General features: G+C 34.1%; 21 protein-coding genes and 1 non-coding gene across 29 annotated transcripts; 11 read left to right on the top strand and 11 right to left on the bottom strand.

Moving 5' to 3' along the window:
- Positions 1-527: 527 nt before the first annotated feature.
- LOC133288228 (GDSL esterase/lipase ENOD8-like) lies at positions 528-2,454 on the bottom strand. Its single transcript, XM_061485946.1, has 5 exons — positions 2,190-2,454; positions 1,536-1,751; positions 1,263-1,432; positions 909-1,173; positions 528-796 (listed from the first exon to the last, which is right to left on the bottom strand). The coding sequence occupies exons 1-5, from the start codon at positions 2,452-2,454 to the stop codon at positions 528-530; spliced, it is 1,185 nt and encodes a 394-aa protein (XP_061341930.1).
- Positions 2,455-8,742: 6,288 nt separating this feature from the next.
- On the bottom strand, positions 8,743-11,081 carry LOC133288207 (GDSL esterase/lipase ENOD8-like). The gene is made up of 5 exons (XM_061485918.1): positions 10,661-11,081; positions 9,912-10,121; positions 9,648-9,817; positions 9,298-9,562; positions 8,743-9,202 (listed from the first exon to the last, which is right to left on the bottom strand). The coding sequence occupies exons 1-5, from the start codon at positions 10,929-10,931 to the stop codon at positions 8,934-8,936; spliced, it is 1,185 nt and encodes a 394-aa protein (XP_061341902.1). The 5' UTR covers positions 10,932-11,081; the 3' UTR covers positions 8,743-8,933.
- Positions 11,082-12,511: 1,430 nt separating this feature from the next.
- Positions 12,512-14,561, bottom strand: LOC133288246 (uncharacterized protein At4g08330, chloroplastic-like). The gene is made up of 2 exons (XM_061485963.1): positions 14,158-14,561; positions 12,512-13,192 (listed from the first exon to the last, which is right to left on the bottom strand). Exons 1-2 carry the CDS (start codon positions 14,244-14,246, stop codon positions 12,814-12,816), a joined length of 468 nt encoding a protein of 155 aa, XP_061341947.1. The 5' UTR covers positions 14,247-14,561; the 3' UTR covers positions 12,512-12,813.
- Positions 14,562-23,014: 8,453 nt separating this feature from the next.
- On the bottom strand, positions 23,015-28,619 carry LOC133288248 (esterase-like). Its single transcript, XM_061485966.1, has 7 exons — positions 28,457-28,619; positions 26,152-26,259; positions 25,892-25,893; positions 24,129-24,336; positions 23,858-24,027; positions 23,508-23,772; positions 23,015-23,413 (listed from the first exon to the last, which is right to left on the bottom strand). Exons 1-7 carry the CDS (start codon positions 28,617-28,619, stop codon positions 23,130-23,132), a joined length of 1,200 nt encoding a protein of 399 aa, XP_061341950.1. The 3' UTR covers positions 23,015-23,129.
- A 7,091-nt stretch (positions 28,620-35,710) lies between these two features.
- Positions 35,711-40,019, top strand: LOC133288259 (filament-like plant protein). Its single transcript, XM_061485980.1, is given in 6 exon segments — positions 35,711-35,821; positions 37,144-37,230; positions 37,321-37,486; positions 37,930-38,626; positions 38,663-39,503; positions 39,624-40,019. Coding segments are annotated over 6 exon segments (2,298 nt in total).
- Positions 40,020-41,844: 1,825 nt separating this feature from the next.
- On the top strand, positions 41,845-51,146 carry LOC133288210 (chlorophyllide a oxygenase, chloroplastic-like). 4 transcript variants are annotated; one of them, XM_061485924.1, is made up of 9 exons: positions 41,845-41,961; positions 42,401-42,625; positions 42,864-42,968; positions 43,106-43,381; positions 44,023-44,170; positions 44,369-44,553; positions 44,661-44,773; positions 45,301-45,595; positions 50,927-51,146. In XM_061485924.1, exons 1-9 carry the CDS (start codon positions 41,887-41,889, stop codon positions 51,107-51,109), a joined length of 1,605 nt encoding a protein of 534 aa, XP_061341908.1. In that variant the 5' UTR covers positions 41,845-41,886; the 3' UTR covers positions 51,110-51,146. The 4 variants fall into 4 exon arrangements, with proteins under 4 accessions (XP_061341908.1, XP_061341907.1, XP_061341910.1 ...); XM_061485923.1 differs by lacking the exon at positions 50,927-51,146 and adding an exon at positions 46,020-46,514; XM_061485925.1 differs by lacking the exons at positions 41,845-41,961; positions 50,927-51,146 and adding exons at positions 41,973-42,303; positions 46,020-46,512.
- Positions 51,147-53,676: 2,530 nt separating this feature from the next.
- On the bottom strand, positions 53,677-54,184 carry LOC133288266 (uncharacterized). Its single transcript, XM_061485985.1, has one exon. The coding sequence runs from the start codon at positions 54,130-54,132 to the stop codon at positions 53,791-53,793; it is 342 nt and encodes a 113-aa protein (XP_061341969.1). The 5' UTR covers positions 54,133-54,184; the 3' UTR covers positions 53,677-53,790.
- A 1,201-nt stretch (positions 54,185-55,385) lies between these two features.
- LOC133288227 (E3 ubiquitin-protein ligase Os04g0590900-like) lies at positions 55,386-55,838 on the top strand. Its single transcript, XM_061485945.1, has one exon. The coding sequence runs from the start codon at positions 55,386-55,388 to the stop codon at positions 55,836-55,838; it is 453 nt and encodes a 150-aa protein (XP_061341929.1).
- A 16,033-nt stretch (positions 55,839-71,871) lies between these two features.
- Positions 71,872-75,958, bottom strand: LOC133288221 (BTB/POZ domain-containing protein At1g21780-like). The gene is made up of 4 exons (XM_061485938.1): positions 75,660-75,958; positions 75,424-75,569; positions 73,069-73,184; positions 71,872-72,626 (listed from the first exon to the last, which is right to left on the bottom strand). The coding sequence occupies exons 1-4, from the start codon at positions 75,770-75,772 to the stop codon at positions 72,027-72,029; spliced, it is 975 nt and encodes a 324-aa protein (XP_061341922.1). The 5' UTR covers positions 75,773-75,958; the 3' UTR covers positions 71,872-72,026.
- An 8,532-nt stretch (positions 75,959-84,490) lies between these two features.
- On the bottom strand, positions 84,491-84,596 carry LOC133288267 (small nucleolar RNA R71). Its single transcript, XR_009748346.1, has one exon. It is a non-coding gene; the product is annotated as a small nucleolar RNA R71 (small nucleolar RNA).
- Positions 84,597-88,698: 4,102 nt separating this feature from the next.
- On the top strand, positions 88,699-91,298 carry LOC133288206 (V-type proton ATPase 16 kDa proteolipid subunit). Its single transcript, XM_061485917.1, has 3 exons — positions 88,699-88,901; positions 89,116-89,401; positions 90,950-91,298. Exons 1-3 carry the CDS (start codon positions 88,826-88,828, stop codon positions 91,080-91,082), a joined length of 495 nt encoding a protein of 164 aa, XP_061341901.1. The 5' UTR covers positions 88,699-88,825; the 3' UTR covers positions 91,083-91,298.
- Positions 91,299-96,386: 5,088 nt separating this feature from the next.
- LOC133288258 (acetyltransferase At1g77540-like) lies at positions 96,387-98,589 on the top strand. Its single transcript, XM_061485979.1, is given in 3 exon segments — positions 96,387-96,722; positions 98,347-98,393; positions 98,395-98,589. Coding segments are annotated over 3 exon segments (333 nt in total). The 5' UTR covers positions 96,387-96,458; the 3' UTR covers positions 98,417-98,589.
- An 8,622-nt stretch (positions 98,590-107,211) lies between these two features.
- Positions 107,212-107,667, top strand: LOC133288226 (E3 ubiquitin-protein ligase Os04g0590900-like). Its single transcript, XM_061485944.1, has one exon. It carries the CDS (start codon positions 107,212-107,214, stop codon positions 107,665-107,667), a length of 456 nt encoding a protein of 151 aa, XP_061341928.1.
- Positions 107,668-115,409: 7,742 nt separating this feature from the next.
- On the top strand, positions 115,410-118,701 carry LOC133288225 (two-component response regulator ORR9-like). Its single transcript, XM_061485943.1, has 5 exons — positions 115,410-115,538; positions 115,705-115,796; positions 116,831-116,908; positions 117,940-118,007; positions 118,476-118,701. The coding sequence occupies exons 1-5, from the start codon at positions 115,412-115,414 to the stop codon at positions 118,699-118,701; spliced, it is 591 nt and encodes a 196-aa protein (XP_061341927.1). The 5' UTR covers positions 115,410-115,411.
- A 1,619-nt stretch (positions 118,702-120,320) lies between these two features.
- On the bottom strand, positions 120,321-126,116 carry LOC133288215 (protein disulfide-isomerase-like). The gene is made up of 11 exons (XM_061485930.1): positions 125,847-126,116; positions 125,048-125,078; positions 124,665-124,952; positions 124,399-124,587; positions 124,184-124,309; positions 123,116-123,253; positions 122,906-123,025; positions 122,569-122,686; positions 121,120-121,232; positions 120,685-120,877; positions 120,321-120,571 (listed from the first exon to the last, which is right to left on the bottom strand). Exons 1-10 carry the CDS (start codon positions 126,029-126,031, stop codon positions 120,689-120,691), a joined length of 1,497 nt encoding a protein of 498 aa, XP_061341914.1. The 5' UTR covers positions 126,032-126,116; the 3' UTR covers positions 120,321-120,571; positions 120,685-120,688.
- Positions 126,117-129,155: 3,039 nt separating this feature from the next.
- On the top strand, positions 129,156-130,245 carry LOC133288224 (protein ALP1-like). The gene is made up of 3 exons (XM_061485942.1): positions 129,156-129,356; positions 129,464-129,689; positions 129,794-130,245. The coding sequence occupies exons 1-3, from the start codon at positions 129,156-129,158 to the stop codon at positions 130,243-130,245; spliced, it is 879 nt and encodes a 292-aa protein (XP_061341926.1).
- Positions 130,246-130,542: 297 nt separating this feature from the next.
- LOC133288223 (uncharacterized) lies at positions 130,543-131,596 on the top strand. The gene is made up of 2 exons (XM_061485939.1): positions 130,543-130,887; positions 130,988-131,596. Exons 1-2 carry the CDS (start codon positions 130,543-130,545, stop codon positions 131,594-131,596), a joined length of 954 nt encoding a protein of 317 aa, XP_061341923.1.
- Positions 131,597-143,645: 12,049 nt separating this feature from the next.
- LOC133288203 (aldehyde dehydrogenase family 3 member H1-like) lies at positions 143,646-155,746 on the top strand. 3 transcript variants are annotated; one of them, XM_061485914.1, is made up of 10 exons: positions 143,646-143,991; positions 151,895-151,963; positions 152,043-152,139; positions 152,268-152,474; positions 152,762-152,877; positions 152,976-153,080; positions 153,155-153,327; positions 153,442-153,532; positions 154,547-154,696; positions 155,195-155,746. In XM_061485914.1, the coding sequence occupies exons 1-10, from the start codon at positions 143,770-143,772 to the stop codon at positions 155,426-155,428; spliced, it is 1,464 nt and encodes a 487-aa protein (XP_061341898.1). In that variant the 5' UTR covers positions 143,646-143,769; the 3' UTR covers positions 155,429-155,746. The 3 variants fall into 3 exon arrangements, with proteins under 3 accessions (XP_061341898.1, XP_061341899.1, XP_061341897.1); XM_061485915.1 differs by lacking the exon at positions 143,646-143,991 and adding an exon at positions 149,342-149,752 and having other exon boundaries at positions 151,883-151,963; XM_061485913.1 differs by lacking the exon at positions 143,646-143,991 and adding an exon at positions 149,342-149,764.
- Positions 155,747-161,377: 5,631 nt separating this feature from the next.
- LOC133288255 (aspartic proteinase Asp1-like) lies at positions 161,378-164,583 on the top strand. The gene is made up of 9 exons (XM_061485973.1): positions 161,378-161,739; positions 162,300-162,417; positions 162,517-162,746; positions 162,998-163,222; positions 163,317-163,455; positions 163,570-163,764; positions 163,855-163,927; positions 164,010-164,097; positions 164,184-164,583. Exons 1-9 carry the CDS (start codon positions 161,549-161,551, stop codon positions 164,287-164,289), a joined length of 1,365 nt encoding a protein of 454 aa, XP_061341957.1. The 5' UTR covers positions 161,378-161,548; the 3' UTR covers positions 164,290-164,583.
- Positions 164,584-164,605: 22 nt separating this feature from the next.
- On the bottom strand, positions 164,606-190,469 carry LOC133288254 (kinesin-like protein KIN-7C, mitochondrial). The gene is made up of 26 exons (XM_061485972.1): positions 190,222-190,469; positions 190,030-190,127; positions 188,086-188,175; positions 187,783-187,835; positions 186,665-186,730; positions 186,537-186,590; positions 185,730-185,789; positions 184,052-184,130; positions 178,617-178,684; positions 176,863-176,925; positions 176,627-176,731; positions 175,950-176,054; positions 175,743-175,850; positions 175,509-175,655; positions 175,120-175,302; positions 174,465-174,635; positions 173,716-173,952; positions 173,462-173,602; positions 173,258-173,374; positions 172,873-172,923; positions 172,712-172,759; positions 172,395-172,637; positions 171,483-172,226; positions 165,736-165,825; positions 164,760-164,799; positions 164,606-164,644 (listed from the first exon to the last, which is right to left on the bottom strand). Exons 1-25 carry the CDS (start codon positions 190,467-190,469, stop codon positions 164,779-164,781), a joined length of 3,390 nt encoding a protein of 1,129 aa, XP_061341956.1. The 3' UTR covers positions 164,606-164,644; positions 164,760-164,778.
- A 19,225-nt stretch (positions 190,470-209,694) lies between these two features.
- Positions 209,695-220,848, bottom strand: LOC133288216 (protein CELLULOSE SYNTHASE INTERACTIVE 3). Its single transcript, XM_061485932.1, has 7 exons — positions 220,773-220,848; positions 220,200-220,296; positions 216,900-219,969; positions 213,133-215,677; positions 211,245-211,699; positions 210,544-210,660; positions 209,695-210,159 (listed from the first exon to the last, which is right to left on the bottom strand). The coding sequence occupies exons 2-7, from the start codon at positions 220,256-220,258 to the stop codon at positions 209,998-210,000; spliced, it is 6,408 nt and encodes a 2,135-aa protein (XP_061341916.1). The 5' UTR covers positions 220,259-220,296; positions 220,773-220,848; the 3' UTR covers positions 209,695-209,997.
- An 11,252-nt stretch (positions 220,849-232,100) lies between these two features.
- Positions 232,101-235,224, bottom strand: LOC133288252 (NAC domain-containing protein 2-like). 3 transcript variants are annotated; one of them, XM_061485969.1, is made up of 4 exons: positions 234,984-235,224; positions 234,596-234,870; positions 233,842-234,257; positions 232,101-232,281 (listed from the first exon to the last, which is right to left on the bottom strand). In XM_061485969.1, the coding sequence occupies exons 1-4, from the start codon at positions 235,141-235,143 to the stop codon at positions 232,164-232,166; spliced, it is 969 nt and encodes a 322-aa protein (XP_061341953.1). In that variant the 5' UTR covers positions 235,144-235,224; the 3' UTR covers positions 232,101-232,163. The 3 variants fall into 3 exon arrangements, with proteins under 3 accessions (XP_061341953.1, XP_061341955.1, XP_061341954.1); XM_061485971.1 differs by having other exon boundaries at positions 232,161-232,281; positions 233,815-234,257; XM_061485970.1 differs by lacking the exon at positions 232,101-232,281 and having other exon boundaries at positions 233,336-234,257.
- Positions 235,225-235,612: the final 388 nt, after the last annotated feature.

Below are 235,612 nucleotides of genomic sequence, written 5' to 3'. Positions count from 1 at the left end.
ACTAATTAATTAAACATTACATATTATATAACTAATTAACAAAAACCAAAAAATAATTAACAAACTAGACATTAATTAATAATTAACTAATTATAAAATTACTAATTAAATCACTAATCACTAAATTACTACAAACAAAATTAATTAATTCATAAAAAAAGTTGATACAAATCTCGAGAATTGATAGCGGAGAGAGAGTCTGAGAAGTTGAAAGTGAGAGTGAAATGGAATGACATGTAACATAGGGATATTTATACATAAAGAAAGTGGGATTGGGATGACCGGTTGTTATGTAACATCATTCGGTGAACGGTGAACGGTGCTAAAAAAATAAAGCGTCTACAACAATAAATTATTATTATTTTTTGGGTACAAAAATTTTGTTTTTTAAGATAGTGACCATAACATAAAGTGTTTCCCTAATGAATCAAAATTTTATGAGACTTGTCACAATTAACATTTAGAAATCACATGAAAATATACACCTTATTTCTAATACAAACAACGACAAGCAACTATAAATCTAATTAGGTAATAGTGAAATTTCTGTGACATGCCATATTCAAGGGAATGGGTGGATCTGAGAAAGCCCCAGTAGAGATTTGATCAAAGATTAATTTATTAGCTGCCTCTGTGTAATGGGTCCCATCCCATATCACTCTATGAGATGGTCTTTCACATGAACCTACAAAAATTTCAGTGCCATTGACCTCTATGGTTCCACCACATCCAGCACTATTGCTGGAGTTGTACTTCCCTCCATAGCCGCAACAAGAAACGAGTGGGAGCTCAAATCCTACATGTAAATGAAGCTTTCAACTAGTAAGTAAACATACATTAATTGTAGGTAAGTTAATTTGACAATATTAATAGGAATGTGAGAATGGGGTAATTTTGATTTGGCTCACCGTATTTCTTTGGGTTTTGGAAAAGAGAGTACTTAGGAGAGTAAATATCTACATATGTGATTGCAGCCAGAGGAAGGTCCTCACGAAGTTGAACTAATGCTTCCTTCAACTTCTTGTTGAAATACTGTGCTACTTCATTATATGGCTTTGCACATCCATAGCTATCCCTTTCAGCGGATAGAAAATTTGCCAAAATTACAGGGAGACAACCAAGTGGTCCCGTGTTGTGTATCCAAAATGATCTAGCCCCCAAATTGTATATATTCTTGATCACCAAGTTTCATCATTTTAGAACAAGATATTAATAAATCACTTAACTATAAATTTATCTATAAAAGGGTATTATTCAACTACCTTAACATTTGTTGAGAAACTATTGATTATATCAGGTACAGAGTCTTTGACCTGCTGCACGGTCAAGTTACCAAAAATGCCAGCAGTAAGATCATTTTGACCAATATCAAATGTGTATAAAGCTTCACGAAAATATTCCTTTTTTGGCATCAACGTTGCAAATACTCCTCCTTCCCATAAAAATTAGAACAAAAACAAGCAAAACCATGTCCTTAATCAGAACACATAATCACCAAAAAAAATATTAATGAAAATAAAAATTCTTCATTTTACCTTGATGTCTAATGAATCGTGTTCTGGGTTTGAATTCTCTGAATTGAGTGTACTGAACTTCAAGGTAGAAAGGACTGAATCTACCCCGAGGAATAATACTACTACTAGGTGGGGGTCTGATAGTTGATCCTGCTGTTGCGAAGTTAGCACCACGTGAGAAGTTGGTCCCCAATGAATCAAGATATGCACTGACATACGGAAGTCCAAAACTTTGTGCTGAAATTACACAATTAGAGGTCAAAATTAGAATTAAAATCCTTCATTTGGCAATAACCTTTTGATAATTAAGTGATTTGGGCTTAGACTTAGTTGGTACATGTAAAATATATTTAGCTGGGAAATTCTAAAAATGTTCATGGCTAAAAATTATGTTACTCTATCTCTCTACCCTTTGTATTAGTCCTCAGTTTGTATCATATATATAAGGTGGTCCTTTTCGTCAAATCGTTTGCTAAAAGGGGCTTCAAAGTTCGATGGATGGATCTATTAGAGCGCAAAATGCAAGCGTTGACCGTCCTTTATCATCGTCCAACAACAAAGGAGCCACAAAATCTACGTGGGCCGTTACCATTAGTGATATGTCACTTAACAAAGAAGTACCATGTTAAGACATAAGACATGTAAAATGTAAGTGAAATACAAAAACCATATTACCTATGAAATCAATGATGATTCGGCCGTCAGAGAACCTTCCAGCGGGTCTGTGAAAATAGGTCTCACCATAAGGTAGCTTTAGTGGTAGAAGGGAAGCAGCCAAGCCACCAGTGTCAGAGTTTGAGGCACCAAAGTTAAAGATGGCAGGGAAATCACAAGCTTTCGTGGCAAATACAGGGTTCAGTGTTGTGGTAGCAATAGTTAAAAAAAGAACAAAAGAAGACACGAGTGGGATTTGAAACTTGGTAATGCTAAGAAACTCCATTTGAGACATTATTAATGTCGGCGAAGCACAAAGGAAGCTTAGGTTTTCATATTCGTATAAGAGAGAGGGTGACGTTTCAGAATAATAAATAAACTGGATCTCCACATCAAGTTATATTGGCGGTGGCTGGTACATTGACGAATGCTTACGCGTCATTAACCTGAAAACCTACTCTCTTTAATTTACGGCTGTGGTTAGATATAAGATTAAATGCTTTACTGAACCAATGAACAGTGTTGCGTAATCGGCAACAAGTAGGTAGGGAGAAAATCGGGACAGAGTTATTATGAATGCAAGTAAGCCCTGATTGGAGATTTATATCATAACTGATTTAAAGAGATAGAATTTATAGGATATTTGGGAAGCCATTTTCCTCAAAAACATAATTAAAGTTTATAAAGAACTTTGGATACATCACCCAAAAGTTAGATCAAAGGGTGAGAGTGCGCAAGACCTTATAAACTCTACATTAGTTACACATACAACCAATGTGGGACTATATATCTCAACATGTCCCCTCACACGGGAGTCCATTAGGCTTGAAGAGTGGACAATGGAACAGGCTCAGCCTACCTGTGCTAAGAAACGCCACAAGAGAAAGTGAGGGGCGGCGAGACTCTGATACCATGTAAAGAACCTTGGGATACACAACTCCAAAAGCTAGCTCAAAGAGTGGGAGTGCCTAAAGCCTTATAAACTCCACATTAGTTGCACATACAACCAATGTGAGACTATATATCTCAACACACCTCCTCACACAAGAGCCCATTGGGCTTGAAGAGTCGATGATGCAACAGGCTCAGCCTACCTGTGCTAAGAAATGCCACAAGAGAAAGTGGGGGGCGGCGAGGCTCTGATACCATGTAAAGAACCTTCATTGAGCTTGAAGAGTGGATGATGCAACAGGCTCAGCCTACCTGTGCTAAGAAACGCCACAAGAGAAAGTGGGGGGCGGCGAGGCTCTGATACCATGTAAAGAACCTTGGGATACACCACCCCAAAAACTAGCTCAAGGGGTGGGAGTGCCTAAGGCCTTATAAACTTCCACTCTTAGAGCTAGCTTTTGGGGTGGTGTATCCCAAGGTTCTTTACATGGTATCATAGCCTCGCCGCCCCCCACTTTCTCTTGTGGCGTTTCTTAGCACAGGTAGGTTAGGCCTGTTGCATTGTCCACTCTTCAAGCCCATTGGGCTTTCGTGTGAGGGGGCGTGTTGAGATATATAGTCCCACATTGGTTGTATGTGCAACTAATGTGGACTTTATAAGGACTTGGACACTCCCACCCTTTGAGCTAGCTTTTGGAGTGGTGTATCCAAGGTTCTTTACAAAGTTATTGGAAAAGGTTATACTTAACATTTTTTTTTATTATATCTTATTATGAAATTTTAACCGTTGATTTTCACTAATTTAACGGTTATAGTTTATTGAAATTTAATATTTAATTAATAAGTATGACCCAATAAATTATAATCGTTAGATTGACGAAAATTAACGATTAAGATTTGGTAGTAAGGAAAAAAAATAGTAAATATAACATCTCCTAAGATTATTATATTAAAAAATGAGTAAATACCATTTTGGGTCCCTAACAAAAAAAATGGTCCCCACTTTAGTCCTTTACAAAAAAAAAATAGTCGTCTGGTCCCTATGAAATTCAAAGTGGACCTATTTTAGTGGGATTAATGTGGATCTTTTTTGAATTTGTGAGGGACTATGATTCCAACTAAATGAGTCTATTTTGAATTTCTTAGAAACTTCGAGACTAATTTTTTGTAAGGGACTAAAGTGGGGACTGTGTTTTTTGTTAGTGATCCAAAAAGGTATTTACTCTTAAAAAATAAAAAAATGCTTTAGTGAAATTCTCTTCATTTGAAAAAAATAAAATAAAATATTTGGATAAAGTAATTAAATTCTCTTCACATATAAAATTTCTTGTTCGAATAAAATAATTATATTTTCTTCATTTTCAAAGTTGTTTAGTTAGATGATTAAAAGAATTTGAAAGGAATGGAAAAGAATTTGAAACGAATGGCGCAGTTTGATATGGGAATTTTCCTAGAAATTTTGGAAAAGTGAAGTAGGGCAAATTTGTTTCAAATGTTTGGCACAAAGAAACTGAAAATAATCTCAAGAAACTTTTTTTCCCATCATTCCATTTTATACATTATATTTCCAAACGAAAATACCATATGATATATGGTGTTTTTATTTTCTCATAGTATCAGTATAATTAACCTAACATTCCCGGAAAAATTTTGGATCTACCAAATACCTTATCGTAACTTATCAGGAAAAAAAATCTGCCACCGTATTTTCAGAAATCTTTTTTTCCCAGTAAAAAAAATCTTCTCTACCAAACGCCCCGAGGGGGTTTGGTACAAGGTTTTTTGTTCAAATGCTGGGAAAATGGGATGGGAATTTTTTTTTCCGTGTTTGGTATAAGTAAATTCCCACCATATTCTCAGAAATTATTTTTTCTCGATAAAAAAAAAATTTACTCTTCCAAACAACCCTAGTAAATTCTCTCCGTTTGTAAGATTCTTCATTTGAATAAAGTAATTAGATTTCCTTCAATTATAAAATTTTGTTTGGAAAAAATAATTAGATTCCCTTCGTTTATAAATTTCTTTATTTGAACAATCAAATTTGGCAATGGATTTTTATTAGGGATAGGTTATTCTACCTACCTTTATTTTCTCTATCTTTGCCTACTCCTTTTAATATCATTAGATTATAATCTCATCCAACGGTAGAGATTTGCGGAATAAAATAAATATTTTTCTCCTTTCTTTCTCCTCAGTACCTCCCTCACCCTTTCTCTCTCCTCTCCTTTCTCCATAATTCATTTTACTGTAAAATCAATTATTCTAAACACCTAAAACAGGTTTAAGACAGCGATAGCAAAAGGGTGCAACCTCATTCCCATAATTCTAATCATCGACAAAATGAAGAAAATCCAATAAATAAAAAGAAGAATTTTCATATCAGGGATCTCTAATTGTTGAATGGTGCGAATAAGGGTGGAGACCTCCATGGTTGAGAAAGAAAACAAAAATGTTGATTGATTTATCTACAATACAATGAGTTGCGGGCACAAATTCATTAATCGATTTTTTTGTTTTGCTAATTCAATTGCTACAATTCTACAATACAATGAGTTCCATCATCATATATTATTATTTAAAAGAGAAACGCTAAATACAATTCTACAATACAATGAGTTGTCTTTGTTTTGGTCGATAGAGAGAAGGAGGAGGAGAGAGAAAGGGTGAGAGACAGGAAGGAGGATGAAATCGGTAAAAGGGTTTATTTAAAAAGGTTTATTTTATATGGGATAGGTTATTCTGCCTACTCTTATTTTGCCTACTTTTACCTACCCCTTTCAATACCATTAGATTATAATCTCATCTAACGGTGAAAATTTACAATATAAAATAAATTCTTTTACCCCTTTCTCTTTTCCACTGTCTCTCACTCTTTCTCTCTCCTTCCCTTTCTCTTTCTTCAATAGCCCTTCAGCATCAAAAAAAGGTGCAAGCTTTTTTCTCAATTCGTCCAACCCAGCCAATGTTATGAGCATTTATATAAAAAATTGAAATGGGGTGTCAAAAAGAAATAAACCCAGATGCCTTATATTATGGAACCAGGTAGGCCTGTTGTTGGGCGTAACATAGAGAAAACATAGATCTTTTCCCCATTTCATGGTGAAAAACAAGATAAGAAAGAAGGAGATAAGTTGATTTGTTTCAAATTTCAATAGCAAAGTAGAAACAATACGGTAATCATGGATTAATTCAAATGACGAGTTATCCGTGGTTTTCGTTTATTTTGTAGTTTTGTGATTTCTATCGTTTTCAATTTTATCAGATTCAAATTTTTTTGAAAATTATACTCATCCAGCAGAATTATCATCATTGCATGAATTTAGATTCAAATATAAATTTAGGTTGTAAACTACGCAAATTGATAGAAAGAAATGGGAGTAGAGAGAAAAAGTGTAGGAGGCAATGAGAACAAAGAAAGGGGAAAATGGTTTGTTTTATTTTGCAAATCTTCACCGTTGGATAAGATTGTAATCTAACGGTGTTAAGAGAGGTAGGCAAAATAAGAGTAGGCAGAATAACCTATCCCATTTTATATTACAAATCTCCACTGTTAGATTAAATTATAATATAATGGTGTTGAAAGGATAGGCAAAAGTAGACAAATTAAGAGTAGACATAATAACCTATTTATACAAAACAAATTAATTAAAAGAGTATACATATATATAATTGGGATAGGTTATTCTGCCTAGTCTTATTTTGCCTACATTTATCTACCACTTTCAATACCGTTAGATTACAATTTCATCTAATGGTGGAGATTTACGATATAAACTCTTTTACCCCTTTCTCTCTCTTATTGCCTCTTACTCTTTCTTTCTCCTCCCCTTTCTCTTTCTTCAATGGCGCTTCAGCATAGAAAAAGATAGGTTATTCTACCTACTCTTATTTTGCCTACATTTGCCTACCCCTTTCAATATCGTTAGATTGCAATCTCATCCAATGGTGGAGATTTACGATATAAACTCTTTTACCCCTTTCTCTCTCCCATTGTCTCTTACTCTTTATTTTTTCTCCCCTTTCTCTTTCTTCAATGGCGCTTCAGCATAAAAAAAGGTGCAAGCTTTTTTCTCAATTCATCCAACCCAGCCATTGTTATGAACATTTACATAAAAAAATTGAAATGGGGTGTTAAAAAGAAATAAACACAGGTGCCCTATGTCATGGAACCAGGTAAAACTGTTGATGGGCGTAACATAGAGAGAACATAGATCTTTTCCCTATTTCTAGGTGAAAAACAAGATAAGAAGAAGGAGATAAGTTGATTCGTTTCAATTATCAACAACAAAGTAGTAACGTTATGGTAATCGTAGATTAATTCAAATGAAGGGATATTCGAGGTTTTCGTTTTTTTGTAATTTTTTGATTTCAGTCGTGTTCAATTATATCAGATTCAAGAATTTTCGAAAAGTATACTCATCTAACAGAACTATCATGCCATTAATCATTGTATGAATTTATATTCAAATATAAATTCATGTTGTAAATTACGCAAATCGGTAAAAAGAAAGGGGAGTAGAGAGAAAGAGCGTGGGAGACAGTTAGGAGAAAGAAAGGAAAAATAGTTTATTTTATTCTATAAATCTCTACCGATAGATGAAATTGTAATCTAACGGTGTTGAAAAAGAGGCAAAAATAGCAAAATAAAAGTAGGCAGAATAACCTCTCTCTATAATTTTAGGGAATTTGAAATGTAGGGCATTTAATGCATATGCCATAGTTGTTAGACAACAAAAAACAAATGATATATGTTTGATTCTTCTCAATACCATATTTATGAGGGGTTTAAAGCCTTGACTCATTTCGAACATAATTGTCTTTCGTGGAGGATACATGTGATTTATAAATAAATAAAAAAGGTAATGCAAAATAACAAGAACATATACGAAAAAATCTAACAGATTGTGTGTATACATCATTTAATTTTCAATCCCTCAAACAAGAAAAGTGTAAAAAATGGTGTAACGTGCAAATAACGTAACTCATTTAATTTTGATGCATTATTCATGCATATTATTTTCATTACTATTAAATCAAATGTTAATACAATAACATTTGGAGGTATATGCCTCAGGACATAGAATGTAGGTTCATGCTTGCATGTAATTGACATCAAAATCATAAACTAATGTAATATATGTCTTACAAGTAACAAGATGGGGGGAAATGTAAAAGGGAGAAGTGCCACTGAGAGATATCCAACATCTACTTCAATGTATACTATATGATATCATTATTAATCTGTTTTTATTAAACTTGTTAGCTGCCTATGTGTACCATCCCAATTCTCTCCATCAGATGATCTTTCACTTTCATATAAACCAGCAAAAATTCCAATGTTGTACTTCCCTCCATAGCCACAACAAGTGACAATTGAATGCTCAAATCTTACACGTAAATAAAGCACTCGACCAGTGACATCCATGATACATCTTACGCAACTTTGTAACAGGACCGTGAGAATAGAGCATTATAATTTGGCTAAACATATTTCTTTGGGTTACTGGAAACAAAAATTTATGAATTCAAAAAGGATATTCCTCATTGCAAAGTATTTATGAAGATGGTAAGTGCATTCTTACCACGAAAATTTAAGTATGTATGTTAACAGATATTAAACCGACCCAATTAATGTGGGATAAATGTATTGTTGATGTTAACAGATATTAAAGTCAGAAATTAATGCAATATTTATCTTACAAGATGGAAAAAGTCAAATATAGAAGTAGGGCTTGAGAGATATCAAACCACTGGTTCAATTTTTATTATATGATACAGTAATATCGATGTGTTTATAAATTATAATATTTAGACTTGATATGCAACAACACTTTATTTCTAACACAAGTCGTTGCATTGAAAAGCAACTAAAGCTCAATTGTTTTTAGAATTTCTATGACATGCCATGTTCAAGGGAAGAGGTGGATCTGAGAAAGCCCCAGTAGAAATTTGATCGAAGATGAACTTGTTAGCTGCCTCTGTGTAGTGGACTCCATCCCAATTCACTCTAACAGATGGTCTTTCACATGAACCCACAAAAATTTTAGTGCCATTGACCTCTATGGTTCCTCCACATTCAACACTAGTGCGGAAGTTGTACTTCCCTCCATAGCCACAGCAAGCAACTAGTGGGTGCTCAAATCCTGCACATCAATGAAACACTCAACAAGTGACAAACAATGTTGGCAAGTTTGTTTAAAGGAATGTGAGAATGGAATCATTTTTAATTTTGGCTCACCATATTTCTTTGGGTTGCTAAAAAGAGAGTACTTAACAGAGTAGATATCTACATATGTGATTGCAGCCAGAGGAAGGTCCTTGCGAAGTTGAACCACAGCTTCCTTCAATTCCTTGTTGAAATGCTGAGCTACTTCATTATATGGCTTTGCACAACCATAACCATCCCTTTCCGCTGATAGAAAATTGGCTAAAATATAAGGGAGACAGCCAATGGGTCCAGTGTTGTGTATCCAAAATGATCTAGCCCCCAAATCATATATGTTCTTGATCACCAAGTTTCATCAGTTTAGAACAATAAATTAAGATATTAGCTAAATAATAAAATATCTAAGAAAGGTATTGAACAACCTTAACATTTTCTGAGAAACTGTTGACAACATCAGGTACAGAAGCATTGACTTGCTGTACAGTCAAGTTTCCAAAAAAGCCAGCACCAAGATCATTTTGACCGATATCAAATGTGTACAAAGCTTCAGGAAAATACTCTTCTTTGGGCATCAAGCTTGCAAATATGCCTCCTGCAAAGAAAAGTTAGAATTAAGACAAAATAAACCGTGTCCTTATAAACACCTAAAAATATGTATAGATAATGAATATTTGTTCTTTATTTACCTTGATGTCTAATGAATTGTGTTCTGGGTTTGAAATATCTAAATTGAGTGTGCTGAACATCAAGGTAGAAAGGACTGTATCCACCCTGAGGTATAATACTAGGCGGTGGTCTGATTGTTGATGCTGCTGTTGCATAGTTTGCACCATGTGAGAAATTCGTCCCCAGGGAATCAAGATAAGCACTTAGATAGGGTAGCCCAAAACTCTGTGCTGAAATTACAAAACTACGGATCAAAATTGGAATTTAAAACCTTTAATATAGTGTTAAATTGATTAATATTAAATTCCTGCATGTGGTAAAGGATGGTGCCGTAGGTTACCTGAAAAATACAGAATATAAGTTTATGGCTAAATTTTATATTATGCCATTTCTATCCTATTTAAAGTTCTCACTTCTCACTGTGTTTTATCACTTTATGTAAGCATTAAAAGAAGCTTTAATGCTTGGTGGACCTAATACTAGACTATTTGCTACCACTTCCACAAACCCATCTTATCCATTCATGCACTTCATATTCTATGGTCTGCAATATTACGAAGTAATTAAGCAGCAAACTTCATTTATCTTTTTCAACCTCATAATGGAAAGGGTTGCTGACAGAACTCAAAAATTACACTTGGATGTGTGTTACGGTGAACAAAAGTAAAATTTACCACTCACTACATAACTTGACTTTCTAAACGAAGAAGCCCCTTATAAGACATTAGACATGCACACAGGAATAGAAGTAAAAAACGACATTAATTACCTATGAAATCAATGATGAGACGGCCATCACTGAATCTTCCAGCGGGTCTGTGAAAATAGGTCTCTCCATATGGTGCCGTTGGTGCATTAAGAGAAGCAGCCAAGCCACCAGTATCCGAGTTTGAGTCACCGAAGTTAAAGATGGCAGGGAAATCACAATCTTTTGTGGCAAATACAGGGTTCAATATTATGGTAGCTGCAGATAAAAGCACCAACAAAGACACAAGTGAGATGTGAAACTTGGGAGTGCTAGGAAACTCCATAGGGTACATGAGAGGGATAAGAAGTGACGTAGGATCTCTAGACTATATGGTACCACAAAGGTAGAATTTTCTAATGTAAAGGTCAATTTTAGACAATTTTGTGTGTCAGAAAGAGCCAGATGATATACTTCCAGATTGACCGTGCAATATATATAATTTCTCTACATCTTTTACTTTGTCTAAAGTAAATGTGATGTTACTAATTTGAAAACTACGACTTGATTCTTGAAAATTACATGAGATGGATGATAGATAGATTCATTAGATTTCTAGAATTTTCGAAGCTCCAAATTCCAAGTTGATTTTTTGTGTTTTGCCCATTTGTGTATGTAATCACCAAACAAAAGAAAAGGAACATTCTAGCAATTAGTGAAATCAGAAAGCTGTGGCCCATGTTAATCATAGCCGAGCCATGATGTTCCATGAGAAAACCTTTTCGTACATTCATTGTATCTACATCTTTGTTAAATAGGGATAGTTTTTGGGATTTAGAAGGAACAAAAAAAACAATGATTTAAATGGGAAAAAAAATCTCTATTCGGAAAAAAAAATGTACCCATTTGAGTACATAAGCCACATTCAAAAAATTTCCCCATTCCTGATAGGAAACAGGTAGATTTACATAAATTGGAATTTTCCTCCCCTTCCAATCAGATTTTTAATAATATGTTGATCGCTTGATTTTCACAACCGAAAATGGAAAAACTGTATCCGCATGTTGGCTTGACGATCTAAAACAAAGTCTATTTTCAATCCACACGTTTACTTCATTCAATTTATGACGATATGTTGTCTACACTTTTCATTTTTGTTCTAATACTATACAGTTAATCGTTTGCGACCCAGACAAGATTCGAATCAATAGTCTGAAAGATTAAGAGGAAAAATTCTGAATTCGAAGGATGAGGAGCGAAGTGTCCATCCAATTTTGACTTGTATAATGTAGTGTGGCTTCATTAACTCCATTATCACTTTAATATGAACTCAAACTTGGTTTTTTTAGCCTGAGGAGCTGTGACGTATTATCTGAGTGTGTTATTATAATCTTTACACTATAGGGGACCTTCTAGCTTGACACAATTTGAGAAAGGATCCGCAACTTCATTTATCAATACTAAGTGACGAAATTTTTTCTCAAAGTCCTGCACGTTGCTCAAATAAGAGCGTTGAGAATAGATAGAAGACATTCATGCATGCTGACGAGGGATTATATAATGTTTGGTTAAATGGGAACAAGCTCTAGCAGAGGAGAGGAAGGAGATGCACCAAGGAAAGGAAGTAAACTTGTTAGCCTAATACGTTAGAAAACATATGCTGCAGAAAGTTGTTATTTAGCTATGTTACCTAATACATTATAGAGTACTAATTTTCTCATATTGCTTGTCCCACAATCAATATAGGTTTGACCCTCAATATCTATTTCGAATTCAATTCTTGCCTAATCTAACACTTTTGTTTCCGGGGTTTGTTTCCATAATCAAAATTCACAACTATTCAATATTTATTGTCAACTAAGAAAATATAACACATAAAAAATGATTTAAGACAATATCACAAAATGCATATCCGATGTTAAATAGGATCCTTCGTACCACATTAATCAAACAATTCATTTAAAAATAGCTTTTCTTTCCTTTTCCTCTTAGTTTCTATTTTCTCCCCAGTAACACATTTGCCAATTTAATTAACTCCACAAAATCCCACACCTGTAATTATTTTTAATTTAATTCTTACAACTATTACATGCGGCTATTAATCACATTTTGATGAGGGGAAATACAAAAACCTTGCCAAACCAGAACTCTGTATATATATTAATGAACTTCCAACCTCCATGTTGCCGGAAAGTACTTATGTAGGAAGGAACAGAGTACAATTTTTACCAAGTATCTCAAGCACACACAGGGATTTCAGGTTCTTCAGAAGATGAAGGCTGTAAAGCACGAATGCGAACGTCATACTTTGTATGACTGGCCGCTTCTGCTCCATTTGACACAAGGGGGAAGAATGAAGTGTAACCATTGTATGCATTTCCAATATGGTTGCCACACTTGCGACAAAGAAGCTTAGTTCTTCGACGGAACAAACCCCATGAGTGCTTATTAAAATGGGGCATACACTGAATTTCATCAACCTGGGTAAATCTGCTGTCATCAATATTGAAGAATGATATAATACCTCGCTTTATAGACTTCCCATATTTAGATCCAATGGATGAGGTGTTCCGGTTCGAGGAGGAAAGGTTTAGCTCATAACCACAGCTGCCACAGCTGCCAAAAATATACAGAAAACGGGTTGTAATTGGTGCAAAATACCAGATTCATCACATGTAAATCAAAAACAAAATAACAAGCTCACTCTTCAATGAATTGATATAAACAATTATAGTGACAAAAGTAGAGAATGCATTTGGAACAAGACATTGTAATCATCACAACGTATCATGTTAAAAAGATTTGGTTGTCCATCTGATAAGATTAAGGCTTGTTTACAATGAAAGGGAAATGCAATGGAACCCTTGTCTTCAATTTTTAAGAGACTCAAACTATAGCACTTCTTCCCATGCTGTACCATCCAAAACATCAAACACTCAGCCTGATATCAATCAAGTCTTGGAAAATGAGTAACAGAAATGGCTAAAAAGCTTAGAAGTGGAATCTAACTAACTTCTTTAATTGCTCAGTGCTTGGCCTTCAAAGATCCAAATAGAGCTTGAGCATACCATTCGTGGCAATTTGATCATAATTAAAAATAATGCTCTCGTTCCTATCATTTTTTACAAACATATAGTTCACGAAAGTCGCATAACAATCATCCATCATCATCAAACTTCATATAACATAAGCAAACTTCATTCAAACTCGTCACTTACATAACCAAAAAGAAACAACTGAATAGCTGTTTTCAAATGCAATGGGATTAAGACTAAACAACCTATTCCTCTTCCATGAAAACAAGATCATCAATTTAAATTACATATAATCTTAAACCTTCAACATTTGAGTCTAACCACTGCTATATAAAAGAAGGGTTAAGTTCTAAACTAGTAATGTGTATTACCAATCTTGAATTCCATCCTAAATCAATAACAAATTAGAATCGCCACTTCAATAACGCAAGTTACAATTATGCTAATTGATAATCACATACATGATGCAATGCATCCAATCACCACAACCTGACATAGGGTTAAAAATTGAATGAGAATTATATATAAAAGAGAGAGAAATAGAACCTGTAACGGACATCCCTCTGAGAAGAGAAAGAATGGGAGGAGTATGTTCGGGTAAAGTGACCATCTCTGTTGAAAACCGAATTATCCATTAAATTTAGTATTCTCCGGCTGAAACTGTGGCGGTGGCGGTGGCTGAATGCGGAAGAGCCACCGTGGCAGCGAAGCACGAGAGACGGAGAGATGAATTATAGGAAGTTAGGATTGTTGAGAAAACAACGTGTCACGGACGATTCGGAACCACGACTTTGACCCAACAGAAATAAACGGCGGTGGTACACAACACAACACATCAAGATCAGAACGACACCGTTCTATGAGGAACTGGACTCGGAGAAAATGATTCACTCACACCTTAGTACCTGGATCCAGGTAGAAGAAGAAGAAGCTTCGGATTCTTTCTTCTTCTTTTTTTCTAGATATATATTCGATTTTCTTATTATTATTATTAGGGATTAATGTTTGTATTTTTAAAGAGCATCAAATTATGTTATTTTAATCAAAATTATTATATTTTATTATGAAAGAAATAGAAATTATAGTAGGTAACTTAAATATTAAATAATAAAATATTAATTTTAACAAAAATAATCATCTTTTTAAAAAGACAAATATTTTCTTCTATTATTATTAAATGAATTAAATATTAATTTTTTTAATCTTTGTGGTTAACCAATTTCCAAAGTTAAACGAGTTTCCGTTTGAATTTTCATCTTTAGAATTTATCACTCCATATGACGACTATTGTCTTCATTAATTTTACTTATTTGAAGTTTAGATCTTTTAAAGAACAATTTCTTAATTATTACTTTAATTAAAATTACAAGAATTATATAAAAGATAAAGATTCGTATTTTAATAAGTAAAATTCATATATAAGAAAAAAAGTTAATGTAATAAACACTTTTATTTTGGTATATTCTGTATTTGTAGAGTTTTGCTAACCATTATCTGAATGGTATTAATTAAAAGAATGTCTTTTTTATTTTTTATTAAATATGTTAAATATATTAAACACTTTACTTTTATCTTAAACTTTTTATTGTTGATGGATTAATCTAGAAAAATGTTTTTCTTACGTCATATAAGAAACCTTATCTCATGTTACACATCCATCGAAATTCGAGCTAATATTTTTTTTTTTTAGTTGTGAGATCGACCTAATTATGTCTCTACATAAGTATCTCATTAACATGAGAAAAACATTGCCCACTAATCTATTAACAACACTTGATAATTGTTCCTAGTATGAGCCCGGGTTCATTTTTAGGCTCAGCCCCAAGACAAATTTGTCACCTAGGAGAAGCCTTTTTGGGTATGGCCTTAACCCGTGAACCCGGGTCAGGGGTGTGCGTCCAATGGCGGATGTAGGTGAGTGCAAGTGTGTGCAAGTGCACACACAATTTTTTTGAATATATATATATATATATATATATATATATATATATATATATATATATATTTTACGTTATCAACAAAAATTATATGATTCAATTTAATCTCTTAAAAAAAAGTTGACTCGTGATCCCTTTAAATTCCAAAATAAACCCATGTTAGTCCTTTTGAAGGATTAATGTGGGTCTTTTTGAATTTCAGAGGATTATTATTTTGATTATCTGGATCTATTTTTGAATTCTGAGGGATTACGAGTAGATTTTTTTTTTCCTAAGAGATTAAATTGAGGCCCGTAATTTTTGTTGATGACCCAAAATGTTGTATTATAACAGTTTAGTTGACTCTTGATTACTTTTTTTATATTAAATTAAAGTTTTTTTATTTATATTTTTTTGTATTTTAATATATTTAAAATTTTCTTTAATTTTTTTCTTTTTTCTTTTATTGTAAATGTGCAGACATTAAAAAAAAATTCTAAGTCCACTATTATCTGCGCCCACGATAAATCCTTCTGATTTGGGCTTTAACACATTAAGAGGCGGAGCCGTGGAGGAGAGGTGGAGGAACCACCGAGGTAAAGACGTATGGGATTTAGGTTGGCAGCAAATTTTTTTTTTACAAAATGACTTTGTTTCGTGTGAAATTTAAAAAAGATAATGCAATGAGAGATTGACCCCTCTAACCATTTGCATACAGAGTCTAATTTCTGACCCCAACCCTCAGAAAGAGGAGGTCAGGATTAACCCGGGTCGACCGGGATAGAGGCGTGGTCTTAAAACACTGCTTCAAAGTTCATTTAGATGTATGCTTTAAAAAAAGAAAGCAGAAGTTACAAAAAAAAAATCAAAAACTTTTATTTTTAAGCTAAAATATTCAATTTAAAAAAAAAATAAAAAAATATTTTTTTCTAAAATTAAATATTTTTTAAAATGTAAATAATTTTAACTTTTATAAAAAAGTATTCTTAAACTAAATAAGATATAAAAAAAAAAAATTTTACACACACATCCAAACGGACAATAAAAACAAAGGGGAAACTGTCCACAATTCTCATATTGCGACAAGCGTACGTGAATACAGGCCTGAGGCCTTATCGATTAGCGAGGCAATATTACTTCTCATTAATTTTCGAAGGAAAAAGAAGTGACATTGACTAATGGTTTATGCTTTATGGAATTGTTTTCTTCTCATCATACTTCTCCGAGAGCAATAGCTTTAAAGCAATTTTTCTTTTTGATATTTAACTTTAAAGCAATTTTATATGATTCTTTTTACGCAAAATGTCCTTTCAGATGCTCCCGCACTCATTATTCATTAGACATTAATAACGTACCATGTGGGCACTTAAAAAGCTATTATTGGTGACCTACCAAAAAAAAAAAGCTATTATTGGTGGATTTTTTCCATTACTAGAATCATTACCTAAATGGGAGTATGAAAAAAGTTAAAAGCATGTTTGATTTTTTTTTTTCAAAGTTAATTTTTTGAAAATTGTTTATCTCATAGAAATCTTTTTTCTACACTCAAATATATAAGACAGAGGATAGAGAAAAAATATAAATAAATCTCATCACTCAATATATATATAGAACACTTAATATGTATGTAGAAAAATGATTTTATCTCATGTTAAATAAAAAAACAATTCTCCTATCTTTTTTATTATAAATAAGTGTTTGGATTTTAATTTTTAAAAAAAGTAAAAATCACAAGAAAATTTATTATTTTTTTTCAAACTAAAATTTCATATAATATGTACCAAGAAGCAACTTTTTTTCAAAATAAAAGTGCTTTTCATATAATATGTGCATTTGGATGCAATTTAAAAATAAAATAAAATAAAAACTACTAGAATTAGCCTAATGGTAAGAAATGTGGATAAGTGTGTTAGATGATATATGTTCTTTTTTTATACATGAGGAAGGACTAGAACACACATCACCTAACATAATCACTCATATCTCTTACCACTAGACTAACCCTAGTGGCTTAGATGATGAGTATTCTAATCTTTCTTATGTATCTAAAAAAAAAAACTTAAAAGTAATACTTTTTTTAATCCAAGATTCTTTATTTTTGAAGTCAAAAGTTAAATATTTTTTGAAATTTAATTTTGCACCAACTCCACCCCCCACCCCCCTGTTATCACATGTATTTTTTGTTAATTTTATTCATAAAAAGTGTTTATTAATTTTAACATCCAAACAATTCTTTTTACTCAAAAATTATTTTTATATACCTTTTTCGAATACAAAATAACTATAACTTTTCAAATTAATTTTTAAAAAATATAAAAAAAATAGTTTTTTTAAAAAAAGTTTCACATGTTTTTTTTAGTAATTTTATACATCAAATTATTTTTAAATTTTAAACTCCGAATTTTTTTTAATTTAAAATATTCTCAACACACTACATATAAATGAAAATAAATTTAATTTTAAAAAAATCATTAGCCATAAAAAATCTTCTTCTTTTTTTCTGAAAACTTATCTAAAGGGTTAAAATGAACAATGGAACTGTCTTTTGTTTTCTGCATCAGAAGCGGAAAAGAAGTGCTGGACTATGAAGCACCGACATTTCAAAAATTCTGACGTGTCGTGTCCGATACTTTTCAACATTCACTGATACTCTGACACTTTCCGACACTCCAATACTTGTTGCAAAGACTCAAAAAATGTTCAAAGATTACGTTGCACTGCGTTTTGAGTTCTAACCAAAGTAGTCAAAATCGGGATTTTACCTAAAATCGGAAAGGAAATAAAAAATCGTAAATCGTAAAATCGTAATACAAATCGTAAATTTTACTTGCACTCTAAAATTAAATATTTATATACATATGCTTATGTATAAAAAAATTAAGAAAAATAGACTACCTGCCACCATCCTTATACATTTTTGCATACAATTGTCACACTCTAAGGGTCTAAGCTAGTAAATCATTCAAGTTATTATCATCGAAGACATTATGTTCCACGTGATCTTCAACTACATCATTCAAAATTGTCTTCATCTAAACTTTCATCATGCGATAAAGTTCTTTCATTTTCCACAATCCATTCATCTTCGGATGAAACATCAGCAATGTTATATTCATAAATCTTTCTAACTTGCTTAACATCATTCCAATAGTTAAAATCGGGATTTAAAACTTAAAATCGAGACTTAAGTAAATGTCTAAATCGGAATTTTATATTGGAAACGATTTTAAGTGAAATCTAAATCGTTTTAGCAAAAATAAATCGTTAAAATCGGGATTTTAAGATTTAAATCCAGATTTTAACTACCATGGTTCCAACTATTAGATTCGTTAGATTATGATTACGATTTTATTGAGTTTAATATAAGTTTGAGATATATTATGTTTCTTTGCAAAATTGATGAGTATTATAAGTTTAGCTTTTTTTTTTAAATTATTGAATACTAAATATAATATATATTACATAAATTAAAAATATTATATAATATCAAAACGTTCTAACGTGTCAAAATTTAACATTTTTTAAAATTAACGTGTCGGAGTGTCGTGTCATGTCGTATTTCATGTCTCGTGTCGATGCATCATAGGTACTGGATATGGATTTGGGTATCTTCTCCCTTGACTCTAATTTCCACTAACAAGATGAAAGGAAATGTCTTAGTACAAATTGCCTCATATTTACCATTTACTTTTGTTTTATTGTTTCGTCTTCTTCAAATTAATTAAAGGAAAAAACAAGCATCATATTATAGAAAAATAGTATCACTTTTCTATACACACCTCCAAAGCACGGACACACAAGTTTTTTAAAATTTTGCGTGTCGAACAAGGACATGTGTTCGACACGGACACACTCCGACACACGTTCGACACGCGGTCAATATCTGGAGACACGCAGTCAACTTTTTCTGACACGCTGTCAACACTCGGACACGTTTTTTTTTTAATTCTTAATTTTATTTTGTTAACTAAATATAAAATAAATGATTTATAAATTTATTTTTTTCTGTTATGAAATTTGACATGAAAAATTAACAAAGTAAGAAAAAATATTTATCTTTATATTTATGTTATGAAATTTAAATATTTGATTGGTTATATGACTTATTATGAACTCTTATATGTATTAAATATAAATTATATTATATATATTAAAATTTTTATTTAATATCAAAACACATCTCAACGTGTCCAAATATGACATTTTTTAGAATTAACGTGTCAGCGTGTCGTGTCATGTCTCGTATCCTGTGTCCGTGCATCAAGATAGACACACAAAAACACATGGATCTAATTTTTTTTATTTTCTCTCACCACTCTTTTCTCTCTCCTTTCTATGTTTGTGCGTAGAAAACGGATATTATTTTTCTACAACATGTAAAAAAAATAAACCCTACAAGATAACTGGGTTTTTTTTTTTTTTTTTTATAAGTCCTTTATACATTTTGGAGTAGTCTCTAGGCGTCTCTTCGTATGCTGAATGATGCCTCATTTTAGTGATAAAAAATATATATAATTTCCTCGGTTCCAACTTTATAGTGAGACGAATTTTATTGTTGAGTTGGCTTCGAACAATTCTCTGATTTTGTACGAGACTTAGCAAGCAAATTAGCGTGCTTTCGTTGGTACAAAATGGCAAAGCCTCCCACTGTCCCACACACAAAAGGGTCCAACTTATCAAAATTTGATTGATGGGTCCTTCACTAAGAAAATACCTAGTAAAGTTTGTATTTTTGTTGGATAATTAAAGTATTTACAAAAAAAAAAAAAAAAAAACTATTCGTATTTGATAACGTTTACCTTGCTTGGAGGGGCTTTGGTCTTTGATTTAAAGAGGGCCACAGTTGAGAATGTACGAGATGAAGAAGAAACAGAAAAAGAAGTTGTAGGAAGTGGATTGAACAAGAGATCAGAGAACATAGGCCATAATCTTTGACTCTGAAGTTGGAGCAAAGAGTCTCTCTTCATATTCACGGAATAGCTACCCGGGATACTAGACATGAGCAACATGGTATGAGCCATTGCTTCAATGAAGTTAAAATCTGACTGGTTAGCTACTTCACTGTGTTGTTATATATGTGTGCTTAAAATATATCTAGGTAACTAAGGAGGAAGAGTTTACTGAAATATGGTAAAATAGGATTAGCATTTTTTAATTAGAGATTAGTGTTTCTTATATTATCAAAAATAATTTTATTTCCTCCAAGTATATAAAAATGTCTGGGACTCATATTTTTTTTGCTTATTTCTTTAGATAATCTCATATATTTTTATGTGTAAATAGAAAATAATTTTATTTTCTATAACGCGAAAAACATTAATTTTTTTAAGGGTTTTATAAGAGTTATGTTGTAAGAAAAGTGATTGTGTAATGTTATAGAGATTTGTTTTGTATGCCATAATTTTTTCTTTTTCTTTTTTCTTCAAAATGTTGTGTGTGTAGGAAAGTTTGTTGTGTCATGTTAAATGACAAATGCAAACTCCTTTTTTTTAATGAGATGTGAATGTGGTGTAAGAGTTGTTGAAGGGCAACTGCAGAGCCCAGGCTTCCTCTATCATATGTGGTTATGGTGAAATGTTTTGATCTAAAGTATAACAAAACATGATTTTTGGGTTCTTTCCTTTCAAATTTATGAGATATTTAAGTGTGATAAGTTGGATCAAATACATCAAGTGGGTTCGACATCACATCTCAACCTAAAACCTTAAGCTTTTTGGGTTGAGACGTGGTGTCGGATCCACTCGGTAAGCTGGTCTAGCTTAACCAATTGGGGGTGATCTCTCGCCACGGGCTCTCTCTAGACCCGCCTGATAGTGGTATCAGAGTCGAATTGTGCTCGATCTAGCCTGATGATTGGCTAGGAGGCGGGTTGAGTACTTGGGCCCTGGGGTACTCGATTGAGGGAGAGCATATCAATGTTGGATTTCACACTTGATGGGGAGATTGTTGAGATATTCAAATCTAATAAGTCTCACATTGGTTGGTAATGAGTTAAGTTAAAAGTATATAAGTGGAAGGATCCATGAACGCAATGTCTTAAAGTTTTGGATTGAGACGTGGTGTCGGATCTATTTGATATGATGGTCTAGCTTAACCAATTGGTGGTGGTCTCCTGCCACAGACTCCTCTAGACTCGCCTTACATTAAGTACACTTAATTGAGGAATTTTTTAATATCATCTAGGACCACCATGGTTCTTTCACTAAAATATTGACGGCTGGATTAATTTTTTTTTTTTTCTCTTCTATCTTCAATCTTTTTCTCTTTTTCTCACCACAATCTCACTTAATGATTTCTGCTCCCGAGAGTATAGAAACTTTGCTCCTTAATTGGATCTCTGTCTCTCTCTCTTTAGTATACTCACTCAATTGGACACATGTCAAGCTATTTGGAGCACTTGCTCAAGTCTCATTCGGTCCACAATTTATTTTATTTTTTTAAAAGATTCGGTCCACAATTTAAACTCGGAAGTTACCACCCAGTTGTCGGGGTGATCTGGACAAGGTTATCTGAACGTGACAAATCCTGATTTGACACATCCACCAAGTATAGTGTAACTGGATACTCTTAGAATTAGGTTTTTTTTTTTTAAATAAAATATCTTTTGAATCTTCAATAAATATTATGGGATTCAATTTAATTTTTTTTTAAAAATTCATTTGTGATTAATTTAAAATTCAAAATAGACTCACGTTAGTCCTTCAAAAGAATTAACGTTTCTTTAAAGGATTAACGTTTCTTTAAATTTCAGAAGAATCACAATTTTTTTTAATTGAATTTATTTTGAATTTTAGAGAGATTACAAATCAATTTTTTGTTTAAGAGATTAAAATAGGCTCCATAATATTTGTAGGATTCAAAAAATACTTTACTTTTATTTTTTTTGGTCTTGGTTATATTCTTACTTTCTCAATATTAAAAATTTAAGAATACAGCTAATCCATCCCAATTGATAGGTTAGAGTACAAGAAATTGTTTGGTTCAATATTGGTTGGCCTCAACCTTAACCAACCTAACCCATGTAAATTGATTTGGGTATTTTTGGCCTGAAGGCTAGCCCATCCTAACCTTATGGATGAGAGGGTCTTAAGGGATTAGGGTTAAATTAATTCAATTGTATTGAGAGCCAAAATTTAATGGGCTTTAAATGGAGCTTAATGGGCTTAAAATCCTTTTTGAAAACTCTATTTGCATATAATTGATGTCAAAATCATAAAAAAATAAGGGGAGAATGTTTGTTCTTTTAAATTTTAGATCTTAATCATTAATTTTCATCAATCAACGATTAAAATTTATTAAATTTTATTGTGAATTACTAATTAATTAATAATATTGACCCAGTAAATCCTAGTCGTTGATTGATGAAAATCAATGATCAGGATATAAAATAATATAAAATTATATCTTTTAGAATTTTTTTTTTCCAATAATCTAATATATGTTTAATAGAGAAGTAGGGCTTGAGAGATATTAAACCACTGGTTCAATTTTTATTATATGATATCATAATATCGACGTGTTTATAAATTATAATATTTAAACATGATAAGCAACAACACTTTATTTCTAATACAAAACGTTGCATTGAAAAGCAATCAAAGCTCAATTGTTTTCAGTAGAATTTCTATGACATGCCATATTCAAGGGAAGAGGTGGATATGAGAAAGCCCCAGTAGAAATTTGATCGAAGACGAACTTGTTAGCTGCCTCTGTGTAGTGGATTCCATCCCAATTCACTCTAACAGATGGTCTTTCACATGAACCCACAAAAATTTCAGTGCCATTGACCTCTATGGTTCGTCCACATTCAATACTACTGCCGTAGTTTCCGCTGTAGTTGTACTTCCCTCCATATCCACAGCAAGCAATTAGTGGGTGCTCAAATCCTGCACATCAATGAAACACTCAACAAGTGGCAAACAAATTAGGCAAGTTTGTTTAAAGTAATGTGAGAATGGAATCATGTTAATTTTGGCTCACCATATTTCTTTGGGTTGCTGAAAAGAGAGTACTTAACAGAGTAGATATCTACATATGTGAATGCAGCCAGAGGAAGGTCCTTGCGAAGTTGAACCACAGCATCCTTCAATTCTTTGTTGAAATACTGAGCTACTTCATTATATGCCTTTGCACAACCATAGTCATCCCTTTCCGCTGATAGAAACTTGGTTAAAATATAAGGGAGACAGCCAAGGGGTCCAGTGTTGTGTATCCAAAATGATCTAGCCCCCAAATCATATATGTTCTTGATCACCAAATTTCATCAATTTAGAACAATAAATTAAGATATTAGCTAAATAATAAAATATCTAAGAAGGGTATTGAACAACCTTAACATTTTCTGAGAAACTGTTGACAATATCTGGGACAGAAGCATTGACTTGCTGTACAGTCAAGTTTCCAAAACAGCCAGCATTAAGATCATTATTACCGATATCAATTGTGTACAAAGCTTCAGGAAAATACTCTTCTTTGGGCATCAAGCTTGCAAATATGCCACCTGCAGAGAAAAGTTAGAGCTAAAACAAAACTAACCATGTCCTTATAACTTAAAACAACATAAAAATATCTATAGATAATGAATATAAGTTCTTTATTTACCTTGATGTCTAATGAATTGTGTTCTGGGTTTGAAATCTCTAAATTGAGTGTCCTGAACATCAAAGTAGAAAGGACTGAAACTACCCTGAGGTATAATACTAGGCGGTGGTCTGATTGTTGATGCTGCTGTTGCAAAGTTTGCACCATGTGAGAAGTTGGTCCCCAGGGAATCGAGATAAGCACTTAGATAGGGTAGCCCAAAACTCTGCTGAGAAATTTCAAAATTACAGATCAAAATTAGAATTTAAAACCTTTTACAGATCAAAATTAGAATTTAAAACCTTTTTAGTGTTAAATTGATTAATATTAAATCCCTGCATGGGATAAAGAACGGCTTCACAAAGACAAAGTTATATTTACAAATTTTTTATTTACAAACTACACTAAATATATTAAATATGACCGGTCATATTTCGATCAAGAGTATATGATCGATCATACTTACTATAATTCGTAAAAAAAACTTTTAAAAGATCCTTCCCCTATAAAAAAATTTGTCAGAATATTATACAATGCCATTTCTATCCTACCTAAAAATCTCAATTCTCACTGGGTTATATGTAAGCATTAAAATAAGCTTTAATGGTTGGTGGACTTAGCACTGGACTAATTGCTACCACTTCCTCAAACACATCATATCCATTCATGCACGTTGGTATACGTGACACGATATATATAACACATCGACATATTAATTTTAAAAAATATTAGATTTTAATATATTAAGACACGTTTTGATATTAAATAATATTTTTAATATATATAATATAGTTTATATTCAATATATATATAGCAACCCATAATAAGTGTGTGTTTGGATCTTCTCTTTTTTTTAAGCTAGTTATAGGTAGAAGTTAGGCCAAACAGATTTTGAAAAAAATTCTTATAATGAAAAACTTTTTTTTTATAATAAAGAAAAAAGCTAAAAGTAAAAAGCTCGTAAAAGGAATTTTTTTTTAAGCTCTTATAACTTTTCTTGAATTGTGTATTTTTTTTAAGTGAATAGTTATAGTGATGGAGAGAGAATTTTCTTGAAATATATGCTTTTAAGTTAAAAAATTTATGCAATCACCAAACAGTTTTTAATTTTTTTTAACTTTAGCTTATAAGTAGATCCTGCCTTAAAAAAGAGAGGATCCAGACAGGCTCTAAGACATATAACTAATCAAATATTAAAATTACATAAAATAAATATAAAGCAAAAATAATTTTCCATGCCTTGTTAATTTCTCATATCAAATTTCATAACAAAAATTATTTAATTTATAAATTAATTTTCATATTTAGTTTAAAAAATAAAATAAAATTTGTATTAGAAAAAAGGGAAAGGATATTGTGACAATCAAGTTGTGTTACTACCAAGTGACTACCAATTAATCTCACCGTTAGATCGATTATGTTGATCCAACGGTTATATTTATTTTCATCTTTGTATGATTATGATTTCCTATATTTAAAGTGAAAGTATTAAATATGAGAAATCATAACCATACAAAAGTGGAAATAAATATAAAGTATTAAATTTGGAAAACCATGACCATACAAAGATGAAAATAAATATAACCGTTGGATCAACATAATCGATCTAACGGTGAGATTAATTGATAGTCACTTGGTAATAACACAATTGGTTGTCACAATATCCTTCCTCTACAAAAAAAAAAAAAAAAAAAAAGTCGAAAAAGTTTGCCGCATATAGGAAAACATTGAGCGTGTGTTGGAAAAACATGTGAGAATGTTAATGCGTTTAAGAAAACATTAACCGCTTATCAAAACATGTAGAATCGTGTGTCCATGTCAAGCGTGTCCATGCTTCCTTGTCTCAATAGTACAAAGTAATTAAGCGAAACGAACTTGAGGTTTTCCAACCACAGAATGAAAAGGGTTCCTGAAAGAACTCAAAAATTATACTTAGATGTGTGTATTACGGTGAACAAAAGTGAATTTTATCAGTCACTAGAAATCACTTGAATTTCTAAACGAAGAAACCCACTCTAAGACATTAGACATGTACATTAATTACCTATGAAATCAATGATGAGACGGCCATCACTGAATCTTCCAGCGGGTCTGTGAAAATAGGTCTCTCCATATGGTGGCGTTGGTGCGTAAAAGGAAGCAGCCAAGTAGGCTGGCAATATGGGCCGAGCCCGTCGGGCAAGCCCGTTTAACCCACTGATATTGGCGGGTTGGGTTATGAGTCTCAACCCACCAACCCAAGGTAGCCCGCCCCGTTTACAAAAGGAACAAAACGGGTTGATCATGATTCGGGCCGGGTTGGCCCGACGGGTTCATTTTTTTAATATTCGAATTTTTTTATTCGAATTTTTTTAAATTCCAATAAACATTGCAAATCAAGTGTTTTTTTAATATTCGGTTTTGAATTATGTCAAAAAAATTTTGATTTATTGAAGGATTGGGGAATAGAGAAGAAGTTATTTTCCATTACTTTGGATAATGCATCTGCAAATGACAATATGGTGAGAAATTTGAAAAGTCAGCTTGGTTTGCAGAAATTGTTGTTATGTGATGGACAATTTTTTCATATTCGTTGTTCTGCTCACATTTTGAATGTAATTGTTCAAGAAGGGTTGAAAGTTTCTAGTGATGCCTTGAGCAAAATTAGAGAAAGTGTCAAATATTTAAGGGGCTCGGAAGGCAGAATGAAAGCATTTAAAGAATGCATTGATCAAGTGGGAGGAATTAACACTTCAAAAGGCTTATGCCTAGATGTCCCTACTAGATGGAATTCAACTTATCTGATGCTTGAAAGTGCTCTTATATACCGACGTGTGTTTTCTATTCTTGAATTCAGTGATAAAAATTATAAATATTGTCCTACACTTGATGAATGGGATAGAGGAGAAAAAATTATGGGGTTCTTGAAGCCATTTTATGATATTACTGAGTTGATTTCTGGCACATCCTATCCTACTGCCAACTTATACTTTTTGCAAGTTTGGCAAATTCAATGTAGTCTCCAGAACACATTACATGATGAAGATGACATTTTAAAGAGCATGGCTGCAAGGATGATGGAAAAATTTGACAAATATTGGGAGGAATATAGTATTGTGCTTGCACTAGGAGCACTTCTTGACCCACGGATGAAGACTTCTGCTTTGTCTTATTGTTATTCCAAAGTTAATCCATTGACAAGTGAAGCAAAAGTAGAAGAAATAAAGAAAAATGCATACAATCTCTTTGACAATTATGCATGTCACGTTCCTCCCTCTTCAAATGCTCTAAGTCAAAGTCTCTGTGATGTTACAAGTGCATCTTCAAGTGGGTCAATATCAATAGAGAAGAAGGGATTTTCAGAAATCATGTTCCAAGTAAGTTTATTTTAATTTGAAATAATAATTTATTTACTTACATTGTATTTTTTTAAAACTTATATTTTTATGTGTTTAATTAACTTGTCAAATATGGTAGGAATTGAAAAAGCACAATCAACCCTTCAATGCAGCAAAGATTGGAAAATCTCAACTTGATGTTTATCTGGGAGAGGAGAATTTAGAGTTTGATGATGATACATTTGATATATTACAATGGTGGAAGGGGAGAGCTAAACGTCTTCCAAATTTATCACTAATGGCTCGTGACTTATTAAGCATTCCTATTACCACTGTTGCATCTGAATCTGCATTCAGCATTGGGTCACGGATCCTTAATAAATACAGAAGCAGTCTCTTACCTGAATGTGTTGAAGCTTTGCTTTGTACCCGTAATTGGCAGAATGGTTTTTCTGGGACTGGTAATTTATTTAATTTGAATTCATTTTATATTGAACCATACTTGTCTGTAAAATTAATTTTTTTTTTCAATTATTATTTATATAGATGAAGGTGCCTCTGATGAGAAGATTGATGAGAAGATTGATAAATGATGACGATGGCAGTTAATGTTTTGTTGGAGCTTCTTCAAAGCAATGAATCAAAAAGTAGTTTGTGCTTTTTTTTTTTTCAATTTGAATGGACATTTGTGTGTATTGTAGTTAAACTTGATAACTAGTTTTGTGAATTAATATTTGTATTTTATTTTTTGGACTAGCTTGTAGAATCAAATTTAAGCAGCTTTGATTCCTATTATTTATGTAGTTTTTTGTGTTTTTTATGCAGATTTTTTATTTTTAATTTTTAATTTTATGAGTTTTTTTATTTTGGGCGGGCTAGCCCGCAACCCGCCAGCCCATTCATAAAACGGGGCAGGTTGCTAAGTCTGGCCCATTTTATCAAAACGGGGCGGGCTGGCCCGGCCCATTTTTGGCCGGCCAATGGCGGGCCGGGGCGGGCCAGCCCGTATTGCCAGCCCTACAGCCAAGCCACCAGTATCCGAGTTTGAGTCACCAAAGTTAAAGATGGCGGGGAAATCACAATCTTTTGTGGCAAATACTGGGTTTAATATTATGGTAGCTGCAGATGAAAGCACCAACAAAGACACAAGTGAGATGTGAAACTTGGTAGTGCTAGGAAACTCCATAGGGTACATGAGAAATTATATACTTATTCTGCTTAGTAATGACGTCGTAAGTAACCCCTCAGTTATTGGAGTTAACTTTTTGCATTTCCGTATTAAAAAAAAAAAAGCGAGTTCTCTCTGTTACCTTTTCAATTGCTTTGAGGAGCATTGCCTGTGCTTTATATTTGTTTTCTCAGAATCCGAAGTTATGAACTCATTAAAACTCCTACATATGCGTTTCGTTCACGCCAATAAGACCATAGAAACACGTTAGGAATATAAATGCAGATGCAGTTCCTTTAGGTAGAAGATTGTGTCTAGAGATACTAACATGTGGCATCAGAATTTCGTATAGGGCACATGTTGTGTCCGCAAGCTCAAGTCAATTGCTAGCATCTAACTTATTAGGAAGCAGCAAATCCACTCATATCAGCCACCATATATCATTTAGTCAAGATTTTTAGGCAGCCACCATATCAGCTTAAAATCTTGATTGCCAATTTGCACATGTTTTTCGATCATGCTTCAATGTTCCAAAGTTTTCATAATATTTGTAATGCCTTAGAACTACTATAAATAAGGGCTCTTGGTTTTGGATTTAAGAGCATCGAAAGATCAAGAGGGTGAGAGAAGAAATACTAGGTGCTCTTAAGGCATCCAAGTGAGTGAGAGAAAAATACACATTTTCTATAGTTTCTTTTTGGGATTTGTGTGTTAAGCTTTCACTTTTGTACTCTATTTCATCTTTAGTGAAAACTTTTGATCTGTCTTCCCCGGTATAATAAGCACACTACCAATAAGCACACTACCAAACTGATAAGTGTCAAAGACACTATTTTTAAGATCAAAATTAGTTTAAATAATTATTAATATAATTAAGAATATAGTGTTAATTAATAAATGCAAAAGATATTAAGATTTCAACAATTAGATATGATTCTAATCTCTTTTCATATTGTTTCAGGTTTAAAGTAATAAATTATGAATTTTGATAGACAAAGGCAGTTGGTAGAGATAAGGATCAAGCCAAATAGCCGAATTAATCAATATTATTGAGCTCGGCTTGCTCGCTCTAGCGAGTAAGTCCAGCGAGGACGTCTTTTAATTTGCATTCGCTCACTCCGCAGCTCGCTTAAGTGAGCAAGGAGTTAAGATTTGCTCGTTGAGCAACTCGCTTCAGCGAGCTTGACCCAAATTAAAAAGCCTAGTTTTATTTCTTTAAAAACGCGCGTTATGGCTTATTCCAATTCATTCTGGATGCGACAGAGACTGAAGAAGAGGGCAGAGGAGAGCTTTTGGAGCGTAGTCTTGGAGGAGAAGGAAGGAGATATTAAGAAGGAATCACCGTTTTTTATTCCTGCTAAGTATTTATGGATCTTTACTGCGTTCTTTCATCTTTTATTTTAGTTTCCATGAACATGCTAGGCTAAGTCTTTTTATGTAGTTAGTGCGAGACAGAACCAATGGGTTCCTGAACGCTGTTTAATTCTTTATGTAATTACTATTCGTATTTTAATTATGCAATTAATCTATTTAAACTCTTAGTCTTGTTTATGATCTGATCAATCTTGAATGAACGTTAGATTCTTGCATGTCAATAGAAATATTGTTTGCTTGACTCCGATTGGTTAATTGCTAAAAGTTTTATATGCTAGGAATAATCTTATAAATTCTATGACGCATAATTCTTGACCTTTAAGCTTGCTTTAGAAAAATGCCCTAAGGGATTAGAGCCTCGAAATAGAGTAAAGAACTGAAACCATCAAGGAATGGAGGATTCAGTTAAATTAGAAAGGGTTGTCAGTAATTGATTGCGAATGTTGATTGCATGAAAGTTAGACTCGTTAGGAAACTGTTGGAAAGTTGAATCCCTAGCTACACTTGTTATTAATTAAAGGTTAAATTGTTTCTTGCGTTCTTCGTTCTTGAATTCTGTCTTGATTTCTTAATATTAAAAACTAAAAATATTTTATTTAAAATTCTATTTTTACAATTAAATCAATACTCTCAACAAATCCGTTTTAAGATTGATCCAACTTTAATCGCATAGATAAGTTAGTGATTGGTAATCAGTCCTCGTGGAAACGAAAACTCCACTTATTTTCACTATATTACTTGTACGATCGGCGCACTTGTCGAAGTCGCAACACAAACCACGTTAAATACTTATATCTTGTGTGTGTGCCATTTACTTTTTCTTTTATTTTCTCTATCTCATGTTTAAATTTAACTGATCCATTTTCATAACAGCACATGTAGTGGATTGAGAAAGTACAGAAGCATGCGTGGAAGGCATGGTACAAAATGTCCTAATATGAAAAAACAAAAAACAAAATAGTTACCCATGGAGATGCACTAATGACCTATGGATTCCTTATTCTTGTTCACTATTGTTGAATATCAGGATCCGAGAGGATTGTAAGTAATATGTGTGTCTCAACTACACAACGGAGGTTCTATTATATAACTAAAAAGAAAAGAAATACAAAGAGACATACATAATGTGAGACTTCTAAACTGCTATTTATAACACTCCCCAACAAGCTGGAGCATATAAATCATATGCACCAAACTTGTTGCATAAGTTACCTATCCTAGGCCGTCTTAAAGACTTAGTGAATACATCAGTTAAATGATCGTTTGAGTTAACAAAACTAGTGATTATATCTCCCAAGAGGACTTTTTCTATAACAAAATTACAGTCTATCTCAATGTGCTTGGTCCTTTCATGAAGCACTGGATTAGAAGCAATACGTAAAGCAACAACTTGATAGTCACAAATGAGAGATGCTGGGCCAATGTCTTCAAACTTGGATTCCTTCAATAGTTTTTTTAACCAGATGAGTTCATATGTGGCTGTGACTACGGAGCAATATTCTGCTTCAACAATTGATTTGACAACTATACTTTGTTTCTTGCTTTTCCAAGAAACCAAGTTACCTCCAAGGAATACACAATACCCAGAGGTTGATCTTCTATCAATGGAGAAACTTGCTCAATCAGCATCTGAGTATCCCTCAGCTCTGGTATGACCTTTGTTTTCATAGAGGAGACCTTTACCTGGAGAATTCTTGATGTACTTGAGGATATAGATCACTGCATTCTAATGATCTTTACAAGGAGAATTCAAGAACTAACTTACTATACTGACTGCAAATGAGATGTCTAGTCGAGTAACTGTGAGATAGTTTAGCTTCCCAACCAATCTTCTATACCTTTTCGGACATGAAAATAGCTCATTCTGATTTGGCATAACCTTGACATTTGGATCCATAGGGTATCGACGAGTTCAGCATTCCACAGAGTTGTCTCCTCAAGAATGTTGATAGCATATTTCCTCTGGGATATCACAATATCATCCTTGGATTGAGTCACTTCAATTTCCAAGAAATATCGTAGTGTTTCGAGACCCGAGAATATTGTGAGTAATTCTTGTGTCTAAACTACACAACAAAGGTTTTATTATATAACTAAAAGGAAAAAAAATACAAAAATATATACATGGTATGAGACTTCTAAACTACTATTTACAACAACTATTATTATTTTATGGTGATTCAAGAATCTTTCAATAGGTTACTACAACAACCTGTGGTACTGATACCATCAATTTAGAGTACTGCTTTGTAAGAACTGCAACAAATGTTTCTGTGAATTTGTATGATAAACAGAGATATAAGACTTTGTATCATAGATGAACATATTGTATTTGATGTGAATATCTAAAACAATAGTTTTTTATATGTTAAAAATAGGGGTGTAAATGAGTTAGGCCGACCTACGACCTAGCCTATATTAGGTTAGACTTGACCTATTATAAATAGTAAAATAGAATAGGCCCAGACTTTTAAAAAAATCTATTTAAAAAATAGGTCATAGGCTTTTTTGTACTTGTCGGGTCTTTAAGCTTACAGGTTGGCCTATATCATATTATTTATTTTAAATAAAATAAATAAAATATTATTTTAATACTTTTAAATAATAAATTAATATTATTTAGTTATTTTTTTAATTGTTGAATGTCTAATAAGCTTACACAGATTAATAGGCCAAGGCCAAAACTTTTATTTTTTAATATAAGTCAGACCAGACTGATAATTTAAAACCTACACAGACTAATAAGTTATGTAAGATCTAATATTTTTTTGCACAAACCTAATTTATTTAACACAAAACCTGCGAAAGATAGTTTCCGTGAATAATAGAAGGCCCCTCCACTCAAACACAAAGTGGGTCCACACGGCATTTGATTAGTGGAATAAATTTTTGATGCTACTGCTGCATCAAAGATTTAGTGCATCCCACTAATAGAAATATTACTTGTCAGCTAAAGTTTTTTTTCTCTACCAAATTTTTTTTCTCTCATATGATATATAATGCTCTCATTAATAAGATGCACTGAATCTTGGTGCAACGATAACACAAAAAAATTTATTCTGATTAGTGGATCTTTTCAGTGTACAACCATGAAAGTTGTTGCTGTGTGCAAATCCATCTTTCACTGTTTCAGTTTGATTCCATTTTATTCACCATAAATTGCAGAATGACATTATTGGAGCTTAAAGCGAAAAGGGTATGCGAGCTATTCTTATTGAAATCCGAGCATCCTCCAAGTCACGGACTATCATGATCATCATCATGTCAACTATATTTGCTATACTATCGCTTGCGTATGACCCGCACTTGACAAATGAGTAATTTTCCAATTTTGGGAGATATTTTTATCAGCAGTTTGGGAGCTTCAACTAGTTACTAGTGTTACATATAAAATTGACATTCACATTGATAATTAACATTAGCACAGTATCAAAGTATGTTAAACCGAAGAGTTAGAGGTTTTATTCTTATTCCACTCCTAAAGCATTTTATATTCTCTTTAAAATTCTTTATTCTAACAAACTTCCATTTAAAGTGCAATTCATTTTTGGGTTTTCCACCTTTTTATTTGTGTGTAATATCATTTAATGTACAATCTTTCGACAATGAAAAAATAGATTTTTTTTAAATCTTTTTAAAATTCTAACAAGAATATGAAATTTTATATGTTATAATTATCATCAATATTTAATAAATGAATCCTTCTCGATAAATAATCACTAATATCATACAATAAAAAATTAACTTATACGATGATATAATAAAATTTACTTTTTATATAAAAGTTATAATCAGTGATAATAGTATAAATATTATAACTTTGAAATATAACACATGAAATCTTTTGTTTTTACAAAAAACACAGAAGATTATTTGTTTCCTTCTTAGATTTTTAAAATTTCATAAATGCTAGATTTGATGCCTAAAATATCAAATACGAGACAGCTTTTTGTATAGAGTCAAGTGATCGGAGATCATAACATCAAAGCAATTAGGTGACCCAACATTTTCCTGTCACGTCCCAGTATAAATATTTGGTGAAACTGAAACTGAAACATTTAATTTTGATTCAAAAAAGGGAGCAAGTTTTCCCAAATAAGGCGATGTAACAAGCAAACAATGACGAAAAAAAAATGATTAACAATGTAGTAATAGGATTAGTCACAAGGAGAATGTTATATTTACAAATTTTTATAAATTATTATACTAAACATGATCGGTCATACTTCAATCAAGAGTGTATGACCGGTCATTCTTAATGTAATTTATAAAAAAAAAATTCTAAACAAATCCTTCCCCTAATCATAAAGTTAAAACAGTCAAAAACAGTGAAAAGCGAGAATAAAAACAAAACAAAATAAAACAAACAGAGGGAGAGTTGGTATAGGAGATTGGTGAAAAACACAAAATAATAACAAGAGACAAAGAATGACAAGCCTATATGCTGGTCCATGGGCGGGAACAAGGGCAAAAACAAGTTCAAACTGTTGAATAAAAAAATCAAACAAAAAACATTTTCGTGAAAAGATGAAAAGTGTTAGTGGCCACACACCCCACTCACACAAACACCTTTGAATTTCACAACTCTGACACATCTACAATCTCACATGGCCCTCTCTTTTTTTAAATATTTAAAAATAAATGTAAAAGGCAAGCAAACAAAAAATAAAAATAAAAACAACCCCTGCCCTGGCTTTAACCAATACAATCCATTATCTGCTACATTTGTTACATAACAGTTGCTATGTGAATTCTCAGTGTTACTGACATTCTACAAACTTTTTGCCTTCCCATTTTATTATTATAATTATTTTATTTATTACTTTTGTTTCCTTTTCTTCTACACACACTTAAATCTCTAGTCTGTACTCTGAGCCTATCCTTTGCTTCCATTTATTGTTTGCTTCCAGCTTTTTCTTTAGTTTGGTTTGGTTTGGTTGAGTTCGCTTCTCTAGTCAAAGGTATTTGATCTATCCTCCTTCTTTTTCTTACTCTCTGTTCTCTGTTTAACTGTTCATAGATACTAGTTATGCCGTTAAAGAACTAATTTTTTTTTTAAGGTACATTTGATTTTTGAGAATGTTTAAGGCATTTTCAGTTCAATGGCTGAAATGGGTAACTCATATTTTAGGATCTTTTCATTTGGTTACTCGGTAATATGCTTCGGTCTTTTCTCTATTTTTTAACCCCTTCTCTGCAACCCGCTACTGTTTCATTACCCTGGGTCAGTAAATGTTGCAGCAAGATTTTATGTAGCTATTGGATTTTAAATTTCAATTCTGTGGAGGAACATAGGTTCTCAATGATGTTCCAAGAACTGTGTGGGATTTGGCTCATGATAATGGAGCTAAAATATTTCTTCTTTTCCATTTAACATCTGGTTTAATTAAAGTCCATGTTTTTATTCGTATACTTTTTTGTGTTTATTGTGGGTTTGAGATTGATTATAAGCGAAGCCATAATTTTTTTTTTTTTTTTTATTTTTTGGACCACTGAGATTGTTGAAGAGGATGTGTGTTTCTGCTTTCTGAAGGCTAGGGCATGTAGGTTTGAAGTATCTGTTCTGTAACAAGATGAAGATTTGGCTACACCTTGTTCATGTTTTCTCTTCATTACGATATTGAGCATTTTGAATATGATATTGTGGTTGGTTTTGACTGAGCTTCTAAACATTTTGGGTACTAATCTCTGCAGATGAATGCCCTGTAGTATTCAAGCTAATGTTAGATTGTTAAGACCCGATGATGGATAAGAAGAAATGGTTATGGAAGCGGAAGTCTTCTGAGAAGAGCCCTGGTGAAACTGAAAGTTCAGGATCTGTGTCGTCTCATTCTGAGAGGTACTCAGATGAACAGGTACCGTACGATAAACAATCCTTAATCAGTAGCAAAACAGGTTACACTAATCTAAGACTTGTTTAGTATTTGGTTCCTTCTTAAAATATTTGGAGTCCTTTTGATTTGAATTATAATTTGACTCCTTTCTTGTATTGTAAACATGAGATTCCTTATTAGTGGATGAATTTAATCATTCACTTACCGGGAAGCAGGGTTTTAAATTGCTGTTGTGGTCGCGGTTGCGTTGTGGCTGATGCAGGCTAATTATGGCCTGATGTGGTTGCGACCACCACAACCAAAATGTTGCGGCCACATTGCATTTTGCAAAACCTTGCTGGAACGCTAAGATTGTTTTCCCTGGTTGTGCCTTTTCCTTCTTTCATGTTTTCTGTAATTTGATGTCCTAATGCGAGTTAAATATACACATGAAATTATGCTCATAATCATATTACATAATGATTTGCTACATATGCTTTATTTTGAATCTTGTAATATCAGTAACCTTTCTGGAAAATGAGTAATATAAAAGACCGAAAGAGTTGTCTTGAATTATTAAGTTCTTTCAATTAAGCCAGGTTTCACAACTAATTATTCTCCATAGACTTGTTGAGGCAGAAGTTTTTAATTTAACGAGGGTGAAATGATAATAACGAAAGATTTTGCTTAAAGGGCGTTTGCCCTTCTCCTGGTCTGTCTAACATGTGAAAAAAGAAGATAAAATTCTATTTCTGTTTTGGCATAAATTGTCCAATAAAAGACCCGAAGACATAGCTCATTGATTAATCAAGATTGATGTAGCCATGCGTACATATTTGATATTTTCTCATTTTGTACAGCCTGTATTTAGTACCTTTTCTGAAAATGGATCCATTGTGGCCGATGCTGAGTAAATTCGGGAAATGAATCCTCTAACGTGAAAAATATGACATGGTCATGTGAGAAGATCACAACCATACAAAGATAAATCAACGGTTATGATTTTGTAACTACCTATATTAATATATTTTCTCTCTTCTCCTTTATTACCATTGATCTACCTTTGTATTTTCCACATTATATGATCATGTGATTCTTTACATTAGAGGATCCAGATCCGTAAATTCGAGAATGTATTTTAACAACTTCTGTGCCAGACATTTCATATTAGTCTAAGTCAACCATAGATATCGTATCTTTTATGCCTTTCTCCTCCTGGTTTTTTTTTTTTTTTTTTCATCCTGATTGTTTCCGCATGTAATGGCCAAATTGCTACATTACACAAACAGAATAAAGTTCCCCATCAATTCTTATCCTTCTTTTTCTGATAATCTAGTATTTTTTTGTCTTTAAACCTGTGAAAGCAATAGGCATTGGAGGAATCTCCTAATGGAAGCAATCAGTCACCTGATGTCACCTCAAAAGCTGCGACACATGCTGAAGATGTTAATGTTAGTTCATTTATCGATGCGCAATTGCCTGAAGAAGTCACCTCAAAACCTGTACCTACTACTTGCATCATAGATAATGGTTCATTAAAGAAAGATGAAAATGGAGAAAATGAAAATATAAAAAATGTAAAAGAAGGAGATTTAAATGATGGGTTGAGGAATATGTCGGAGAAGCTATCTGCTGCACTTGTGAATGGTATTGCCAAAGAAGACTTGGTTAAGCAGCATGCCAAAGTCGCTGAAGAAGCCATTGCAGGTACAACTAATGTTGTTAACCATACGTACATTCCTCTGTTGCCTTCTGTAATTTTCGAAATAATCAATAATTATACTTTATTGCTTGATTACCATTCCATCCTATCGTGGATATGCATTGATATTGTTTGACTTGTGTCTACAAAATAATTCAGCAGCAGATTGTTGAACAAACAAACTACACAGTAATTTCCTCCTCATAAAGGAGGACTAGGATTTAGCCATTTAGGTAGGGTTCATAGAAATTAAAAGTCAAATTGAATCCGAATTATGTCAATAATATATTAGATTAAGAGACTCATGTGTGATCTATAAGAACACTTACATGCTAACACACACTTGCATAATAATTATCTCCTTGTATGATTCCCGGGTATATTTTTGTTTCCTTCTCTTCTCCCTTGTTTAGATTATATCTTAATTGTTCCATTTTCATTAACATAGGCTGGGAAAAGGCTGAAAATGAAGTGGCAGTTTTAAAGAAGCAACTTGATACGGTCACACTTAGGAATTCAGCTCTGGAAGATCGAGTGACCCATCTAGATGGTGCACTTAAGGAGTGTGTTAGGCAACTCAGACAGACAAGAGAAGAGCAGGAAGAGAATATCCTTGATGCTGTAGCAAATAGGACTCATGAATTGGAATCAGCCAGAATTAAACTTGAAAGCAGGATCATTGAGCTCCAGAACAAATTAGATGCTTATAATGCCAGATCTTCTATTGATCTAGATTTGTGTCAAAAGGTTGAATCTTTGGAGAAAGAGAACATGGCTCTCAGGCATGAGATCGTGGCTCAATCAGAAGAGCTGGAAATCAGGACGATTGAGAGGGAATTATGCACTCAAGCTGCTGAGACAGCTAGTAAGCAACATTTAGAAAGCATTATGAAAGTAGCCAAGCTCGAGGCTGAGTGCCGGAGACTGAAGAGCATGGCTTCTAGAGCTTCCTTAGTTAATGATCATAAATCCATTGCTTCATCCTCATTTTGTATTGAATCTCTCACAGATAGTCAATCAGACAGTGGGGAGCGGCTTACTGCAGTGGAAATTGACACCTACAAAATGAGTGGCTCAGAACCAAACAAGTGTGAACCAAGTTGTTCTGACTCATGGGCATCAGCACTAATTTCTGAGCTTGATCAGTTCAAGAATGAAAAGTGCAGACAAACTCCATCCAGTTCTGTTAAAATTGATCTAATGGATGATTTTCTTGAAATGGAACGACTTGTTGCATTACCTGAGACTAAGAACGAAACCTTTGTTCAGGAGTCAGTTGTTGCCAATAAATGCATTAACAAAGAAAGCTCTCTTAGAGCTGAGTTTGAGATCATGAATCAGCAAATGGATGAACTAAAAGAGAAGTTAGAGAAGGTGGAAGCAGATAAAGCTGAACTAGAGATAGCTTTGATGAAAAGTGAAGAGTGTATTGAGGAGACACAACTTCAGTTGAGGCAGGCAGAAAAGAAATTGGAGGAGTTTCAAAGAGAGCTAGAAAATGCCTACAAATCAAAGCAAATGACAGAAAATTGCCTAATGAGCATGGAGGCAGAGGCTCAAACATTATCTGTGAAGGTTGACTTATTAGAAGCAGAGGTTCAAAATGAGAGGGCTATGTCAGATGAAGTTGCAATGAAGTGTAAGGATCTGGAGAAAGAGGTAGAATGCAAATCTGCAAAGGTTGACTTAATAGAAGCAGAGGTTGATAAGGAGAGGGTTGTCTCAGATGAAATTGCATTGAAGTGTAAGGAACTGGAGGAAGAGCTAGAAAGCAAATCTGCAAAGGTTGACTTACTAGAGGCAGAGGTTGATAAGGAGAGGGCTATATCAGAAGAAATTGCAATGAAGTGTAAGGAACTGGAGGAAGAGCTAGAAAGCAAATCTGCAAAGGCTAGCTCATTAGAAGCAGAGGTTGATAAGGAGAGGGCTATGTCAGAGGAAATTGCAATGAAGTGTAAGGAATTGGAGGAAGAGATACTCAGGTCAACAGCTAGCTCATATGGAGAAAAGAAGATTAAACAGGTTGGTCATCATTGACAGCTATATTAATGTTCTATCATTGATCTCATGTTCAAAATAGGAAGGAATTAGTCATATACTTTCTACCAAACTCTTGAAATGAATGTGATCTTTTCCATGCAGGAGGACCTAGCACTAGCTGCGAGAAAGCTTGCCGAGTGCCAGAAAACAATAGCATCTTTGGGGAATCAGTTAAAATCCCTGGCTACACTTGAAGATTTCCTTATTGACACTGCTAGCATTCCTGCAACTCCATCACTCATTGCTGAAGCTAGTGGAGAGATGTGGAAGTTGCATTCAAATGACACATTTTCACCTAAAAGAGATTCCATTTCTTCAAGGTTGCCTGATGGCAGCTCTGATCCATCCTTAAACAAAAATGAGGAAAGCACACCACCTTCATCATCTTCATCAACTTCATCAACAGCCTTGCCAAATCATGTCAGTTCTGAGAAGAGTCGAAATGGCTTTGCCAAATTTTTCTCTCGGACAAAGAGTGGGATTCGGCTAGAAATTTAGTGAGGATATAGTGAATTAACTACAATGGAAGTCATTCTTTTCTCGAGTTACAAAACAGATTGGTGTTGTCATTCAAAGAAAAGACTTAACCATACTCAATTGTCATCAATTATATCATTTTTTAGAATCTTATGTAGGGTTTCTGTTGCTGATAGATCTCCCTAAACCTAAACAACTAGAACAGAAGTACGGGCTTCCATATTTATATGATGAATATTTTGTTGCTAATTCATTATCATAACTATATGTTAGAGCATATACGTATAGAATTTTTCTAAAATATCAAGGTATAATTATTTATCAATTGAAACAAAAGTTGATCATGCTCTTTGGTAAAACTTAAAAAATAAAATAAAACTTGTTTGGAATGGCATAAACTTGACAATAGTGTTAAATATACTGATGAAGTGGATGCAAAATACTTACGGTTTTTGGCTTGATGGATGAAGTTTCTCATACATATCATCCACCAATAATTTCATTTCTTATAACAGAGATCTATACAAAATCTCCATATGAGCTTTTCATAAGTTAAAACTTATATTGCCAAATATTTGTTGCAAATAAAAATTTACAGAAGATAAATGTTGATGCATTTTAATAACTGAATTATTATACAGAGTAGTTCCATTTTATATCTCCTAAATAGAAAAAAAAAAAATACAAATAGAATAAAACAGAATACATTCCATTCCATTAGTTCCATTTCATTCAATTGTATTATAAACAATAAAAATAATATCAACTAAAATTGTCTCAATAAAAGATACTGTGTTTTATGATAAGAGAAACAGAAATTATAATAAAAAAAATGCGAGAATTATTTTTAATTTATATATTAAATAAAAAAAAGTAATTTTACTTGTCAAACATTTTTTCTTTTGAATTGCTGAGGGTTTAGGATTTACAGGAATGAAAGTTAAATAAAAAATAAATATTTACATGGTGTAGTGGGTAGCACTCTGGACTTTGAATCCAGCGACCTGGGTTCGACTCCCGGTGGGACCTTACTACGCATGTGGATCACATTAGACTACACGCTACATTTTATGCACATATAGTGCCACAAATTTAATTAACTTAATTTACAATTTTATAACGCGGATGAAAAAAATAAAAATTTACGATTTTATAAAAAAGAAAAGTGTTTGTCCTTTAAATGATATAATTTATGTAATTTTACTTTCACAAAAAAGATGGAGCTTACACATTTTTTATTGTCTACTCTCAAGGGAAAAACAAGTATGATTTATTTCTTTCTCTCACTTAAAATGACACAATTTTACATCCTTTAAAATAATACACACTTTACCCTTTATAAAATTTAAGTGTGCGCAGAATACTTAATGGAAAAATCATTTTTTCCTGCCCATGGAAAATCACAAATAGCAAATCCCACAATGAAAAAAGAACAAAAACAAAATTGCGCTTGGCTTGGCAGCACGTTTGAACCCTTGACTTTTCCATGGGTTCTTTTGATTTTCATTCACACAAATATGAACGGCCAATTAATGCCCATAGCTTTTTCAAAAATCAAAATCCCACAAAATGACACAAGACACAACTCGGAGAAGATATCTTTATCTTCCCAATCCGAGCTGGCAAGGTGTCAGGGCCCCACAGTTGCAACATACTCTAACAGCCCTAAAAGAGCATGTGGAAGAAATAGATGCCACGTGTGAAACACAGGTATCCACGTGGCGTCCCTCAGTAGGCAAACGGAGATCGCGCGAAACACCAACCTCTTATCAACAAAAATCCTCATATTAAATCTCATTCGTTAATGTTTGCTTACGTTTCTCTTTCTCTTTCTCTTCTCTTCTCCTCTCCTCTCCTCTCTTCAGACAATACTCACCTTTGCACCGCCATGAACGCCATAGCCACTGCTTCAGCTCTTACTCTACCAATCTTTTGTAGAGCAACCAAGCTTGACACCAAAAGGGTAACCCTTTTTTTTTTTTTTTTCTCTTTTCTCTTTGTTCTGTCAGTGAGTTTTGTGCCTTTGTTGTGTACTTATTTTTTAAGGTGAAACTGAATTCTAATGACATTAAGTTACTTGGTAATTGTGTTGAGGGTGTATGTGCTTTCATTTGTTTTACAGGTTAAGTTCTAGACATAGAGGAAAATTTGTTGATCCTAATATAATATACTTTACAAAAATTTTGATTTTTTCTTTCTTTCTTCTATGTTCTTTTTTGGGCATGCAATTGAGTTCAAGATGAAAATTTGGCATGGTGGATTTATTTAGCTTTTAGCTCAGCTGTGGTTTGCATCATAATGCATGGTATTAATTTACATTTATGCGCAGTTAATGTAGCAAGTTTCTCCTTCATAGGGGTCTACATTTAACTTAACATTTTTTTGGTCATGTCAAATTTCAGGATTTGAAAGGTAGATTTGGAGTGTTTGCTGTATTTGGAGAAGTAGAGAAGAAAAATGCATGGGGTGCGCTCTTTGATGTAGAGGATCCAAGATCTAAAGTCCCACAGTATAAAGGGAAGTTTTTGGATGTATATCAAGCCGTAGAAGTGGCTAGGTATGATATTCAGTACTGTGATTGGCGAGCTCGGCAAGATGTGCTTACCATCATGCTCCTCCATGAAAAGGTTTCCACTTATTTCAGTTTTTGTTATATATTTTGGATTCAAATTTGATGCTTGAATGGATTATGGTGATTGTTGATGTTCTGTCTTTATGAATTTTGGACATTTATAAACTTGGCCATTGGATCAGATTAGAATGTCATTACACTATAGGTTTTGTTTGACTATTCCCTTTTTCACTTAATGAGCTATGTGCATCCCACCATGTGTTGATTTATACCTCCATAAAACATGGGTGTAGGTGGTTGAAGTTCTTAATCCTCTAGCTCGTGAATTTAAGTCAATTGGCACCATGAAAAAGGAGCTAGCTGAGTTGCAGGGAGAATTAACAGAAGCACACAGACAGGTATAGAATATTAGCAGCAGCAGACTAGTTAAAACAACTTGGAACTGAGATGTCTTTGGTTCGTCTAACTTGGCAGAAAATTTTCCATTAGTCATTAATCAGTCACTGTATTTTTGTAATGTGATGAATAACAACAGGTCCATATATCTGAAGCAAGGGTTTCCACTGCTTTAGATAAACTAGCTTACATGGAAGAATTGGTAAATGATAGGCTGTTGCAAGACAGAAGCACAGCTGAAGTTGCTCAGACATCCTTGTCTCCTAGTACTTCTGCTAATTCTGTAAATACTGAAAAGAGAAAGCGGCCACGAAAAACCTTGAATGTATCAGGTCCAGTTCAGTCATACCATCCGCACTTGAAGAATTTTTGGTATCCTGTTGCTTTCTCTAATGACCTAAACGATGATACCATGGTAAGTCAAAATCTGTTTTTTTATTTTATTTTTAATATCATATGAAACCGAAACCATTGAAACCACTCCCCGTTAAACTTGACTAGCGAGTGTGGGGTGAAGAAAATCCTTGTACGCAGTCTTACCCTTGCATTGCAAAGAGGCTGTTTCCTGAATTCGAATCCATGACCTTTCAGTCATTAAGGAACAGTTTTACCACTACTCCGGTTCGCCCCCTTTATTTTTTATATCATATACTTAGAATATTTGTGTCATCTATTTCAGTTAATACAAATCAACTGGAAACCATTATGATATGATATTAGAACATTGTCTTTCATCAATTAACAGAGTAAAATAGATGAGCATTTGAAAATATATTTTGATTGATATTGCTTCTTTTATGCCCAGGTGGCATTTGTGTGAGGGTACTAAAATGCCATTTTGTAGTACATTTGACTTGTTGCAAATGAAAATGTTTTCACTTTTTATTTTTTAGTTTCTCTATTTTTCCTTTTCTTTTTCCTCCTTTATTATTTTCTTTGGGGTTAGTGGGTGCCATGTCTGATAAGGAGCAGTCCTCTAGAAAGTTATGGTTTTACAGAAGTTACTCTACTTTGAATGTGAATTCTCATAAGTGTGTTACTCATTTTCTATTTCAGATCCCAATAGAATGTTTTGAGGAACCGTGGGTTATCTTTAGAGGGGAAGATGGGAAACCTGGATGTGTCCAGAATACCTGTGCACACAGAGCATGTCCTCTGCACCTTGGTTCTGTAAATGAGGGTCGTATCCAATGCCCCTACCATGGTTAGTACTCACTGGAACAAATGATGAAACTCGATGCTGTTTCCTCGGGACAATTATGCTTCAGTAACATGATTATATCCTAGAAATGAGTTATATGCACTTGTACATAATGTATGTGTAACATCACATGACACAACCCCCAGGTTTATGTACAATGAAACTGACAGAATCTAAAATTACTTAATGGTTGGATATCAGGTTGGGAATATACCACTGATGGAAAATGTGAGAAAATGCCATCTACTCGATTGCTAAATGTGAAGATAAAGTCAGTTCCATGTTTTGAGAAAGAGGGTATGATCTGGATTTGGCCTGGCAATGAGCCCCCAAAAGCCACACTTCCATCTTTACTACCTCCTTCTGGATTCGAAATCCATGCTGAGGTATGTTACGAATGTAATCTGTCCCAATAGGTATTGTGTGCGATGCAAGAAGAAAGAATAACAATTTTATGATTGATACTTACTTGTTGTCTCTTCACATGTGACAGATTGTCATGGAACTTCCAATTGAACATGGGTTACTTTTGGACAACCTTTTGGATCTTGCACATGCCCCTTTTACTCACACTTCAACTTTCGCTAAGGGATGGAGTGTTCCCAGGTTGGTTTGGTTTATACCATTAAACTGAAAGCAATAGTGGTTCAAAAGAAGTAAACATTGCATAATTCCGGTGATGAGGGGAACAAAATGTCTTTTGGGAATGTTTGGGTTCAGCTCATTTGAAATTGATCCAAAACTTATTCCCTCTACCTCCAATTTCACTTGAATTTTTTGGCTTCTAGAAAACACTCCTCAATCAAGGGAAAGACAAAAAGGAATATGAGTAATGAAGAATTTGAATTTTGTCATGCAGAGGACTCAATGGGTTAATAATATAGTCAATCTGTTATAACAGTGCACTCTTAGAAGGTTTTTTTTTTTTTTAAACAATTTTATGGTAAATGCATTGGAGTGATAATTTTTCGAGGTTCATTGTCCCAATATCATAATATAAGTGTCATGCTTTCATATTCAAATTGTGCATGAAAGGAATATTTCAGTTTTTTTGTTTAGAAGTCTATGCTCTATTTTATGAAATAATAAATTTCTAGGCCGCTTATTCTCTTTGCATGAATTTGAACATGCAGCTTGGTGAAATTTTTGACACCTTCATCTGGTCTGCAAGGATACTGGGATCCCTATCCAATTGATATGGAGTTTCGACCCCCTTGCATGGTTCTATCAACCATTGGAATTTCAAAACCTGGGAAATTGGAGGGACAAAGCACCAATCAGTGTGCAACGCACCTGCACCAACTTCATGTCTGCTTACCATCTTCAAAACAAAAAACAAGATTGCTATACAGAATGTCACTGGATTTTGCTCCTTTGCTTAAGCATATACCTTTTATGCAATATCTATGGAAGCATTTTGCAGAACAGGTAAGAGTGTTTTTCAAATTGTGAATGCATAATTAATTGTGTGAGAGGGAGGAAACAAAAGGAAAGAGAAGTCAATGCCTCAAAAGGATAAACCTGGTTTCATTGTAGATATAGTTATAAATTTGGGGTATTTAAGCCTGAAGAGGATGACAAAAACACTGGTATTAAGTCTTTAAAAATCTGACACATAATTCTCTGCCTATAGATCAATATGATTTGAGTTTTTTAAATTTGATTATTGATTAAATTGCTATTATATTCCATTGAAATAAATGGGTTCCTACCCCCCATTGTTTTGGATTAACACCTTACTTATATTTTGTGTTTGCATGTCAATGACTCTTATAGATGAATTTTCCCAACTTCTGATCCAATGTTATCTTTAACTTGTGCTCATTGATGTGTTGGTCTTCACTTACTAAAGGTTTTAAACGAGGATCTACGGCTAGTGCTTGGGCAGCAAGAGCGGATGAACAGAGGTGAAAATGTGTGGAATTTCCCAGTATCCTATGACAAGCTTGGAGTGAGGTACAGGCTGTGGAGAGATGCATTGGAGGGAGGAGCTAAGCAACTACCCTTTCAGCAAATAGAATTGAATACAGATTGAACACTGCTTTTTATCCCACTCAGTAATGCTTCTTAGATCCAATAAGAGCATATTTTTTCTTAACTCAGAACTCTTGGACCACCTTGCATTACAAGGACCGGTTACCAGATTAGCTGCTACGAGGCCATCCGGGAACTCTTATATAGTGAAACAGAGATTGCCCCTTTGTAAAATGATAGGATTCTACCCTTTTTTTGTCTTTAACTTTCTGTGTACAGTATCAAAGTCATTTTTCCCGTGTGATAAATTCACCATTTCAGCTGGTGCCTTAACCTCACCCTTGATTAAAGGCGTTTCTTTATTGACACAATCCAATGTTACTTCAGAATTCCTGACTAGTTTGGGTTACAATTTTATTTTATTTTTCTGAATTATGTTAATACTGAATGAGCCATCATGAAACTTACAAGTTACAATCATAGTGGCTTCTCATAGCTAGATATTACCAAATTGGTCCACAGTACAAAACAATTTTCCACATCTGAGAATTCAACGTAACATTTGGCATATATAACACCCCTTAACCCCTAATTTTAGGTCGCAAATTCTAGAATAGAATTATAAGTAAAGACACAAAATTCACATGAACAAATGCATAATTCATTCAAATATAAGTTCCCAAATATTTTCTATTTCAACAAGAAAAATTGAGGTACAAAACCCCCCAAAATAATCACAACGATTGCATTTTTTTTTTATCTTAAAACCCCTCTGATACGAACAGGTACATCTATTTTTAACAAACACCAATCAAAACCTTTATCAGAGAACGAAGAAGAGCTTGAGAACCTTATCGTACTCCACCATATCTATGCGCGAACCACAATTGATGCACCTCAAAACCTTTATCAGAGAAAGAAGAAGAGCTTGAGAACCTCATCGTACTCCACCATATCTGTGAGCGAACCACAATTGATGCACCTGGCCACACCTGATTTCACCATCTGCCACACCTGTTGCTCTGACCTTCCCACAAAGAAGAACATGGCTCGTGTTTTCACCCTTTCTTTCACCGCTATTCTATTCTTCTTTTTCTCTATATTGAGGTTGTTTTAAGCGTGATACTTTAAGCTCTTTATCTGGCATTTTATTTTTGACAACTCAGAAGTGAAAGGTATCAGAAGAAAAGAAACTGGAAATCTTGTATTATTGAAAATGAATCTTTGTTTTTTTTTTTTGAAACTGATCCTAATTACCTCAGGTGAATCAGAACCTCCTGATATCTTCGTGGGTTCGATTCTTTGAGTCGTCTATAGGACTAATCCAGAGTTCAGGTGTGAGTCCAAAGATTACAATACTTATGTCCCTCCCCAACTGGTGTTGGTGGGATTTGAACTGAGGTCCTCTCCCACCACTCAGTCCCTATACTATCAACTGAGCCACCGCACTTGCGTATTGAAAATGAATCTTGATTAGAGTGTATATACATATATTTACAGTGATACATCTATACTGGACGTGGATATTGAATTAGTTACAGTTTGTAATAGAAACTAACAGATACTCTAACTATATAACAGATACACACTAACCATATATATATATACTATCAAGAAGCATTATCTTGTAAATCGGTGGACAAAGATTTTGTGGGGATATAATGTAATTTTTGCTATCCCTAAATATCATCTAAATTACTAACTGTATTTAACCACATGCCGCATTTATTGCTCTTAACTCTACTCAAAGATATAGGCTATAATCTCTTGGATTTGGTGTATAAACAACGGAACATATTTATCTGAAGATAAAATAAAATTTTAAGAGATCATTTATAATAAAAATTTAAAAGATTATCTTTAAAACATATTTATACAAATTGCCATTAATTAGTTACTTCTTCTTCATTTTTTGCTTATCGATCTCACTGAGAGTAGAATTATCTTATTTTTAAATCTATCTAGACCGATCTGAATCTTGAAGATTTTGCTATATAAAAACTATATAAAAACAGCACAGTTTTAAGTAAACGTTCACAATTTATTTCTTGTTCAGGGAGTAAAAGCACTTAGTTTTTACATCTTCGATTCATGGAGTCCTCTAATCAATTCCATATTGTTCAATCCTTTCAACAAGTTATTCCAGAAAACTTTCCTTCAGGCCAATATTTCCGTATTAATTTTCAATGCGGAAACGCAATTTATTCCTCACCAAACCATGAAATACCCACCACAACCTCATTCCACGAGTCCTATTTGATTCCATGGGATATCTTATGTGAATGCGATGTATTCGAAATCATGGATCCTGACAGTCCTATTATGGCGTATTTGCATGACGCTTTTTTCTCGGTTCCTCTATCTTCCGTGTCCCTGGATTCAATTCTACCTCTTGTAGGTCGACACGCAAGAGATATGATGAGCGACAACATTGAAGGACTTGACATATTGCATATGGATGTGATAGTTTGCACAGCCAACGGCCTTAGTGAGGAATATTATGAACATACTATTGATCACCGGAGCATGTTTATATCAACCCTTGTGAATTCCTTGGAAAAAGTCAGATTCAATCAAGATGCTTCTTATAATTTGGATGATACATGTTCTATTTGTTTGGAGAAGCTGGGCGATGGATCAAATTCAAAGCTTGTCCGCACCAAATGCTCGCATGTTTTTCATGAAGATTGTATTACCGAATGGCTTCAGCATTGTATCGCTCATCAATCCCATTTTTGTCCTTTGTGTCGTTGTCAAGTTACATATGTTGATTAAGTTTTCAAACAACTTTATTGTAATCAAATTTAATTGGATCGTGGGTTTTGTTCCTCCTGTTGAAGGTTTTCCTGTGTTACTTCTTCTCTTTATTCTTTATTTTAGGGTTTAGGTTTTTTAAATTGCAAAATTTTCAATAAACTAAAGTCAACCCCTCTTGAATTCATCTTGACCAACAAAAAGAACTATTCTTCTTTCCATGATCTGTTTCTTAAATGCAATGAATGTGATGTAACTATGTAAGTGTTTTACACTGTCAGGCGGGCCACAAATTCAGTGTACTGCAGAGCGTAAAAAAAAGTGGACCCCTTCTTTATGATAAGAAAATTACGAAAAGCTTGTTATTCGCCAAATAACAGATGAATTGTACAGAATATGTTTCTATTCAGGCAAATACTCATGATTTTGCTTGTTCTGTTTTTGTTTTGTATTTTTGTTTGTTTTAATGTATATGAACTATAAAATGTCATTATGGAGTCTGTCAATAAGATTATGAATGTGGATGAGATGATGTTGTTTTCGTAACTGCTCGCGTGATGTCTGAGTCTGTCAATAAGAAATCTCGAATATGTAGAAATTCTTCACAAAAACTGGTGTAGACAAGGATGATGTAGAAAAGGTTGCGTACAATCACCGTAGTCGTGAGTTTGCACATGGCTTAGAAAGCGCCACATGATAATTAGTTGCTGATTTGGAAGTTGTTGCTTGCTAACAATGGGCTTATTAAAAGGGTTCGATTTTTTCTACAACGGTAACAAAAAGTATACATCGAAAAGACCAAAAAAGGGATTCAATGGTTTTTTATTTATTTATTAAAAAGTTATAATTGTGTGAGAGTTTTGATAAAATTTAATATAGATAAAATAATTATGACATGATATTAGAGGTGGCAAAGTGGGCGGCCCGTCCCGCCCCACCCCACTCCACCCCGTCATCAATCTGCCAAAAAATGAGTCAGCTCGTCCCGCTCAGCTCTTTAAAGTGGGCTGAAAAACTCAGCTCGCCAACCCGAGCCTATTTTACACTTACCCGCCTCGCTTATGCCCACCATCAACCCGTCAAAAAATGAGTCTGTCCCGCTTTTGAGATGGGTTGAAAATCTCAGCCCGACCCGTCCTGTTTGGCGGGTTGGGTGAGTTGACCCGCCGAGCCGAACCCGTTTTACCGGCTCTAAGATTGAGAACTTTTGAGTTTTCACAAGCATTATTTCGTAAATTGAAATTTCCGTTCAAGCAATAAGCAACATTGTGTTAGAGTTTTTTTTTTTTTCTCCTAATTTTATTAAAAGGTAATAAATTTCTAGGCCATTTAGTTTCTTTGCATGAATTTGAACATGCAGCTTGGTGAAATTTTTGACACCTGCATCTGGTCTGCAAGGATACTGGGATCCCTATGAAATTGATATGGAGTTTCGACCCCCTTGCATGGTCCTATCAACCATTGGAATTTCAAAGCCTGGGAAACTGGAGGGACAAAGCACCAATCAGTGTGCCACGCACCTGCACCAACTTCATGTCTGCTTACCATCCTCAAAACAAAAAACAAGATTGCTATACAGAATGTCACTGGATTTTGCTCCTTTGCTTAAGCATATACCTTTAACGCAATATCTATGGAAGCATTTTGCAGAACAGGTAAGAGTGTTTTTCAAATCGTGAATGCATGATTAATTGTGTGAAAAAGGATAAACCAGGTTTCATTGTAGATATCCTTATAAATTTGGGGTATTTAAGCCCAAAGAGGATGCAAAAAACACTGCTAATAAGTCTTCACACAATTCTCTGCCTATAGATCAATATCATTTGAGCTTTTTTAATTTTGATTATTGATTAAATTGCTATTATATTCCATTGAAATAAATGGGTTCCTACCCCTTTTTTTTGGATTAACAACTTACTTATATTTTGTGTTTGCATGTCAATGACTCTAATAGATGAATTTTCCCAACTTCTGATCCAATGGTATCTTTAACTCGTGCTCATTTGATGTGTTGGTGTTCACTTAGTTAAGGTTTTAAACGAGGATCTACGGCTAGTTGTTGGGCAGCAAGAGCGGATGAACAGAGGTGAAAATGTGTGGAATTTCCCAGTATCCTATGACAAGCTTGGAGTGAGGTACAGGCTGTGGAGAGATGCGTTGGAGGGAGGAGCTAAGCAACTACCCTTTCAGCAAATAGAATTGAATACAGATTAAACACTTCTTTTTATCCCACTCAGTAATGCTTCTTAGATCCAATAAGAGCATTTTTTTTTCCTTAACTCAGAACTCTTGAACCACCTTGCTGCTACGAGGCCATCCGGGAACTTTTATATAGTGATCGGAGATTGTCCATTCCTAAAATGATAGGATTCTACCCTTTTTTGTCTTTAATCTGTGTACAGTATCAAAATCATTTTTCCCCTGTGATTTCTTCACCATTTCAGCTGGTGCCTTAATCTCACCCTTGATTAAAGGGGTTTCTTTATTGACACAATCCAATGTTACTTCAGAATTCCTTACTAGTTTGGGTTACAATTAGGGCTGTGCATTGGTCAGGTCGGGTCAGGTTTTTGTCCGACTCGACCCAACTTGGTTTTATAGGTTAGGTATTTTTACCCGATCCGCTTTAATTTGATCCAAGTCAGGTCTGACTTGGATTGGATTTTGTTGAACTAGTTCAGAACCAGTTTGGATCTGACCTGACTTGGTTTCTGAACTGGGTCAAATCTGACCTGACCCGTTTTTAACTTGATTGCAAAAGACGAAAATTTCGTCACAAAATTATTTCTCCGTCGAAATTTTTACAAAAAAAAAATTCTATTGAAATTTAGTTTCCGTCAACAGTTTTGACGAAAATGATTTCTTCCATCAAATGTTTTAAACGAAAAAAGAATTTTGTCAAAATATTTGACGGAATGTTTTTCGTTCAAAATTTCGATGAGAATGTGTTCTGACGAAAATTTTGACTGAAATTATTTCGAGGGAAATGTTTCATTTGAAACTTTCGACGAAATTTAGATTCTCTAAAGAATTTTGACAGAATATTTTTTTCGTCAAAATATTTTTTTTGTCAAAAAAATTTACGGAATTTTTTTATAGAAATGTGTTTTGTTGAACATTTTGATGGAAATTTTTTATCAAAAAACTTGACGAAAATATTTAGTTGAAAATTTTTGATGGAAATGTGTTTCGCTAAAAATTTCGACGAAAATTTTCGTCGAAATTTGAAATCTGTAGAGAATTTTGATGAATTTTTTTGCCGTCAAAATTTTTTGATGACGAAAATGTTTCTGTCGAAAAATTTCGCCAAAAATTTGAAATCTGTAAAGAATTTTGAAGAAATTTTTTGCCGTCAAATTTTTTGATGACGAAAATGTTTCCGTCGAAAATTTTCGCCAAAATTTGAAATCTGTAAAGAATTTTGATGAAATTTTTTGTCGTCGATATTTTTTGCCGTCAAAATTTTTTGATGACAAAATGTTTCTGTTGAAAATTTTCGCCAAAATTTGAAATCTGTAAAGAATTTTGGTGAAATTGTTTACCGTCGAAATTGTTTGCCGTCGAAATTGTTTGATGAAGAAATTATTTTCGTCGAAAACTTTCGCCGAAATTTGAAATCTGTAAAGAGTTTTAATTTTGCCGTCAAATTTTTTTGATGGAAATGTGTTTCGTCGAAATTTTCAATGGAAATTGTTTTGAGGAAAATGTTTCATTTGAAACTTTCGACGAAATTTAGATTCTCTAAAGAATTTAGACAATATTTTTTCTGTCAAAATTTCTTATCGAAATATTTTTGTCAAAAAATTTTACGAATTTTTTTTACAGAAATGTGTTCCGCTGTAAATTTTGATGGATATATTCTGTATCAAAAAACTTGACGAAAATATTTAGTCGAAAATTTTTGATAGAAATGTTTTTCGCTAAAAATTTCAACAAAATTTTTTTTTGTCAAAAAGTTTAACTAAAATGTTTTCGTCGAAAACTTTCGTCGAAATTTGAAATCTGTAAAGAATTTTGATGAAATTTTTTTCCGTCAAAGAATTTCGATGAAAATGTGTTTCGTCAAAAGTTTTTATGAATATATTTTTTTGTGAAATATTTTGACGAAATTTAGATTCCGTAAAAAAATTTGACAAAATAAATATTCCGTCAAAATTTTTTACCGATATATTTTTAGTCACAAATTTTGATTAAAATAATTTTCGTCAAAAATTTTTGCGAAATTTTTTATGAAAATATTTTCCATAAAATTTTTTGACGTAATTGTTTTACGTTAAAACTTTTCTTTTAATGTAATTGTGATTTTTTTTTTCACATAATGGGTATGGGTCAAGTTTTGGGTCAGTGGGTCAATATTAAAACGAGTCAGGTCTAAAACTGACCCAAATAAAAGTGGGTCAGTATTTAAACCAATTCAAAAAATATGGATATTTATGGGTCGGATCAAGAGCAGGAGATATGAACCAGTTTTTTTGCACACCCCTAGTTACAATTTCACTTTCTTTCTTTCTTTTTTTTCTTAATTATGTTCATACTGAATGAGCCATTATAGAACTTACAATCTTTGTGGCATAGACATTACCAAATGGTCCACAGTTCAAAACAATTTTCCACATCCTAAATTCAACGTAACATTTGGTATATATAACACCCCTGAACCCCTAATTAAGACCCAAATTCTATAATTCATTCAAATATAAGCCCCAAACTATTTTCTATTTCAATAAGAAAATAAAAAATACATGATCACTATATAACAAAACAAGGTACAAAACCCCCAAAATAATCACATAACGATCACATTTTATTTCATTTATATAAAAACCCCTCCGACACAAACATATACATTTATTTTCAACAAACACCAATCAAAACCCCCTCAACAAGAAAATTCTTTATAGTTCCGAGCCGCAGAAAGGGCAGAATCTGAAGTCGGACTCCACCACCCGGTCGCAGAAGCGGCAGCGCAGGGCATCGGAGACAGCAGGAGGCAGAGGCGTTCCGGCGTCAGCGTTGGGCGGCAGGGAGTAAGACCGAGGAAACAAAAACTTACAATTGTCGCAATACAAGAGAGGCTCTTTACCGGGCCAACGCCACACGGGAACGAAGAAGAGCTTGAGAACCTTGTCGTACTCCACCATATCAGCGCGCGAACCACAGTTGATGCACCTGCCCACACCTGATTTCACCACCTGGCGCACCTGTTGCTCTAACCCTCCCACAAAGAAGAAGAACATGGCTAGTGTTCTCACTGCTGTTCTTTACTTTTCTTTCTCTGCAGTGATGCTGTTAAGGAAGCTTCGCTTTCTCTGGAGCTTTCTTGCGATTTCTGCGAAGTGGGCTTCTATGATATGGGCCTCTTGCCCTTTATCTTTCTGGGCCTTATGGCTGTACCTTCGTCCATTTATGTTTATTGTTTTTTGTAAATAATTGTTTATTTTACCTTGGGGAAAGTAGTACCAGTTATCTTTTATTTGAGAGCTTGCTAAGTATTATTTTATCCTGGGTTTAAATATTTTTATTCGAAAATTGTTTTGAGTTAAGATAATGAAAATAAAAGAGATAACTGCGGAGAGAGTTTTGATAAAAATGTAGATAAAATGTTTTTGAGATAGAAGAGGTTCAGAATTTTGAGTTTTCACAATTCAAAAGCATTGTCTTGTAAATTGTATGAAATATCAATATTTTTGCTATTAGATTCGATCGGGCGACAAAGATTTTGTGGGGATATAATGTAATTTTTGCTTTCCCTAAATATCATTTAAATTACTGTATTTAACCACATGCCGCATTTATTGCTCTGACTCTACTCCAAAGATATAGGCTATAATTTCGTGGATTTAGTGTATAAATTATTTAAGATTTGTTTCTTAAAAACACAAGATCGTCTGTAAATCATTTTAACAATGGAATATATTTATCTGAAGATAAAATAAAATTTTAAGAGATCATTTATAATAAAAATTTAAAATATTATCTTTAACTATATATTATGCTTGGTCCAGTGAACTTTCTTAATATCTCCGCCAAAAAGATAAGCAAATTGCCATTAATTAGTTACTTCTTCTTCTTTTGTTGCTTATCGATCTCGATCTCACTAAGAGCATAATTATCTTATTTTTAAATCTCTCTAAACCAATTTGAATCTCGAAGATTTTGCTATAATAAAACAGCACAATACTAAGAAAACAATGTTCACAATTCATTTCTTGTTTAGAGGCGTGAGTGTTAAAGCGCTTAGTTTTTACATCTTCGATTCATGGAGTCCTCTAATCACTTCCATATTGTTGAATCCTTTCAATATTTTATTCCACAAAACTTTCCTTTAGGCCAATACTTCTATATTAATTTTTACTGCGGAAACGTAATTTATCCCTCATCAAACCATGAAATACCCACCACAACCTCATTCCACGAGTCCTATTTGATTCCATGGAGCATCTTATGCGATTGCGATGAATTCAAAATCATAGACCCTCAAAGTCTTACTATGGAGTATTTGCATGACACTTTTTCCTCTGTTCCTATATCTTCCGAGTCCCTGGACTCAATTCTACCTGCTGTAGGTCGACGCGCAAGACATATGATCATCGGCAACATTGAAGGACGTGACATATTGCAAATGGATGTGATAGTTTGCATTGCCACTGGCCTTAGTGAGGAATATGACGAACATAATATTGATCAGCAGAGCGTGTCTATATCAACCCTTGCGAATTCCTTGGAAAAAGTCACAATCAATCACGATGCTTCTTCTAATTTGGATGATACATGTTCTATTTGTTTGGAGGAGTTGGGCGATGGATCAAATTCAAAGCTTGTCCGCACCAAATGCTCGCATGTTTTTCATGAAGATTGTCTTACCCAATGGCTTCGGTATTGTAACGCTCATCAATCCTACTCTTGTCTCTTGTGTCAGTGTCAAGTTACATATGTTGATTAAGTTTTCAAATTGTAGAGCAACTTTATTGTAAATTATGATAATCTTGATATTTTTCTTTAGTAATTGATTTTAAGAAAAAAATCTATAAAATCCATACTTTGAGTATTTCTTCAAAGAATGAGTTGGGGAGCATTCAAGAAAAAGGTTTGTAGTCTTTCAAAAGAAAAAGTCTTTTGAGCATTCAAGAGAAAAAGTGCATTGAGTATATTATGTGTATTTCTTCTTAAGGCGCATGATGAGTCTCTAATTAACTATGTATTAAGGGTTAATATGAGCATTAAATTAATTTAAAGTAATTAAAAGTTATGAGACTTATAATTAAATTGTCATTTTATTCTCAATTATATTCTCATAATTTTTTTTATATTTTGCAGTAAATTTCAGCTCAATAAAGAAATAAATTTGAGAGATCAAGTAGAGTTGCTTTTGATTTCTGAATTATTGAACATCTCTCAAAAAGTTCCCTAATTCGCTCCTTTTTGATTAATTCATGATCAAAAGAGAATTAAAAAGGATTAAACTTATAAATCAAATAAAATTTAAATGTGATAAAATTTGTTTTATTTTCTAGCCAGTTTCAAATGAGATAAGTATACCACACATTGCTGTCGTTTTTACTACTATCAAATTAATTTGAAATCAACTCTCTCAAAAAGTAAGTTGGTTATATGTTCAATTCCCATTTATATATAAAAAAAAACTCTCAAAAAGTTTCCTGATTCTAATTCATGATCATAAGAGCATAAAAAAGGATTAAACTTCTAAATCAAATCAATTTTTGTTTCTGCTAATTCATTTCATGTCGGTTAAAAAAAATGAAAGTGAAAAAAAGATAAAAATAAAGAAGTGGGAAACAAAAAATATCATAAAATTGTAAAAAAGAGTTTGGTTATATTTAATTTAAAGATATTCAAGTAAAGGATAGAAACATGCTCCCAATTGTCCTTCATGAGAGTGTTTTGAGTTTTATATTCTATCATCTCAGTAGTTTGATTTGTATATTGATATCTCAAAATGATTATTTCCGTTCAACCATAATATTATAATTTATTTATTTTTGGTAAACATATTATAATTTTAAATTGTTGAGTTTGATCCACATTATTATTTTGATAAGTAATGGTACATAGTTTCTTATTAGTATTAGTGAAAACTATGTATGTATTACGTTATGAAAATACTAGCTGTTTTTGGGAGCCATTGCTTCTTATTAAGTATATCTTTATGGGTTTAAATATTTTTATATTAAAAAGTTGTTCGCGTTAAGATAACGAAAATAAAAGAGATAATTGTGGGGAGAGTTTTGAATCTTTGATAAAAATCAAGAGATATAAAATAATTATAAAGTGGATTCTCTCATATATAATTTATGTGAGGACCATAATTATTAATGACTAAATCAATATCGTAGATTTTTTATTTTTTATCTTTCATCACCATTTATTTGACCATAAACGATAAAAATCCTCTTATATAATATAATCATGTTAAATAATTTATCGATCTATTCCCAAATAATTATCAAATAAAAGAGATTGAGAATTCACCACCTCCCGCACCTGTTGCTCTAACCATCCTATAAAAGAGAAGAGCATGGCTCTTGCCTCTATATTCTCGTGTCTCAGTTCATTGTTTAGAGTTTTTTTTTTTTCACCTTTCTTAATTGTCAAAGGGCCGTTAATATTGTAGCATTACTCATTCATGGATTCAACTCTTAGGTTCCGAGTTGATGAATCTCCCCAATATTCTATCCCAGAAGATAGTCCTTTATGCCAATGCTTTTACATTAAATTTCACTACACATTCATACATTATTCCTCCTCAACAATTGTATCGTCCTCAGCCGACGAATCCTATTTTATTCCTTGGAACATTATATATGATTGTGACGCATTTGAATCCTTAGACCCTAACAGCATTACTGCGGCCTATTTGCATCACACTTTTGCCACTGTTCCTATTTCTCCTCAGTAGTTTGACTTAATTTTATCTGCTATAGGTGAAAAGGCTAGGTATATGATGTGAGGCGGGTCTAGGGGAAGCCTGTGGCGGGGGACCACCACCAATGAGCTAAGTTACTCTAAGTACACCAAGTGAGTCCGACACCACATCTCAACCCAAAACCTTAAGACATTGGTTTTATGGGTCCTTCCACTTATATACTCTTCACTTAGCCCATTATCAACCAATGTGGGACTCATCACACTTGAATATCCCAACAATCTCCCCCTCAAGTGTGAAACCCAATCTTAATATGCTCCCCCTCCACCGATGAGGTAAGTTACTCCAAGTACACCAAGTGAGTCCGACACCACATCTCAACCCAAAACCTTAAGGCATTGGTTTTATAGGTCCTTCTGTTGTAAATAGTAATTATGTAGTCATTTATTAGTAATTATGTAGTCATTTATTTGTATTTATTTAGTTCGTTACTTGTATATTGGGTCAAGCCCATTAGGTCAAAATTAGGTCAAGAAGTCTCTATAAATAGAGACCCCTATGTACAGATTCAAATACAATTCAATAATATTTCAAATACCCTTTTCTTTCAAGTTGGTATCAGAGCTCTCGATCCAGAGGGCTCTGCTTTCGCAATTACCTCCGTTAAAACAGAAACCTTCTTTCTTAGCCTCTTCCCGCCATTAGGCGCCACCGGAAAAAATTTTCGGTGGACCTTTTGGACCAAAAGGACCAGTTTTCAAATCATTTTTCTCAAATCTATCAGCTTACGGACGTGTTATAATCATTTGACGACCGGATCTTCCTAAAACAACACAAGGTCGCTACTGTTCATCGCGTTTTGGACACTTTTCCGGCGACCTTTCAACTCCGACCGGCCACAGAAAGGTTCGAGACCGTCGGACGACCTCGCCTCAGAAATTTCAGCTCCGGCGGCCGCGGCACGTGCTCTCACGCGCCGCCACACTCCCGGCGAGTGAGGACCACTCGCAGACAACTCCACCGGCGCGTGGAGGCGCGTGGGACACTTTTTCCAACTCCGGCCAAAAAGTTTTCTGATCTTCTCCTCATCCTCTTTCTGGATCTGTGCTCCTCTCTTTGATCGGACATCGTTTGGTATTTATTTGTGATTTTTTGGCTTCTTAGAGTTTTTTTTTTTTAACCATTTTTTGTGCAGTATGGCCTCTTATCAAAGGAGTTCTTTTTTAAAATTTTATGATGGTACCTCTTCTAGACCTAAGAGAGATGACCGATGGTGTTCTTATTGTAAAAGAATAGGTCATATCAAGGATTTATGCTTTCGCCTTTATGGAAAGCAAACTGTCTTAGAGAAGATGGCAAGGATGCGTGGTCAAGCGCATTTTACTTCTTCTGAAATAACCCCTGCACCTAATGAGACCCAATCTGCATTTCGTCCAGATGAGTTGGAACGACTCCGAACCATTCTTGATTATCTGAGTAAGCCATCCGATATTAGTGCTTTGGCTATGACTGGTATGAGCTCTAAAACTCATTCTTTCATTTCTTCATGTAATGATTTTCAACATTCTTGGGTTGTTGATTCTGGTGCTACTGATCATATGGCTTGTTGTGCTGACTCCTTTATTTCTTATCATCCTACCATTGGAACTCATACAATATCCATAGCTGATGGCTCACATACATCAGTTGCGGGTTCTGGTGACATAAACTTACAACAGTCCTTACATCTTAAGGATGTTCTTCATGTTCCTAAACTCTCCACGAATCTTCTTTCTATTCACAAAATTACAAAAGATTTGAATTATACTGTAACCTTCTTCCCTACCCATTGTGTTTTTCAGGATCTCGCCACGGGGAAGACGATTGGTAGTGCTAAAGAGCAAGGTGGGCTGTACTATCTGGTGTCACAATTTCCCACAAATAAAGTAACAGATCACACCTTCATGTCTCATGGTCAATCAACTGCTGATTCTTTAATTTGGCTGCATCATAAGCGTTTGGGTCATCCTCCATTTCGTTTACTCAAATCTTTATTTCCGTCATTATTTTTGTTTAAGTCTGTTGAGTCTTTTCATTGTGATGTTTGTGAATTTGCTAAGCATCATCGTGTGTCTTTTCCTTCTAGTATTATTAAGAGTGTTGAACCTTTTGATCTTATTCATTCTGATGTTTGGGGTCCTTCTAAGGTCCCTCATTCTTCTGGAAATAAATGGTTTGTTTCTTTTATTGATGATTGCACTCGTGTAACTTGGGTTTACTTAATGCGTGAAAAGTCTGAGGTACCACAACTGCTCTTTCAATTTTATAAAATGATTGAGACTCAATTTTGTAAAAAAATCAAAAGACTAAGGACAGATAATGGTACTGAATATGTCAATCACTCTTTTTCTCAATTTATACAAAATCAAGGTATAATTCATGAACTTACTTGTGTAGACACCCCTCAACAAAATGGGGTTGCTGAAAGGAAAAATCGTCACCTTCTTGAAGTTGCTCGTGCCTTACTGTTTCAAACACATGTACCCAAATGCTATTGGGGAGATGCCATTCTTACTGCAGCGTTCTTGATCAATCGTCTACCCACTCGGGTTCTCGATCATGTAAGTCTTATTCACTCCATGACTTCTTTTTTTTCCTTCTGTTCCAACTTTGCAAAGTCTTCCTCCTCGAGTGTTTGGGTGTGTTGTCTTTGTTCATATTCATAAACAGCATCGCAGTAAGTTGGATCCTAGGGCTCTTAAATGTGTCTTCCTTGGATATGCTCCTGATAAGAAGGGCTATAAGTGCTATCACCCTGGAAGTCGGAAATTTTTTGTTTCTATGGATGTTACATTTCAGGAATCTGAGTCCTTTTTCCAAGGTCCTCATCTTCAGGGGGAGAATAATTCACCAGAAGACTCATCACCTTCCTTCTTTGAAACTTCGGTGTCTACTCATTCACCTGTGTCAGTGTATCCTCCTCTTGTGTTTGTTCCTCCTGTGTCTGATCCTCTTGTGAGTAATCCTCCTGTGACTGATTCTCCTGTGATTGATACATCAAGTACACCAGAGATACGGAAGGTTATGACACCTGAAAGAAGGAAACAACCCACATTGTCTCAGCAACAACCTCAATTGTCTGAACCACTGGTAAGTCTTGAATCTCATATTTCTGATCATGATGTTAATACTTCTGATGACTTACCCATTAATACTGATTCTGATGATTTACCCATTGCTCTTAGAAAAGGAAAAAGAGCTTGTCCCAAGAAATCTTGTCCTTCATGTCCCTCTCTTGTACTCAATACCCTATCTCCCATTTTGTTTCCTCTGCTAATCTGTCTGTGCAGCACAAAAGCTTTGTTTCAGCACTAGACTCTATTGCAATCCCAAAATCAGTACATGAAGCCTTGAAAGATGGGAATTGGGCTCAAGCCATGCAAGAGGAGATGAATGCATTGGAGAAAAATAAAACATGGGAGGTTATTGATAGACCTACTGGAAAGAAAGCAGTAGGGTGCAGATGAGTTTATGCCCTGAAATATAATTCTGATGGAACTCTTGAGAGATACAAAGCTCGATTAGTTGCCAAAGGTTACTCTCAAACCTATGGCATTGATTATGAAGAAACATTTGCTCCAGTTGCAAAGATGAATACGGTGAGAGTTTTGTTATCCCTTGTTGCCCATTACAATTGGGATATAAACCAATTTGATGTGAAGAATGCTTTCCTCAATGGTGAGTTAGAAGAAGAAGTCTACATGGAAATTCTGCCTGGTTTTGATTTTGTGAAGGGAGAAAATAAAGTTTGTAAATTAAAAAAGGCCTTGTATGGATTGAAGCAGTCACCTCGTGCCTGGTTTGGAAAGTTTACTAAGGTTATGATGACCTTAGGATATAAACAAAGTCAAGGAGATCACACTCTTTTTTTCAAGCACTCCCAAAATGGGAAGCTTACTGTGCTCCTTGTATATGTTGATGATATTATTATCACAGGTGATGATTTTGTGGAGAGACAGATTCTGCAAACACGGCTTGCCTCTGAAGTCAAAGAAGCAGGAAAGCTCGGGTGTAAACCCTCTAATACTCCTATTGAGCAGAATCACAAGATGAGCTATGAAGAGGAGAGTCCTCCAGTTGATAAAGGACAATATCAACGGCTAGTTGGGAAATTGATATATTTGGCCCATACTAGACCAGCCTTAGCTTATGTTGTTAGTGTTGTCAGTCAGTTTATGCACGATCCAAAGGAGAAACATATGCAGGCAGTAGAGAGAATTCTTCAGTATCTGAAAGGTACTCCTGGTAAAGGGTTGTTATTCCGACGTGATGGAAATCTATCTTTAGAAGTCTACACAGATGCTGATTATACTGGATCCGTGACTGACCGTCGTTCTACCACTGGTTATTGCATGCTTCTTTGTGGTAACTTGGTGACATGGAGAAGTAAGAAACAAGATGTGGTCGCCAGATCAAGTGCAGAAGCTGAATTTCGAGCTATGGCTCAAGGCATTTGTGAGTTACTGTGGCTGAAAATTGTACTTGATGATCTAAAAATAAAATGTGAGGGACCTATGAAGCTGCTATGTGATAATAAGTCCGTTATTTGTATAGCTCATAATCCAGTTCAACATGATCGGACTAAACATATTGAGGTCAACCGCCATTTCATCAAAGAGAAACTTGATAGCGGGTTGATTACCACTCCATACATTCCCACTGGGCGTCAATTAGCTGATCTATTGACAAAGGGGCTTCCTTCAGATAGATTTCAAGAACTTGCTAGCAAGCTGGGAATGATAAATATCTATTCCTCAGCTTGAGGGGGAGTGTTGTAAATAGTAATTATGTAGTCATTTATTAGTAATTATGTAGTCATTTATTAGTAATTATGTAGTCATTTATTTGTATTTATTTAGTCCGTTACTTGTATATTGGGCCAAGCCCATTAGGTCAAAATTAGGTCAAGAAGTCTCTATAAATAGAGACCCATATGTACAGATTCAAATACAATTCAATAATATTTCAAATACCCTTTTCTTTCAAGTCCTTCCACTTATATACTCTTCACTTAGCCAATTATCAACCAATGTGGGACTCATCACACTTGAATATCCCAACAATATCCCCCTCAAGTGTGAAACCCAATCTTGATATGCTCTCCCTCAACCGAGTACCCTAGAGGCTCAAGTACTCAACCCGCCTCTAGCCAAACACATGGCTAGCTCGAGCACAACCCGGCTCTGATACCACTGTCAGGCGGGTCCAGGGGGAAGCCCGTGGCGGGGGACCACCACCAATAGGCTAAGGCTACACCAACCGTAGCAAGTGAATCCGACACCATATTTCAACCCAAAACCTTAAGGCATTGGGTTCATGGGTCTCTTCCACTTATATACTCTTCACTTAGCTCATTACCAATCAATGTGGGAATCATCACACTTGAATATCCCAACATATGATCGACCACAACCACGAAGGACGTCACATATTGGAGATGGATGTGACGATTGGCCTTGTAGATATTGATCACCATCAAGTGTTTATAGAAACCATTGTGAATTCGTTGGAAAAAGTTGAAATCAATCAAGATGCTGCTTCTAATTTGGATGATAAATGTGCAATTTGTTTTGAAGAGTTGTGTGGTGGATCAGAGTCAAAGCTTGTTCGCACCAAATGCTTGCATATTTTTCATGAAGATTGTATTTCTAAATGGCTTCGCCATTATGATACAAATCATCAATCCTATTCTTGCCCCTTGTGTCGTTGCAAAATTACATCTTGATTAGCTTTTCAACTTAATTATATGGACAACTTCATTGTCAATTGTATCAAACTATCCTTGTGTATATTTTTTTTGATACTCATTATATATGTTGCTCAATGTTTCATGGGATTAATTATCATGGAACATATTAGATGGGAGTGCTATGAATTTTTATATTATTTTGTTACAAACGTTATGAAAGTTTTTGGTATAGATAATATCCACAAAAAAAAAAGTTTTTGGTATAGTTAAAATGATTATTCCATTCTTAATTTAATATTTTACTTTTTGTTAAAGGAAAACATATTATATAATATTCTTGATTTTTTTTTTATTTTTTTTCTTGGTGTGGATATTCTTGATTTTTAATTTTCCCTTTCTGTTGGTTTATTCTAATATATACAGTATTTTTAGTGTTTTATTCTATCATTGCACTAGTTTGATTAGCATGCTAATGTTTTAAAATTATTAATTTTTATTCAATATTGTTTTTTTGTTCAATTTTGACATTATAATTTTGAATATTTGAGTTTGATCCAATGAAAATAAAAGAGAAAATTGTGGAGAGGGTTGTGCTAAAAAGTAATGTAGATAAAATAATGGGCTATGCTTTTCTCATGTTACATGAGATAACATTGTCTCATGTAGAGACATAATTAGGTGGGTCCCATAACTAAAAAAAAGAAGAAAAAAGAAAGAAATGTTGGCTCGGATTTCGATGGATGTGTAACATGAGATAAGCTTTTTTATGTAACATGAGAAAACTATTTCTCTAAAATAATTATATGAGATTGAGCACTTTAATTTTAATTTGAATTTCAACAAGTATCGTCCCCTACGAAAAGTTTAGTATATAGGGTGGACATCTACATCGATGGTATTTGGGAAGATGGCTACTGGAGAAAAAATAGTGAGAACTCTGGAGAAAAATCCCAACGAAGATGAGGAGGATGCTAGAGCCAGAAGTGTTAAAAAGCCTAAGGGCGTTGATGGGGTGGATGATACCAACATGGACGATGAAATGATAGAAAAGGAGTCAGGATTGGAAAATGAAGCCACGATGGAACAAAAAGCAAGATGCTTTGAACATTAAGGGGAATGCAGTTGGCAAAGGAAGGAAGGTTGTTTCATACATGGACAAGGTGTTGTGTCTGAACGGAGGGGGAAATGAGTCACATTTTGAGGAAGGGGACTGGATGGCATACAAAGAAGGGAAGAAGAAGAAGAGGAAGACATGTCTGATGAGAGTGTTCTAGGAAAGGATGACGACCCCCTATGCTCGAAATATGTTTTTTCAAGAAAACAAATACAATGAGGACTGCAAGAAGCGGAGGAATGCTTTGATAATCAAGCTCATGGGAAAGAAATTGGCCTCACAGTACCTGATGGTGAGACTGCAAAAACTTCAGAGTCTGGTGGGGTCTTACAAACCAATTGATTTGGACAATGGACATCTGCTCCTCAAGTTTAAGGAAGAAAAGGATTATCTTCATGTACTACACAAAGGAATGTGGATTGTGGTTGATCATTACATCATTGTTCAGAGATAGAGGCCATTTTTTGACCTATATAATGAGCAGGTCAAGAAACTCGTGGTATAGTTGAGGATTCCAGGTCCACCAACGGAGTTCTATACAACACAACACCTATATATGGAGGATAGAGAATATGATGGGGAGAACCCTTAAGTTGGACAAGACCTCCTTAAGAAAGATAGAAGGAGTGGATGGGGAATTCAGAGAAGGCTAGGTTTGCGCGTATTTGTGTGGAAGTAGATTTAAGGAGGATCTTTGTATCGCACATCAAAACCTGGGACTTTATCCAGAAAGAATTCATCTACTTAAATTTTGGGTACGAGGGTTTGCATAAGTTGCGATCACGGCAATTACACCGGTCGTACAAATAATATAGTGAAAAAGAGTGAGGTTGTCGTTCCCACGAGGATTGATGTATAAGCACTAACTTATCCACATGACTAAAGTTGGATCGATCTTTAAGGTTTCTTAAGAATATTTCAAATTAATTAAAATAGAATTATAAAACTAACAAGAACAATAATCAAGAACGAGTTAAAACCAAATAAAGCAAGCGTAACTAGGGTGTTGATTTTCCCAACTTATTCCTAATAAATCTATCCTTTCCTATAACTGATATTTAAGAACATGTTATTGACGATTCTTTCTAAATTAATTAAACTTCAATCTCTTGGTAATTTAACTAAAATCCTTTCCAGCGGCAATGAGTGCCGCAACCCCCGTTGGGGCACTCACGATTGTGCCAAGTGGAACAATCCCATTACCATAGGTAGTCCTGTTACTGTAAAATTTTGAAGGCTATAACTTTTGACTCGGGTATTCAAATCAGATGATTTTTTTTATTTCACATAACTTTTCAAGATCTATGCAATGACACCTCATTTGACGTATTTTATCGCTCACAAATATAATTCAAATTTGTAAGAATGGTACCACAATCACAAGAGTTTTTAAATCCAGAAGCATATGCTAGGATAATAACATATGATGTTTGTTAAATTTTGGCGGGAAGAGGTAGAAATCCTTGATTTGTTTAGCTTAATTTTCAAATCAGTTTTGTTGAGATTTTAATTAATTAAATTTATGTCTGTTAGAGTTGCAGCAGCACCTGTACGAGACAATAGTTAATTTCAAATTTTGTTTTTGTGAAAAAAAGAAACGAAGAAAAATTGGGAGCAAAAATGGAGAACCTTAGCAGTAGGAAAATAAGGAACAAAGCAGGGATAGACAATAGCTTTAAAGGCATCAAACATGGCCAGTATGTTATCGTCTATCCCTGCTTTGTTTTTGTGTAGAAAATACAACAAAGAAAAAGTGGGAGAAATAATGGAGAACCCTAGCAGTAGAAAAGAAGGAACGAAGCAGGAATAGACGATAGCTTCGGAGGCATCAAGCATGGACATCATATTATTGTTTTGTCTCTGCTCTATTTTTGTGAAGAAAAGAAAACAAAGAAAAAGTGAGAACAATAATGAAGAACCCTAGCACTAGGGATAGAAGGAAAAGAGCAGGGATGACGATAGCTTCAGAGGCATCAAGCATGGCCAACATGTTATCGTAGTCTTTTTCTTGTGATTGTGGTACCATTGTTATAAATTTAAACTATGTTTGTGAGAGGTAAAATATGTCAAGTCATGTGTCTTGCATAGATCTCGAAAAGTTATGTGAAATCAAATAAAAAGATCATGTGATTTGGATACTGAGTCAAAAGTTATGTGTCTTGCCTATGGTAACGAGATTGTTGGCATAACCGTGTGAGTGACCAAGGGGGGTCGCGGCACTCAGTGCCGCTGGGACTCCCCCACAGCACTAAAAGACCTTCATTAATTAATAACGGGAATTGAAAAACAAATAGGGTGTTTGGTAGAAGAAGAAAAAATTTACCAAGGAAATAAAATTACTGGGAAAATAGTGTAAAAAGTGGAAAAATGATTTTTCTGGAAAAGTTAAAAAAAAGTTGTTTGGTAGACTAAAATATTATCGAGAAAATTTTGGTGTAAAATTGCTACAAGTTTGAATTTGTTGGAAAAATCAAAATACCCAAGTAGGTATTTTCCTTCATTTTTATACTACAAAAATTTTCCCATCAAAATTTTTTCCTAGAAAAATTTTTCCTACTCCGTACCAAACATGGTCATTTGTGAATCCTATATATTACTTTACTAACATTCTCAAAAAAAAAAAAAAAAAAAAATCCTCCTACCAAACATCACAATATATAAGAAAATATGGCAAAGAGCCCTATTAAACTTGGTTGTGCAGATTGGGATTTGCATGAGTCACCGAGGGAATGTGCGGACCCATTAAGAAAGGGATAAAATACGTGTGTCTTGCCCGAGATTATGTTGTGCGTTGTAGTTGTTTTTATAATTCCATTAGTCTTAAAAAAAAAAAATGTATCGTCCCCTCAACTGGAATTTGCTTTTAAACAGTTAAAGAGAATATGTATCGTCCCCTAAAATGTATCCCTTAAAGAATGAGTAGCTACAGGGCCTTATCAAATATCCCGTGGTAGAAAGTGCATTGAAAAAATAGTTATTAAATTATTCAAAACACGTTTTAAGTCTTAAATTTTAAATATCAAATCACGTCAAATTTAATGTTTTTTCTTTTTTTCAGAATAAGTTATAATTAAATCTGTTGCTTCATCTGCATTTTGATTTGGTTGTAATATATTAAATGTTAAATTGTTATTTCTTTAAAGAGTTCGTTTTTTCTACAGTTAATGCAGATAAATTATCTACAATAAGTTCAATACGACGTTGTTTTGGACAGAAATCATGATATTGTTATAATTTTAATTTATTTCAGGATTATTATAGTCTTTATAATTATATTTTTTAATTATTTAATCTCAAAACAACGTCATTTTAAGAGTAAATATAAAAAATTTATCTGCAGTTACTGCAGAAATATTTTTCCTTTCTTTGAATATATCAATCATGTTCAATGGATCATAATTCTGTTATTCCAAAGTTCTGTACGTAATCAATCCGTTGATGGTTTAATTCATACACAATGAAATAAATATATGTAACGACAATGATATTTGATTTCGAACTGCAATAGAAATTAACATAAAATTGTTTATGGGTTTAAATATTTTTATTTTTATTTGGTTATGATAATATGAAAGTAAAATGGATAATTATGGGGAGAGTTTTGATAAGAATGTAGATAAAATAATCATAAGATCATAGATGAGATTGAGAACTTTGAGTTTTCACAAGCATTATCTTGTAAATTTTATGAAATATCATTATTATTATTTTTGCAATTAGATTCGATTGGGGGCGAAGATTTTGTGATGAGCATCCGAGAATTGAAAATAATAATAATAATAATAATAATAATATTTTTTAAATTATAAATTGCTTATCTATAGAAAACTGCCCGTTTACCTGATTTTGACCAAGTCAAGACAGTCCAGCTATATAAAACAAAATATAACTGTGATTGATGTATATACATATACTCTGGATTATAATTTATGAGCGATTAAACCTTTTTCAAATTCTAATCAAATGCTAATTTTTAGAAAAATAAAAAATAAAATTTCTCAATGATATAATTATCATAAAATTCTTAAACTATCAAATAAGATAACGTGCTTATCTAAAGATAGATTAAAATTTAAATCACTGATCCATTAATACGTGATCAAATCTGTTCCTTTCGTATTAATTTCTTATCCCAAGTAGAATTAAGAGTTATCTAATATTTTTGAAGTAATTTTCCTAGAATAATCCTAACTATTGAAACTGATGGGGTGTATTGGATTAAAATTTTAAAGATTTTAATAGATTGTTTTTGGACAAAAGAATCCATTAATATTCAATTAGGATTTCAAAAGATTGAAAAAAATAATGTAGTATTCAATTAGGATTTTAAAAGATTATTTGATAGTATTCAATCAGAATTTTAAATAAAAGAAAAATAATCTTGGTATTCAAAATCTCATGATTTTAGTGGGTTTTATATTGATATGGATTTCGTAAGACTTTTTATTGAGAAATATAAATAGAATATCTCTCTTACAATTTCAAGAATAACAAATCTTTAAGCGATTTTCATCATAAAACAACTCAGAAACAACAACCCAACAAGATAATATCTTTGATGTCACTATAATTTTAGATAATCTTTTAAAATCTATAAGATTTTTTATCTCAAAAATAATCTTTTCAAATCTTAATCCAATACACTTCTAGATATCATTCTAATTGAGAAATCTTTGGCAGAATCCGCGATAGATGAATCAATATAAAATCAAGAAAAGCATTCTAACTAAACAATTCTTGAAAAAGTTTCACATTTAGAAACACAACTCGTAAGCCAGTTTTCTCACCTTCATTATTCTTGTGACAGTAAATTGATAAGCACTCATCCATGGCATCCCCTCTACGGTTCTATACCATCAAAGTTGAAGAGCCAACCCAATATTCCATACCACAAGACCCTTGTTTATTCGAATGTTTCTACGTTAATTTTAACTACACCCACTCTATAAACTCTGAAATACCCACCACAACCGTGTTCAACCAGACTTTCTTGATTCCCCAAAATATTTTATGTGATTGTGATGATTTCGAAATCATAGACCAAGATAGTCTTACTAATAACTATTTGCGTGAAACTTTTTCGTCTGTGCCTATTTCTACTGAGATCATGGACTCAATTCTACTTCGAATGGGTGAATGCGCTAGGGATATGATGGAGCACAACTATGAAGAACGTCAAGCGTTAGAGATGAATGTGATGGTTAACCTTTCCACAAGATCCAGTGAAGTTGATATGGCACCACTTGTGAGTTCGTTAAAGAAAGTTAGAGTTGACGATGATGTTTTCTCTTATTCGAAGGAACGATGTGCATTTTGTTTGGAAGAGTTTTGCAATGGATCGGAGTCAAAGCAAGTTCGAACCAAGTGCTTGCATGTTTTCCATGAAGATGATATTGTCCAATGGTTCCAACATTGTTACAATCAATCCTACACTTGCCCATTGTGTCGTTCCCAAATTTCATGTTGATTTATTTTTTAAATAATATTAAAATGTCATAGTGAATTCTGTCAAAATTATGTCAGACGATGATCGTAACACTGGAAGAGCGTATTGCAGTATTGCATAGTCTCTGTTTCTTTGAATTAGTGTTGCAATCTTTACATAGGGTATGTTTTTCTTTCATGTTTTTTTTTTTTTTTTTCTTCTTGCCATGTAATGTGCATTTTTCAATTTTCACAACAACGGGAACTTGGCTTATAAAGATTTCAGTTCAACTAGATTCAGAGAGGCCTTTGCTTTTCTCCAATTGGCTCTGTTTTTGCTTTAGAATTCAGAATTTTTCTTTAACAGCAGGGAAAAGAGTTTTATCTCTTCCTTAGTCAAAATGGTAATTCACCAGTGTGGGTTTTAATTATTATGTCAAATTTCATCATGTTCACCCCACAGGGAGCACGCTAAACCCATACCAACTCCTTTGTACAGTGGACAACATCGCGTAGGGAGTATATTGTGAAGTACCCGCCACACAAAATTATTGGATTTCAATTGTGTTATAAAGTTTATAATGTTAATTTTAATTTTAGTTAATGTTACTTTAGACAACTTTGTCTAATGTGCATTGAAATGACGTCGTTTTTGGTTGAAAAATTAAAAAATTAAAATAATAAAGACTATTATAACCATAAAATAAATTAAAATTATAAAAATACCATGATTTCCGACCCAAAACGACGTCGTTTCGTTGAACATTAGATATTTAAAAAAACACAAACCCTTAGTTAATACTTTAATTTTGATGTAATGTTAGTATAAAAAGTTTACACTTGCAGCCTTTAATGAAAACCTAGTTTTATTCAGGCAAAATCCAAAGAAGCTTAGGCCCAACAAAATCACGAAGTCTAAGAACAGAGCTACATAAAGACTTGAAGGAGATTTACAATGGAAAACATGAGTAATTATTCATTCTGTTTGAGAAATATATGGTGGCAACGGAAATATAAGAATGAGCTGAATCCGGAGGCAATAAGAATATTCGACTATCCTAACTCAGCTCAAAAGCATATCCCGAAACCTTCACCACCATTCTCATCTTAAAAATCTTAAGTGAAGCACTTGCTCAGTAGCTTTCTATGATGAAAGTGTCTTTTCTCTACGCTGTTGTTTTATTGTATTTACTTCTGTTGAGAAATATAGTCCCACATTGGTTGTATGAGCAACTAATGTGAGGTTTATAAGGCCTTAGGCACTCCCACCATTTGAGCTTGTTTTTGGGGTGGTGTATCCCAAGGTTCTTTACATGATGCAACAGGCTCAGCCTACCTGTGCTAAGAAATTCCACAAGAAAAAATCGGGGACAGCGAGGTTCGAACCCGGTACACCGGGACTCTGATACCATGTAAAGAATCTTGGGATACACCATCCCAAAAGCTAGCTCGAAGGGTGGAAGTGCCCAAGGCCGGTTCGAACGCGGTACACCGGGACTCTGATACCATATAAAGAATCTTGGGATACACCACCCCAAAAGCTAGTTCGAAGGGTGTGGGTACCCAAGGCCTTATAAACCCCCACATTAGTTGCACATACAACTAATGTGGAACTATATATCTCAACAACTTCTTTGGATGATGCCAAAAAGGAGATAACTATATTGTTTTGCAAATTTTATACGGGCAAAAAATAAGTATATTGAAAATCTTTTTTGGAAATGAAAAGTGAGGAGATAACAAAAAAGCACTTGATTTAACAAGAAAGCAGAGGTAGAATAACCAATCAAAATCAACATGACATTATCTACAGAATAATGTGCTCCCTCATTTGACATTTTAACCACTAGGTTGTTGAAGAGCTCAGATTGGTATTATATACAGAATAATATAATATAGTAGTAAAATGTAAAAACATTTTAACCACAAGGATCCATCATTTGTAAGATACAAGGGTACCAAGAAGAGTTCCAGGGTTAACCTATTTCCAAATTGTAAGCACCTCCTGAAACATCTCCAGCATTAGCTCCCTATCTGCATGACGGAAAAACGTATTTATCTCATCTCTAACATCATATATCTTACCAAAATCAAATAAGAACGTGAAGCATCCTTTTTTTAACTTGTTCAACTGGTAAAGCCAAGCCTCATTAAGCCTCTCCAGAACATTCCCTGAATTAAGATCTTCCAGTAGGCTATCCTCACAGGCTTCTTTGAGATCACCAATTTCATATTTATTGGCTGCTCTAAGCAATGCAAGCCTGTGCTTCCAGAAATCTTCTTGTTTTATTGTGCCGTACAAGTAACTCAGGAAGGCCATGCAGGATTCTTGTGACATGTCTTCTATGTGGATTGTCGATGACTCTTTTGCCTCCCCGTTGAGATGAAACAAGCCCTGGAAGATAGGAGAACTTGCAGACAAAACTGCCTTATGTGCTCTCAGTGTGTCATGTGCAGTGATAATGGTGAGATCAGCATGTATAGCATCATCAAGCATGCGAGAGAGGCATCGAAGAGTGCTTTGAGCTGCCACTGATTGCAGTTTTCCATCAGATGGCCATATAGAACAGGCTTCTCTACCCTGAATTTCAAAAGAAAAGATCAAAGGTTAAGAAGCAACAATCTAAAACTAATTCAGAGGTTTCTTGGGGGCAAATAAAGCCATCAGATAAAGAATATGATATGCTTCTAAGAAAGCAACTCATACCAATATTTTATAAACAGATTGGTAGTTAGAGGGGGAAAAACACCATTATATTTCTAGGTAAATTGAGAGCGAGCAATGATAAAACTGCTCCTTTATGACTGAAAAGTCACGGGTTCAAATCTGAAAAATAGTCTCTTTGCAAATATTTAAGGGTAAGGCTATGTATAAAGATTGTCGAGGTTTTTTTTTTTTGGGTGTGTGTGTTGTGTGTGGGGGGTTGGGGGTGGGGTGTTATATTTACAAGTAAATTATATAATTATCTATTTACATGAATATCATATTAATAAAGTAATGATTGTAAAATTTAGGGACTCACATTCAGAGGGCATGTTTTCAGGTCAAGAAATTCGACATCAATAATGAAGCGTCCAAGGAATGCAGTATCCACAGGCCAGACAAAGTCATCGCATGTCCTAAGCACCTTTTCATAAACTACAGCATTACAAGCACATATAAGTAAAGCACAACCTGAGTCAGCATTTCATGATACAATCTTGAAATTGATACAGGCTAATGCAGTTTCAAACTTGTTGGCAGCCAATTTGAGGCGGTGACGCAAAATTAGCCCTATTTCTTGTTGGTAAATATAAGAAGTGATGAGTGTGAGTGTGTACAACAGCAGATGCCAAAAAATCGAAGTCAGAGCACAAGAAGTTCAGGTATAAAGGAAAACCCTGATGATCAAATAAGCAAAAACTGGGAAGTAAACTTCAAGCCTGGGTTACTAACTTCAATTTATGGGGGAGATAGACAAAAAAAACTTCCTTTAAACAACCTGAGAAAAAATTTCAAGAGAGATTTCTGTGAATTGCTTGAGAATTTGCCCTTAGCATACTGATATTTATATACATGGAAAAATAAATACAACTTATATTTACAAGAATAATAAATAATTGGACTATTTTCTATAATCCTAATGATTGGAAAGCTTCATAACTTCCTATTGTTTACAAAGCTATAATAACTACTGTTATCATTTCCATCATGAGCCAAAGGCCAACTTACTCAAGATGGGGTAAAAATAAATAAAAATAAAGAGGATAAGATATTTCATCACTGAAATCAATTCTCTGCTGCAGGATTTTTATCATGATTATTTGTTGCATTTCAGGTCAGGTAAGCCCTTACAAAGAAAAAGGTTTGTGCTTAGTAACTACATACAATATGATTGTAATACAACATGAAAATTCTGCAACTGTGACAGGCAATTAAATGTGCAAGAAATAATTTTTCAAGGCTTCTAGCACAACTCCGAGTAACCAATCCCTTCTCTTCCAATGAGCTGCTAATGATTATGATTTAACCCCAAATGTTATATGAAGTCTACATAGCATTTTAAAGTCACAATATTCTTATTGTTAGTCACGACTATCCAAAATATACAAAGTTTCATAGCACCATGGATGGTTAAATATCTTACAAATATTCTGTTACCTATTATGAATTCTGAACAAGCAGTTCTTTACATGCTTACTCTAGAACAGTCATTATGGTTATATGGAAATTACTAATGCCAGCAAAATGTATTTGGAGTATGAAATGTCTAATGAATAATGATCATATGTTGTGTTTATTAATTTATGTACTTTAAAGGTTTCTACATATTTCCTGATGCGGAAATTTGAATGCTGTAAAGAACAAAACAACAATATGGCTAACAGCTATTTTTTTTGTAGATCTTGTGACCTCCCTACTTTTATAATAACTCTGTCTATTTTTCAAGCCACTGATCTCTCTTGTTGGAACTGTTTCCTAATATGTTGTCCAGATAGCCCACTCTTCATTACCAAATAACTCATACTCTGAATAAAGAATTATAGTAGTTTAATCTTATTCAAAAATAACCACACTACTCTTTTAACCATTTCTCACTCACTGTCTCTCGCTGTCTATGATAGCAAAGTGATAGACCCAGCAGAAGAAGCCCAACACGGGAACACAAGGCCTAAGATAGGGATGGTTATGTTTAGACTTGATTAAACACATAGAATATAGGAGAGGGAGAATAGCTTTGTCATGTGTGGCAGGATGTATTACTTGAGTACTGAGATGATGCAGTAATTTGTTAAGAGTTTCCTGAATTCCTGGGTCACCTGGAATATTCTGTAACTTAATATAAAAATCTCATGACAGTGAAAGAAGATGCAGGCAGAAAGTATTGCCCAAAATTGCTACCTCTTCTCTGTTGAAGGTTCTCCTTTCTCTTTGCTTCTAACTAAGGAGCCTATTCTTATTCTTAACCCCATTTTCTTTTGGAGACCCTTTGGGATGTATTCCTTAATAGTAGCCACATAACATAGTAATTAGTAATGACTAATGAAAATCAAAAACTAAAATCTTAGCCTCCAATTAGAGTCTCCATCAAATGCTCTATCCTATCTTCACACAATTAATATCCCAAAGCTCTGTCACTTTCAATCACAACTCACAGACGGACACACATGGATCGATTCAAAGGAATTGGGATCATATAATTTTACATGATTAATTAAAGTCCCAATCACAAAATATTAACAAAATAAAAACAAAAAAAAAAAAAAACACACCATTCCCCTAAACAAACAAATGAACATACCAACCACACAAAACAGCAAGATTAAGTTTTGACAACACCCAATAAGGCAACTAGTTTTACATAAGAAGAAGAAGAAGAAGGGGTATCGATGCAGACCAGGAGAAATGTAAAATTTGCGAGGAGAGCCAGCACTAGACACTCGGAGAATGAAGCGAGCAACAGGTGGCTGTTCCTTAGAAACCCGCGACGGTTCTGGAAAAAGGTGTATGTAGAGGTACCTGTTTCTCTCTATGGACAAATACCTATATATATATATACCGATACAACGTTTCAAGCTCAAATTACAACGCAGATATAGATGAACGGAGCATAGCATAGAGGCACATGCATACCAGTTCCAGATTCCAAGCCTGAAAGGTTCGGATTTTTTGTAGGAACAGGGTCCGAAGTTGTCGATTTTCCATTGGGCTAATCTGGCAATCGTCTCTACCTTTGAATCCGCCATGTTTATATGTGTTCGGAAATTCCGAAGACCAAACAACACAGATGCACGCACGAACGAACGACCAAAGTTGGAATTTGTCTAAAGTATCTTTGACCGATGTACTATCACTATTAACTGAAATTAAGTCCATGGTTGGTTGGCTTTAATTGCTCGAGAATAGTGTTTATTATGTATTTGCGTACACGATTTCAGTAAATTTTATTATTATTTCTTACGGCGCGGTGATAAGAATATTTTCTTTCGGTGAATTTTTATAAAATAACAAAAAAATACAAGTTATGAGATAAAAATGAAACTTATTAGAGTAAAGTTATTATATTTCTTCCGCATGTTCCCAACTCACCACCTCATCATTTGCGTAGATCATTGTCGTAGTCTTCTTCTTCCTCTTAAGATTCATGGTGGTCGTCGAGATCCTCGGTGAAAACTGCTTCGCTTATGCCCCACGCCATTTTGTTTATTCACCTTATTGTTTAATTTAATAATATTTTATTAGCTTTTTATTGAAAATCTTTTTTCAATAATAGAAAATGTTCTGGAGTGAACATTAATTGTCTAGCCGGATAGCTAGTATTTGTATCTACGGAACTTATGGTAAAGATGACAGGCCATGAGAAGTCCTGCACCTTAGGCCAAAGTCTGATGGGATGAACAAAGGGTGTGTGTGTGAGTCACCTGCGGTGGAGAGGATGTGCTCTGAGCACAAGTATGTAGGTTGTAGCCATGGAGGCCAGGATCAATTATCAGATGAGTTCCTAGATGAGTTATCTGATTCCCTCCCTTGTTAGCTATAGGGGGTTATATATATGAATGCACTAGGAGATTGTGCCCCTAGTGGGTAGTTTGCAGGTGACTTAATGGCATGATGTAATGCTTAGTGGGTGGTTATTGGTAGTGGATGGAAGTTATGGGAGAATGGTGGAATGAGATGCTCCATGTAGTGGGGATAGGAAATGGGAACCACTTAAGTGGTCCATAACATAAGCCCCCCAGCCTGGCATTGCGTTTATTCGAAATGTCGGGGTAAAAGTAAAGCCCCCGTGCCTATCAAATAATGTTTAGTGTTGTGAAAAAGGATATAATGCCGGGGAATCCCAGCTTGTGAATGCTTCTGGGTTCCAAGTTGCTTTATTGTGTCGCTCGTTGGTTGTAGTTGTCTCCGGGTTTGTAATTGCTTCTGAGTTTGAAGATAGAGGTGGTTTCTCGGATTTGTCAGCCTAAACCTGCAATAAATAAAAACAACAATAGTTTATTGCGTACCTCAGTAGGATATGAGAACCCTATATGATGATGTCTTGTGCGCTGATTAGGATAATTCAGAATCAAATGTTGAACAATTTTCCCGCTTCCGATTAGGAAAATGATGGGTGCCCAAAGGTCTTTTAGTAAACCATTTTTATCCCGGAGCACCGGTATTCTTTTAGTAAACCATTTTTATCCCGGAGGGCCGGTCTTCTTTTGGCGAACCATTTTTATCCCGGAGGACCGGTCTTCTTTTAGTAAACCATTTTTATCCCGGAGGGCCGGTCTTCTTTTGGCGAACCATTTTTATCCCGGAGGACCGGTCTTCTTTAATAAATCATTTTTATCCCGAAGGGCCAGTCTTCTTTTGGAGACAAGGGACTTTGTTTTCCCGTTTCTGAGTAGGAATTGGACGGGTGCCCAAGAGGCCTCCCGCTTCCGAGGAGGAATTGCACGGGTGCCCAAGAGGCCAATTAAGGTAAGGGACTTTGTTTTCCCGTTTCCGAGTAGGAATTGAACGGCTGCCCAAGAGGCCAATTAAGGCGGCAAGGGACTTTGTTTTCCCGTTTCCGAGTAGGAATTGAACGGCTGCCCAAGAGGCCAATGAAGGCGGCAAGGGACTTTGTTTTCCCGTTTCCGAGTAGGAATTGAACGGCTGCCCAAGAGGCCAATTAAGGCGGCAAGGGACTTTGTGCTTCTAGCCATATTGTGATTTCTTTGTCCTTGAATTATTAACTCGGTGGATGTCTTGCACCCTGAAAAACATGAAACATGCAAGCTTGCACGGAAATCTGTTAATTGTTAGGGAATTTATTGAAAGATAATAAAAATCAAGACGGGTTTTAGCAGGAACCCATATACACTATTAAGAAGTCATTCTTGCTTGTAATTAAGAAGTATGCTAATAACCAAGATGACATGTAGGTGATTGAGGTCCGGATAGGATGAAAGTTGCATGGTGTAGATACGTCGTTATCTTCCTGTAGATACTCCATTATCCATGTGACATAATAAACCAATCAATAATCATAAGTATTAAATTATCATCTTAATTTTCATATTATGTATGGAAGTTCCCAACTTCACTAAGTATGGCTTTTCATAATTAGAATTAAAATATTTGTTAATCATAAATAATAATCATCAATCAATAAAGCATGGTTAGAATTATCAATGATAATGACTAATTAATTAGAAAGTGGAACTTATCGTTAAAATTCATGTGCATTCTCAGAACTCCTTATGTAGCGATTTGATTGTTGTAGGCGTAGGTGGGGTGACATCTTCACATGCCTACGTTTATTAAATGGGCATCTCCAAACTTTTAGTCTTTACAATCCTCCATAGCCCCCACGTTGGCCAACGGTTTCACCACATCATTTTCCAATAGAAAAAGTCAACTTGCTCATTGAACAATTCTGGACAAGTTCAAAATCCTTCAAGAAGCCTCCCATGTTTCGTGTAATATTCAGCCACCTTGCATTGCGTCTCTGAAATCAGATACTTAACCAAAAAATTCCTAAGAAGAAGATCACTTTGGAAATAAAATTATATTACAGCCACACATGTATTAAATAAAACATGTTGAATAACTATCTTAGGTAATGTGTTTGCACATTTGGCAGAAATAAATCGATTCAGACGCTAGACTGAAGTACTACTGTGCTCTTGTGCAATTATATTAAGCATAACTATATTGATGACAAATTTAGTTCTAATTTTTTATTATTATTATTTTTATACTCTTTTCTGAATACCTATAAGTCAATAGCCACTAATGACAAAAACTTTAAAGTCACAAACTTGTTAAATATTTTAATAAATTAAACATAAAAGGAACAAGTAACTGTAGATCGTATCAGTTTTGTAGAATAAACGACCTTTTGCATATACCTCAAAAAAGAAAAAGAAAAAGGGGGTATCCAGTTTTGTAGTTAACATAAGAAACACAATCAAGAAGTCATGTAGCTTTAATATTATTATTATTATTTTTAAGAAACTCCAATGGCTAAGCTGTGATAAAGCAATTCCGTTCAAGTAACTTTAACACAAAGAAATGACATAAATGTGTTTAGAACTAGGCTTACATGCATGATATGATCATCTCATACATTTTATTTTTATTTTATTTTATTTTATTTTTATTTTATTTTATTTTTGAATCATATGTTATTACTAATACTAGGCATGCCAGATTTGTGCATCTAATTTCAAGCCACGTTAAGTATGAATTAACGTGGTTATAACTGAACTAAAACCGGTTCTAAATTTTCCTGCTAGACACTAAGTGGGTAGCAGTGATAACATGCCGGGTGAAACCGGCAATAGTGTGAAGTACAGTATAAATAAAACCTTTCCACGAAGGGTAATAAACTAAGCAATATATTGGAATTTCCACACCTGGTTATGCACATGCTGCTCACTGACTCTTTTTAACTTGTGGTTATATGATGATGTTGTGTAATGGTTTGATATTCCAAGTTTCCATGCTTCCTGACCACTAGCATCCATCAATAGAAAACCAAAGATAGTAAGATAAACATGAAGTACATTAACCGCTGCGTTCCGTAATGTGAATTAAAAACCAATAAATGAAGATCAAGTCAAAGGAGTGTTTATTGCACTTAGTGGGATAATTGCTAATAACTGCATTTAGTGGAGATATTATAATATAAAGTAACTGCATCGTTTTACAAAAGTAACTGTATCTGCACTTAATATTTTTTTATTTTTTTTAAATTTGTTAAATTGAAAAAATTATTAAAACAGTAGTAGGAAATTATTATGCTGTTGCCTGTTATCACACATTGAAGTCAAATCGAATGAGTAGTCAAAAATTGTTAAATCAGTAGTTGGAAATCAATCAAATCAAAATGTCTCTTATCACACATATACGACTTTTAACCCCAAAAACAAATATAAAATAAAACTATAGTTTGGGATTAAATTGAAGAAGGAAGAAGACTTAGCTTATTGTTCTTGATGGTAGCAATTCTTTTTCTTTTTTTTTTTGAAGTTGTTGACAGGGAGACTGTAAAAAGGTTGGCATGATGCTCGGTCTAGCTTCTGCCGTGGTAAATTGGGTGTTGTCATTTGAGAATGGCCTTCGAGTGGGAGAGAGAAAAGTTGGTGTTCCGAGTTCTTAGTAACTCTTTTTTTTTTTTTTAATCAATCTATCAACAAGGTGAGACTCACTGAATCCATCTCCTCCAATAACCAAGATGCTCATGTTGGACTATTACCAAGAATGAAACAAATATGGGTAAAACAGGGCATAAAAAAAAATGTTTATGTAAAATAATTCTGACAAAAGGCCGTATTTACAAACACTTGACAATTTTTTGTCAATGCATGTATGATACAGTGTTGAAATTAAAAAAATTCAAACCGGACGTAATTCAATTACTTATCATTGATATAAATTTAATTAAGAAGTTCACAGTATAGAAATGATTCTCGTCATAAACAAAACAATTAAAAAATATAAATTAGTTTTTATATTAACAGATATAATTTTTTTTTATAAAATTTCGTAAATTAAAAAAAAAATTACTAAACATCGTTCATTATTAGCTATACTCTTCTTCCCTTATTACTTTTAATATATATTTATATCTTTAAATTGATGATCAAGTGTGTTTGTTGTTGCGTAAAACACGAATTAAATAACCTTTCAGATGATTTTCAAACATTTTAAATGAGATAAGGTTATGTGAATTGTTAAGGAGAATTACGGTACTTCCAAAAAATTTAAAATAATAATAATTGTTAAGGAGAATTTCCATAAAATTTTATATGAATCAATGTACAGTGAAGCCGAAAGAAAGAAAAAGAGAAGCCTTTTATAATATAAGCGAAGAAGAAACTGGAGTTGGATGTAATGTTTAATAAAAAGAATTGATTATAAAAGAAAATTATCGGTGGGAATATAAAGGAAATTATCAGTGGGAATATAAAGAAAATTACGGTACTTCCACTCGCCCTTCTTTAATATACTCATTTTCCAAAAGAAGTAAAAAGAAAGGCGATACTTATCTTATATGCTTTTCAATGAAGAAGCAATTTTCCCTTTGGAAACTATTGAGAAAGGGATTGTCTGCATAGCAAGACCTAAACTTGGATGGCGGCGAGGCGCTGTGCTCGGCTAGAAGTATTAGGCTCGATTTTTGTGTTTTGTTCGTCATTAGCGTGAAATCTTCTCCGATGAGTATTGGTGAAAGGAGGTGGGTGAAATCTTCTCCGATGGGTATTGGTAAATAGAGATGGGATTAGAACTTTACAGTTCCCACGTATGGCGCCAAATGTTCTGGAGTGAACATTAATTGTCTAGCCGGATAGCTAGTATTTGTATCTACGGAACTTATGGTAAAGATGACAGGCCATGAGAAGTCCTGCACCTTAGGCCAAAGTCTGATGGGATGAACAAATGGTGTGTGTGTGAGTCACCTGCGGTGGAGAGGATGTGCTCTAAGCACAAGTATGTAGGTTGTAGCCATGGAGGCCAGGATCAGTTATCAGATGAGTTCCTAGATGAGTTATCTGATTCCCTACCTTGTTAGCTATATGGGGTTATATATATGAATGCACTAGGAGATTGTGCCCCTAGTGGGTAGTTTGCAGATGACTTAATGACATGATGTAATGCTTAGTGGGTGGTTATTGGTAGTGGATGGAAGTTATGGGAGAGTGGTGGGATGAGATGCTCCATGTAGTGGGAATAGGAAATGGGAACCACTTAAGTGGTCCATAACAGAAAACATTATGTATTTAAAATATGGACGATTATTAAACGGGTATGATAAGTATCTGAAAATAGATCTTATTATATCTATTTTTATCACAGTTTATACTCAAATGTCCAAGGTTGTTATTGATTTTATTGTGTTTTGCAGCAACCCAAACTCAAGCCCAAAAGAAAAAGAATTCAGCAGAAAACAAGTTGGGCCCCAACAGTAGTGCAGCCCAAGTCAAAAACGCTTTGAGGAGAGAAATATGAGAAGTTGTGGTCCAAAAATGCCTAAGTCAGATTACTCCTCATTTTCTTGACCACGAGAACCTTAGCCACTCAAAGTCCCCATTTTTTCACCCACGTGAGCCCTAACCCTCGTCGCTCAAGCCAATCCTCTTGAGTCAACCATAACCCCACACCAAACAGTGAACCCATTCTGCAATCGATCTGATTTTTGTTAACCATTGAACCACATAAACCTTTCTTTGTAGTGATTCACATGACCATTGTTCTAGAAGCCCAACTTTAACTGATTAGTGACATAGAGGTTGTTACAAGCGTGGAGAAGGATCCTTTTTGGTGGAGCACTTGAGGAGAGCGTGAAGCAGGGATCGTTGGTGTGACGTGCGAGGAGCGCGTGTGGAGGCTAATGCTGAAAGGGCCCAAAGCCCATGCATGTGCTCGAGTATAAAGGCTGGGGAATTTTGTAGAAGGTTCTTCTTCTTCTTCTGTAATTTTTCTCTCGCACCCTTTCTCTGCATATTCTTTTCTTTATTTTATTTTTGCAATTTTGATATTGTAATTTTCTGGTTGTGTTATTCTGGATGTTGAGCACAGTGGCAAAGCTATCTCTGTGAATAGCATTTGTACTGTATCGTTTATATTTTTGTAATTTTTACCTCTTTTGTAGTTTTCGTCATTTCTATAATTAGCTCAATCCTTATGGATTTAAGCTAAACTCTTTAAGGGTTGGGTGTTTGAGACCCCAAGTACAGTGAATGATGCAATTTACCTTTCTTATATGAATATTTACTTTCCGTAGTTCAACTCCGCTTATTATTTGAATGATGTGTCTATTTCGGTCGAATAGATTATGTGTGTGTTGGGAGAAGGGTATTGGGAAATATCCTTTTTCTGGAAACTGAGTTGAATTCATAGACTCAAATAAGGTTTTATTTGAGGGAGAATTTCTGATCATATTTTACTCCTCCATGTGATTATGAGGACCTGAGCTTCAAGCTCTTAATCTCATTAACTCAGGGATAAGTTGTTTAGGAAAAAAGGAAAAAATAATTTAAGGGATTAAATTTCTATATTAAGTCTGCCAAAGGAGAAATACTTGTTAAAGAATTTTTCTTAAGTAATTTGCATCAAGAGCTATAGGGAAGGAATCAAAACTCAACCCAATTTTTCCAAATAGAACTCTTAAACTTTTTGTTTTAATTCTGATTTTTCTTAATCATTCAAACTCTTTACAATTTTGTGAAAGTATCATCAAACAGAAAAAGCCAAAAATTATTTTATCAACTGGTTGTATTCCTTTTTGTTTCGTGTAGTGAACAAGTCTTGACATTAAAATCTGAACCTTCCAGTGATCATTAACTTCTTATTTTTCTTATTTTTCATTTTAACCAATTTAATTTTAATTTCTTTTTTAGAATTTAGTTGAGCAATTGCAATTTTTCTTTTGTACTTTTTCGCCAAAACGATCCTTGTGAGAACGATATTGGGGTTTTAAATACACCCTATATTACTTGTGGCTGTGTATACTTGCGCTTCTCTTGCATACTCTTTAGCAAGGCCAACAAGTTTTTGGCGCCGTTGCCGGAGATCGAAGGCGTACATTCTCAAATTTTTATTTTGTAATTGTTGTTTCTGAGTTTATTTATTTTTTTGTTTTTTTTTTCTGGAATAGTGATAGCTTGAATTTTAGTTCTGTTAAGATTCTGATTTTAATGCAATGTTTTATATAGTTTTTTTGTCATTTAATTTGTTAGTTTATTATTTCATAGCTGTTACTTTGTTTCTTAATTTTTTCGTGTCAATCTTTTATTTTTATTATTAGTTTCATTCCTTTAGTTTGTATATTTTTTACTGTTTTATAATTATGTTTGGAGATACTGTTGCTGTTTTAATTTTTGAATTCTCTGTTCTGTTTGTTATTATTTTTTTTTCCAAAGGGTACATGAGTGCATCTCCACACCCTTTCTTAGAAGCTTTTGACCCTGAACCTGAGAGGACTTTTAGGCTTAGAAGAAGAGCCCAGAGAGCAAATAGGCAGATTCCAAATCCAAATTTTGGAGAAATGGAAAATTTAGGAAATGGAAATGAGAATGAGGAAGGATCTGAGATGATAGAGAACCAGCCAATAGATGACAATGATAGGTCCATGATGGACTTTATCACACCTGTGTTGGATGAGTTGGACCCAAGTATTGCCCAACCTGTTAATGGAGTGTCTTTCAAATTAGAACCCGTGATGTTCACAATGCTGCAAAATATGGGGCAGTTCCATGGTCTACTAATGGAAGATCCACATAAGCACCTTAGGAACTTCATTGAAGTTGTTAATACATTTAGAAATCTCAATATCTCATATGATGTGCTGAGATTAAAGCTTTTCCCTCATTCACTGGCTGACAAAGCCAAAGAGTCATTGAACTCCCTCCCATCCAACTCCATAACCAATTGGCATACATTAGCTGAAAAATTCATTATGAAGTTTTCCCCATCCAATAAGATAGTGCAAACCAGATGTGACATCACCAACTTTAAGCAGAAAGATGGTGAGACCCTAGTGGATATATGAGAGAGATTTAAAATCCTTCTAAAGCAATGCCCCAACCATGGCTTGCCCTCTTGGGCAGTGTTACAAACCTTGTACAACAGCCTTAACACTCAAAATAGAGCCTTAGCAAATTCTGCTGCTAATGGCATGTTTATGTCCAGGTCTTTTAATCAAGCGTATGAGTTGTTGGAACAAATGACTTAGAATTATGCCCAAAGGCCTGATGATAGAAATCAGTCAAGGAGAGTGGCTGGTTTGCATGAGGTAGATTCTGTAACAGCCCTGTCAGCCAAGTTTGATGCACTATCCATCGTAGTTAGAAACCAAGGACAAGCAATTGAGGCAAGATTGTCTCAACCTCAAGTTCAAATGTCCCAACCTCAAGTCAATGCTGTGAACTCAAGTTAGACTTGTGTTTTCTGCAGTGGGCCCCATTTGTTTGATAGCTGCCCATCCAACCCATAGTCTATTTACTATGTGGGAAACCTCATTAGGAACCAAAATAATTTTTTCAATAATTCTTAGAGGCAGAATCAACAGCCCCAATATTTTCAAGGGCAACGGCAGCAAGCTGGACCCTCCAATGCCCAAACCAGGCCACCTTTTCCTCCTCAAAATTATCAACCTCCAAGACAGCAACCTGTTGCTCAGCCCTCAGCCTCATATCCTCAAAACCAAGCTGGTGAGATGACTTCCTCTTCAACCTCTTCCTTAGAGGCTTTGTTGAGGGAATATTTGGTTAAGAGTGAAACTAAGCAAAATAACTTGGAAGCTGTAGTGCAAAGTATTCCTACTTCTTTAAGGAATTTAGAATCCCAACTAGTCATTTAGCCAATGCTTTGAATAGCAGACCCCCTGGTACTTTGTCTAGTAACACTGAAGAGAGCCTAGGAGAAATAATGAGCAATGTCACATGATAGAGCTTAGGAATGGAAGATCTGTGAATCAGTCAAAAGCTGTGGTTAGACCTTCCACATTAAAAAAAAGAGAATAAGAAAAACTGCAGCAAGAAAAAGGTTCAACTCTAGAGAAAAATTTAGAACCTGTTCAGCCAACTATAGTCCATGACAGCCACCAAGAGGCCGAGACTAGTGATCCTTTGCCTGTTCTGGTTTAACCAGAAATTCAGACCCAAATAAACCTTACTTCAGGTACTATTCCAAAGGAAAAGTTACCTCCAAAGAGCCAAACACCTAAGCCAAGTGTTGAGACCCCTGCTGTGAACAACAGACCTCTACCACCTTTTCCCCAAAGGCTTCAAAAGCATAAGCAAGATCACCAATTTAGGAAATTTCTTCATCTCCTAAAATAACTTCACATCAATATTTTATTTGTGGATGCTTTAGAGCAGATGCCCACTTATGTGAAGTTTATGAAAGAAATCCTTTCAAGAAAAAGGAGGTTAGGGGAGTTTGAGACTATTGCTCTTACACAAGAGAGCAGTCAATATTTACTTAGCAAGATACCTCCTAAATTAGGGGATCTAGGCAGTTTTACAATCCCATGCAGCATAGGAGATTATTACATAGGCAAAGCATTGTGTGACTTAGGTGCTAGTATAAATTTGATGCATATGAGTGTGTTTAAAAAGCTAAAGGTAGGAGAACCCAGCCCCACAACTATTACTTTACAACTAGCAAATAGGTCCTTAGTCTATCCTGAAGGGATGGTGGAAAATGTTTTGGTCAAGGTGGATAAATTTATCCTACCATCTGACTTCATCATTTTGGACTATGAGGAAGATAGGGAGGTACCTATAATTTTAAGGAGGGCCTTCTTAGCCACTGGTGGGCCTGTAATTGATGTTAAAGAAGGAGAGTTGTCCATGAATGTGAATGGGGAACAAGTAAAATTTAACATTTTAAAAGCTTTGAAGTACCCAAGAGAGTTTGAGGAATGTTCAATGATAGATGTAATTGACCATGCTGTCCAGCAAAGTATTAGCGAGGCAGAATTAGTGGACCCATTAGAAACCAAGATGTGTGAGAGTTTGGAAGTCAATAGGACTGATGCAACAGAGTGGTCCAAATGGTTGAACACTAGGACCATTCCCAATTGGAAAAATAAGAACTTTGAGTCCCTAGAACTTACCAAGAGAGGTTTTAAAATTCTCAAACCTTCAATTGAAGAGCCTCCTATCTTAGAGCTCAAGCCTCTGCCTAATCATCTTAGGTATGCTTATTTAGGAGAAAAAGACACTTTGCCAGTCATAGTGTCTAATTTGGTCACTGTTTTAGAGGAAGAACAGTTGGTGGCTGTTCTAAAAAAATTTAAGAGGACTATAGGTTGGTCTTTGGCAGATATTAAAGGTATTAGCCCCTCTTATTGCATGCATAAAATTCTTCTTACAGACCCAAACAGCAGCTCTAGGGAACAACAGAGGAGACTTAACCCAATTATGAAGGAGGTAGTAAAGAAGGAAATTATTAAGTGGTTGGATGCTGGGTTAATATACCATGTTTCTGACAGCAACTGGGTGAGCCCAGTGCAATGTGTTCCTAAAAAGGATGGGATCACTGTTGCGGAGAATGACAAGAAGGAATTTATTAATTAATCGGTAATAATTAAGCATATATTTTTAATTTCATATAATATAAAATAATAAATAATGTACATGTATAATTAAGTAATATAAAAATATATTTAAGTTACTCTTATTTGTTTTTTCAGTCTGACTTTAAAATGTTGATTATGCTACAAGCCTTGTGCAATGACTCTTCATGTTTGAAAATTGTGTTCGGTGAAATGTTACTAAACTCGACTCACTTATTGATCAGTTGAGTTATTGAGTTATTAATTTAATTAGTAGGTAATTTCTTTAAATGTATAATCCAATAAATATATGTAAATTTATAACTTATATTAAAAAGATTATAAATATATTCAAATACCAGTAAAAAATGATACCAATTCTAAATATTCTAATATGAAAATAATAAATTACATATCATTATCTAATAATAAATCAAACAAAAAAATAATAATTATGATATTGGTGCTTCAGGTTTATTAGACAACATCTCTAGCTATAAATCAAATCAAAACTTCTTGCATATTTCATAATCAAGATAATATTAGTGTTATAGGTACATAACTTACGTAAATCAATAAGCAACAGAACACTTAAATATTTTAAAAGAAAACAAATCATTTATACATAAGAGTGAAAAAAGAAAGGCATCAATTGATGAGACAAAATCATTTATTTATTTTTTATGAAACTAGTCAGAACATTAATTTTCATTAAAACCGACCGGATTTGGCCGATTCGCGCCTATATCAATGTTTGGCTAATCCATTGCTTCATCTGAAACAATTATATGGCCGATTTATAATTTTCTGGATCAACCGGTATGGGCGGTGCGAATTTCTTAACACTTGTTTGCTGCTCTAATGGGACCATATGGCCATACTCACCCTTCTTAGATCACACGGCCCAATCATAGAGCGTCTTTTTATTTCATTTTTTTTCTTCTCTTTTAACTTTTACAAATTTAAATTAATATCATTGTTGTTTTTAAGTCCTTTTTATTAACTTTTATAAAAAAAATAACTTCATTTAAGTAATTAATTTGTTCAAAATAATTACGTGCTGTTGTTCTATGTTGGATTATAATATTAATTATACATTCTTTAAATATAATAGTTAGTGACTGTATTTACATATAAAATGTGAAGTACTTTTTTTTTTTTTTTTTTGTAAATAATGTGAAGTACTTTTTATATGCCTTTACACTAGTTGCACGAAACATTAATAACATGAAAAATAATGTTCTCGACGACTTTATTTTATTTGAAATAGTACCCCCGTATTAAGACTAAGACAATGTGAACTTGAACGTAACACTTTATGATAATATCATAAAGTTGCTCGAAGTCAAATCAATTCATAAGTTATGGTACATCAGAGTATCAGACACACGACACAACTCTTACTATTTATTTATTTTAACTATCAACATTATCGGTGTTCAAATGGGCCTCCTTGAGAGTTTAGCACTAGGCCCAAAGCCCAGAAGGGCAAAAGAAAACAAAAGGACCAAAGGACCACAGTATGACACTAGCAATTAACGAAACCCTTGAAGGGCATTATGGTAAAGTTACAGAACCCTTCTCACACTAACCTGTCTCCGTCTGTGACTGTGACAAAATCAAATAATAAATTTTGGCCACATTTGAGTTCCATAATTTAATTTGATCTGATCTCTGCAAAAAAAAACAAAAGAACCAATCGATCAATCTTCAAATTCATTGATCTTCGAAAGAGAAGAAAGAAGAGATTAGCAAAGGAAACATGGCAGGCTTCAGCGGCGACGAAACTGCTCCATTCTTCGGCTTCCTCGGTGCCGCTGCGGCTCTCGTCTTCTCCTGTTAGTCTCTCTCTCTTTCCTTTTTTTTTTAATTTTTTTTGTCTTATGAAAAATCAAAATTAGATTCAATGTAAATCGCCGATCTTGTTAACTAGAAAGGGTGAGATTTCATTTATGTGGAATTGATTTATAAACTTTAACAGTAATATCATTTTTTAAGGCCCTTTTTGTTTTGTGGGATGATGATGATGATGATGGTGATGGTTGGTGATAGGTATGGGAGCTGCTTATGGAACCGCAAAGAGTGGAGTGGGTGTGGCTTCTATGGGAGTTATGAGGCCTGAACTTGTGATGAAATCCATTGTGCCAGTGGTTATGGCTGGAGTGCTTGGAATTTATGGGTTGATTATAGCTGTTATTATTAGTACTGGAATTAACCCCAAGGCTAAATCTTACTATCTCTTTGATGGCTATGCACACTTGTCCTCTGGCCTTGCTTGTGGCCTTGCTGGTCTCGCTGCTGGGATGGCTATTGGAATTGTTGGTGATGCTGGAGTCAGGTCTCTCTTTTTTCCCCTTTTATCATTAACTTCGGAAAGTATAATGTAACAACCAATTAGGGTTAATGTTAATGTTAGGGTTATGATTGATTGATTATTTCATCGTTAATGTTACTACCCATCAATTTCATCGTTAGATTGATTATGTTGATCTAACAGTTATATTTATTTCCATCTTTGGTCCAACAGTTATATTTATTTTCATCTTTGTATGGTTGATTTCTTATTTTCTCATATTTAATGTGATTATTTCCATCTTTCCATCTTTGATCCAACCGTTATATTTATTTTCATCTTTGTATGTTTATGATTTCTTATTTTCTCATATTTAATGTGATGAGAACATTAAATATAAGAAATCATAACCATACAAAGATGGAAATAAATATAACCGTTAGATCAAATAATCGATCTAACGGTGAAAATGATTGGTAGTAACCTTAAGTGGTTGTTACAATATCTTACTCCATCTTTTACTTGTTTACTCTCTTTTTCTTTTCTTTCATCATTCCCTTTTTGTACTTTTTTTTTTCATATTGCCTTGTGGTTGAAACTTGAATTTTGTCTTGGTTTATTATGTGAATAGAGCCAGTGAAATTATTTCTTGAGACGCTGTTAATTTTGTCATACCGGTTTTTAATTTTAGGAAGTGGTAATATTACTCCTTTGTGATCATATGGTCATGCATGATTCGAGTATAGAGAGCAGCTTGTTTGCAAAATAATGCAAAATCAGATTACCTACAATTGAACCTCACTGCTTTTGCAAACGGCTTTGCCCTTACTAATTTTTACAATTTAAGAAATCTGCTCTGCCCTTTTCTAGTCAACAGTTTTTTTCAGGTGGAAAGGGTAAAATAAGAAGGCAGCCTGGAGTAGTGGTAAAGTTGCTCCTTTGTGATTAAAAGGTCACATGTTCGAATCCGGGAAACAATTTCTTTGCAAATATATAAGAGTAGGCTTACTTACAAGTATTGGCCTCACTCCTATCCTCGCTAATTGGGGTTTAGTAGGGAGTAGTTTTTTACTCTTTTTTTTAGGTGGGATGGGTAAAATACTATCATTCAAATGAGGAGGAGATGACTAGATTGACTTTTATTACATCACCTGTGTTATGTGAATGCAGACCTGCTTTTCCCCTTTCCAACGATTGGCATTGGAAAGGCAAATGCATAACTTTAGATTTTAACTTGTGGAGATACTTATCTATTTGAGAATTTCATTTTGGAACTTAAGCTTTACTTCGTGTTGTTTTTGTTTAAAAGAAATATCGACTGCAAACACTTTTGGCTGCCCTTTATACAAATGTTGATGATGGAAGGTTGGCTGCCCTTGGGGCTCGTCCATTTGATGCTTACTTTATTCCCTATTGGCTGTTTCGCTATGTTATTTTAAATTTTTTTGTCTTTTCATCTTCATGTTGTGTACATGTGTGTGGGTACACGCCTTTTTCAACTAAAATTATCATTTCAACCATGAATCTATGCAATATATTTGTTATGGTTAACTGAATGCTTGGACACTGAGTAAGGTGATTCCTTTTTATCAGGGCTAATGCTCAGCAGCCGAAGCTGTTTGTTGGTATGATTCTTATTTTGATTTTTGCTGAAGCTCTTGCTCTCTATGGCCTCATTGTGGGTATCATCCTCTCATCCCGAGCAGGCCAATCTCGTGCTGATTAAAATGAAGCCTAATCAGTGATATCTGGTAGTCCATTATAATTTTAGTATCTGGCTTGTATTTGAAATGAGAAATATTTGACTTTAGTAGATTACTATTATTTCATTTATTTTATTACGCAAACCCTGTATCTGAAATCCGCCAGTTTATGGATTTTTCATTTGGATGGCTGCATAATGATGTGATACTTGTTTGTTCGTTGCACAGACACACTGCACTTTTATTGATACAGCTATAAAAGTTAAAACCATTGGTAAATCTCCTATCCTTGTTGCCAATATGAACTTACAAATTATTGAAACAAACACATGAGGAAAAAGTAATGCTTGTTTAACTTATTTGATTAAAAAAAAGTTTAGGGGTAGGGAAGTTATTGCATTCCTTGGCCAAGGAATCTCACCTGCCTCAGGAAGGCTTAGGTATTGAGCCTGGGTATGGGGCTTGGGTGCGTAAATATAATGTAGTGCGTGAAATGGAGCATGCAGACATCATTCGAACGTAAGAAAGGACTGAGGGGAAGAGAAAAAGGAAAATATAACAAGAGATTATAAAAGGGTTAATTATAACATGAGGACATCATTCGAACGTAAGAAAGGACTGGGGAAGAGAAAAAGGAAAATATAACAAGAGGTTATAAAAGGGTTAATTATAACATGAGAAGAATTTCTTCTCCTACACACAATAAACATACAGACAATAAACATGTGGATCTTATTGAAAAGAGGAAAGAAAAAAAATTAAATGGGACACACATGTTTGTTGTTGTGTATGTGGGAGAAGAAATTCTGTTTTTTGGAGTTACCCAACTCTAATTATCTCTTTGAGACGAGTTGGCTTCCTCCGGTATCCCCACGAGCTTCGACTCTTTGAGCCGGCTATGAGACTAATCCGGAGTGCGGGGGAACAGTGATGACTAAAGGTTCAGCCCCCTCCCCAAGAATGCATTCAGCGGGAATCGAACACATATCCAACCCCACTAACTCAGTGTCAAGTTACCAACTGAGCTGCACCCATTGAGTGGGAGAAGAAATTCTTGTTATGTAACATGAGAAGTTTTTTTTTTTTAAGTCTTTAACCTATTATAAAAAGGCATAATCCTTAAAACTCCAGCGGAGTAAAAGGGAGCCTACGAGAGGAGAGGAGACAACCGAAAATTTCAATCAGTTACTTAGGAGTAGTCATCATCATCAATAAATCATGCTTTTAGAGACTATCTTCCTTTATTGATTGCTAATTAAAGAATATTATAAATTATTAAAGATTTGATTTGATGTTGCTCAAAATAACATTATGTAGTTCATTCTAAAATTGTCACCTGTTGTTCCTTATTTTTATTATTGCAAATTAATTTCACTTTATTTTAGATTTTTTTTGGAAAATCACTAATTTAGGGAAAGAAAATTTTAGCACGCATCTAGCAAAAAAATTGTTAACTATTCATACTATCTTTTTTCAATTTATTATATCTAAAATTCCAAATTGAATCCTTTTTATTTATGTTGAGATTAGTATAATTTTTTAATATTTTAAATTTTTTCTGTAGCTAGAATCAGACTCAATAAATGCATGTTACCAAAAAGGAAAGTATATGTTCAAAATTATCTCAACAAATTTGGGAATCAACAATTGTTAAAAATTTCAAGCAATTCAGTTTCCTTGTTTAAATGGGGTTGCGGCGTGTACATTAATTAATTTTTTTTTTTGAATTTTCTCAAAGTATCTTTTAGTCGACAACCGAAGAGTAATTCTTTCAAGGCGTAGAGATCATCAAAGTAGGTTTTGCCTCTACCAACAAATTTTTTTTTATACACGCAACCCGGGATCGAATCCCTATTAGCATGCTTAAAGAAACTAGTCATTCATTAATTGTGCTGGACTTTGTTAATTACATTAATTAATTTCGTGTAGTTTGTATCCCCATTGTATAAGTTGAAAAATTGTTTCGATGCTTATATAATGTGTTGCAAGCCATATTGCACCGAAATTTGAAGTGTCGTGTTCGATACTCTTTGACACGTTTCGACATATATAATATTTAAAATTTCATTACATATCATGAAAAAATTGATCAATATTTTATCAAATTGATATAATAAAAATTAAAAATAAATAATGAATAAATCTCAGTGGAGTGTATAAGAGATTTTTAGTTTAAACATATAATAGTAAATATTTACATCTTATGTTTCTTTGCAAAATTGATGGGTATTATAAGTTTAATTTTTTTATTAAATTATTAAACATTAAATATAATATGGGTAATAGTTTTCTCATGTAGTAGGAGATAATAATTATCTCCTACTGACTCATTTGTATAAGTGGAGTCCACTTTCAAGGGAAGAAAGAGAAAAAGTAGAGTGGGATCCATCTTGAATTTGTGTGTGTAGGAGATAAATTGTTTCTTATGTAACATAAGAATAATAAATTCCATATAATATATACTACATAAATTAAAAATATTATTTAATATCAAAACGTGTCCTAACGAGTTGCAATCTAATATATTTTAAAATTAACATATCAGAATATCGTGTCGTATATCATGTCGGTGCCGATGCAACACAGATTGAAAAATAAAGAGTATTGGTGATATTATTATGATTTAAATTTGTATCATAACACTTTTGACATGCATTTTTGTATTGTTCATACCGTTTTGAATGATTCTTTTCCTTCTTAAAACGGTGTGAGTCATGCAAAAACGCATATCATACATGTCAAAAAGTGTTATTGTATGTTAAATATACTTATAATAATTTATAATGGGAAATATTACTCTCCTTTCACATAAGGTAACTTATCTCATTTTCTCTCACTTCGATTTTCGCACCCTACTTTTTTCCTTTTTTTTCTTTTTTCTTACAATGGTGGGATCCACTCATTTTCTCTCTACCATATAAGATAACTATCTTATGTGAAAGGAGATTAATAAAACCCATTTATAATTTATTAATAAGCTTTTTTAAAAAAATTTAAATAATTAATTATATATTTAGTATTAAAAAAAATGTTATGAATTTATAAAAAAATTCTTTTTGCGAGAATTAGCTCCATCATAATAATGATGTGGATGTTCTTGCTTCAAACATGATTGCCTTCGTTAGTGATCTGGATAAATATATAAACCCATGAGGTTTAAAGCCCAGAAAGGATCCAAGAAGGCACAATGTTCCCATTGCACGAGATACATGTACCAAGCATTGCATGGACTACAAAATTAAGCCGCCTTATATTAACTTAAAGCTAAGAAAAGGCTTTGCAACAAGCTGAGTTCCACCGCGCATAAGGACCAACACAAGGAAGACAGTTCCAACTTGTCACTACTCTAGGAAAACAGGCTACTATATAGACTTGTTCACCAAGAAAATAGCCAGAAAGACAGCAGCCTATAACAACCAATAAGAAGGTATGCCGCCTACCAAAGGCGGCACAAAGTTTGCTATAAATACAAAGGGTACAAACTTAGGTATGATCATCTTATTCCCAGTCTCTTCCATTGTGCTGGAATCATTCAATGGGCCTCACATATACATGAATAATCTACAGCCCATAAATTACGACATATAGCCCAAAGTCTTAAACCTCTAACCGTATATAATTTAGCCCAACCTATCTTGAATTGGTGTGATCAGTAGGGTGTGCATGATAACCATTCTGTTCCTTGGCACTGTTTTTGAAAAGAAACAATTCTTTTCTATTTCTGTGCCTTGGAACAGTTTCTCAGAAAAAAAATAATTTCTATTAAGCGTAATTTTTTTTCAGATCATCACTTTCCTTTCCAAATGGAGGCGGCGGTGGTGGCGTAGTGGTGGTAATGGTGGCGGCAGTGGCGGTACTGACGGCAGTGGCTGCGACGATAGTGGTGGTAATGATGGCGGCAGTGGTGGTGGTTGTTGACGATGGCAGTGGTGATGGCATGGTGGTGATGATAATGGTGGCGATGGTGGTGGTGGGAGTAGTGGTAGTGATGGCAGTGATGAAGGTGGTAGTGGTAGCGATGGTAGTGGTAACAGTAGTGATGGCAGTGGCTGCGACGATGGTGGTGTGGTGGCGTGGAGCAGTGGCGATGATTTGGGGATAACATGGTGGTGGTGGTGATGGCAGTGGCTACAATGATGGTAGTGGAAGTGGCAGCGTAATGGTGGTGGTGGTGGCGATGGCGTGGTGGTGACAGCAGTGGCTGCGATGATGGTGGTGGTGGTTGGTGACGATGGTATAGTGGTGGTGGTAATGGCGATGGATGGAGGTGGTGGCGATGACATCGTCGTGATGGTGGTGATGGTGGCAATGGCATCGTCGTGGTGGTAATAGTGGTGATGACATTGGCATAGTGATGGTGATAGTGGTGATGGATGGAGGTGGTGGCAATGACATCGTCGTGGTGGTGGTGATGGTGGCGGTGGCATCGTCGTGGTGGTGATGGTGGCGGTGGCATCATCGTGGTGGTGGTGGTGGTTGTGACGACGACATTGGTGGTACAACGGCGGTAGCGATGATGGTGGCGGTGGTCGTGTCGGGATAATGTTGGTGGTGATGATGATGATGATGATAATGGTGGAGAGTAATTGAGAGAAATAAGTGTTTTCATTTTGTGCTCGAGAACAAAAAATTCGAAATTTTTTTTATTTTGTTTTCTGTTCTCCAGCACAAAAATTGAACTGATTCATCCCGAGAATAAAAAAATAAACCATTTTTACCAAACGAGTTTTCTATCCATTTCTATACCTGAGAACAGAAATTAAAAAAAAATTGATTCCGAAAAGATTGTCATGCACACCCTTAAAATTCTTCGGTAGAAGATACATGTTGTTTATTAAAAAAAAAAGTAACAAGTATAAAAGAAAGAAAAGAACGCATTAGGAAGTCTCTTTGGGGAAAACTAACTTCTCAATGGTTTTTTTTTTAAAAAAACAAAATAATAAAAAATAATTCAGTTTGGAAAAAATTAACTTTCTAATACAAATGAAAGTGGAACATTAGGACCGCAGGTTTTTATTTATAGGTTTTATTAATCTCATGTTAAATGAGATAGTTATTTCATGTCATAGAGATAAATTTATAGGCTCTATCATCACTTGAAAAAAAAAAAAAAAAGATGGCACAGTTGTCGAAGAGTGAGATAGTTATTTCATGTTATAGAGATAAATTTATAGGCTCCATCACCTAAAAAAAGAAAAAAAAGAAAAAAAATGACACAGTTATAAAAAATGTGGAGGAAAAAAATTTATATGATATAATATGAGAATAATTTTTCTCTTTATTTATTTATTTCCATTTTGTTAGAAAGATGCGTTAGTTTTTTTAGCGTACCAATAAGAGAGAGAGGAAGAGGAAGAAACACAAGGGAGTGAGAGACACGAGGGCTTAGAGTCAGGGAAATGGCAACGACGAGGAAATCAGAAGAAGCAGAGGGTACGAACATCATCGTATGGAACGAAGGGAAGCACAAGTTCGAGACAGAGGACAAGGAGGCGTACGTGCAATATGTCCTGAGAGATAATGGTAAGGTGATGGACTTGGTTCACACTTTTGTCCCTTCTTCCAAGAGAGGTCTCGGTTTAGCTTCCCATCTCTGTGTCGCTGCTTTTCAACACGCCAAATCCCATTCCTTGCTCATCATCCCCACCTGTTCTTATATCTCTGTGAGTGAGTTCAATTGAATTTTATTTTTTCTACCAAAGGGAAATTAAGGGGTGGAACCACAATTTAGTATAACATGTCATCCAATATTTTTTGTGAAAGTGGAAAACAGGTAGAACAAGATGCCGTATTCAATCTTTTGTTTTCATCACAAATTCATCATGTCTTGGGTTTTGCTTATATTGTTTATAAATTCTGCACTCGTGATTACACAAGTAATTTGGAAGAATTCCAGATAGTGTTATCTGCAACGTTTATCCTTGTTCTGATATAGCTTGAATCTCAACAAGGCCTGAGCTAGTGGTATGCAAGTGTTCATGCTCTTCCCTGTAGTATTCAGGTTCCCCTGGATAGAAAATTCTTGTCCGCATGGAAAAAAATATAGTTCAACGCAATGCACTTGATCAATATTGCAATCATCAAAAACTATATTCTCCAATTACCCTTGTTGGTTTTCTAGATCCTAAAGCTCAACCAACTCGAATGACATGCTTAAGGAATCTTAACAGCAAATTATTTTTGTCTCTGTCTGGACAAGTCGCCATAAATGGTTTGAGGTTTTTAAGATTTGTCACAATAGAAGCAATCTCAATTATGAGCTTCATTAGACCAAAACCACACAGCTTTTCAAGTTTTGCTCCGGCAGATAGAATTACTGTACTACTAAATTTGTTGGCTGTGAAGCCACTAGGATTGGTCCAGTGGCGAGGGGTTTGGGTGGCGAGAGGTTTGGGTAGTCTGTATTAGATTATGTGTTCAATTCCCACCAATGTATAAAAAAAAAATTTGTTGGCTATGAAGTGCTCATATCAGAGATACTGCACCTATAAGTTAGCTTGCCAGGGATTAAAGGCATCTCCTTTAATTTAATAGGTGGAAGTTTTATTTTTATCCTTTCAAAATCTGAAGGATTAGCTTCCTTTAAAGTCTCCTCTCATCTTCTTAAGGTTATTTGTGAAATGTATATGATGATATCAGCAGCCAAAGCAAAACAAATGTGATTTCGCTTAGGAAAGTACTGATTTAAACAATTGGAGACCTAAGGGTAAATGTACAATGTTCAATCTGAAATAGGAACCTGGTAACCCCTAAACCTGTGGTACAAGGATCAATAGCTCACTTGGTTTGAGTGTATTGTCTTCTCTATGATTTTTCACCAATTTTTGTGCTGAATCTGCTGACATTGTATTTTGATAATCTTTCCTTCCACGAACCAATCTTGTTTTGACTAATTAACTCCAAATGATATCCTTAAGATGTTCAATCACAACATATCACATTTATCTAATATAGCAAGCAACGTGCTTATACATTTAGCTTTGCATTATGACTCAAAAGTAAAAATAAACATTTACTTAGAGAAGTCTGCAGCCATTAAAGAAAGTTGCAGCAGCTTCCATCCCATGGCTACCTGCTATATGCGAAATTTGTGACTTTATACTTGTGTCTATGCTAGAGTAACCTCGATATATAATACAGTAGACTTAAAATCAGGTAGATCCCCAGCTTTAACTTCTGGCCTCAAAAACTCTCTTTGCAATTTGCAGCTGACCTTCTTTTCAGTGCTTCTGTCAATGGTATGTGTTCTTTTAGTTTTACTCTTGTAACCATTTCTGTTGTTGGCAGGATACATTTCTTCCTCGGAACCCATCCTGGAATTCTGTTGTGTACACAGGGTGGCAAATCTAATATCTGAACTCACCAAGGTCCTAGGAGTGCTTCTTCTAAGCAAACAACTTGTATGGTAATATATGGTCATCTATTCTTAATTGGCTTTGTTATTCAATAATAGTACTTTACTTGCAACAGTGTTTTCTGCTTGTATTAACAACCTCCCTCCCATCTATTATAAAACTTTTGATTATTGGTTGCCTCAGTGCATTCCTTATCACTTAGGGGGCGTTTGGTTGAGGAAATTTTTTTGGAATAGTAGGAAAATGTAATAGATAGAGAAATGATTGGAAAGATAGATAAAGTGAGATAGGTAGAAAAATGTAAAAAAAAGTTGTTTGGTGGAAAAAAACTTTACTGGGAAAATTAGGTAAATTTTAGGGTATGTATGTTTGGTTGGAGGTGAGATATAGATGGGAAAACAATGTTAAATTACTAAAATAACCCTGATTTTAAAATTTAAAAAAAGAGCACAGCTGTCAAATTTGCTTCTATACAAGGGTATATTGGTTACACAAAATTTGCTTTAGCCGTGGTTTTTCAAAAAACCACATACGAAACAGTTTTCCAAACAGTGGACAAAGCGTCTTTTTCCTAACAATTTCTCAAAACCCATGCATTTTGGATCACTAGTTTTTTATCTGAATCCATCTAACCAAACATGTCTTTTTTGGAATCCACACGCCACATGCCAAAGAAAATTGGAAAAAGAGGCTTGCCAAACACCACCTTATGGAAAAACTTATTGAAGCTGTGTCCGAAACAGAACACTACTTGTCTGTTGTGGCTTACAAGAGAAAGAGTTCCTTGTAAGTGCATCTTGTCTACCCATTGGGTGAAACAAATCTAGGAAGAGAATGTAATTTGGGGTAACGCTTAATCGGTTAATGGTCATATAAATTGCATGAACAACAAACAGAGTTCAACAATCCTCACAAGTGTTACACTTATTTAAAAATCTGTCTGTGTAAACGTTGTTGGTTACTTGGTTCCACGCCAATGTTAGATGCCAGCGCCTCTCTTAAAATCCAATTAGACGAATTGAGGGAACTCAAAAGAGTTCAGATTTTGCTGACCAAAAAAAAAAAACAAGAGTTAAGGTTTATCATGGCCAATAAAAACAGAAAAAGAAAATAACTCAGATTTATCAATGCTTCATAACCATGATCTAATAAATGATAAATTAATAGAGCAAATAAAAAATAATTATATGGTTTTCGGAATACTACTTACCGGTAGCTTTTATTTATGTAAGCCATAACTGTACATGAAGATAAAATAAGTCTACCAAGTGTGCTGTTGGTGCCAGTGTGCCCTTGTCAAATTAACTTGGGCCAAACGGAGTAAGAAATAATCCCAAAAATTTAAAAAAAAAAATGGAATTGGGCTAAGATGTGGTCCAAAGAGGGTTTTATGCAAATATCTTGATTGAAGATTGGGCTAAACTAATTCGGCATTTTATTCTGTAATTTTCAACGATTTTTTTTTTTTTTTTTTATATTTTTCAATAGATTTTTATTTATATATTATCAATCAGGATAAAATATAATTCTCTTTATCATGCGCGTTCTTTGAAAATGTCATTATGCACCCCATAATGTCAGGAGCCCATCACATGATTAACTCCCAATAATAATAAAATCTTAAGCATATCCAAAAATAGGATAATGTCATTAACTAGTTTTAATAAGTTATAAGTCAAATGCTAAGGAAATTTATTCTTATAAGACGAATGGGCTTGTCGAGATGATAAGCTACTGGTGACACGGTTGATTTGGGATGCCTGAGGTCTAAGCAGTTTGAAGAGAACGGGGGAGGGGTATCTGCAAAGTACTTTGGCACGCAAGTTCAATATAGTTCAAGTATTTAAAGATAAATGATCTTACCTGAGTTGAATACTTTTGTATTTATAGTAGAAGAATGCCTTGCTTTTTGCCACCTTTATATGGCAATTCTTACTCTTATTGGTGGAGCATGGTGGCTTTTCACATGCTATTTCTTGGGCGAGATGCCTATGGTCACACTATATAGTCCTAGTAGAGGTGGTGACAAGTTGGTGTTGTTCTTCAGTTATTGGGTTCATGTGGAGGTTAAGTTGTTCTGAGCTGTTGATATTGTCAATGATATTTTCTTATATGCTAAGTTACTTGACAATAATCCAGGTTGGCGAGATGCCCACGATTTATACGCGGGAAGGACTTCTTTCCTTTAGGGTTAAGTGATGGTTCCTGATCTTTTGGATTTTTGTTGGATTGAGTCTCCATCTCGCATATATGAGATCCAGGTTAATACTTACTTGCATAAATTCCTCAACTATTACACATATATATATATATATATATATATATATATGTGTGTATATAGGGGCAGAATCATCTTACGACACCAAATCTTAACTATTGATTTTCTACATCTAAAAGTAAAGATTTATTAGGTTTCACTCATTAATTAATTTTTAATTCCCAATAAATCTCAACCATTGGATGTACGGAAATCAACGATTAAAATTTGGGGTAAGTTTTATTATTCTTACACCGGTGTAAGTTGATCCTATCATATATATATATATATATATATATATATATATATATATTTAGAAATCGACAATCACACAAAATTGACAAAATAGAAAAGAGAAGAGAGAAGAGAGATTAACACAATAGTAAGAATATCTTACCTTTTATATATATATATATATATAGGGTTTAATGTCTCTAATATTATAGAAAATAAAACTATCTCTTATATAAATATAAAAATATATGAAGCTCATACTTGATTTTTCTCTCTTTTCTCTTCACAAAGCCTCAGATAAACCCATATATTTTTATATGTACAGAAGAGTGGTTGGAGAAGTAACCAAATTGAAAACTTGATTAATAGTAATATCGTGCATGCCATTCCCCCACTTTATTTCAAATCAGTAAACCCTATGCCCATCCCATCTTGGGACAAATTGATCTGCTTTATCAAGTCGCGCATGATCATTGAAGATCTCGCGTTTGAAACTTTGACAACCACTAGATTTGGAAGTTCCCAGTGGAAAGAAACATTGTTTTGACGGTGAAAGTCGTGCTCTATGGTATAGATTTGTGACATATAAAAGGACAAGATGTAAAGTAAACCTCAATATGGAGGAGGGGTCCCCTTCTCGTCGATCTGATTATGGTTCTGTTAGTTTGCCGGGTTTGGAGATATGGTCAGCCTCATATGGTGCAGGTATATATCCGGATACAGTGACACATCTTTGCCTCCAAATTCATATGGACCATATATAGACAGGAGAATGATCTGTTTAGAATTTTTTTTACAAATTACACACTAAATATGACCGGTCATACTGATTAGTGTATGACCGGCCAGACATAGTGTAGTTTGTAAACAAAAAGTTTATTAATATAACATGGGGAAGGATATTGTAACAACCAAGTTGTGTTACTACCGATCAATCTCACCGTTAGATCGATTATGTTGATCCAACGGTTATATTTATTCCATCTTTGCATTAAATATGGGAAATCATAACCATACAAAGGTTATAAATATAAAGTATTACATTTGAGAAATCATGACCATAAAAAGATGGAAATAAATATAACGTTGGATCAACATAATCGATCTAACGGTGAGATTGATTGGTAGTAACTTGGTTGTAACACAACTTGGTTGTAACACAACTTGGTTGTTACAATATCCTTCCCTGTATAATATTCCCCAAATATATATATATATATATATATATATATATATATATATATATATATATATATATATATAGCGAGAGAGAGAAAGACAGGATATTTTTACTACCAATGTTTTCTACTACCACTCTAATCACCATTGGATTCAAAATTTATTTTCCTTTTTTCTCTCTTTATTCAACTTTTCCTCTAATCCAATGATAATTAGAGTGGCAATGAAAAAATTGGTGATTTATCCTGGTTCACTCAATATAAGCTACGTCCAGCTTGTCTGTACTATATTTACATCACCGACACTCATTACAAGTCATTCGATTTACAAGAAAAATATAAATATGATTAGAAAAACCCTAACAACAGCTATTCATGGGCTCAAGCCCAAACTACTAAGAAAAAGAAAAATTACAATAGATCAGAGGCCCACAACAGTACCTAGCATCTACTGGCCTGGGGGCGCTGCCTTCCGAACCTCCGCTCGCTCACCTGGGAGCGGGACCCCAGTTGCCTTTCTGCTGACCCCAATACCAAGGGCCTTCATCAGCATGCGAAATATGAGCCATACCCAACACACACACACACACACACACACATATATATATGTTCATTTTTTCTACATTCAATGTAGATAACTTATCTACATTGAGCCCAAAATGACATCGCTTTGAGACGGAATCAAGGTATTTTTGTAATTATAATTTATTTCAGGGTTATAATAGTCTTTTTCATTCTAATTTTTTAATTTGTTAGCCAAAAACGACATCGTTTTAGAACCAAATGTAGATAACTTATCTGCGTTCATTTTAAAAACATTTATATATATATATATATATATATATATATATATATTATGTTTATAAATTTTTTGTTTATAAACTTTTAAAATTTAACTTTGTATTGAATGTGATTTTCCGGAATATATAATTGAGTTTGTAAATGTAATTCTTTTCATATATATATGTGTGTAAACAACTTTTGCTTTTTGTTTTGTTATTTTCAAAACAACCAATGGACCACCGAAAAACTCTTTGTGGGAAAAAAAAATACTCCTGAGAAACAGAAGTGGTTTATCCTTTATATATATATATATATATATATATATATATATATATATATATATATATATATATATATATGGGTAGAATATTGTAACAACCAATTAGAAAAAAGATATTAATATTTTATATTTTTTTTCACCTTTGTATAGTTATGATTTCTCATATTTAATGCTTTCACATTAAATAGGGAATAATAACCATACAAAGATTGTTTTAATTATATACAACCGTTAGATCAATTTATTCGTCTAACGGTGAAATTGATTGGTAGTAACACTAGTTGATTGTTACAATATTCTACCCTATATATATATATATATATATATATATATATATATATGGGTTTAGTGAGTGTACAGTGACTAAATGTAAAAATTCGTCCAGTGCACTAAGTTCTCTCGCGAGAACACAGTTATAGTAAATTTTATAACTATGTTCTCCCTGAAGAACACCTGAAGAATACCATTATAATATTTAGTGCACTAAGTTCTCGCGGGAGAACTTAGTGCACTCGACAATCCAGTGACTGAATTTTCATTTTTTCCTATATATCTATATATATAACTTTTTGACTGATATGGTATTCGATTATCACATAGAGATTCATATATCTTTGTTCTTGAGAAAGGTTAAGAATTCTACCAACCATGAACTAATGAATTTGGTTGATTTAGAGAATCAACATCCATCCCTTCCGGTCTTCAATGTATCCTTCAAATTTAGCCAAAAGCTGCCTATAACAAACACTGAAACCTGCAGCCCAATGATATCTCAAATTCAATCCAATCTTTCTCATTTTCGTTTAGGAAAAAGGAAAGGAGAAGAACATAAACAAATGAAAATGATCCTAGTACACTATAGTTACCATGCATGATCTTTCATTTTAGTAGAAAAGTAACAGTTTAAAATTGTCATGGTTATTGTTGTACGGTGCTCAATTAAATTAATTAAGCTTCATTGTGCACATTTGTGGTCCCCAAAATTAATCAAGGTTTGGGCTATCCCCTTTAGAAATTTGCATCCTACAAAAGAGCAAAAGGGACATATCTAATTAAAATCTTGTATGGTTCCGATATGACCTAATCAAGGTAATTATTAATTTGTCAATATCATCCTTATTTTCTTGTGCGAGATGGTCCCACGGCTACTAACTTAAGTCAAAATGAATAAAAATATTTGATTCAGCTGTTAATTAATTGTTATATGTAGAAAACGGGCATTTGGCAACTGGCAAACAAGAATATTTTAAAGATTAATATTCTTTATGTTGTAGTTATTTTTTACATACACATAAAAACTTATAGAACCATGTGGAGTCATACCAAAAGAAGAAAGAGATAAAAAGAAAATATAAGTCCTACACATTATCATTAATTATAGAACACATTAATTAACTCATCTTGGCCGTTAAATCTTCGAATGTGAAATTTGCATGAATTGTGTTACAAATTTAATAAGGAGAGTTTTATCACATTTGTGGTTTTATCCGATTCAAATTGCACTAGTCAAATAATCGATGAGAGTGTGAAAAAATCTAAAAAAAATATAAATAAAAAGGAAAAGTTACGTAAGTTAACTCTAATATCATTCAGTGTGATCTCGTTTTTCTTCTTGCCGGACCGTCTTGTACACGGGGTACTCTAGATGGCTGCGAACTTGTACTACTACTATCATGGAATAACTTTTATTCACTTTTTTATGTATATAATCTATCTACAGGATTACTTCCACAAGAATCTATGTTTTAAACTTAATTAGGTTTTCCTTCGTCAACTTTAAATTTGTTTGAACTTCAATGGCGATTAGACGGTGTTCTAAGCCAAGAAGGGTCATTCTCAAGTTGGATGTAACTTCTTTAATAAATAAGGTCTTGCGCAAATATGGAGGATTTCTTTTATTTAAAAAATAAATTAAAATTATTAATCTATTCTGGACCAGCCTATTAGGCCTAGTAGGCTAGTACTGGCAAAGTGGGACAAATATTCTTTTTCCAAAATCGATTCCTCTTCGCACCCACCGGAGAAGCTTCGCTTTCTCAGGAGCTTTCCTGCGATTTCTGTGGTGAGGGCTTATGTGATATGGGCCTCTTGCCCTTTTATCTTTCTGGGCCGAGTACCAGTTTATCTTTTGATTCAAGAGCTTAATTGTTAAGGAGATCTATTGAATTAGAATTTTAAAAGATTTTTTTGAAATAAATTTTTTTATAGATTTTAAAAGATTATTTAAAGTAAAAATTCATATCAGACATTGCGTGTGTAGAGTAATCACTATACATAAAATGATATGTCATATTTGTATACTTTTTTTTTTATTCGTACGGTTTTTTTTTTTTAAGTAATTCATTGATTTCTGTCAATCTAATCACTGTTAATTTCCGTCAATCTAATGATTATCATTTATTAGAAATTACTGGGTCGTATTTATTAATCAATTATTAATTTCAATAATTAGATTGATTATAAAGATTGTAAACTTTTTTTGTGGTAAATATATACTTCCGCCCGTAATTTTGAAACGTTTGTTAAAAAGTATAGATGTAGGAGCGTAAGAAGACTCTTCTTTGTGAAAAATGAAACTGAATAATGCAGGGAGTCCTCGTAAGGTCAGAGAGCGTAATTTAGGAAACTCTATGTGAGGATGACATAATTCTGGATCTGCACCTTCTACAACCACAATTGCCTCCATGAGTTTGCACTCTGAAACTTCTAAATCAAAAAGATGAGGGAGGATTTTGATCATTGAATTTGAGAAGAGAAATATCATCCCATCGCACTTGTGTACTTTGATGACTCTTATTTTGAAGAAAGTTTTCTCAGTTAGAGGACCACAGAGGCAGAGGAGTCTCCCCCTCGTTGTTGTCATTGTTAATCAAATACTTCCTTTCCCCATTTTTTCCTATTATGCACTCACATATATCTCTGAATCCTCTATATGCTGCAAGATGCAAAGGAGTGTGTGTTCCCTCTCTCATTCCTTACTTCAAATGCTTTCTACATCTCCAGAGTGTATGATTGCCTCTACAAGACGTTTAACAACCCCATCATTGCCAATTTGCCATCACTCACAGCCAAGTGCAGTGCAGTGCCTCTGCCTTTGTTGATCTACTACATCTTGCATAACTCACTATGAATTTTACATCTTCCACAGTACGTACACTCGAGAAACTTGTCTTTCATCAGGTCTTCCGTATCAGAGATTGACTCGGAGGATATCTCTTCCACACTGTCTAAAGCAGAGATTGATTCGGAGGATATCTCTGCCATATATACTGTCGAAAATAGAGATTGTTTCGAAGGATGAACGATATATAGATGTGAGATGGGAAAAGAGAACGTTGCTCAACGAAGCTGAAGTCCTTGTTCTCTCGTAAATATCATCTAAACTACCGTATTTAACCACCTGCCGTATTTATTGCTCTAACTCTCCTCCAAAGATAGAGGCTACAATTTCGTGGATTTGGTGTATAAATTATTTAAGATTTGTTTCTTGAAAAAACGACATCATCTGTAAATAATTTAAACAAGCGAACATCTTTACTTGAAGATAAAATTAAATTTTAAGATATCTTTTATAATAAAAATTTAAATGATTATCTTTAGTGAACTTTCTTATTATCTCCACCAGAAAGATAAGCAAGTTTTCATTAATTAGTTACTCTCTCTTTTTTATATCAATCTCAATAAGAGTAGAATTATCTTCTTTTTAAACCTCCCTAAACCGACCTGTTGAATCTTGAAGATTTTGCTCTATAAAAAGCAGCACAGTACTAAGCAAAACATTGTTTACAATTTATTTCTTGTTTGGAACCGTGATACTGTTAGAGCGCTTAGTTTTTTCGTCTTTGATTCATGGAGCCCTCTGTTTGCTTCCATATTGTTGAATCTCGTCAACATTCTTCTATTCCACTAAACAGTCATTTAGGCCAATTTTTCTCCATAAATTTTCACTGCAGAAAAGTAGTTTATCCCTCATCAAACCACCAAATGCCCACCACCACAACCTCATTCCACGGGTCCTATTTGATTCCATGGGACATCTTTTACGATTTTGATGAATTCGAAATCATGGGACCTGAGAGTATCATTATGGCGTATTTGCATGACACTTTTTCCTCTCTTCCTATGTCTTCCGAGAACCTGGACTCAATTATACTTGCTATAGGTCGACGCGCTACACATATGATCAGCAACAACATTGAAGGAAGTCAGATACTGCAAATGGATGTGGTAGTTCGCATTGCCATTGGCCTTAGTGATATTGATCACCAGAGCGTGTCTATATCAACCCTTGTGAATTCCTTGGAAAAAGTCACAATCAATCAAGATGGTTCTTCTAATTTGGATGATACATGTTCTATTTGTTTGGAGGGGTTGGGTGATGGATCAAACTCAAAGCTTGTTCGCACCAAATGCTCGCATGTTTTCCACGAAGATTGTATTACCGAATGGTTTCAGTATTGTAACGCTCGTCAATCCTATTCTTGTCCTTTGTGTCGTTGTCAAGTTACATATGTTGATTGAGTTTTCAAATTGTAGAACAACTTTATTGTTTATTGTATCCACTAGGGCTAGCCTAGTGGTGTGGGTGTGTGGTTGTGTGTTCTATTCCCTGTAACCTACAAAAAAAAAAAAAAACTTTATTGTGAATTGTATCAAACTATTGCTAGAAAATTTTATTTAGTATATTATTGTGGGCTACATATTTAATTATTAATTATATTATGTTATTTAATTATTAGATAAATTAAGTAATCTATTAAGAAACTCAATTATATTTCACAATGAGCATAGGTTAAATGAGTTGATACTCACATTGTCTTAACATGATGTAATGGAAACATGGTGGACCGGTGGACCAAATGATAAAGAATCAAAAAACAGTTTTAGTCCTAATATGTCAAAAACCAGTTAGATAGTTTTTTTTCCCTTGAAGAGATAACTTCCACATAAGGATTTTCACTTTGGTGATTTGGATGAGGAAAATCATCAATCCCAAAATTTTACGACATCAAAAAACCACAATTGTTGTGATGGAATCACATACACTTTAAGTTTAGCTCCTTTAGTTTTCTTGATGATCTAATATGATGTAACGAAGGATTTCTGACGATGGTTTTCACAATAAGATATTTGGGAGAATCCCAATAATTATTGTTGCGTATTTTTTAAAAGCTCATTAAGTAGATCGATATATTTTTTTCTAGTATTTATTGTTTCATGAGTTAAGATAATTAATGAAAGTAAAAAGATAATTGTGGAAAGATTTGATAAAATTTAATTTATAGATAAAATAATTATGAGATGGGATTGAGAACTTTTTGAGTTTTCACAAGCATTATCCCGTAAATTGGAAATTCCGTTAAAGCAATAAGTGGCTAACTAGCTATAGGACTTTTGGAATACACGTTGCTAGTCAAAGTAAACAATGTAATAACAATTAATTCACAGTAAAATATAGCCACATAATGCAAATCAAGGTAGTTTGTTTAAGCAAGTGAAATAACTACTATGAACAGAACCATTTTTCTTTCCATTATCTGTTTCTGTAAATGCAATGAGTGATAATTTGATATTTTCTTTTTCTTTCTCTCCTCCTACAGTCCAACCAGAAAATCTGATGTATGCTTCTTTATGCTTGTTTATGATATAAGCTTCAATAATGCTATTTACATGATATTATATGTATAATTGTTCATTAATGCATGTGGGTTAATTGATCTTAAAAGAAAATATAAAAAAAATAAAAGTTGAACCAGAGTATTTTTTATTTTATTTTGGGGTGATAAAACCAGAGTGATTTAAATCTTAGTTTATTATAACTGCATAAATTGGGGTAGCATTAAACAGTAAGCTTCTCACCCGATGGTAAATAACGATAGGCTTCTTTAGTCCTTTATCCTATAAAAAATGAACCGCCTTTGGTTTGAAACAGACACCTTTCTACGAATCTTCTACGCCCGTATTTGTAAAGAATTTTCAAAAAGGCCCTATCACAAATAAAAAAAAAAAAAATCATAATAGGTTAGCCCTAATATACTAGGGCTTTATATTTGACTTTGTGAGATGACTTGCGGATTTTAATTTATTTTAGAGAAATAATTATTTCATGTTGTATGAAGTAATTATCTATTGTAACAGAGATAAAATAATACGTTTTTTTTTTTGAAAAAGTAATGGATTCCACAATCTTATCTATGTTGCATGAGATTATCTCATGCAACATGAGATTAACATATCCTTTTATTTTAACACTTCTAATACCGATTGTATTGACCGATAGTTTAAAAGAATAATAATAGTATTGTGCATTTTATCCTCGTAAAATAGATTCAGGTAGATACCGTTTAGTATTATAAGCATTCAAATTAACTATGTGGATTAGGAAGAAATATACTTATTTTTAAAACAAATTCTAATTTAACTACACTTTACTATACACAATTAAGATATTATTATGAGTAACATCGTGAGAAAAAACAACGAAATGCACCTATTTTTAAAAGATTATTTTACACGTATCAAATGATAATTTAAATATCTAAAAAATAACATGATAAGCCTTACATAATCAAGAGTTTTTTTCCTATATCTAAATAATTCATTCGCCCATCTCAATTTATTAATTTGAATGTTTATAATAGATAATCTTACCTAAAAAATTGCTTCCTCAAAAATCTTTTATAAACTTAAAATAGATATTTGATCTGATCAACTATTTAAAAATTTTTATAAAGTAAAATGCATACGGTAACTTACATAAAAATATGTAAAATTTGTAATAATAAAATCTGAGCTTCTAGCATCTTCCGTTTGATCATAAACTGGATGGATATCACAGAAATAGGAGTCACGGGCAGCCATAAAACTGTCAAGTTGGCCAAATGGAGCATAGTAGTTAGGGTTTAATTAACGAAAATTAATCAAAATATAGGGCATGTTGTTGTTTTAAGGTCAAAATGATTAGTTAGGAACTTAGAAATAATGGGGTTGATACATATTATGATTTGGTAGACTAGCTAGTTAGCTATGAGACAAATTTTAGGGAGGATTTCAACCGCTGTGACGTTTACTTGGGATCAACATATCAAATTGAATGTCGACCTGAATTATAAGATAATTAATAAAATATTTGTTTGATTGGAACATAAGTATATGGAAAAAACAACTATCATATTGTAGGATAATTTTCTTGTCATGCTATAGAGACAATAATTGTTGGGTTCACCTTGTTTAAAAAAAAAATTACAGTACAAATATCGATGTATGTGTAGAAAACTTTGCATTTATCATGCAACATGACAAATGCAAAACTCTAAGTATAATATTACCAAACACGTAAATCAATTGGTATGAGTTTGATTTACCTTAATCAATGATCTTAAATTCAAATTATGAGTATATATATAATTGTATTAAAAAACTTGATAGGAAATTTTTTATTCTTTTTATAATTATGCTCGGTGTTCTGTCGGTATGATAGAGATGTCTAACCAAGGACTAGTAGATCAATATTGGATCTGGTGCTCTCTCTAAATACCTATGAACTAGATATCTTGAAAGTAGCAAATAACGGTACACAATCATGAGGTCTTAGCCATAAATGGAGATGATGCGTGTGTACTGTGATTGCATAAAATATATTAGAGAGAAATTAGTCATGCTTGTGGTCTTTAACTCCTATTTATAGTGTTTACCTTAGGATTTGAATCATTTGGGTCTTCTTTTCTCTTGGCTTGCTCTGTTGTTCGCATGTTACTTATCTGCCCGTCCTTTATTGGGTCTTCCAAGCATATGGACCTTACACAAATCCATAACATTTGTCTCGAACTGAATTAATTGAATAGAAAAAAAAAATTGAAGTATGGCGGAAGAAGAATTGGTGTGATAAATTCAGGCATGTCTATCATAAAAGGAATATGTATGTAGATTGGTTTGAAAATAATGTCATCACCAAAAGAAAAGGAATGAATGCTTAGCACCATACACCTCAATATGTATATTGGCTTATTAGTTTATTGCGAACCTTTTAGGACTTAAGAGTCTCTAAACTGCTCTAAATAACTTTTGTAGTTTCTTTGTTTGTTTTTCTTCATTTTATCCTCACTAGTACTGACTGCCAACCAAGAAAAAATATATATTTGTATCTATGTGTGTGTCGGCTTGTATGTAGGCACCACCATACGCACATGTGCCACGTGTCAAAGGGTCTAGTACCCTTTAATAAGGGTCTCTGTGCGCCTTCATTTCATCACAATTTAATATGGTGTCAGAATTTTCTGTATATGAAAATATATTCTCTCTTAATTTTTATATAATCTAGTCGGGTAAGATTTTTGTATTTATTATTTTATTAATAATAATAATAATTAAACTTCACTTATTTAATACATGTAAAAATAAAAAATAAAATAAAAAATTCACGTGATGAAATTTTAAGACGAGAGGATCACTCCCTCTATATATGTAGCCTTCATTTGTCTATTACACTTGGTTGGGCAATAGCGATATCTGCTCCCTTACCCTATTTTAGGAAAAAATTTAACATGCTCTAGGCCCATCATTTATTCAGTGGTCCTTTTTTTATAAATGAAAATTTTTCTTCTATTTCTACCTTTTCTTTTTGATTTTTTTCCCATCTATCCTTTCTTTTTTTTTTCTATTTTTGGTAGGAACCACCATAGTTTCGTCCCACAAAAAAATCTTCTCCTATCTTAGAAATCTTCTGACAATAACATTGAAATGGAGAAACTAATTAAAGAGCACAAAATTTAGTGAAAAAATTATTCTTAAATGAACCAAACATTCAAATAAGAGTGAGTAATATTCGATTGTAAGAAATTCAATTCATATTTTTTTATTCTTTTATAAAAAGCAATTTCGTTTACCATACATAACATTGTTGACCATAACAAACCAAAAACAAAAAGGGAACCTAGTTAGTGAAGTTACCACAACAAAATAAACCAGAGGGGAAAGAAACATATATAGGTGAAAAAGAAAAGAAAAAGAAAAAGAAAAAGAAACCAAGTAAACTGGTAACATTGATAGTAATGTGACCTGCAACCATGTTAGAACGCTGTCCCACTGTCAGACCTATTGTTAGATTTAGAAATGAAATGAAATGAAATGAAACAACACGTGGCAGACAAGAATTGAGTCCAGCACTCAATTTTGAAAGAAATGGATTTTGAACAAACTTCAGTGACCCCAAAAGGAGAAAAATTCCTTAATGGGAACAGATTCGCAATTCACAGAAGATCTATTCTATATCAAAATGGTGAACGGGACCCCGCAAAGATTATATTTTCTTGGACCCACATGAGATTTCAAATATTTCCTGGATGGGGTCCCCTTTTATGATCCCAACCCATTGCTCCTTTATTTATTTGTTGTCCTTTTTTTTCTTTTTTTTGGTAGGAACCTTGGAAATATATTTTCACAACCTTCTTCAATCAGTTTGTTTCTGCAATATGGCCCCTAATGTTAACTTTTCATTAAAACAATGGGTGTATTGAATTACTATTGATGAAACTAATTTTAATTTTAGAATTTCAAAATGACGTCGTTTTGGACTCACTGGAGATAATTTTATCTCTAGTGACTGGAGAAATACTTTTCCTTTTATTTATTTTGAATAAAGTGACTGTCAAGTAAAACTAAATGCACATGAATATTTCAAAATCTTATCAATATTATTTCAGGATTTTATTTTGATTATTGCTTAAAACATATTATTATTGTTGGAAATAATCAAGTGTGAGTAGTGATGAAGTCTAGCACCGATTAGAAATATTCCAAGTGAGTACCATATAAGTGTAAAAAAGATCCATACAACTTGAGCCTTAAGGCTCACTTGTTGTAGTTTGTCGCTTGGCCCTTTGGTGGAGATATCCTTTGTAATTAAAGGGTTTTGAGCTCCCACTTACTGTTATTAACCATGGTTATTTAGCTGGGCCAAGGCTAGTGTGATTCCAATAGTCGAAGAAAAGTGACAATATGATGTTGGACGTGGATATTGCAAATAATCAAGTGTGAGTAGTGATAAAGTCTCATATAAAAGCAAAAATGTTTCAAGTGAGTACCATATAAGAGCAAAAAAGATACATACACTGCCTTAATGTCTTTCATGTTATAGAGATAATTTTATCTCTTACATACACATAAAAGTATGTGAGACTCATTTTTTTTTCTCTCTCTTCTCTTCGCATGGTCTCACATGAGCCTTATATATTTTTATATATATGTAGGAAATAAAATTATCTCCTAGAGAAACATCAACCCTATTTTTAATAGTGAATGTATTAAGGACTTATTATTTCTCAAGTTGTTTGAGATAACTTTATCTCCGGCTACTAAATCATAACCGTGAATCAGGATATTTTTGTAATTATAATTTATTTCAAGGTTATAATAGTTTTTTTCATTATAACTTTTTAATTTTTCAACCCAAAATGACATCGTTTTGGGAGTGAATGTAAATAACTTATCTATATTCATTATACAAACATTAAAATTAAAAACTTTTACTATAACAAATAAGTTGATCATTGTATAAAAAAAAATAAGTTGATTAAATGTAAACTCAATCTTTTAACGTGTGGCACAAACACTATACATTACATGTAACGTGCATTCCGTGACAAAAGTGGACCCTCCTTGCTGTTTTTCATCTGTGTTTTTTTTCCCTCGAGATTCTTTTCAGTTTGTGGGGTTGTGACCACTGACCAGACTTGTATACCCAAAAAACTGAACAATTAAAAGGAAGGACCAAGGAGGGTTTCGTTGCCTTTTACTAGTCTTAGCAGTTGAAATGGCACATACACATTGACTGCAAAAACGTTAGCGACAGGTCTTACCCGATGTCAACATTGCGTCCAATTTCAGGCAAGCACATCCCTTTTTGTTTTTTTGTGATATCTGTGGATATTTTTTCAAGATCTTGTTATTGATGTTTTCCTAATTTTGGGTTCAAACTAAGTGACATTAATTATATCAGTAAATCAGAATATGAATTTTCCCTTGCTTGCAGGCTAGAAGGCTCGAGCATGCATGTGATCATACACACATATATATATATATATATATGTAACATCAATAATTTCTAGAAGGCTCGAGCATGTGAGCATACATATATATATATATATATATGTAACATCAATAATTTCTTTATGTTTACATCATCGTGATAAGAAAGCCATCATATATTCATATTGAGTAAAGCCTTATAAAGGGTCACCACCTCCATTCCTTAGGGAAATACGACCCTAAAGTAGGCTTAGGTAACGTTGTCTGTTAGTTCGAAAGAAGTCTTCTTGGCCCACATGCATGCCCTTTCGGATTTAAATAATGCATATCTCATAGCACTCAGTATTTTAGAATGGAAATTTTAAAATAGAAGTAAATAATAATAATACTATTGAATAAGTAAATCAATAATTATTAATATTACATACATTCACATGCATAATAAACTATTAATCCCTCATTTTTTGTAAACAAAATTGCAACTTTCACTGAAATTAAATTTATATCAAAATAAATTTGGATTTAATATTTCTCTAGTAATAACTTATCTTCCGTGAGTCCAAAACGATATCGTTTTGAGATCAGAAAAAATGTATTTTTGTAATTCTAATTTATTCAGAGATTATACTAGTCTTTGTTATTATATTTTTTTTCTATCAATCCCAAAACGATATCATTTTAGGTTTACTTGAAAAAAAAATTAAACCCATCAAATTTATACTAAAATGTATGTGGCTGAAGAAATTAAGAGGAAAGTGAAAGCAGTTTAATTAATCAGTAAAGAAAGAAGCATATTTTCAAAGTCTTAATATTAACCTAATACTATGATCCATACCCAAAATCAACCCTTTTTCCATGATGATGATGTTGGGGTTTTTTTCTTAGCAAATAAAATAAAGTCCAATTGAAAGTGGAAAGAGAGAGAAAGTTACGTGTGGTGGTTGCAACAATGAGGTAGAGAATCTAAGGGTAAAGATCTCCGCATGAAAGCACACACAAACCCGTTGCTGTTTACTGTACAGTTTTTCTCTCATATGCACCCACTTATATAGAAAAAGCCACAGACAATTACATTCCACCTCTCATTCTCATTCACCCCTTTTCTATCTCTCTCTCTCTCTCTCTCTCTCTCCCACACACACACACTCTCTCTCTCTCACTGTGTGTGTGTATGTGTGTGTGATACAAAGTTAACTAAGAGGTTAAGAAGATAGTTTATATGCTTCTACTGAACACAGAGATGGAGCATGTGGATACCAGAGAGCTACAACAACAGAAGCAACAGCATTTTCATGTGTTGGTGGTTGATGATAGTGTCATCGACAGGAAGCTTCTGGAGAGGCTTCTGAGAGATTCTTCATGCAAAGGTAGGTAGCTATATATATACACCCTTTGTTAGTTTTTTCTTCTTCCATTGTCTTCTCTGTTTTGGTTTTGGCCTTGGAACATCACTCACATTCCATTTTATGTTTGATTAATTCAATTTGTGATTTTCTGGGGCTATAATAAATATGGGTTTGACTTGTTAAGCAGCTACATTCGTTGACTCTGGAGACAAGGCTCTGAAATATCTTGGCCTGCTTGATAATGCTTCCTCAACTTCTTCAGAATCCTTGCAACAAGACGTATTAATCTTTATCTTTCTCCTTATCTTCTTAGATTTCTCTGTGTCCGTACGCTTATATATGTGTACGCAGACAATTATTATTTAGGAGCATCTAATCTCATGTTCCACAATATACTCTTCTCATATCATAGATCCAACACATGATGGGTCTCACCATGTGTTAAAAAATAAAAAATAAAAAACATATTTGTCATGTATCTATAACATAAAATAACTCTCTTCTATTACCTAAGAGAATAATTTCTCTTATTATTTACTATGTTTGAGCTTTGTTGTTAGTTTTAACTGTAGCTATATATTTCCTTTATTTAATTTCTATTTCCTTCTTTAATCACAGATTTATAATGTCACTATTTCTCATCGTCTTTCTTTTTTATAATTATTTTAGAGTAGAGTATATATATAAAGAGAGAGAGAGAGAGAGAGAGCATATAAATGGTAATAATTAAGAGTTGAAGATGGGCTATGGCACTATTTTTCTGCTAAAATCTGCATTCAACAATATATTGAATCAAGAGATGGTTTTTTGAATTGTTAGTTAATTATATGTAAACAACATGAAATGCTCTACATAGAAGACTAGTTAGTGAAAGCACATTTCATAACTTAAAAGTTACTTGATAGATATATATATATGGAACTCAACGTACAATATCAAAAGTAATAAGTTATGCAAGTACTAGCTTCCTGAAGAATACATTAGAATATATAAGCATTTGATAGGATCATGAAAAAAAAAAAATTATAGTTTAATGACTTGAGCTGTTTTCTTGAAAAAAAAAGTGGAAGCTTTTTCGTTGCATTTACGTACACATGCAACTCCCATTAATTTGTTATTTGATTCAGCATTTCCTTTACAAGAAGCATATCTACTCTTCTCTTTTCTTTAAATCTCTCTTTTGCTTGTCCATCACGGTCATTTTTCACCCTTCTAAGTACTGATGCTATCTGATTTTCTTTTGGTAAAGCTATGTATATAGTCTTAAATAATTCTAATGCGAAACATGTACTATTGAATCTTTTGAATTACAGGGAATAAAAGTGAATTTGATCATGACAGACTACTGCATGCCAGAGATGAGTGGCTACGATTTACTCAGACGAATCAAGGTCAAAATTCTCATTCACCGACATAACCCCAAAATTCCTTTTCTCCTTTGCTTGAATCTCTCTCTATATTATATACATACGTGAGGTGTAAATAAGTTGTGTAGGGTACACTGATATACCTTAATTTATATTAGGTGAGACTTGATCTATTACAAAATAATCACATAAAACAGACTTATGTTTAAAAAAAAAAAATCTATTTAAAAAATAAGTCATAGGTTTTTTTTTTTATATGTCATATCTATAAGCTTACAGACCCGACCTATATAATATTATTTATTTAAAAAAATTATTATTTTAATAATTTTGAATAATAAAGTAATATTATTTTAGTTATTTTTTAATTATAGAATATTTAATAGGTTTCAACAGGTTAACAAGCCTAGGTCAAAATTTTTATTTTTTAAATAAAGATCAAACCAGACTTATAATTTGGACCTAAATATAAACATGTCAGACAATACCTAAATTTTTTCACACAAATCAATTCTATTTAAGTCAAAGTCTAACCTATTTACACTACACCTAAAGAGATGCCCAACATCCCCTTCCCGTGAATCAACAAATTAGAGTTCATAATACTGCTTAATAACTTGCAGAATGCCGAACATCAGGTTTTACTTAAACGGTTTTGCGGTGCTGTTACAATCTAACAAGCAAAAAGTATATGAATGACAGCATTATAACTTCATTTTATTTATTTATTTATTTGGTTAAAACTTTACTTTTAAAAAGTTTATTTGTGACAAAAATTTTCGTCACAAATGACAATTTTTGACACAAATAATCAAATTTCGTCACAAATAAATTTACGACTCAAAAATTTGTGACGAAATTTCATATGTAGTGACGAAATTTGCGACACTAATAAAATTTTTTCTTGTATTGAATTTTCAATAACAAGAATGAGAAAGAAAAAGGAAAAGATGCTGATTTCAGGATCAAAGTTTACTTTTTCTTTTTCTTTTGTTTAATTATTTATTCTTTTTGTTTTCCTTTCTTTCTTCTGTTGACATTTGTTACTGCAGCAGGGATCTTGTTGGAAAGATGTACCAGTCGTTATTATGTCATCAGAAAATGTCCCTTCCAGAATCAGCATGTAAGTTTTTAATTTTATTTTATTTTTCGTATTCCTTATCCCTTAACATTCAAAACACAACATCTTCATAACATAAAATAAAATAAAATTAATCTTTAAATTTTACATCTTTTGTTTTTTCATTTAAAGATTTTATTAGTGTTATGTAACATGATGAAGTGTTGTTTTCAACTCTCACGTCAAAAGGGAGAGAGAAAGTGAAATGATGAAAGAGAAAGAAAAACATGTGAACCCCACCTTTTTAATGTGTGTGTAGGAAAGTGAAGTTATATTATGTTAAATGATAAACATAAAACCCTTCGTTTAATTGCAAAACCGAAAGTATCAACACTATTGTGTCATAAAATACAAGTGACAAGAAAAGAAAAGAAAAATGCAGTATTGTGTGCCCAGTGCATACCCTGTGGAACCTATATTTTTTTGTATAACTTATTTATTTATTTTAGCGTTGGGAATGTTTGTTGATAGGTGCTTGGAAGGAGGGGCACAGGAATTTCTATTGAAGCCTCTTCAGTTATCAGATTTGAAGAAGCTTCAGCCGTACTTTAAGAAATTCTTTGATAATTCTAGTAAACAAGAATCTGCTAACAGTTCCGTAGCTTCTCACAACGATGATAATAACAAGAATCTGGAGCATAGTTTTAAATCATCTGCTATTGTATCAACAATATTGCAGTTTTGGAAGTCTCTGTAATCGCAACACAACAACTATAGTTGCGAGATTGCTTCAACTGCATTTTCCTATAAATATACACAAATTCTATAAGTATACTTGACCTTGACTGTAACACCAATTTAAAAGCAAGTTCCTGGATAGAGCAAGACTCAAAATTTCAGCGTTAGCGAAGGTGTAAAAAGTACTGCAGAGGGTGATTGATGCATATGGATTTAGTTCATTATTATCATCTTTATCATTTTCACTATTTACAGCTACAATGTATGTGTTATTTCACCTTCTTTGCTGAGCGTTGCATGCCAAATAAATCACTTGGAAACGAGTTTGACCATTTAAAAGGAACACTACATGCAAAGCTTTATTTATTTATTTATTTAGATAAACTATAGGTATACTCTAGGGAAAACAATCCTGTTCGAAGTGGGAACATTCACGTCATGGTGAGACTAACTCTCCCAAAGAAGATTTTTTTACATTCACAAAGACTTGAACACAAGATCTTGTTTAAGCGTAGTCAAGCATATACATTTAAACCAACCCCTTTTGGTACATGCAAAGCTTGATTGGTTGATTAGCTCCAACTCTCTTGCACTTCTCTTGTCAGAGAAAAATGTAGATTTCCAGGAGGTTTACAACTGAAACTGTTCAGGGTCATGCAAAATTCTTCTATCTTCCTCATGAACGCTTACAGTAGCTTTATGCTCACAATAACGCATACAGTATCTTCCTCATGGACTAGGTTTTTCTCATGCCATATAAAGAAACAAAAAAAGAACCGAACAAGGCAAAGCAAATGTCTGACAAATGAATCCGTGGAGACATCTGGCTTTGCTTTACTCAGCTTTATATTTTTAGGGTACAAAAGAAGGTAAGAGGCCCAATGAAAGTAAATCTAAAGGAAGGAACTTTGGGCTTCGTCTTAGAGGTGTCACACATAAGACAAAACTCCGCATCAAAGCTGCATTTTTTTTTCTCAGTGCTATTTCGTGCTCGGCTTCTCAAATTTTGACATTTAGATTCAATTAAGAGACAGTTTAAGAGCAATTAGTGTCACTGCACAAATTTTCTGCAGAATAAAAAAAAAAACATAATTTTAACTACATATAAATTGGTTTTGATTATTAATTTTTTTCAGCCAAATACTGTTAATATACATTTTTATAAACATTTTTTCTACATTGCTGATACAAATAGTAATGCAAAACTTTTTTATCCTACTATCTAATCAACTAATACCATATTAAAAAAGAATTTGACCTCTTGTCAACATAACCAAAACACTCAAAGATATGATATTAAGTAATGACATGAATCAAAATTAAATCCAAATACAATACAATTTTTTAGCAGATACAACCGATATCCAAAATGCTAACGAGCCCTATTACTCTATTTGAACCTCTTCGCCCTCTACATAAATTACGACTCTTAGACATCAATTCCATTGCCCAAAAGTAGGCCAGACATACAACCACTTAACTTCGTCGAGCATGCGACCCAATTATTGCAAGAAGTAGAGGCGGGAAATAGCGAGCAACTATGTAGGGATTTTTAATCATGCATCCTTTGAGAATCGGGAATCGACATATTGAAAATAGTATTCACAAGGATACCTAGCGATATAGAAAACTCATTGATGATCTAAACGCATATACTGATTTAAAACGGATCGAAGTATTTTTACAGCAACAATTTTTTAGTATTAAACTATACTACAAGGGGAAAAAATCCCATTTTATTCAGAAAAACGTATAAATGAAGACAAAACTGAAAGGGCAAACAATGGGCAAAGAAGCTCACTAAGATACTAAATTTTAAGCTACAAAGACATGTAGATCCTAAATATAACTTATTGTGTCTATATCCTCAGAGAGGAACAGCCACATACCTGCAAAGGGAAGACAACAATGAATGAGGAATTGTGGAAGACATATTTTATGGTTGACAATAAGGCAATCGAATGACAATGGGCATCTGAACTAAATAAATAAAGATTTTCACCTTTTCAAAGCTCATCTTTTACTTGTTCTTGCTGATCCGGTTTATCTCTGTTCTTTTCAATGAAATCTATGATGTCATCCTTCGTCCTGTTTCCATCATACTGTGATATCTTTCCACTTGCTGACCTAAAGTACACAGTTGGATAACCTTGTACATCAAAGATTTCACTAGGGATATCATTGGCAGTTGCATCCTGGAAAGAAACACGAATGTGGCAAAAAAAAAAAGTTAAGCAAAAAATATAAAAAGCAACAAATTCATTAAAGCGTATTTCATTAAAATCAGTACACCAATCACAGTCATTGTTGTGTGATTATTAGTGTACCAAAATCCTTTTAGTTGTACTGTCATCAAGCGGCTTACACCAAAGTGCAAAGTGATTGATAAAATTAATATACGCACAATCCTCAAAGCTTAAAAAGCTGTGTTTCTCACCAGTTTTGCAATAACAACATCAGGATTACTTTGATATGAAACAGCAACCTCCTCCAATATTGGCGCCAACTTTTTGCAATGACCACACCAAGGAGCATAAAACTCCAGCAAGACTGCAAGGTGTTTGCGTTAATAGTTAATAAATTCAGTCTCAATAGTTGACACACGAGAAGTATGACAGATAATATTTCGATGCGCAATTGATGATATACATAATCACAGATACATAATAGTATCGGACCATGTCTCACAAATCACAAACTAAAACTGCAAAGAAAGAAAATAGTAACAGAATTACATTGAGCAATTTATTCTTGTAAATATAAAAAACAAAACTTTATCAAATTATAATATAAGCAATTTGAATTATGAATTCTTCAAGTGCGTGTTCAGATTAGCTTATTATGGAGAAATGATTGCATTTGCTTTTTCTTTTGCAGCAGCTTGTGAGAACTATTGAAAAAGTGCAATTATTTCCCATAATTTAAGTTTTCCCAAACACATGCTAAGACCGTAGAAACAATGCTACTTAAGTTGATATTCAATGATTACATTAATAGGAAATGTTCTAAGCCACAATCAAATCCAGCTTCATACAGTCAAGGGGACTTCAACCTTAAGAAAAAAACATTTAATCACAAGCAAATAAAAGTTAAAAGAGTATCGGTGAACAAAATGTTGATCCCACAAAAGATCCAAGTGCAACAAAAGAAGTCACAGGACGTATCATTTAACAACGTAAATCCTCTAGATTTACATCAATATCAACCACATTATATTTATTCTAGTAATATCAATCATTTTTTTTGCCAAAATTTTTATTTTTAAAAAGAATAATTAAATCAATTCATATTAATTTCTTTATTCCATAAACCAGAGTCCTTCCTTATATGTTATTAACATAATTAGAAAAAATGAATTGGATAAAATTATTTACTTCTAACCTGAAATGTCTTAAACAAATTTTTATTTTTATTTTAACAACATCAGATATTGGAAAATTTATCTTAGTAAGAGCAATGCTTTGTCGTAAATTTTAAACACAACATGGCACACAAGAACTTCTATATTTAAAAAGTATAAATATTATTTTAATTATATGCAAATTCTTCTTTTTATCTTTCCTTTTAATTTTGTAATATTACCACTTGTCCTTTGATTCTTGCCACAATCGCATTATAACTTTTAATTAGAAAGACTTCTTTATAATTTGCAAACAACCAGTGATAATAGCATTTGGTTGATGGCATTAGAAATACTTAGAAGAGAAAGTGAAATTTGTAGATCTCTAGAGGTATTCATAAAATCATCTCTATGGGTGCATAGTGCTCTTTCACGTACAAGGAATAGAATTACCTCAGATAAATTATATTAAATTCAATCACAGTAAAAGCCAAAACCTATCAGATAATTGATGGAATGATACAAAATATAAGCAAGAAATTATACCATTTTTCCCTGAGTTGAAAACTATATCCCGAAGACTGTCAGCAACTACCACTTTAACAGGTTCGTTGTTAACTTCAGGAATTGGTTCAGACTTCTTATATGGTTCAATATTTCCATCCTGAAATTATACAGAGAAATAGTCTGATAAAAAGATGCAAACTCCAAGACCAATAACAGCAAGAATACGGTTATTTTAAAACTAAAGTTATTACTAAACCTATGTATCCTAACTATTACAAATAAAGATACCAAATTACGATTACCAAAAAAAAAAAAAAAAAAGATACCAAATTACAGCAAGCACAAGATTTAAGCTACTAATTGAAAAAAGCATCACCTTGTATGCCTTCAACCAAGTTGAAATGTGATCAGGTTCCAAATTAGGTTTCAAAAATTTCTTCCCATCATTATGTTGAATGATAATTACAGGCACTTGGTCTTCCTTAAGGCCAAAATACTGCCAGGACAAGCAAATTCACAATGTCAAATATCAATATTAAGCAAAGAATAACTATAGAATCAGAAATAAAACTATTTTGATGCAAACCTGGAATGCACCTTGACTAGCCTCAATATCTCCCACTAGAAAGCTTATGCCCTCTTGTCTATATTGCTCAGCAGTTTCACGGTATTTTGATTTGATAGAATCAGCAGTCTCAGCAGTGAAGTTGACGAACAACATTGCCTAACAATTTCAAAATCAAAATTTAGAATTCTGCAACACTGGAGAACTAAAGAACTAGTCAAAATAGAAAATCTAAATAAAGATCCTATATATTTTTTAATATAATTATAGCAACTGAAATATAGCATAAAAAAGAAAGAAAAATTAATCTGATCATGAGATGTAAAGCAATACAAATATATGGATAAATGAAGGGGTGTAACAAAAAAAGAGAGAAAAAAATCAGTATACAGAATTCTAATATGTGTAGGTCTATAGGTCATCTCATAGAAGGAAGTGAAACAAAGCATCAATATTAATTATTCCATATATAGGTGAATATATTCCTAAAACAAACAAATCAAGAACCCTGAGTCAATAACAAATTAACAACTGAGAAGGTTGATTCAAGAAAAAATAAAATATTATTAAAGAGGCTCCATTGTAGAATTCAGACCTAACTACTAAGCAAGACGCAATGGGAATGACAGAACCTATGAAAAGCTAAGATTTTTTAAAAACAAATCTTAATAATTCATTAGGACAAATGGCAAAATGAACCAAGAACCAATCCTTTTTTCCTTTTTGAAGAGTCAAGGTATAACCCTAAATTACATCTGCAATTGACATTGAAAGTGTAAATATTTGCCGGCGAAAATTTATATTTTATTGAATTTATAAAATTTTGCCAGTCCAATATGACAATAAAAGTGGATGTAAAAGTAAAACAGGGGAGGGAGAAACAAAAGCAAAATAAAATAAAAAATATTTTGGAATAGAAAATGTAGTGAAAACAAGCAAATTATGGAAAATAAAAGGTAAACCCAAGGAGATGTCAGTAATAGAAAGGGGGCTTAGTAACAAATATAAAACATTGCTACAATAGTTCGATTGAGATGAATCCTCCAGCTTAATATGGAAAGAACAAAATTGAGTTAGATAGCATATTACCTTTGCATGGGGATTGTTAAAGAATTTGATAACAAAAGGATGATTGCTTGGGTCATTGTTAAAGACAGTCACAACGGGGACACTAGTTTCTTCAACAAATTTCTCTAAAGCTTCCACATGGAAATCCTACAAGCATGAGATAATTATACACAACCAAATGAGATGAATACATTAATCTGCATAAAAGAAATCTATCTGCAGAAATCAACACTAACCAGGAAGTCAACAAAAAGTTCATCAAATGGCTTGAATAATCTGACTAGGGGCCCAGTCACTGATGATTCTCCCCGTGGAAGGTGTTTGGCATCCAAGGTGTGACCAAAATCATATTCAGAACGCAATTTCTCTGCCAATGCATTAAAGTTCTCAAACTCCTCCCCAGAAAATTTTGGGAAAACCCCAACCTGAAAATATATGAAAAAATGATTATAGGCCATTGCAAATAAAAAACAACGCAAAATAACGATGGAAGATTGCTTACAATAGCAACTTTATTTTTGCCAACAAAGGCACTAGCATCATCAGCAGATTTAATTTCAATTGACGCAGGACCACTTTGCTTCTTCAAATAGTCAACAATACCATCTGCTTCACGGGGACCTTTGTAATCTTGGATGACCTTACCCCCATTTCTCAGAATCTTAATTGTTGGAAACCCCTTAACATCAAATTCATTTGCAAGTTCTCTGTTCTTTTCATCATTGGCATCAATCTTAGCCAAAAGTATCAGAGGATCATGACTACTCAAGATAGAAGCAGCTTTCTCATACTGCAGGAACAAATATTATAGAAAATCAGTATTCGCATATTCTTACCAGGTGTGAACTTAATGGAAATCCCAAAATAAAAGGCCAACAATACTACCTCTGGAGCAAGCTTGTTACAGTGGCCACACCTAGAAAGAGAGAAAAAAGAAAAGAAAAAAGAATTACATATTAAGAGTTAAGAGAAACAAAACTGGCTGGGAAAGCTAGCAAGGATCTCAAGGTTAAACGCATTACTTCCAGGCATTTACAACTTGAATAATTAGCCTAATAACTCGGATCGGAATTTCATATACTGCCTAACTGAAACTGTTTTCAGCATTCACAGCTATACGCTTCTCAGAACTCAGTAAATACAAACAAATATATGCAGACCTAGTGTCCACAATCTACATCATCGACAGAAACGTTTGAATCCCAAAGAATTTGAAGCATAAAAACTCAATAAACTAGACAATCCGAATAACTTAGGCAGCATCAAATTAAACATAATTTGTACTCGCACAAATTAGAAAGCCTACAATTTATGAACACTAAAGATACGGATTTTTACATTCCGTCATAACCGAATTAAACAATAAATGACCATTTGGACCAAGCAGCAAATTTACCATCTAAAACCATAATTTGACCATTCGAAGGCAAATGTAAAGCAAACAATGAGTATACGAAACGAAGAATCAATCTCAAATACAGAGCACAGACATCAGCATAACACTATCAAAAGTCCTTCAAAGATCTAAAATCGTTGGACTAAAGCACAACCATAAAATAACAAATTTGATAATTATTATATTTCTATATGATAAAAAAAAACTAACATTGTGAGATCTGTGACACGCTAAAATCAGGAAAATAAAAGATCAAGCAGAAAACAGAGCAACAAAAAGATATGATACCAAGGTGCGTAGAACTCGACGACAATGAAATTGTGCTTGGTGACGGTGTCGGAGAAGTTGGAGTGATCCAATGTGAGCACGAACTCATTGGCTTCTGACTCTTGTGCAGAGATTTGAGTGGGAAGCAATGCGAGTAGAGAGAGAAGGAACAAGGAGAGGAAGCAAATTGAAACCCTATCCGCCATTGCCACACTCAACACCAAAGCGCTCCCTCTCTCAGCAGTTTATGGATTTCTGAAGTGAATTTGGGATTTTAATTAATGGGTTGGATTAGGTTAGCATGAGACGAACGTGACAAACGCATGTGAATGTTTCAGATATATTCTCTACTTCGCAGCTCGTTGCACTTAGCAGTTAGCTCCGACTCAGGCTTTTAAATTTTTTATCAATCCGTTCTCGATCGGATAAGCATTTACTAATCTTACTTTTTGTTTTTAAATTAATTATTTTATTAAAAAATAATAAATAATTATAACTCAATAAATTATAACTGTTAAATTGACGAAAATTAACGATTAAAATTAAGTGGTAAGTGCAAAAAAGATTGTAAGCTTCCCATTTTTTTGGTAAGCTATAAGCTTCCCACTTTATTAAAGTTGTTTAGTACGTTTTTAATTCAATTTATTTTAAAAGCAAAAAAAAACTAGGTAAGAGCTTGTTTAGATTTTTTTAAATTACAACGTACACTAACTAAATAATGAGATATAATATTATATTTATTTTTTTCATAATTATTCTTCTTTATTATCATTAGATCGATAATCTCAATAGGAAAAGAAAATATGAATGTCAACTTGTGATTAGGAGTGAAAGTGGGTCGAGCCGGCCTACAGAGGCCTGCGGTCTAGCCTATATTAGGCTAGACTCGGCCTATGACATAAAATAAAATAGAACACGCCCGAGCTTTTAAAAAAGTATATTTAGAAAAAAGAATATAAGCTTTTTTTTATATGCCGGGCCTATAAGTCTATAGGTCGGTCTATAAGCCTACATGCTTTCCTATATAATATTATTTATTTTAAATTAAATTAAATAATATTATTCATAGTAGTATCAAATGATGATAGTTCAGTTGATGCATGTAAGCTGACTAAGAAGTGGAAGGATCTAGGTTCTATCCCACATGAATACTTCCTTTATGGGGTGTTTGGTAGGTGGTTTTTAGGGAGAATGATGGGTAAGTGAGATAGATTTTTTAAGACGCCCTCGTTTGGTACAAGAGTTTGAAAAAAAGTAGTAGGGAAGCTGTTTCCCCATGAATCGGTGGATTGTGTGTATTTTAATCTTCAAATTACTGTTTGCGAAACCGAGCTGAGAGGCGGCATTTGGAGAGAACTGGGGAAGTAGAAATTTTGGCGCGCGTTTTGTTACCCAAATGCCCCTGATATTCACCTACTAAAATCCCCTCTCCTCTGTTTGGTCTTTATTTTGCGCAGGAAGAAGAGATTTCTGAACTATGAAGTGGACTTCTCTACTGAAACAGACCCATTTCATGGAAGTGGTTGTAGACACTGTGGCTTGATTTTATCTAGTTCTTCGTGAATCTAAACCCTGGTATTAGTTCAACCCATTCATTGCATGCGGTGGCAAGTGAGGGAATGAAACTCTCACGCATCATCTATTTGTTTTTTCATTTGACAAAAATGATGTACAAAATGTTAGTTGTTGTTCTAAGTTGTCCGTGTTCCAGGTAGCAGCACATCGACGGTGAAGGACAGAGGTAACACAGCACGGTCACTGCTTTGTGCTCGAAACTGAAGTGAGGCTTTTGACGTTGGTGTATCTGAGGGATCTAAGACATCCTCTTCATAGACCACCGGTTTTCGTCCCCGTCTGTGCCATACCCTTCCGGTAAGTCCTTTCATAGTGTTTGACCATTCGAAACAATGGATTTTCTGTTAACAATTTTACGTTCCTGTAAGGAGAGGATACTAACTTTTGTGTTCTCACTCTGCCTGGCTTAAGCTCATATGACGTTAATGTTAACTTTTATTTTTTTAAACAAAGTTCAGTGCCTAATCTGTGGTGGATATTCATATAATTAATTGCCTAACCACTCAATGAATGCTTCTATGTATGTTATTATGGTATGACTGCAACTTTGGAATACAAAAATAGTAGCCAGTAGGCTTCAAACAAGTAAAAAAATTTATGATAAATATGGTTATTATTCCCAAATATAAGTGTGGACCAGAAGCTGAGGATTTAGTACATGCAAATTTTTTATTACTTTAGAAATAGTTGTGCAATGGTAAATATGATTTAATATCTTGACTTTTATATAAAAGCCCCATAAAAGAAGAGATGATCCATGCTTCAGGCGTAAAATGTTTTATACTTTAATTTATCAAGTAATTACAATTTTATGAAGCCGGAAGGGATAAATCACCATATACATGAAAAAATATGCCCCTCGTTCTTTGTTTTCTTTCCAACCAGGCAGCAACATATATAGTCACCTAATCTTCTTCATTACTCAATTCACAATTAACATTGCACGAATTCAAACCACAACGAGCAACTACGAGTACTTTGGTATCATTACTTATAGTGATTGCTTTTTCAAAATAAAAAAATAATTAATAAAAGTCATTACTAACTAATTAAGAAACTGAAATATTTTTTTTTTTATCAAATTATCAAGTTCTGATTTTTGTGTGTGTGTGTGTGAATGCTTATTTTTTCTTCTTCTATAAGTAAATAGTTGTGCAATAGTAAATATGATTTAATATCTTGATTTTTATGTAAAAGCCCCATAAAAGAAATAGATGATCCATGCTTCAGGCGTAAAATGTTTTTAGGGAATGAAACAGGTTTCAATCTGTCTTGTACAATGTTAAGGTCAATTACACTTGCATGAAATAACTCTTTAGCACGTTAAAGAAAAATTTAAACTGAATTATTTGGATTATTTGGATTGTGATATGTTGTTTTTGACTGTAAACTGAATTGTTTTATCGTTATTTGTGTTAGCTTATGGCAATGAACAATGGAATGGAGTTAAGTGTCATTGTTGTACTCATCACTCATTTGCAGTGTATGAATCAAATGACAATGTTGTTAGTCAGTCTGTGTGCTCTGTTGTCACGCGATCTTTTAAAACGGAGAAATTAAAGGACGAGGAGGGTAACATGGGATTTTTGTAGCAGGGCTAGGACAAGGGAAGTAAATTTCCATAGAATTGTTCATTTAAGTGACACTGCTTGTATAGAGAATACAAGGATGGACAGAAGGACTTTTTTTAAATTATGTGAGTTAGTCAAAAGTATTGGTGGGCTTGAACCGACGAAGCATATGGGTGTAGAAGAGATGGTAGCTATATTTCTTCACATTTTGGCTCATGATGTTAAGAATAGGATAATTAAAAGGCAATTCATGAGGTCCGGTGAAACAATTAGCAGGCAGTTCACCCATGTGTTGTTGGCTGTGTTACGGTGTCATACAGTTTTATTCAAACGACCTGAGGCAGTCCCCGAGAACTCAACGGACGAAAGGTGGAAGTGGTTCAAGGTAATTTTAACATACAAAGGAGTCAGTGTAACAATATATTGTTGTTGAAATTGATGTCAATGCAACTCTTACATGCTACAAATATTTTTTTGGATGGAATTTTATAGAATTGTTTGGGAGCCCTTGATGGGACACACATAAAGGTTAATCCTTTAGTAGCTGATAAGGCTAGATACCGCACTCGGAAGGGAGAAATAGCAACCAATGTCTTGGGGGTTTGTTCACAAGATGGTCAGTTTATTTATGTACTGCCTGGACGGGAAGGATCGGCTGCAGATTCAAGGGTCCTCAGAGATGCCATATCTCGTAATAAAGGTTTAAGGGTGCCAAAAGGTAAATAATTTTTGATTTGTTACATTTATCCTATTTCCTATGCATTTAACGTGACAATTACATGAAATGTGATGTGTAATGTCTGCCATGTTTTTTTGCTTCAGGTTACTATTACTTGTGTGATGTTGGGTACATGAATGGGGAAGGTTTCCTTACACCATATAGAGGGCAAAGATATCATCTCAGTGAGTGGAGAAATGGGGCACAACCAACAACACCGCACGAATTTTTTAACATGAAACACTCGTCGGCAAGGAATGTCATAGAACGTTGTTTTGGGATGCTGAAGGGGCGTTGGGCGATAGTGAGGTCGAAGTCATTTTATCCGGTTAAGACACAAGTGAGGATTATAACTGCATGTTGCTTGCTTCATAACCATATCAGAAGAGAAATGGCATTTGACCCTTTAGAGGATCGTGAAGTGGAAAATGCAGATGTTGAAGAGGACATGGCAGCAAATGATTTCATCACTCATGTGGAGTCATCTAATGCATGGTCACTTCGGAGGGACGAGATGGCGCAAGAGATGTTTAACACGTGGAGGAGGCGTGGTTGAAAATGACATTTATTCTGGGTCATTGTATTTTCTATTTATGTTTGTTTTCAGTATGAGTTAAACCTAAAGTAAAATGTTGGACCAGTTGACTATTTTGGTTGATATGATATTTAATGTTTACTATTGAACCCTACTATTATTTGTCATTATATATTCCTGTTCCTGTTTATTATACAGCGACAGCCATGATATGTATGATAATGTATACTAATTTGTTTGATCTAACAGTTCTTTTCTCATATTATTCATCAGCAGTTTTCTCTAATATAGCATAATTGACTTGAGACTCTCAACAACATGGCCGAAGATAGCCAACCGTCAACGAAATGGCCTAATCATACGTGGACTGCGGAAGAGGACAAAGTCCTTGTTGAGTGTCTCATTGACATTGGGTCAAGTTGGAAAGGGGAAAATGGCTTTAAACCTGGATTTTCGGGTGCTGTAGAGAAGCTCATGCACCAAAGGATACCTGGATGCACACTCAGAGGTATTCCTCACATCACATCCCGGGTTAAGTTGTTAAAAAAACACTACAACGCCATTGCTGAGATGATCGGTGGATCCGGTGGGAGCGGGTTTGGGTGGAACGATGCAAAGAAGATGATAGATGTGGAAAGGGAAGTATTCAATGATTGGGTGAAGGTGATGAGCCATTTTTTTTATTATTATATCATTTATCTAAATGTGCTACAACAATTTCTGGTTATTTGACATTAACCACATGATAAATTTGTTACTGCAGAGCCACCCGAATGCAAAGGGGCTTTTCAATAAGCCATTCCCCCACTATGACAGTTTGGGAGTAGTCTTCGGAAAAGATGTTGCATCCGGAGTTAATGCAGAGGAAGCAACAGAATCTATTGGTTGTTTGGAGCGAGAGGCCACTTTTAATGCAGAGAGTGGGACTGCCTTTGACGAGTATCTGGACCTTACTGGGGACTACATACCCACACCCTGTGTGGATACTACAATGCCAGACATCGCAGCCGATGAGGTCTCCCCACCATCTCCAGTGTCTACTGCTACTGCAAGGAAGGGTAAAAAACGACAAAGAAGTGAAGATACTTTGGTTGTAGAGGTAGTTGATGTAATGAAGGATCTCACTCAGCATTACAGGAAGTCCACTGACAGTATAGACAACTTGGTAGCTTGCTTTCAACATCAAGTTGAGGGTAACCAAAGGCGAATGTCAATTGTGACAGAGTTGGAGAAATTTGAAGATTTGACGGAGACACAAATGGTTCAGGTTGCTGTGCAACTAGGCAGGGATAGCAATCTGACAGATGTCTTCATGCAATGCAATGAAAATAAAAGAAGAGTATTGGTGGCTGGGATGTTGGCTAATCAGTAGTGACTGACTACAGATCACTCTTTTTGGATGTGATGTATAGATAGCCATACTGTTTTAATCCCATATTTTGTGTCATGGATGATCATTTTTTTGTGAATGGTTTACACCATACTGTTAATATTACAACAGTGGTAGGCTGCCAAAGTATAGCATATATGCTACCTTACTATGTAGGTGAAACCTGGATTTTTTTGTATGCAAATGACTTGTGTAATGTGCCATTTAGCTGCCAATTAGACCTGTACCTTAGTAGGTGAATCATTTCTTTTGTGTAACTTACTTGTATGTTAATATGAGGTCGTGGCTTCCATTTGGTTGTAAGTGATTAATTTTATATATCAATCTCATAGACATTGAGTATGTATATGAATGATTTTACTAATATCACATCATATGGACTAATTTATAATTTACTAATATTTAGCATGCTTTTATGTTCATGGATATGTTTATGGTTTATGTCACCTACATACAACAGGGATAGCTTCTTTACGTGAGCAGGACTGACCTTCCAGGAGTGAGCCAGGTCATGGTTATGTGGATGTGAAGGTGATTCAATGATTGCAGCACGACCACTAAGTTTGGAGACTGGTTTTCAAGTTATGCTCAGACATTGTAGATTCACCATACTGTTTTATTTGGCACCTGATTGCTAATTGGACAATTGATGGGGAAGCTCGGCCACTGATTGCAGCTCATGTTTATTTGGGAATGTAGTCCACTGTCATGATGTTGTATATAGGTCTCAGCATGTCTGTCCCTTATAACATTACCAAGATTTTATTCAGTTCAGTGTCAAATTCCAAAGATTTTATTCAGTTATGTACTTGGCCAGAATTTCAAATGATTCATTTTTTGTATTTCCAATTATGGTTTAGCCTTGGTGTATCTGTTAGATTACAATCCATTGTTATATTTGATAATGATACGGGATAATAAAACTATTTGTTGGTCCCTTCAATTTGTATTTAGTTTGGATATGATTGCACATATTTTTTATATCATAGGAAGCTCTACTGATATGGTAATGAGCCTGAGTATATAATGAACAAGTCACTTCATTGCAGAGGATGTTACAACAAATCCAAGAGTATCTTACATCATTAATCTAACAAGAGTAACTTCTGTCAACCAAATAACAAAGAATGACTGATCACCTATGATGAAATTACAAGTACCAATATCCTTCATGACTATTTTCTAACACTAAGAAACTTAACAAATTACATTTGTAATTGAGAAAGTGAAACTTATAAACTCATAAAGTAATTAGGTAATTGTTCCTTTGTGCAGCATCTGGCCATTGATGGGTCATGGCGTGTCAGGAAGCCTTCAAGAGAGTACTTTCATCTGCATAATTTGAGTGTACTTTATCTGCTGAGTCGAACAAATGGATTGGTCAATTGCCTGCAACATTGGTGAATGCTCCATCTCTTGAAATGCTGATTAAAGTTCCTCTCTTTGAGTGGTTCATTTAATTTGAATTGAAATGTGATGATACATCTAAACTCCCTTGGTCTTCAGTCCCTAACATTTTATGGACCTGAAACATAATAGCCTATCAGTCTCAATGACATATTCCAATTATCAGAAATGACAATGCTAGAGATTTTGGATTTATCCCACATTCAACTATGAGCAGAAATACAATTGATGTCATAAGACAGCACTTGTGAAAATGCAGAGGATGTTGACATACACAGTTCAGAAGCCTTATAGTAGCAGATTATGTAAAAGTAAGGATACTTTGGCTCCTCACAATGCCACATGATGTTGTATATGAGGTCCTGGCTTGCCACCTGGTTAGAGATACAACATAAAGTCATCAAATAGATCACGATTACAGGAAATTACTACAAGTAATGCTACAATGAACTGCATTGATTTCTGAACACAGCAAGTGAAGTGCTCTCCCATAGGTAGATAACTTTTCTATTATATCATAAGGTGGACATTCAACTCACTTAAGAACACAGAGGGATGAAATACATGTAGGTAATTTATATATCTGAGTTTGTGGCTAATCAGTACAAGAACAAAGCACATTTATTATAAGAACTGAATGAACTACACAGAACAATTCGGATGAATGAACTACATCATACTATTAACCAAAGTCCACCAATAATTATCCATAACTAAATAAAATAACCTTAACATGATAAAGAAAGTTATGAAGGATAGGAAGAAGAAGAAGAAACCATGATAAAATAATGAATCCTTTATCTTCCATGCATGAATAGAATTCTTAAGGTAAGGCTTTCACCCAAAATAAAAAAAGAACCCTTGCAACCAATGAATCATAGTATATCTCCATAAAAGATAGCCGTTTGATTATATGAGTGTAAGTATTTAAACCATGTAATTATTTATAAGTATCCAGAGGTATATGTATATAATGCTAAGAAAGTTCTAAACCTCATATGTGACATTGCCACCCGAAGTTGAAGGCTGACGAAGTGTCACAGTAGAGACAACCCCATTGGCTGACAAAATACATATAACTCTAGGCCCCTGCTGTGAAAATGCCATAATTTTTGTTGCAATGTCCTATAGAGAAGAAAAAGAACAATTTTCAATTGAGTATTTCTTAAATACTTAACACAAATGGCAGAACATATGGCACAAATTGAAAAGGATCATCACTTAAAATCACTAAAAGAAACATCAAAGAGTCCATGGAGCACAATAATATGCCTCGAATGAAATCATTTTCAAGGCAAGTATCATTATCATATCGTTTGATGGTTCCACAAAAAATAAAGCAACTCTTCATTAAAAAAAAAATGATGTACAAAAGGTGAATTTAACAACTTTATGCCTTCCCAAATTATTAACTTCTTTACTATCATAGACATCAATCATGATACTTGGTTTTGGCTTTACTAAGTCAACTTTTTCCTTTTAAAGAGATAATAGTACATATCATATCAACATCTATTTACAATTTCATAATACTAGTTTTCTTTTTCTTTTTGGTACATTAATACTAATATTTTTATCATTAAGTCAAGAGACCAATTCAACGTAGTGCCTCCTTTCTCAGCCCAAAGATCCCACACTCTTTGGTTGCCAGAAAAAATCAATGGTTGTTTTACTTAGACCTTCATCTAAATAAGAGAATAGAAATACAAAAGTTCTTGTAAAGTTAAAATTTTAAACATATACTAAGAAAACATAAAGATTGATACAAATTCCGATAAATCTGTGGCATACTTCTCCAACTGCAATGGTGATGATATGAGGAGTGAAACCCATCCCAGCTGAACCAGACATCAATTCACCTGGCAATAACCACTAAAAATATCAAACAGAAAAATATATATAATAAGTGGATTAGAAATTGAAGCTCATCAACACCCTAAACAAATCTCTTTTCACAATTACAAGTGTTTTGCTTCTCCACCTTAAGCACTGCCATAGCCAAACACCATACACAAGGGAACATATCTAAATACATCGCTTTTGACGGTGGTAGCAACATGTAATTTTTTTCCAGCATTACGGATTAAACAAAAATACGAAAACGTTTCGAATATTATATCCACTTATGGGATTGAACCAGTTCACACACTTTTACCATACAAAATAAACCACTTTCAATTCCCACCCCCCACCATCAAAAATTTAACACACACAAAAACCAACTGTCGAACCCCACCTCAAAACCAAAAATAAATTAACTCTATGCATCAAGGATAACAAAGATAACTCACTTTTGATGGCAGCTTGCAAGTCGATCTTCTTGTCAAAGCTTTAATGTCGATGTAGATTTTTCCGATCAGACCAATACCTCACAGTGCCGGAGAGATGGAGGCTGTATAAATGGAATGACCGACGCACAGATGGACAAATATGAAGGACGGAAGAAGAACGTTGGTATTCATCACGTGTCTAACATCTCTTTTCTACCCATTTTTATTTTAATAATCAAGGGTACTTTCGAAATTTCTCATATTTCCCCATCAATCTTTTATTTTCAACCAAACATGGTTTCAGTAAATTTTACACAATTTTTCTGGTTATATTTTGGTCTACCAAACACCATTTTCAAAATTTCCCCACTTATTTTATTTTACAACCATTTCCCCATTATTTCTATTTACCTGGTTATAAAAAATTTCTCCTATATCAAACACCCCCTTAGGAGTGGCATAAGATTCGTACTAATATCTACAGTAGTACAGAATCAACATTTAGTGCTGCAGGAAAAATTATCGATGTCTATCGTTCTAGCTTGGTGAAGATATCATGTAAGCTTTAATATATGGCGGAGATTGACTTTATAATAAGTATGGCTTGAAGAAAAAACAAAAGGTATAAAAATCTTTTTTTTATTTTTTTTCTATTCTTTAATCTTATTTTTTGTTTTCTACAATAAAATTGTTTGCCAAGTTATGTAACCTTGGAATTATATTTGCAGGGGAGAAAAGATGATAAAAAGTTTTTGATTACTACAAGCATCATGATGCATTTGTTGGATTCATGCAGTTATTTTAATTTACATAGTATGGATTGATTTGTTGAATCTAATGAAATATATGTTATTTAGTTTGGTCATCTTGCTTACAAAAGTGACTTAAATGCAGATTGTGATAAATTGTTGTTGTGATTCATAGTTTTGTTTGAATGTGAAAATTGTGATTTTTATTTTAACAACAACATTTGAGTATTTTGTGAAGTTGATTATGTTCTGTTTGAAAGTGAAAAATAAACAGGCTAACCGACTATGCCAGACTAATAATTAGACTCTTCTATGCTATCAGGTCGGGTCAAATTGAATTTTTTTTGACATAAGCTTGAATTTTTTGGGACAAAATTCGGCTCAGCCCAGCCACTTTCACCCCTAATTGTTATCTAATAATGTTGGGGAGTGATAAATATAGTAGTATCTAATAATGTTGGGAAGTGATAAACATAGTAGGCATAAAAAAAATCATAATATCTTATTTCCTAAATTATTTATCAAAAGATTAATAAACATTTTTTAAAATTATTTATCGAGATGTCATTCTTTTTAAATTACTTATCTTTTTGGCATGTTGGTATTTTTATTTTTTAAAAACCAAGTTCCTTTTAAACTTTCTATCTCTAAGATCGTAATCAATTATCTCGAGAAAAAAAAAACTCACACTATCACATTAATTGGTGGAGAAGTCATTTTTTTTTTTTTGGTAAAAGGTGGAGAAGTCATTTAAAGTACTGGTGGTGGAAACGATTTATAATTGAGTTTTTATGTTATTGTTATTATTATTTGTAAGTTTTTATGTTGATGATTAATTTTTTATTATTATTATTTTGTCGACGTTTGGTTAACTATTTACCCAGGCGTATAAAAATTAGTTGGAATAAAAATAATTCAATGAAAAATAATGATCTAATTGAATAAGAATTAATTTAAATTTCAAGAAAACTAACGAAGATGATCTTGAATGAACACATAACGTCTAAGAAATTAATATTATATAAAAAAACACAATTTAATAAAACCAATTTAAGATATATATTGTAACGTTGTTTTTCTAATTATATCAGCATAAAAAATTAAGTATTTAAAAGAAGAAAAAAATCAGATTTCGAACATTTTTCAAAATAAAAAATTATGCACTACTAAAAAAATACGAATTAGGGACGCATTTTAGAGACGGAAAACAATCCGTCTTTAATTGGGACGGATTTAGAGATGGAAAAAACAATCTGTCCCTATTTGGAACAGAATTAGCGATGACATAAGTTCTGTCTCTAGTAGGAGCGTTTCTTTTATGCTCCCAGATCAGTTGGGACGGCTAGAGACAAGAGGAAGGAGAGATGACAGAGGAGAGAAAGGAAGATAGAAGAGAGAGAAAAGGACCACTGTATATTTTCCCCTCTAGTAGGGACGGATTTTGAGATGGAAAAATATTGCGTCCCTATTTGGGACGGAATTAGAGATGGAATATTTTTAATTTCTGCAATTTGTCCCTAATTTCGTTTCTAATAGGAACGAAATATTGTCTGTCCCAACTTGGGATAGAATTAACGTACCATTTTTAAAATTCGTCCCTAAATTCATCTCTAATAGGGACGAAAAATTATCCGTCTCTGTTAGGGATGGATAAATTTCATCCCTAATAGGGACAGAAAAATCTGTCTCTAATAAAGATGGATTTTGGAACGAAAAATAATTCGTCCATATTTTACGGACAAAAAATAATTCATCCCTAATTGTGACAACTTTATGGGCTGAATTTTGTATTTAAGTGTTATTGTTTATGAAATTAAAAAAAAATAAACTCTTTGCTAAATTATTTAGATTGGATGTTTATGTTAAAAAAAGTAACATTACGTGATTTATGTAATGAGAAATATTTGAAGGGTGGTTAATCTAACCCGCTAATGACTACTAGATTTGTGTGCGTGATGAGCTTCCCACGTGCTAAGCATTAAGAGTCAAATTGAGTAATGAATTGATCTAAATATAACTAAAATACATGAGAATTGTGATTTAAAAATGTTTTCTAAAAAGGCTTTTTTCAAGCTTGGGCCAGTTATTTTACTCTATATAATAGGTTAAGCTTGGCCTGATATAGGTTGCACCGTATGCCGTTGATAGGCCGTATGCTCTTGATAGGCCGTCTGGCTCATTTACACTCTTACTTGTGGATGTAAACCCATTTCCTTTGTGAACAATTATGTTTCTAAAATAGACAATTTTATCTATCATTAGTTCAAAAATAATCTTAGTTTATCTAGAGGTTCATTGACATTCATCACAAGTTGCACATGTTTATTTGAGTACCTCGACATTAGTCTTTAGAAATTCATTTATTCATAGTGTAAAGGCTCATTCACATACTTCTTTCTCCTTTCATTTTCCAGAACTTCTTTTTCTAGCTTTATAAAGGGCATTACTCACTATCACTACTGTAACATCCCGCGAATTTAGAAAGTTATATAAATTTTAATTAGGAACTTGAAAGCTTGCCTTGAACTCGAAATATATAAATATTTAGGGTGGAACTAATTTGAATCATGAAAATTATGTTAATTATAATTATGGTGGAGTATGTGTTTTAGGAATATAAACTCTAAGTTAAGAGGATAAGATTAACTTAATTATAATATATAAATTCTAATTAATAATTAGAAGGAATAGGGAATAATAAAATACATGAACTAAGGGTCATGAAGAAGGGAAATTGGAACTAAAGGTCATGAAGAAGGGAAATTGGACCCTAACTACCCTTGAGGGTTTCGACCCAAAGACCTTAAGGGAAGGCTTGAGGCAGCCCAAAACTTATAACCTATCCCTTAATCTATCTTAAGAAATCTGAATGCATGATCCCTTATTGGTCCAATCTAAATGCATGCCTCCCTATTGGTTGAAAATAACACACCTTTCTTATCATCCCTCCCTCACTTGTGCGCTTAGAAGAGACAAACAAGCTGATGCTTTGATTCTTGAATCAGAATATTAACTGGTCCATTATTTCCTCTTCTCTCTTTGCGCATCACAATAGCAAAACAAATATGATTTTGTGCTTTGTTCTCCAAAGAACCCAATCAACCTCTCTCATCCTCCACCAACCGCCACCTCAAGGAACCACCCAAAGGGAAAACATACTTGCATCTTCTCCTCCTCACACCTCCACAAAGTTGTGGGCTACATAAGAGCAAGAACCATTACCTAACTTTCTTCCTCCACTCCTTCTTTGTTCGGCAGGAGACACCCATCAAGGAGGTGAGGTGTTTCTTTCGTGTCTTCTTGTTTCCTCTTGCTTGGATCGGTTTTGACTGAATTTTTCCACTGCATGCACTTGGCCCAGCTTTGAATGAATCCTTCCTCCTCTTGCATGCTGCCAGAACCGATCTTTTGGAGCATAGGAAAGTGAGGAACTGCTCCTTGGTCGAATTGTGGTCCTGTGTACGTACGTGAGAAGGTAAGTTCGAGTCGCAAACCTTCCTTTCTTCTCTTCACTGTTTCGGTCTGCATGTAGGAGCTAAGAGAATTATTTTTGTTGATATTCATGCTCCTTGTTTCTGCCCTTTGAACCGTCCAATGAACCCAGGGCATGCAAGCCTTTATAACAAATTTTGTGAGCCCGGAATATGGCTCTTCTTGAATTTTGAGAGCTGCCCTTGAAGTAGACAAATATGTCCAGCCTTGCATGTGTAGAAAAACCGAAGACAACATGTTAAGAAGTTAATCATTCATGCCTAAGTGATGTGAGTAGGATTTTGGTAAAGGAAAAAATTGTAAGCACCAATTTGATGGTTAAAAATCGAATGGTGAGCTTGGAAAATAGCTCTTATAGATTTTTGGACTGTTTTGTAAAACTAAGTTAATGTGTCTAGCTTTGCATTCAATAAATTTAAAGGGACAGCCTGCTTACAGACCTCTCTTAGCGCAATCATGGCTTAGAAGAAGTGGTTATGTGACAAAAAAATTATCATGAGCACCTTTTCATGCTAAGAAACCGAATTTGTATGTGTTGGGGACTTAGGATTTTATTACTGTAATGAGTTATTAAATTAATGTGAAGTCAGAAATTGGTTAGCATAAGAAGCATAGTAAACCGATTGAAATACAAGAATAGGGAGGCATGGGAATTGCTTATAAATAATAGGATAGTATGGATCAAATTCTGACTTGTTGTGCACTTGATTAGGTGCGCATAATTCCTAAAGTATGGGCTGATTTTGGTGCTGTTTGGTTAATATTTGGACGCGCGAGGTAAGTGCTTGGTGGCTAAGCCTTCTGTGACTATTAGCTAGTGTATGGAATTTTGAATTGTTGCTCACATGTGCGTACGGATAAGTATTCTGTTAAACGTTGTTTGAAATCTGCCCTTGGATTGGTATTCTTTGAAATTCTGTTTTGGAACCAATTGTTATTCGAAATATTGGTATTAAAGATACATGAGAAACATGGTACTCTGATTCTGTCATGCTCATATACATCATAAATCCATTTGTATTTTTGTGCGTGAGAAACAAATCATGGGATACATGCATTACCTTCATGTTGTTTTGTAAACTATGAATATTTATGAAAAGAAACATTTGTTTGAGCATGCATCATGTAGGCATCCCTCAGGTACGAGAGAGAAGGAACCGTGGCTCATTTCGCATAGGTCGCAGTCGGAATTCCCCTCTGATGGGCCAAATGGAATCTCCACTGTGTTAGTTAGTAGTATGTGCACTGCAGTGCTATGAACGTACATTATTCTGGCGTTATATACGCACTTTGGCGTTATATACGCATTCTAATTATATTTTAGTCTCTATCCGAAATTTTTTGATGATGCGACTGTTTTGGAATTTCTGTATCTAGACTAATATTGTTGCACTACTGGTTTTTCTGCCACACTACTGAGATTTTTCTCACCCCTTTTGGGGCTCAATTTTTATAAAATTGCAGGAGGTCGGAGAAACATTTGATGAAGTATTGGTTTTGGAAATATTCTGTTGATTGCTGCTGTTTTGGAAATTCTGCTGTTTGTCTGCTATTCTGTTGGATGTTGGCTGATCATTTTATGTTAATGTAATATTTTGAGATACCCAAAAAATGTTAGGACATGCCTTACTTTGCTGTATTTTAGATTTTTATGGTCAGCTTGTATCTTGGGAAAATCTGGTACTCTTTTGCAAAAACAATTCCTGTACGCTTTAAATCCTGAATTCTTAAACTGATTTAGCGAGCACTTTGCGAGTTCCATTTCTGGGGCTACAGACCTCCGATTGGGGTATAATTTATATGTACGTAAAGCCCCAGATGTCCAATTTCAGATTATATTAAGTTTATGTCAAAAGCATGTAAGCCCGATTTTATATGATTTTTGCAAGTCAGGTAGTTTTGTAAAATTTGCACTGATTTATCGAGTACCTTGCGAGTTTTGTTTCGGGAGTTACAGACCTCCGAATGAAATAATTTTATATGCACGTAAAGCCCTAGATGTCTAGTTTCCCTGTGTCAAAGAAATTTTTTTTAAGCTGGTGCATTCGATTTGATATGTTTTTCACAATACAGAAAGGTTTTCAGGAAAAATTACAATTTCCGCAAGCAATGTGTTTTACCAAATTTTCCACTGTTTTGATGTGCAATCAGTTTTCAATACAAGATTTTAAATTGTGACTTAACAATGCAGTTTTGGTATTTAATTCGATGACATTACGACTCTAATCCGCTTAGTAGACATCCCCATTTGATGCATACAGGGGAGGGTGTCACAACTACTATGTCCACCGTTACATCATGTCATTTAACTTTCTTGAGATTGGTTAAATTTTTAAATATTAAATTAGAATCCTTTCTATTACATCATGCCAAGATACTCATGAGTATAAGGAAATAGACGTTCCATTGGAACAATATTTTATTTCTATTTCGGGATACCCAATCTTTTTTTTCTTTTTTCCTTTTTCAAAAAAATACTGGGACTTGAAGAATATGAAGTGCTGCTCATTCGTTGTTTTTTCCCCCACATACATGTGCATCCTTTTTTTTTCTCGAGTCAGAATCTTAGCCTTGTCACGTATTTATAAGTCCCATATGAAGTGTCAAAAACTCATTGTTTGAAAACTTTCTTGCTAATAATGTTAACAGGTGGCTACTTGTAACACTTTTTACTCCCAGTTGGAGGAGCATACGAATGAAGTTGAAATTCTGCCCACGGTGAATCAATAGGATGATTGATCATCTTGATTCATTATCTAGTTGATAGCCTAAAGTTGGTGATGATGCAAAAGATGATGTCAGTGATATCCAGTTACATGAGGATAGTTGATAGATATTTTATGATCTTGTTATACATTTTGTGAACAATATTTATTAGTTGATCTTGTAATTTGATACATTTGTTATTTTTGTTTTTACAACACTCTTAATTATTAAGACTTCTTAGCTATTTGGTTATTACTTTGATGGTTTGTATGGTTAAAATTATTATAAGTTTCAAACTAGCTCATTGGTTATATGACTTTGATGATTAATATTATGACAATTATCATGTATAAATTTTATTACAAATTTTTTTAAATATTATATTAAGAAATTTTGAAAGTAGGGATGGAATTAGGGACAGAAAATTTTTGTCCCTAATAGGGACGGAATAATTTTGTCCCAATTAGGGACGGAAAAATTCCTTCTCTAATTCCGTTTCTATTAGGGACGGACACATTTTGTCCCTATTTGATACAGGAAAAATTTGTTCCTAATTCTGTCCTTATTAGGGACGGATTCCAACCTTTCACAACTAAAAATTCTTCATAACATTAGAGACGGAAAATACATATTATAGACGGATTTTATTCCATCCCTATTAGGGATGAAACTTTCCAAAACATTAGCGATGAGCTATTTAGGGATGAAAATTTTTCCGTCCCAAATTTTGTTCCTAATCTATTTAGGGACTAATTTTTGTCTTATAGAGACGGAATTTTTCCATCCCTAATATTTGTTTTTTTAGTAGTGATGGGTGTTTTTGAGTAACTAAAACAAGAGGCATTAATTGAACTACACATTAGACTAATTCTTAAGTTAAATGTTATATGAAGATTCTAATCACTATTTGATGAGAATAAATGGAATAAGGTGTTACTTAATATGAGCATATTATGTGAGAGAATTCTAACTATTTACGGGTAAATCAATAAAAATAGGGAATGAAAGAGAAAAAATATTAAGACAGAGAGTGACAAAATTATCAAAGGTTATTTATACATTAATGATTAGAATTCTCTCACATGACATGATCATATTGACTAACACATAAGAAAATCCACTTCCCTATTTGATACATATAAAATTAGTGGTCTAATTAAATATATCACTATCTTTACAAACATTTTATAAATCTTTAATAATATTTTAAATTTCTTGAATAAGTCGTATGTACCTGATAATATTTTTTTATTTTTTTTTGGTAAAAATGTACATAATAATTACTTCAGAATAAGATACTTCAAGAAGAGGAATCTAAATGCCATAGCATAAGACAGAAAAGCATGAGACACAGCTCCTACATCCGTAATATCGACCTTATTATATAATATATAAACAAGGGATAATATCATTCCTACGCTTCTCGTGGCGCATATGTCTGTATTTTTGTGAAACATTCACAGTTCCCAAAAATAGGAGAGTTCTCTGTGTCTCAGTTTCATCTTGTATCCGCGTAGCGTAGCTTATATAGATGGCGTCTACCATAAGCAAGAAAGTGTTTGATTCAGAAGAAGCTTCAGCAATGGTTAAGGATCTGAGAGTAACGTTTGATTCTGGTAAGACTCGAAGCTATGAGTGGAGAGCATCCCAGTTGAAGGGCCTTATGAAGTTAACTGAACAGCACGAGCAAGAGATCGTTCGAGCTCTTCACTCCGACCTATCCAAGTCTGAAACTGAATCCTTCATCCAAGAGGTACTAATTCTCTCACTCTAAACTAAATTTTTTACCACTTATTTATGTTTTTGTGCTTTCCTTTTCAGTTTCCATTTTTTTTTTTATCTAAGTTTTGTGAGTTCTGGTTGTTTTATTTTACACTTTATTAGATTGGGTTTTATGTAACTTTTTTTTTTCATAATCTGAACGTAGTCTGATTTGGTTTTATGTAAACTATTTTTAGTATGAACTTTGTGACATAAGCGAATAAGTAGGATTTCTTTGGTAGACCACTGGATAGGCAAAAAAAAGGGGGTACAATACAATCATAGAGCTGGATGAGAATCAAATGACGGTAATCCAGGGAATTAATCGGTAGAATGAGAACATGTGTTCGATCTTTTCTAGTATTATTTTTTGGAAGAATTTAAAGACTTAATTCTGTGACTCGTCTTAAATCAGATTAGTCGCGAACTGGATAAGAACACGAAAAAATATATATCCAATAATAGTTTATATCTCATTTTGTGTGCATTTTAGATAATCAGTATTTGAGGTGAATCAAATAATAATAAGATGTGATTTAATTAATAAACAAAAGTACTTTTTAGAACACAATTTTATTTTTTTAAATTATTTTTTTAAATATTATTTTTCTTACATATTTATATATTAATTCATATTTTAAAGTATTAAAAGATTCTAAAAGTCATAATTTAAAATAAAATATATTAAATTACATAAATAACTTGTAAAAACTCGTAAAATTAATAAAATATATCTTCCACAAATAAAATTCTTAAAAATAAATTTTAAATTAATTATAACATTTATATAACATGACAAAAACAATTAGAATAACCTTAACACGAAATAATTAATTCATAATGCTACACAAAATAATTCAATTTAAATTATAGTTCGAGTTTATGTCAAGCACATTACATGTAAAATAGTGTTAGAAATTTATTTCTGGATGCCAGTTAATAAAAATATTTTTCCAATACACATATATCGGTATTGGTTAACCGCGGTGTTAGCCAGTGTTTCCTTTCCTGTTTTCACTATCATACCCATCAAATAAGGCCAATCTTGCCAGTTGCCGGCCAACACATAAAATATCCCGAATAACAAAAACAAATGCAAGTAAATTCAGCTGTCAATAATGAATGTACCAATATTCTATGGTGGTGTAATTATTTCTTGTATGACTTTTAGATGAAATGAAAATTAATACTTTTATATTTAACAATGAATTTCTTTAGTGAATAATTTCTCAATAATAAAAATTATAGAAAGTTAAATATATGCAATGTATATTTTAATTATTTATACGAATTGAATATTACAAAATATAATTGAACATGATATATTATTTAAAATATTCTATTAATACTGAATGTATTAATTTTAAAGTATTAGAAAAAAATTAATATTATTGTTAAATTTATTTTATTTATATTTATTTATATTTTTTATAACTTTATTTTAAAATTATTAAATACCATAAATATTCATAACTATTTGGTGCTGCGTCGTACGTACTAATAGCGTGTTGACATTCATGGATATCCGATCGAACCACATGGCCAACCAGCACCAACAACCGTTGCGCCACTCAAGCTCCGCCAAGCTACACCAATAACCATTGACTCAATGTATTTAAGATAATTTCTAAAATAGCAATAATTTTACAATATTTATTATCTTGATAATTAAATATTAAATATTATTTATTATATTAAAATGTCGAATGCTATCATGTGACACTCTGATCCCATTGAACCCCTAACGAGTTCCACCACATTAATTTAATAAATAATTTTCAAATGCTATAAAATTGATAGAAAATTTAATTAGTTGGCGATACTATTAAATTTTATAATTAGTTCTTCTATATGTTTTAAATGCTATTTTGAATTGATATACAGTTATAATAAAAACTTCTTGCATTCTCATCTAATTATATATTCTTAATTATTAAAATAGTTTTACTAACATGACCACTAATATATTCATGATATATTAAGATATTATTAAATAATATATATCGTAACAAACTTTGAAATAAAAAATGCATCAAATTTAAACTCGTTAAAATACATTAGAAGCCCAATAACTCTTGAACCAAAAGAGAATCATTGTAACGATCTAGTTCTTTTTGCTATTGCCTCTGTGTGCAAAGTAAGACCAATCAAGGGGTTTTTGAGTTTTTTTTTTTTTTTTTTTTTTTTTTTTGGGGTCACTAGTTCCAGTCAAAAAGTGACTGATGACAAGTCTAGTACTTATTTTATTTGTACAAAAATGTGAACCATGCTAGGCGTCAAGAGCTTAGTGATGTTTTTGGTTTTAAGTTCGTGTCTGATTTAGTTAGATACCTGCCTCTTCTTAATAAAAGGTTATATTTTGGATAGTAACTCAACAATATTGTATACAAGATAGGCAAGTTCTCTTTTTCTGGCTGGTTGTTTCACCTTTTCTCATTTGAACTTGTTTTCTATACCTTATGCTATGTAAACCAACTTTCTCCCAAAGGATGTATATAATCAAGCTAATAAAGGTAAGGTAGGTCAATCAACTCGTCTAAAATGATTACAACATACAACTCACGTATCAACTTTTACAGGTTAAAAGTGTTGACTTGTTGAGCCATAATTTTTTATGCCATATCAAACAGCTATATGGGGGTGTTTGATATATGGGCTTTTTTTGTATTCTGCGAAATTGGTATTGGAAATTTTGTGTACCTATATATGGTAGAAGATTTTAAATTTTTTTTTTTATGGAATCTGATTTGTGAACAAATTGTATAGCAAAATGACATTCAAGAATACCATCACGAAGGAGTGTTATTCTTGGAATCCCGGGTATTGGAAAATTTTGACATTCCCAAATTTTTTTAATAATCAACTAAATATAGAATCAGTAAATTTGATCTAATATTTTCAGTAATATCACTACTAGAAAAAATCTCTATAGCGACGGAATTGCTATGAAAATTCTGTCGCTAATTTCATCCTCTATACTACTTTCCGTCGCAAATTTCCTCGCAAAATCGTTTGCGAGGGAATTTGTGACGGAAAGTAGTAGCGAGGATGAAATTAGCGACGGAATTTCCATAGCAATTCCGTCGCTATACAAGTTTTTTCTAGTAGTGTATTTTTATCTACCAAATAATTTTTTTGGTCACATTTTTGGAAAATTCATTTTCCCAACATATTCTTGGTAATTATAATTATCGGGTAAATTTTTTTTTTCCGGTATATATGTTGGAATTTTTTCACCTTATTTAGATGAAAGACTTTGGACGAAAAAAACAATATTAAATTAAATGTTTTTGTAAAAGGTTAAATTTTTTTTTTGGATATCCTAGCAATTATTTACAAAACATAAATATCGTAGCAAAATCAGAGGAAATGGATGACAAAAAGGAAGAAATGCTCATAGGAGACAAGATTTGTGTTAGGTGGTCTACGTGAATCACATTAATCCCAAAATATCGACTTGTGTTAGTTTGAGTAGAAGAAGTTTGAGTTTCTTAATTAAGTATGTGGTCTTGAATACAATCTCGTAATTGCATGTATAAAATTATTGTTGGGATGAGTCTCGTCTTTAACGCTTAACTATAGTTTTGGAGATTAATTTTTCACCTCCCAAATAAATCTTTCACAAGACATTTGAAAAAGATTAGCCCCTACAACAATACTCAACTACCACGAAAACATGCAATACATAGCAGGTTGGGGTTTCTTGTGACTATAATAACATATAAATACAACATTTAAAATTATTTTTGAATTTTTGTATAATGAAATTTTTGTTTTGAGTGCAATTTTCAATTTTAAATGATTATGTCAGTTCACGTGATATAATTTACTTCATTGATACTTGTGTATATTAAAAAATATAACTATATATTAAATATAAGAATTTAATTTTGATATAGTTAGTTTTAAATATTTTTATATTACTATTTTAATTTATATTATTATTTATTTATAAGTTTAATATCTTAATAATTTATAAAGAGTCATAGTCATTTTACACCGATATAAATTACATTCATAATCTAAGTTATTTATTTTATTTATATTTAATAATTTTAATTTATTAAATATATGATTAGTTAGATGTAAATAAATTAAAGATCAATTTTTTTGATATAAAACTTAAGAATAACTTATCTCATACATGATGATATATTATTATAGAGAAAAATATTTATTCTTTTAAGTGACACAATTTATATTCTTTCACTCTCATAAAGAGGTGAGACCCACACTTTTTATTTTTTTGTCAACTTTCTCTCCTCCTTTATCTATCTTTTTCTCTCTCTTAAAATGACATAACTTTAAATCCATTAAAATGACACACACTTTTCTCATTATTATATATAAGTATGAAAATATTTTTGAAAAGGAAAAAAAAAATGACACATCGCTTACCAAAAGGAGGAGACTAAATGTTACGTCCAGGCAGAGGCAATCGGGTTAGGAGCACCAAACTAGTACTCCAAATTCCAAAAGTCCAAATCCAAACATCGAAAGCAAACGTGAGAAGATTGGGGAAAAGAACAGAAGAAAAGAGAAAATTAACTTTTTTATTTTTTATAAATTATATTATGTATTTTCGAAATACATTCATACTATATACTTCCAAAAAATACACAATGTAATTTATAAAAAAAATTGTAAATGAATTTTTTTCCAATTTCATATGATCAAACTTTTTTTATATTTTTTGGAAACTATATGTTCAAAGTTCAAACCCACTTTTGGCAAGCCTATAGCCGCAAACAAATTTCTTACCCAGCCACGCGCCTCCAACATCTTGTGCCAAACACTATCCTCGAACCACACGCTAATGAGAGGTTTAAGGATGTATTAATAAACAATATTATATGAAAATAGATAATATCATGTTTTATTTAATATGACATGGTTAGGAAAATTATAATTAGTGAATTAATAATAATAATAATTTTATAATTATTTATTTCAATATTTTATTTTTCTCATCCCCTTATGATTGTTGATTATATGGTTATAATTCCCCCATCAATAAATAATCACCAACGCATCATTTATTAAATTAAATAGCTGTTTAGATCTTGGTGTTATTAGAACTATTTTACTTTTTCTATATCATTATATCGGTGGTAAAATGATCCTAACTCAAAATATATATATATGATTAATATTTTTTCATATGACTCCACATATTACGAGTATTTAGTATATTGAATTTAAAAAAATAGATTAACTTTTAAAGAAAGATATTCTAATTTAATAGGGACACTCGGTTTCTAAGCTATTTATACATTTGAAAATCCGAACCGGGACGTAGGAACACGCCACCATCTATTATATAATACAGCCAAATACGACACTGTACTCCACCTTGGTCATAGCGTTTTTGTTTGGTTCTTTCGTTCACCGGTGCTTCACTATCTAATCCAATTCAACTCACAAAGCCATCACCTCGATTTCAAGGCACATAGCAATTCCTTTTTTCTTTTTCTTTTTTTATCCTCTTTTCTTGATCCTGTTTTGGGCGTTTGGTTTTCTGGGAGATAATGTCTACAGTGGAGTCAGAGAAGAAGAAGAAGAAGGAAGCGTTCGACGCAGAAGCGGGTTCGCTGCTGATGAAGGAGCTGAGGGGAACCTTCGCTTCTGGCAAAACGCGAAGTTACGAGTGGAGAGTTTCGCAGCTCAACGCACTCTCCAACCTCCTCGTCGATCACGAGCAACAGATCGTCGATGCTCTTCTCAACGACCTCGCCAAGCCGCCACTCGAAACCGTCGTTTACGAGGTTTCTCCGTTCTACGTTTTCTGAGTTTCCCAATGTCGTTTCTTCCATCGCTCTTACTTGGTTTGCGTTTTAGATTTTTTATTAATTAATATTATTATTGATTTCGTAAGAAAGATAGTAAAGTAAATTTAATGAACACTCCACTCCATAAATAATAATAATAATAATAATTGTTATTATTATTTTGCTTCGTGCAATTATGTGTGAACTCGGAAATACCGACAATGTTTGACCTCGGTAATAACAATATTCCGAAAATTGTTATCAGGTGGGTTTTGTGAAGACATGCTCTGCTATGATGGAGACTGAAAAATCTGAACATAGTGTGTTTGCTGTGTTAACTCTATTGTTGTCAAATGCGCTATGCTTGATGAGTTGTTGTGTAGTTCATTTATTATGGGGTCCAGTTTTACGGGGACAAAACGAGTGATGTCTGTCCTCGATTCAGAAATTCTGAGTGGAGTGGATTCTACATGTAACGCTTTTGGTGTCTGTGTCATTGTTCACGTGTTGTGCAGTTTTTTGTGGCACTATTTTTTCATTTTTTTTTATTTATTAATTAGGAGATTTGTCTGTGAAGATGGTTAGCATGTCGTTCCCTTTGGTGATGGAAATGTTGCTATAGGGATCATGGGTGTTTTGGTGTGAGCATTAATGGCGCTGTCTTTAGGTCCCACTTGACTTTCTCGTTTTGGGGTGGGCCAATCTTGTGGTCCTCTCAACATTTTCCTGTGAATCTTTGATAGGTGGCTTCGGTTCTTATATTTATTGCCAGTGCCACAAACTTTACAATGATCGAATTTTTTCTTAACCTACTTTCACAGGATGTATTGTTGTAGAACACCTCGTCCTTGGTCCGTACAGGAGCATTGATGATGCTCAATTTTTTTTTAAAAAAAAAGAATGGAGTCATGTTGCATTAAAAATGAAAAAGTTGGCAAGAAAATGGGTGTAAATGCAGTTAAATGAGTCCATTATGTTTCTAGTTTAAGCAGGTGTGGTATGTAGAATAGGAGCACTGAAAATTTGTCCGTTGTTTAGGTGTTCATGCATTAAGTGTGAGCCGGGATTTGTCTTTCTGGTTGATCAAAAGCACTAGCATTATTTCATGAGGTTGACAAACAGGATTTCAGTTTAGCACTGAGATGTCACTGGTTATAGTATAATCAAATTACTAAGTGACACATGCCCACCTAATTGGATACTTATAAGGACAATTCAGTTCACACATTATGTGCTTATTTAAACAGGAAAATCTATGCCACAATGGGGACTGGCTAAACTGGTGGGGTCGAACAGTATCAACGCAAAAGTCATGAGTTCAATCCTACGGGTGGTTTAAGTACCTCTATCTCTCTTTGAGACTTGTGGCACACCTTGACCCTAAAATACTGCATCCTCCCCTCCCCAATAAACTTTTTGTTACCAAAAAAACAAATGAATATCTTTGTGTTTGGAGAAGATCCAACGGGTCTTGCTCTATTACACTTCTATATTTTTAAGTAATACCAAAGTGTATAGCAGCAATCCGTAGTTAAAACTCTCAAAATATCAATAATCATTTTGATTAGGTTTATGCACATTGAATTGGTGATTTCTTATTTGAAATATTTTGTATCTTAGACTGCTCTTGCTGCTCTGTTCTGCCTAACTTGTTTCTCCAATCTTTTCACTTATTGTTGCGTGGTGTTGAAGTTTATAAGATTTCATTACATTGATGCGTCTGTGTATGGATTGGAGATCTCTGATGACATGCAACCAGTGGTCCTGTATATTCAATCATTAATACCCGAGCAAGTGAACCAGTTGTAGTGCTTATCATCTAGAAAATCACAGAAATTTTTTATTATACCACTCATTTTCCTTTTGACAGTCAGCTAATTAGGAAAAGACACAATCTATTTTAGCCCAGATACTGGAAAGTTTATTAAAAATTAACTTAAGACGTAATATTTGCATCTAAACAAACATTTTGGAGCCCTTAATGAGGACATGAAGCTGAAAATGTGGAATGCAAACCTAATTTCCTGACCATTTCTTATGAGTTGTTGAAGGGTTGGTGTAATCAACATAAGGGTGTTAAATATGATATTTTCCATCTTGTCGTAACTGGTGTAGTTTGTATTGCAGATTGCTATGTTGAAAAACTCATGTAAAGTTGCACTCAAGGAATTGAAACATTGGATGGCTTCGGAAAAGGTATATTTTATGTGAAGTTCTTCCACTGACATTGCTTACAACTCTCTTGATGTATCACCTGAATTTCCCTTTACTGCAGGTCAAAACTTCACTCACAACTTTTCCTTCTTCGGCTGAAATAGTATCTGAACCACTGGGAGTTGTGTTAATCATCTCTGCATGGAACTATCCATTATGTATGTAAATATTTAGTTGACCTTGTTTTATATGTTTTGAGCTCACATCACACCTTTTCCTTCCCTCCGAGCTCTATTTTTATTATTTATAATGACGATAATATTGCATTGTCTATCTGTATTTCCAGTGTTATCACTTGATCCAGTCGTTGGAGCTATCGCTGCTGGTAACGCTGTGGTTCTAAAACCATCAGAAATTGCTCCAGCCATGTCATCACTGCTAGCAAAACTGTTAGGGGAGCACATGGATAACTCATCTATAAGAGTTGTTGAGGGGGCAGTAGATGAAACATCCGCATTACTGCAGCAAAAGTGGGACAAAATTTTCTATACAGGTTCTTCCTGTTTGTTTCTCATCTGGTTTTCTTTGATGGTTTTGAATCCTGAAATAATTTTCTGTTTTTCTCAGATACAATTTTCCTTATGGTTGGTCTTACTTTAGATATACAAATGTGATTTTGATTTCCCTTTTTGGATAAGTGCATTATTTTACCAGAAAAAAGAAGTAAAAGAATAAAAATTATTGAATTCTAGCTGTTCTTGAATGTTTGCTTGGAAATTTTATTACAATGATACTTTGGTCTGTGGATGTTCTTAACGCAAGCAATTGTTGGGTTTTTAGGTAATGGAAGAGTGGGACGCATTGTGATGGCTGCTGCTGCAAAACACCTTACACCAGTTGTGTTGGAGCTTGGAGGAAAATCTCCAGTTGTTGTTGATTCAAATATCAATTTGAAGGTATAACGTATCCTCTCTTTTGTCCTTACTAATTACTTGCTGTCTCCCTGACCTCCTTGCATCTCAATTTTGACTTAAATTAAATTTGAATTGGCAAGGTAGCAACTAGACGTATAATTGCAGGAAAGTGGGGTTGTAACAATGGACAAGCCTGCATTTCTCCAGATTATGTTATAACAACAAAAGACTATGCTCCCAAGTTGGTAAGTTTTTCCCAAGTGTAGTTAGAATTCTAATTCTGTCTGTTTGTTTAGTGTTTGCTGTCTCCTATTTCTAGGTGGATGCCCTAAAGACTGAATTGGAGAAATTTTATGGAAAGAACCCATTGGAATCAAAAGATTTGTCCCGTATTGTGAACTCCAACCACTTTGCTCGCTTGGCAAAGCTCTTGGACGATGATAAGGTTTCTGGTAAGATTGTTTATGGGGGTGAAAAGGATGAAGGCAAATTGTAAGCTCTCTCTCTCTCTCTCTCTTCTTTTTGGGGTACTTTGTTGATGAAGTCTTCATTTAGTGAAGTGCAATATTTCTTGACTCTAAATTTCTCTTTTATCTCAAATTATAGGAGGATTAGCCCCACTGTTCTATTGGATGTCCCGCGAGATTCTCTGATAATGAGTGAGGAGATATTTGGTCCTTTACTTCCTATCCTCACGGTAAGAATTAAGACACCACAGTAACTGTTTCCGTGAGATTTTCTTTAAAATCTCATTGTTTTCTTTAGTTGCTTACTTGCTTTTACAATATTTGAATGAAAACAAATATGCACGTAGTTTTTCAAATGGTTTACAAGCTGCAAGAATTTGATATGTTCCTCTACATATGTTTCTGTGAGATTTTCTTACTTGCTTTTACAATATTTGAATGAAAACAAATATGCACGTTGTTTTTCAAATGGTTTACAAGCTGCAAGAATTGGTTCATCTTCATATGTTTCTGTGAGATTTTCTTCAAAATCCCATTGTTTTCTTTGATCGCTTACTTGCTTTTATAATAGTTGAATGAAAACAAATATGCACGTAGTTTTTCAAATGCTTTACAAGCTATAAGAGTAATTGATATGTTCCTCTTCATGTGGGATAAGAGTGAAGATATCAATTATCACCTTTTAGTGTAACTACAAGGGCAGCTTGGTGCTGTAAAGCTCCCGTCATGCACAGTCTTACCTTACATTTGGTGATTACATGAATCAAACCAATGACCTTTAATTCACATGGCAACAACATCAACCGTTTTTGCCAAGGTCCTGGGAAGGGAGCATTGGCAAAACGATTAGTGTTGTTGTCATGTGAACCGGAGCACAAATTCAATTCATGTAAGCCTCTTGCAAATGCAATGTAAGGTTACCTACTATAGCCCTTCCTCGGACCTTGTGCTTAGAGGGACTTTTATACCACCAGGTGGCCATTTTTTTAATGTAAAATAACTACATGATATAGCATTCTAGTAAGGCCTCGGAAGCAAATGTTCAATTGCTTATGTCACATCCAAAAATCAGCTAAATCAATAATTGATAATATTTTATAGACATTTGAATAACTTGAAGCTAATTGTTAAACTAACCTGGAAACAGGTGATTGCAAATTGTAAAGTGTACATCAGTAAATTAAAGCCACAGTTGATCGATTAGAATGCTTTTCTTTTTTCTTTTTTTTCCTTGCTTGAGACAGGTCGATAAACTGGAAGAAAGCTTTGATGTGATCAATTCAGGATCAAAGCCTCTTGCTGCATATATATTTACAACCGACAAGAAGCTCAAGGAGCAGTTTGTTATGACTGTTTCTGCTGGGGGTTTGGTTGTCAATGACACTACTTTACATGTAATTTTTATTCATATTCTACACAATCTATACGAGCATGTCTTGATTTTATCTGTCCCTCTGTATGTGATTCTTATATGCAAACAGAACAGCAGAAAAGCAGATCACCAATCAGCTTCAGTTGTTGTTGTTGCCATCAGTTCCTTGTTTTAAAGAAACCTCCAGACTAAAAACAAACATAAATCAAAGCAACGTGTTAGATTTTATTATTGCAGAAGGTTAAAGAAAATGACCTGAAAATAATTTCTTAAAGTGTATTTTTTTCAGCTTTCATTTGCTACAGTGAAGAGCCATCTTTTTTAAATGAAAAGTGTTTTTCTGAACCCATGTGTTTGCTTTTACTTGTTCATATTGAAATTTGAGCTTCTTCAAATAAAAAGGTGGTCTTTTCCATTTATAGATTCCCATGTCTTATTTACTGTTTTGAATTAATTGGAAATGTTAACAGTCATAATCTTCGTGTTTCTGTTTTCTAATTGGCCTTTTCACCTGATGCAGCTTGCAGTTCATACTTTGCCATTTGGGGGAGTTGGTGAGAGTGGAGTGGGTGCATATCATGGGAAATTCTCATTTGATGCTTTTAGCCACAAAAAAGCAGTTCTATATCGCAGTTTTATGGGTGATGCATCAGTAAGGTACCCACCGTACACGAATACAAAGCTGAGATTGCTGAAGGCTCTCATTGGTGGTGGCATACTTGGTATAATTCGTGCACTGTTTGGATTGTCCTAGACTTGAATTGTCTTGGAATCTTGCTGCTATTGACACCTTTTATTCTGGCTTCCTTGTATTATTTTATTGTCCAGATTAGTTTTTATTTAAGCAAAAAAAATAAAAAAAATAAAATCATTGACAATGTATTGTGCTTGAGAGTAAATTTTATCATTGCTATTTTATTTTTTTTAATTGTATGATTGTTTTAAGATGCCCTGTGGTTGTTCTGCCCTATCAGAGGCCATGCTAGTACTGATGTTATTATATGTATTCACTTGTATATCTTGATACCATGCCGTTTAAGGAAGTATAACTCATTTGAGTATCATAATTGCAAATCCTGGTTTTGATTAGTTGCGTTGATCTCTCTCGGTAGTTAGTTCTGAGACATGTCTCTTGAAATTGGAATTGACGTATGAGCTCTTGTTTAATTGGCGCCTCTCGTTTCTATGGACTCTGTCTTATTATAAACCTGTTCTGGTTGTTAAACGGGGTTAGCAGTACAAAGGATTAAATGTGTAAGATACCAAATTTGCTAGCTTGAAAAATGTTATCATTATTCTTACGTTGGTATAAATTGATCCAGTGGCGGACATATACTATTGCCACTGACCGCAATTGCAAACGGTAACTTTTGCAAGTAATTAAATTTCCCCCCACAGTGAAGCAGATTTTGTCTCCCGGTTTAGGAGGGTTAGAGGAAGGTAGCAAATTTCTTCCTCCAGCACCTCAGCTTCTAACTGGTCTTGGTTCAATGGGAGAATTCCATTTGGTTGAAGGGTAGAAAGAATCACAAGCGTAAAGGAAGTGATACCAAAGAAGAAGGGAGAAGTAATAAGCAATCAACAGTTGGTGTTGCTAATGAGAGTGAGTTATATGTTTGATAGAGTGTTGCTTAGTGTGGAGAATGTGCCACTCTATAACAAACTGAAAGCTGAACATGCAGGTAAAAAGTTTGATGGAGAGATGGCTCATCCTATGAAATATGAAGGAAAAAGGAAATCGTGGATTTGAGGGGATAATGTTAATTAGCACCAAACCAGTCTCTCCAAACAGTCTGAGCATATCTACAATCCCTTAAAATATGAAGTAAGGTTTCTTCCTTGTCAGGGCAGCTATTACAAACATTTGGACCTCCACTCCAATGATATGTCCTACTTCTCACAGGGAGCCTATTTAACATGGCCAACCACATGGTAGTTTTAACTCTTTCAGGACCTTGCCAAGACCAAATTTTCTTCCAATGCAAGGTTGAATAGGGAACATGAAACTCCATCAAATTTTTGTATGCTATTTTAACCAAAGAATCTGAAACATGATTTTTCATCCAAACTAATCTGTCATCCTAATTGTTGTCCAACTGGATAGGATAACAATCTATTATGGATACTAAATCATTATTCAATTATTCAAAAAACAGTTGATGTAATGAGAATCCCATTTTCCATCAGGAGCAAACTCAGCCACAACTTTTTGGATATCTGAATTAGGGACAGGATTGTGAGCAAATAAGCTGAGATTACCATATAAACCCAACCAGTTATCTGCCCAAAATCTGATTGTCTTGCCATCACAAATCTCCCAGCGAAGACCTGCTAAAAATTGGTTTCGACATTTACAGAGATCCCGCCAAAGCTTGGAGTCATAGCACTTTGACATAACACCTCTCTTTAGATCTTTCCCCCTGCCATATTTAGCTATTAATACCTTCACCCACAAATCATCCCTTCTAGTTAAGATTTTCCAAGCAAGTTTACGCATGTAAGTTTCATTCTGAACCCGCAAATTGATGATCCCTAGGCCTCCCAACTCCTTTTGTTTATACATAGTATCCCAAGCCACCAAATGAGATCTATTATTACCCCATGTAAATTTTCGTTGAATTTGCTCAATCTCATCACACAAAGTAACTGGCAATAATCCGTTTTACATATGAAAGGAAGGGATTGCACTAATAACAGTTTAGCAAGTGTTACTCTACCAGCAAAAGACAGACACTAGTTCTTCCAACCATCCAATTTACTTCTGATATGGTCCATAATAGCAGCATAGTTACTCTTTGTGTTCCTCCCTTGTTTAATAAAGGATCCTAAATATCTTCCAATGCTTGTCACCCTTTTGTAACCAGTAACATTTTTAATAGAGTCAATAATTCCATCAGTAGTATTAGGAGAAAAGTAGATTGTTGATTTTGGAACACTAATACTTTGACCTGACATGTTGCAAAAAACATTCAAACAATCCATAACTTGGAGAGCTTGCTCTTTTGAAGCTTCAGCAAAGAGAATTATATCATCAGCAAACATGAGATGAGAGATTGAAGGCCCACCTCTACAAACTCTAAAAGGCTTCCAATTACCATTATTAACTTTGCTAGAAATCAGATGAGATAATTTTTCAACACATAACACGAAAATGTAAGGGGAAAGAGGGTCACCTTGGCGGATACCTCTTTCAGGCAGAAAGGTTTCAGTAAGGCCTCCAATAAGAAGCACTTTGAAACTGTTTGTAGTAATCGAGGCCATAATGAATTGAATCATCCAAGAAGGAAGCTGAATTTCTGCAAGCACTTTATGAATAAAAGACCAGATCAACTTATCACAAGCTTTTTCAAGATCAATCTTGACAGCCATAGCACCTTTCTTCCCTTTTAACCTTGCCATCGAATGAATCACTTCTTTAGCCACTATAATATTATCCTGCAAATTTCTGTTAGGGACGAAGCTGGTTTGATTAGCAGAGATCAATTTTTCCATCACCTCCTTGAGCCTACCAACAATAACCTTACTCATACCTTTATACAAAACATTGCATAATGAGATAGGTTTGAGTTGAGTAACATACATAGGTTTATGGACTTTAGTAATCAAAACAACCAATGTACCATTAATTTCCTCAATGCCTGCAAGATTTTGAACAAAATGACAAAAGGCTCTCCAAATCTGATCACCAATTAACTCCCAATTTCTGTGATAAAAATTAGCAGTATAGCCATCCTCCCCAGGAGCTTTTGTTTCTTTCATCGAAAAGAAATCTCTCTTTAACTCCTCCTTAGTTACTCGAGATCCTAATTTTTCAACACAATCAGGTTGAATTTCTGGCCACATATAATTCACCCAAACACTGTTAGTGTTTTCCTCTTTGAATAAATTACTGAAAAAATTCAGAATCATATTCTTTAAACCTCTTTCCTCTTTTACCAACATACCATTATCATCCTTCAAATCAGTGATTCTTCCCTGCTTTCTTCTTATGATTGTTTTAGTATGGTAATAGCTAGTATTTCTGTCTCTCTGATTAATCCACCCAGTTCTGGATTTCTCAAACCAGAGCTTTTCTTCTTGGTCCATCACCTCTTCAGTTTCTGCTTTAATCTTCCTTTCCACTTTCTCCAGATAAACTTTGTTATCTTCGGATATGGCTTTCTGAACACCTGCTAGCCTGCTCAACAATTTATTTATTTTAGTTCTAATGTTACCAAAAACCTTCTCATTCCACTCTTTTATGCAAAGGGTAAACCTTTTAAAGCTATCCATAATGTTACAATCAACACTCCAATTCTCCTTAATAAACTGACTAAAAAGCTGGTGGTCTTGCCAAAAGGAATGAAACCTAAATGGCCTTTCTGTCCAAACATCCTTAAAAGGGGATAACGTTATCAATAAAGGACTGTGATCACTATTAATCCTTGGAAGAACTTTAACATGACCCTCTTCAAAGGATGTCCTCCATTTAGCATTACTGCAGGCTCGATCAAGACGCTTAAAAACCCTATTCAAATGCAAAAAAGGGTCCCCTCCAAGTAAATTTTGTATCAGAGCTATCCAAATCTAACATCTTAATATTAGTCAAAAAGGATGCAAATTTATTGCACCTGTTCAGATCAACAGGAGCACCTCCCTTCTTTTCATGAGGAAAAGCTATTTCATTAAAATTCCCTAAAATAATCCAAGGCACCTCCATATTTTCTGAGATACAACGAAGATCCTCCCACAAACTCTGTCTAACTTCATCTCTGGGACTTGCATAAATAAAAGTAGAAAATAATGCTTCTTTATCCGGAAAGCAAATTCTGACATGTATCATTTGCGATTTTTTATTTAGAACCGTAACATCACATGAGTTCTTCTTCCAGATTAGCCAAATTCCACCCATAAAACCAATAGCCTCTTCCATAACATATTCACTGAAACCAGTCTTTTTACTTAAAATGATTTTGGTCCCCTAATAATCAATCTCATTTGAGTTGTAATTAATGAAATTTTGTATACAATATTCAATTATCTCTTGCCCACATAGTCAAAAGAAGACTTAATCATGAATGACACAGCTATTGTTCATGAATTGAACCTAATTATATTCCTAAACAAGTTGTACTCTTCAATAAAAACATACAACTTAAAAAATAAACATAATGACATAGTATGTCCCTCTGACCCTATTGTCGAACCTTGCCTTAAGGCCCAAGCCCAACCCTGTTATCCAATTACCATTAAATCAACGTCGTCATCTTCATCATTGATATTTTTGCATTCGATTCGATTTGTTACCGTTTCCTCCTCACAAACCTTACCAAGTATGTCCTATGATTGAATTTGTGAAAAGCATGATAAAGTCTAGAAACTTTGATATATTGTATGTCACTCCTTTATAGTATGCAGGTAAAGCCGTAACTAATCCAATTTCAGATTCTATGCATAATGATTTTCATTTCAATATAATTAACAAAATAATTTAAAAATTATGAAATATAATTACTTATGGTGTGTAAAATGAAGACCAATAAATATCTTGCAATCATAATGAATGAGAAATTCATGAAGAATGATAAGGAGAATATGTACTGCAAAGTTGATAGATTAGAGAGGATAAAGAGAGAGAGAGACTGAAACCTTGAAAAACAAAAGCGAGAAAGGGAGGAGAGCGTGGAAAGGAGGTTGAAAATCATATTAAGAAGTCAATTTATATCTAAACGACTTTTTAATCTATATGGCAGTTATAATTACTACTAAATTAATCTTGATTTTCATCAATCTAACGACTATAATTTATTGAGTATATTTATTAATTAATTAATATTTTTCAATAAAATTATAATCATTAGATTAACGAAAATAAACGATAACTAATTTAGTAGTAAGAATTATAAATTTTTTTAGTAACACGTATAAGATCTCCCATCTTTTAATAGATCAATTAAAAGGGGAGGTTACACTTACTACTTCTTAATATCAAATCTTAACCGTTGATTTTCGTCAATCTAATAATTATAATTTATTAGATCACACTTATTAATTAATTATTAATTTTTAATAAATTATAACCGTTAGATTAACAAAAATCAACGGTTAAGATTTGATAGTAAGAAAAATAATAATAAATATAACCTTTCCCAAATTAAAATCCTTTAGAATTTATATTTCATCTACGGACAAATCTAAAAAGTAAAAATTAAAGGACACAGTCCTAATATTTAGAATCGCGATTTCTGGGGAGGCAAAAAAAAAAAACACATGAAAAATTGAATTGGTAGCATCCACAACGACTTCACACTGATTGATATTAAAAAAATAAAAATTAGAAAGAACATTTTTTTGATAAAAAAAATAAAAATCAATCCTTTTATTGGCAAAATAACTAAAACATAATCCAAATTATAATGTAGTAAATTTTTTTTTTTTTTTTTGAGTTACCCAACTCTAATTACTTATTTGAGGCGAGTTGGCTTCCTCCGATATCCCCACAAGCTTCGACTCTTTGAGCCGGCTATGGGACTAATCCGGAGTGCGGGAGTTTGGCTAAAGATTCAGCCCCCTCCCCAATAATGCATTTAACAGAAATCGAACACATGTCCAACCCCACTGACTCAGCGCGAACCAACTCAGCTGCACCTAGTAAAATTTTCTTTTTCGCTTTTTTAGAGTGAAGCATTAAAACACGTTGGTAGCGGCCAACTGCCACCTGACCAAAACCTGAGCCAGAAACCAGACACGCAGAGGATACTAAACTCTGCTTCAGTCTCCTAAATTTCCTTCCTTTTTCTTTTTCTTTTCTTATTGAATTCTTTATTTCAATCAAAACCTTTTTCTTGAATCATTGCCACCTTTTTTCACCTCTGATAATTTTGTTTCTCTAAAGATGGGTGTGAGAAGCAAGGGAAGAGAATTGCACACGGTCTTGCTCTTTCTTGTATTTTCTGCCATTTTCCCACTCTCTTTCTCAGCTGCCAATCAACCTCGTAAAGCCAAGAAGCCCACCGCCAGAGCTTCTGATAATCAACTTGTCTCCTCAGCTGTTTTTCGGATTCAAGGGAATGTATACCCTCTTGGGTATGTATCCTTTTCACTCTTTTTCTTTTGTTCAAACATCATCCTCAAGTAATATCAACTTGATTATTGTTCTTTTTTTCTCTCAATTCTTTTATTGTGTGATTAAAGGTTTCTTTTTTTGGATAACTTTGTTCTAGTAATTGTGTTCTGATTTGAGCTATGCTAATTGTCTGAAACATTTAAAAAAGGAAACAAACAAACAAAAAATGAAATTATGTTTCTGATGAATTCTTCTAAAATTAGTTCCTTTTCTAGTTTCTTGGGAAATTTCGGATCACTTATATCGAATTTATCTGCTGTTTGTTTGTGATTCTTTTTGAGAAAGAACAAAAAGTAGTTTGACTTGAACCCCTTAACTTCTTTTTTTCTCCCTTTTTGACTGTATCTCTCCTATTGGACCACAATCTCTTCTCAGTCAATAGGTCACTTTTTGTTTACCCAAGCTTTGAAAGAAAAAAGAAACATGATTGTTGGATTTCTAAAGTTAATTAGTTTTTATTGTCAAATTTAAATCATTCTGATTCCATGAAAAAATAATTTATGATTTCCTCTTTATGCAGGTATTACACAGTGTCCCTCCACATTGGCTATCCCCCCAAGCTTTTTGACCTTGACATTGACTCAGGTAGTGACCTCACTTGGGTTCAGTGTGATGCACCATGTAAAGGTTGCACCAAGGTAAACTTAAAACCTAGATTAGCCTCATTCTGAATTATGAGTAGTAACCAATAATTTCATCCTCAGCATCAGTTCTTCACTTGGTGTCAATCTTTGCAGCCTCGTGATCAACTTTATAAACCCAACAATAACCTTGTGCAATGCAAGGACCAGTTGTGTGCTGTAGTGCAATTGTCAACAACAGACCATCAGTGTGCTGCCCCAGATGACCAATGTGACTATGAGGTTGAGTATGCAGATCATGGATCATCTCTGGGTGTGCTTGTCCAAGACTACATTCCTCTTCAATTCACCAATGGTTCTATGGTACGCCCTAGGATAGCCTTTGGGTGAGTGTTTTCATTCCATCCTTCTGTGTGACAGTGGTTGCATCTACTACTTAGGTAATTTGTAATGAAGTTATGAATCTTATGATGGGGGAAAAAAAATGTAACGGTGAAATTATGCTAAATAGCAAATAGGGCAACATAATAGAATTGATCTATTCTCAGGACAAATGTTAAACCGGCTTCAACTTGGAACTACAATTTCCTTTTCACCTTCCTAATGATTGAGAGTTCCTTTTCTGATGCATGGCTAGGTGTGGATATGATCAAAAGTACTCTGGTCCTACACCTTCTACAGCAGGAGTCCTTGGACTTGGCAATGGCAGAGCAAGCATTTTGTCCCAGCTTCATTCTCTGGGTCTGATTCGCAATGTTGTTGGTCACTGCTTAAGTGGGCGAGGAGGGTTTTTATTCTTTGGAGATGATTTCATTCCCTCATCAGGAATTGTCTGGACACCCATGTTGCCTAGTCATTCGGAGTAAGTTTTAGTCATTTTCTTCTGAGACGTTTTTGTTGCACACATGTATCATTTGTTGCCACTCATGAGAACTTACACACTATCATTGCTCCAGAAAACACTACAGCTCAGGACCAGCAGAACTGTTTTTCAATGGAAAGCCTACATCTGTTAAGGGTCTTGAACTTATCTTTGATAGTGGGAGCTCTTACACATACTTCAACTCGGAAGCTTATCAAGCTGTTGTTGATCTGGTAAGATGGAAACTAGAGTGCCTCAATGATCCTTGATTGCCTCAATTGCCTTGTATGGCCTGAAGATAAATAGTTTGCTATCTTCCCGTTTATAATCCTTGATCTATAATTCAGGTAACTAATGATTTAAAGGGAAAGCAGTTGAAAAGAGCAACTGAGGATCCATCACTTCCCATTTGTTGGAAGGGTGCTAAGTCTATCAAATCTTTAAGTGATGTCAAGAACTATTTCAAGACCCTAGCTTTGAGCTTCACAAAAGCGAAGAATATGCAAATGCAACTACCACCAGAAGCTTATCTCATTGTCACTGTGAGCACCTTTTAGGACTATGAGTAACTTCTCTGCCTCTAGCGAAGGGAACAAATGAAATTATGTTTATTACTTGCTGTCCTTTTCCAGAAACATGGCAATGTCTGCTTGGGGATTCTAGATGGCACAGAAGTAGGACTAGGAAATCTTAACATAATAGGAGGTAAGGCATGCCAAATGCCACTTTTCTTTTCCATTTTTATTTGACAATTTAATTGTTATACATTTTCTTTTGCTCTCAACAGACATCTCTTTACAAGACAAAATGGTGATTTATGACAACGAGAAACAGAAGATTGGATGGGTTTCTTCCAATTGTGATATGCTTCCCAGGTAATAAGCCCATCTCTTATGATTTTTTCTATAATTGTGAACGTCAACAGGTGTTACAAAGTAATTTTTGCCCTGTTCATTAACAGTGTGGATCGTGATTTTGAAGATGGTTTTCCACAACCATACGCAGCCAATTTCGGTATTTTTGCGGATCGGTGCCCCGCAACTTATGATATAACAGACAGTCAGTGAGTTTGGCAGAGGATACTCGGATGTAAACTAGATAGCATATATAATACCATATGGTACAACATATATACATGGATTCGTTTTTTTTTTTTTTTGTCAGCTTACTACAACATTTCATGCTTCATAAGCTACAATTAATGAATGTGTAACTGATAACTTCCAACCCATACAAGCTACTGAGTTACTAATCCAAGCTAGAGAAAAATTCATGAAGTAGAGAGGCCTCAATTCCCATCAGTAGCAAGTAGTTAATCAGTTCAACTAGAGAATCTGCCTTCATTGTTGCTTCCATACACTACCACAAGGATGATAGAGAGGTGATTGTCAATATTTTGTAAGCATACCGAGTATACTGTACCTGCAATAAAAGTGCATACTTAGTTAAAACATCCCAAATCAGGAACGTGATTCCTGGAGAACCCCATATTTCTATGGATTTATACCAACTTCAAAACCTCATGTACAATACTCACAGCAGTCAATAGCAAGACGCTACATGTTTTGATTTGCATACTGCAAGTTGTAAAAAAAACACTGTCAGTCATGGCAGGTTGGTCGCAAGAGATTACAATCTTAGGCAGAAAACAAAAACAGGTAAGTAGGTATATTTTTCAAAATACAACCAACTGTTGAATCAGAAACATGGATAGCAGGTTGGTCATTTTTTCCCGCCCTCCTAAAATTACCACTTTTTCATTAACTGGCGAATAAAACGAATCCATAATTTGGAATTCAACTTCTGACATGACTTGTCTTAGCATATGCAGCCTATTTAAAACATTGAAAATTCATAATATTGATATTATTCATCTGATAAAGCAAAAGTAAATAGATTTGCCAATTTAGTAATCGTTGTGTTACAAAAGGAAAATCTGTCGACATACAGGAGGTAAAGCAAGTTATCCCTTGTACATGGAACGCGATTTCTAGTATTAGAAGTTAAGTTAGAATGCCAATATCAAAATATATCTAGTAGTATTAGATTATACAACTATAATGGTGTATTGTATATTTATTTTGTATCTCTGCTGAGTCAGCATTGAACTGCTATAACAGTTGTAAGCTGTTATAACAGTTGTCAGTTAGTTACATAACTGTTGGAGAGTTACATTACACCTATAAAAGGTTGTACTCGTGTAAACCAGAGATTGATTCATTCCATTCAGAACCACTTCTGAGAACTCTTTTCTCTGCTCTCTCTTCTCTCATTATCTCAGAGAGTCCTAGTTCTATCAAGTATCAAGCAGCGGGACTAAAAGCCCGCAATAAACCATCCAAAACAGCATCTAAGAATTAATGTTTACTTTTCCAGGATATAAATGAACATGAAAAATGACCCGGATATATATCGAATTTTAAATAGAAGTAGCAGAAGCAAAAACTCTCCTGAATCATTAGGACCTGGCAATGGCAATTTATTGTTGAAAGGCAGGCAAGTAAGAAATGTACCTTTGCATGGCAAATTTTTGTTATTGCCTCAATATGAAGGTTTTGAAGCTCTTCAAGGGCCATAACATCCAGACCAGCGATGTCTTCACCCTATTACATAGTTAAAAGCGATGTCATTTGCAATGCTTTGTCTTCACGTAGAGAAATCAGAAAACTAAGTCTAGGCTTATGTGATGTGAGATAGATGACCACCCACGAAATTAACACTTCTATGCCATTTATAATTCCTACTCTTCAAAATGTAAATCTACTATGGGTGCAAATAGAAGACTGCAACCAGGGAAATCATGTTTGAAAAACCAAGCAAACAGACTAAAAGTAATTATAGCACGTGTCTGTAACTATTCGCTATGGAATTTGAGTCCCAAAAATACAGTTGATTTAGTGAGGGAGGTTTTCTAATTTGCCCACTCTCGTGGAATAGTAAGGGCTGTTGATTATTGTTTCGGGAAACAGTTTTTGGTTTTCAAAAACTAGTAAAACAAAAAAATATCCATTTAGGTGCCTAATTTTTTATTTGATTGTTTGAAAAAATATTCTCCATAATATGTCTTTGAAGTAGCAAATTGAGAATACTTTTTGGGTATTATTGTTTTGTTTTCTTTAATTTGTTTTTAAGGATTCTTTACTCTCACTTTAAAACACTATTGTCGCCACCATTGCATCATCGCTGCCATCACCACTATTGTCGGAGCGTCCTCAACCTTTCAAGACTTATTCTCAAAACAAAATTCATCAAACAAGTGTTTTGATATTTTTATTCTGTGAAATAGTTCTAAGAAATAATTCTATGAAATAATTTTTGTTAGAGAACAGTATATGTTAAACTTAGAGAAATTGGGATAAAACCTTATGTTCTCCTTTGGAGAATTCTCATTTAAATAGTATGATATAATTACACAATCATAACTATACAATCATAACCTACAGCTAGCTAATTAATTAAGGATATAATTACACAATCATAACCTACAGCTGGCTAATTAATTAAGGATATAATTACAAATCATAACCTACAGCTGGCTAATTAATTAAGGATATAATTACAAATCTGCACAAATAATGCCAAATATTCTGCTCATCAATTCTATTGACATCCCCCCTCAAATTGATGCTGGTGAATCTACAAGCATCAATTTGCTGACGAGGAAATTATGTCGTTGACGTGTCAAAGACTTGGTGAGGATGTCAGCTAGTTGAACAGATGTTGAGACATGAGGTAGAGTGATAATTCTACGGTCATAAGCTTCCCTGATTGAATGACAATCGACCTCTATGTGCTTTGTTCTTTCATGGTATACAGGATTTGCTGCAATCTGTATGGCACTTGTATTATCAGCATACAACGGAGTTGGTGTTGCTTGTGAATAACCAAGTTCTGAAAGAAGGCCCCGTAACCAAATAATCTCAGAGCATGCTGCAGACATGGACCGATATTCTGCTTCAGTGGAGGATTTAGAGACAGATTCTTGTTTCTTGCATTTCCAGGAGATAGGGGCATCTCCTAAAAACATACACCAGCCAGTAGTAGACTTCCTTGTGTCGGGACATCCAGCCCAATCAGCATCGCTGTATGCTTGAAGTTGTATTGTTGCATTTGTCGGAAAGAAGATACCACGGCTGGGAGTGGCCAACAAATATTTAATGATTCGTTGTACTGCTGTAAGATGCAAGTGTCTAGAATTTTGCATGAATTTGCTGACTGTGTGGACAGCAAAAGAGATATCAGGTCTTGTGATGGTGAGGTAGATGAGACTTCCTACCAACTTTCGATATAAAGTTGGGTCTTGTAGAAGGTCACCTTCATCCCGTCTTAACTTTACATTAACTTCCATGGGAGTGTCAACCATAGTTGCAGTGGTGAGACCAGCTAGCTGAATTAGATCCTGAGTATATTTGTGATGAGTGACAAAGATGCCTTTTTGTTGGAATTGTACTTCTAATCCCAAGAAATAAGTGAGCTGTCCAAGATCTTTCATGTGGAAGGTTGTATGCATCAATTGTTTGATTGTAGTGATAGCCTCTTGATCTGAGCCGGTGACGATAATGTCATCCACATAAACAAGGAGAATCACAATACCTTTGGAGGTCCTTTGTAGAAAAAGAGATGGTCCTCTAGTGCAAGAAGTTCAGTCTCTATAGCATCCTGCCAACATTTATGCTCCATTGCCTGTTTATATGAAGAAGGAATAGGAATAGATGCTAAAGTTGCTGTCAAAGATAAAGATTCAGAAACACCATACTTTTCCGGTGGTTTACGAATGCGAGTACTGCGACGTAAAGGGGCAGGTTCTAGTGCATGCACTGGATCAGCAGCCAGAGAATGATCAGAAGGGGGCCTTGAAGGGATTGAAGTCTGAATTGGTGGAACAGTCGGACGTCTTTGGTAGACAATGACAGGAGGACGAGCTTGGTCTTCTGCAAAACTGTTAGGAAACAATGGCAAGACAGATTTGGATGTAGAAGATTGAGTGTCTTGGTTAGTAGCAAAAAAATATGTATCTTCTTGAAAGATGACATTTCTAGAAACCCGAATCCTATGTAAGTGAGGATCATAGCATAAAAAACCTTTTTGATGGGCTGAGTAACCAAGAAAAGCACATTTAACAGATTGAGCTGTGAGTTTGGTGTGTTCTGGTGGCTGAAGATGAACATAACAGACACAACCAAAGGTGCGAAGAGTTGAATAATTGGGTTGCTTACCAAATAACCTTAAGAAAGGGGAATCATTGTGCAAGACTGGAGAAGGCAGCCGATTAATAAGGTGGACAACAGTTGAGAGAGCTTCACACCCAAAACGGGAGGGTACTAAAGAGTCCAACATTAAGGTACGGACAACATCAAGAAGATGACGGTTTTTTCTTTCAGCTATCCCATTTTGTTGGGGTGTGGAAGGACACGACCTTTGAGATAATATACCATTTTTCTGCAAGAACTCTTGAAACAAATGAGATGTGTATTCCCCCCCAATTGTCAGAACGCAGAGTTTTAATTTTTGATGCAAACTGAGTTTGAACATAGGAATGAAAAAATTGGAATGCAGAGAAAGCGTCAGCTTTAGATCGCAAAAAATAGACCCATGTGAAACGACTATAGTCATCAATAAAAGTGATAAAATATTTGTAATGTGCATGAGATATTACAGGTGTGATGCCCCATAAATCACTGTGAATTATGTCAAAAGGCTGATTTACATTTGATTGATGAACTGGAAATGGTAGAATTTTACTTTTACCAAGTTTACAAGAATTGCAATCAAATTGAACAGCACTAAAAGATGGGAAATGTTTATTGCCAAGAACTCCAGATTTCATTAAGGCATGAAGTACATTCGAATTTGGGTGACCAAGACGCTTATGCCATAATTGAAAATTAACAGTTGCAGAATTACAAGAAATAAAAGGCTGAAAAGAACATGGTGACAACAATGAATAAAGAGGAAAAAGACGTCCAACTTTAGGCCCCTTCGCGATCACCTTCCCTGAGTGTTGATCCTGCACATGACAACCAGACTTTGAGAATTCAACTTTGCAATCACTGTCAACTAATTGACCAATTGAAATAAGGTTACTGGTGAGATCAGGGGAAACATAAACATTGGTAAGAGATGAAGAAATATCACCAATTGCTGTGATAGGTAAATTGTTTCCATCCGCAGTGTGTATTTGTAAATTACCAGAGTAATTTGTAACATTGGTAAGAGAAGCAACATTGTTGGTCATATGATTGGATGCGCCAGAGTCAAAGTACCAAGGAGAGCTGGATAAAGAAACTTTACCTGAAAGACCCAAAGCAGAAAATGCAGAAACAATCATTTGTTGAACCATTTCAGGGGTTAAAGTTGGCACAGAAACAGGAGTAGTAGAAGAGCCAACAGTGGCAGTGAAGGCTGTTGCATTTCTCCGTGGTGGTCTGATTTGACATTCTTTGATGATGTGACCTTCTTTTTTGCAGTAATTACAGAACTTTTTAGGACAGTTTGAAGCAAAATGTCCATGGCCTTTGCAGCAGAAACATTGGACAGTACTCATGTCTCGACCTCGTGGTTTGGCTTGTACTGCATACGCTACAGGAAGGGAGGCAGATTTCTGGTGTTCCATGTTTGTCTGAGTAAGGAGACGTTGTTCTTCACGAAGCAATTCATTTAGACATTCATCCAAGGAGGGAACAGGAGCCCTGTTCATTAGGTTGGTGCGAATGCCCTCAAAAGTAGATCTCAATTTCATAAGAAATTGATCTCGTTTTGTGGTGTCATGAACATTTTGGACTACAGTTTGTCCTTCAGTCGACAAATCTTTATAGACAATGTCAGTATATTCAGCCCAAAGATTCATGAAATGAGAATAGAATTCAGAAATTGAGAGACTATCCTGTTGAAAAAGAGAAATTTCATGTTCAAGTTGGAACCTGCGAGCAGTGTTTGTTTGGTTATAAATTTTCTTCAAATAGTCACACATCTTTGCTGCCGTTGTTAAGGGTCTGAGATTGAGGACAATACTAGGCTCAACAGAGCCTATGATCCAAGTCATTACCTGTGCATCTTTGGCCTCCCATTGGGCATGTGCCGCTTGGTGCGTAGTTTTGTCAGGAGCAGAATTAGTTCCGTCAACATGACCCCAAAGCTCCTTGCCTTTGACAAAGATCTGGAACTGAAATGCCCAGGTGGAGTAGTTCTTTCCATTAAGACGAACAAAAAGAACATCATATTTTTCAGTAGACATGATGCTGAGAAAAATCGCGAGAGGAAAAAAAAAACAAGAATCGCGACGTGAACAGTACGCGCAAAAGACTAGAACTTGGGAACTCAGAGACTGTGAGTACAGCGAAAAATTTAGAGAAACCTAGACTGATACCATGTTAAACTTATAGAAATTGGGATAAAACCTTATGTTCTCCTTTGGAGAATTCTCATTTAAATAGTATGATATAATTACACAATCATAACTATACAATCATAACCTACAACTAGCTAATTAATTAAGGATATAATTACACAATCATAACCTACAGCTGGCTAATTAATTAAGGATATAATTACAAATCATAACCTACAGCTGGCTAATTAATTAAGGATATAATTACAAATCTGCACAAATAATGCCAAATATTCTGCTCATCAATTCTATTGACAGTATAAACCATTAAAAAGCCTTCACCCAAAAACTTAAGCTGTTAAGTGAAGTTACATTAATTATTTTATATAACTCTAACACACCCCCTTGCACTAGAGCTAAGCTCTACTAGAAATTTGGCTACTAGATTCCGGATATTCTGAAGAATTTTTTTTTCACTTTTGGAATCCCTGCTTTCCCTAATTCAACATCCAAATCTAAAAATAAATATATAGAATCCTTAAGCCACTATTGACTTTGAAGTCAATTCTTTCAGACCCAAACGTGGCAGCTGTGCTTGGAGTTCTGATCTATCCTTATGGAAAGGTTGATGCACGTCTTTCGCTTGTTATATTTCTAAACACTATTAGCATTAGTTTATGAACTTGCCATATACGTAATTATATTATATGTTGAGAGCACATCTAATTGATCTTCACTTTCCAATCTACCTTATTTCAATTTTCTCTTTTTTCATCATCTCTCTTTCTTCTAGAAACCAGTCACCTAAACTTATTTTCTCAACCCCGATCTTAGTTAAATTTTAAAAAGTCAACCAAAAATTCAATAATGTAGATATGACCATGAATCATGATTAATATTATCATGGCAAATATATAATATGAAATGAGATACCTTCAATCTAGAAATACGACTTTCTAGTTCTTTGCATCTTCTTCTTTCTCTTTGATAACTAGCCTTTAGTTCTTCTAATGCAATCATATCTTCCATGCTTCCTAAAGTATCATCCTCTTTGTACTGTTTTCTATAAGAGTAACGATTAGACGAGGGAAGTCCATTTTTAACCTTGGTTTGTAGGTCATTAGGCATATGAACTGTTGACCTATCCTCAATATTAATGCCAGACATTCTCATCTTTGCTACCAGCATCCGCATGCTTGTCAGCTCATGTTCCAAATCTTGTTTTTGGTGTTTTATTTCATCAAGTGTCCTCCTTAGGCCACCTTCTATTTCATCTTTCACAGATAGAGCCGCTTCTAATGCAGCTTCTCTTTGGAATCTAGCATTAAGGTCCTTCTGCAACTCCTCAATAAGAACTTCATTCCCTAGTTTATTCGATTGCACATCTCGTTGAAATTTATTATTGATGTTTTGCTTGCAATCATATGAAGATATCTGACAAAAGTTAGATTTGCAACAGGCCTCTTTTGCAGCTGCCACATCACCAGTCAGTTCTGCATTTTCATAAGTAAGTGTAGTCACTTCTTCAGCTAGGTTTCGGAGTTCAACTGCTGCAGCTGATGCCAACTCTTTTGCATATGAAGCTTCCTCTGCAAGCTTCTGGCTTTGAATTTCAAGCCCGTCTTTCTCTTCAACCAATCTCACATTCTCTTGCCTTAAATTCTCTATTTCAGCTGCCTGCACAATTTAATAGCAAAAACGAAAATCACTTCTACCAACATACAAACATACCAAAAGAATCTAAGCATTGTTCTCGTGATTATCTATTATGCCAACAGTAGTTTTATTTAAGTTCCTTCTGCAGAAGATGCCAGTGAGAGAGAGAGAGAGAGAGAGAGAGATAACCTGCATAAGAATTTGGGAATTTATAATAGAGTCACTATTTCCTTGCTTGGAGTGTGCTTGAGAAACTATTGAATTCAAGTTTTTGACTGCCCTTGTTTCATCAGTCTTTCCCAATATATCTCTAGAACTTTCAGTCTCACTGTCAGCAAACTGCTGAGAATTCGCTGAGATTTTATCCAGCAACAAATTCATCTGTTTCCTCAGTGAAAGAATTGTCTCTTGCATCTCAGCATTCTCTGAATTCTGTACAGTGTTAGCAAATGTTAAGAATTTCAACAAGTGCCCGTACAAGGAGGTCATATAATTGTGTAATATACCTTCAACTGTAGTTGCTCTTGAAGTATCCTATTGTCGGCTGACATGATCTTGAATGCTCAATTGACATGAGAGAATGGGCTTAGTATGATACACATGGCATTTCTGCTCGATAATGCAATTGAATCCATCCTAAAACTATAAAGAAGATAAGACAACCAACCTCAAGTTCGAAAATTTTTTCATTGAGCTCAATGGTAAGCTTGGACAGAGCCTACATCAGATATTCATTGACGTGTTAATTGAAGTTTACCAATAAAGTATACCCCAAAAAATTATTAAAAAAAAAAAAAGTTTATTAGATTACATTTCAATATAAGCTATCATTAAGAACGGTTTAAACAAAAAAAAAAAGGAAAACAAACTACATAAATTTCTTTTACTAAAACCTTTGGTGCTATTAAACTTCTTGTCACAATGCAATTTTATATATCATGAAAGAAGTGTAAGATGTTACAAGTTTCAAGATAGAATTCTTGAAATAGTCTTTCACCAAATATAGCTGTGTTTATAAGGTGGCTTTAAGTAGATTTTAGTCTCGCAGTTACCTGAGACATTTCGCTGTTACTTGGTGAATGTCCTAGTGATCCAATCATCTGTTGCTCCAGAATACAGATTTGGTTCTTCTTTTGGCTAATTTCACCCTTTAACTTATGCATGTCCTCCTATCATCATCACCAAAATAACCCACTCAATTTTATTATGAAATATTAAATTTGTTCTTCATTTGTAATCTTAAGTAAAAAGCTCACTTGTAGTTGTATATCTTCAGGTTTGTTAGCTGCTTGTTCAGACAGTCTTTTCAGAGAACTAATACATAACGCCACCTCCCCAGCCAACATTTTTACTTGTTCACGAAGAAGATCCATTTGATCAGTAACAGTAGTCCCAGTCTACAAGATAACCATTTAGTATAATTATTGTTCACATCCATAAGATTCGCCCATGTTTCTAGATACAAGTATGTTTTGCCACCAACATTGATGACAAGTATTTGAGATCTCACCCGAGGAAGTTGACGACCCCCAACAGTTACACTGAACAAGTCACCTGCTTGAGTTCTTCCTGGAAAAGAATTAAGAGCTGAAGCATTATCCTTTCTGCTGACTGAATTCCTGCGAGAGTCTTTCATGTCATAAAGCGTAACTCCATTTGGCATCAATTTTGAAGCAGATGCAGGTGACCCATTTGCAGAGCCCTCACTATCAACATTTGGCGATAATCCATCAAGATTATCAGGTTTCTGCATAGGAGGCATATACTATTTGTTGACTGGATAACAACGAATATAAAATGCTGATTTGCTTTCACATAAAATTTAGATAGAGCATTACCAATCGTCAAATCCAAGTCCACAAAAAGCTCAGCTTGGCAGAAATTCCGTAATCTTCCCTATATGTCTTAATTACAGTGATCCATCATTGATGAATTGTGATTTTTGTATTATTTATTCTATACATTAAACATGAATGGAAAGGAGTGCATATTATTTCTGAATGAATTGGTAAAATCTGAACTACACATTACAATATATAAGCTAAACTCAATAATAACTTTCTTAAGATAAGGTTCAATTAATGGTAATTAATGACCTATCCTAGTCACAAAATAATTCACAATAATTACAATGTTACAAAAGTAACCGATGTGAGACTATCACAACAATTAATATTAACTTTTAAACTTATTAATCAACTAGTCAACTATTTCTAACATAACAATAATATAGTTCAAATATATGGGAAAATAACTTACCCTAAGCTTCAGCCAGCCAAGCACTCCACGTCTTTTGTTTCTTTTATAATCCTTCACCAATTCGTCTAAATTGGTGACATCATCCTTTTCTTCCACGGAGGGAACTGAAGCATAGCTCCCAGCATCATCATCAATCAAGGGCTCCCGTTTTCTATCTGGCAAATATGCTAGCTGCATTCACAGAAGGACAAAACATTTGCCATCATCACTGTAAAGAACCAATTCAACCCAAAAGCTTAAGCTATTGGGTGAGACTATATTAATGGTTTTATATATCTCAACACGCTTCCTCACACGAGAGCCCACTGGGCTTGAAGGGTGGACAATGCACAGGCCCACCTACCTGTGCGAACAAAGAAATTCCACTTGAAAGAAAGTAGAGGGCAGCGAGGATCGAACCCGGGACACGAGGCTCTGATACCATGTAAAGAACCAAATTCAACCCAAAAGCTTAAACTATTGGGTGAGGCTATATTCATAGTTTTATATATCTCAACAATCACTAATAATATTTATGATTTTATAGTCATTCCAAGTAACTGGAAATTCGTACAGTAAAACAACAAATCAATTAAAAATCAAGACATCGAAGATCAAATTCCCAAGCATAGAATTGACAGCTGCGCAAACTGAAGTAACCTTGTAAAAAACACACCTCATCTTCCCCAAAAGAATGCCTTCGCCTATGATTAGGCCTTTCAAGAACGCTTGACGACATTGCATTCTTTGTAGAAACTAAGATTAATTTGGTTAGTCGCTGAATTCTTCCCATCAATGCTGCTTTAGCTTGTTCCTCCTCTTCCAATCTTGACTTCAATTTGGACTGGCCAGCTTCCAGCTATTATATGATTAAGTAATGCTTATTAAGAGAAGTGAAGAAACAACATACTAGCTAAAAATATCAGTTTTGATATGCAGCGAGGAAAGTAAACATCACTGTGTTAAGATTCAAGAAATAACATTTCATTCCGGCATATTATAAAGTTTCCGACCAAGTAAAAAGTCACTTTTTGGATGATCAATGATATAGGCAACAGCACAAACCTGAAGCTTCAAAGTAACCAGATCTTCTTGTGAAGATGCAGCCATATTGGGATTCTCAATCATGCCACGCTTCAACTGCTGAAGCTCCTGCTTTAACTCAGAAATTTCCCTCTGATACTTTTTGATCAGAGACTTCTCATCCATAATCTAATAGAAGAGAATCAGATAAAAGTTAGCAGTATGAAATCAAAGTGCCGAGAGAATATCACATATTAGCATTTGACATAAACTCACCTTGTTTTGAGAAGCCTTGATTTCAACATGCTTACTCCGGTGGGCAAATTTTAATGTGTTGTGCGTCTCTTCACTACTGCTAGAGGCAGGAGTAACTGTGCAAATGAGCTTCAACAACCAAACCATATTAAGTCATTTTAAAACATTAGTTAACCATGCAAATGTCAACAACAACTAGCAGAAAATTCAAAGAGCAATCGCACTAACAGAAATTCGTCCATGGCCACTAAGGGATGATTGCAACAAACGAGTGAGCTTTGAATCTCGATAAGGAATATGAGTTGACTTCCCATCTGTTAATTTAGCGATCACCTGCAATGCAGAAACAGGAAGATAGAGAAATTTAATTACTTCACTAAACAGAACTTGAGAATGGGATTGTTACACACCACAAGAATAGAAAACATGTTCATACCCAAACAGTTATGTAAATGTCGAGCTAACTACAAGCTGGCATCATAGCATAATGACAGAAATGCAACCAAGATTATTCACTTATATCCTCATGTTATTGACTAATTGCACTCGCTAAGATGCCCTACAAAACATTGTTTAGAGACAAAGAAACTCATCAAACCATCCAAAGTGTGCAGCATCCAAATAAGGATCTTTAAAGGCTAAGAAAGGATTGATGAAGAAAATCAAATATAAAACTCAGGATCCAATTATACCAAAGCTATTGCTATTGTTACATGTTTTAATAAGCAAGATGCAATGAAAGTAAGCACAAGAAACACGAACAGTAACAATAATTCAAAATAACTGCAATATTACACATTACATGGGGAAGAGACGAACTAGCATTTGAAAACTAGGATAGCAGCTGCTATGGTAAAAAGAGTTCAGAAAAACTAAAGATAGGCAAAAAATTAGTATATCATTACCGTTCCAAGAGTAAGCAAGCTTTTATTAATATAGGAACCTTCTTTCCTCCGTAAACCAGTTGTTTCAGTCTTAGAACTTTCAGAACCTGCAAGATCAATTAAGTGCTGGAAAAGAAGAAAAATTTGGGGGAAAAAAAAGATTTTAGAAGTGGTAATAAACAGAACGCTGGAGAAATGTACTGGAGCAATATAGTAATATAGTATAATGGTGGGAATCCTAGTTTTATGAGTGTTACCAAGTGGGACAATGCCACATCCTCTTCTCCTATATTTTCCCCTCGCGAACTGCTTTCAATAGTCTGATAGAAACAATATATTCAGTAAAGAAGGATAAGCAATATAAAGAAATCAAAACAACAATAAGGAGAAATCCCAGTAAGTTATGATTGGTTAAAACACAAATTCATATTGAATTGCATTCGACATGATAGCTACTCAAACGCAATTAAAACAATTCATAAAATACTTAGGTTTTGAAGCCACAAAGAGCAGTTTAAAAGAGAACAAACACTGAGGCCAAAGAAAAAGAGATATGTGTTAATATATTCTATGTAGACTGTTGATTGAGCTGTAACTAGGCGCAAACCTAGCATAAATAACCGAATAATATGGGTTCCAGGATTTCTCTAGTTAGTCCCCATCTGATATACCTCGAAACTCATCCATAATTTTCTTAACATGTTCAACTTGACTTGTCACGTTCCATCATTTTTACAAAAACTAGACTTGTCAAACTATTTCATTATCTTGATGAAATAAGGTATATGCATTGATGTTACCCAAGTTTCAAGAGAATATGCAATCTAATCACTCAATTAAAGTAACTGATATGCCCCTTGTATTCTGGCACCTCATATTTGTCAAACAGTTGGGAATTGTGTTAGGCCTGGCTTTTGAGCAGCCAAAAGTAATTAAATCAATATTGGGAACTGTTGGAACTTGGAATAATAATATAAAATTAAAGTTGACAGTCGTTAATAGCTGTTAATTAGCTCTGTAATTATTCCTTGATTAGCTTCTATACTTAATCCAGTAATAGTATCAATAGGAAGGATCGTGTGTAAGAAACACAATGTCTCTGCCTCTGTTTTAAGATTGTAACAAAGCAGTAGCATCCTCCATCCCGTCACTATTTTGCTGCCAAGTTCCCAAAACAAGGAAGTTCTAAGGTGAATTACATTTTCCCTTGGTTAACCTATCTTCTTCCCAGTGGCTATGCTCTAACTCCGGCATCCAGAAATTCAGTTTTTTCTCTGGGGAGGAAGCATGGACAATCCAAAATAGTTGGCATACTGGTGTCGGACACTTTTGACACTTAAGATAGTCCTAACTGCATTTTACAAAAAAAAATTAGTTTTTGATTTTTATAATAATACAAATGGGAATACTACAATAATTAGATAAAGCATTTTGTTATGTCCATTATGACTAATGCTAACTTTTAGAACATTCATTCTCTCTTTTAATTTAAGATTTGTGTTTTTATGTTGATTCTACACTAATTTTATGTTATACCATAATAGTGTCAAGTCCTATAATTTTTAAATTTTGATGTTGTCCATGTCAGGGTCTTATCGTATTTGTGTCCAATGTCATTCATGCTTCCTCTATGCTGCCACGGTTTCACCATTTTCTGATCACTTATTCAAAATACAGGTGTTGCCATAGAATCCAGAGACCACAAAATTGATAGAAAGTGGAAGATGACTAGAAGCCCAACCAGTCATTGCCCCTCTCTTTTTCTGGCCAATTTCGCCTCTGTTAGACTGTTGTTAGGCCTGTTTAGTTGCTGCTGCTAGACTACTATTCTAATGAATCTAGACTAGTATTATAACCAGGACTTTGGCGACATATATAAATTTATACTAGTAGCAAACATCAAATGTTGAATACATTTAAAAGAAAGCCCACTAGACAGTTTTGCACATTATGATAAAGGCAAAGAATCATGCATTCAAATCCTAAACATATGGAGGTCATTCTGACATACCAAGGTGAATATAGTGTGGCTTCGACTGCTAAATAGATTGAAATTATTTGAGCCCACATGTCTATGCTCTGCATTAAAATGCATAAATTAGAAGAAACAAGCATGTAACAATACAAGACTAAAGAAAATATCAAAACCATAAATAACTTTTAGAAGATCATAAAATTTGCAATGGGCAGGAACTTTGATTGCAAAAGATGGTCATGCTTCGAGTTGGAGCATTAACAAAAGCATTGTAAATATAGAATATTCTAGATTATCATTTATTACTTCCTTGCTATCTGTTCCCTTATTTATTAATGTCTCTTGTTATTGTAAATAAGCCTCTTAGTTTACTGTTGCTATTTATTAGCATTGTTCTTTGTACTCAATATAAATAGGACCTATTGGGTCTCTCAATGTAATCAATCAATAGTGTTATACAGCAAAACACTCTTTCTTTTTCATCATGGTATCAAGAGCTGGTTAAAATCCAGTCTCTTCCCTGTTCTAACTTCTTTAAGTCTTCCTTCCATTCCTTTTTTTTTGTTTTTTGCCTCTGTCAAGGCCAGAACCCTCACCTAGACACCTCCAACCACAAAACCAAGGCCACCATTAGGTCCAGAACAAAATTCCGAGCCAGCCAACAAAAGACCCGTCGCCGGAAACCCAGCCACGCGCCACCAACATCCTCCAGCTTCGCCGGCGCGTGTGGTCCACGCGCCGCCCTCCCATCATTTTTTTCCGGCGGGTCATACCCCGTTCTGATCGTCTGCCTTCCCTCTTCCTGTTTTGAGGGTCAAAATCATATTTGGAGGAATTTTTTTTTCTGGGTATTGTTGTTAGGAAGCCATGGACACTGAAAATGTTGAAAATTCATCTGGTGTTTCGATCGGAACCTCACCCCTTCCCATTTCTTCGTCTTCTGGAGACAACCCAGCAATGCAGATCACCAATCACCGTTTAAACGGTAGAAACTATGTGCAATGGTGTCAATCTGTTAAGTTGTTTATCCAGGCCAAAGGGAAGATGGGGTATCTGGATGGAAAAAAGGTTCAACCAGCAGAACATGAACCTGGCTATGATGCTTGGGTGACTGAAAATGCTTTGGTCATGACATGGCTGACTAATTCTATGGAACCGGATATCAGTCAAACTTATTTATTCCTTGATACGGCTCAAGAAATTTGGGAAGCTGTTAAAGAATACTACTCTGACCTGGGCAATGCCTCTCAGGCTTTTGAACTCAACACCAAGGTGAAAGATTTACGCCAAGGAGGGATGACTGTTACTGAATACTTCCTTGCTCTAAAAACATTGTGGCAAGAGTTGGATCTTTATGATAAAGCAGACCTTCAAGGTTTAGACGCTAATGCAATATTCAAAAATTATATAGAGAAAAGGCGTCTCTATGATTTTCTTGGTGGCCTTAATTCTGATCTGGATGATGTTCGTGGAAGAATTTTGGGGCAAAACCCATTACCTTCCATTGCCACTGCCTTTTCTGAGGTACGAAGGGAGGAGCTTCGCCGAAAGGTAATGTTGGGTGATAAGGACTCTAAGTCCTCTGATGGGTCAGCCCTTATAACAAAGAATACTGCTCGTCCTTCTGGGGACTCAAAACGTTCTGACCGTTGGTGTTCTCATTGCAATAAGGGTGGTCACACCCGTGAAAAATGTTGGGAAATTCATGGCAAACCACCAAACTAGAAACCAAAAGGACAGAACAAGAATCGTGCTAATCAAGTATCTTCTGAAGATAAGGGGGAGGGGTCTCATGTCCCTTCAAACCCCGATGGTGTTCTCCTCTCTAAGGCCCAGTATGAGCAATTTCAGAAATTGATGTCTCAATCTGCTGAGGCAACTAGTCATGTTGCTCAAAAAGGTATGGCATTCCATGTTGAACGTAGTAATCATTGGATCCTTGATTCAGGAGCCTCTGATCACATGACAGGTAATGCAACCTTATTTTCCTCCTATACCCCTTACTATCACCCGTCACGAATAAGAACAGTTGATGGAAATTTCTCCACTATTGCGGGCAAGGGATCCATTAAACTTTCTGAACATATTATTTTGAACTCAGTCCTTCATGTTCCCTCCCTTACTTGTAACCTCATCTCTATTTGCAAATTTACTGCTGAGTTGCATTGTGTTGCTAAGTTTTCTGCAAATGCTTGTATCTTTCAGGAGCAGGACTCGGGGATGATGATTGGCAGTGCTAGAGAGGAAGAAGGGCTATACTATTTGGAGGAGGATCTTTGTGAAAGGAGGATTTTTTCAAACCACTCTCTATGTTTATCAGATGATTGTAATGATGTTTTGTTATGGCATCGTAGGTTAGGGCACCCAAATTTTGTTTATCTTCAGAAGTTATTCCCTAACTTATTTATCAATAAAAAGCCAAGTTCCTTTCTTTGTGATATTTGTCAGCTTGCAAAACATTCTCGTGTCACTTATTCTCCTAAGAAATATCATGAATCTTCTCCCTTTACATTGATTCATAGTGATATTTGGGGACCTGCTCGTGAAAAAAATGTCTCGGGTGCTCGTTGGTTTATTACTTTCATTGATGATCATTCTAGGGTATGTTGGGTATATCTCTTAAAAGACAAGTCTGATGCGGCATCCACTTTTAAAAATTTTCATGCTATGATTCAAACTCAATTCCAGACTCCTATCAAAATTCTGCGAACAGACAATGGCACTGAATATTTTAATTCTGTTCTTGGAGATTACCTAAACCAGCATGGAATTATTCATCAAAGTTCTTGTCCTAACACCCCTCAACAAAATGGGGTGGCTGAAAGGAAAAATAGACATCTAATTGAAGTTGCTCGAGCTCTTTTATTCACGATACATGTCCCTAAATATCTGTGGGGGGAAGCCATCTTGACAGCTTCTTATCTCATTAATCGAATGCCTTCTCAGGTACTAAATTTTCATTCTCCTTTACCTTGTCTTACTAAATCTTTTTCTTCTTTCTGTGCTCTTTCTTCTCTTCCTCCCAAAATATTTGGCTGTGTGGTCTTTGTACATATTCCTCCACATCAAAGGTCCAAACTTGACCCTAAATCTATTAGATGTGTCTTCATAGGATATTCCCCTAATCAAAAAGGCTATAAGTGTTACTCACCTTCTCTCCGTAAGGTCTTTGTTTCCACGGATGTTACCTTTTATGAGACACAATCCTTTTTTTCCCCGACTTCTCTTCAGGGGGAGTCTACTGGTATGGATGAAGATAAGCCTGGGAAACCAAATGAAGTTGTTGTCTTACCTTGGCCTTTGGAAACAGGGGGAGTTATTGGGAAGGAAACAGGGGGAGCAACTATACCTGAGTCTAATGATCCTCCCGGTCCTTGTGATCCTCCTGGTAAATGGGAAAAATTCTACAGCAGGCGCAAAACACATCAAGAGACTCTAGACTGCCAGGATCCTGACTCGAGTCCTTGCTCTAGCAACCCACTTGAATGCACTAGCACAGCCAACATTGATATGCCCATCGCCCTTCGGAAAGGTACTAGATCTTGCACTGCTCATCCTATTTTCCATTATATCTCATATGAAAAGTTATCTCCAGGTTTTCGTGCTTTCAACACTATGTTAGATAGTACCAGGATACCCAAAAATATCCAAGAAGCACTTGATGACCCAAAATGGAGGAACGCCGTATTAGAAGAAATGGATGCACTTATAAAAAATGGAACATGGGAGTTTGTGACATTACCTAAAGGAAAGAAAACCGTTGGTTGCAAGTGGGTGTTCACAATAAAATTTAATGCAGATAACAGCATCAACAGGTATAAGGCCAGATTAGTTGCTAAGGGATTTACTCAGACTCATGGAATTGATTATCAGGAGACATTTGCTCCTGTTGCCAAGCTTAACACTATCCGCGTTCTGCTATCTCTTGCCGCCAACCTTGATTGGCCATTGCAACAGTTAGATGTCAAGAATGCCTTCTTGAATGGTGATCTAGATGAGGATGTTTACATGGATCCACCTCCTGGTTTTGAAAAAGGGGATGGTTCTGTGTGCAAGTTGCAGAAGTCTCTCTATGGACTTAAACAATCTCCCGGAGAATGGTTTGGGAAATTTACTCAAGCTGTTAAGGGAAGAGGGTTCACCCAAACTCAGACTGATCACACTTTATTCTTTAAACACTCTGACAAAGGTAGAATTGCTATCCTCATTGTTTATGTTGATGACATAATTGTCACTGGTAATGATACCGAGGAGATAGCCTCTTTAAAAAAATGTTTAGCTGATCAGTTTGAACTAAAAGATCTTGGATCTCTCAAATACTTCCTTGGCATGGAAGTTGCTCGAAGTAAGGAAGGAATTTCCTTAACTCAGAAAAAATACATTCTAGACCTGTTGCAAGAAACAGGTATGCTTGGGTGCAAGCCAGCAGAGACTCCAATTGAAGCTAATATCAAGATGGGAGTTGAGGACGGGGAAGATGTTGATAAAGAGCAGTACCAGAGACTAGTGGGGGAATTAATCTATTTGTCACACACTCGTCCTGATATTGCTTTTGCTGTGAGCATGGTTAGCCAATTCATACATTCTCCTAAGGAAAAACACCTTAGTGTTGTTTATAGAATTCTCAAGTACCTCAAAAACACCCCTGGTCGAGGAATTCTCTTTAAAAAGGGGAACAAAAGGATGATTGAAGTTTATATAGATGCAGACTGGGCTGGCTCTGCAATGGACCGAAGATCTACTTCAGGATATTGTACTTATGTCTGGGGAAACCTTGTGACCTGGAGAAGTAAGAAACAAACTGTTGTTGCAAGAAGCAGTGCAGAAGCGGAATTTCGGGCTTTAGCCCATGGTATTTGTGAAGGAATTTGGTTAAGAAGGCTTCTGGAAGAGTTGAAGATCTCTTATTCCCTACCTATCAGATTATATTGTGATAATAAAGCTGCTATCAGCATTGCTCAAAATCCTGTCCATCATGACAGAACAAAACATGTGGAAGTCGATCGTCACTTTATCAAAGAAAAATTAGAAGACGGTAGTGTATGCTTGTCATATATACCTACCAAGGAACAAACGGCAGACATTCTCACCAAAGGTTTACTTAAGCCGACCTTTGAGGATTTGATCAGCAAGTTGGGAATGATCAATATATATCTCCCAACTTGAGGGGGAGTGTAGAATATTCTAGATTATCATTTATTACTTCCTTGCTATCTGTTCCCTTATTTATTAATGTCTCTTGTTATTGTAAATAAGCCTCTTAGTTTACTGTTGCTATTTATTAGCATTGTTCTTTGTACTCAATATAAATAGGACCTATTGGGTCTTTCAATGTAATCAATCAATAGTGTTATACAGCAAAACACTCAACACTCTTCCTTTTTCATCAGTAAAGGAAAAATTTAGACAAAGAGAGCCACCAATGGTTTAAAATGAGAACAAAGGGAAGACACGTTAAAAAGTTTTTATACCTTCTCCGGTAGCAATCAAAGAAAGGGCATGAGCAGGGGACAGCACAACTTCTTCTTTGATTCCTTCAACATAAGTCCCCTGTCACCATTATATACCTTGCATGAGTCATTATAAGAATCAAATAATTGGCATTTCAGGCCTCCTTTAAGCAATATGTAACATAAGAGAAATAAGTACAGAAAGATGTCGGTAAGTAACAAATGCCAACATCACAAATCACATTACTCATTACCACTTGGAGCAGTAGCAATAAATTAGAGGCATTGAAGCTAAGATTTGTGGTCATGATGACAAATAACAAAACAAAATTATGTATAAACTGGATGAATACAGTCACTCCACAACTTGATAAATATGAAAAGAATATTATTATAGGAAACTTCACAAAGGAAAGGGACTTCATAACTATGTCAGTCAGAAATATTATTTATTTTATTTTATAAACATAGTATATAGTATTTTAGAAAAAAAATTATCATTATAAGGAATCTGATTTATTAATGAAAATATTCAGCTTCATATGGAAATTATTTTTCTTATCCCAGCAGAATAAGGTTATGAAGGAATTACCCTACATATTAGATACCATTACAAGGCATCCAGGATTTTCTATTTAGTAAACTTATTTTTTAATTTCAATCTCAAGTTAATATATTTAATTAGTGAATCTTGTTGCATTATTCAGCTCCAAATGTAATTGAAGTGTCATATCGCAGCAGAATATGAAGGATTATGAAGGAATTACTATGCATTATATGAGGAATCCAGTATGTGCAAGCTTAGAAGAATTATATTTTACTTTCAATTTCATGTTTTTTTTGCTTACAAAGGAGACCTATGACCTAGTGTGAGGAAGGGGGGGAGTGTATAGACTGAAGTGGAAGCAAACCGGCCTAGCGGGGATTCAATCATGTGATCAAGTAGTTCTTAAAGGGATTCAACGTCACTTGAGCCAAGGCTCTTGGGTCAAGCTAGTTTAATTAGTGAAATTTGTCTGTCCTGTTTTTCACCTCCTCATCCTCCTTCTCCTTTTCTTCTCGCTTTTCATCTTCTCTCCTCTCTATTTTGCATAAATTGCAATTTAAAGTGTAGTTCCACACCAACTGGTCTACAAGAAGGGGGAAGGGGGACCCTCATGTGAAACACAAAAACACATTAGAAATCAGCACTAACGAGAACAAGATAAAAGTTCAGTCAGTGATGATTCTTCCAATTTAAGTAATGGCACTGAGAATTAGGTTTTAAGTAATTATATTTTTTATTGATATCAAATTGAATTTAGGATCTCTCCCAGTAGAATTAGGATTGCTTTAGAAATCAGCTTCATACTAGAATCAGAAGTGTATGGGCCTTGCAACTGTTAGAATTATGGTTGTCAAAATCACATTAGAAAACACCACATCAATCTAAAATCCTATTATTTAGAGTCTCAATTTTTTCCTCCTTCCTACTTAAACCTTATAATTTCAACAGCAAACATTCAGACTTCCAGAGTTAAGGATAAATTGATTCTGTTAAATTCACCCAAGTGAAACTTTTTACAATGAGAACAAGGAGCCAACAGAGTGTGCTTTAGGAAAAGGACTCTCGGCTAAGCTACTGTTGACATGAAGAACAGAAAATGAACAATGCCAAAATGACCAGCTCTAAACTATCCAATATTAATATATATAAAACCTGAGCATCCTCTCGTATTCTTAGGTTCTGCCCAATTGGATCCAGCAAGTCATTAATGACCTACAACAAGAGCAGAAAAAAATGTAAACTGATACACATTAAGATTTATGGACGAGGATAGATTCATGCCTGTAGGCCTTATTTACATAGAAATTTGAGGGGAGGGGAGCAAGAAATAAAATAAATAGCTCTAATGATCAGGCTTGCATTTACAAGTCAAATTGGAGATAACATTTTTCCCAAAGATATTTGAAACAATTATTTTTTTTCTAAGCACACTTTCCTTATGGTTATACTCCCTAACAAGTAGCAATTAAGGCAACCAAGATAAATCTTTGCCAAAATTATTTGAAGTCCATCACAAGGATTATTTGTGACCATGTTGCTGCTAAACTTAATAACTATACTGTTCTTTTTCTCTTTTTTTTGATAAACATAACTATACTGTTCTTTATCACTGTTAAATTAGTCTGGTTTCAAACTTGTATGCTTCTACTTGTATTCGATCACTCTCACATAATTGTCCACCAAAAGTTTTTGTTAACAATGGATGGCCATCCTATTGCACTTGCAATCATTTCACATCAAGTTTATGTCACCTCCGGATATAAATAAACATTTTTTATCCTTTTTAATGTCATCACTTATCTAGATTGTGTCCCTCATGCAGCCGGATCCTATTCTCAGACAATGATGGATTTAATCTGGTCATCATTCTTGCAAATATAATGACTAATTCCCCAATATAGGTATTACAAGTTTCATAAAGATGAGAGAAGTCAAGAAAACACAGTACATGATGCTAACCTCATTGTAAATCTCAAGATATGAGACTCGGAGAAGGAATTCTCGTCCAGGAGTCTGAAAATGACAAACACAAACTATCAAGGATATGAAAGGATTTATAGCTAACTTTGGAAAACTTAACTCTTTACCTCCTGTATAATACTAAAGACATCCTTCACTGCAAGTGGGATAACTCCAGGTGACTTCTGCTCCCCCTGCGAAAAATATATAGCAAAATTTAGAAAGTATATGGATGAAAAAAGAAAATAAGATTTTTAAATTTCAAAGGGATGCCCCAGCTACTCTACGGTCAACCAACATAAAGTCCTAAAAGAGAAAGGACGACTGTTGTTCTGCAGAATGATCACCTTATTATTTAAAGGAGAAAATTTTTACTTTTGCTTAGGCAACAGCTTCATGCTATAAGATCAAAGAAAATTTGATCAAGACTTTTTTGTTTTACATGTGTAAGGGACAAGATCAAATGGCGAATGATTACTACTATATTCTCATATGACCTGGCCTCTTCATCTTTCTTCCCAATTCTGTTTCTGACATCTACTCAGATATGCTTTGAACAGCATTGCTTACCTGGAATAGATGATTCCGCAATGGTAAAAAGTTGATACCATTTTGTTTGATGCAGAATATTTGGTCGAAAAATATAGACTATCTCTTATCATAATTTGAGTTTATTGTCTTGATTCTAGTTTTTAGCTCTTGTGAATATTGTGTTCACTTTACAATATTTTATTATTTTCATACCACGGGAACAGCATCACCCAATAAGCTCCTAGACTCCTAGTCCACACTGATGCAGATGATTAGCCCACATAACTTCAGGGTTAGTTACTTGATATCACTCTCCAACATCATGAATTTTCACTATGCGACTAGATTTATAACACATCTGACCAAAGTAAACAAGAATGTGTCCTTTTTTTCAAACTAGTTTCTGTAAAATTTATCCCAAACAAACCAGAAGATTTAAGAGAATAAAACTATAATGGAGATTGCAAAATAACAAGGATGTATTAATGTTACAAATCCTGCTGCTAGTGCTAACTACTTCATTAAGAAAATAGTGATACATCCCATTCCACCGGTTTGTCTTGCAGATGTGTCAACAAAAGTGTAGGATTCATTACAGGTTGAGCTATCAAACACATTTCCACGTTGCAAATCTCAGAAATAAAATAACGCAAAGTTCTAGTGCCACACATGATCGCACTTCTAGAGAGATGATTAAATATTTAGACTAACTTACATGCATGGTATGAGTCTTTCCACTACTGGTAACCCCATATGCAAAAACAGTACCTGCAGATCAGTAAAGCAATTGTCAGCCAATAACCACATCGAGTGCCATGTTTGGAGAACACAGACAGACAGACTCAGTAAGAGAGTGGTTATCAATATGTTTTGCAAGAAAATAATAATAAGATTCCACCTTGGAAATGACATAAAAAATTTATACGACCAGTGCCTTATTTAGGAGGAAAAGACTACTTAATCCCTTTTAAAAAGACTACTTAATGTACACAAGTATAACCAACAGCAAAAACATTACCATTAATCCCTTCCATGGCACCACTGACAACATGCTGAGCAGCCACATCATAAACATGCCGAGTTGTTGTTGCAGGCCCAAATACCTTATCTGCCACACACAAAATATATTAACAAGAAATAACAGAGAAGGAAAACATAAATACAACCAGTAATGTACCCTGCAAATAGTGACACAATTCTGAAGCCACAAAAAGTCACAACCCTCGAATAAATTTTGTACCATTGATCTCTGAAACTAGGCTTGGCAAAAAGGAGTCAACCCATCGGTTTGACTCGTAACCCAGCTAAAATGAGCCGGGTTGGGTTAGGAAAAATGAGTTAGCAACTCGAGTCAGCCCGACTCGTTTTAGCTCGAAAAAAACTGAGTCAACCCACGGGTCAAACGGGTTGGCTCGCAGGTTATGTTTTTTTTTTAATATAAAAGTATAAAAATTAATGAAGATAAATGGAAAGCTAAAACCTAAAATTCCAATTCCAAAGACCCAAACAAAAATACCCTGCAGCTGCCAATAAGTCCAAAACTGTGCATTAAGGACCTTTTTTATAGTATGTGTGACAGTGTGAATGTGGTGCCAACTGCCAATAAGTCCAAGTCCAAATGCAAAAAATTTTATGGTTTATCTGTATAATGTCTTTGTATTGATTAATAATTTAGGAAAAAAATTTAGAAGTTATAGCATCAGTGGAATTTTTTTTTTTTTTCATTTTTTCGAGCCAACCCTAACCCGGGTCGGGTTGGGTTGAGTTTTCTGGCTCGTTTATTTTTAGAGCCAACCCTAACTCGGTTCGTTTTTTTCGGGTTGAACACGGGTTGAGTCGGGTTGAGCCGGATTGACCCGTTTTGCCAACCCTATCTGAAACAGCTTTCCCAAACAATAGCATAGCACAGATTAAAAGTTGTGACATTTTGTAATTTCAAAGTTGTGACTATAGCCGGACTACAAGGCAGTCTAACACATTCTATCAACTAACATCCTTCCAAATATTTATTTAAAAATAAAAAAATAATAATAATAAAAAACTCAAATATAATGTTATGTACATATGGTTGGATTGCTTAAACAGAAAATGAACCAAAAATTCGGCTCACTCCAATATGTTTTAACTTTCAATTTGTATGTTGATTAACAAAGTACCAAATTAATTTACCTACATCTTGATACTTGATCAAGTATAAGTAGATTATCGGTTAAATTAGTTTGATAATTGATTAATTAATGGGAAAAATGTTTCTCCCGTGACATCATATAAAATTATCTTCTACAACTCAAGTATCGTCATTTTGCGGTTTGTGAAAACAATGCAGGACATTTTAATAATTTACTATCTTTTTATTTCATGTAATTTTACTAAAATATCATGCATTTTTTCTCAAATCCTTAAAACGATATTGTTTAGGGATTGTTAAATATAAATTTATATCATGTTTCTCATGTTGCAGAAAAAACGTTAATCCCTTAATTAATATCTAAATTAAAATAGCACACACACTGCTTCGCCAAGCCGCACAAAGTTGCCATTTTCCCAACATAAATTCGCCCTAACCATTATCAAAGTGAGCTAAGCCAGGTGGTATTTTTTTTTTTTTTTGGAACAAAATCATTTTGAATGAAATAAAGGAAATACGTAATTAACTATGGGTGCGTTTTGTCTGCACTGAAGTGAATGCATATAAGTTATCAGTATTGAGCTCAAACAAAGTCATTTTGAGATAGAAATTAAGGTATTTTTATAATTTTAATTTACTTCAAGTTATAATAATCTTTATTATTATATTTTTTTTAATTTTTTAATTCCAAAACGACGGTAGTAGAAATATTGTTCTGATTAACAAATTACCAAAAACCATGGCATAATTTAGTAATAGACTTTTTATTTATTTATTTATATGAACAGTTAGTAATTACTGCAAAAAAAAAAAAAAAAGATTAAGAATACTAACCAAAACCATAAGCAAGGGAAGGATTGAACTCATTTCTCACTACATGATCTCCATCTGCGTACCACGCCACTTCGTCCCCTTTATTAATTTCTCTGACACTGTCCAAAACCAAAACACAAAACCACAAAATTAATTATAAAAATAAATAAAAAATAACAAAAGAGACACTACAAGGAAATGAAACGAACGAACCTGAGGGGTCGAAACCGGATGGTGACAGAGACATTCTCCTTGGCCTTGCTGACGTCAGAGGCGCTGGTGGCCGCTACAGGGGATACAGACAATTTCGGCGACGGTCTCGACGACGTCGACGACGACGACGGTGTGGTAGGTCTTCCGCCGGGTTTTGTGCTGGCCGCCGGAGACTTCCGTGACCGGAGAGGCGAGACGGTGGAGGAGGCTCTCTGGGAGGAGCGAGTGTAGCCGGCGGCGGAAGACATTGACGGAGAAGAAGATGTGAGCTCTGGAAGAAACAATGTTTTAGAGAGAGAAAGTGAGAGTGAGTGTGTGCATGAGAGAGAGAGAGAGAGGTCACGTGCCGGCCATGAAAATGCAGACTTTGGAGTTTGCACTGTGCTTGTTGTTGGCTTTGGCCACAAAGCTCCCTCCAAAAAGAGCCAATTTTTTTTGTTTTGATTTCTTTTGTGATTTTTTTTTTTTTTCGTGTCAAAAAGCTAATATCATGATTTGAAAATTAGAGAGAATATTTTTTAGTGCTGGACCATAAAGGAGTAAATTTTCAATTCGATAAATAAATATGTTTTTACTAAAATCAGAAATAAGCTAAACTCATTTTATATTTAAAAAGTAGCACATTTTCAGTGCTATAAAAATACATATATTCTTACCAAAAATAAAAATAATTGATTAAAATAATTATAAAAGTAGAGATAATATAGATAGATTACATTTTATTATATTTAATCCATCTTGTAATACTGAAATATTTGCTAAATAATTATAAGACAATTTTTTTGGCTTGATTTTATTTGTGATTTTTTTTCTCATATTTAAATAATTAGCAGAGTTGAAATTTTTATTTGAGTGAAATGTCAGAAAAGAGCAGGGACAGTGGTGGGGTAATGTATTGTGTTGTGTTGTGTTGTAATGTAATGTAATGTAATGGAGTATGGTAACGGTGCTTTTTGTCTCTTCACTTCACGGAGTGTCACAGTTGTTGGTTTGTTAGCTTTTCTGGCAAAAAGAGATTTAAAAACTCTGTTACAGGAAAAGGGTCATTGCCTTTCGTTGACGGACAAATTGAACCCTTCAACCAATAAACAAAAATTTAAAAAAACAAATGAATTTTGTTGTAAATGTATCTAGGATATAAATATGTTAAATTAGACTAAGTTTTTACTTAAATAAGTTATGTCTGTATGAAAAATATTGGATATGGTCGGGTTTATTAGCCTATGTAGGCCCCAAATTATAAGTCTAGTCTATATTTAAAAAATAAAAGTGTTGGTCTAGACCTGTTAGTCAGTTTAAGCCTATTAAACATTCAACAATTAAAAGAATAATTAAAATGATATTATTTTATTATTCAAAATTGTTAAAATAATAATTTTATTTAAAATATATAATATAATATAGACCATCTTGAAGGCTTATAGTACAAAAAAATCTATGATATATTTTCTAAATAAATTTTTGTAAAGGGCCTGTGTCTGTTCTATTTTACTATTTGTAGTAAACCAAATCTGATCTAATATAAGTTAAGTCATAAGCCCTTATGGGCTAACCTAAGCCATTTATACCCTAAATGTAGCACACTATCCGTCATTTTTATTAACTAAGTCAGTCTAAGTTTATTTATTTAAAAAAATTAGGTGATTAAAAAATTTTAGACTAAATAAATCTACCTCTTTTATTAAATAATATATAATATAATATGTTATTATTATCAATTTATCACAAAATAAATTTTTTAAATATTCTTTTAGGCTAAATTAAATTATTAAAATGACTTATATTAAATTTTAAATTTATATTTAGAAAACAAGGTGGACCATTTATTTATAAGACGTCAGAACCAAGCCAGGGCATTGTCTCGTTTGTAATAAATCCTAAGTAGTAAGTACCCAATTTTAACTTGGATCTATCTTTGGTAGCCAAAACAAACAAATAAATATAAATATAAACATTTCAGGATCTTTCATTTAAATAATCCCTTCTCTTCGACAAATTTTACTAAGCATAACAATCACAATAATAATGTCATTAATAATTTTGTTATTATTATAAAATATAAATATAAACATTTCGTTATCTTTCATTTAAATAACCCCTTCTCTTCGACAAATTTTACTAACCATAACAATTACAATGATAATGTCATTAATAATTGTAAACCAAAAAAATGTCATTAATAATTTTGTTAGAGGAATATTAATGTCAAGTAACAGGATATTAAATTTTTTTTCTACACAAACATATTTTAGGGAATCCTACCATAAAAAACAAAAAAAATGTCTGCACACTTGTCGACGAGTCAATAGTAAATTTGTTAGCCATCATGTTACTTGACATGTACATTTCCCATTTTGTTATTTTTATAAAAGATGACAGTTGAATGTCGGATGTGAAGTTGATATAAATTTTATTTTCTAGTGTATTTTTTAAGATATTAACCGATGGTTAAAGACCCAACTAATTCGATTTAGTGTCTCTACCTCTGTACTTCTTTAGAAATTGTAACTCAGATTCAAATCCATTATTCTTTGAGACGTAAAATCTTAAAATTTAATTAGTTCGTCACTAAACTAACAATTCTTAAATATTTATGGAATATTCTAAAGGTTCGCTTTTTTTTGCAGTTTCTGCAGTAAACTCAATACGATATTGTTTTGAGACGAAAATTATGGTATTTTTGTAATTTTAATTTATTTCAGGGTTATAATAGTTATTATATTTATAATTTTTAAGATTTTAATACCAAAACGATGTCGTTTTGAAAATAAATGCAGATAATTTATCTGTATTAATTGTAGAAATATTTTTCCCATATTCTAATTGTTGCATCATACATTTTTTGTGTTAATCAATATTAACTCATTTTTATATAATAGGGAAAAGTTAAAAAAAATTACCATAGCTTATCATGTTGTCACTTTAAGTTAGCACCGACTCGACACGCGACACGACACGACACTCCGACACGTCAATCTTAAAAAAATATGAATTTCGACACGTTCCGACACGTTTTAATATTAAATAATATTTTAAATTTATATAGTGTATATTTCATTTAATATTCAATAATTTAACAAAAAAATAAAACTAAACTAATAATATCCATCAATTTAACAAAAAAAAAAAATCATTTCCACAATACCATATTACATTGATCTAAAGCAAAAATAATAGCATATCCATACAAAAAACATAAAACATGGAGATTATAGATTACCTTCATGGAACATTTTCATCTAGAATAACATTTGACTCCATCTATGGCTCATCAAGTGAAAGAGTAGCAACTTCAAGAATTCCAACATCTTCAAATGTATCAAATGTATCTCCATCAAATGTATCAAATATTAAAAAATATTCTTGACATAAAATGGATGTGAACCAAAGCCATAGGATACAATTCGATAAAACACTTCAAATTGCACGGTTTCGAATTTATCATAATTTAAGTAATCACTTATTTATCAAAGAATTCATCAGGAGAAAGTAAATAATTTCAAGAAAGGAGAAAAGTAATCATCCTAGAACAACCATAATAACAGAAACAGAACAGAGAACAAAAGCAAGGTTTATATGACCCAAAAGAAAATACCTATTTAGTGTAAGAGAAAGAAGCACCGGCGAAGAGGGATTTCTTGGTTCAGCGCCGGCGAAGAGGGAAATCGGCGACGCAGAAATGGCACCGCGAGCCGTTAAGTTGTCGGCGAGAGAGAGATGGAAAATGGGTAAAGAACACAAAGCCAGAAGAGACGCGAGAAGAAGCACACCGCGAGCCGTACGTTTTTTACTTTCCCAAATCCTTAATAATATTTAATTTTATAAATATATTTAATTTTTCTAAAATATTTAAATTTTTTTTAAAATATCATGTTTTTTACGAAAATGTCATTTGACCGTGTCGGACACGGTCAAATTCGCGTGTCGGAATAGTCAACGTGTCGGAAAAATAGTCAACGTGTCCGACACCGTGTCCGACACCGTGTCCGACACCGTGTCGGAGCGTGTCAGCGTGTCGGACCCGACTCTTCCTGTTTTTTCAAGTGTCGGTGCTTCCTTAGTCACTTATATCTATACTTTATTTTTTATTATTTACCTATTGTGGTTTTTTATTCAAATTCATCTATAATACCATTAAAAATTAGGCTAATCTATTCATTTATTCAATGAATAATTAACAAACCATGGTAGAATAATTAATTAAAATTATAAAGAGATATGAGATAAAAGAAAATAAACCTATTCGACTTGCTATGAGGAAACTCAAAAAGCTCATTCTAAATGAAGTATGTAAAAGTTGAAAACACTTCATATAATTACCTCTTTTATCACTTGTTCCCTTGTATTTGTTTTAATTACTTATCTTTTCTGTGATATTTTAACTGTTCATGGGGGAAAATGGATATGGACAAATTAACTTAATCTTCTTTAAAACTTATTATCATAAAATCAATTTCTTATTTAAATATGTTAACTGACGGTGATTTTAAAATAACATATTTTGCTTAGATTCTATAAAAATACTTTTATATAATAAATTACTTAAATAAATATAAAAGGATTTGAAATATTTCCAGTGAATAAAAAGGTATTTTTGTGTCCAAATTACGAAATAAATCAAAAATGAAAATGCTTGAATTATAACTTTTATTAATAAAAGCTGTCTTTACTGAAAAAAATGAATTAGCTGCTTTTAATCATCCCAAACATATTGCAAAAAAAGTGTAAACAACTTTTACTATAAAAAGAGCTATATTTAAGCTAATTAATTAAAACTAAATATGCACCCTTAAAGGCTCAAACCCAAAATAATCAAGTCAAAGACAATTATGGTATCATTGGAAGTTAAGAAATTAAAAGGTCAAATTAGAAATCAACTTTATCAAGTATATACTGCCATTTTTATGTGTATACATGGGGAATCTCCTGCCATAGACTCATCAAGTTATGTGCTTTAATTTTTTTATTTTAAAAAAATGTAGGCCCACTGTTGCAAACTATCAATCTCGGTTGTCACTGTAGAGGTATAAAGTTCATATACATATTTAGGGGTGTTAACGGGTCGAGCTGAGTTTTGGTCTTAAAAGGCTAAGTTTGTGTTTAAACGAGTCAGTCTGACCAAGCTTATTACTTATTACAAATATAATTATAAGCCTGTGGCCTGACTTATTTACAAAAAATAAAAGTCTGGTTTAGCCTGTTAGTCTGTTTAAAAAAAATAAGGCAACAAATTTTATCCAAACAGAATATATAAGTAACAACACTAGTAATTCCATAAATATTCACAAATTCAATGTATATCCAAACAGCATAATATAGAACAAAATCATTCAAAAAATCTGTTTAGCCAATAAAATGAGGTGAAATGGATTGAGGAGAAAAAGAGGGCTATTACAAGTAGTATAAAAAATAATATATTAGGCTAGCCTGAGAGGCTCTAAGGTCGAGCTTTTGAATTGGAGTATGGGACTTTTTTATTAAACGAACTTTTATACAAGTTCAAACCTGGTGTCAATAACCAATTTTAGACATGTGAACTCAAGTCTTCACGAGCCGAGCCAAAGGCTCCTAGTTCGTTTAGCACCCCTATAAATATCCCTCGAAGCATTATAAACAGGGGGAAGCAGAGATACGGGACATAGACTATGCCACATTTTTTAAAAAAAGTTGCCTGAACGCCATACAATTGAACCAATTTTTCGTATTGTCATTGTTGGGTTTGCTCTTTTACTAAAGCCCAAATGGGTTATTAGTATGAGAAGAGCCCAATGAACCTAGAGCCCAATGAGCTAGGATTTCTTGGAACCCATATAAATAGTACCTCTTAAGTCATCTGCCTCCTAGGTCTTTTTTGTGAGAAAGAGACAAGCTCAGAATCTAATCAGTGCCCACACACTTCCCCTTCCTCCTCGAGAGATAGTTTGGAAGATTTGCCACAGTCCTCCTTCAAGGAGGTTGTTCGTGCTGCGGCGCTGAGCTGAGCTGTTCGTGAAGAGGAATCCTACAAGGGAAGATTCTACACGAGACCTGCGCACCGAGAGGTAATTGTGAAACAAGGATGATTCGATAAGCATACCAATATACTAGGTCCTAAACCGCTTCCGCATAAATCTAAGATTTCCTACAATTGGTATCAGAGCCTGGTTGTACATTGGTATGTGAATCTAGTTTCACTACTCATGTAATTAGTTTTGCTTCTTGAAATGTGGCACCTAGGGTTCTAGGATTATGGTATGAATCTAGCATGTGTATTTTATAATTCATTTTCATAAAAGTTTAAATTTTAATCGGTAAAAATGCTTTAATCCATGGTTAGGGTCTCTCGTGTATTTCTCGATTTGTAACAAGGAGGCTAATCCCATATGATTAGGTTTCCTCCTTGCTGTTTTTTGTTTATTTTTGGAATTTCTGTGTATTTTTTCAATATTTTGTAAAAGTTCAAGATCGAGAAATCACGAGGAAGATGCGCAGTCAGCACTGTCGGAGACTTTTCGAAGACTTACCGATCTCGGAATGAGGCGATCTATATATGGTTAGAAAGAGGACGGAAAGACGAACGCAACGGTGGGTGGATCACCGCCATCGGAGACTCCACACTCTACCACACGCCTCCACAAGAGGCTGAGAGTGGCCGCCACTCTCCGGCAAAGAATGGGAGAGTGAGGGAGCGTCCGACCACCTTTTTGGGTGGTACCGGCGGCGGTGCACTCGTTTCTACGTGGCGGTCCTTCCCTTAGAGTTTCAGCCTGATTTTACTTCGGGTGACGGCGCGGTAGACCTGACGGCTAGGGTTCCTCTTTCGCATCCTAGGGTTTCTCGCCAAAGGATTTGGTCTTTGGGCTTTTGGGCCCATGAAACCCTAAAGGGGCTTGAGACAGATACTATGGGCTAGGCGAAAGTCAAATTCCAAAGTTGTATTATTTAATTTAATTTTATTTTCTTTAAAATAGGAAGGCCATGGATTAAAGTAATTATGATTTATTATTTAATGCTTTTATTGATTGGTATAAATTATATGATTGATAACATGCTTTATTGCGATAACATACCATATAGAATAGGTGATGCAATATTGTTGCATAACTTGTATGATTGCATGAGCATAATAGCTATTATGTCTTCAGCGACTAGTATGATAGTTATTATGGGATTATTTTGATTTTAAATCATCCTAAGAAATTAATTAATAATTATTATGATTTTTATTAAAAATCTAGATTAATAATTGAATTAATTAATTTTGGATAATTAACATCAAGACAAATAATCGTTATGGAAATTATTTTGATTTCAAATTATCCTCATAAATGATAATTATTATGATTGTTGCAATCTAGATTAATAATTAAGTCAGCTATTTGGATGATTTAAATCTAGAAAAATAATTAGAGAAAATTTCCTAAGAGAATTCTTTTATTTTGCGAGTAATTTGTGGGTTTTCTGAAATGGTCATGGAATAACACACGCTGCATACAACCTTCATGTATCATGATTGTTTGGAGCACACGCTGACGTAAAGTGACCGGATTTCAGGACCTTAATGCTTTCAAAATTATGTTAAGCTTAGTGCACGTTTATCGGCGCTCTTACTTATATAGTTTTTGAAATCGAACAAAGGATACTCACAATTAAATAATTCTTGGAAATTAGAAAATGTTGCTTATGTTGAATGGAAGGAGATTTAAATTAAGAGATTAATTTAACCTTCAAGCGCATTATAGGACCATTAATAAAATAATCATGTGAAGTCTCATCGAATAAGCATGATTGGATTTTATTGGACTTAAATATCTATGGGAGGAGATTTAAATTAAGAAATTAATTTAACCTCCAGGCGCATTGTGGGCCTATCAATAAAATAATCATGTGAGGCCCCAATGGATAAGCATGATTGGATTTTATTGGGCCTTAATAATTTCAAAATTTTAATAAAGTATTGTACGGTCCATCGTCGATAATACTAAGTTATTAAAGATAATTTTGAAATTAAACAATTAATTCGACTGGGCTTATGAAAATTCTCAAACAAAAATGTTGAATGGGTGAAGGTTTTAAAAATTAATTAATTTTAAAACCTGCGGGCTCCATTTGTGGGTTTATTAGTGAAATGGTTATCGCTGAATCTCCATCGGATAAGGATAATCAGATTTCACTAGATTAAATCTTAATAATTTCAAAATTTTAGTAAAGTATTGTACGGCCCATCGTCGGCAATGCTTAGACACTAAGGATAATTTTGAAATTAAACAATGGTTAATTACATTCAACTTTGGTAAAATTGTTAACCCTCCCATCGAGGCTCTGGCAATGGCACTGAAAGCCCAAATAACAATTTTGGTTTTTACAAGTGACTTGCCCATCGTAAGCCTTGTAAAGATAAACTGAAGGATTGTTAACAATAAACAAGAGTAGTTATGAGAATCTACTCGCACTTCGTTTGTTTATTGCATTATTTGTTTGTAATTGTGTGCTTTATATGTTTTTCAGAAAATATCTTAGAAATGATTTTGAGTCGAAAACCTCTAGATTGTACCAACTATGAATAAGTGAAAAGCAAATTTTTTGATATTGTTCTAAAATATGGAAGCTAAAATTTGTTCTGACAATGCGAGGGTCATAACAACCTGCAGAGGATGCGTCTTAGGAAACTAAGATGCATTTCTCAGATTAGGAAAGGGCAGATATGGTAGTTCGCTGCTATATTATTGTCAGTCTTTCCAAATACTTGCAGAAGCAAGTGTACATGATTAAGAGTGGAGTAGAAATGCTTCAGACTCTTAATGACATGTTTGATGCGTCTAGCAGCTCTGCTAGACAGAATGCAGTCAGTGCAGGTTTTGCTAAGAGTCTTGTTAAATCCAAAGGGAAACCCAAGGGTGGTAACAAGAACAAAATGACTTGGCTATCAGTTGTCAAACCAGTTGCTATGAAGAAGCCGCACGGAAAGTTCTTCAAGTGCAGACTAAAGGGACACTGAAAGAAAAATTGCCTAGAGGTGATGAAAAGAACCAAACATAGGCATATCAAGGCCTGATCAGTGAATGAATTATTGATTCAGGAATCACTGATTATGTTTGTTACTCTTTGTAGTAGTTCAAACATGGCATACCTGTCAGCAATGGACATAGATATTTTAAGCTTGAAAATAGAAACTTGTGTCAGCATTTGCAGTAGGACAAGTTATTTATACGACTATGGTTTTGAGTGACTGTTTATTTGTTCCGGATTTCAAGAGGAATTCAATTTTTGTTAGTTGTTTTGGTTAAAACATGGTTTGAAAATGCAATTGATTCCTCAGTTACATTTCGAAGTTCATCTTCGTCTTGTTTTGTTCTGGTACATTGTTTAAATAGTCTTTATTACCTATGTCCTATACCCTTTTTTAAATTTGTTATGTTGAATGGAAATGATGATGAACAAGGATTTTCACCAAAGAAATAAAATTTTCAAATGAAACAACTTTGGCCTTTGTGATTGAGTCACATGATCTCAAGTAGGAAACATGTTTTAGTTAAAAGAGGGACTGAAAGTTCAAGAATCTTTTAACTAACAGCTACATGTTAGTCCTATTTGGAAGGTAAAATGGCCAAGCAATCCTACAAGGGCTAAAAAGGTTTGCGCAACTATTCAACTGGAACTGGTACATACTAATGTATGTGGACCAATTAGCGTTCAGACCAGAAGAGGTGATGAGTACTTCATTATATGAATGTTTACTCTGGATTTGGACAGATGAACCAAGTGCGCCATAAGTCTAAAGCTTTTGGAAATTCCAAGAGGTTTAGTCTGAGGCAGAAAAGCATGTAGGTGTTCAAACCAAAAACACTTTGGTCTGACTAAAGTGTTGGCTACCTGTCTGGTAAGTTCAGGTCTTACCTGATTTAAGAGGGGATAGTTTTTGTAATTGTCAACTCTAAGAACACATTAGTTGAATAAAGTTGCAGTATGCAAAAATCAAACATTTCTAGACTTGGTGAAGATCATGTTCAGTTATTCATCTTTGTCAATGTTGTTCAAGGGAGATGCCTAAGAGAAGGAAATGTACCTTCTTAACTTGATTACGTCAAAGTTTGTTGTAAAGACACCTAAAGAATTATGGAAAGGGTGCAAGCCCAGATCAAACCATATTCAGATTTAGGGTGCTACGGCACACGTCCTACAACAACAGTCAAATGAGATGGAATCTTGTATGGAAGAGTGCATATCTTTTGGCTACCCTAAGAGAACTAGGGATGATTTCTTATTTAGTCTTAAGGACAAGATAATCTAAGTGAGCACTCACATGATTTTCTTAAAGGAGGACTAGATAAGAAATTATAAGCTCTTAAGTTAGGTTATTCTTGATGAGATTTATCTCAGATCAAGAATTTCCAGAATCTCTAGAAGCTTCATCCAATATTCCCTTGATTGTTCAAGAGGGGATATATATATATCTCTAAGTGAACAAACAAGAGAACCATGATTGGAAATTCAACATGATAATATATAAGTGAAACTAGTAGAAATATTAGTATCACATGTAAAGGAACAATATCAAGGATAAGCGGATCCTCAAGAAATTGAAGATCCATCATTTGACCCACTCTTTGTTTTACCTATAAATACACAAGGTCTAGTGCAGTACATTCGTAGTGGGAGAGAACCTTGTTAACTCTCAAGTTGTTTCTTGTTGAGTGACATTGATCCTACTAGTTACGATAATGCACTAGAAGATGTTGTTGATCAAGTGTTGCTCAGGCTATGAACAATGAGATGAAATACTTGTATTTCAACTCCGTTCGGTCCTAGTAAAGACACCAAGAGGGGTAAAACCCACAAGGTGCATGTGGACATAAAAGGCAAAGAGAGGATGGACAGAAAGGTGAAAACCTTCAAAGCTAGCTTTGAGGCAATTTTTGCCAGACGCCATGCTTGAGTCTATCCAGATTCTCTTAGTTGCTATAAGTCTCAATTATGAGATTTCATTTTGGGAGTTGGATGTCAGGATATCTACATACAACAACCAAAAGGGTTTATAACAAATGAGTAGGAACACACGGTATGCAAGTTGTGAAAGTCTATTTTATAGACTGAAGCAAGCATCCAGGTCGTAAAACATCAGTTTTGATCAGGTTATCAAAATTTTGATTTTGAGAGAACCTTGATGAATGATGCATATTTGTATGTAAAGGATACAACGGAAGACAATAGCTTTTCTGGTACTTTATGTAGATGATATGCTCCTTATTAGAAACAATGTGGAGGTAATATCAAGCATAAAGAGTTGGCTAAGTTAGTGTTTTGGTATGGAAGTACTGGGGTTGCCAATTATATTCTTGGTATAAAACTCTTATGAGGCCAGAAGAATAAGTTGTTGGCATCACCTCAGGCTACTTACATTGACAAAACCCAAAATTCAACATGAGAATTCTAAGAGAAGAATTATAATTCTCAGATGTGGAATTCATCTTCCTAAGGAGTGAGCAAAGACTTCTAAGAAGGAAGAATGCAAGAGCAAGATATCTTATGCTTTGGCAAAGGTAGACTCACGCATATCATGTTGGGCGTTAAACCAAACATCTGTCACGTAGTGGGAGTAGTGAGATAGTACCATTTTGAACCTAGAGGAATACTAGATTATTGTTAAACATGTACTCAAGTATCTTTGGAGAACGAGAGATTATATGCTGGTATATTCTAGTGGGAGTCTTGAAAAGTTGAGTTTTCAAAAATTCAGTTATTTCAAGTGGATATTGACTCAAGAAAATCAACCTCGAGCTATGAATTTTTCACTAAACTCAGATAACATTAGAGGTGGATCTTGCAGACCCAGTTACTAAGAGTTTGCCTGAACTTGTGTTCGAGAGGCATGTTACTTCTTTGGGTCTTAGGAGGATCCCAGACTTGCATTAAGCAAGTGGGAGTTTTTGGTTTTATTGTGCTCTTGGAATAAGACAATGAAACAATAAAATCATTTTCTGAATTTCATAAATAAGGTTTTATTTATTTATTTTGCGCATTATTTACAAACATAAAGGTCCGGATCAAATTGTGGAGTATATGATTATATGGATACGTTCATGGAGGACATGATCATAGGATCTCACAATTGATGAATGGAGTCACAGCCGTTAAAATAAAGTTAGGCACTTTATTCAGGCTGAAATATTTTACGAAATGATTTTGTCCGAATCATTGTAAAATATTGGTGTGAATTAACATTCACATTGAAAGGATCAAGGAGAGATTTGATTAAGGTTGTTTTTCTGTCATAAGGTATCAAATCACCAATTAACTATAGTTATGTGATTGCTCTTAATCCTGAGTTTATTATAAATAGGTAATCAAATAGTTTTCATTCTTTGATTTACCAACGGGTGAGGTTCGATCTATTGACGGCCAATAACTCGGTATTTGGGAGTGAGATTATTTGATTATCGGTATTTATGAGATAAACAACATGGAATTTGTAGGATATGTCCCCTTGATATGTTTCGGTACTTGGATATTAAAGACACTGGCCAGTGCATGTAATCCATCAGAGAAACTATCATAGTCAAGGGAATAAATAATTGATTGAGTTACAGAAAACTTGTCAATCAATTATAGACATTCTACAAAGGGGCGATGCATATTCATGTTATAAGTGTTGTTAATCTTTGAGTTCAAGTTCGGGCTTTTAGTGGAGTAGCACCGAATTAGATAATCATTCGTTGATTATCAGGAGCCTTGATTAATAACAGATGGTAGATCCCCAAGCTAGCTTGAGACAAGGGATGGGGTATTTTTCGGATAGATGATGACTTATGGGTTACATGATCTTGGGTTTTACGACTCAAGTTTGTATCCAAAAGAGCAAGTGGGAGATTGTTGGGTTTGCTCTTTTACTAAAGCCCAAATGGGTTATTAGTATGAGAAGAGCCCAAGGAACCTAGAGCCCAATGAGCTAGGGTTTCTTGGAACCCATATAAATAGTACCTCTTAAGTCATCAGCCTCCTAGGTCTTTTTTGTGAGAAAGAGGCAAGCTCAGAATCTAATCAGTGCCCACACACTTTCTCTTCCTTCTCGAGAGATAGTTTGGAAGATCTGCCACAGTCCTCCTTCAAGGAGGTTGTTCGTGCTGCGGCGCTGAGCTGAGCTGTTCGTGAAGAGGAATCCTACAAGGGAAGATTCTACACGAGACCTGCGCACCGAGAGGTAATTGTGAAACAAGGATGATTCGGTAAGCATACCAATATACTAGGTCCTAAACCGCTTCCGCATAAATCTAAGATTTCCTACAGTCACATGTCCAAATTTGCTACAATTGGTAACGAGTTTGGTTAGGCTACGTAACACATTATCTGATGCGACTAAACTTATTGTCAGTTGCAGCGAGTATGGAGATCATAACAGTCAGCCTTTTTCTTATAAAAATGTCTCATATGTCACAAAATCATAGGTTACTAAACTCGCTACCACTGACATCGACTTTTGTAGCCTATGATTTTGTGACACGTGGCATAAATTTTAAAAAAATTTATCATAAAACTTTGAAAGGCCATCACTTTTGGTTCGAGTGTCTGAATCAAGTATTTTTTTTCTTCCATGTAACTCTTTGAGATATACATACTAGCAAATATCGGAAGAGGATTTGGTCAAATTTTTTTCCCAATAAATACTTCTTTGTGTCCCGTTTGACATATTTTGCCTATGTAAATGACATTATTAATTTTTATTTTTCTATAATAAAAAATAATCCTTTAAATGTGTAGATCTCAAAAAGTTACGTAGAATTTAAAAAAAAAAATACTCTATTCAGACACTCGAGCTATGACTTTTTGAAAATGAGTTAACTTGTTTTGCTACGTGACAGTCTATACTCGCTATCATTCGAGCGAGTTTGGCACACTAATAGAAACATGTCACGTGACTTAACCAAACTCGCTACTAGTTATAATTAGTTTGAACGCGTGACAGTTTGAAAAATTGCTTGAATTGTGTGGCGCTCACGCAATTTTTTTTTAAAAACATGACCACGTGATGGTTAAGGAAGAAACTGAAAAGAGAGAAATAAAATTTATATCAAATAATAACAGTTGATGTAATTTCATGTAATGATTATAAAAAAAATAGTAAGAAGCGATAAATTTAAAAGTGTAGAGAAATTATTTTTAACTGAGTAGTAACACACGTGTAACATGTTATCTATGACATCCTCTTCGAAACAAAAAACACATCAAATTACCGCTTTTCTGTTGCAGTTTCACGATTTAAATCTCAGTGCTCGCTTGATCACTTGCTCAATCTATTTTTTTGGGATATATTTTTCTGAAAAAAGTTATCTCATGTTGTAAAAATAAAAATATAAGTGGAATTCACATATAAGAGGAGAGAGAAAAAAGAGTGGTAAGAACCAACCTCTTTTTATGTGTGTAAGAAAATTGTTTATCTCATCTAAAATGAGATAAACATAGCCCATTTTTTTCACTTCAATTTTTTCAATAATCTTGTGCTGTTTATCCTTCAATTCTTTATCAACCATATCTAGAATATTGATATCTTTTAAACCAGTTAATATCAATGTACTATTTTATCATCTCATTATTCTCTTTATGAAATTCGAACTCTTAACATGTCTCTTTTCATCCATCATGGTCCAAGAACACACACGCTCCAATACTATAAAAAATTTGTTATTATCAAGTCGTCAGTAACCTGAGAAAGTTGTCGATAACAATAAATTAGGGAAGACCTATCCATGACCCTAAGGAGGTCGAAATTGAGCACCTCATTAAAACTACTGACAATTAATAAAACTAATCGATAAAGTCAAATTCTATGACTGGAGATTCAAATTCTAGTCTTTTGTAACTCAACCAAGTCATATATAAAATCCGATCTTTTAACAGCTTAAAGACTGATTTATTTTTCAAAATTCTTAAATACAACACTGAAAAAATAATATTTTTTTTAAAGAAAGTTATAGTAATAACGAAAAACAAACAATAAAAAGTTTTTAAATATGTAAATAAAAAATTAAGAAATTACAATAGCAAAGGAGATAAAAAAAAAATCTCCAATTGAGGTAAGTTGATTGGAGGAATCACTTAACTGGAAAGAGCTTCTTTTGTTAAGGGTTGCGCCTTTTTTTTCTTTTCAGAATTTGTATATGAAAGATCTGAATCAATGAAAAATAAGTCTTTATATATGCCGAACGAGAACAGTATTAAGAACAATAAACAATCAAGCTGTAACTTTCATTTCAAATAAGTGAATGCAAAGCAAAATAGAATATAACAGACTAAATCCATAAACAGGGAACATGGTATCTTAAGTAACTTTTTTCTTTATTCTTCTCAATTTGTTTTTTTTTCTTTAGAGTTAACCCAAACTTAATTTTTTTTTTTTAGATGAATTGACTCTTTCCGATATTCTCACAAACTTAAACTCTTTAAATCGCGGGACATATCAGAAGTGAATATTTAAATCAATACCAAATATGGCATCTGAGAATCGAACCGAGACATTTCCTTTCCACTTACTTAACTCCCTTGCTACAAAACAATTTATTTTTCTTGCATTGGATCCAAAAGCTTGTTATAGTATTCTTAAACTTTGATTTTTGGCAATCATGAGTTTCGCTCACAACTACCAATTGAAACCCGTAATAATAGGAATGGTGTTATCAATCACAGGTTTGATTTTAAGATTAACATACCTCCTGCTATTCGAGTTTGGTTGATGAATGATTTGGTTCACAAAGAGTATATATTGCTGTCCTACTCTTTCACATGTTATTTTCCTTCTGGCTGCTCTGATAGACATGTCTGAGTTACACAAGTGTTTCTCTTGAAGTAGTAATAATAAATAGAGAATTAGTTTTCTTATGTTACCACATATAAGTTAGCTTTCTTGCACACACAGGAATATGTGGGCCCCACCATTTATTATTTTATTTTATTTAAAAAAGCTCAAATTTTGATCTTTCTGCTGGATGGGAAATAGTTTCTTAAAATATTTTCCTTTTCTTTAATAAATATAGGGATAATAACTTTTTCTGTTGTATTTTCCTTTTCCCTAAGAAATATAGGGATAATAATTTTTCCTATTATTGGAGAAGTTATTATTTTCCTGCAGACACAATAATAAAATGAGAGAAAAGTGAAGGAAAAATAAAAATGAGCTAGGGCCCATTATTTGATGTCTTTGATGGAAGGATAATAACTTCTTCTATAACAGGAGAAGTTATTATCCCATAAATATATTGAGTTTTATAAAAGTTATGTTGTAAGAAAAATAATTGTGTTATGTTATAGAGATTCGTTTTTCGTGTCGTAGTTTTTTTTTTTTTTTCCTTCAAAAAAAGCGGATCCCATAAAATGTTGTGTGTGTAGGAAACTTTTTGTGGTCATGTTGCATGATGAATGCAAACTCCAAATATATTATAACTAATTTAACATTCCAAAAAAGTGGAATAATAATCGACACATTTTTTCATTGAAAGTATGAGAAAAATTATATTTACAAATTATATTATGTACTATGACTATGAGTAGTATATAATACTTGAGCATGTAGTACCCAAAGTACATTATACAGTTTGTAAAAGTTTATCAACAAAAAATTTGTAAATAAAACTTATCCTGAAAATATATGCACAATTAATTATGCATGTTGGGAATGGATTCTCTCATTTTAAAATTTCAATTGACCTAATAGTCATGTGAAATTTTAACACGAGAGAAGTCGTATGAAATTTTAACATGAGTGGATCACTCCCATACATGTTATTGTCAGTAATAATCATGTAATAATTATGCACAAATAATTATCCTCTTAAACATGGAGCTTTGGATTGGGTTTTGTGTTTAGTAATAATTGAGACAAATTTCTGTTCATTCATCAGAATGTTTCAACTTTAACCAATTTCACAACCTCGTATAAACTTGGTTGTTTTGAAAGAACTTGTTTACGAATGCATGATAATTGTTGGTAGGATCAGGATGCAATAGGATGCAATGAAACTGCAGCTGTACCTGGAGTGAAAATACATCTAGAATTGAAATATAGAGAAAGGATGCGGAAAGGGGTTAAAAAGTGAAAAGAATAGAGGGAAGAGGACAAAATAGAAGAAAATCTTGTAAATTGATTGAATGCTTGTAATAGGTCATATTCATATATATGGTCGAGCTTTGTGCACAGTAATGAAGGAGGAGATTAGTAAGTTGGCTAAAATTATATTGATAGAAGAAAAGGTAAGTATACTTATCTCTATCTTCCCTTGCCCTTTTTCTTAGCAGTGTCAATTTCATATTCATTCAATGGTGTAATTAAACATGTGATATAAGAGGAAGATATTTTTACTATCAAAACATTTCATTACCAACTTATTACTTATCTATTCATCATTGGTTCAAAGAGAAAGAATGCTGAAAAGTTTCTGAAAAGAGAAAAAATATTAATCCAACAGTGATCAGATAAGTAATAAGTTATTAGTGAAAAAATTTTGTGGTAAGAATATTCCCTGTTGACATAAATAACTGTATCCCGTTGGCACTTACTAAAAAATGACAAAATGAGAATATCTACTCAGATTTGGACCGCATGCATGCATTATGATACTTAGTCTTTTCAATGCTACATTGATGCTCCTAAGGCTTTGTTTTGTTCTTGTGAATGATTAATCCAAAATGAATATTGATGTTTCTCCTCTACTTACTTATATGCTTTGTTATTTTAAAGCTGCTAGGTATGCCTTAGGTGGTGGTAGATCTGTAATTGGGGATCTAATTATTATGAAAATGCCTTTGTATATAGGCCCCATCCTGCCTTTGTCCCCCCTGTCCCCAGGTTTTGTCTTCTCTCCTGATGCTGTTTCCTCCTTAGATTCCCCTTGCCTCTAGGGCTTCATACCCTCAAATTTGGCCATCTAAAATTTCGTTTATCTGGTTAATAATTACATCAACTTGTGATGGTAGTAGTTAAAATCTCAATTTATCACTATATTTTTACATTTTTTTTTTATCAAAATATTTTTATCAATATTTCAAGTGCTTTTATGTTTTTACAATTCTTTTTATATTATGATTTTATGTTTTATAATTTTTTATGCCCCTTCCGTTACGTAAAATCTTGTTTTTCACTACTGACCAAAAGTGTGCAGATAATTACAATGTGAATCTTTGTTTATGAAAAACGGTCTGAGGAAAAAAAAGATTTTTTTTTAATTGGTTCATGCACTTTTAAGTGCTCGCTTATGATGTTGGGAATGGAAATTCATCTCTTGTTCAGCTTGGATCAGTTACTGCTTCCTTGATACGGGCTGGATCTGCACTGTTTGCAGCTGCTAAATAACATAAAGTCAATCAACTGAGTGGTATTGCATTCCCATGCTCTTCGGTTTGGCTTGTTCTATTACCCCCCAGCGACTGTGACTGTATTGAGCTCAAAGTGCGTTAAGCAAGCAACTGTATTTAGTTTTTAATTTTATTGCCAATATGTTTTTGGGAATAGTATTTATTCTTTTAAAATATGTAAAATTATGTTATTGTAATCAAAATTACAGTATTTTATAATAAGAGAAAAAATTACGCAACAAAAATCATGGTAAAAAAAAATAGAAGGTTTTTTTTAAAAATTTAAATATTAAATAAAAACCAATCATTTTTATTAAAATGACTGTCATTTAAGAGAATAAATATTTTTCCTTATTTTTTTAGTTGTTTGGATATATAGGCTGTCCTAATTGATGAAGATTTAGAATAAGATTACATATTAGCAAGACGAAAAATTGATTAAGGGAGCCAATCCCCATTGGTTTGCCTATCTGTGTACTGTTTACGAGTAGCGATACATATCCGTGCCCCGAAAATGAGCTTGTTTATCAAGTACTCATACATCATTTACTAAATACGATAAAAAGTAACACTTTTATATTACTTTTATTTTTATAATTATTTTCATCCATATTTTATAAAAAAAAAAATCTTCTTGGTAAAGGAGTATGTCGAAAATGAGCTCCAGGTTAAACGGGTATGCATCAAATAACTAATAGCATCGTAGCTGCGAGGCTTTGACAATTTGACATAGATACATAGTAGTTGAAGTTTTGCATGAAAATGTGTAACAACGGAAAAGGAAGGCCATCGCATGTGGATCATAAATTGAAAAAGGTAATTTGTAAATGACTAAAGGGAAATGCAGAGGGACGAGAGCCATTGGTTAAAGAAAAGAGAGAAGGCAACTCAGGCTCTGAAAAGTATTTCCTAAAAATTATTATTTAAGACATTGCCCATGAATGAATCAGAAAAAAGGAATTGTATGTTGAGCGGGGCCAGGGTGGTGAAAAAGGGCACGTTCCCAGACACAAGTGGAAAATGATATATTGTCAGTGTATCATCTTTTGTGGCTTACAAACATAAAACAAAGCCACTCTACAGCAGAAGCTAATGTACATCACAACATCAGCGGATAATTAAAAAAAAAAAAAACCAAACAAAAATGCTTTTAACATAAATTTAATAAAAATGCTATTTCTTCCTATAATTCAAGTTTCGAATTCCTATGGACTGACCTGTACAATTCTAACCATCTTTTGACTTTCCTTTACCGTGGGAACCTCCTTTTCAAACGCTTCCCCTTGAACATAGAAAATTTAATTTACACTTACAACTGAAGCAACTTCATCTGCCAGACTACAAAATTGGAATCTTCCAAATATGTTAATAATTACAAGCAAAACCATTTCCAACATATCATGCATGGTACAGATTACTTTCTGTCCTTCCAGCCCGAGCAGCAGCTCACTACCCCTTTCAAATATCATCATTAGAAATCCTGTTAGACCATATAATCTCAATTTCAAGTGTTCGGGAAGAACCATCTTTGTTGCCGTCATGATTAAGACTGAATAATCCACTACAAACCCCTTCGGTCACAACTTTATCAATTTGGATAGTGACTCTTCCAAGAGTTGTCTGGAGAAAAAGCACAACACTTCCAGTAAGTAACTAAAGCAATAGATTTAGCGCGTGCTGCTTGGTTGAGTAAGTGGGAAGATGAAAAAGGAGCTAAATGAACATTATTTTCAACCAAGACCGAAAATGAGCTACATTTTATTTTCCACATACTCAACCAAGCACAGACCAATTATGTAACCCTCGAAGGCAGCTATCATATAGAATAAGAAGGCGGATTTTTTATTGACAGAAATAGGCAGAGATCCTTCCGGTAATCAACAACATAATATTGGTACCATCCATCATACAAAGAAATGAAGTAGTAAGAGGTAAGCAATGACATACCAGTTACCACAGAAAAATGGAGAATGAAAATCACTTACAGAAGGAATGTTCATTTACCTTCCCAAAAGTATTCTTGCTTTTGCATTTGATATGGAGCTTTTGGCCCTTTGGAGGCACATCAAATGCCCATGTGAATCCTTCTTTCCATTCTGGAGAAGTACTATGATTCACTACCTAACAGAAGCAAAAAATCACAAATGGTATCTGTAATCTTGTATAATAAAATCTAATCCTCACTCGAGACAGCAGATAAATCAACTAATAACTTTGTAAATAAATTTTGTACAATGAAAAATTAATTTGCAGTTATCCCATATGCAAAACTGGACTGATTCAAGGGTAAATTACACCCAATATGATTCATTGAAGTGGAAATGTGGAATTCTACAATCAAAACTGGAAAAAAATTTGGCCGTTAGAAAATTGAGAAATTGAAGCTATATACATGTCAGGACCAGGAACGCTAAAGCAGGTGGTACAACTGTAACTATAAATCTTTCAAAATAAAATGATTTGAAAAATTCTGTTGTCATATCAGATTGCAATTGGTAATCAGTATGCTGCTTGTATGAAAAATAGGAAACCTAAAAAATGAAGCCTGTAATTATCAGCAGAAAAAGAAAAGAAAAATAGGACTGCAAAGAACAAAAGATTAACCATTTCAGCTTCGAAAATAATTGAAGAACTTCAACCAAATGCAAAGGCTAAGACATAATATTGGTGTTTTTTCGTAATTTCTCAATTATTCATCAGAATACCTTGGTTTGTTTCGGAGGACCATTGCCTATTGTCAACCGGCAGAATGCATTAGTGCTTCCCATAGTTTGCTTGAGGTTGTTTCCACGCTTAATGGTAACAGTCAAACAACCTGGTAAGCAGTGCAGAAGAGCATCTGCCCTCTCATGGAAACTTGGTGGGCAAGTTTTCATGAGCATTTGCAAGATGGGGATGGCTTCAGCAGCAATCATAGCTTGGGACTTTGCTATATCTATTGGCATAGTTGACCAAGAATGTTTTAGCAAGCAAAAGGTGTCAAGTACAGAGTCTTGAGCAACTTCACCACCAGATTTAAGTGCCCCTACTAAATGAGGTATGCAAAGGGTTGCTGCTTCAGATATGTGGAGCTTAGGGAAGTTCTTGAATATCACATGCAAAGTTTTCAAAACCTCTTCATTGATTGTGGCAGTTGACCACAACTCTCTTTCAAGGGCAGCTGCATAAGAAACCAACGATATAATGAAATATCATTTTTTTAATAAATATAAAAGAATCACCCAATACACCACAATCTATATGTGTGAATTTATTTTTCTCCGTAAGTAATATAAATTTAGGATTGATAAAATGAAAAGGGAAGTTATTCCACTTGCTGTCATGCAGCAGAAAATCTTTGACGCATCCTCCATTTCTCTAAAATGAAACTAGAAACAGTAATAAAGATCTATACTAGGAAAGAAAAGGGACGAGGAAGGAGATCAATTTATTTGTATATGTTGACAATTTCCATTTACTCTGAAAAACGTCTAGTATGGAGAGTAACTTGATAATGCTTGTAAGAAATCAACACATCAAAACAAAGTTGTTTTTCCAGTTCCAAAAAGTCTAAAACCAACTACACGCTGAATCACAAGTCTAAGACAACTCTTCAAATTCTAATCATATTGGCTCAAGCAGAAAAATTAAAAGAAGCATTTCAAATAAAAACCAGTCCCCACAACTAACAACTTCTCTGCTACTGTTCCAATGTTATCATTTCTTTGAACATTCAAAACTAGTATTTTAAAACTGAACATTTGGACTCGCTAAAAGTATATGCTAGTGCAAAGTCAAGGCATGTCATGGAATTTCATGATAAGATGATATGATGGTTTCTGCAAGCAAAAAACAATGTAAAAAGTAATCTGCCAAGGACTTGATCGATTAAAAAGTGTGCAATTTGTTGAGATATGTAGTCCCACATTGGTTGTATGTGCAACTAATGTGGAGTTTATAAGACTTTGGGCACTCCCACCCTTTGAGCTAGCTTTTGGGGTGATGTATCCTAAGGTTCTTTACATGGTATCAGAGCCTCGCCGCTGCCCTCCACTTTCTCTTGTGGCGTTTCTTAGCACAGGTAGACTGGGCCTGTTGCATGTCCACTCTTCAAGCCCAATGGGCTCTCGTGTGAGGGGACGTGTTGAGATATATAGTCCCACATTGGTTGTATGTGCAACTAATGTGGAGTTTATAAGGTCTTGGGCACTCCCACCCTTTGAGCTAGCTTTTGGGTGGTGTATCCCAAGGTTCTTTACATGATTTCAAGCTTGAGGGTGGTTGTATGTGCTCTGATACCATGTAAAGAACCTTGGGATACACCACCCAAAAGCTAGCTCAAAGGGTGGGAGTGCCCAAGACCTTATAAACTCCACATTAGTTGCACATACAACCAATGTGGGACTACATATCTCAACACAATTAAATGAATTTCTATTTACTCTATTAAACCAAAGCCTACTACATGAATGAACTTGCATCTTAAGTAAAGAACAAAAGGCAATGTAAAACAGATATGATTACAGCATTGAGAAATATGCCAAAAGTAGTTTCTGAAAGAGTATCCTAAGCATAGATCAGGGAAGGCTGTCAATAGGAAAAATTACGATGTACCTGTCAAAGATCTTATCAGCTCATTTGACACATATTCTTGCAGTGTGTGGGTAGAAAACAAAAATTTGATCAGTAATGCTGCTTGCCCAGCAATTTCTATATTAGAAGACAGTAGCAATTCCTGAATCACCAGTATGCCCCCAGCTTCCGCAACAGCTCGTCTGTTGGTCCTGCTGTTCATGACAAAGTTTTGCAATGCACATATAGCCACCATCTTCATTTCTTCAGTTGGCTGATCTTCAAGTAAACTTATCAATGCACGACAAGCAGAAACAGAGTCACTAGCTCTAGCATGTCCTTCATGCTGGGAAATATTGCCCAGAGCTAAAGCAGCAAGAAGCTTGCCAGACTGAGATCTGGTTTGTGGATCTAACAGATACTGGGATAGAGGCGCTATAGCATACTTCGATACCTTCATCTCTCGTACTCTCACATTGTTAAATAAAGCTTCGAGTAATCTACCAGATGCTTCTTCACAATGATGGGATCTTAAAAGGTCCAAAAGAGCATCTATAGCTCCAGCTTCCATCATCTGTTCAGCACTTGAAGCATCACTTCTGTCATGAACTACTAAAGCATTAAGGGCTATGCTAATTGTATTCTCAAGTGTTGAGTGCAAGAGTTTTACAAGAACCACCACAGGAACTTTAAAATAGTAATCAGCATTGGATCGTAACACATTACAGAGAACTAAAGCAGCTGATTCCCAGAGTGCATGCGGTGGCTGAGGGTCATCTTGAATAATAACCTTTGCAAGCTCAAAAATACCTCCTGCATCAGCTACTGCCTTTGGCCAGCTTGTGGAAATTTTTTCCAATGCTTTTATAGCTGTTTGTTGTAAGTTTAATATTCCAATTCCTGCAAGCTGTACGAGAGGCACAACTGCATTCTTCGTTGTAATATCTTGCTGAAAATGTTCCTGTGCAAGAAGATGAGATAACAGTTCTGTGCCAAGCTGCTGAATAGCTTGGGATGGGGATTCCAGAAAAGAAATTAAGGGTTCAATAACTTGGCTAGGTGTAAGCTTTAAGGTTGCAAGACTTTGTGGTTTCTCCAATATATTTACGAGTGCTTGTAAGGCACTATGCTGTCCCCACAAGTTAAAATCTCGACGGAGCAAAACATGGAAAAGGGGTTCTACAATTTCTGCAGCATCTGAACTTCTAGCAATTACATTACTATTAGTTAAAATGCGAAACAGCTCAGCTATTGTGGAGCATAATGAGCTAGGTGCTAATTGGAGTAGCTTGAGACAATTATCAATAATGCCAGCTTTGACCATGTCTAGTTTGCTTGGTGTCCTGTCTTTGCCCAATTTGATGAGAGCAGATATGGTAGCCTCAATAAGCTGATAGTTTGTACCAGAAACCAAGCTGACAAGGAGATCCACAACATTATAGGCTGCTGCAAGCTCTACCTGATGTTCATCTTCCAACAATCTCTCGAAAGCACAAACCCCAGATTCTATTGCTGTCCCAGAACCAGACTGCATCAGTGATATAAGGGGTTCTAGGCATTCTGAGGCAACTGGATCTGCTCTGATCTTGCTATGACCAAAAAGAGTAAAGCATAGTTGTGCAGCATGGCTCCTCAGTTCCAATGATGAAGAAGAAGACAATATTTTATACAAACTTTCAAGTGGATTCCCTTCTACATCTGTAAAAAGAGATGCTCTTGAAGAATTTCCAGAAATTAACTTGATCAAGGCCATGAGAGCAACCTCCTGCTCACTCCCTGATGTTGTGCTAAGCATGTCAACCAATGGCTGAATGGCCTGTTTAGCTAATTCTGAGTCCCTAATGTTATCAGCATCAAAAAGTTCATGAAGTGCTCTTGCTGCATTATATCTAGCATTTCTTGATCCAAGACGCAAAACAGCGATCAGTTGGTTCAATGTACTTGTTGATGCTTCATGTTTAACAAGGTCAGAATTGCAAAATAATATTCTCAATAACTCTGAAATAGCGGACTCGGTTGAGTCTTGAGGGCTCAAGGACAGGTATTTGTTCAAAGCTTCCAGAGCTCCAGCTTCAGCAAGGATTAATTTATTTGTATCACTTCCGTCTGCAATGGATATCAAGAGTCTAACAGCTATGGGTGGAGCACTAGGCCTTTCTGGTATTGGTCTCAAGAGATCCACCAGGAGGGGTATAGATTTCCGTGCAGTAGATCCCACTCTTACATCTTCAATTTCAAAAAGGTGATCCAAGACAACTTGATCAGGGTTTTGCACCAAAGAAAATTCTTCTGATAAAGCCATGAGATTTGGCATATCTGACTCTATATGCCCAATAATAGTTATCAATCCAGCAACAGCCCCAGAATTTGCAATGGCAAGATCGATTCCCTTATTACCATGACAAACAAGACTAGCCAATGCCTGAGCAGCAAAATATTTATCAATTACTTCATCGGATCTTAGCAGAAGAGTGATAGAAGGTATAATGCGCAATGTTGCAGGAGATAGAACAATGTTTGTATCTTGAAATAAAATGGCCAAGAGCAAGGCACTGATCCATATTCCTTCTGTATCCTCATATTCTGCCTGTCAATGGGGGAGGAAGGAAATCTATTTGATTCAGCAACTAAAGTTTTACCATGCTCAAACAGGACAAATAAATTTGCAATCCAGGTATGTAGATCACCAATACAAATCATCAACCATATGAACTAAATATAGTATTTGGAGGGAAAAAATTGTATGATGTACATTAGTTGAGTCTTTAGTCTTTTCACTCTTTACTTATCATGCTTCTATTCAGGCCAAAGCTCAGCATTAATAGAAATAACAGGGCCTGAAGCCCAAATTAAATTAAAACTAAAAGTTATAACGAAATTTAAAAGGAAAAAATTCACAAAATGTATTTAAAAAAAATATAATACACAGTTTGGGAAATCATACAAGTTAAAATTATATGAGATGAGGGATTTTTATATTAAAAAAAGAAATTCATATTGATAAAATTTTTAAAATCAATATATAGGTTAGGAAACCACATATTAGAAAGATTTATATTAGAAAAGAACTTAGAGACAAAATCAAGGTAAATTGAGTGATTTGTGTAACATATTTCCGGTAAGAAAATCCTGGGAGATCAGGAAGAAAAGTTGACCTATATGGCTATAAGAAAAGAGATGGGGAGAAAATAGAGGAGGAAAAATAAGTAGAGGACAGTGAGGGAGAGTGCAGGGTTCTTCGAATACCCCTGTATTATCTTTTGCAGTTTCAGTCTCCCACACTGGTACGTACTGATAGCATGCTAGTGCCGATAGCAGTACCAGTATTCTCTGAGGAAGAATACAGTAGATTTACCCCAGCCAGAATTCAGTTCCTACCTAAATGCTGGTCCGTCAATCTCCAATTTCAGTTTCCTTTTCTTTGGCGAAAACTTTTCCAGTCAATTCTTTCCATAAAATGTTGGGAATGGCTTTAAAAATTCATCTATTGCAAATATGCCATACATCAAATGATCAAAGATGTTAAATGAAAAACGCAATAATTTTTCTTCTTATACTATCCACAGTTTCATCCACTCATAATGAATTTTAAATTGCGAATTCATATAGCCTCCAAATTATTGTTGTTTGCCCAATTGCAAACAAATACTTTCCAGCAAACATAAAGCAATCCCATTACAGAGCCTGAGATGGCACATTTCATTTTCCCTATGTATAGGGATATCAAGACCTGAGCTATAGAACTGGCTAGTCAGGAAACAAAGAGAATTGATACAGGTGGCTTTGTTAAGAAGCTTAAATCAGTGTACCTGTGGATTTGAAGTATGTCTCGCAAGTTTGTCAGAGAGCGCTTCAAGTCCACCAGCTTCCATAATTGTGATCTTGCTTTTTATATGGAAAGAGGCAATAATTGAGAGCAACCACACAGCAACAGTACCTCCCGAGACTGTGTCTGGATCAGGAGTATCGAACTCATCAACTTCTTGAAATGCATTTCTCTTCATAAAACCTCTAGAAGTGCAAACTTCAAATTCTAATGAAGAACAGCCGCAAGTCTGCTTCATCATATCAACTAAAGAACATATTAAAGGATCTAGATAGGCAGAAGCATCAAGTGAATTCATTGAAAGCTCTTTCTTCTCCTTTGCAGCACAAATTAGTAATGTAGCCCCTCCAACTTTTACTTCTAAACTGGAGGAGTTCATTATTCTATTAGCCAATGAACCAATGGATCTAGAACTAGCAGATAATAAATCACCAAGAACAACTGGCTGATCTCCACAAAGTCTAGACAGAATCTCAATTGCCTTGTCTTGCACAAGGGATGGCCCCTCAGCCAGGCAGCAGACAAGAAGTTCTAAGCTTGATGGTATTTCAGCCAGAGCTGACCAAGGAGGGTAAGTGAAGTTGACACCTTGTTTAGTTCTGGCTAGCAGTGCAATTACTTCTAAAGCATCTGCAGCATCAGCTCCATTCATATCCATAGCTCTTAAGGAATCAACAAGTGCAAGCACAGTGAAACGGCATTGAGCATTCCCCTTGAGAATGTCACCTACTGGAAAATGTTTCAATAATTGATGAAGTGCACGAGATGCATTTTGTTTACCTTCCAAGCTTCCCTCTGCCAGAACTCTTGTTAAAGCTGAAACAACATCTTCAGCTAGAGCCTTAGCAGCAATAAAAGGATCGAAGAGAAGATTGGCCAATGCAGCAACAGCAGTTTCAGCAGAATCAACAGATGATGTTTTAGCCAGCTTGATTAGTGGCTCGATGTCACCCTCTACAATATAAGACATCATGTTTGCAGCTTTGCTCTTTGTTGGGCGGGACAGAGCACTTAATGCTCGAGCTGACTGAGTGGCGACAACTTGATTTTTGCTAGTCAAAAGCTTCATGCAAGAAAGCACAATCTCATCAGTTGCGAGACTATCACAAATGTCTTGTCTTGTGATAAATAAATCAGCTAGGACTGAAGCTGCATATTCTTGGGTTTCCTCATTTGATGAATTTAGAACTTGAACAAGAGATCTCAAGCCTTTATTAGCTGCAAAACCCTTTTGAAGGAGATCCTTCTGTGCAGCCACGGTAAGTACATGACCTAAAACTCGGATTATATGGGCCTTCGAGCTTGGAGAATCCCCCAGGAGCAATGCTAATAATTGATTAATTGTGGCAGAATCAGCTACTCGGACAAGCTTTGTGAGTGCCATAGCAGAAGCTTCTTTTCCTTTTGGTCCACCACTCTTAAGAAGAAACAAAAATGCTGGGATGGCTCCAGCACTTTCAACACAAGCACGAATATCTTCACTGTGACAGCACAAACGACAGAGAACATTAGCTGCTTCCTCTCTTGCTTTATGTGATCCTGTCTCCAACAACTGCACCAATAATGGAATCCCTCCAGCAGCAGTGATTGCCCATTTGCTGTCATCAATCTGGTCAGTTAAAATTGCTAGCAATTGAACTGAGTACTCTTGATGTTGCTCACTGGATAACCCCAGTAATGATATCAGTAATTGGACACCTTCTCTTTTTTTTATGGCCTCCCATATTTCAATCTTATCACAACACAAGCATTTCAATGAAAGTATCAGAAACTCTTGCACATCAGCAGAAGCCATAGTTATAAGTCCAATAAGAACTTTCTTTGAATCTGCCTGAACGAGCCACTTTGAGAGACAGACGTTTCCATATAGGCTAGCCATAGCCTCAAGGACACGTTCTTGAATTAGCTTGTTGTCTTGAGGCTTTAAAAGAGTTACTAGAATATCCTCTATCTGAGTTGCATCGAAATGTTCTTCATCAACGTCAGCTTTTTCCTCAAAGAACATGAGTGTACAAGCAAGAGCACCAATTATATCACCAACTGGTGCAGAAAGGCGAGGAGAACAAGAAAGTTCTCCAAGATGTAGTATTAAAGAAGACATGCCACCACAGATATTGGCTAAAGCTCGAGTTGCATGCTCCTGCAGAGCCTGGCCACCATCACCTTGCATACACTCTTTAGAAGGAGCAACTATAGCTCCAATAAGGATTGGAATGCCGTCTGCACTAACAATAGCCTTTTTAGCCATGGTAGACTTTGAAGAAAGAGCCTCGAGGGCATCAGCAGCACTAGCTCGTACAGAAATATCATTTTCCTGACCAACAAGTCGAAGTAAAGCTTTGACTGCTCCAGAGTCTATTACTTTGGGGATGCCATCACCGATAGCCAGCATCAAACGTGCCAATAGAGAAGCTGCATTTGACTGAGAAACAACATTATCTGAAGACAAGAGACCCACAATAATATCCACACCTCCAGCTTCTAATGTTGCTTTCCAGTAGCCATCTTTGTCACCACACAGATTTCTTAATGCTCCAATAATAAAACCCTCTACAACTTTGTCTTCCTTGTTCTTTGGATTTAGCTGATTCCATAAGGTTGGAACTACACCTTCTGTAACAAAAATTTTCATACCCACATGATCATCTGAAAGACTACCCGAGGAAACTTCATATATTGCTTCAGCTGCTGCCTTCCTGGCAGCAGTGGATTCATAGTTTAAAAGCGACAGTAATGGTGGGATACAACCACCAAGAAGTACTTTTAACCTTAAGTCTTCATCTTTGCACAGGACACTGAGAGCGGAAGCAACATTGACTTTTGCAAGAGTGGTTCCATTTCTGAGAATGTTTATAAACAATGGCATGGCTTGGGCATGAGAACCAATAAGTGCCCTTGCATCCTTCCTACTCCTGGCAATACCTAGCAAGCGTGCTGTAATAAGTTCTTTCTCAAGCGGTGATGACAAGTTGGCATGCAGTTGCTCCACAAAATTAGCAACTGTGGCCATTGTAGATTCTGGATCGTCCATTGCTGCTGCCTCATTAAATTCCCTGCATGTAATTGGGTATATAACTACCACTTGTTAGTATTTTCACATTTGCAAGTGAAGGGTGTGATGTAAAACCCAGCTGAGTCATAACCAGCCATTAATTGAACATTAGATTCCAAACAGACCATATTATCATAAACTAACTCATTCACTGTTAGTGTTCCTTCTAATTTCCATAGTATGCTTTCATCAAAAATAAATTCTTAATGAGTACAGCACAAAATTACTGACCTAGGCTGAGAAGCAGAGTAAATGGACTGCCTTTTTTCAGGAGAGGGAGACTTTGACATTTGCACCAATACGCCAGTTTATCCTCCTCGTAGGTTGCCTGAAAATTTAAACATTCTAAAATTTAAGCAATTCCAAAAACGCTTCCAAAATTGATATCCAACAAAAAATGCTGAAAGACGCATAGACATCAGAAGGATATGCACTCGGTCATGTATGTTCTCTATACTTTCATTATATCACAAGAAATTTCTATGCAGGACCAGCTGGCAGACCGTTGTTTTAAAACATTTATATTATAGAGAGAGAAAAAGACCTACTTAGGAAAACAAATCACACTCTACCCTTTCAATAGCGAAAAAATAAATCACAGTCTACCAATTTCAACATGAATGTCTAGCTAGCACTCCATCCAAATGCAATCAACAATATACAAAAAATAAAAAAAATTAAAAAAAGAAATCTACAAACACAGCATTCTACACCAAGCTATCAAAAAGTGAAAGTAATGCCATCATCAAACACACAACACCACAAACGAAAAATCAAAATCCACATTAAACCAAAAGAAGCTACCTCACAAGAATGCAAATGCCGCAGAACTCCTCCCGCTTTCTAACTACTTTCTACACCACCACATCCTCAATTCACCGTCACTTTCCTCGAAACCGATCCAACGGATAGAAAACTCTGCAAAACAAAACAACGGATCAATGCGGAATACAATTTAGATCTCCGGGAAGAACAATTGAAGAAGATAGTCAAGGACGATCGGATAAACACAGATCAGATCAAATGAACATGGATCCTTGACAGAATTTAGGGCAAAGCGAGAGAGAAGAGCGAATCAGAGAGTGTGAGCAAATTGGAAACAGAAGATGCGAAAAATAGACACACACACACACACATATATATAGCTCGAAATTCAGAAGCAGGAAAAAGACCTGAACGAGAGCAACGTCAATGGAATTGAATGGAGGCGCGAGACACAACAGAAACAGAGTGAAACGGAGAGAAAGACTGAAAGAGAGAGAGTGTGTATGTGTCTCAGTCTTTTCCTTTCCTTTCCATGTGTGCGTTGTTTTTGTATCTTTTTCTTCTTCTTTGTGAATTTTCTTTTATTGCATGATTATGATTATGATTATTATTATTATTATTTCGACGGCGTTCACCACTGGCACTGGGTGGTAAAATACGTGTCCGATTCGGATTGTACTGAAGGTCTGAAAAACAGTTGGTTGATTAGCTCGTGCTGTGTTGTTTACTTGCGTCTATGACAAAGAGTCCAATTTTAACCTATTTTTTCGTGCTTGGGATTTGTGCTCTTTTTGGTTTTTACTACTACCAGCAGTTACTTGAATGTTTTTCTTTGTTGGTTTTTAAGAATTTAAAATAAATTTATTTTGATTATTTAAAATATGAATAAATTATTTTGCCTATAATTTTTGGGCTTTGGTTTAGTCATGTTACAGGAATAATTTTTTTTTTCTATAAAGAAAACGACAAACGAGATGATAATAAAGAAAATAAAAAATGCATTGAATTCAAAGATTTTGTATTGTCCGTAGTGATTGCATGATGTCAATTTGTTTTCTGTAACATAATTCTTATTTATCTCATAATTTTTTTATGTTTATTTTATCTATTATTATCCAACACCATTGGAAACCTATCCCTTAAAATATATTATATTTTGAAATTTTAAAATATTTCTATTTTCATTTAATAATTATGATCTTTTAATCATTTTACATGTTAAAAAATATATATCAATTAGTTCCGATTGATGTAGTTTAAAATTATTAATGACATCATTGTTTAATCGTGTTTGGGCCTTGAAACGTTGTATAATAAATATTTTTATGTTAACTTTAAATAAACTCTTTTTTATTTAATATTTATAAAGTGAGAAATATGCATAAAATTTTTACATTATAAAATTATATAAGATTATAAATGAGAAAATTTATTTGAAAAAATATATCATCATTGGCAATTTCTTTTAGGTGATCCCAAGTGGTAATTTTAATACTTAATGATGACATCAAATCCGGTCGACCATTTAATTCCATGATTTTAATTTATACAAATCAGGCCAGCAATTATAAACCAAAAGAAATGTGTGTAAATTTAGGGAGTATATTGAATTATGATTTTAAGAGATTACATGTGTTATATAGCCTAATTTATAATATTTATTATATATTAATATATGATTTTAGTTCAATCGGTTTAACCAATAATTCATTCAAACAATCAATGACTCGTTAATCTGATATTCCAACCAAGTCAATGACATGTTAAAATGTAATAACACGGGTTATTAGTTTATTTATCTAATTTATTATTCCTTTCATATTTTTACGACCTTTTTAATTCATTGTCATGATATCATACAAAACAACGGGTCCAAGTAGCCAAAAAGTAATCATATAGAAGGGCTTTTTTACCATTGTACAACATTTCAACAAAAGATATCATATTTTAATGCATTTTTCAAAAGTTTTGCCAAACTAATGCAATCAATCTGACGTGTTGACCATACGGGACAAGTCCTATACACCAAGAAAACGCAATTCATTGCCAACATGAAAGTCCCACATAAAAATAAAATGAGACTAATCCCGTAAAATTTTCATGCGGGACTTATTTGAATTTTGATATTTATAAACTTTTGTCAGTAACCTTTTAGGCAGGTCCTAAATATTTGAAACAAACATAGAGTTGCCTGGAAAAGTTAAAATGCATGTTATTTCCATGCAGATAGAATGACTTTGCACATTAAATCACATTAGCTTTGCACCTAACTTTATGCACAGATAAGTTTAGAAAAACAAAAATTGGTCTATTGAAAGTAGTCTTGCTACTTGTGAAACTTGAAGTGACATCTTTTGTTCTAGATCCAATCTACAACAACTTAAATATCAAACATGTGAATAAAATTGTAATAGATAGGCAAAACAAACTTAAAATAAGTCTCGCGTGGAAATCGTACGTGTTATATACCATTTGCAACTGTTTAGTTAACATACAATATGGTACAAAAGCACAACATAATCTTAATCCTCCAAGATTAAGTCACTTGTGACAACCCCATAAAATAATCTCCAACATCCAATATCATATTGGTTACTTTTTAAGTGTTAAAAATGCAAGATTAAACACTTTAATTCCTCCAACATAATTTCAAACATGGTATTATAATTACCTCCCTTGTATATCATTTCCCATTACTTTACATTGCTACTAATACCAAATCAAGTCATAGCTATTTTACTCCAATATTCGAGGAATGTCCACAATATAAAATCTATCATAAACCAAACTAAATAACAAGGTTTTCACACTTTAAAACCACTTGAAATAGCTCTAAGTTTAGCTTCAAAACATCAACCATAATTAAGCATGAGTGCACCCTAAATTTTCATGCCTTGGCCGAAGTCATGGGTGATGATTTCATCCAATTTCAAGTTTTCCAAAGACTTCCATATTAACATCATACCAACTAACACATGATAATCACTATTAAACAACATCCAAACAAGATTCCAACATGTATATTGTAACACCCCGTATATATCCGGTTTGTTATCATATCATCGTATTAAGTCACGCTTAATTTAAAATGCGGAATATCTTTTTCTTTTCAATTATGACGTAATTATCATTAGCCAAGTTGAATTACTTAATTCATTTCATAAAACATCGCCTGTATGTAAATTGCAAAAGACAGCTAACTGAAATACCTCATAACATAGATGTGAGTATCTAAGTCACGGATCTACAACACGTAGTCTAGACATATCCTGATACATTATTAATTACAACTAGAAACAACAAAACATAAAGTCAAGTCAATGTGGCATGGACAATCTTCATGCTCACCAAATAAGGCAACAAAGCCCCACAACAGTCTCAACAATAACATCATTAAGCTAAAAACATAAAAGGCAACAGTCAATATCCAGCATCCAACATAAGCAGCATAACAGCATATAATCAGCTAAGCTCCGGCCTCCTGCCGCTAGAGGTCTCAACCCCCGCATTACTTGAACCTGAAATATGTGCCCCAAATGTGGGGTGAGATCTCTAAAAAGAAATCTCAGTAAGACAAGGGATCCTCAAGGATCTTCCACCCCAAGCTCACTTACATGTGCAATATAAGTTCAAAAGCATTTAACAGTATAAGTTTCAAAACTATGCAGTGCAACAGATATTCATGTCATGTGTGTTTTAACTATTCTACTGGCCAGAGAAATGCAGGACGTACGTCTACAACCCCACAATAAGTACAAGGAACACTTCTTGCACCTCACCCACAACCTCACCATCTTGTATGTCTCCACATACTCAAGCTTACCGTATAGGTGAAACACCACATGCATATCATAAAGGCACTCGCATATAACAGCTCACTAGCATTTATCAAAACAATACGTGAAAACAACATCATGCATATAAACCATCCCCCCATAGGACATGGTGGAACCAACAATGGATAAGTCGAGGACACGAAAGCTTACCTTGCAAGCTAATAATCCAAGCCAAGAGTCCACACAAGCTCAAGGTCCACACACAGCAGAATCACAATCTGTTTTGGACCAGCAATCATATCAATAACTATAGCTCACAAGCATATACATAAAGACAATGTTTTTCCTTTGCGTTCTATGTCTTAAGGCTTCTCACAAAGCCACAAGCCCTTAATCCCTTGATTCTGACTTAACTAATTATTACAGAGGTTCAACATAACCCATCATGGGTCCACAAACCCATAAATAGCATTCTGTATGAACAGTACCTTCACAGTTCACGAAAACTCAGAATATCCGGATATTTGTTGGGGGCATATCCGGATATCAATATCCGGATATCTGACTGGAAATATCCGGATATTAAGAACCCCATATCCGGGTATCAATATCCGGATATCTATATCCGGATATCAATATTCGGATATTTTGCGGCAGAACTCAGATTCTGCATTTCGCGAGATATCAATCCAAAGATTCCATTTTTACCGATTACAGAAGCTTAAACATGCATTTCTAGGTGTGTTTAACCTTACCCAACCTTAAGTTATGATCTTTAGCTTGTTACATGCATCAAGGTTCCAATTTTAACCCTTAAACTCATGATCAAAGGTGATGAAGCTTACCCAAGCTCAAAACTCAGAAAAGGTTGCTCTTGGAGCTCACCAAAACACTTCAAAGATTCTGACTTTGAAGGAAAATGAAAATGGCACACCACAATGGTTCTTTCTTCACAAAGGTGGCTTCTTGAAGCTCAAACCACCAAAGAATGGCTCTCACACCACAAAACCAAAAAGGTCAGCCCCAACACCCACTCACACAGACCCACCAACTCAGAAATGGAGTATTTCCTCACTCATCATGCAAGCTCTCTCTCACACACAAGGTATTTGGTGAAGAAACAAGGACCAAAGGTGCTCTCTTTAGCTCACAAGAAGGGGAGGAAGAAGGTGGAAAGGTGGCTGATGAAGAGCACTCAAAAAAATTCACGTAGACAGCCTCAAATGACCTAAAAATCTGTGCCACTTAGTATATATAGGCGGATTACACTTAATCACACTGTATTAGCATTAATAGCTACACTTAGCATTTTAATCCCAAACTTAGGATTCTGAACCTACTCAATTTTTTAAGATTTATCATATTTTTATTTTATTTTTCGCAGCACCTTTTCGATACGCGTTTTTCCATAGCCAGTATCAGTTGTGGCACCAGTTCTCATTGTTTTAACTTGAAACTTGTTTTACAAGTCCTATATATACACACTCTTCATAATTTTCTGGGATACTTCATCGGTACGCATTTATACCGAGTAACAGAACCGTTATCTGCACTTTTCGTAAGAAAAACGACTTTCAGCATTATTACTCACTTACTATAATTATCTAAATCTCATAATAATTATTAGGGTCAATTATGGAATTATTTTCTAATTTCACATAATTTATTAATTAACTTCCTTAATTAACGGTGTTGGTTCTTACATATATACAAGGAATGGTTGAATTCATTACATAGACCATTCACCAAGTTATCATGCTTTCCATTTACCATCATCTAATCCATTTATCCTTACACTAATTATTACATAATATCCCTCATTTACATTTGATAGAACACCTCATCTACACATTTTTTTTTATCGATATGGTTGAATTGAACCCTTAACCAAAAGCCAATCCTTTATTTTTTTTATAGTTATTCAATGATCCATTCAACTCCAAATGGATCAAGGAACAATTTCCAATAACAAAACACATCAAAACATGGTCATACAAGCATCCAAAAATCCATCAAAGTTTCAGGAAAAACCTAAGTTAAAATCCAAAGTTCCAACCATTCAAATTTTCTTACCTCTAATGACTTCTAAATCACCTAGAAATCACTTCCTATTCTTTAAACCATCAAAACAACCCCATCCTTACTACAACTATGAATAGTTATCGAAGGCAAAAGGAGAGGAAATCTCACTACTTAGAGCTTCTCAAGATGATCTAGTGGTAAGGTTATTCTCCTAAGATGACAAGGATAATTTCTTGTGAAGAAAGTTTAACATAAAAATGACAAAAACTGGTTCTAAAAACCGATTCGGTTCATGAACTGGTTCTTTAAAAATCGGTTCGGTTCATGAACTGGTTTTTAAAAACTGGTTACTTTAAGGGCGGTTCAGTTCGGTTCATAAACTGGTTTTTTAAAAATCGGTTCGGTTCATGAACTGATTTTTAAAAACTGGTTATTTTAAGAACGGTTCAGTTTGGTTCGTGGTTCGATTCAGTTTTTTAGTTATTTTACACACTCCTACATGTGTGGGTTCAAACACAGATCTGCAACGAAAAAAATTCCAATAATGTTACTCAGTATGAGACACTGAGTATTCCAACGTTTTATCATATTTAAATATGATAAAAAAATAATTTATTTACTAATTATCAAATCTACACTTAAATTCTATTTTTTTTCCTTTTAGTAAAGGAGTAGCCGTAGCACCGAAAATAGAAACAAAACTTTAGTGTAGTGGGAGTACCCAATTATATACTCTATTTTTCTAAATGTGATTATTTTTTTTGGGACATAGACAAAAATATAAATGAAAGAAAGGAGTATAATTTTCCACATTTGAAAAAAAGAAATACCCACTTATAAGTACTCACGATGTATTAAAGTTTTGTTCGGAAAATAGGCTCATGAAATAACATTTCAGTCACAATTTCGTTCCAAGTTTATGAGATGTTTTCCGTACACATTTTTTTCTGACTGAAGCAAGAAGAGTACTAGAGAGCAAAATGCCGTTTTTTTTTATTTTTTATGTTTTTCTATTAAATTAATTGGTTGCGGTACATGTAAAATTAGTCAGATGCTAATACATAACTGTTAGCTTAGAATATTGAATATATTATTTACCATACACAATATTTAATATTTTGCATAGAGTGTTAATTAATAATCTTTTTATATAAAATATTAATTACTATATATTTCTTTGCATAGAATACTATTGTATTGGTTACTACTAGATAAACGCTTCAGGAACACAGAGAAATCTAGGGTTTAACAATGAAATAATTTTATCTTTTATTAGTGTAACTGGATCTAAAAGTAGGACATTATTTGGTGAAGTAATGGGTGAACCCTACAAAATACCAATGTGGGAGACAAACAATTCATGATGGTACATGACCTCTGTACACAGATGCGGTCGTTGTGTCTGATATGTGGTTAATATTATAAGGACAGTAGGGGTGGGACGAAATTCATTGAATTTGGATTGTTGTGGAGAAAAGGACATATGGACATATCGTTAGACTAAGAACTCGGAGAATACACAGTAACCATGATGTGTTTTTTTATTTTAAGAGAAGGTCTGTTTCAATAGATCCATGAGAATCTACCATGCATGTGGCTAACTTGACTCTTTTTCTTTTTGGTAAACGCTAACTTGACTCTTTTTATTGTAAAGGAATGCATGTTTTATAATAGGTACATGGAATGTCATGTTATAGGAGGTAAGATTTGTCTTCTCATCCTTTTATAAATATATATTTCAAGAAATATACTATAATATTAAAATTATTTTTTTCTTTTTATGTCGGTTGATAAATTCTGAAAAGTGTCTGAAAAATGAATTTTTTTTAATATTATAATTATATACTTTTCGAAATACATAATTATAATCAAGGGAGTGACTGAACAAGATTTATATTCGTAGCATTATACTTATATTTTCCTTTATAATAATATATATAGATGATCAATCTGAATCCCTTGTCAAAGAAGAACCAAATCAGCAAATCCGTCAGCATATATATTTTACATCTAAAATCCCATTAATTTAATCTTTATGATTTTTTTAACTATTTGGTCTTTTGGGGAAAGAAAAAAAATCCATTTGATTCGGCTGTGTACCGATGGAGAGAGGGGATCCAGGTATGTCATAGTTTTTCCAACTATATAATTTTTTTAATGCACTCTTTTATAATAACAGATATTGGTTCGAGAAAAAAAGAAAAAGAAAAAAACAAGCGGTGTAGAGTTGATCTCGAGATTCATGTGTATTGAAAATAATATTTTTCAATTACCTGAACAATATGAATCAGTTCCTCTAATACTTTTCATATGGTGGTTGACGATGATGTTATATTGACAAATTAAGCTATGGTGAAAGTGCAGTAAAACCCCGATACTCGAGTCAATACGAAACTAGGATGAAGAATGTAAACAGATTAGATATGTGCATGAGTATGTATAAAAAATAAAAAGATATGTGCATGAGCGAAAAAACACTATAATTACAATCGTATTAGGGATCATCGGTTACTATGATCGTGGAATATCTTCGGAAAGATATGTGGTTGATTCAATGATTTGGTGGGATAATTATCAATGGTTATTCATAGGGCTGTGCATGGGTCAGGTCGGGTCAGGTTTTTGTCCGACTCGACTCAACTTGGTTTTTATAGGTCAGGTATTTTGACCCGACCCGCTTTAATTTGATCCAAGTCAGGTCTGACTTGGATTGGATTTTGTTGAACTAGTTCAGAACCAGTTTGGAGCTGACCCGACTTGGTTTCTGAAGTGGGTCTCACTTAGTTTCTGAACTTGGTCAAATATGACCTGACCCGTTTTTGACTTGGTTTTCTCACAAAATTTTGTCGAAATTTTTACGATGCAAAAGACGAAAATTTCGTCACAAAATTATTTTTTCGTCGAAATTTTTACAAAAAAAATTTTCTATTGAAATTTAGTTTCCGTCAACAGTTTTGACGAAAATGATTTCTTCCATCAAATGTTTTAAACGAAAAAAAAAATTTGTCAAAAAATTTGACGGAATGTTTTTCGTTCAAAATTTCGATGAGAATGTGTTCTGACGAAAATTTTGACGGAAATTATTTCGAGGGAAATGTTTCATTTGAAACTTTCGACGAAACTTAGATTCTCTAAAGAATTTTGACAGAATATTTTTTTTGTCAAAAAAATTTACGGAATTTTTTTATAGAAATGTGTTTCGTTGAAAATTTTGATGCAAATTTTTTATCAAAAAATTTGACGAAAATATTTAGTTCAAAATTTTCGATAGAAATGTGTTTCGCTAAAAATTTCGACGAAAATTTTTTTTTGTCAAAAAATTTAACTAAAATTTTTTCGTCGAAAACTTTCGCCAAAATTTGAAATCTGTAAAGAATTTTGATGAATTTTTTTGCCGTCGAATTTTTTTCGTCAAAATTTTTTTATCACAAAAATGTTTCCGTCGAAAACTTTCGCCAAACTTTGAAATCTGTAAAGAATTTTGATGAAATTTTTTGCCGTCAATATTTTTTGATGACGAAAATATTTACGTCGAAAACTTTCGCCAAAATTTGAAATCTGTAAAGAATTTTAATGAAATTTTTTGTCGTCGATATTTTTGCCGTCAAAATTTTTTGATGACGAAAATGTTTCCGTCGAAAACTTTCGCCAAAATTTGAAATCTGTAAAGAATTTTGATAAAAATTTTTGCCGTTAAAATTTTTTACCGTCAAAATTTTTTGATGACGAAAATATTTTCGTAAAAAATTTTCGCCAAAATTTGAAATCTGAAAAGAATTTTAATGAAATTTTTTGCCGTCGAATTTTTTTGATGGAAATTGTTTTGAGGAAAATGTTTCATTTGAAACTTTCGACGAAATTTAGATTTTCTAAAGAATTTAGACAAAATATTTTTTTTGTCAAAATTTCTTATCGAAATATTTTTGTCAAAAAATTTTACGAAGTTTTTTTACATAAATGTGTTCCGTTGAAAATTTTGATGGATATATTCTTTATCAAAAAACTTGACGAAAATATTTAGTCGAAATTTTTTGATAGAAATGTGTTTCGCTAAAAATTTCGACGAAAACTTTTTTTGTCAAAAAGTTTAACGAAAATGTTTCCGTCGAAAACTTTTGCTGAAATTTGAAATCTGTAAAGAATTTTGATGAAATTTTTTTCCGTCAAAGAATTTCGATGAAAATGTGTTTCGTCGAAAGATTTTATGAATATATTTTTTTGTGAAATATTTTGACGAAATTTAGATTCCGTAAAAAAATTTGACAAAAAAAATATACCGACAAATTTTTTTACCGATATGTTTTTAGTCACGAATTTTGAGGAAAATATTTTTCGTCAAAATTTTTTGCGAAAATTTTTATGAAAATATTTTTCATAATTTTTTTTTTTCACATAATGGGTATGGGTTAAGTTTTGGGTCAGTGGGTCAATATTAAAACGAGTCAGGTCTAAAACTGACCCAAATAAAAGTGGGTCAGTATTTAAACCAGTTCAAAAAATATGGGTATTTATGAGTCGGGTCAAGGTCAGATCAAGGGCAGGACAAGTGAACCAGTTTTTTTGCACACCCCTAGTTATTCATATGAGAATGTGAAACCAATGACATTAAGATGATGGGCTCAATATATTGGTTTGGAATAAATACCATTAGATATTAGTCTCTCGCCTATCACGTAATGGTATACTATTAATTTTATGTATTTAGTTTGTCGGGTTTGTTTTTCTCCTTTCACAAGAGAAAAGAAATTTTTCTACACACACGTGTTTAAGATAGGTCTCACCATTAAGAAATTAAAAAAAAAAAAAACAAATCACACGTATCGATGTATAAATAACATGAGAAATACTTTCTCTAACAACATAAGAAAGTGTTTCTCCTAAAATAAATTAAACATTCACCTAACTCCTTTAGTTACTTGAAAATGTTAATGAAGAATCAGTACACATTTAAAGAAAAATACTTTCTTTTACAAACGAATTAAAATATATAGGGGCATGATCTTCTTACATCGATATAAAGAATAATAAATTTTATATTTAATCTTAACCACTGATTTTTGATATGTGATAATTTATTGAGAATTAATAATTAATTACTGAGAATAATTTCATTCATTTTTTATAGACGAAAATCAAAAATGAAGATTGAGTGTAATATTATTATAGCGTACGAGATAACTCATCTCGTAGATTATTAGTATTGTGGAGATCCCAAACGTTGGTGTTTTGTGCATATATATTTATTTATTTTGAGTCAGATCCAACGAAGCAAAGAAATATTTTAAAAGCCACTCGTATTAATTAGAAATCGAGCATATCCTGTAAATATTAATTAGAAAGTCCAAACACTTCTGAATGAACGCATAGATCAGATCACTAGTTTCGGTTATTCTATGCTTTTTTACTCTGCTAGAATTTTCTTGTCTTATCTAAATTAATGAATAATAGTGACGAGCGATCCTTATATAAACAGTGTATCAACTTTAAATATACAGAATTAATAAATTACTGACACATAATTGTTAATTATTATCAAATAAATATTTTGTGTAATATTATTCTAATGATATATTTTAACTTGGTAGACTCAAATTAGATACATGATGTTTATCTAAGAATCTCTAATAATAACTCATTCGTCTGCATTGGTACATTCATGGGCCTCCAATCTCTGTCCCAAGTTGACATGGGATATGCATGGTGTTGACTGTTGAGGAGAAGACATTCTTATGGGCCAAGCCAGCCACTTCCTATATCCCAAAAGAGAAAAGAACAATGAGAGTAGTCTAAGGCCAGAAGAAATAAAAATGATTATGAGTTAGGCCCCAAAGTAGGCGAGGATCATAGAGTCACTGCTATAAAGCTTTGATGTTTTAGTTTAATTTTTCATTGATTGGGATCAAAATTTGTAGTTACAAGATTCAAGTTATAGTGAGCTGTGATATTGTTTCATACAGAAATTCCTAAGCCCGGGCATGAAGTCATGATTCTTCACTGTTAACTTGTGCTGTCTTACTATATCTTTCTATGTAAGAATTTTCAAGCTAATCTTTCTAAGTTGCTGATCACAAATTATATAAGCTTGAATTATGGATGTGATTAAATCAGTCATTATACATATATTTAACTAATTAATATTGAAGACTATAGCAAGGTTATGTAAATGATCTATGTTGAGGTTACGGAATTCACAAAAATATATTCATTAATTACAATATGACCTTAAATAATTGACTTATCTAATATTCAAATTTAGAATCAGTTTTTTTATTTACACATGACAAACTTGATCGTCTATACGGGGAGGATTTTAATTTCATTTTACATAGTAGAGATAGATAGAACAGAGAAGTAAACAGAATAGAGTGCAGACCATGAATTTAACAAGGATCTTGAATTTTCTTTTACAACCATATCCTTCATTTTTTTTTCGGTAATATTCCATCACTCTTATTAATTAAATATGAAACATTCATCTTCTACAAATATTGGAAGTTCCAAATCATTATTTTCAAAACCAAATAAGAGATCAAACCATGTCAAAATTTGTAAATCATGATTAAGTTGTTTTAACCAATTGAATTGATAGTTTAACTTCATGATTCAACTGAAGTCAAACTTGACAATGCAATAAGAAGTAATCAGACCAAAAACATAATTCATTATAGGCAGATTTAAGTAATTTAATTTTTAAAACCACTAATTTGAAAGGAAAATTTCAAAAAAGATAACAATCAAAGGGTAGAAAACGACCACCATATCTTTCATATTCTGAAAAATAATAATAATTAGCCACTGCTATTAATTAAAAATTATACATCTATTATAAATAACAAATTGATGCACCTTCCATAACATAGCCACATGTCACACGTGCTAGTTACATATATTCACTATTGATGCAAGCTAATTTACATTCCTACAAGCTGTACACGAGCTAATCTTAAAGAGACTAGTCCAACATGCACCGCACATCAAATCCGACGGTGCACGATTATGGATGAACACGTCCATCAACCGTTTCAATTCTATTCTTTTCTATCATTTTTCTTGCCCTATCTAAATATGTGATCCTTATATAAACAATGTATCAAATTTGAGTACACTAAATTGATAAATTACTAACACACCATTAATTTTTTTAATTAGCATTTTAATGATGGGTTAATACTTTATTAACTTAGTAGAGACTCAAATTCGATGATGCACCGGCACAGGCACAGTCATGGACCTTCCAGTCTCGTGCTACCGTGCAATGCAGCCACTGCAAAAAATGAGCGTGCCTGTTTCAGAAGGGCTTGGAGAGGTACATGAAGATATCCTGCAGCGGCGACATCTGATTACCGCTCTGGAATTGGGACCCGAAGCTCCCACAGTTTAGAGTGGCATCCACGTAATTATAGGGAAACTCGAGGTTCTTCTTCTGGTCCCACTCGTTCCACTTTGGCTCGCTCTGCACCTCACTCGCGAACTCCGGCGAAACCACGTGTTCCGAGCAGCTTGAATCCGCCGTGTGCAGCTTCGGAATCGAGTCGGAGGCGTCGAAGTATATGTAATCCGTCACCGCCGCCGCAGGAGGCGGCGGCGGTAAAAGAGCTCCGCCACTCGTTAGAATCTCCGGCTTCTTATCCTCCATTCCTGAGGATTCGGTTTTGCAGATACTACTCGGTTGTTTCTCAACGGTGCCTTTCTTGTTGTAAATGCGACAAAGCACCCAATCATCCAGCTGCAGAATCAGAACCATCGAAAAGGTAAGAGATGTAACTAGGAATAATTTCTGTGAATACAAAATATTAATTTATTATTGTCATTATTATTTGTTATCATCATGGATTTGATCTGAGCCCAAAAGAAAACCTCAACCACATGCTTGTGAGGTTGAAAACAAGTTAGAACCGTTCACTTGAAACGAGGCTTCATGCACTTGCACGTGGCGGGACCCATATGTCATGATCAAGTCTACTTCAGGGGTGGAATGGTCATTTTGTGTGATAAATTAAGTATCATGGAATAAAATATCCATTATTAATTATAGCCTGATGTTGAAGATGGAAAAACTTATACCCTTAAACTGTTCTTTTTACGAACGGAGCGATCCACGTCGGCCAGACGATACTCGTGCATGATCCAGTTTGTTTTCACTCCTTTGGGCGCTTTCCCTGCGTAGAACACTAAAGCTTTCTTGATTCCAACCGGTTTAGGATGACCAATCGGTTTATCCGCTCCGGTTGCCTTCCAGTAACCGGTTCCAGCCGCCCGGTTCGGCCTCGAACCGTTCGGGTATTTCCGGTCCCGCGGTGAAAAGAAGTACCACTCCTTCTCTCCATACAAGGCCATTCCTGTGTAACAAATAACAATAATAACAGAACGCACAACTCAAATTATTATCAAAAATAAAAAAAATAATAATATTTTTTTTCTAAAATGAAATAATATCGAGTTAGTTATTTACCTGGAAGGTCCCATGGATCGTACTTGTAAAGGTCAACTTCGGCGATGATCGGAACGGCGATTTGCTGCGACGCGCATTTCCGGCAGAGGTAATGCATCACGAGCTCCTCGTCAGTTGGGTGGAATCTGAATCCAGGTGGCAATTGAAGCTCGGTTGCCATTAATTATTTTATTTTTTATTTTTCCTCCTTTTCAGTGGAAAATAAATGTTGCAGTAACTGAGAACCGGAACTCGCTTAGAGCAACTGGAGCGGCGGCGTTGAAACTTAAAACATAAGGGAGTGATGATATTTTATAGGCATGCAGGGAGGGTGAGTGGAGAGAGAAAGGCTAGGGTTTGGTGCTTAAAAGTGGTGACGTGTGTTGACACGTGTCGAGAGTGAAAGTGTAGTGCGCGCGTGTCGAGAACCCACATGGGGTGGTTTAGTCATTGCTTACGACACTGGTTTTGGACTGGGGTGCCGCCGTGTATGTCGGTCCGGACCTACCGGTTTTTTTCTAGGGATTCGAATAGAGTCGGCGCGTTGTTTTCGTTTTTTTTTCTTTCTCAGATCCTAGAAAGTTCAACGATGGGTAGGATGTACACGTCACTCTGATCTGTCCTGCTTGCTTTGGATCATCATTCTCGCG

Source organism: Gastrolobium bilobum, unplaced genomic scaffold (genome assembly GCF_033153095.1).
Source record: "Gastrolobium bilobum isolate Gb01-03AN ecotype WA unplaced genomic scaffold, APGP_CSIRO_Gbil_v1 utg776, whole genome shotgun sequence".
Lineage (NCBI taxonomy): Eukaryota > Viridiplantae > Streptophyta > Magnoliopsida > Fabales > Fabaceae > Gastrolobium > Gastrolobium bilobum.
This window is presented reverse-complemented; position numbering and strand designations above follow the sequence as displayed.

Bases quoted from the DNA above. Each gene is read 5' to 3' on its own strand.
- LOC133288210 (XM_061485924.1), top strand. From the start codon at position 41,887: ATGAACGCCATAGCCACTGCTTCAGCTCTTACTCTACCAATCTTTTGT. The intron at 41,962-42,400 runs GTAACCCTTTTT...GTCAAATTTCAG, and splicing joins CCAAGCTTGACACCAAAAGG to GATTTGAAAGGTAGATTTGG. The intron at 42,626-42,863 runs GTTTCCACTTAT...ACATGGGTGTAG, and splicing joins TCATGCTCCTCCATGAAAAG to GTGGTTGAAGTTCTTAATCC.
- LOC133288207 (XM_061485918.1), bottom strand. From the start codon at position 10,931: ATGTACCCTATGGAGTTTCCTAGCACTCCCAAGTTTCACATCTCACTT. The intron at 9,563-9,647 runs GTTGTTCAATAC...TTGGTGATCAAG, and splicing joins GTTTCTCAGAAAATGTTAAG to AACATATATGATTTGGGGGC. The intron at 9,203-9,297 runs GTGAGCCAAAAT...ATTGATGTGCAG, and splicing joins TAGCAACCCAAAGAAATATG to GATTTGAGCACCCACTAGTT.
- LOC133288266 (XM_061485985.1), bottom strand. From the start codon at position 54,132: ATGTTCTTCTTCTTTGTGGGAGGGTTAGAGCAACAGGTGCGCCAGGTG.
- LOC133288223 (XM_061485939.1), top strand. From the start codon at position 130,543: ATGGCCGAAGATAGCCAACCGTCAACGAAATGGCCTAATCATACGTGG. The intron at 130,888-130,987 runs GTGATGAGCCAT...TTGTTACTGCAG, and splicing joins TATTCAATGATTGGGTGAAG to AGCCACCCGAATGCAAAGGG.
- LOC133288216 (XM_061485932.1), bottom strand. From the start codon at position 220,258: ATGTCAAAGTCTCCCTCTCCTGAAAAAAGGCAGTCCATTTACTCTGCT. The intron at 219,970-220,199 runs GTCAGTAATTTT...AATTACATGCAG, and splicing joins TACTCTGCTTCTCAGCCTAG to GGAATTTAATGAGGCAGCAG. The intron at 210,661-211,244 runs GTATTCTGATGA...TGCTTCTGTTAG, and splicing joins GTCCTCCGAAACAAACCAAG to GTAGTGAATCATAGTACTTC.
- LOC133288206 (XM_061485917.1), top strand. From the start codon at position 88,826: ATGGCAGGCTTCAGCGGCGACGAAACTGCTCCATTCTTCGGCTTCCTC. The intron at 88,902-89,115 runs GTTAGTCTCTCT...GGTTGGTGATAG, and splicing joins TGCGGCTCTCGTCTTCTCCT to GTATGGGAGCTGCTTATGGA. The intron at 89,402-90,949 runs GTCTCTCTTTTT...CCTTTTTATCAG, and splicing joins GTTGGTGATGCTGGAGTCAG to GGCTAATGCTCAGCAGCCGA.
- LOC133288227 (XM_061485945.1), top strand. From the start codon at position 55,386: ATGGAGTATTTGCATGACACTTTTTCCTCTGTTCCTATATCTTCCGAG.
- LOC133288221 (XM_061485938.1), bottom strand. From the start codon at position 75,772: ATGGCGGATTCAAAGGTAGAGACGATTGCCAGATTAGCCCAATGGAAA. The intron at 73,185-75,423 runs GTCTGCATCGAT...GTAATGCTGTAG, and splicing joins CAAATTTTACATTTCTCCTG to TTTATGAAAAGGTGCTTAGG. The intron at 72,627-73,068 runs GTGAGTCCCTAA...TTTGAAATTCAG, and splicing joins TGAAAACATGCCCTCTGAAT to GGTAGAGAAGCCTGTTCTAT.
- LOC133288203 (XM_061485915.1), top strand. From the start codon at position 149,528: ATGTCTACAGTGGAGTCAGAGAAGAAGAAGAAGAAGGAAGCGTTCGAC. The intron at 149,753-151,882 runs GTCGTTTACGAG...TAACTGGTGTAG, and splicing joins CCAAGCCGCCACTCGAAACC to TTTGTATTGCAGATTGCTAT. The intron at 152,475-152,761 runs GTTCTTCCTGTT...TTGGGTTTTTAG, and splicing joins GGACAAAATTTTCTATACAG to GTAATGGAAGAGTGGGACGC.
- LOC133288246 (XM_061485963.1), bottom strand. From the start codon at position 14,246: ATGGATAATTCGGTTTTCAACAGAGATGGTCACTTTACCCGAACATAC. The intron at 13,193-14,157 runs GTTCTATTTCTC...TATTTTTGGCAG, and splicing joins CAGAGGGATGTCCGTTACAG to CTGTGGCAGCTGTGGTTATG.
- LOC133288252 (XM_061485969.1), bottom strand. From the start codon at position 235,143: ATGGCAACCGAGCTTCAATTGCCACCTGGATTCAGATTCCACCCAACT. The intron at 234,871-234,983 runs GTAAATAACTAA...TTTGTTACACAG, and splicing joins CGATCCATGGGACCTTCCAG to GAATGGCCTTGTATGGAGAG. The intron at 232,282-233,841 runs GTACCTCTCCAA...TTTGGGATATAG, and splicing joins CCGCTGCAGGATATCTTCAT to GAAGTGGCTGGCTTGGCCCA.
- LOC133288215 (XM_061485930.1), bottom strand. From the start codon at position 126,031: ATGGCGGATAGGGTTTCAATTTGCTTCCTCTCCTTGTTCCTTCTCTCT. The intron at 124,588-124,664 runs GTAAGCAATCTT...ATATATTTTCAG, and splicing joins GCAAAAATAAAGTTGCTATT to GTTGGGGTTTTCCCAAAATT. The intron at 123,254-124,183 runs GTAATATGCTAT...TGAAATTGTTAG, and splicing joins TTAACAATCCCCATGCAAAG to GCAATGTTGTTCGTCAACTT.
- LOC133288228 (XM_061485946.1), bottom strand. From the start codon at position 2,454: ATGGAGTTTCTTAGCATTACCAAGTTTCAAATCCCACTCGTGTCTTCT. The intron at 1,752-2,189 runs GTAATATGGTTT...GTGTAATTTCAG, and splicing joins AATCATCATTGATTTCATAG to CACAAAGTTTTGGACTTCCG. The intron at 797-908 runs GTGAGCCAAATC...ATTTACATGTAG, and splicing joins CCAAAACCCAAAGAAATACG to GATTTGAGCTCCCACTCGTT.
- LOC133288248 (XM_061485966.1), bottom strand. From the start codon at position 28,619: ATGTACCCTATGGAGTTTCCTAGCACTACCAAGTTTCACATCTCACTT. The intron at 24,028-24,128 runs GTAAATAAAGAA...TTTTCTCTGCAG, and splicing joins ACAATTCATTAGACATCAAG to GTGGCATATTTGCAAGCTTG. The intron at 23,414-23,507 runs GTGAGCCAAAAT...ATTGATGTGCAG, and splicing joins CAGCAACCCAAAGAAATATG to GATTTGAGCACCCACTAATT.
- LOC133288225 (XM_061485943.1), top strand. From the start codon at position 115,412: ATGGAGCATGTGGATACCAGAGAGCTACAACAACAGAAGCAACAGCAT. The intron at 115,539-115,704 runs GTAGGTAGCTAT...CTTGTTAAGCAG, and splicing joins GAGAGATTCTTCATGCAAAG to CTACATTCGTTGACTCTGGA. The intron at 118,008-118,475 runs GTAAGTTTTTAA...GTTTGTTGATAG, and splicing joins GTCCCTTCCAGAATCAGCAT to GTGCTTGGAAGGAGGGGCAC.
- LOC133288255 (XM_061485973.1), top strand. From the start codon at position 161,549: ATGGGTGTGAGAAGCAAGGGAAGAGAATTGCACACGGTCTTGCTCTTT. The intron at 162,747-162,997 runs GTGAGTGTTTTC...ATGCATGGCTAG, and splicing joins CGCCCTAGGATAGCCTTTGG to GTGTGGATATGATCAAAAGT. The intron at 163,765-163,854 runs GTGAGCACCTTT...GTCCTTTTCCAG, and splicing joins AAGCTTATCTCATTGTCACT to AAACATGGCAATGTCTGCTT.
- LOC133288226 (XM_061485944.1), top strand. From the start codon at position 107,212: ATGGGACCTGAGAGTATCATTATGGCGTATTTGCATGACACTTTTTCC.
- LOC133288254 (XM_061485972.1), bottom strand. From the start codon at position 190,469: ATGTCTTCCGCCGCCGGCTACACTCGCTCCTCCCAGAGAGCCTCCTCC. The intron at 178,685-184,051 runs GTATAAAAACTT...ATTTTAATGCAG, and splicing joins TTTGATTGCTACCGGAGAAG to AGCATAGACATGTGGGCTCA. The intron at 172,924-173,257 runs GTAACTGCGAGA...TATCTGATGTAG, and splicing joins GTAACAGCGAAATGTCTCAG to GCTCTGTCCAAGCTTACCAT.
- LOC133288224 (XM_061485942.1), top strand. From the start codon at position 129,156: ATGGTAGCTATATTTCTTCACATTTTGGCTCATGATGTTAAGAATAGG. The intron at 129,357-129,463 runs GTAATTTTAACA...GGAATTTTATAG, and splicing joins AAAGGTGGAAGTGGTTCAAG to AATTGTTTGGGAGCCCTTGA. The intron at 129,690-129,793 runs GTAAATAATTTT...TTTTTGCTTCAG, and splicing joins AGGTTTAAGGGTGCCAAAAG to GTTACTATTACTTGTGTGAT.